General features: G+C 40.5%; 1 long non-coding RNA gene across 1 annotated transcript; it reads left to right on the top strand.

Moving 5' to 3' along the window:
- The first annotated feature begins 70,102 nt into the window (after positions 1 to 70,102).
- LOC119239801 (uncharacterized) lies at positions 70,103 to 186,162 on the top strand. The gene is made up of 4 exons (XR_005124002.1): positions 70,103 to 70,229; positions 72,373 to 72,435; positions 152,395 to 152,462; positions 185,942 to 186,162. It is a non-coding gene; the product is annotated as an uncharacterized LOC119239801 (long non-coding RNA).
- The last annotated feature ends 102,196 nt before the right edge of the window (positions 186,163 to 288,358 follow it).

Here is a 288,358-nt window from a genome sequence, read left to right as displayed (position 1 = left end):
GAATACCTGAGAGGAGCAATGAGGGACCTCATTTCTAAAGGACATCTGGCTGCCTGGGAATAATTATGAAGACAACAGTGGGTTAAACCACTTCATGCACAGCAGGGGCAATAGACTATATTTAAATATCAGGTGCACAAAAATTGTTAGGGTCTCAGAGAGCAAAATAAAGAAAAGTCTATGGGGATCTAGTTCTAAATGACTGCAGTGTTCAGTAATAAAGTGTAAATATGGAAAGAATCACACTAGAGCTGAAGGCTGGGTTTGCAAGAACTGGAAACTGTAATGGAAAATGTATGTGGGAGGCACAGAGATCATGTTGGAGTCGGGTGTTCAGAAACAGGTGCTCTCTGGCCAGGCAGAGCGACGAGGATAGTCTGCCAGGTACCTGCACCTCTAAGTAGAAAGGCAGTGAGGAAGAGATAGGACATGCCCCCCACCCAGGTGGGCTTGAAAACATTGTCCTGGCCTGACCTTTGGTGGTTCCTATTCTGCTTTTTGAAAGCCTCTGAACTTTCTCTAAGACAAATGTCATTATGCCCCCTGTGTCTAGTACACGTCTCATTCCATCAATGGTGTGTGGACAGTTTAAGTGGTTCATAAAAGAGTGAAATTTTTAGTTTGGTCCATGTTCTTAAGTCATGGTCCATACGGTGAAGCCGGATTGCACAAGAGTGCACGTACTGACTGTTGTAAGGAAAAACTCCCAAAACATCAGTGGCTTCACACAGAGTCCATAAGCTGTCATGAGCAGTTTATTTATTATGTAATATGTAGATGGGCATTTTTAGATCTTCTGTCTGCGACTGGCTCTCTGCTCCCTGGTAATACACCTTTGAAAGTGTTTGCAGCAACTTAGAATTTGATGCCCACGGCTCGTATGGTAGACAATGTTCCAGGTTAACCAAATAAATAGAAGAATGTTTTCTGTGCAAGCGCATTGGGTATAAAAGTATAGATTTTTCATTATCATTTTATAACTTGTAATGAAATAGTAGAGCCATGCAGTCATCATCAGTGCCAGCTAAAACTGCTGGGTAAATGGTTGATGGAGAAATTTATCGTGATGGGCTGATAATACCTGATACTGTTGATGGATCCCGAGAGAAATAGCACTTCATAGCTTCTGTTGTTATGCAGTGAGTGCAAACGACACAAATTGTGAGTCATTCTTGCCCCCCAAAGGACTTAAATGTGGTCAACCAGCTACATGTAAGCCCCCCGTTCAGAGGAAATTGGGGGTCAGTGAAAGAAAGTTAATGTTGTGAGCAAATTGTTTATAGATGGTATGAAATTCCAAGACCAATGGCCTGTTTTTGTCAGAACATAAATAGGAAGAAAGAGGAGAAAGGAGACTCTTGGAATATTAAAATCAACATGACGCAGATGAAGAGTGAAATGAATAAACTTGTGTTTTGTGTTTCAAGTCCAACAAGGCACATAAAAGACAGTGTTTGTTTATGGTGGAAACTTCTATAATAAAGTGTGGAAGGATGGGCCTCCCCGGTGGCGCAGCGGTTGAGCGCTGGGTTGCGAAGCTGCCCGCAGCCTCTGCAGCGCCGGTTCCATCCCCGGCTGCTCCCCGGCCACAGGAGGAGGGTCCCACATGGCGCGCAGACCTCTCCTGCCGCCCGCTGCTCCCCTCAGCAGTGTCCTTCGGTCCTTCTGCCTGCTCTGCTCCCCGCTCTGGCTCTGGTGAATTCTCTCACCCTCCCGCGCTTCTGACTGTACCCAGTGCTTGTATAAACAAACAAACAAACAAAAAAACCAAATAAATAAATAAATAAACATGCCTCTATTAAAAAAAAAAAAGTGTGGAAGGATGACTTCAAAAACAAAGCACACACTTACAATGTTATGCTGAAAGGAAAGGGAAGTTGGCAGTTACTGCAGTCCCTCAGGAGGCAAAGAAGAAGAGAGAGAGAAAAAAGAGGAGGGACGCAGGAAAGTTCAGAAGCATAAAAAGCAGGAGGATAAGGAGAGGTGGGGCAGTGGGAGATGAAATAATAGCAGCGAAAAACCCAATGTATGAGAATAAAATTCAGGATTAAATATATTTGGCTTTGACCCCTCCGGCCAGCAGGGTAATGGCGCCATTCATTCCAGGCAGAGGGATAGTGACCCAATGAAATCACTTTTAGTGACTTTTGGAGGAAAGCAGCTGGCTCTTTACTATGACTTTCCTCGCTCTTGGATTTTAGGATAAAGAAAAAAAGTTGAATCTTTTCATAAAAATGATCTTTGGTATGTTTGGAGCCATTTCGTATATTCCTCTCCAGGTTTGTGGGTGAAACCAAAACTCCAACTATCAATAGTCAAAGGACAGAATGCTCCTCTTATCTAAAATAGCTTTTTTAGAAGTCTAAGGATTGTGACATATTTATCTCGCCCCTTAAAGTGCAGTTGATCATAATCAGTCAATTTGCGGTAGATCGTCTATACCCACTCAATTTTGAAAATGTCTTTATGGTACCTGTAACCTTGGCTCATAACCCTTCAAAGGGATTGTTGAAAGTGTGGTTTGCCTGGTCCTGCCAATGGTAAAATAATTGTAGTGGGGGCAGCTTAGTAGTCTGTGATTTTTTTTCATAGAGACATTATGAGCCCATGAGGTAGAAAATACCTGTCCCACTATCATTTTTTTTTCTCACATCTAAATCCCTCGAAACTATAGTAGCCTGCCTGTGACGCCTCTCCTTTGTTTGGATATGCTCAATGACAATTGCCAGCAGCTCCATAGCTACCTTGATGGATGTTTGGGTTTGAATATTTGGCTACCTGAGGATAAATGACTCATACAGTCTATAATATACACAAGGTCTTTATGCAATCACCTAATAAGTGTATATCATTTTACCTTGTTTTAATTTTTATGGTTTTGAACTATATTTTAGGCCTAAATAATTGTTATTAATGAGACTGACATTAAATGGACAGGAATCTAGATATTTTATTATCCATCTCCCTTGTGAATCGTTTGCATATATCCAACAGGAGGTATTTGTTGGTGATAACTTTGAGTGAAGAGACAGGCTCACCAGTCTGTAGAATAGAAAACAAAGGCAGTAGGTTGATCTACTCTTCGTTTCACTAATTCTGTAGCTTCTCTGTCTCTGGTGATTGTTCTTCAACTTATTGCATCATAATAGGCTGGTGCTGGAGACTTTATAAGACTCAGCAGAAGACTGCTGTTCTCTGTTATCTCCTGATGTTGATAGCTACAGAATACAAGAATATATTTCTCCATAACATCTAATTTGAATGGATTTACTGTCTACCTGGATTGCCATGACAAAAATCATTTTTATTATATTTTGAGCTAATATTTTTCTTTGTCTTTTACAATTTTGTCTTTTTTTCCATAGCTTCCACTTCAGAGATGCCCTCTCTCCTAGAAATTAACCCTCATAGACATTAACCTACAGGTTTCCTTTCTTAATTGACAGCTCTTTCTTGTACATTGTTGACCGACTACTGGAATTTAATTCTGATTTTCTCAACTTTTCAGTTAAAAGAGATGATTTTCACAAATCTTAGTAACTTCTGACAAACACTTTGGTTTATTTTGTGCTACTGTTCTAAGCATTTTACATATACACCTTAACAAAAAGAAACCCCTATGACAGCCACCTTTGATGGCCATTTCTTCTATTTATTCAAAGTCATCATCAGTATCTAGCTCTAGGGCCTCCCTGGTGGTGCAGGGGTGAAACACAGCACTATCAGGCTATTGCCAGCCACTGCAGCACCAGTTCGACTCCCTGGCCGGCCAGGGAGCTGCCCACATGGCACAGCAGACCTCTCCTGTCTCCCCGCTGCTCCCCTCAGCAGTGGATTTCAGTAGATCCGCCTGTTCTGCTCCCCACTCTGTCTCTGGGAAATCCTCTCACCCCCTGCATCTCTGGCTTACACTCCAGTTCTTGTATGCATAAATAAAAAATATTTTTAAAAAGATTTTAAAAATATATATCTAGCTCTATAATTCCAGGCCCCAGCAGGTTTTCACTCTCCTCAACTAAAGAGAGCAGCCATTTGATTAACATTGGCTAATTAAATGTGCATGGCTAAAATTTGTTCAGGCTAAATTTTGTTTCACCTGAAGGCAGGATTATTTAAATGGCTGAGTTCAGCTCCCAGCCTTCTTAGGGGAGCTGTGGTGTCATGACATTTTGGGGGTTCCTTAAGATACAAACTCTCTGGGAATCCCAGTTAACAGCAGATAAACAAGGCCCTTGCCAGCATCCAGAGCCATGAGGTGGCTTTGTATGAGCAAGGTATAAACTGTAGTTTATTAATTCACTGAGAGGTTGATATCCAAGTGATAAATTCCTTAGATGTTATCAGAAAATTCTCTGAAAAAAACTGTATATATAGCCACACGTATCTGTGCACATGTACATACACAAAAGTGGTTGATTTAAGACACTGGACTGGAAGAAATCTTAATAAAAAGGATACACACTAAGCCATGTGACTACTCCAAAACTAAGACATCTAAGAACAAAGATGGATAAAGGAGGGAGAAGGAAAACAAAAAGAAGAAGGAAAACAAAAAGCATAGAATCAATACGTGAAAGCTTCTGATAAATCAATTTACAATTGAGATTTGCCATCTGCACTTGTTAACATGTGGTTGTTGATGAACTTGACAGAATAGTTCCAGCAGAGTACCATGAAAAAATACTCATTTTTAAATCAATGCATAACAATATGCGATATATAACATAATTGAATTGAAAAATATGAAATACATTGAGAAAAGCCAACAATTTGAGAATGCCCAATTTAAATTACTGTTTGGCCACCTGAACTGCTAAAACTTTGGTTGCACCTAGCACACAAGTAGGCGAACAGACTTAGACTAGAAAGAGAATGTATATGCTCTGCATTTTTGCCTTTAATGCAGTTTGGGAATAATGCTAGCAGCTGCAATAGGTTTCAGATCTTACTAAGAATGTATATATATTATATATATATATATATATATATATATATATATATATGCCATTTCTGGTATTTAGCTTTATCTTAGTAATCTATATCACTGTAACAGTAAAGTACTTCCTAGTAACTGCATACTTGGCAGGATCCCCTTACCTTTGTATATAAAAATCAGAAGCCAAAGGGCCAAACACCTTGATCGAATGACAATATTACAAATGCCAGTTCATATGATGCTGCTGTCGAAACTAGATTCTAGATTTTCTAATGCGTCAAAAGACCATTTGAGATGCAGAGATTTTTTTCAGGTCATCCTTGAGCTCAAAAGGTATTGTTGCACTAAGTGTGAGAATCTTGCTATTAAGTGAAAAACAAATCACCTTTAATTGATGTGTGATGATGACATCACCTTTTGCCCTGCTATTAACTTTCCTGGCAACTATTTTCACACTGTGAGGGCTGTGATAAAATAATTTTAATTTCTTTTTCATTATCAAGGAAATGCATAACAATAAATTACACTATGTATTAAGGGACTCTTTTCATTAACATCATTGAATTGTGAAGCACAAAAGATCCCTTAGAAATTTTAATTTGTATTAGCACAGGCTCTTGAAATATACTTCATAGTGCTGAGTGATATACTCTGAGTAAAACTGTACAAAGTAGTGTTTGGGATTATTGTTCATTTATTCAAGATGTTTTCATTGACATGCTTACAATATTCTGTGTTTGCAAGCATTTGCATAAATAACCATTTTAACTTTATTTTAATGATGCATAAGTACTTTACCAAGAAATTTCTGATGTAAATCTAATCTTTTTTGGTAAATTGTAAATATGTAGACATTGAGGATCTTCTACTTCTTTTGTTTTAATTGAAATAACAAAGGTTAACAACACTGCATGTGACTTAGGGGGATAGTTTGACACCTTCTAAGGTGTGTTTGACTACACCACACCCATCACCAATGCACCCCTAGTCTTTTACTGTAGACCTTTGAACCTACCACCTCCCTATTCCAGCTCCCACCTCCCACCCACTCTGGTAGCTGCAATTCTGCAGTCACATTTCTAGAGTTTGCTCTGGTTTAGAGTTGTCTGCCCCTTTGCTTTGTTTCTCTACATTCCACATTTCTCCTTCTGACTTATTTCACTTAGAATCATTCCCTCTGGTTCACTCTATTTTGTTGCAAGAGTTCTTTTTTTTTTTTTTTTAATAAAGCTAAGTAGTATAGCTAAGTAGTATTCTTTCTGGACCACATCTTCTTAATTCCCTCATCTATAATTGGTCACTTAGGTTGCTTCCATAACTTGGCTATTGTAAATACTGCATTTATGGACATAGAAGTGCATCTATGCCTTTAAATTAGTGATTTTGTAATCTTTAGGTATATACTGAGGAGTGAAATTGCTGCATCATATGGCAGATATATTTTTAATATTTTGAAGAACCTCCATATTATTTTCCTTTGGGGCTGGACCAGTCTACATTCCCACCAAGAGTATATGAGGATTCCTTTTTCTCCTCATCCTCAACACCATTTGCTATTTCTGGGTTTTTTGATATGGGTCATTCTCACTGGAAACCACTCACTGTCGTTTCAATTTGCAAGATATCCTACTTTTAACCATAATAAATTATGTTGCTATTGCTACAAATATTAGAGGTGAATAGAATAAAATTCCCACTGTTATTATTGTAGATTAGCAGTGTTAGATGGACTCAAATGTTTAGTAATAGCTATGTCCAAGTGCTGAAATGCACCTCTGAGTGTCTCGTGATGAAGTTGGATTTTAATCAATGGTATATGTACCATTCTTAATAGTACTACTTCATCTGTAATCTAGTCTGTTTGCAAAGGACCTCAGTTGTCTTGAGCTCAGTGGAAATCGGAACATTAGTGAGCAGATGTTTGTCATCAGACATCTCAGTCTAGAAATGACCAAGTTTTGAAATGACTCTTCTGTTTTTCTTTTTTATTCCATTGGTTGCTCTCCTGAAATTAAGCTAGTATAAGAAGCAGAGTGCAAGTCTCTATGTTAATTTGGCATCCAAATTTATATTTATAAAAGTCAACTGACTCTGTTGGTCCTTCTTTTACTTGTTACGTGGAATTTCTGTGGTAATTTCATTTGCAATTTATTTGCTTCTCCTCTCCTTAGAATTCTACCTAGTAAGCAATGTAATAACTATAGAAAAGGGTATAAAGTGATTTAAAATGCTGCATAATTTTCATTTAAATGATATTTCCCTTACTTTAAACTTGTCCATTTTGTGCAAGGTAGGTAGACCATAATGTACAAAAAGTGAAAGCTCTATTTTTCTAAGGACCCTATAACATGTTATAAGATAAAAGACTTACATGTAAGACATCATTTCTTAGTTTGTTTGAGCTTTTAGAACTTGCAATTTTAGAATTCATTAGCTTCAGTTCTGTAGAGTCAATGCATCTTCTCAATACTGGCTGTTTTGGACCTGTTGAGAAAAAGGTCCAATATTCAGGAATTTCTGAAGCTAGAAGAAAGGTCATATTCAGAATAAGCTACACACTCTTCCATTAAATTGGATACTCATCCTGGCCACAATATAAACAATGGATACAGAAGATGATGATGTAAATTAGGGGACGGTCACTGCTGTAATAAAGATAAATTCATGTCATCTAGAGGCAGAATCCAAAGGACTTTGTGCTTGGCAGTATCAGAGATGACTGATCAAAATTCTTGGGTCCTGTGTTAGATAATTGTATAAATGAATATAATGGAAACTTTGATGTAAAGAAAACTGGATATGGAGATACAGGTACATGTTGCAAACAGGGCATGTAAAGTAATGAACTGAATTTATAGACTTCTAAGAAACAGTGGATGGATATTTGGGTCAAAGACTGAAAGATTGTTTCAAACTTCTTTTTTTGACTCAAAAATTATTTAATGTGAGCACATTTTACATACTATAGAGTTTACACCCAGTATATCTCATGCACTTTTATTCTAAATTCCCATTCCCCCACCTCCCCAGCCCATCATAGGTTCTTAATATTCAACTGAGATAGACCTTTTACAGAGAAAATCTAATCAATATCTAATTAAGACAAAATAAAATTTTAATTTTCCCTTTTCCCATCACTGTAATGAACAAGGCTGAAAAAGTAGGTCCCTAGACAGGACTATAGAAATGACAATAATTGTATGGGATACCTGCCTGGAGTGTAACCTTCTCAAACAGAACAAGGGATGTAAGGAGATACTAGTGGCTGATTGCACATGTCAAATTCCTAACACGTGCAGCAGCCAAGAGTCCAGGAACTCACTTCTCACAGCAACCAGGTGTTGTCCAGAATATAGAGGCTCCTAGTGCCTCACTCCAGCTGGCTTGTAAGAACTTCAAGAAGATTAGGGCAAGCAAGAAAAACAGATGTAGATGGGACTTGAACTGGTGGTTTTGGGTGGGTTGTTTTCTGTAGTATGTACATGGTGGCCATATTCTCTCATTTGTAAGTACAGGAAATGCTTTCATTTGCTTCTGTCTTCTTCAATTTCTCTCATCAAAGTCTTGAACTTTTATTGTGTGGATATTTCACTTTCATGGTTAAATTTATTCCTGCTTATTTTATTGTGCTTGATGCTACTGTGAATAACAAAGTTTTTTTTTTTTTTTTCAGATTGTCTATTGTTAGTGCATAAATACAAAACTCATTGTTATGTGTTGATTAAATATCTTTTGATTTTACTGAATTCATGGATTAATTCCCAGAGTTTGTTGGTTGAGTCTTGCAGATGTTTTATATGCAAGATCATGTCATATGCAGATAACAATTTTGCTTCTTATTTCCCAGTTTTACATGCCTTTTACTCTTTGTCTTGCCTGATTGCTCTAGGTAGGAATTGGAATCTTGTGTTGAGTAAGAGTGGGGAGAATGGTCTCTTTGTCTTGCTCCTCTGAAGAAGCAATCCCTTATAAGAGCAAATGGGAAATAGATGTGTGTGTGCATGAAAGCTGGTGTGGAATGGCGCATTATAGGACTTGGAGGGAAAAGGTGTGACATCCAGAATAATGATAATTCCATATAACAGTGTATCATAAACTGTCTTTTTGACTTTTTCAGCTTATTATTTTTTATTTCCTAAAAGTTTTTTATAAATTTTATTTTTATATTCCCCATACAATTGCAACCCCTTTATTTTGACCGCAATCCCTCCCCTCCCTGCCCCCCATCCCCCATAGAGTGTCTCTGGTTCATAGTTGTTTGTTGATTTTGATTTTCACTTTCTTATAGTTATTCATTTTCCTGGTCTCTTATATAAGTTTTCTAGATTCCTGCTATGAGTGAGACCATCCGCTATTTTTCTTTTTTTTTTTTTTTGGCTTATTTCACTGAGCACGATCCCTTCCAGCGCCATCCATGTTGCTGCAAACTGCATGTGTTTATCTTTTTTGAATGCTGAGTAATATTCCATGGTATATATGTACCACATCTTCTTGATCCAGGCATCTATTTTTGGGCATTTGGGTTCTTTCCAAAGCTTAGCTATTGTAAACAGTGCTGCTATAAACATAGGGATGCAGGTGCTCTTTGGAATTGATGTTTCTGTGTCCTTTGGGTAAATACCTTATTTCCTAATAGTTTTTACTTCAACAGTATCGCCAAGACATTATGGAGTTTCTGAGCTTATAGATATGTCTCCTTCCCTCCTGCCTCCTTACATTCCTTTCTCCTACCTTTGCTCCTCATCTCTACTAGTTCAAATAACCTTTATTACGTGATTGCTCAGTGCTCAGTGCTAGAAGTGGTGAACTACTCAGCATGTGTTCCCTCAACAAGTTTATATTTTAGTGAGAGAAACAGTAAACATCAGAGAGAAAAATGATGTGAAAATCAGAATGAGGTAAGTGCTGTTTAGAAAAAACACAGAATAATTGGAACAAGGCTGAAATATCTTTTATTGTGTGCTAACAGAATGTTTCTTTAGGATTTCTGCTGAAAACTGAAGGAGGTGCCACTGTAAGTTTGAACATGACATTAGGAGGACAGTGTCATAAAAAGAAATTTGGTAGTGTAAAATTGGGCTGATGAGTGACCCTAAAAAATAAAAGTGACAACAATCTTTTGAGTCCAAAAAGAATGTAAATGAGGGCCTCCCTGGTGGCACAAGGGGTTAAAACGCAACCTATGAGGCAATCCGCAGCCACTGCACCGTAAATTCAATCCCCCAGCCGGCCAAGGAGCAACCCACAGGGTGCAGCAGACCTCTCCTGACTCACCCGCCGCTCCCCTCAGCAGGGTACTTCAGTCAGTCTGCCTGTTCTGCTCCCCACTCTGTCTTTGGTGGATCCTCTCATCCCCCGCATCTCTGGCCTGTACCCAGTTCTTGTATGCATAAATAAATAAATCTTTTTAAAAAAAAAAGAATGTAAATGATATTAGAGGAAGAAAACAAGTCCGATTATACAAGCCTTGTAAGGGGCTTGGATTTCACTCTATGATGATTTATTTAAAGATTTATTTATTTATTTATTTATACACGCACTGGGTACATTCAGAAACACGGGAGGGTGAGAGAATTCACCAGAGACAGAGCAGGGAACAGAACAGGCAGACTGACGAAATACACTGCTGAGGGGAGCAGCGGGCGGCAGGCAAGGTCTGTGTGCCATGTGGGACCCTCGCTGGTGGCCGGGGATCGAACCACCGCTGCAGAGGCTGTGAGCAACTTCGCAGCCCAGTGCTCAACTGCTGCACCAGCAGGGGAGGCCCTTCACTCTGTGTTGATAAGAGAAATACTGAAAACTCTAAGCAAGCTGTGATGTGGCACAATGTAGGGTTCGTGCTACCTATACACATATCACTTCAGATTGAGGTGTTTTTTTTTTTTAAGATTTATTTTATTTATGCATATAAGAGCTGGGGTGCAGGCCAGAGGTGTGGGGGAGGGTGAGAGGATTCACCAGAGACAGAGTGGGGAGCAGAACAGGCAGACTGACTGAAATCCACTGCTGGGGGGAGCAGCAGGGAGACAAGAGAGGGCTGCTGAGCCCTTGTTTCATAGTGCTGAGAGTCAACCCCTTGCACCACCAGACTGAGGATTTCTTATAGAAAAACATAAAGGAAAAGCCAGGGAAGGTGGGCAGCACACACAGGCAGCAGATCTTGCTTAGCTGCCTCCCAGACTAAGTGGACAGCCTGCTGTGTGCTTTTGTCTGATGGGTCAGGATGGGCTTTTTCCAGGCTTTTAAGGTGTTTCCAATTGGATACGGCACAGACTAAAGACAGAGGGATGGACAGGAGAGCATCTGGCGAGAGAAGTCATCTGCACATTTACAACAGGCACGTATGGGCGCCGTAATTAATCTGTTGCTATTTTATGGCAGAAGTGACATCTTTATTCAGGAGGAATAGGTTAATTGTAAGACAATATGGGAATAAAGGCTTTACAGTGATTACCCTTTAGGCCTTAGGTGGCAAAGTGAACCATCAATTCTAAAACACGTTTTTAATACCTCAGAATTGTATGAAACTTGTGAAATGAATTTGATGACACCTAATTGTTATAGTGAAATTAAATTTGTAAATAAGCATATGGGGATTAGTCAACTTCAGGCTGTTCGTAATTGACATGGAGGGAATATTTTTACACCCAGTTAAAAAAAGATTTAAAAGTTCACTCCTATTTTGTTCTCCAGAGAATTTATTCTCATATAACATGAGTCATTTTGCGATATTGTGAGGGCAATGTTTAAATGTGTTTGCCTACTTAACAGGTATTTGGTAAAGATGCTTTATACTTTATAATTTCCCATAGCTTATTTTTTAATAAAGTTACACAGAGCTCTGCCATGGAACTCATAGAGATTTCCTGAAGATCAGCCAACTTAATGTGAGTCTCTGTGTCCCAACGTGGCCACTTCTGTGGAGGTATCTAATTAAGGGGGTTATTAAATTGCAGGTGTTAGTATTGTCCTGCTACTAATTCAACTTTTATAGCAGCTATCAGATCATTTTATCTCTAACCGGTTGCATGTATTAATTACTGGTAAATGAAAGTTGAGTATTATTTTGTATCATTCCACCAACCAGTCTGAAAGTTAAGAACTATATTAGAGGAAATATCTTCTTCAGTAACTCTCTTTATAGCTGTGCATTTATATTTTAGACCGATATGTGTGCCCCCTAATAAGAGATGGAAATGATACTTGCATAATAGATAGTGTGACATATTATAAATTTATCCCTAAGTTTTGAATTTGGTCTTACAAGTAAAATGTGAACACATTTATTAGATAGTCTCTATTCTATTATTGAAGAATATGAAATCTATGGACAGGGAATTTATATGAGAATATACAGAGAGTATGAAAAACAAAAAAGAAGTAAGCTCATGGTACTGTACATATTTTTCTTTAAAGTTAATTCTCTAGGGCTTCCCTAGTGACCTAGGGGTTAAGTCTCACTCCTGTCACTGCCATGGCCTGAGTTCCATCTCCGGCAGGGAGCTACCCACATGGCACAGCAGACCTCTCCTGTCTCTCTGCTGCTCCCCTCCACAATGTATTTCAGTAGATCCACCTGTTCTGCTCCCCACTCTGTCCTGGTGAGTCCTCTTACCACTCTCACCCCCTGCACCTCTAGCCTACACACCAGTTCTACACAAAAATTAAAAAAAGTTAATGCTTGAAAATAAAAATGTATACTCTAATTTTAGGAATTTTAATATATAATCTGTCTTACACAAGATTATTCAAGCTCATAAATTCCCTTACAGTGTCATTTCATCTGTGTATTAATTTAAAGATATATGTTGAATATTATTCCTAGCCATTCTTAGGTTTTTAAACATATATAACAAATTATATATCTTTTGTAACATATATAACAAATTATATATCTGTTTTATTATACCTAATAATAAATTACCTATGAATCCATGCAGTGAAACAGAGAAGTCGAGGATAATTACTATGTATGTCTCTCAAAAATAAACCAGAAGTCACTATGGGTATTCCAAGGATACCTCAGTCAGGCTGATGATGCAAGAGTCATGTCTGAATTTCAGTATCTTTCCTTTTACACCCAGATAAATTTCTATGCATGCCTTGATTGCCATGTAAAATGGAGATAATTATATAATGATTATTGCATAGAATTGCTGCCAGGACTAAATAAATAACACGTGTAACAACCCTGTCATGGTCCTTAGTACATAAGCACTGCTTAACAAATCCTACTCTTGGGGCCTCCCTGGTGGCACAAGAGATGAAGTCTCAGTGCTGTGAAGCTATCGGCAGCCTCTGCAGCACCATTTATGTCCCTGGCCAGGGAGCTACCCACAGGGCGCAGCAGACCTCTCCTGACTTGCCCACTGCTCCCGTCAGCAGAGTATTGCCGTAGATCTGCCTGTTCTGCTCCCCACTCTGTCTCTGGTGAGTTCTCTCACCGCACCCCATATCTCTGGCCTGCACCCCAGCTCTTGTGTGCATAAATAAATAAATATTTAAAAACAAATCGTATTCTTTCTCCGTGACTAGTTATGAATTTCACATCTCTCCCTCCATCCTGCTCCCTCTTCCTAAGACTTTCTCTCGCTCATTCTTTTTTAAATTATGTATGTATGTATTTATTTATTCATTTAAGTTCTATTTATTTATTTATTTATTTATTTATTTATTTATTTATTTATTTATTTATACAAACACTGGGTACAGTCAGAAGCTCGAGAGCATGAGAGGATTCACCAGAGCCAGAGCAGGGAACAGAACAGGCAGAATGACTGAAGCACACTGCTGAGGGGAGCAGTGGGCGAGGCCGGAGAGGTCTGCGCGCCATGTGGGACCCTTGCCAGTGGCCGGGGATCGAACCGGTGCTGCAGAGGCTGCAGGCAGCTTCACAGACCAGGTTCAACCGCTGCGCCACCAGAGGAGGCCCTGTATTTATTTTTTCCATGAAGTACCATTTTCTTACACCCTTGTTAATATTGACAGTATGGGATTTCTACCTCACAATAGAGTATGGTGGCAACTAGGGGTGCTTTGGTGGTGGGAATGCTCTGGTGACCACAGCTTAGGGGAGAAATCTATCTCTTATACGTATGTGTACACATTCACACACACACACACACACACACACACACACACACACACACACACACGGTCCTTCATTCCCTGTCCTATCCCCACACTATCCCTCCTGCTGCTCTGTAGTTGACCTCTGCTATGAAGAGGTTTTGAGCAAAATGTCTTCTTGTAAGGCAGGTGTATTAGGCTTAGAGTTAGAATAAAAGCAGATATTTGATCACTTCCAGTAACCTTGGATGACAGAGCGATCCAGATCTGAAATATTCAAAGTAGAATGTCAAGAATCCTGTCATCTCTGCTTTTGCCCATGAGTTCCTAGAAAATTCATTGATATTTCCATTAAGCGAGTCATTGCCTGAGTCAAAGGGGCAGGGACAGTTCAGACTGGACAAGCGAGCCCCTCCTCCCACCCAGTACGACCTCCTCACTTTTCCTCTTGTTAAAGGTCTTAGCAGATGCCAATGTCAGGCAAAATATAAGATTATGATCACAGGGAAGTTTCCTTAGCATCCCCCAAAGTCCTCCTATTCTTGAAATTGCATTTATGTATAATACTCTTTTCTCATGAATTTGAAAACATAAAACTCAAATATTTTCTTCCAAATGCACTGGAATTTTTTGCAGACATCAGATGCTTACCATTTTATTTAAAATATTGTTAATAATACAATAATGAATCATGAAAAAATATGGGGAAAAGGAATGAACTAAACTGAAAATTAAGTAGGAAATGTAAGAATCAACAGCTAATGATTTTAGGACTTCAAACTGCTACTTTGAACTAGTTCTGTTAATGTTCACATGAGCATATTGGTGTATATGAATCTGTGACCTGTCAAAGGTAAAATGTGCAGGGAAATATTTCATGTTGAGTGTGAATAAAATATTTTAACATATACATCCATGATGCATAAGCCATCTGTCAAAGCTAGGGATTATATACCCTTCTCGCTCCATTTAAACAAGAAAAGTGAGAGAGATAAGTAATTAAATCCTGAATGTACTCAACTGAGAAACTATCCAGGTTAGTTTAGTTCCCACATCCTCATTTTACTTTGCAGTCTTTGTTTTTGCATTGCTCTCTGGTTAACTGAAACACATGTATTTATTCAGGTGACGACATATGCTTTATCAGCATACATGTAACTCTTCCTAATTCACCCACAGGAAAACATCTAAGTCGCTGAATTTTTCAATTCTTAGATGAAGTCTGTGAACAAGTATCCTAGGGCCTTGTAGGTTCTATGATGGTTTCCAAATACCATGCCAAGTTGCTCTACAGTTCAGTTTATGCTCTAGAAGACATCAGAGATGTGTAACTAAGATTATGTGAATAGTCACCAATAATCATGACACTTTTTTTTTTCCAGAATTTTTTTTTTTTGTGCAAGCTCGAACAGCAAGGAGGCAGGAGGCCAGGCTCAAATCTATCTCCTCCATCTGGGGTCTAAGATTGTCTTATATGGTTTCAATGGAGGGCCTCCCTGGAGGCCGGCTTATGTCTCAGGCTATCACTGCTATGGCCTGAGTCCGATCCCCAGCCAGGGAGCTACCCACATGGCGCAGCAGACCTCTCCCGTCTCCCCGCTACTCCCCTCAGCAGTGGATTTCAGTGGATCCACCTGTTCTGCTCCCTGCTCTGTCTCTGGTGAGTCATCTCACCCCCTGCACCTCTGGTCTGCACCCCAGTTCTTCTATGCAAAAATAAATTTAAAAAAATTAAGGTGGCAAAGGAGGGGGAGGAAGTAGGGATGAGGCAGGTGTCAGCTTGGCAGTGTAACTAGTCAGTCACAATAGGCCCAGAGATGGAGGGTTTCATCCATATAACCGGATCTTCCACGCCGATAGACCTGTGCTTTTGAGTGTAGGCTGGTTAGTCCTGGCCTGTGGTCTCTTGTTTCCTACTGGCTTGGAGTTCAGCTTAAGGTCATTGCTTCTGTGCATCCTCAAGTTGTGTGTCCTGCAGAGAAGAGTCAAACTTAGATGCTCCTTTGAAAAATGCTCAAAAGGTGATTAAACACATCTAGCTACTCAGCTGAATGGTGGACCAATTATCACTTCAGATGCATATTTATTTTTATTATTTGTCTAAATCATGATAGTACCACAGGTTAAATTGTATAATCCACGGGATTTGTGTCATTATTTGCAGCTAACTACAAATTCTCTTCTATTTTAAATTAGCGTTAATGAGTATTTACAGAGAGCAAAATAATTGGGCAATTAGAAAAACTGCAGTGGGGGTAGGATTATATTACACTATCAAGGTGATGACTTAAATAATAAAAGAACAGAAAATACGTCAGTTGATTTCTTATGGAGGGCAATCAATAAAATGGGATGCCGTGATTTCTAAATTATGATAATTTTTCCCAGCTGCCCAGTGTCTCAGTGCTTCTTACACTTTTGTAAGAAGGTAAAAAAGCTCTCCTTTGAAAAGAACCTGTGACTGATTTCAAATTCTGACACTAGCTTTGTAGACTTAGGCAAATCAGTATTTCCTTGTTGGTATAAAGGAAGACTCTAATGATTTTTATGCAAATAATGGTTAAAGTAATCATGTATGCAGGATACCTAGCAATGCTGGACACATACTGGACAAATATTGATTAACATAAATTCAATTAATTTGGTTTATTTACTATCAAGCCTCCTCTATAAAATAAATTCTCACTGAGGTTTTTGAAATGTTTAACAAAAATAGCAAATATTACCGATTTCATACTTCCTTTGAGAAATCTATCTTAAAAAATCTTTTCACACTTTTAGGTTGATTTAGAGTGAACTGAAGATTCTAATCAGATTTTTTATTCTTGTTGTTGAAATAGGACACTTGAACTATTAGATATAAAGCATGATGTGTTGGACTGTCTAGAACACTGCAAAGATGTAATAGAGACTGAGAGCTTCTCTCCTGCTTTCATCCATCCACAGATCAAAATTTGAATGCCTTTTCCCAAACACATCAAGATAATTTAGAGAGTGACTACAGTTATAACAGTGGCTTATTTTTCTACCATGAAAAGTATGTGGAAGAATGAAAATTGGGATATTATTTTTGGTAAGTTAGCTTTTACAAACGCAGGATGTGCTGGCTATATGAATAAAATACAAACGAGGGAATGAAGGTGGTAAAACAAAGAAACTATAGAGATGGTTGAGTATCAGAAGGCGCGGTGCATGAGCAAACAAGTGAGTCTAAGTGCAATCCCAAATATTCATCTACCTGAGCATACTTCAAAGAAGGCTGGAATAGGTGATGGGGACTAAAAGTGCATGTGGAGGCTCTCTCCCTGGCCTGATAAGCTGGAAGGAAGTTCAAAGCCCCTGCAGAGCCTAAGTCAGAACTGGCTGGCCCTGTGCTGTGAAGACCTGCAGAAAAACCCATAAATCAGGGAGAGAAAGAAACCCACCACCTCTCATCTCTGTTGCTGACCAGAAAGTAGCTGCAGAAGATGGAAACAATGATTAATCAACCAGGAGCCCCACAGCAGGATTAGGATAGAGCTTTAACTACCCTGATGCTTGGCTTCCCTCCACCTTCAGCCTCCTTCACCACCAGTTTCTGAATCAGAACAGCTAGGACGGTTTGACACTTCACACAGATGTCTGCAAACCAGAAACCCCTGTCAAAAATTAATATATTGATCACTGTGCTTTTTGACATTAAGAAAATGATGATTCCTTTTTCCTAAGGCACATGACCTTGCTCAGCTTGTGTTTGGCAGAGCCGTTCTCTACGAGTGAAAATTCTGTGCAACTGCTTCCCAGGTTCTGGCCTTCATTTGATGATCAAATAAAATTAATGCCTAATTATCACTATTGATGGGATTATTATTTCAGTCCATATAGGCAATTAAATAAATTCTAGGTACATTTTAAAGAATGCTATGTTTAAAATGTCGATATCAGTATGTAGGTGATTACCATTTCTTCTGTATTCTATTAATTTAAGAACACATATTCTAGTAAGAAAAAAATGTCCCTCACAAGTTTATTTCACTGCATATTCACTATATCACTGACTTGTTTTCACCTTTCTTTGCAGAAATGTAAGTTACTTTATCATGTGGAACTAACTATATATAAGGAAATAACTGTAATAATAGCTGGAGTCCTAGTTGACATCAGTATATAAGATAGAAATAAGCTATCATGAAGAGGGAAGCTGCCGGAAATAGCAAGGGTTAGGGAAAAAATTCACAGGTCTATAAGTTACATGATGCTTCCTGTGATCCTTGAAATGATTACTCTCACTAAAATCTAACAGAGTCTTCCTTCATCCATTCTAAAGTAGAGGATATGGTGTATTCATCATTCCTTAAAAAAATGGAAGACCTCTGTGTTGCTATTTGCCATTTGGATCTGTATCAGATATCCATTAGATTTTGTAAAGGAAACCATTAAATATGTCCTAGGGGTATAAAATATCCATGAATAGAAGAAAAATACCGGAAATAAATGCAATATTAAATATTAAATTTCCATTTTTCTGCATCTACTTTTCTGTAAATTGACCTTTAAATTAACTTTTCACATCAAGAAAAAAAAAAAATAGGGGATTTTGAGGCAGTAGAAATTCTCATGACTTCAAATATATTGATAAAGTTTGTCTATTTTTTTTTTTATTTGAGGCAGTACACACAAGCTTTAATCAAGGGATCTTTTCCAAACATTTCCCTAGTTAAACACTTAAAAGATTTGCCAAGATTCTGACCATAACAGAATGTGAAAGTAATTGGTGTAATGCTTCCAGCATGTCCCTAAAGTGTTTTTGGAATGGAATGATTAGAGCTACTTTTCAACACTGAATTGTATAAGCTTATACAAATATTTCCACAAGCTGCTCTCCTTTTATATTTTGTCAGAGTCTCGGAGTTCTTATTTACTGGCCCTGCACATTTGTAGCTTTTAATGACATCCTGATATTCCATCAGTGGTTTTTTGAGCATTAGTGGAAGTTCACATCAAGGCCTACCATTAAATCTTATGCAGGGCCTCCCCATTGGCGCAGCGGTTGAGCGCTGGGTTGCGAAGCTGCCCACAGCCTCTGCAGCGCTGGTTCGATCCCCGGCTGCTCCCCGGCCACCGGAGGAGGGTCCCACATGGCGCGCAGACCTCTCCTGCCGCCCGCTGCTCCCCTCAGCAGTGTACTTCGGTTCTGCTCCCTGCTCTGGCTCTGGTGAATCCTCTCACCCTCCCGCGCTTCTGTCTGTACCCAGTGCTTGTATAAATAAATAAATAAATCTTTAAAAAAAAATAAATAAATCTTATGCAACTAAAATACTGTGTAATTTTGCCATGCCAACACATCAGTGTACTGTAATTTAGATGGAAGTCTTCATGAGAACAGAAAGGGACAAAAATGATACAAACTGAAGGGTGGCACTCTTGGGTTTATTAATTACCTGCATCATTTTACTTTTAAAGAAGGGAATATATGTCGAGATTGTCAACACTTTACTTTTTATGGCGTCATTCAATTTCATTAACATATGTCTACATACATGCCTAGTGTGATCTAGTCAATTGAATCAAATTACAAAAATACAATGTTCATTGTGACTCAAGTGATTATTAATTACATATACAGTTTCAAAGTCATATCAGTGAATATGAACTAAATAAACTTATTGTAAAGAATATCCCTTCTATAACTAAACTTTTGTGCAAGGATATTTTTGTGATGAAAACTTTCTGTTCCTTGTTAAAAACTATCCACATAAAGGTTAGTTACTTTTCCCAATTACATAGATTTTTTTATTTAAATGAACTGTTTCAATTTAATCTTAAAATTCCATCGAATTAGAGACTTTTAAAAATACAAAATAGAATAAAATACAAATGGGAGAGAACCACCTTACTGCTTCAGACTCCTTCCAAGTATCAGAATAATTTTTCAATTTTTGTTCTCTGAAAATTTATCTTTAAATCACTAAAGGGCATCCAAACAATAATTTTGGCTATGAGCATGTCTTTTGTATTTTAGCCAATTCAAAATATAATTAAGCAAAGGGATTTTGTGTAAGAAAAAATAGTATAAAATGACATGCTGCATAAATTATATCTGTCTGTACATCGATCTGTCTGCCTCTCTGTCTATCTATGGCTCTATTTATACTAATAATTGTGTGTGTATGTGACTATATAATTTACTTAGCTCAAAAGTTCAGATGGGGCCTCCCTGGTGGTGCAAGGTGGTGCTTCACACTATGAAGCAATCCGCAGCCTCTGCAGCATGAGTCAATCCCTGGCGGGCCAGGGAGCTACCTACATGGCACAGCAGACCTCTCCTGTCTCGCCCGCTGCTCCCCTTTTCAGGGAAGCCCCTGAAAAGTCAGTCTGCCTGTTCTGTTCCCCAAATCTCTGGTGAATCCTCTCACCCCCCACATCTCTGGCCTGTACCCCAGCTGTAATGGTTTTCTTTACAAAATCTAATGGGTATCTGATAAAATTTCCAAATGACAATTAGTAACACAGAGGTCTTCCATTTTTTTAAGGAATACAGGTAATGACAAAGAACAATTATTTTTAAATAATATATTTCAAAATTTGTATAAAAGGAGATGTATTTATGAAATTAAAATAAATTTGCATAAATAAATCTTTAAAAATAGTTCAGCTGAAGATACAATCAAGACAATTTTGATTATGTAAGAAAATGAAATATACCATCTGATTTAACTATTTCTATCTCTCAACTTTTCCCAAAGTGGTTTTAGTGCCTAGGCTAATTTTATTTCTAGCCCACATATTGAAAAATCACCTAACCATCATTAGCCAAATTACATCAACATCAGTCAAATTTAGAATTTCATGTATGCTCTTGGGAAGAATTAGGTGTATGTTTTAGTTTGACTTAGAAGTTGAATGTACATAAATGTACATAAAATATTCAGTTTTTATAAAACTGTCCTTTTAATTTAACTAAAAGACATAGGCATATGTCACTGGTATAGCGTGTTAGACAGTTTGCCTAAGGAAATTTGTTTTTCATCTCAAATGGGAACAATGATTTTCTACTTCATAAATGTGAGGATAAAAATGAAATGAAGTTTAGCTATGAGCCTGGATATAATAAAAGGTAACATTAAGTTGAAAAGATATTGACTACATTCAGTTTTATGTGAACAATTCAGTTAGTTGATCCAAAAAAAAAACCTAAAGAAGAAGCAGGCGATCTAAAAAGACCATAAGTCATTAAAGAGTATTAAGATTGGACAAGGTCTTAATGTTCTCTGGTAATGTGGTGACAGCAAGCTTCTCTCTTTCTATTCTACTATTTTTATTTATTAGTTTGGCAAAATCTCACAGTGGACACAGCATTCGTGGCAGAAAGCATGTGACGGAAGGAGAGCTGTGACGCATTGTTGCTGGAAATGTATAAATCACTCTGGGGAGGAGATGCGCTTGTGTTTTGATTTTGTTTTTTGTTGTTGTTCAGAAATTTATATGGGATAACTTGCACTTAGAAAAAAACACTTCCATTTTATGAATCTTATGTACTCAAGGAAATAAGCACAAATCATTTCACACCATCATTCTTGCTTACTTTTTTCCTACCTTGGGGTAAATACAGAGAAACAAATGAGTCAAATAAGGTTCACCTGGAGTGCTCAGTTTTTGAAAAGAAACAGATTTTTACTAATCGGATGTGATCTCCAACAAATATAGTTAAGTAATGATGCTTGTGGACTCATAATCTACCACTTACATTTTTATTATTATTATTATTTATCTTGATACAGAATTCAGCTTTTGCTGGGTGCATTAAGAAAAAACGACATAAGTACTGTGATAACTAAAACATCGATAGCCATGATTATTTTCTTCAAACACATCAATTAGTTAAGTGTTTGTTACTATAGGATGCCTTTTAAAACCATTTCAAGTTCAGTTTACTCAAAATAATCTACATGAGTTTATGGACATATGCCATTAATATGTACAAGCAGGAATGTAAATATAATCATTCTCTGTGGCTCACTTGAAACACACACCACATTATTTCAGATTTAGTCATTGAGCAACTGTCAGTGCAGATAGAATTTTAAATATTAACAACCTTATTCTTTTTTACTTAATGATTGAATCTGATTCTCTTTTCTAAGTTTCTTGCCTCAAGATACACTCAGACGCATATATGGAATATAGGTCATGACATAGAACAAGTATTTTTAAACAATATATTTCAAAATTTGTATAAAAGGAGATGTATTTATGAAGTGTGTTAAAGAAGATCGATATATGTGACTTTATATCTGGACATATACACACAAATATTTATGACCTCAATATAATAGTCAAGTTTAGTTTTAATGTAGAGTTAAGACAAAATGATATATAAGAATCAAAATACCTATTTACAATAACATTGTGAAATAACATTTGTAAAATGATGTTCTATTTCAAAGATAGATATTTTAAATTTAGTTTTGGTAACATTGTCCCACAACATTATAGTATTATCAAACCTCTTCAAATAAACCATATCACACTCACCATACCCACCATCAAAATTCTAATAATGCTTACTAACATCTAAAAACCTCCTTTCTACCCATTCCTTCATCCCCTCCCTGTAATACCCACCATTTTTTGTCAGAATCTAGTGGTTGCTTTTGTTTTATTTTGTTTGGTTTTTGCTTTATTTCTTTATTTACCATACATGAGAGAAAGCATGCAGTATTTAAGCCAGTCTTCTATTTTTTGCTTGCTTAGTTCAGCACAGTCATCTCAAATTCCATCCATAGTTGAGTTGTATTCCATTGTTATTGAGAGCACATCTCTATTACTCATATACATGTAATGCATATGTAATATATATGTTATATATCATATATTGTATTACATGTAATATATGTAATATATATATATTGCATCATCCATTTTTGTACAACGTATGATTTCCCGTGAAGTTCCCATCACCCATTCATCCGTGCACCATCACCAAAGTCCTTGTGCTCTTCCCACCACTGTCCTGATCCCTCTCCCTCCTCCCTACAGAATGCCACTGGTCTATGATTGCCTGCTGATTTTGATTTTTACTTTATTATAGTTATTTTTTTCCTGATCCCTTATTTGTTTCCTCTACATTCCTTCTATAAGTGAGACTATCTGATATTTTTTTCTTTCTGGCTTATTTTGCTGAGTGTAATCCTTTCCAGCTCCATCCATGTTGCTTCCTTTTATATGACATTCTGGAAAAGATAAAAGCATAGGGACCAAAAGCTGGTTAGTGACTGCCAAGCCGGGTGTGATAAGAGAGTTCAACTCTAAAGGATCGTGAAGGAGTTTTCTAGGGTGGAAGACATGTTCTGTGTCTTGATTATGATGTTGGGTATATAGCTATAGGCCTCCGTCCAATCTCATAGACCTCACACTCGTACAGCTTACACCTCAATAGAACTTAAAAATAAAAAAAGATGGATTGATGGTAGATCACAGTACTTAAGTATTGTTATCTTGATGTCATATAATTTAATCCAAAAGAACCTGAGGAGTATATGACAAAGAAATTTGTTTGGTTGTATGCACGGTAGCTGGAGACAAATATGGGTGCAAGTTGATAAGAAGTTGACTTCACTTGTTAGTTTTGTGTCAGCTTGAGTGGACCATGGGATATCCAGATATATAATGAAATATTATTTTGGGTATATTTGGGTGAGATGAAAACTTAAATCAGTAAACCTGATTGCCTTCCATAAAGTGAATAGAACAAAGAGACCACCTGCTTCCAATTAAGAGGGGAGTCGCTAGCAGACTGCCTCTGAGCCATCTGTGTAACCAGTTGTCCTGGGTTTTTCCAGTCCAAACTTTAGAGTTCAACTTTCCAGTCATCATAATCTCCTGAACCAGCTCCTTGTAACAAATCTTTCTGTATGTGTGTGTGTGTGTATTGCTATATAGAGATGTAGATACACATATGCACACGTACATATGCACACACGCAGCCTATTGGTTTTCTTTGATGAACTCTGACTATATAGACAGATGGGCAGACACAGACAGACAGCTGGATGGTGATGACTTTGAGAGAGATGGAGACATTGATGGATGGAGATAGATTATGAGCAGATTCACATAAACTATTTCATGACATGGACCTTTGAAAAGAGGAAAAAAACATCAAATTTGAGAAGCTAACAAAGATTCCATTATAATAATGCAGTTACTTTCATAATGTGCTGAATAAATGCATCTAGCTGTACAAGTTTTGTTGAAAAAATTATATACACGCGCACACACACACACACACACACAGAGTAAAGTGGGCTAGCCGGTTAAAGAAAATGCTAACATATCATGAAGGGAAATGTTTAAAATAAATATAGGTTTACAGAAAAAGCTGTGACAAAATTGTTGCATAGTTAAGGACAAGCAAATCATTTCTTGTGTGACTTTGTGAATGTCATTCAACCTTTGTTTGCTCTGCTTCATCACCTATAAAGAGATCATCATTCCTTTGTCCAAGGAATATTGGGACAGATAGATGATTATTAATGAGTATGTAAATAACTGCAGTGTAAGCATTAATCATAATAGATTGGATTCCTATTTCATCAGAAATTTTGTAGGATTAAGAAGTGTGTGGAATAGTGATATTTAACATCCCTTCCGACATTGAAATCCCTTATTCTGAAAACAATATCTGAATATTTTGCCTAGTAAACTTGTGTAAATAAAATTTATTTGGATAAAACATAGTCTTTCTGGGAGAAAGACTCTCTCAATATATTCTTCTCTGAGGTATTATAATAGAACTTTATTCTGAATTGCGTTTTTCCTGACTTTGTGGGTTTTAAAAATATGTTGCGTGTTCAGCCAAATTTGAGCTGATTCTTTAATACCCTCATTATTATATTTCAGCAGGAATGGCCATTCATTCTTTTCCCTGTTTCCAAATATAGCACTCAGGGGTCATGCTGCAAGAAAGCAAGTTCGCGCTTGTTCCAAACACATGCATTTCAAGCGCAAATAAAACATATTGGTCAAAATAAATACTGACACTACGCATATGGCACAGTGCTCTTTTTATACCGTGGTACCACACTCTGAGCTCTGAGAAACACACTGATCTCTCCTCATTAATTTTTGCCAACCTACTGTATAAGCCCTGCACATTTTTGCTTTGCCTAGTCCTCTCTCAGCTCATTACTTTTTTCAACCGATATCTACCGAGCAAATACTACATATCACACTATCTCCTGTGTACTGTAAAAAGGTGGCAAAGCAAAGCCTGTCTCTGGAATTTTATGTATGTATAAGACAGGTAGAAAAAGTATGTTACATAGGCACACACTATGTTAATGATTAGAATTAAGGAGAAAAACAAAGCACAGAAAAAGGATGTAACATTTGGGGAGCTTGGACACTGACCTTTTATTTACATGATCTGAAAAGAGCAAACTAGGGAAAGGGATTATAATAAATTATTCTTAGTTATAAATCCAATGAAGTGTGTCAACCTCTGTACCAAAAACTATAAAATAATGATGACAGATTGAGCAAGTCAATGACCAATGATGAAACAACGATCAAAAATGAAATAAATGTATGAATATGTTGTAGTCATGGATTTCAAAGTACAGTATTGACAAAAGACAAATTCAAATTCTTCCAGATTCTTATACAGTCAATGCACTTCCAAACAAAATCCTGTTAGAACCATTTATTTTGAAATCAACAATTTATTCTAAAATCTATACAGAACACAGGAAAAGGGCTTTGTTTTATTGTACAAAGTATCAGAAAAACACAGAGACCTAAGCTTGTCAGATAAGCAGAGTCTCCAGATGGATATAGATACAAAAATATTAAATACCCGCCAGTGTCTCTAGGACAATACTGATGGGAAAATGTAGTCTGCTCTAATGCAGAAATTTTGGAGGCCTCCCTGGTGGCACAAGGGGTTAATAAGCACAGCACTGTGAAGCTATCTGAAGCCTCTGTAGCACGAGTTCAGTCTCCAGCCAGGAAGCGACACACAGGGCTCAGCAGACCTCTCCTGTCTCGCCTGCTGCTCCCCTCAGCAGTGCATTTCAGTTGATCTGCCTGTTCTGCTCCCCACTCTGTCTCTGGTGAATCTGCTCACCCCTCGCACCTCTGGCCTGCACCCCAGTTCTTGAATGCGTAAAAAAAAGAAATCTTGGATAAATAGAAGATAAGATATTACAGTGTTGCTAATGTATATTTTTAAAATATACTTATGGGTAGCAAGTAAGATTTGTGACAATACAGTTGTCTGTAAATTATATGTGTACATTTTTATATAGTTTACATTTTGAGATAAGTACTGAATTTAATTCCCCACGTGTCTTCCATTTCGCAAAAGAACAAATGTGTTGCTGGCAATCAAAAATCACTTTTTTAGTTGAAATCTTAAGATTGCCTGTCATACCTATGTTTTTATTATTAAGTAAGTTCTGTCATTGGCACAATGAAATATGAGGTTCTTGTGACTCACACACTGATAGATTTATTACATGGTAGTAGAAAGTTTAACTTGAAGACTTCAGAAAATAAATGTGTTTGCCTTAAAATTCCAAAGAATTTGAGGATCTCAACCCTTCTAAAGACTTCACATTTTTTCCATAATTTTCAACTTTGCATACAAAAACGTCATCAAAATTAATCCATATTCCAGACTCTCTTTAGGTTAAATCTAAATACTATTCCACAGTCAGTACACCTTAATTTTTCAGTGTGGTTCCTGATAATTCTCTATGTAGCATTTTAAAACAATATGTTATCTACTAACCTCAACACCTTTTGTTTAGAGTTTAATTTACAGACCCTAGAAGATGTAAATTAAATTTTGGAGCATTTGTGCCAAGAATGTCTTTAATAGATGCTGTCATTTTTTTTTTCTCTAGCGCATTTATATGCAGAGAATTCAAATAGTTTACTGAATTTTTCCTGTAAGTGCAAAAAGTAGTTTTTCGAAGTGCTTGTAATGGGTGTATGTGTTAATTTTTGCACTGTGTTATTATAATTTTAAAACAGATGACTTTAGTGATAGTTTAGCAAAAGATATTTTAATTTTTTTGTAAAGCATTGTGAACCGCAAAGGAAAAGACTATCAGGGGGGTGAACATTTAAATTGTGCGTTAACGATGACACACTCGGAGCAAAGTGTAGAGAAGAAAAATAAGTAGAATTCTAGAAGGATATTTAAAAGGACTTATCAATTAAATTTTTATAAAATTAAAAAAGCAACATCAACAACTCTAACATGTTGAACTGCTTCTCTGATTAAACATCTGAAAAAAAAAAAAGAAGTGGTTTAACATCTAGCCCATGAAGTGTGGGATGCAGTAATGGCTTGCAGCTAGACTTCCATTTCAAAAGAAATTGTCAGCAGGGAGGGAAACCGGGCAAGATAAAATAAGAAACAAAATCACCTTGACTCTTTAAGCAATACATTTTGGACATTGGGGGAAAAACACTGCATCCTTCTGTCTTTTCATGTATGAGCTTTTGTTTTTCAGAGTTACTGATTTATCTGTATTAAATTAATAAAAAATTAAATCTATTAAGATGCTTAATGATTTCCTTCATGAGTGAAGTTGCATAAGCTGTCACCTGCCCCTCATGGTCCCTAGAGTTCTTTAACTCAAATTCACACTAACAGAGGAGAATTTCCAAAATCACCTCTTTTACCAAAGTCTTCAATTTTCTTCTCTTTTGGAAATATAGTTAGTACAGACTACAGTTTATGAATTGTCATATATGTTTACGAGAAGTCACATTCTAAAAATCCTAAAAAGTATAAAAAAAGGTTTTAATTTTTAACAATGCTGGACTATAATATACTTTTAAAAAATTTGAAGGTGTTGGCTTTGAGAGTGGCAATGATGTGTGGATATATATGTACACACTAATCACATATTATATTAGTATGAATACATAATTCCATACTATGCATCAATTACATATTATGATTAACATACAAAGTATACATATTAAAAATTTCACCAATAATGCCATTAATGACTAAAGAGTGTTATAAATCAATATAATCAATACTATTACTAACATAATGGTGCGTGATTGTGTACATATATAAATTTATTAGCAGAGCAGTTTGCAGCAGTCATGCGATGAGCTTTCATCAATATGAACAATGATAACCCCTTTGATTTGTTTGGTTGAGAAATAATAATTAAAATGCAAACAATATTTTAAAATCTTTTCCCTAACTGGATCATGTAGGGAATGAAGTATCAGATAAAGGTGATTCTGAAAATAAAATACAAACAAATCAAAAAAGCATGGTTATTTAAAAGAATGCTTGACTTATTTAATATCTGCCTATGTCATCTACAGAAGAGAGTGAATGGTGCAATTCATATTTTCTTGTATCAAGCATTTATAGAATCAAAAATGCTAAACTGGTGTTGAGAAAAATACCAGTAATTGGGCAAAGTACATTCCCAAATAGGAGGTCTTCTTAACATCCCACCACATTCCTCAAACAAGCACCCTGTAGGTGTGCTGAATAAAGGAAAGGTGCAGAGGAACAGCCGAGATGTCTGGGACTTCCCAGCGGCTCTCAGGACAGGCCAGTGCAGCCTGCACACCATGGCTTGCGAGGCAGGGCCATGTCCAGTGGGGCAAACCTAAAATTACTCATCACCCCCTTGGTAGCAGCAGCCTTGAACACGGTTGTGCATACAGCAAATCATTCTTTTTCTTTGTAATTTTTAAGTTAGTACGTGGTGGGAACATGCTCAACCATGATGGTTTTTCACTTAAAAATAAGTGCTTTTTAAATCATCACCAGTGTGGAAAAAGTTCACATTATTAAAACTACATGGGAGTGATCGTGAAAGCATCAAGTAGAATAATCACTACTCACTCTGCATGGGAGATAACTCTGGCTCGTCCCTGGGGTCATCAAGGTCTATGAGTAGGCAGGAGAGTGAAAGTTATAATATAATTAATATGTATTTGAAACAATGAAAGTGACACAGAAGATTGTGGGGACCTAATGCTACAGAGACCTAGAATTAAAAACCAGTCTGCTCTCCGCAATATGCTTAATAAAAATCAAGATCCAGGACTAGACTAAACTCAGATCTACACAAATCTTAAGTACTTTCTGTCCTTCCATCACTTCTGTTTCTGAGCAAAATTCTTTTAAGATAATTTATTTTAAATATTTTTTTTGTGTGACTGGAGTTTTCTTTATAATAGTTTTGCTATATATTTATTTTATATTTTACTAGTCTGCCTCTCCACAAATCGTCACTCATAAAATTTTTAGAGGTAATACCTCTGGTTGGGACAAAAATGTGACTATAAATTGTTCAGTGAAATCTGAGTGCACTGGAAGGTATATATCCGTATACCTAACGCTATTGGAAAGTAGTATTGGGATAATAGCATTGGGGTATAGTATTTGGATATAGTATAATAGAATTGGAATGTAAAATCTTTGTTAATTGTCCTTCCCAAGTCAGACTTTCAAACACTATGGTAGGAAGACACCATGAAATTAATAAAGTGTGCTCTTACCGTGTTCCCTGCTTTCTTAGACTCTTCCTAGAGACTCTGTGACTTTAAAACGCCAGGGTATGTGTTAATCTGTGAATAGAAATCTATGGCAATTAGAAAAGGATCTATTCTAATCAAGATAGGTAGTTCCCTGAGGGCACTGCCTACTAATATGTAATTAGCTGGCTAAGATGACTAACCCGAAGCTATTGATGTAGAAGCAGGTTCACAGGAGACAGCAATAGAAATGTAATGGGTGTCAGTTGGATAAATGAGTATCTAGTGCTGGTTAACAGGCGTTAACTCAGCCATCTAGCTCATTAAAGAGGTGGGCATGATTGTGAAACTTCTCCATTATTTAAATGAGATAGACCTCCTATCCAAACTCCTTTGATGATTCACCATCCACAGCATTAAATGTCAGTTGTTTCAATAACTTACTCTATCTCGTAGTATTATGAGAATTAGATGAGATCATGTATGTAAATGTTTATCACAGTGTCTGGAAAGTACCAGGTGGTAAGTAAATGGAAGGTCTATCATTAGACGAGGCTTTCAAAAATGTGGCATATCTCTAGGAGTAGCTGTATGCTATAGTAGCAGTGTTATTAGAGAATTGGGACTCTAAGTTACATGAACTCTCAACAGTCTCTCATTGGCTTACACACAAGCACACAGGATACATGTCACTGTGTTGCAAATATGTACGCCTATTCATCCAAACCTGGCTAAATGCAAAGTCGCTGGTCTTGCCTGCACATGCATGTTATGTGCTCTGAACAGCAGGCAGGAATAGATAGCCACATCCATTTCTAACTGTAAAATATGAAAATTTATCTCTTGTGTACAAGTGATTCTTTAGAGCAAAATCAAGCACCACATGGGTGACCTGACATAAAAGCTTCAGGGCCAACCAATCCTCATATAAATATGTGCATATAAATCATGGTTCACAGGTTTTCCTTTTTTCTTTTTTTAAGATTGATTGATTGATTGATTGATTGATTGATTGATGCATACAAGAACTGGGTGCAAGCCAGAGGTGCAGGGGGTCAGAGGACTCACCAGAGACAGAGTGGGGAGCAGAACAGGCAGATCTACTGAAATCCACTGCAGAGGGAAGCAGCGGGGAGACAGGAGAGGTCTGCTGTGCAGTGTGGGTAGCTCCCTGGCCGGGGATTGAACTCAGTCCACAGTGGTGACAGTGTGATAGTGCTGTGACTCAACCCCTAGGCCACCAGGGAGGCCCACCCATAGATTTTTCTTTACTTTCATTATTTTATATATATTTTACATCACTTCTTTTTTGTACAATGTGTGCTTTCTACTCCTAGGTATAGTCCCCACAAAATTCCCACCACCAATTCACCTGGATTTTTCTTGAGTGGATGTAAAGATCTGGATGATCGGAACCAAGATGAAGGTCCAGGCATGATAGGCTGTTACCAGGGTTTGTTGAGTAATGTGGATGGGACAGTCAGAGAGAGAATACAAGCAAATAGATGCAACTTAATTTTGGCCTCTGGGATCACAGAGTGAGCACGCACAGTGTCCTCTAATTCCAAGTAGTAGGTCTCATCAGCCCCATTTTGAGATTGTTTCCACTTATCTGTGAAATATTTTACATTGACATCCTTGGCTGGAAACTGTTAAAATGTGTATTAATATAACACAAACAAAATTATATTATTGTATCAATAAGTGTACCCAAGCATTTGGAATATCTTAAAAAATAATTTGTTAACAATGTAACTAAATTTCTCATGCATATATCACTATTCCTTCCATAAAAGACACCAAAGCTAATGATAAGTTAGGAATCTTAAGCTGAAAAATAATTACTTCAGTGTATAATTTACCAATATTTTATATATTTAGTTGGAATTATTGATATATATGATATTGCATTTATGTTATTTACATTTTTAACATAAATTTTGAATTTAAATGTATTTTATGCTCCCTCCAGTGAAATGCAGATACTATTTTTCTTTTAAAAAAGAGTGGAGAGTGAAGAAACTTACAAGAATTTATTGTCCAAATATCAAAAGATATGCAGAATTTTTCGTTGGCCTTCATTGATTTATTTTTATTTGCTCCATATTCTAAACATGACTAGAATAACTATTACTAGTTAAGCAACCAGCAAAAAAATCTCCTTAGGAAAGACACTGATTAAAATGAAGCCAGAATAAAATATGTCAAGTAGTCAAATCTTTATGAACTACACTCATTATGCATCATAGTTAAGTATCTGTTCAAAGGCCTTTGGGGATTATAATCATTATAATGTTCCTTCTACTCAGGTTCTTCTGTCTACACTGTAGAAAATATTTCATTTAATATTTCATACTGAGGACAAATAAGCTTATCCATTAAAGAAGGGTTAATGTTTATGGACTAAATGCTGCCCATCTCTTCCGCTCCTTTCTGTTTCTTTAACCTGTGACGACCCATTATTCCTGGAGGTTAGAGAGCTTTCTATAAATCTGGAAACAAAAATTACATTCCCACAATAATTGCTTCAGTCTTCTAGTAAGTCCCTTTGAAGAATTCCTCTGCAGACTGCATTTTGCTTCATTTAAACATAATAGTGAATTAAATTGTTTTCATCTCAGATATTTCATTTGAAGTAGTGATACAATAATTAGGTGCTTCTTCAATTCCAGAAGACTTTCAAAAAATTCTGACTTATTTATATATTTTTTTTTAATATAAAGCTTAAGTCTCTTATTGCAACCCTTTAGGTCAGATATATTTCCAGCTGAGGCTTTGCAGATTGGGGAAATGGAATAGAGTCTATTTGATACTGCACACTGTCCCTCCTGTGAACTTGGCCAGCAGCTCCTAATTTAGCAAACTGAACTTTTCAATAACATTTATTTAGTAAGTGGCATAAAGCTAGACTACAAATAGTCTTACATCATTTCAAATTATGTTTTCTACCAAATAAATTCAGGCAACACAGATTTTGTAGCAAGAGTATTTTTGAAAGCTTTTCCACTTTTGAAGAGAAACTTTTCAGAATTGGATATTGAGGATAAGGGATTTTACAATCTGTATAAATATTTCATAGCTGGTCACAAAGTATACAACTTAGTAGATTTTTCAGTGCAAAATAACCACAAACAACAACTAATGTACCCCTCAACATTGCACCCACCAAAATCCCAATATTTTTAAAATGTGCATTGTTTGCAATATGAGGAAAATGGAAATGGATTGCCCAAAGAAAAATGTTATGTTTCTCAAGAATTGCTTTGGGCCTATTTTGTCCAGTTTTTGTTTGTTTGTTTGTTTTAACTGAGTGTGTGTATCTGTCATAAAGCAAGTGAGTTTTGTTTTGTTCTTATTTTTGTTTTGTTGGGTTTAGAGTAAAGACTATTTTTATGTTCACTGCATTATCCATCTTCCTTTTGGCCCTGGGTGGCAGGTCATGTGAATTATGAGCTTGAGTCCCGGAAAGACTATAACCTTCCCAAGCATAGCCAGTGAGTACATGGGGAGCCCGGTTGAGACATGTCATAGAGCTGAGTAAATGTCTTTTTGAGTTTTACGTTTCAGCCAAATCCTACTAAAATATGAGGTGGTAAGGTAGCATGGGTTCAAGCAAAAGATGAACAAGAGGAGGCTATAGGGTGAGGATTATTGAGTTTGAATCTAGATCTATCTTTTTGAAGATGTATGACTTTGGAGAAGTTGTTCATGCTTACCTAATCTTATTCTATTATTTTTCTTTACTCATTAAACATTTTAATCACCATTTATTTTCAAATTTCTTTTACCCACTTTTTTTACCTGTGGTTCCTTCCCTTTTAATTTTCTCATTTCTTTCAACTTGAATTTATTTCATATCAGTGGGTATCCCGATGAGTTTTGTCATTTTATTTGTGGGATCAATTTATTAGAGTTTGCTCTGTGGCGAAGAAACCAGTCCCTCCATAAATTATCACTGCAAATAAGTAGTTAAAAAAGGAAATGATAGACTGTGCATTTATTATTAAATAGTGAAATCTTTACGTGAACTTTAAATATCCTTTCAAATGGCTTTGGAATGTGTGCCAAATGAAGCCACCTCTCCTCTTGGTGATCTTCTATAAGTTGTCTTCATCCAGAGTCCCTTGGGGTTCCATTCTTTGCTGACCCTAATTTTAGGAGGGCGTACAAGGTTGTACCCACATACACAAGAAAAGCTGCAAATATGGTAAGTTTAAACTGTGGGTGGGAAGGCTTCCCAGTGGCTGGTTTGTATGCATGCTTATCCTTTTCTTATGCAATTCATTTTTAAGAGTGTGTATTTAATTTGGAATCGGTGTGGTTATTTCCGATAATACTTCCCCATACTTCTTTTAAGTAAGGCAATCATATGTCGAGAGATGAAGATTTTAGTGTACAGAAATTCTGTTTATATTTATTTGGTGGACCTTATGAGTTTTACGAGTTTCAGAGTTTCTCTCTCTCTTTCTCTCTCTCTTTCTGTCTCATCTCTGTCATGTTTTTGGATTGTTTTCTTTGCATTTCAGTTTTGACTCAGAATTTCTGTCTTGTCAAGTGATAATAAGGAATCAAAACTTAGTCCAGAAACAGACTTGGAATTCGATTGTTTTTCTTAACTCTTTACTTTGGACTGCAATTCATCTCACAAGATTTTGCATAAACAGCTTAAAGAATTGTCTGTCCTCAACTATCTCAGGGAATGATGCCAAAATTATTTCAGGTCATCCCCAAATATGTGTGTGTGTATATCTCCTATTTAAAAAGACATTCTAATCATTATGTAACCATTAAAGCCAGGAAATTAATATTGCTACAATAAAACTATTAGTTTTGCAAATTTTCCCAATGATGTCTCCATAACGAAAGTATTCAGACCTGAGTACTTTTTTTTTTTTTTTAATTTAGTTTTCAGATCCTCAGCCCTTCTTCACAATGTAATAGTCTCTCAGCTTTCCCTCTTTTATGATCCTGGCTTTTATAACGATTACAGGCCATTTGTAGAGTATCACTCCATTGGGTCTATCAAATATTTCCTCACAATTTGATAGTTTATCCATAGTTGGCAGTCATACCACAAATGATGCTGTGGGGCCTCCCCTGGTGGCGCAGGCCTTTAGCGCAGTGCTGTGAAGCTGTTCACAGCCTCTACAGTGCTGGTTCAATCCTGGCCAGCGAGGGTCCCACATGGTGTGGCAGACCTCTCCTGTCTCGCCCACTGCTCCCCTCAGCAGTGTATTCCGTCAGTCTGCCTGTTCTGCTCCCCGCTCTGTCTCTAGTAAATCCTCTTACTCTCCCACTCATCTGGCCTGTACCCCGGTTCTTGTATAAATAAATAAATATTTAAAAAAAACAACAAAAAAATGATGATCTGGTCCTCTCCTTGTCAACTGTAATTTGTCATGGAATTTGGGATGGGTTTCTTCTTATTGGTGGTATAATTTTGATGATTAAGTTTGACTTATACTTTAATATAATTCAAATTCAAAACAGATAAAGTTCTCCTGTGAGGTGTTTTACTCTTATCTAGAACAGGAAGAAATCTGCCCAGCAAATAAGATCCTCCATTTACTCAACAGACCTTATTTCTGAACCCCTCTTCCTGCTAACATTTTCATATGCTTCTGATAACCCAGGGAAAGATTTGTGAATAATCTAAACCACTTACGTTAGTATTTTTAACTTGGCATTATATAGAATTTATTTCTGCCCAATGAGAAATAAGAAGTATTCCTGAGCAGGTGTTTTGGTGAAGTTTTTGCTTTCCTGGTGAAAGAAAAGGAATGAAACGCACCAATTTTCCCTTCTCTGTCATGTTCTCCTAATTTACAGTGACTGCCTGATGAGTCAGATGCAATAGAAACTTGACCAAGAAAACCTGTCAGTTTGGTGGAACAGAGAGAGTGTGAGACTCCTCTGAAACATTAAGTCTCCATAGCTACCTGGAGCAATTCTAAATTTGTTTTTTATACAACACACTCTAAAACCATTCATAAATAATAATTGACATTTTTAAGCGAGCTAATTGAATTTTCACTACTCTTGGCACATGCTATATAATTATTATATGTTAGCTTTTTATTACTGTTATGCTGTGAGTTATCATAAACACAATAAATAGCTTAAAAGTCAAACATGGCATACAAATGTCAGAAATGAAATGAAATGCATGAGAACATAACACTTGTCCTTAAGGAACCCACAGTTCAATGAATATTGATTGGAACCTTAGCACAAATTATAAATGATGTCCTTTTCATCACCCCAGCTTCAAGTTGAGACCCTGATGCTGTGAGCAGTCCTGTCCTTGGTGCTGGAGCCTTTTCTCAGAGAACCAGGGCATTCTACTCAATTCCCCCACAGGATGAGAACCCCTTTCCTTACCTTCCATGATGTCCTGATTTTCTGTAGAGTGCAAGATTCCAATGTACAGTTCATTTATTCATTGAAAAAAATGTACATCTGAACTAAACACACTAAAGAAATATATACTGCTCCTGTCACCCCCCATTGGGGGGGCACTCCTGGTAACCTAGTCCGTCTCCGTCTCCTGAATTCAGGTCTTCTGTGTTATAATTCAGGGACTGCTGATGCTATATTATTATCACCACTAAAATTCTGCTTTTCATCCACCCCTATATTCAATCTGCCCATCCCTATCCCATTCCTCTGCTTCTCTGAAGACCACCATTTTTATTAGTAGTAATCTAAAATTTTGTTGTGGTTGTTTATCTTCCACTATCAGTGAAATCATGTGTTATTTCTCTTCCCACCAGGCATATTTGAGTTAGCATGGTTCCCTCAAAGTTCATTCATGTTGTTACAAATTGAAAGATTTCATCTTTTGTACAAGATAGCTGAGCAGCATCCCATTGAGTATACAGACCACGTCTCTATTCATCCAACTATGGCTGCTTATGTTGTTTCTATACCTTGGCTATTGTGTATAATACTGCAATGACATAGGGGTGCAAATATTTTTCTGAATTAGTGTTTTTGTGGTTTTCCAGTAAATACCCAGTAGTAGAATACCTGAATATATGGCATTTGTGTTTTTAATTTTGGGGGGCATCTCCACCCTACTTTCCATAAGGACTGTACCAAATTACATTCCCATCAAAAGTATACACAGTCCCGTTTCTCTCCACATCCTCAGCAACACTTCTCTCTTGTCTTTTTGATAATAATTATTCTGAGTGGCGGGAGATAAAATCTCACTGTGATTTTGAGTCTCACTTTCCTGATGATACGTGGCAATGAACTTGTTTGCACATGTCTCTTGATCATCTGTGTGTCTTATTCAGTAAAATGACTTTCTAAATCCTCTTCTGAAAATTAATTATATTCAGACTCATCATTTTTGGTAGGATTAAAACACATATGGTCCCAACTAAAATGTCCATTTGTCACACAAGCTTCTTTGACCATGGACTCTTGATCAACCCAGAGAATCAACTGTGCTCTGGAAATTTTCATGTAAAATCTAGAATGGACTTCATAAGCCTGAATTATTTGTTCTTGTTTAACCTTAGTATTTAGGGCTAGAACACCAACTACAAACCACTGTTTTTATCTGCACTACTTTTAGATTTGAATATTTGTACTCTTTTCGAAGTCCTCAAAAAATTGTTAATTCCCTGGTGACACAAGGGGTTAAGACACAACCTGTGAAGCTATCCGCAGCCACTGCAGCATGAGTTCAATCCCCGGCAAGGGAGCTACCCACATGGTGCAGCAGACCTCTCCTGTCTTGCCTCAGCAGTGCATTTCAGTCAATCCACCTGTTTTGTCCCCCACTCTGTTTCTGATGAATCCTCTCACTCCTGCACCTCTGGCCTGTACCCCAGTTATTGTATGCATAAATAAATAAATCTTTAAAAAATCACTAAGGTGGCTGAATTTCCTTATTACCTGGGAAACTGAGGTCCTGAATGTCAGATACCAATAGAACCATAATACCATTGCTAGCAATATTGTATGTAAGTAATAAGTATTACATTTTTCTTTATAGTTCATTGAGCTTTATGCAACTAATTCTTGCTTCTCTGAATCTTGGGCTTGCAGTTTTTCCATTTCTGAGATAAAAATCCTAAAATCCTGACCAGATCACAGTGTTTAAAAAAAAATTCTTTAAGCCGTGTCAGCTAGGTAGCTGGTACCAGGGTCTAGTCTCTGAAGTGATTTCAAAGAATCTGATGCAATTCCTTCCCCAGTGCTCTGAGACTGTGAACAGCTTCTAAACTATAAGAGGAGATATATAGGGAACAAATAGGGAAGCAGAAATCTTTGATAATAAAACTAAATTGCTGTGGTTGACTTATTTTAGTAACTAATTATGTAACAATGGAGGAGTATAAAACTCTCTTTGAATTACATGCATGGCTATTTCATCTCAGTCTGCTCCATGTTTCATCTTTTCATTGAAGTCCAGTGAAGGTGTGGAAAATATCCAGTGATCTTCCATGAAGCAAGCGATTTCTGAAGTGTTTGTATTAATAACATTTAACCTGAAACATTTCACCTAAGGAAAGCTGACTATGTCTCCTGACTTCAGAGTTCTTCCCTGCACAGCTCCTCTAACAGTGATAAAATAATTATGCCCTATATATAAAGAACAGCCTGGCATCTCTTTTTATACAATAAAAGAACACACCTTTGATTTCTAGAACACCTGAGAAATTTCAGAAGTAGTTTTTGATGCAAAGTTACTTTTTCTAAATTTCGAATTGGATATTAGTAAGACAGAATCAAGTTACGTATGAGAGGAGACTAGGAATTTGAGTGCAGGGGAAAACACTTGATTACAATCAAAGTGACGATCCATTTAGAATAAAAAGAGGAAGGCAACATCAATGGTAGAAAACAGCACTTTGATATTTGAGAAATCTTTGTTCACTTGTTTTTTTGTAAATAATTAGGAGAATATTAACATCAACCCAAGCAGAGAAAATTACTCTTCTGATGACATATAGAATCTCTGCTTCTTCTACAAAGAAGTGTTCCATAAAATATTACCATTTGCTCACTCATTAGAAGCTCAGAAACTAATGTCTTTTGAACAAAGAGAAAGTTAAGTTTTCATTTTGTAATAATGCGCTATTTGACAGAACAGTTGCCGCCTGATGCAATTTTTGTTCTTAAATTTTTCGTACATATACTCAATGAAATGAAAGATTTTACCAAAAATGTGACTCAAGTAGTAGCATCTTCACTGGCTCAGGCATTATAAAACAAAGAACAAAAATAATTTACTCTCAGTGTTCTCTAACACTTTACAGTCCCTCAAATTTTGTTATTTATTATGCTTTCAAAATCAGGAACAAAATGATACTTGATAACAAAATGACTTTTCTTAGTAATAAAAAATTACTCAATTATTTTATCTACATGATGGTCTTTTTCTGTCAATATTATACCAGTGTAGGCTCAGCCACCATATTTATTAAATTTTTAAGCAAGAAAAAACTTTATGTCAGGGATAACAAAGAGATAGTAAACGTAAAAACTGTCCCCATATACAAATATATAAGCAAAAGGGCAAAGTTCATGAAAACCCATAATCCAGATTTCTATAATTAAGCTATCTTTCATAATTGTAAGTGATAAAATAAGCATGTCTATTCATTAACATAATAGTTATATTTTTAATAAAAATAGCATATTTATGGTAATGCTTATTTACCAGTCTCTTATATTACTTAGAGATTATGTGATTGTCTAAAGATTATTTATCAATTTCCTCGACTTAATTCAAGATTCAAGTTGTCTAAAGATCATGGAAATTTTCATGTTAACTACTAACAATATGATTTTTATGCTGCTACCTACAATGCATGGAATAGTTTCTGAGCAAAAGCCTGCTCCCTGATATGTATAGAAACCAATCACTGTGGAATTTATTTTTTCAGGGAAGAAAATATTCACTTTATTGTGAGGCCAGCTAGCAAGGGAACAGGAGGCGAGGCTCAAATCCTTCTTCCCAGTATGGTGGCTAAGACTGGGTTTATGGAAATGGAGGAACGTTGGGGAAAATGCTAGAAATGTAGAGAATATAGGCTTGGCAATACCTGATTGGGTAGCTATAAATTGGTCCAGATATGGAAAGCTGTTTTTCTTTCCAAATAACCAGATTCTTGGGAGTTCTTTGATGGATCCTTGCTTGTGAATGAAGTCTGGGCAGTCACTTTTCCGTCTTCTTAGTTCTTTCCCCTGCTTGGTTGTGACTTAAGTTTGATCACTACTGTGCTTGCTCTGGTTGTGTGACTTATCCTCATTTAGCTCTGTTGTTCCTGTGAAAATTATCTGAAAAGGTATTTAAACAGCATTAGTATTTTGACTAATGGTGGATTGACCCGTGTTTCGAACTATAGATACCCTTTTGTCGAGCACAAATTTATATATTTCGTAGTTCTAAAGACAATTCAGGAGTAAAGATCATTATTTTGACCATAAAACTGGTTTAAGAAGTTTAGGAGTTTAATGTGAACTAGTCTATTATGAGTAAACAATCCTAAATATAACTGGAAAATGAAAGTCCCCTTGTGTTTTCTTATATATTGATATATCAGAGAATAAGTTCTTTAAAAAAAAAAAAAAACCTAAACCAAATATAGTAACCATCTTGATTATGTGAACTTGATTAAAAAATCCCAGCTAACAGTTTCAAAAAGAAAGATTCTTCTTTCAAGTCTAGCAAATTTAAATATTAAAAGTTTCATTTCTCCATTTTCTGTGGACTTGGGGAAAATTGAGTTTATATACCCACTGATAAATTTCCATAACCTCTAGGAATCTTTCAGTTTAAGATACACAGGAATATTTTAAGATAAATAAAGATTTAATCAATATCCCCCTTAAAATCAAGAACACTTCATGCTGAGATAAAAGATTTTTGAAATTGTAGACAAGGAGACAAATAGAAATATAAAATTCTTGGGTTGTGAGTTCTGCAATTTCAGTCCACTTGTCAAAAGTAGAAACACAAACACAAAACTCAAAGTTCAGGTATCAGGAACTAATCTCCTAATTGGGCATAAAATTTTCTTCATTGATTTCTGCTCACAGATAGGAAAGGAAACAAGACAACAAAGTAATGTCCTGTCATCTTGCTTGGCAGGGTCTAAATGACCTATAAATGATCAGAATAAAAACTTAAGTCTGAATAATGCCACCAGTAGGAAAAAAGCTTTTGGTCATCAGTGAACTAGCAGCAATAATAAAACAAAAAGTTAGAGAACTAGGAAGGAAGGTGGAAAGTAAGGTATTAGGAAAAGAAAAATTCTAATTTTCATTGAAATTACATGAGGAAAAAAAGTGTGTTTGAGTGACTGTGAGAATCTCTCCTAAGCAACAAAAATTACCTGACTCCATCAGAGAAGTCCACTATGGCAGCCAGTGGACATACAAATGCAAAATGAATGTGGCCAAAGTTTTATTAAAATTTATTAATAAGGGAACAGATAAGATGTTAAAACCACTTCAAAGTATATTTCAAAACTGAATATTCATAGATAATTTAATAAATTCATATCAAGATGTGACTGCTAGGATTATATAAATTAGGTCATCACGTCAAACAGGACAAGAGACTGTAATCTTTTGGATTATCATCTCCATTGATAGAAAATATTTGAAATTTTGATAAAATTTATAAGTAAAGTTCTGATCCTATAAAATCATAAAGAAGCTTAGCTAATGACAAATCCATCAAAGTTGCAAACACACTCCTTCATTAAAAGAACATCTGATAATCTCTTTGATTTATTGCCAGATTATTTTTTCAATCTTTTTATTAAATTATTCACTATCAATTTACCTTCCATTAACATGTGTCCAAGTGGTTTTGCCTACTATATATCTTTTGCATTCATTATATTTTTCATGTTTATTTTTAAAATGACTTTATATGTAGGTATATATATTCACAAATATATATTTTTTTCTTTGTTTTGGTCTTTTTTTTCTTTTATCTCTTAATTGCTGCTACAATATTCAGCCTAACTATGGTTTTCAAAAGATTTCATTTTAGTTTCTTATCACAGATAAAATGTAACAGCAGGGAACTAGAACATCTGATTCATAAAATACTAACTAAGAGACAAAGGGAATATTTCTTGCTCCCAGAAATGCATTGTTAACACAAGAGTTCAGGCTTGTATTTAATATATCTGAGTCTTGTTTTAATACTCTAACCACGTCTTGAATAGCTCTACTCTCTGAGTTTTTACATAGTTAATTATACAGGAGGGAAACCATAAATTTTATAAGCTATTATAATTTAAAATTTTATTCACATTGAGAACTGGGGAATAAAAAGTCACAAGGAATGTTTATAGATCAGAATTTTGTGTAATTCTATCATTTAAAATCCCATTTTTATCTATTTATGAGAATATATTTAATGTGGCCTTCTTGTATAGCATACCCAGGAAGAAATGTCCAGAGGATTATAAAAACACATCAGTCTGAGAAGGATTAAAAATAATTAGACAAAGTAAAAGTTATTGAGTGTTAAGAAGTATGGGAAAATGCCAAAATATTACTTCCTTTTGTTCTGGAAAAATCAGGAACTAAGGCAATCATGGAAATGTAAAAGTTAAAGATGCTGGTGATTAGAAATGAAGGAATCAAGGAAAATTTGTCAGTGTGTAGGAGGTGACAAGAAGAGTCCTCCTTTTTTTTTTAAGATTTATTTATTTATGCATACAAGAGCTGGGGTACAGGCAAGAGGTGTGTAGGGGCTAAGAGGATTCACCAGAGAGACTGGGGAGCAGAACAGGCAGATCCACTGAAATCCACTGCTGAGGGGAGCACAGGATGAGACAGAAGAGGTCTGCTGCGCCATGTGCATTGCTCCCTGGCCCCGGCTGGGGATCAAACTCATGCTGCAGAGGCTGCGGATTGCTCCATAGTGCAGTGCTTAACCCCTTGCTCCACCAGGGAGGCCTGAGAGTCCTCCTTTGGTCCGTGGTCCTGTTAGCAGCTCATCTTCTCGGATGGCTGAAAATGACAGCCTTGCTCCAGATAGGGCTCTCTCATCTTTATTATTTATTTTTGTCATTTTTGTCATTCTAAAATCTTTTGTTCCACATTTAGATTTGAATAACCTTTTACTTCCAGAGAAAGATTAAAAAAAAAAAAAAAAAAACCTCCTTTGAGAAGATTAGTGATTTTGTTTGATTAGCTAATTTCACTTAGTTAAGCTTTAGTGAGTGGTGTACCATTGAACTTGTTTATTATTCACCACATCGGATACCACGGATCCACCAGGCTTTATTTTGGTAACATGAACATAAACACACATGTGTATAGATAATTGTACACCTGGTGAAACCACCCAAACTATATTTTAAAATAGAATAAAGCATACTGATCAGAAATACCTTTTAATTAATAAATATACAAACCATAAATTGACAGAAAATGTGTCCACAGTGAATATTTGACAAAGGACTTGTGCACCCAAATTTTATTTTAAAAATTCATACAATTCTGCCCAAAAAAAATCCCACACATAATACATTAAAATGGGCAAAATACATGAAAAACTTCGTATAAAGGGAAATACGTATGAATGATTAATAAGTATAAAAAGTTTCTCAGTATCACGAATCATATTAGGGAAATGCAAACTAAAAAAACTTATAAGAAATTGCTATCCATGTCACACCCCAGAGTGACTAAAATAAAAGCTTGCAAACACCCAAATTTATCATGAATATGGAGAAACTGAAACTACCGTAAATGGTTGGTGCGAATGTAAAATAGTAATACCATTAGGAAGAAAATTAGGAAACTTCATCATTAAGCTATATGATTATATTTATGGATTTTTTATATGCAAAAATGAAAATAAAATTCCACAAAACTTGTATAAGAATGTTCATAGGAACTTCATTAGTGATCGTCTCAAATGAAACAATTCAACTATCTGTTCATAGTAAAATGGATAGCCAAATTGTATCATACTCATAAAATGTAATATCAGCAGCAATAAAAAGAAACTCCACTGCAGATTGATGCAGCAAAATTGATAATATGGATTATACCGAGCAAAAAAGAAGCCTATTTGCAATATGATTTTGAACTATAGGCGCATAATGAATTTGACTGGAAAGTAATAGGAGGGAGCTATTTAGATGCGGTGTTATCTTCTGTCATTGGTATTTGGTTGTCAAAACTCATCAAACTGTATGCTGATAATTTTGCATTTCCTTATGAAAAAATTAACCTCAAAACAGACGCAGTAAATAAATATTGAAATAAGATATATTAAAACATTATTTCAGTTACAGAGGTTGTATTGGTAAGCGGATGCTAATTATCCCACTCCAAAACTGGAAAATGTCCTTTCCACTACAGGTGTATTTATTTCTGTTGTTGTATCAGGGCGCCGTGATGGTAAGAACGATGAAAAGTGCTATTACAAGGAGAATACAAAGCTTCGTTGATAGACATCAGCCATCTTTTCACCCACTAGGAAAATCTGTATTATCCTATCTCTGGCTGGCTCAGATAAGAGAGTTTGCCAGATAAAAGAAAGCTACCGACATTTTTCAGATTGTATGTGGCTGGAGCAAAAAAAAAAAAAAAAAAAGAAAAAGAAATTAAAGTGATAGAAAGGCACAGCTTATGTTTCCATTAAAATTTTCTTCATTTTTAGTTCTGCAGATGTGTCTGGCAGGTGGGCACGTCCATCCATCGGCACAGTGGAAGAGTAACACTCCGGCCACGGGGGTTTCATACCACCCCTATACCCCACCTTCGACAAGAAAAAGTGAGTCTTCCGGCCCTTTTAAAGTTATTCTTTCATAAATCTTTCATCAGTAGAAGCAAACTCACTGATGACTCAGATACTGCAGGCAGCAGAAAGTCACTTTAAAGTAACCATGATGATTTTTTTACAAGAAAAACGAGATCAAACAGTGAACGGATATATATATAAATTTTCAGATAATTTAACCCAATAAGAAAGAGACATGTTTTAAACTGAAAAAAAAAATACATGTACAAAATAGAAATTTTGTTCTAAAATTAAAAACAAAATAGATTGTTGGATAGGATTAGCCAGCTGAAGACAAGGAAGAAATTATGTACATTTTCAAAAGGCTCTTAAAGGTAAATAAAAATATACAGCATAGGTAAAGCTATATATAACAGTATATGATCCAAGCGGGAACTATTCATAAGTTATTTTCAAATATTCAATAATTAAGAAATAATGAAAATTACAATCCAAAGTAAATATCCCAAAAGCCACCTTGGAGATTTTGAAGTCTTCAGACGACCCATGACGGAATCTTGAGCTCAGAGACAGCGCTGTGGTGGTGAGCAATGATCTCGCAGGTCTTTCTTCTCCAGCTACTGGTAGCTCAAAAGTCAGCAGACAGCTTGTAACCTGGGGTACAACGTGAACAAGACAAACAATCACTGCTTTTGTGTCACAGATGTTCAAGCCGCAACTCTGGACCTATTTCATTGTGACTATGGGAGTATCAAACAATCGTATGGGGAGTACAAAGTCTGTTTTCAAAAAAATTGTATTATTTCTGAGTAACCTTGGTTTACAACACTGTATAGGGCTCAGAATATGGTTCACACTCTCCAGATGTGTGTCACCACCTGCACCCGCCACCAGAGCTCCCAGAGTCCCCACCTCTGGCCACTGGCCAACTTCCGAGCCTTTCCCCCCGTCCTTGTAGCCTCAATTCTATCGTCAGATTTCTAGGTTTGTCTTGGTTTGGTGTTGCTTGTTACTTGGTTTTGTGTCTCTGGATTCCGCATGGTTGTTATCAGCTCACTTGTGTATAAAGACATAACCGAGCTCTTCGTGGTGCTCGCCATGAGTAATGGCAGCCTCTGCGGTGTCCACGCAGGCCCTGCACTCGGTGGAGCTACATAGAGGTGAGGGGAGAGGCCTGGCTTGCCACGGGGTCATTCCAATGCCTAGTCCAATCCTTTCCCCATAGGTGACTGGCTAAACACCTGCAAGAGCTGACAATGATCGTCTTCATTCTTTGTGAAGCCAGGTTAAAATAACACATGGGAATGTATCTTGAAAATAGAATACTCAATTCTCAAGGTGGGACCCAGACGCCCTCCAAAAACATAATTATAAATATAATACATTTCAGTTCTGTAGATTGAATCTACTTGCATTCCTTGTTTTGAGCTACCCTGTTAAGAGCAAACTATTTTTTCTATTTTTGCAAACTTTGTGAAGCACTTAAAAATCTCCAAGCACTTATGCTCAACTTTGAACAAAAAGTCCTCACAGAAAGCCCGTAAGGTCGAAAAAATTATCTTTATTTTGTGGCTGAGCAAACAGGGTGTGCGAGTTTCCACAACAGACAGAAAACCTACACGCAGCTGACAGAAGAGCAAGGTCTTGAGCCTGCCCAGGGCTCGCCATCCACCCTACTTTCCACAGCAGCAGAGGCGCTATCAGTGTTTGCCCGTCACATTTGAGAGAGAGCTTGAAAGCCGTTCGTATCAGCATCCTAGTGCTAATCTGTCAAAATTCGAGCTAAAACCTACCTTTATTGCTACTTACATAGTATAATTTCTCTGCGGTGCCTGTCCCTCCTTATGCATAGATATTATTTTCTCCCAGCTTTGGAAACACTTTGCAGACATTATCCAATTAAACCTCAGAAATTTCCCTATGAGGTGATACGGAGTGACTGTTAATCATTTTTCCTCCTATATTTATATCTGCTAAGAGCTACAGAGGGCTGAGCAAACGGATAGCTTATAATTAGCCTTCTTGAAGTTTCAGAGAAAAAAGCTCCTTAAACGAGGGTAGACGCCATTAAACTTGTATTATCGCAATAGAGAGGGAGAAATAGAGAGGGGAAATGACATAACAATACAAAACAGGAGTTTCAGCCCTCCCCGTGAGAGCTGGTGTGCAGAGAGAAGTTGCCTGTATCACTGCAGATGAGGAAGGAAGGCCGGTACTTTGGGCACCATATTTTCCTTTTAATTTTGACACAGGTACAGACACAAAGAGCTTAAATGCGGTGTCTTCACATGTAGTGGATTCTATAGGAACTCCCGACACTTGAAGAACTGTAAAATGATTTTCCTAATAATTTGAAAAAAGAAGATATTTTTAATATTTTACATTTCATCATTTTACATATTTTCAAACATATCAAATGACAGTAAGATCTCTATTTGGGAATATTCCCCAAACAAAATGGTTTTTTTTATATATATATATAATATATATTATATATATTTATTATAAATAATAAATTGTAAATAATAAATTTATTATAAATTTATTATAAATTAATTTATTATAAATAATAAATTATCAATAATAATTATTATAAATAATATATAATATATATATTATATATAAAATATATATAGCTTTATATATATATATATATATATATATAGCTTTATAGTTCATGGGTTTGCAAAATCCATTTGTACAATGCAGGCATTGCTCCCAGAAATCCGTGTTACACCCACCCCATTGCCGGTTCTACTGTTTTCTCTAGTCCATCTCTTTCCTCTTATCTGTTGAAGTAAAAGCTCTTCAAGGTCATTTTATGTGTTAAATGTGAAAGTATTTGTCAGTATATAAGATGTAATGATATTAACTATCTACTGTAATACTTACTTGTGAATTTACAGGGAATTATCTTGATGCAAATAAGTACGATCCAGCTCATTTGTAAGAATATTATAGTTTTCTATTTTGACAGTCTTGGGTATGTCTTAGAATGTTATTTCTGCCTCATTTAAGGTCATTTTTCTATTTCTCTTCTGATACACAAATATGAGTAGTCTATAATTATTTTCTCTAATATTAAATGTTATTTCTGCCTTCAGTCATGCCTGTCCTATCATTTCCTTGTATGTTTTCATTAAATAGCTTCTTATCACCTTGCTTGTCATAAATCCCAGCATACTCATTAAAGTAGGTGTATAGAATTGTCAGGACATTGCAAGGACAAATGAATGTTCAAATCAGACAACTGGAAAAGTTGACTTAATAAAAGTCTAAAAAATGTACGAAGATGTGGGCAGGGTGTTGTGGAGGTGGGATGTGTTTGTGATGGGAATGGCAAACTAATCCACGGATTGTATGTTATGGTGCCCAGTACCCCAGACCACAAGGCATGAGGGAGAGAGCAAGACTGAAACCTGGAGGGCACAGCTGGTGGAGAGGGCTGTGGGCTTTGGGAGCAAGATGCAGCCAAACTCTGACCAACCAGCAGGAATGGAAACAGTAGAACAAATGCCCCTTCTTCGTTCCTCCCAGCAGCTGACCCGTGATAGTTCATGGACATTGCCAGCGCCAGTCAGGCAGCAAAGAAGCTCATTTATTCATTCCATGTCATATGCTTTGGGGCCACCAAAGGGTGGGAGGGTGCAGTATGGACTCAGAGTAGCAAACAGAAAATAGATAACACAGGAGACTTTAATATCTATTTTTATGTCTTCTTCTGCTATTAGATCTGAACTATCACACATGCAATGCATCTTCTTTATAGCTTACTTTCCTCTTATTTCTCCCTTATACTTGTGGCTTCATAGCCATTTTTTTTTAAAAGGGGGTGATAACAAGGTTATAGAATGCATGAAATATTTTTAGGATGTCATGGGAATGCCAAAACATATGTGACTTGGGTAAGATTGAGAACTACCATTTACATTTACCTTGTACAAGTAAATTCAGGACCCCAAGTTGAATTTATTTTCTGCTGGTTGGGAGGATAGGCTTCCCAAGATATCCAGAATGGATCGTCCCAAGACCTGTCACTTGGACATGAGGGCTGCTTTGACCTGAGGTCAATCATGCCATTGCAGGTTGAATTTCACCACCTTGTTAGTTACTTAGAAGAATGAAAATTGGGTGGCATTACCCAGAATTAAGTTTCTCTGGTACAAAGGTTATTTCTGGTAAAAAACCCTGTATGTATGGCAGGGGAAACATCCAATTGTAGACCATCTGCTCTTCATCATGTGAGCCACCCTCTCCTTACCATGTGACCCCTGTGGTCTCCCCTTGAAGCTCCAGACCCTGTCACCATCTCTTTGTTGAGTTGACACCTCCCATTTGGCTTCATTATCTTTGGAATCCACATCTATGTAGATTTCCCCATTCTTACTTATTTAATTTTTCCCCTGCTAATCTGTCTGATGTTAATTTGACAGCTCTACCAGCCCTAGAACAACCCAGCAGGTAAAAGGAAAGTTGCTATCCTCAATGACACTTTCCAAGCTTTGAGCAATCTAGACCACAATTGACCAGACTTTGCTTCGTCACGTGGTCTTACCCACTGTCCAGTATGCCCTCCATTTTTTTTCTAGATTTTTCTTCATCCTCTAATTCTGATTTCTGTTCATTTTGCTCTGTCTCCAGATTGAGTTCCTCCAAAAATCACTGTGAAACTACCCGGCTTGGGCAGATAGTGGAAATTTCTGTTCATAATGTATAGTGTGTCCCTTATACCACTTTCATAGTTCACTTATTTATGAAGACATTATTAAACATTAACATCATTGCTAAAAAATAGAATTAGTTTCTCTTCTTTAATAAATATTCACACATGCAAATTTGTAAAATCTCTCTCTTTCATCCACAGTAGTTGTGGTGTACTTCCAATTTAATGTTATCTGAAATGACGTTTTAAATATCCGTATACCCTGTCTTTGAAACAGACATGAATGTACTTAAGAGTATCATGTGTAAAAACTATTTGTAGATGTATTATCTCTGGGAAAAAAAGATCAATATGAATAAGCTCAGTCTCATTTTCACAACAGACATTGTTAATATAAGTTTCTCACATTTACAACCACCATTCCTATCTCACACATACACAGTTTTGTAACATGTTTTGTAGAATTTTTTTAATCATAGAGAACTGTTAACAGGTGGACTGAAGTTCATCCCAGGACTCCCAAACCTGCACATCTAAAAAGTTTCTACCATCTGCCACATAAAGACAAAGCACACACTTAGTGTGAAATGATTTTAACAGAATAGTGTGCATAGAAAGAGGAGAGAATAAAGGATACAGTTCCCCAATAAAACATCCCAAGTTACCCATCCCCTCATGGGTAAATCCCCAGCCAAACAGCGTTGGCCTCAGTGCCAGGGTCATCTGAAAGTTTCCCACATGTCTAGGCACCTTCTGGTGGGACCCACAGGCAAGAGGCAGAAGGGGCCAGGCAAGTCTGAAAGGAAAGGAGCAAATATCAAGATACAAGTCAAGATAAAGGCTGCTGTTGTCTCCTCCACCCGGGCCTCCCACCCATTTGTCTTTCCAATGTCTCCATGTGTCTCTACTGCATGCATCACCTTTCATGTCCCATGAGTCCCTGGAAGCAACTCCAAAGCCAAGAAGCTGAAGGGCCCTCTTCTTGATACATCTCCTTCCCCAGCTCTCCTCACAGTCCTTTTCAGATTCTCTTCCCCGCGCACCTCCACCCTTCATTAGGTGGAGTGAGGAACACGAGGAACTTGCCCTTTTCATGGAGATTCTTCTGTTAGAGAACCCACACTTCTACTCTGAAACATAAATGTGCATAAAACATCAGCCGGGTCAAATCTTTGTGTTTGGATGCTGTACTGCACAGATGTAAAAATCTGCCTCTCAAAAATAAGACTTTTTGGCAAAGGGCTTATTTCATGGGAGGGGCTCTTGAAGGCTGGGTGGGGGTCAGGTTTTGTGAAAAACATTTACAGGAATGAAGGGCACGTCCCCCACTGTCCAGGAAGAGCTAATCTCCTAATCTCTTGTTAATATGGATGGAAGACCTTAACCTGCATACTTTTATCTATACCTTCCTCAGAAAACTCCCTCTCCCACCGCCCACTTCTTTTGTGTTAGCTGAGTTATTTAATGTGGTTCCCGAAGTCACTCAGTCATGCTGAGTATCCCCCATATACACAGGAGTTATACAAGTGATCATTAACTTCTTTTTTGGCTTTTTCTCTTACCAATCTGCCTGATGTTTGTTTGATTATTTGCTAGCCTAGAAGAATGCAAAGGGATATCAGATGATTTTCCTCTCATCCTGACAATATGATCATAAAAATGTCATTACATTTAGAGACTAAACTGACAAAAGATTTTGTAGATGCTGGTTTATAGCCAGGCCTTTCTCCATAATTCACTTATATCTTCTTCTTTTTTTTTTTTTAACTAACTGTCATTGTGCTTCCATAGGTCCCATCCAATTCCCTGATTCCTTGCAAAATCAATCTCAAGCTCCATTTTATCTTACTGCTCTGTTATTTCGAGACCTTTCATGGATAAAATAACAAATCACTACTACAAGTAATGCCTGGGATTCTGCATCTCGGTCATTTTCCGCCTGCATTCCGACTGTTGCTCCATTTCTATAACCACAAATGGCACAATTTTGCCAGGGTAATAACTGTTAACTTACTTACAGCTGAATGCACAGTCATCCCCATACAATAAACATTCTGCAGTACAATTTATGCAAATGGAACGTCTAAGAGATTACTTGATTACTTCCCCTCACATCCAATAATGTCACTCCACTTTCTCATGGTTATGTACAAATGGGCATGGCTTGCTATGTGTGTTGGTGTAGTCCTCTTTAAGAGGGTTCTTTATCTGAGATAATCCACAAACAGCTTATGCAGATATTACAGTGGTATACTCTGACTATAGAATTGCGTTTTCCTCAACATTCTTAAATTTTCCAATAACATTTTACTTGAAAGGATTTCATATCCTGTAGAGATTTTCTAAAAGTTAGGTAAAGATGAATTCATCTTGTGATGCATGTTCTCAATTATTTGATCCTATAGCTAAGTAGTATAAACAATGCCTTTGTTTTATCTGCCACAGGCTAAATGTCTCAAAGTTATCCATATAACTACCTGAGTTTTCTACTGGAATTATTCTTATAAGAAGTGAAGTAAAAGGTAAAGTAAAGACAACATGTTCTAGAGAAAAATAAATATTCAGATTTTTTTGATAGGATAGAAATTATAAAGAGAAAAACAATGATGTCAAAAACATCAAGTTAAAAATCAAAATTTTCAAAAACACTTTGTTAGGGGGAAAGAATGTCCTGAGATAATCTCATACAGGCTTTGTGGACTCCACCCCCACTCCAGACTAAAGCCATCAGGACATTGGAAAAGACAAATCCCATCACCACCAAGGGGAGGGTGGCTGGGACCTGAGGGTGGAGTTGGGCAGCCAGGTTGGATATAAAAACCAAACACGTGGGCCTTGCTCTCTCTCTGGCTCGCGATCGCTTGCCTCCTGGCTTCACCGCTCCTGGCTGGCGGCCAACTCTGAGAGCGCCATTTTGGGATTCCTGATTGGCGGATCGGGTAGGACGCATTTAAAACTTTGTCTCCCACTTTTCTCCCAGAGCTGTACATTTCCTCCTTTCCCCTTCCCTTGTCAATAAACCTTTTATTAACCTTTCACATGTGCCTGCAGTAGAGCATTGATAAGTCCTTTTAAGCGCGCGGGTGAGGACCCATAGTCAGGCACCCCGTTTTGTATCGGGGTTGCTCTACAACAACTTGATTGTGAAGTTGTGGAAGTATCAAAAATATGTTAAAAGAATCTGCAAAAATGTGCCTTTCAATAACAAGGGTTTTACTATAAAATTAAAAAAAACTTCTGCCTACCATTCATGGCTAACTTCACTCCTAGTTCATTGGTATAATTCATTTTCTATTTTATGTTTTCATTAGTTGTAAGAGGTAGATTGCTTAACAGTTCATTAGATTGCTTACCTTTCATTAGAATTGAATTTCTGTGAATTTTCAAAATTTAAATCTCTGGTAATAGCTTTGACACTACAAATTGAGGGCAAACTATCTGAAGGATTCTGATTTGAATCACTCTTTCTGAATGCTGAGTTATTACTGTGAGTTAGAAATTCTCATTTATGCCATGGGAATAATAATAGACCTGTCTTTAGATTTGTTATTAAGATTAGATGAGATAATGTACATAAATGTTTTTCTGTGTATATTTAGTGCACCTTAGCTCTGAGAAGTCAACTTCATGTGAACCTAATTTCTGTAATATTTTATCTTATACATATTCAGAAAGTTGATGAATAGAAAGCTATTTGATGATCATAGTTTTCCTTTATCCAGCATTCAATTCCTCATCATGTCTGATATGTGCTATGAATGTCATTATTTTTAAACAAATATTATATATCGCTTACATGTGTAGTGCACTATATGGACAAAATATTCCCATTGTGAAGTGGCAACTGTTTTAATAACCAACCCACAATCAGTGCGTTGATGTCTCCATAGAAAAAATGCTATTTGAGCTAATTGGTTATGGGTCATTTTAATAAGTGTAATACTTTGTCTTGACAACTTCTTTTTGGTGATATTTGTGTAATTTAACTTATCCTGAGCTGCTAATTTATTCCCCATACTTCTGTTTTAAAATGTTAATGAAAAGCAAAAAGAAAAGCAAGCTTCTCTTTTTAACATAATCAAATGAGTTCTAGAACCCCATTCCCACCACAAACTCTTTGGATACTCAGGACATATTTGATTTTTCTTCTGTGATGGTCTAGGACATAAATGAGTCAGTAGAAAAAAGAAGTATTAAGTAAACCTTAACCACCAGCTTGACCATAGACACATAGTTGGAGTTAATGCACATGTTTAATCATACACAGGAGCTACTAAAAGCTTTCAAACAGCAGAAAAGACAATAACCCCTTACCAGTTGGATGTTGTAAAACAGTGATTTATTCAGTCTTTTCACTCAGTTTCCAATATGAGTTTAAAAAATTCATAATATCCACTCAAATGCGGGTATCCAATTCACTAAATAACATGAAGAGAGCCTCCCCTGGTGGCGCAGGTGGTTGAGCGCAGTGCTGTGAAGCTGTCTGCAGCCTCTGCAGCGCCGGTTCGATCCCAGCCATCGGATGAGGGTCCCACATGGTGCAGCAGACCTCTCCTGTCTCCCTGCTGTTCCTCTCGGCAGTGTATTTCATCAGTCTACCTGTTCTGTTTCCTGCTCTGGCTCTGGTGAATTCTCTCACCCTCCTGTGAATCTGGCCTGTACCCCGGTTCTTGTATAAAGAAATAAATAAATCTTTAAAAAAAACAAGCAAACGAACAAACAAAAAACTAACTTGAAGAAAATACTCCAAGTTAGATTGAAAGAAGAAATGTACAACTACGCAATATGTAAACTGTTGTTTAGAAACAAGACTATCACACATTCCAGAACCCACAGGTCAACAGAGTTTGAAATAACCTTGCAAGTAACAAGGAACCATAAATATTTTCAAAAGTTAGAGAATGACGATAACCTAAATGTCCTCAAACATGAAACTGTGACAAAATGTGAGAATTCTGGATACATATGTGCTCATAAACCTTCCCAAAAAGAAATGCTGTCTTTTACAGTGTAAGATATGCTAAAAAGTCCATTGTGCCAATTGCCAATCTGGCAATTGGAAATATGCCTTTAAAGGGGATGGCAAACAGAATGGCCTGAAACACAGAAGGTTTAGACCAGTGCAAAACACAAATACCTAAAATTCTTAAAATAAGTTGAAATCTTCAGTTCCATCACTGTTACTAAAATATCTCATCTTGTTGCTATGTTAGAGGAAGGCAATATAAAGCAGATGTCTGCCTTCATATATAACAGATTTCATGACATGACTATGACCTATTTCCACAATCCAGATTCTAGGTACTTTGTTTTTTAAATAGAATTTTTCAAGTGTGTTTGAGTTTCTATGACATTCTTAGCCCTGTGCCAGTCCTTTAACTGTCATATGCACAAAGCAGAGACCATCCCTGTACACTAATCGAATTTACAGTTCTCTGTAGAATGGAATATTAATTTGTCAGACAAGTTTAATCCAGAACTGTACAATGGGAAGACCGTAAACCATTTCTGACTCTGCACCTTGGGCTTCTAATCTGATTATCATTTTTGTTAAGATTTCTGATCTGGCTCTGTCACTTAGATTAAGTCTCCAGCCTCAATATGTAATTTTTGTTAAATTCTTATATTCTAACTTCTCATTTCTGACCTTCATAGGTTTGATAAATCTATTTAAGATAAGATTAGCTATACGTTGTTCTTTTGATACCTAGGTGTATGGACAAAATCAAAATATATTCTGTGTAACAAAGAATGTGCTTCTTCAGAGATCTTGACATTTCAAAGAATAAATACAGAGGTAAAATGAATTGAGTGATTTATAGGATACTTGCAATTGCATTGGCTATAAGAATTAAAAAGAGTGGGCCTCCCTGGTGGTGCAGCGGGTTGAGCACAACACCGTGAAGCTGTCCACAGCCTTGCAACAAGGGTTCAATTCCTGGCCAGCCAGGGAGATTCCCACATGGCGGGGCAGACCTCTCCTATCTCACCCGCTGCTCCCCTCAGCAGTGGATTTCGGTCAGTCTGCCTGTTCTGCTCCCCACTCTGTCTCTGGTGAATCCTCGCACCCTCCTGTGCCTCTGGCCTGTACCCCAGCTCTTGTGTAAAAATAAATAAATCTTTGAAAATAAAAGAATTAAAAAGAAAGTTATGAAAAGTGTAGCAACTTTTTTTTTTAGAATAACATCCCATAAAGACATATTACCTAAGTCATATATTTTTTTTTTTACATTATAGCAGGTTTTTATGATGGAATAAAATATGAAATGAGAGGATTGATAAGTCTCTTCTGAGACCAAAGCAATCTTGAATAAACCTTTACTAAGATTTGGATCCTATTAGATAAGAACTCACCATTTGCAATCACATCAGCTAAATTATTTCTTGTCAGAAAACACTCTGTTGAAAGCTTGAAAAATTAAAGTAAAAATATTAAGTCTGTCTCATGTGCTTAGTACATTTTATTTCCTTGCTTGAAACATTCTCTCTCTGTCATTAAAATGTTGGGACAAATTCTGCAGAACAACCTTTAATACACAGCATTATATGCTTATTGTAACTTTGAAACATATTGGGATTTCAGTGGACTATGTGGTGGTTCTTTGTTCTTTTGAATCTGAGTCTTATTAAACCCTTGCAGGAAAAGGTTATGTGAGTGTTTCAGATTTGGATCAAAGTTGTAGAGGTTTGTCTATTAAACAGAGAGATAATGATGTCTGAAAAATTTAATATTAAAGATAAAAAAACAGTGTTCTAGAGAAGGAGGCAGCACCTCTCTTTTTTCTTCCTTTCACAAAAAGAAGCTATTGAACATGACTGCAATTAAATTGCATTTATAAAATATTTACGGCAATCCAAGGCAATTTCATCTTCAGGAATTTGCCATTAAGACAGGTACGGGCAAAGGAGAACTTTTTGCAGCCAAATGTGGAATATGCATTTAATACATTAAACTTCTGACTTAGATGCAGGTAATATTTTGTGTAAGTCACCCTTGCTCACATGTAAAGGATATTTAGGGAGGAACTTTCAGTATCAACTTTGTTTTTCTTTATAACTAGGGATGATTATATTAGAACAAAAAAAGAACACAACACACTTAACCATATTAAAATGAGTCAAGAATAGGGAGTAGTGTATCCTTCATGCAAACACGCTTGCAGCCATATTTCCTGAATTCTCAGAACATTATCAGGGAAATGCTATTAATCATAGCTATACATTATGTCCATTATATATAAGCTTTTATGGTTTTTCAATGAAACAGTCTCCCGTTTACACTTGCCTCTCCTTTGCATGATGCATCGGGCATTAGCATTGATTTCAATTAGTAATGTTTCAATGAAAGCAAATTTATTTGTATCTTTGCATATCTTTATCTGTGATGATAGAAAAACAGCATCCCATTATTATGATGATTATACCCTGAAATATTTATCAAAACAGCACTGTCACAATTGGAGCATAACTTTGTGCATGTGGTTCAATACTATATCATTTTCATTAAGCTCATTCTTAAAACAACTCTGACCTGTGTCAGAAACATGCCCAATAAGAAGAAAATGATCTTTGTGATATTAACTATGTGTTAATATATTTTCTCTGTATAATTCACAGACAAATTATTGCTTCTTTCTCTTATGTGTTTTTGAACTGTGACATCGGTAAGTGCAACCACAGAATGGGGACACAGTTGAAACTCAAAATTTAGTTTTATGAATAAACCAATAAGAGGCAATTTCCCTTTATTAAAAGAGCAACATAATGATAAAACAAACTGAAGTTTGAGAGAAGGAATGCATGTTGTCCGGGGGGGAAAAGAGAGATAGATACAAAGATTCACACATGTACACATGTTTGTATACATAGTTCAGAAGTTCCCAAGAAAGATGGTCTTCCAAAGGCCATCTGTGTAACTCCAAATAATGTTACAACTGGCGAGTTAAAATGAACAGACTGCAGAAGTAAATTTCCTAGTATTCAGCTCTTGCACAAAACAAAAGACATAATCATTTTAGAGAAAATGCAAGAGAAACAAGTGTTTACACACCATGTAATATCCAGATAATGTGTGGCATGCAGTGCAAAATAACAGAGTAAGCCCTTTGCTCCAAAATTATGAATTTCAGGACAACATGGGGCTTGTCCAAGGACAGGCCATTGCATAACTCCGTGGTCTCCTAACCATCAAGCCAACCCTGGTCAGAGGCTTCTCATCCCAAAGAAGACAGCCATTTAGATGAAGAATGGGCTGGGGACATTCACCCAGAGAGAGAAACATCCCAAAAAATATAGAAAGGACTGCTAATATCTATTAGAAATACAAAATTGTCTAGCCTTTCTAGTTCTTTGAATCCTGTTCTGGACAAAGACGGAAATTGGGGGGGGGGATATCACGATATAGATGAATGTGGATGTTTGCACACACACTGTTCTGGTGGAGAATTGTGGCTTAGTATTCCATGTAACATCTTTTTGTTGATGGAAGGAAAATAAATAATGCAGTTGGAGATCATGAGAGATAAGGAAGCAGCTAAATCTGCGTATACTTCTTAAATTCTATGGTAGCGACAAAGCCAGGGTGATAAGCAAGATGGGGTAGAGGCCATTACTGAGATTTGTATGTGAGCCTGCAGTGGGCAGCTCTCTGCACACCTGTGTCTACGCAGGTGTCGCTCTTCTATCTCCTTTCCCTAATAAACCTGTCCTTTCAAAATGTAAAAAATAACAGAAAAGAACTGCACCAGGAAATCAGGAAACAGTTTCTGAAAGAAACTTTTGACATACTATTTTCCACTGTCTCCCCCCGACATTATTTTTTTTTTGATTCATGACCCATAATATCAAGGCTATGTGAACATCTAAACGATATTTTCCACATTTCCCAGGAAACAAGAACGTTGCTTTTTTGTTGTTGTTGTTCATGTCGGTGTAACGACAAGTAATACAGATGCTGGCAGTGTCGGAGACTCAGGAAATATATTGTGAGTGAATGAGATTGTTGTGTGAGATGAGTGCTAATGGTCAGTACAACTTACCAGGGCAAAGAGGGAATAAATCTGTAGCTTCCCAGAACATGTGAAGGCATGGAGGTGTGAAAAGACAAAAAAGTATAGAAGAAATGTCTTCCAAACACTGACAGAGATTGTGTCAGTTGAGGGCTGTGAACCCTATTTTAAGGATGGTTTCTAGAATTCTGACTTGCAATGGAATATAAGGTTGGTTTAACATTCAGAACTCCATGTTATAGGCCATCATAACAGAATAAAGAAATTAAAGGGATCTTAATAGGCGCAGACAAAGTGTTTGGCAAAAAGTCAGCGTCCCTTCTTGTTAAAAATAAAATCAGAGCAGAGGTAAGTTTCATCATTCTGATAAAGGCCATCTGTGGAAAAAACAAAAAACAGATAACACCATGCTTATGTAAAACTAAAACTATCCAATCTTGCAAGGTTTCCTATTGCAGAATATAAGGATAATTAATTGAATTCACCTTGTGAAAATTGTCATTTCTGACTTAAATGAATCTTTCTGATAGGGAGTGATCTGTACCTTAGAAAGACAGAGAATTGATAATGTTTGTTTAATAAATAGCTGAACGAGGCAGATTTTTTCCTGAGATTGTCTTCCCGTACATCTTGTTCACACACCGTGGAAGAGCTATCCAGCTCAAAACCATTTGATGCAACCCTTATCTACCCAAAATAATCTAAAGTGTATCCAGTGAAGCAGTTTTGGTTTACTGCCACATCTTGTAGAGGATTGATTTGAAGTTAAGGAACTAATTGAGATGCAGATAAAATGCAGGAAGGGCTTGTTTTTACAAGCCTAGAGACAGAGCTTGCCAAGGTTCAGGAAACCATTATGAAAAGGTAAACAATGTAAAATCTAAAATAGCTCTATCTGGCTTAAAAGCTAGAACAGCATTGAGGCCTATGACACCTTTATCTTTTCAAGGTGAAATTACATTTAAGTTTAAAAAGTGATTTTATAAGTTGAGACAGATGTGAAAGGGATATATAAAGAGATATTCTGCATAAATACACTGATCTAATAGGTGTTCATCATCTTGCATATGAAAAACATTGTGGCAATAGGTCAAGTATTCTCTCAATTTTTCTGCTCTTAAAATGTTGTATTCTTTAGTTTTAGCTTTTACTTAAGTCAAGGAAAAATAAATTGTGTAAGTTTCGTGATGCTGAATTCCACATAAATGTCTTACAATATAGCAACAAAATCAACTTACAAAATCAACTCATGCCAGAAGAATGAAATTTATTTTCTATACAAGTCTGAGCAACTTACTTTGATTAAATGCCACCAGAAGGATATTCTTATATTTATTTTAATAAATGTTGATTTAAAATGCTGTGATATAATTCAACAAAGCAGGATGACACTTCTTCAGAGGTTATGTCACCACACCACACCCACTGCCATGTCATCCACAATCACTCCTCTGGTAGCCTCAGGCTTATAGTCAAGTTTTCAGGGTTTGGTTTTGATTCAGTTTTGTCTAACAATCGTTTCTTTTTTTATGTTCTACCTACAAAAGAAATCATTTGGTATTTGTCTTTGTCCTTCAGGCTTATTTCACTTAGCATCATCTACTCCAGTTTCATCCATGTTGTTTCAAATAGCAAGAATTCATCTTTTTTATAGCTGAGTAGTATTCCACTGTAAATTTATGCAATATCATCTTAATAGGCACTTTGGGACTCTGATGAGAATTAGGTTGTTGCCATAACTTCGCTATTGTGAATTATGCTGTAATGGACAGAGACATGCATGCCTATCTTAAAACAGTGTTTTTACAGTCTTCAGATAGATAGCTAGGGATGGAATGAGTGGACCATGTGGTAGATATGTTTAATATTTTGAGAAACAACCCTCTAACCATTTTTCATAGGGCCTGGACCAGTATACATTCCCACCAAGAGTATACTAGGGTTCTTTTCCCTCTTCTGTCTCCCCTGGGTCCCTTTTGGTGCAGTGGGTGCTGATCTTCAATGTCCAAGAGGTGCTCTGGTTTCACCCCAGGGATCAGACCCTCTGGTGCAGCTTCAATCAGGTTAACTTTCAGATTATTTTCCCAGGAGTGAAGCATGCTACCTCCTTTGTCACTATCTTGACCTGATCAGTCAGGACATTCTTGATCTGACTTAAAGGTACTAGAATTCTGATATCAGACATGCTTTATTAATGAATCAGTTACTTCCTTGGAGTAAGACCAGATGATTATTAAATTCTGTAAGATAACTCTCAATATATGTCACTAACAGTGTAATTGGTTCTAGTTTAGATTTTTCTTATTGTTTGTGTCATTTTACTTATGCAGGCTTCATTGCAAAATATACTTACCTGAATATGGCTGTGAATTCATGCTGAAATTAATTAAGTATAAAGCAGATGAAAATATTGGAGTCTCTGCTCATAAGTAAAGTGATATAATAAGATGGCAATATTTTAAAGATCATGCATAGACACTCAGCTCTTCTGCTTTCAAAATATATGATTTTAGCGATGTTATTTATTCCACCAATTTGAGTTTTATCATCTGGTTGTGATATTTGGTAATAAATTGTCTTAGTTTCGCAGGATAAAATTGATTCAGCTCTGTCATTTCTATCCCTTTAATATTTATTTTATAATTATATCAGAGAATGAGTTGTTATGATGTTGGCAAAATCATTTAAAATATTTCAACATGGACAGTGTTGATGATATGTGCTTTAGTTTAATTTAAGCTACAATCTAGAAAGAACCAGATGTATTAAGACTTTATGGTCAAGGATGATCAGCTAGTTTTAATCATAATTCCAAAGAGAGGGTTATTAGAAATACTGGTCTTTATGTCCTGCAAGTATGACTGGTGGGATCATTAATTATAGAAAGAGCCTCTGACTGCTTAAATAGGGCACTGTCTGAAAAATGTTTTGGGAAATAGGTTAAATAGTTTGAAGATATTCCCCATCCTTGTTTAAGGCAAATCATAATAATTCTTAATAGTAGTTTACCTTCTGGAATGGTGCCTGTTGTTGGATTCCTAAATTGTCCAGTGCTCAGAGGTTACCATTTCCTAAGAGTGTTCTGCCTCTAGGATTTTCTTTATCTGCTCTTACTGCACTTTCCATTTAGTGTGATTAAAATTTAGGTTACATAAAATGACAGCTGTGTGAAGCAAACCTAGGCTGTAAAGCAAACTATGTGACCATTTTGTATTTATTTCCTATTAAATGTTTGTATGAAAGAATTTGGTGGAAGATTTGCTTTCATAAGATTGTGAAAGCAAAAATATGTAGGAAACTTAACTTCCATCTCTATCTGTATCTAATTTTTATTCTTATGAAATAGACCTACCTACACCAGTTCTTGATTTGATAGTAGTTAATACAATTAATTTGGCAACATTTTTGGATTCACCAAAATATTAGATCGGCAATCTCAGTAGATGTTTTAGTTATTTTAATAGCTTCAGCATCTAGTATAGCAACAGCAGATAACAGAAACTCTGTTCATGTTTGTTTTGGATGAAATAGATTCATTATTATTTATGGAAAGATAATGAGGAGTAAGAAATTTTATCTCCTGTGAAACAAAAAATAAGCAATAATAATAAATTTATAACTATAATAACAATGCCTGATATACCACAAATTAGTCTATTGGATTTTTCCAGACATTTTGTTTTTTATTTCTCATCAACACCCCCATCCCTCACCAAATAAAATATTTGGTTGTACTGACATAAATTTGTAAGCTCATTTGCCAAGACTCAAATCGAATTGTATTTAATTCCCAAAACCATGTTCCCATCCTGTTAGAACAGAAGTCCTTAATAGTTTACCCATGTTGTTAGCCATTAAAATGCCATCTGCTATTTTACCCAATTATCTCAACTTGAGAGGGTATAACTACATTTTTTCCCTTTTTCTCGTCATTGATTTCCCTAACTATACCGTGTGAACTTACCTCTTCCTTAGTGGGTAGCCAATCTTCTGATGACATCTTGAATATAATCCATAAATTCACATCAGTTTTATCCAGTTTTAAAATCTAGACTGATACCTGAGTCTCAAAACTGTCCTCACCTCTTGTTCAAAATATCACTTTAGGGGAAAGTTATAGGCTCTTTGGCTTTGCTTCCCTCCCCTCTTGGAATGCGTTTCACTTGATTCCATCTAAAATCGCCCTTAAATACTCTGGTAGCAGTTGCTGGGATGCAGTTGACAGGAAAATAAATGGGTCTTTCTTGAAACAATTGCATTGATGTTGATTTTGTTACTTCTCTCGTCATGTTGACAAGACCATATTTGTTATTATGGAAGCAGGCAGAGTTTTATTTGAAGGGACAGTTGTGAGTCCTTTGGATGATTTTGTAGGATTTCCAGTTTACATCAAATTCTTCTAGCATTCCTTGAGCCCTGACACTGGGGTGCACATTTCTGTCATCACCTGCCCAACTGCCAGCAAGATCACTCAAAACCAAATGGAACTTTTACACAGATGACATTTTCAGATCATTCTGTGCCGTAAAAAGTCTTAGAAAATACTCTATTGTCATACTCTATTTCCATTTTTTTTCCCCTGTAGTTTGAACAAGTGTGAGATCTGTGATTATTCAAGTCAGTTTCCATGCAAAATTCCAGCAGAGAAAATATGGTGAACTCTGAATTACTGACACTGGGAATGTCTGTAAGGAGCTTTCTGGAATCTTCCCTATTTTGCTTTCACCTGAGTTAGACAGCATGGGTGGTTGGTAGAGTCAAGAACTTGTGGGCCACAAGTCAAGATTTTTTTCATACTTTTGCATGAGTAATTTTTTAGGCCATCAGTCTATGTATAATCTCCTTTGAATGAGCTTTAACTGGAGTGTGTATTACGACTATTTTTTTTTGCATTTCCTGTTACATATAATTCCTTTCCTAAAATGAGACAGGTAAAACCTTATTTTTCTTAGGTTTGCCCACAGTAGACAAATGTGAGATGAAAGAACAATCTCCTCACACATTTTCCCATATATGTGTAACAATGGTCATTTGGGAGATTATTTTTATATGCTGCAGAGGGGTGTTTAAAAAATCGTATTGATGGTATATCCATTTTAATGCATATTAAAATAAATATAACTCACTTAGAAAACGCACAATTTACATAGAATATTCAGCATAGCATAGAGTGATCCTACCTTTTAAAAAAGGTTGATTTTACTTCAATTTTTGAAAGCTATTAAGTAACATTACTAGCGATAGTAACATATAGTACAAACATTTATAAGGATGGATGGCAAGGGAATGGATGAAGGCTGATGTCCTAAAAGTCCCAAAGTAAACCAAAGCACAAGACTCAAGTATTTCGGTTAGATATAAAAACCACCTGAAGAATCACATTTTTGCTCAGACAAACCAGACCCATATTATTTACAAACTGAAGCTGTAAATGCAATGTCAGTTTTTAAAATGAGAATAGAGTGATAGTTTCTGGTAATTTGTACGATTCAATATCTTAAGATTAAATACAACCTTTCTCTTGCAAATTAATCATAGTAGTGATAGGATAAAAATGTTATTCTTATTTTGCAAAACTTTTAAATTAGAAAACTCTTAAATCTTACAATTATTACTAATAATTCAAAGTTTGGTAATATGACATCATCTTATTTTCAGAGTCCAACTTCAGTTATGAAAGCTAATTTACAGTGCTCATGGGGTATCTCTGTTATGGAAATTCTAGAAATTCAAGAAAATCTAACACAGCAAACACTTTGTTTGCTTTCAAAGATGTTTATAGCCTTTGTCGGAAAAGAGATGAGGTAAAGATTTTGTATAAAGGAAAGAAAGTTGGGGGTCTGGAGGGCTAGTTGTGGCTAAAATGAACACTTGATACATTAGCACTCTTAAATGTGTTGCCTTGGGGCCTCCCCGGTGGTGCAGTGGTTGAGCGCTGGGTTGTGAAGCTGCCTGCAGCCTCTGCAGTGCCGGTTCGATCCCCGGCCGCTGGGCGAGGATCCCACATGGCGCGCAGACCTCTCCTGCTGCACCTGCTGCTCCCCTCAGCAGTGTATTTTGGTCCTGCCTGCTCTGCTCCCCGCTCTGGCTCTGGTGAATCCTCTCACCCTCCCGCGCTTCTGACTGTACCCAGTGCTTGTATAAATAAATAAATAAAACTTAAAAAGAAAAAATGTGTTGCCTTTAGCATCCATTTCAGAGAGTAACCAATATGACAAACTCCTGTCTTATATATAGACACAAATGTGGAGAAGATAGATCACTGGCATCGCGATGATAGATGTCACAGAGGAAGGTAGCATCGGCTCTTTCAATATCAGAACCTGAAGATGGGGTACAAGATGTGGACACACCCCATGCAGATGTCCAGAAACATAATGCCCTGCTTTGAGGAAGTGGTGAGTTCTCTATGCTACATAGATTCAAATGGAAAATAGATGATCACAGACACATCCACAGAGTGGATGGCTTCTGAGGATCTCCCCATAATTTTGGTGCTATGCTCTCTCAGTTCACCAGATAAAAGAGGACTCATCTCTGGAGTCCTTGTGTGATCTGTCTCTGGGAGGTAGATTGATTGAAATATCACACTTGGATGTTGCAAAAATAGGTCCTTTTGAACATAATAGTGATATAAATATCAACCAATTCCATGTGCTAGGCAAAATTACATAGAATGAATGCAGAAGCTTATGTTGATAGGCAAGTAGACACCTAGAGCTGAAGATATATGTATATATGGGTTTACATATACATACACATATGTGTCCAGTGGGATCAAGAAGAGTGTCATATGAAGCAAAAGCTGGGGATATTTGGATACACACCAAGACTGAATATTCATGATACTTTAATCATAACTTTTGACAAATCTAAGGTGGATTCAAAAAAATTTTTGAAATTTCCATGAAGAATATAACATTGTGAGTGCAAGGCATGACAGATTTGTTAAAGGATCATAAAGAACACATATGCTAAAAGTCATTTTGTGAGCTTTTCCAACCAGAGAGAGGAAACCTTTCTGCCAAAGGCATCTGACCTCAATGAATCTGAAATGTAATTTTAAAATGAATTTTCTGCAGCTCAAAAAGAACAAGATGAATGTCAGAAAACAAACTACGTGACATGTAATGAATAAGGAATAAAGAGGCCAGATTATTCTGAAGCATTGAAATAAGAATTTTATGTGAACAACTCCCATGAGAAAGTAATGCAGATTAATACTTTGGAATGAAGAGAAGTGAATCAGGCCCTGGGTAGCCTTTTAATGGGGACCAGAGCTGAGGATAAAAACTTGTTTATAATGTAAAAATGAGCTCCCTAGTAGGCACCTGTGGATAAAATCTTATTAAAAGACAGTGTTATAAAATCATTGTTATATATCAGAAGCACAAATGGTTACATTGTGGAAACCATTGGTGGTAGCCATTTTGTGGAAGTGTGTTACAAAAATAAGAAATACGTAAAAATTAATCTCTTTAGTAAATACATTTCACAGAGTTACAGAATAAGGAGTTCAATGATTTGATTTTGTGTCTCCTCTGTTATGGGTTTGGTATACACTTTTAAATGTGTTTGGAACTCTATTTCCATATACAGAGTAGATGCTTCGTTAATATTTGTTGAAAAATAATTAAGTGAATGAATGAATGACCCATTATATTGCAGGTTTTTAAAAATATCTGATAGTGGTGGTCTGTTTTTTGACTTATATCCCTGGAAAAATCTCAAGAAGTTATTTAATGTTGTTTTTCTTTGGAATCAGTATAGTTTGAGTTAATAAATTTTACAGTATAAACTATAGCTTATTACTGCCTTTTGTACACTTAATGCACTGTAACTATACAAAGAATGATCTTTTAAATATCGATATATTTGCTGAAACATTCCAGAGTCACATATTCCTGTAATTAGTATTATCAAACACTGACTGCTAGATACCGCAGCAAAACTCTGGAGGTTATGAGAAATCAAAATAAGTTTCATCTTGTATTAGAAGAGTTTACAAAACAAGCTGAAAATGATATAAGGCAATCTATTTGAAGTCTCTTTTGTAAAAGTGCCTACCTACCTTTTTGAAAATCATTAGAGACTAAATCTGTGCTATCGTCTCCATGGACACTTGCATTGCTTTTTGCCCACCTAATCTTTCCTGATGCTTTGTTGTAACTGCTGTTCAAAACAGGTGGTCTGGATCCCTCTAGTGTTTTACTAAGTGATTTATTTACCTTTCAAGGTAGTTTCACTTTATTCTTAAAGCTACACCTTTCTTCCAAACTATCAACTCTTCACCTTCTAAAACAGAATGAGAACAAGAGGAAGGAGACATGAAACGAGAAAGCCAGCAAGAAGAGAATAGAATAAAGAAGGGGAAGCGAAGAAGTGGAGAGATACCAGTGAAAGTAGCTGGGACTTAAATCTGTCCTCATTCACGGTAACTTCTGAATGTCCCAGCTCATTCCCCTGGCTTCCTAGGTTTGTTTTCCATTGACCTCAACTTCACTTCTTCCATACACTTCTACATCCATGAACATGGTCTTACCATCACCAGAACAGAAATGTAACACGAGGGCTATCGCACTCCAGGAGAATCTTACGGCCATGGGCCCCGCGATCAGAGTCCTCTGCAAATGCTGTGCTGGAATCAGCCGATGGAAATCAGTTTAACTTGGCTTGATAGCCTTTGTTATTGCCTAACATATTGTAAAAGAGTTTTGTGTTATCTCTGGTTGTTTTTCTATTGACCATATTGTTACATATTCTCACGTGCATACAGAAGAGATTGTGTCAAGCATCTCTCCAGGAATGGCTCTGCTGTGGCACTTAATGAGTATATTCAACTCTGTTCACTGTAGTCCACCATTCCCTCAGAAAGTGACGTTTTATGATATGTACAGCCTTTGTCTTGCTTCACTGCTGCATTCCCAACACCTAAAGCAATACCATGGTAGAAATTGAATATTTCTGAATGAATGACCGAGCATTGAACATAATTGCTAACTGTCAGATTGTGGGATTAGAGCAAGAGTAGGAAAACAGGCCCATTCTAAATATGTAAATGTTATAATGAATCTAGCAAACTGTTAAATAACTAAGCTCTATTCTGCTTAAGTACATTTTTAAGAGACCTGAGAGGCGAAGGCTTATTGAGTACACAGCTACATGAGAAAAGACCACACTTCCCCACCCTCAGGCCAGGATCCTGCCCCACTACCCTCAGCAACATGGTTGTGTATTGTACCCTCCCTCCACACAGAGCCCCTCGTCCACAAATTCAGGCTCCACCAATCACCCCTGAAACATCTCTCATCGCTTTCTGGGTAACAGGTGCCTAAGTCAGGCATGTGATTTGCCCTTGTGAACTCAGACCTAGGGAGTGGTTCACAGAGGACCTGGAAGTGGTCTGGGGACATTTCTATAGGGAAAGCAGAGGTTGTGGGTTCCAGAGGCTGGTTTCATAGAGGAACTGTGGGTTTCAAGTGCACCCAGCCTTGCTTATCTTACAAGAAAGGTTTGTCACGGATAGGAGCCCTTGGAAGTTTTGTTGTTTTCCAGAATTTCCAATCTGTTCCATTTTAATGATAACACATAAAATATTGCTAGAAAAAGTAAGTTAAAAAAACACAAATCATGAGCAGAATGTTTGATGATTAGATTCCACAAGAGAAAATTCTATTTCAATGCATGCAGTCAGCACAATGGGACAGCATGTGCCTGTTGGCTGAAGTGCCCGTGCATACAGGCAGCAAAAGCAGCGAACCGCTATTCACTTGAAACACCTCGTCATCCTGCAATTATAATTAAACAGAAATTATAACTGAAATAATGATTCTCCATATTAAATGGGTACACACATTTTGAATAAACACTGTATTAAAAGTTAAAGTATTTTCCCATTAACAGTGAGCTTGCCTTGCTGATGAACTTACCTAACCTTGAAGCAATCGAGGGCATTGACATTTTCAAAATTTACATTCAATCTTGTAAGTACCCAGTTCCAACTATTGTATAAAATACACTTCATATGTACCTTTTCAATGAAAGAAATGATTCTTAGATTCATAAATGTTCTATATTTTTTCTCTTAATGCACATAGAACTTAGGTTTATTATTTCCATAAATTTAAATTCAATGTAAATAAATTCAAGTTGCTTTATCAAATTTGTAAGTTTTTCTTGTAAGCGTCCATAGGTCATCTGCTACCTTTGGTAATGCTAAAATTTATGGATCACATAATAGCAGCCTAAAGAAATTCTGGGTTTTTTGGTCTTTAGATCTTATCAATAATTAAATAAATAGACGGTATCCCTTGCTTTCACCAAATTTTTAGAATCATTAAAATTGCAAAACATAGACAAAGAAGCAAATGTGGATGCCTAGTTCATAACATTAAAACAGTAAGAACAGCCTGATTTCTTATCTTGCATAAACACAGTGAGTTCTTTTTGTAGTTCAAAATTCTCTGCATAAATTATCTCCAAAATAACCACCATCACGCTGCATGTCCCTCTACACGCGTGTATGATTAGCTTCCACATAATGAAAGAAAAATCACAATATGACAGCTTTAAATAATTCATAAGTTTTACTATGTTACTAAACACTGTTTGTTGGTTCTATTTTTGGAGGGAGGGAGAATAGCTCAGGATGGAGTTGCAAATCTTCCTCCATGAAAAAAAAGCATCATTGATTGGTAGTCAGGCAGCTGCATACTCAGTGCATTCTACAAAAAACAAAAGGAAAAAAATATTTATCAAAGAATTTTTTATACACAGTGGGTCTACAACTGATAAGTTAATTTAAAAATGTTAACTATCACCATCCTGCTGGGACCCTGCTGTAACTGACAAGAGCAGCTACTGACATATGTTCCCGCCACATCCTTTCAACAAGCGCATCCCCAGGATGTCAGGCGATGTCAAGTAGCTGTGAAAATCTTAAACACTGTGCTCAATGTTTAGATTGCTAAATTGTCAAGAAAGTTAGGGCTTTCCTAGCTTCTCAGTTTATGACTTGATTTTTATTCCCTTTTATATAATGGTATATAATTTTTCTTTTTTGTTTTAAACATTTTCACTTTTTTAAAGATTTATTTATTTATGCATACAAGAGCTGGGGTACAGGCCAGAGGTGTGTGTGGGGGGTGAGAGGATTCCCCAGAGACAGAGGGGGGAGTATTGCAGGCAGATCGACTGAAATCCACTGCTGAGGGGAGCAACAGGAGAGGTCTGCCGCGCCACGTGGGTAGCTCACTGGCCGGGGATGGCACTCAGGCTGCAGTGGTTGGTAATAGCTTCACAGTGCTGAGACTTAATCCCTTGCACCACCAGGGAGATCCTGGTACCTAATTTTACTAAAGTAAATGTCACCTATACAATTAATGTCCTTAGGTAAATGTGGACAGAGCACAGTGTTATTTAGTTCAGAATATGTGTGTGGTCAACAATGAAACTGAAAAAATGTTCCACCTTTAAGAATGTCCTAGAAGTCAGATGTGCATTATTAAGTAACAGTGAAACATCTTTTGCTAACTTCTATTTTTTTCAGTGAGTGGATGCCCCACCTGTCTGGGTGGTTTTGTATAATGAATATACAGTGTCATGGGAGACTGGCATTTGAACTTTTTGGTCAGATTTTCTCTCAACAATACCAGAAAACATTTGTGACACAGTCTCTGACTAATGTTGGCAAATTAATTATATAGACATTGATATAAATATTTAATCTCAGCAATCGTGATACTTAAAAAGCCACAAACCACTAATGTTTTAGGTGAAATATTAAACATCTTCTATTAAAAGTTTTAAAAACAGATTTATCGAGATAAAATTCACATACCGTACAATTGTATTTAGAATGTGTAGTCAAGAAGTTGTTAGTATATTCAAGGTTGTGTAGCCATAACAATGTGAGAATGTTGTTATCACCCCAAACAGAAATCCTATTTCTTGTGGTAGATTATTAATGTTCCCTCCCTACTGTGCCAAAAGTCAAAACAAATCTACTTTATGTCTTGAGATATGTGCCTATTTTGGGTTTTTATGTAAATGAAATCATAAAATAGGTGGGACATGTGACTGGCTTCTTCTCCTTTGCATTATGCTTTCAAGATTTTCCATGTTGTAGCTTGTAGTAGTTCTCATTTTTATGAAGAGACTAGAGAGTATTCTGTATTCTATTTCATTTGTTTCTGCCTTTTTTACTATTGCAGAGCTGGCATGTACTTTCATTTTCTATTCTAAATGATCCTGGTGTGAACATTTATACTTGCATAAGGCTTGTGTGGACTTCTGGCAGTATTTCTTGTAAGTATATCTCTACAAGTAAAATGCCTGGGTTCTACGTATGTTAGTTCTATGTTTCCTGTTTGAGGAAGCTTTAACCTGTTCTCTAAAATAGCTGCACTATTTTACATCCCTACCAGCAATACAGGAGTGTGTGGAAGTCCCACATTTGCACAAATAACGGTAATGCACCGTCTTTAATGGCAGCCATCCCAGTGGGCTGGGGGGGGTTCCTATGAGGACCATTTTTTCTGCATTTTTCTAATCACTAATGAGGCTGAGCATATTTTATGAGTTTGCAGGGCTCTCAGATATCTTCTTTGAAGAAATACCAATTTCTTTGCTCATTTTTTAATTGGGTTATTTGTATGCTGTTGAATTATGAGTCTTTAGATAGTATAGATACAAGTTCCTTATTATGTGTTATTTGAAAATATTTTCTTTATTTCTTTTGGTTATCTTCACTCAACATTTTTCTTTCAAACAGACATTTTAATTTTGATTAAGTCCACTTATATTTTATTTTCTTGCCATGTTCTTGGGATCTTGCTGTACATTCTATGGTCTATCCAATGCCATGTAGATTCATGCCTATGTTTTCTTTTAGAAGTTATATAATTTTTGCTCTTGCATATAGGACTGTAATCCACTTGGAGTTAGCTTTTATGAATGCTACGGGATTGGAATCCATATCACTATTTTACATGTAAATATCTGTCCAGCACTATTTACTGATAGATTATATCTCTCATTAAAGTGATTTGTCATTCTTGTTCAAAGTCAGTTAACCCTTTCTGCAGTTCAAATATGTCCTATCAAACTTCATCTATCAAATCCATGCCAGTACTACAATGTCTTAATTATAGTAGTCTTGAAATAAGTATTGAAATTGGAAAGTGTATCCTTGAAGCTTCTTTCTCCTTATGAAGACTGTTTTTGATATTTATCTTTTGTCTAAAAATATATCATTTCAAATCTTTATCCAGTAAGTCTAAGATCTGGGTGCCATCAGAATATTTTGTGTTGACTGCTATTATTCCTTTATGTGTATGTCATGCTCTCCTATTATATCTATGTGTTCTGTGAAGTGATGGATATTTTAAACAATAAGTTATTAAATAATAACTCTCATATCAGTTTTCTCCACATCCCCACTAAGGTTGTTATTTTCTTTGGATTTTAGTTGTTTTTCTTTTCACAGTCTGCTGAAGGAGCTTCCTTGAATAATTCTATAGAGTCTATATTCTCTGCAGGTCTCAATTAGTCTGAAGATCTAAGCCTAAAGATCAAAAGCTCATAAATTCTTGTCCATTGCTAAGTTATTGTGTCAAGGGGAATGTTTCTGTGTCATTTTTTTAATCATATGCTAAATGAGAAAAACACAGGATATACCAAATAATATATTGTGAGGATGAAAATTAATAACATGAGTTATATTTTACTGTTTTTGATATGTAGAGATAATTATTAAGTGTTATTTTTTCTTGTCAAGTATTATACCTTCAAAAAAGCTGCATAGCAAGTATAATGTGTGTGTTTTCCTGTGTTTGTATACATGTCTGGGTGTTATTTGGAGGACTGGAGTTTGGTGACTCATTCTTTTTTGAATTATGCAGCAACAGATTTAGGTGCCTTCTTGAAATGATTAATTACCATTTAATATTCAGTATTGAATGAAAGTTGAACATTTCTTTAACCCAACCTTATCTTCATAGAACTAAGCTGTGAAGTACTTGGAAAAGAAACATGTTAGTATTTTGAAATGTATTCTACTTTTCAACACAAAATGGAGAATCAACTTTGATTTTAACTAGAACGCTAGTAGACCATAAAAATGTAAAGTCTCAGTTCTTACTGGGAAAATAGTAGCCTTCATTCTACCTCCCATTATACTCTCACACATCAATCCACTTGGAATTTTCCAGATTGATTCTATAGAAACACAAGCTTGATCATGTCATGTACAAAAATAAAATTTAAAAAAATGTATGTATGTAGCTACTTCCCATTGTGAAGATCCACACTCGTACTATATAAAAGAAATGTTGTAGTTTAACCATATTTTTGAGATTATGTGGGTAAAAATAAATAATATAAATAATACTGATAACACTGTAGCAATAATCTGAAACATGGAAGCTGATATATTTTAACTATTTGCTAGGTACCAGTCAGCATGTGCTGTAACTGTATGACTGTGAGTTATTCTTCATGACAAGTTTGTAAGGTAAGTAATATCTATCATTGTGTCCATTTTTCAAATGAGAAAATAAGCATGAAGAAGTGAAGGTCCTAGGTCACAGAATTCAAACTCAGATTTGTCTGATGTAAAAACCCCTTTTTAAAAAAAATGCCCTATGTGATAATAATAACACCAATTTCAGTGAACAGTTGCAGTTTAGATGACCTCTTTGGATTCTCAAAACCACAGAGAAATAATATGTAACTGCAGTAAAAATGTCTTAGCGAACAAGTCCAAGGTATATAGGGAATGCTAAATAGCATGACAAAACCTGCTTTTTTAATCAATAAATGCAGAGATTATAAATTTTAAGTTAGTTATTCAATGGCTTATTAAGCCTTTTACCTCTGGTCATTATTTTTTGTTCTAAGTCCAGTCAGTGATGCGGAAAATTGATCTTTGGAAGCATAATGGGATTTATTATTTATGAGGGCAGTGAAGAGTATGGTATTGAGGCTAAGAGAAGGATAGAGACTTTGTTGTCAGAAAGGCGGCATGTCCTTGGATAAAGTACTTGATCCTTCATTCTTACCACGTAAAATGATGTAAAATGCATATGACTATATGACCTGTTTGTACTGTTGTGGGAAATTTCAGTGAGATAATATATGCTAGAATTGATCACATTTACTGCAAATGGTAAATGTCAATGGCTAAGTAAGGTAAGTTGGGTAATAATAAGGTGGTGTTATCATTTCTATAATTCCTTCAGCAGATTATGTACTGAGTGTGTCTTACCTGTTGGCCATTGTGTCAAAACTGGGAAGATACAATGAACAACTCCATTTTCCTTTGTAGGGCTTAAACTAAAAAATAAACAGAACACAGGGCCTGTCATAATGGCAGTACATTGTTGTAGGTGTTATAAATTAATGGATCAACAAGAGCTATGATAGCCTGACTATGAAATATGTAAGGATGGTTTTGAATGAAATTATGGCACTAAACATGGATTTGAGGTGCAAGGAGTTTATGATGAGAAAGGACACATTCTAAATCGGGCGATATGGATCAAAGACCTTACCTGACAGGTGCATGAACATAAGATGGCTGATGGACAAGGTATCAAAATAGGAACTAGAATCAATTTAGAAGAAAATCATAAATGTTCTTTCTTTTTTAAAGATTTATTTATTTTTGCATACAAGAACTGGGGTGCAGGCCAGAGGTGTGGGGGTGGAGGATTCCCCAGAGACAGAGTGGGGAGCAGAACAGGCAGATCTATTGAAATACACTGCGGAGGGGAGCAGCAGGGAGTCAGAAGAGGTCTGCTGCACCCTGTGGGTAGCTCCCTGGGCGGGAATCAAACTCTTGGTGCAGTGGTGATAACTTGATAGCACTGTGTCTTTAACCCCTGCACCACCAGGGCGGCCCTTAAATATTTATCTTAGGAACTTGAAGTTTAACTGTAGGCAAATGAAAGAAAAAGATGTGCAGTAAATGAACAAATATTTCACAAAGATAAATTTTGTGGAAATGTCAATAGACTAAATATAAGAGATGCTCTTGATGGGGAGAGCTACTGTGAAGTTATTTCAAGAAATAGATGATAGTATAGTACTATAGTAACAATATCTTTATAAAGAAAAGTAATAAATCTGCTAAATAATTAGAATTTGTGCTCAGCTGGAGTACATGTTGTATTGGTTGGCAGAATGACAACAATGAATATGTGGCTACCATCAGGCTTTCTTATTTGGGAAGCTAAGTGACTGATGACATCATTTAATGGCATTATAAAGGGAGTATTTATGTGCAGGCAAATAATTAAAGAGCTCATGGTGCGGTGACTTTAAGATTTGTGTGGGAATCTCACTAAAGACAATGAGCATTTGTAAATACAATAATGAAACTTAGAAATAGCTTTGGAATGAGAAATAAGTATTTGGAAGCTCTTAATATTAATGTTCTAGTTGGACTCATGGAAATGAATAATATTGTTCAGGAAGGTTACATAGGAAGATATGACACATTTGAATGTGGAAGGTATAAAAATTTGCTAATGCTTTCTTTTTTTCTTATTGGTAATATCTATTAGGCATGACTTGTGATAGAGGGTTGACCTTAGCTTATACCACTGCACTCAGCCATCCTAAAGCATAGAATTGCAGTTATCTACCTTCTCACTAATACTTTGCAAACATTTTCCCTAATATTCATGCTCTTCTTGAATATTTCTGAAGTATAATCTTTATTTATTCATTTTTGCATAGAAGGATTGAGTTGCAGGCCAGAGGTTGTGGGTGGGGCAGTGAGAGGATTCACCAGATTTTGCAGAGTGGGGAGCAGAACAGGTGGATCCACTGAAATCCACTGCTGAGGGGAGCAGCGGGGAGACAGGAGAGGTCTGCTGTGCCCTGTGGGTCAGCTCCCTGGTTGGGTATCGAACTCAGGCTGTAGAGGTGATAGCGCTGAGACTTAACCCTTGGGCCACCAGGGAGTCCCTGAAGTATAATCTCTAACAGTTTTATATTTATATGGACAGAACACTACTAATCTTGAGATTAAGCCTGTTTTCCTTTTGGAATATTAAAAATGTCTTTTGTTCTATGATAATTAAAGTACGTGTCAAATTTTGGTTTACATCAAACATCATATTTTTTGCCTCCAGCATTCTTACCTAGCAAAATTCAATTAATACCTGTCCCAGAAGTGATTGTGAAACTGTGTGTATGTATGTGTGGATTTTTTTTTTTTCTGCTTTACTTTAATGGCTTAGGAGGTACAGATGCTTAAAATGTATTCTACAAAATACTGCTCAACTGGGAAACCAGTGCTTATACTTATTGCCAGGATGCTGTATTATGACCTACTTAAAGTGCTGAACAAAGACTGTGTCAACCAATAGTTCTGTGCCTAACAAAACTGAAGTAATCCATAGGTTGAAATAGCAAATTTATCCTGAAATTCACATGGAAATATAAGGGATCTAGAATAGTCATTCAGAATAAGACAGCAACTACCCAAAATTGGATGACTCACTTTTCCTGATGTCAATATTTAAGACAAAAGTACTGTATTCAAATATATTATTGGCATTAAAATAGACAGAGAGACTGACATTGATTTATCTCAATGGAATAGCATTTACATTTTAGAAATAAATCTCTTTGTTTAAAGTCCATTGATTTTCTATAAAGATATCAAGATAAGTTAACAGGAAAAAGGATGGTCTTTTTAAAAATGGCTACTAGGTAAAAATTCTTTTCAAATGACTATATTGTGAAAATTGAAGTCAATGCCATAGTGGTAGAACATATAATGCAGGACTCTTCAGAATAGGAAAATCAGAAGACTGACAGAGAGTTTTTTTTCATGGGAAAGATAGATACCATCATAGCAACAACAAAGAAAGAAAATCTGAATGAGATATATATGAGTAGAAACTTTATATATATAAAATCCACAAACAAGTATCTATAAACTAGCTCTATACAGAGAAAGTTCTGTAAATACTCAACAAGCAAATGTTAACCAAATGAAATCTCAATGAGTATTTTTCATATTATAAACCACTTGTACTTCTGCTCAAAGAAATTATCCTGGGACTCAATTAATTCCTGATAATATTATCAGAACCACAAGGTAAAAAAATCTCTCCCTACCAAGAGTCTATGGTATAATGAAGGGGAATTATAATGAAGAGTGTTCACATCAGGTCAGAAGTACAGATCCAGAATAAATGGGGGGGTCAGTGAAAGAAATCATCAAAAATTCTGTAGGAGAGTAACCAAGTGACTGGTTACCTTACTGGGCTCCTCATGGATGCCCATAAGGGTTATTTCTGACTAAAGCAAGAACATGCTCATTGGTAACGATGTGCCAAGAATTACCTATGGAAATCCATCTTGCTTCCATGGATGCTAGGATGAATGTGACCAGCCCTTGGTTAGAAAATAAAGAGTTTATTGACTTCACTAAGAGACCCCCAGCCCTTAGATTCCCACCATTTTGCTGGATGTCTAGAGCCTGCTGGCCCTCACAGGGTCTCAAGGTGATGGCTACAGAGTGTCCTGCAGGGCCTGAGGCACAGGTCTCCAGTCTAGGGTCACTTGCTGCCTTAGTATTTAATCTCCAACCTAGAACAGTTCCTCTGCCTTTGTCTTTCATGAAGTTCACATTTTTGAATAGTATACATCTAAGATCTTTTTCCAAAAACAATAGGAGATGATTGAGTACCAGCTTCAGCAGAGATCTGTTGCATTTAAGGACAAGGTCATGGTTTTTATCCAAAAGACTCCTGGATAGACAGTTGACTCCTGGAAGGAGCCCTGTACTGTGACGTCACTCTGGAGGCACACAGCAGCCTCATCTCACTGGGTTTTGAAGGCACCATCCAGATGGGATTCTCGAGCTGGAGAAGAAAACAGCACCATGGATTTGGAGGTGATGTGGGAAGTCTCCACTATTTGAGAGGCATCTGACAAGTTAGTGTCCAGAAGAAGTGACAGCAAGGTATGCTTTTGTGACAAATTGGGTTCTTCAGCAAGAAAGAAGCTACAAATTTATAAGTTTGAGAATATATCACCTCTGAGCACCGAAAATTTCCCTCAATTAAAACCCACATAACTGGTACCTTTGGGGAAGCATTTGACTTATAATATAGACTTGGTTGATTATAAAAGGAACATTTTCAAAAAATCAAGACAAAAGTTACAAATGTGAAAGATTGTTAGTGGAAACCATGAGAGAAGACCTGATATAGAAAATCCTGAAAAACATAGTTATTGTGAGAAAGCTTTTATCAATAACCCAACATTATGTTAGAATCAATAGTAACCACTTCTCTTGTGTACGTGTGGAAAAATGTTCTACCCACACAGAAACTTCACATCTGTTGTGAGTGGAGGAGAGTCTTCTGCTGCAAGTCTGAATTTATTACCCGTCGTAAAAGTCTTCCTGGGAAGCCTGTTGATGTGGGAAAGGCTTTTCAGATAATTCAACTTTCATTAAGTATCAGACAATTCCCTTAGGATAACACCTTTGGAATAGCTTTTTTCCTTTCTTCCTTACTCTCTGTTTTCTTCCCTTTCAACTTTTGTTTTGAGGTGAAGCCATCAACCAGAAATCCAATCACACAGGAAAACAGAGGACATTCACTGCACCCTCTATGTGCAGTGAATGTGGGAAGTCATTTGGTGATGAACCGCAACGTTCATCCAAAAATACCGAAGAGAAATCCTGTCATTATAAAGAGTGTGGGAAATTCTTCAATCAGAAGTCACATCTCAGTAAACACTGAACACTAATATGGGAGAAAAACCCTGTGGATCCAATCTTTTCTAATAGACAGCTTTGTGTGAGGAAGGAGGCTTACAGGAGTGCAAACCCAGTAACTATGCAAAAACCTTGAACAATATACCTGAATTTATTGTGTAAAAAAAGGCACTCATCCTTAGTGTTAAATATTTTTCATTTAATGAATTTGAACAAAGTGTTTTTTATCATAAAGCAAGTTGTGCTCCAATTGTGTTAAAACTTTGATAAAAATATATCATAGAAAATTCTTTATAAAACTTAAATGGGGTCAACTGGACATGAAAGCTCAAAATGCATTAAATTGAATGACAATAGAATACAAAGTATATGTGAATAAATTTAGAGGGATATTATGGTACATTCCACAGTGAGCCATGTAATAAATGCTATTTGCATTTTGGAATTCTAAATCTCATTGTAACATATTGTGAATTTAAAATGCATATATCACATAGTATATAGAATGCCATTCACCAAAATTTTCCACTCTAAATATTATAATATTTTTTGGTGCCTTCACCAATATAAAATACAATATCAACAACAGTAGCAATAAAAATAATAGCTTGGCCAACTATTAAAAAACTTTAATTCATAATAAATCTAATTTTCTATCTCCTTTAGTAATAAATGTGATTGTAGGAAATGCAATTGAGCACTTTCATGAATAATAGAGCACTTTTTTATGTCTTTTGGTGAGTCAGCCAAAATGTTCATTACAATCATAGTTATTTGGAAATTTAAAGCTAAGGAATAATTAATCAACCAATACTGGGTGAGTAAAACACCATATTCCCTTACTTCTTCATTATCCCTGACCTTTGTTTCGATCTCTGTGCAATGGAAACAAACAAACAGGCAGCACCTCTCCCAGTCTACAGATTAAGGAGATACTCGATCAATACCACTGAGTCTCATCACAGTGTCTCAAACCTTCCTAACCTCCAAATTGCTGCCTTTTGTTCTCAGCATCTGGAGAGTATGACAAATCCTGTGTAGGTAGCCAGACAGAGGGCACAGAAGCCCCTCCTTTGGTGAACTCCCCCAAAAATTGGTTCATTAGTTACGTAGTCCAAATCCCCCCTCAGAATCTGGGAGCTGGACTTATTGTCCACTTTCTCCATAGGGAGTAGGGAGAGGCTGAGGTTAGAGCTCTGCGGGACCCCAAACTTCTTGGTTCTTTATAGCCCCATGGAGCTAGTCTGTGAGGGTCTCCACTGACTCTCAGAAACAGGACAGGTAGAATCCAGTGCTGCAGCAAACACTGGAGAAGTTGCAGTGTTCAGCGTGAGGGCCGTGTCTTCACTACTCTGCACGAAGCTAGATCTGGATTTTCCTGATTGTCCACACTGGCGGGTGGTAGGATTTGGGTGAGAAAGTACCTTGACTTTTCCTACTGGTTTTGATGCAGGTGATCTCACGATAGCATGGGGATGCAGTAGCCTCCCTATCGGTCTCTGGGTTTCTCCTAATGAATATTGATCTATCGTTGTCAAATTGGTGTGATCACAGGGAGAGAGGAGTCCAAGGTTTCAGCCATCTTGTAGACCTGGGTGAAATATTTAGTCTCTCAAAGCTTATTTAGCATCATGATGTGAAAAATGGCAATAGTAATAATAATAGTGATAATAATGCTTATCTCAAGAGGTTACTGTGGAGATTAAAAGAGCGTGAAGCTATTTGAGGCACTTGGTACAATGTCTGACAGACGGCAAGTGTTCAATTAATATGAAGTTTTATTACATATCAGGGCTGATGCCCCATTAGTCCTTAAACTGTTAGCCAGACCATGACATCTTCTGAGTCCTTGCTGTAGACACTCTCTTGGTGGAGAGTAGTAAGGTTTTTTTTTTTTTTTTTTTTTTAATTTCTATTTATGTTGAGTCAACCTCTCTGTATTTCCTGTGAGCATCTAAGTCTGAATGTAAGTGACCAATCTGGCGCCTGATCCACTTTGTAGTTTTTATATTAGTAAGTTCTAGTAGAAGAAATCTTTGGTTAGGGTTCCTATTGAACACTGAATGTCTGTTATGTGAGATTAAATACCTTTTCCGGGAACATAGTGTGTATGAGATCAAAGCACAATCTAACTAACACTGTGTGACTCTCCTTAGTCTGGAACAATCTAAGGAGAGGGTTAGAAATTAGCATTAACCTTAGCATAAATGACATGTTCAATACCCATAAACTGTAAGAAGCTATTGGGACAAATCACTTCTTGTGGAATCTAGAAAAATGTCCAAAATTTCTATATCAAAATATAAAACATGATTTATTTCAGTGCAAGAAATTGTTCATTGTTACTGTAAGGACAAGAATTAATTCATAGTTAATTATAAGCAGAGGCAGCAGGAAATGATCAGACATGAGACAGGGAAATAAAAAAAAAAAAAGGAAAAATAGGTTTTTTGTAACTTGTCGTCCAAAGGGTATTGAAGTCAGTACAATTAAATTCCTTTAAAATGCACTAAAAGGTACACAGCCATAATTTTACAATTATGGGCTGTTAGATGCATCAAAAATAATGAATTGTATAGAAAATGAGGAAAATAATGAAAAGAACAAGCATAACATGGTAAAATCAGTAGTTTATATTCAGATCCACTAGGGACCAAACTTAATTTCTTGTCTTATTTGACACTGATGTAAAAGTCCCTGTTGTATTGAGACATAATTATATCCCAAAGTCTATCAGAAGTCCTCAAGAATAAAAAAATAAAAATCTGGGTCTGTTCACATCATTTACTTATACCTAAATTTTAATGGCTAAAATAAAATTGCTGTTTTTGATACAATCTTTCATTTCTGTGGCAAGTAAATTGATTCAAAATTCTTTTCAATTTTAAGTTGATTATTAAATGTCCCTTTATTAAAGTAAACGTGTTACTATAAGGAGAGGTTGTGGAGGGGGGAATACAAAGAAAGATGCTTAGAATGGTTGGGGCTTTCTAGATCAACTGTGCTATTAGCCACTGCATGGTACGAAGTGCTGACTGTCGCAGGAGAATTGGTGGTTCAGATGGAGTAAGGCTGACACTGTACCTGTTTTCTTTTGTTAATAGTCTAGCACACACAAACACAAACACACACACACAACAGTGGTATACTATGAGAGGATATGCTACCACAAAATTCTACATATAAGCAAAAGAATTGGAGAAAATTAGCCTTAGGAATCTGAAAAGGCTTATATAATATTTAAAGAATAGCTTCAGGAATAAGTAGAATGTAGAGAGAGGAAATGAGTGTATTAGAGAGAAACAATAAATAGGTTATATGGGTGTGTGTGCATATATAGATATGCATGTAAATTAATATTTATATATTTGCATATATAAATATATGCAGATACATTTCATCTCTTTATCTCTTTCTCCCTCAGAGAGAGGAGAGGCAAATGAGAGAGACTGAGTGAGAGAGAGGGATGTTAAGGAATCAGCTAACATGATTCTACACTTCGGTAAGCCCAAACTCTGAGCTTGCCAACAAACTAGAGACTCACTCAAGTCCCAAGGCCACCTGCTGGCAGAATTCCCTTTTACTGGGTGGAGTGAGTCATTTTTCTCTTAAGGCCTTCAACTGATTGGGTGAATTCTGCCAAGATTATGGAGGCTAATGCACTCTACTTAAAGTTAGCTTAATTAAATGTTAATGCCATGTAAACAACAGTAACTTGTAGACAAGCGTATGACACAGTGTTTGTGTATTATAGCCTTAGCCAAGTTGACTCCTAAGATTAACTATTGTAAATGGAAATAGAAGGAGGATAGTTCTGTTGAAAAGTTGTTGCCCCCAAAAAAATAGAGATGAATATGTAGAAATTTTGTTCTGGGAAAAGGAAAAAACAAAGTGTGTTTTACTGAAATATAGCAGAAATACCGGTAATGAGATTTCTTTTAAAAATTCTTGACTCTTCCACTTGGTAGGTTATGACTTTTCCAAAAAAAGGAATACTTATAAACCTCGGCTTCCCAGTTATTTAAATCAGTATACCAATGCCTGCTTCATTAGTGTGATTTGATTTACTGCATTTTGAAGTCCAGAAAACTTCTAGCACACAGTTTTGTACAGAGTGCATGTTCAGAGCTAAGAGACAACATAGCACTGCATTGCAGTGAAAAGTTGAAGCTGTGTTACAAGACTGAAATCCAGTCCTCAATCTATCTGTTAATACCTGAGTGGCCTTGGACAAATTGCTTAACCTCCCTACACCTGTTTCCTCCTGTGAAAATGGTTAAATAAGAGCTATATAATGGTAGCTATTAGTATGGATGGGGTGGTGACATAATTTATTAGATTAATTCATAATTTTTCCATAGTAGCCACTAGTCCTTCATTTGTCTTGATGTTGAAGCTAATAGGAGGCGAGCACATGAAAAAAAGACTCCAAATCCTTTGAATTCTCATGGTGGACTCACTGAACCAAGGAAATACCAGTGGCTTATACATGTCAGGGCCTGAAACAAAAATTATCAGAAAGCATCTCCATGCAGGCCTCCACGTGGGAGGTGCCGCCCACTTCAAAGGCAAAGCTACAGTTGTGTTGGACATAAGAGATGAGAGGGGGCTAGAAGGATGTGGCTTCAACTGCACTCAGATGGGAAGAGTATTTGGGGGGTTTCAATCACTGGGGTGGTGGAATCTCAGAGATCACCATTGTTTGCAGCAAAGGAAGGATTCCTGGTGCTTTTCTTTGACAACAGCAGCAAGAGACTTTCATGTTGTCTGCTCAGATATAAAGGTAGCAGAATAAACACCCCTGATACTTTTGATAGAGGTAGTGCTGTGTGGAGTATAGAAGACCAATGTTTTACAGCAGTTCCTCTGGAAGGACTGACAGTTTTGAAGGAAATAGCAGGAACTGAGCCTTGTGAAATGTTTCTAGCTGTCATTTAAGCCTGACCTCTTCTAACCATTTCAAGGTCAGAAGTTATGTTTATAATGATGGCCAGCTGACCACACTGAATAGCAAGTTACTAGATTATCATTTGGCCTTTAAAGATAGTGTCTTTGTATCTAGTTATTTTCTCAAACTTTTATCCTTTCTCCTTGAAAAGAATGTAAAAAAAGATCTCATTATCAGGCTTTTAAATGTTCATTTTCAATAAGTACTCTATATTGCTGTGTGGATAGTGATTCATCATCGCACATTAATTAATAACTAAATGCTAATTATCTCTCATTCTCCCACTATGAAATAGGGACTATTTTAAATACTGCAGATGCAGAGATAACAGGGCAAAGAAGTGGCATCCTCTGATTTAGGCATTAGAAGATAACTTGTCAACAAGCTCATGAAAATCAGAGCTCTAAGATATACGACTCTATGCACCTTGGAATAACTTAAATTAAAAAGTGACATACCAAGTATTGGTGCTTATGTGAAGAAATCAGAACTTCATATGCTGCTGGTAGGAATGAAAAATGGTGCAGATCATTTTGGAAAAAATGATGGCAGTCCTTCAAATGATTAAACAGAAATGCCATGTGATAAGTAATTCTAGTCCTTGGTGTGCATGTGTGTATGTGTGTTTGAGTATGTGTGTGTATGGAACGAAAATATATATCCACACAGAATCTTATGCTTGAATAGTCATAGCAACATTATTCATCATAATCAAAAAGAAGAAACAACCCAAATGTCTATCAGTGAACATATTGGTAAATAAAACAAGTTTTATCTGCATAATGGAATATTATTTAGCCACGAAAAGGAACGAAGTAATAATATATGCTATGACATGTAAAGCATATTTCATTATGCTCCGTAAAATATATCAGTGACAGAACACCCCATTTTACACAATTCCAATCCTATGAATGCTCCAATCAGAAATCTATAGAGACAGAAAACAGGTAAGAGGTTGCTTAGGTCTGGGATGGGTGGGGATAGTGGAGTGTGAGCTTCAGGGCAGGTATATCCTTGAGATCATGAAAATATTCTAAAATTATTGTGATGGTTTCACACAGCTGTGAATGTACAAAAAACAATGCGTTGTACATCTTGAATGGGTCGAAGATGTATCATCTTTCAGAAAGTGTTTTTTAATTGTTTTTCCTGTTTCCTGTGAATGTAGGCAAGGATGATATGAGTTAATTTCTGTCGTCTAGTAATATACAAGGGAAGTGATGACCACAGTGATAGCAATGAAGAGAGAAAAGAAGGGATTAATTTTAGATTTATTTTAGAAAAATAGCAAAATTTTCTGAATGATTTGTAATTGACAGTGAACAAAGCAAGGTTGATTAAGGGGGACACATTCTTTTTTTGTTCAGCAACTGGATAGATGAGAGTGTGGTTTGCGGATGAGATTTTCTGGGAGTGAAAGCAGGGTTGGGTCAGATGTCCTGCATGGGGAAATTTTGATTTCTATTCATGAATAGCAAGTTAATTTCTCATTATGAATCTGAAACTCAAAATAGGAATTAAATCTGGGGAGAAAAATTCCTTGATTATACATATTAGTAATTTTTTCTACACATTTGTTGAACCAAGACAACTTGCTGGGCATTGAGAGTGATCATCAAGGAAAAGCAGAGGCAGCCTCGCCTTTCAGGGCGTTTACAGTAAAGGCCCCTTGAGCCACCTTATCAGGCCAGCATTAGTTGGATACGTGTGAATGCTTGTCTCTCCCCCTCTGTGAAGTGTCATGTAATAAAGAATTTGCTTTTTAGTGCTAAGTTGTTTAAACTGGGCGTGGTGATTTGTGTGTTTATTTGGTTGTCTGGATCTCCTTGGTTCCATGGTGGGAGCACTCAACCCAAAGGCTATATACTTACTAAAACCCCGCAATATCCTGCTACATAGAGATGGAGAATAATGCAAAAAGTGCCTAAACTATTATACACCAACAAAAATCATTTCCAAATTTCCTAAAACCTGGTTCCTGTTTAGCAAACTGGTCCGTCTGTATTCCTAGATTAACAAAACATGAGTTTGCTTTTAAATATTTCTGTAATAGAGATTAGATGTTGCATAAAAGCATTACCTTTTTATTAATTATCCACAACTGATGAGATTTCTTACCTTCATCTATCATGTGATGCCTGAAAAATATCCATTGGGGCTACAAGGTTCACAGTACAATAGATTAACTCCAGCCCAGATCTTCATGACCAAATAGCCTGAGAGCTGACGTCAGGTTTTTCCAGCGAACTCTTCTAAAATCATAGAGAACAGATTTTCCGCTCTACTTGATTATATAAATAAACGTTAGCTTCAGCATTCTGCAGACCTGCAAAGAGTGATAGTGCGTTACAGTAGGGGACAGCGAAGCAAGCCAGCACTTGATCTGTTCTCCACCCAGAGAGTTATAAATACCGCCATCACCGGGAGTACCAGTTTATGAGAAAAAATACGTTAGAATGTTTGATTCTCTAATTCCTTTTCTGCAGCTAAACACTCGGAGACAGTGTTGGCTGACTCAAGCAGGTTGCGTTCTTTAAGTGACTTTCCCGCAGTTGCTATTTCTTGCCCCTTGGCTGAGCCAGCCTTTGCCAGTGGCATAAGCACTTTGTCGCAGTCAATGAAGTTGACAAATGAAGTCCCCTTATGTAAGCAGGAGCTATTAATAAAACTGCTCTTAATGGGTGGTCTGACTGCTTGTACCACGCGAGCTCACGCACTGACATACAGGAAGAAATAAAGGGTTTATTCATCATTGTTCTTTATTGATCAGTGTGACAGTGTCACTTTGTGGACAAATCATACAGTTAAATTTTGTAGTTTATCGTCTTGGTCAAAATGTTTGCTCTCTTTCTGATATATGCAATAGATCATTTAAAAAAGTCAAGGAAATGTACTTAGCTGTGTCTCTATGAGGCAATGATGGCAGGTGATTTGTTGCCAACAATTCTTTCTTGGTTCCATTTTTTGTCAGCAGAGAAAAAGGAAATGATTTACATAGTGCGAGTAACTTGGTGATGTCATTACCAAAACTTAGGATCACTGAAATGTTAAATGTAAGAATGTGGTACATATTGTTTTATTAGGTCCTTTGACTTGTAGGTTGGCACTGAAATATAATTTTAGTGGCAATTTTTTTTCCTGATATTTCTTGTTCCTGTGCCCTGCTTAAAAAGACTCTGTTTACAAGGTCATAAAAATAACCTCTTCAAGAACATTTCTCTAACTTTCAGTTTAGTCTTAAAATGCACTGTTATAAATTGCTTTTTGACCAGAAAAGTGGCACTTTCTTTAATATCCCGTATATTTGAAATGATAATATACTCTGTAGTGGACTGGAGTGTTTCATTTGGTCATATTTTTTATTTTTTATATTTGTTATATTTTTTAGATCTTCTACTTATTTTTGTCTATTTATTCTATTAGCCACTGAGAGGTACATTATTCTCCTACTGTGATTTAAATTAATGTATTTCTCCTTTTAATTCTGTCAATTCCTCATTATGAATTTCAAAGTTATCTTCTGGATTGATTCTAAAATTGTTTAACTACGCTTCCTTTCCTGCAGTTGTGCTGTGTGGATGAAAGACTGTTTTGTCTGAGAGTTAGTTACTTATGCTCAGTCTCTTTGTTATTAACGTTTATATAATTTCTAGCATTTTAATTTCAAGTGCCATATATATATATATATATATTTAATATTTGTTTCTTAAGAAGTAAGTATATGGGGAACTTATGTTTTACTTTCTAGTCCAACTTTCTTTGTCACTTATTTGGATTGTTGTATATTCTTACTTTAACAGGGCTACTGATTTACCTGTGACTTATTCCAGTAGCTTATTATTTATTTTTTTAGTCTTTTCTTCTTTCTTGCTTTTGTCAATGAATGATTTTTATTGTTAACGTTGGACTACAGCACTGCACTCGAATCAGAGGCATAGGGTCACACCTTCTCAGATGGGTACTACCACACCACACTCACCGCCAGGGCACCCACGGTTCCCACCACAGCACGCTGAATCCCTTCCCCTCTTTGATTTTGCCTTTCCCTACCCACTCTGGTGTTTTCAATTTTACAGTGAGTTTTCTAGGATTTCTTATTTTTTTCTGACCCTTTGTTTCATTCTTCCATATTCCACATATGAACAAAACATTCCAGTCTTTGTGTTTCTCTTTCTGGCTCATCTTGCTTATCACAGCTCACTCCTTCTGGTTGCAAATGGCAAGAGTTCATTTTTAAAAATAGTTGAATAATATTCTGCTGTGCATAAATATATCACATATTCTTAACCCACTTGTCTGTGGTTGGGCACTAGTATCCTTTCCATAATTCGGCTATTGTAAATAATACTTCAATGAACATAAGAGTAGGTGCATCTCTCTGAGCTAGTCTTTCTGTTTTCTTTGGATACTTAGGAGTGGTTTGAGGGATCATATGGTACATCTATTTTACATATTTTGAGAAGCCTCCATACCACTTCCGACAGGGAATGGACCAGTCTGTATTGCTACTAACAATGCAGAAGGCTTTCCTTTTCTCCACACCCTTGCCAAAACTTGTTGCTTCTGGTCTTTTTGATGGGTCATTCATATGGGTGTAAGATGGCATCTCAACCCTGACAATAAATGATGATGAACATATTTTCATGTGCCTGTCGCCATATGTATGTATTGTCAAAGAAGTATGTATTGAGCTCTTCTGCCCGTTTTTTTAATTGTTGAGTTATATGTATTCTTTATATATCTTGATATTGGCTCCTTATCAGATACATGTTGTGCAAATATTTTCCTCATTCAGTATGGTGTCTTTTTGTTTTAATGGTAGTTCCTTTTGCTGTGCAAAAGTATGTTAGTTTGATGAGGGCTCACTGGTTTTATCCACTTTCTCTGTCTACTGGCAACAAATCCACAAAGACATCACTGAAGCTGTTCAACATCTGAAAATCAATCAACATAATCTACTACATCAACAAAATGGAAGATAAAAATCCCATGGCCATATCAGTAGATGCAAAGAGGGCATTAGACAAGATTCAACATCCATTTATGAGAAAAATCCTCAAAAAAGCAGGCTGAGAAGGAACACACCTCAACATATAAAGGTCATATATGACAAACCCACAGCTAGCATCATAGTCAGTGGTGAAAAACTGAAGCTTTCCCCCAAAGATCAGCTACTGTTTAACAGGGAATTGGAAGTCCTAGCCAAAGCAATTAAGCAAGAGAAAGATATAAAATGATTCCAAGTTGGGGAAAAAGTAATACTAACACTGTTGCAGATGGCATGATAATATACATAGAAAATCCTAAAGTCTCTGCTAAAAACAAGTCAAAACAAGAAATTTATAGTAAAGTGGAATTCTACAAAATCAACATACAAAAAAAATCTGTTGTTTTCCTATTTGCAAATAATGAACTAAAAGAGTAGAAGAAATCAAGGAAGCAATCCCATTTATATTAGCATCAAAAAGTATTATATATTGAAGAATAAACCTAACAAAGGAGGTAAATGACCTATTCAATGAAAATTGTAAGATTTGTTAAAAGCATTAGAAGACACAAACAAATTGAAAGATATCCCCTGATCATGGACTGGAAGAATTAGCATTGTTAAAATGACCATTTTACCCTAAGTAATATATAGATTAAGTGCAATCCCCATCAAAGTTTCGATGGAATTCTTCAAAGAAATAGAGCAACAATTATTGAAACATATATGGAGCCATGAATGACTCAGAATAATCAAAGTTAATCTTGACCAAAAAGAAGATGCTAATTACATTACAAAGCTGTAGTAATAAAACATTTTCTATTTTTTGTTAGTCTCTGCGCGGTTGTGTTTCGCAGATAATTTATTCTATTTGTCAAATATATTGATTTATTCTTTCTTCATATGGTCTATTTTTTAACGTGTAGGATATGTGGTGATATCAATTGTTTGTTCCTGATACTAGTAATTTGGTTTTTTCCCTTTTATACTGATCAGTCTTAATTTATTATATTTATTTTTCTCTTCAAATAATCAAATTCAAACTCATTTATTTTTATATTTTAAATTTGTTTATTTAATTGATTTGTGCTTTCATTTTTACAATATGTTATATTATTTTCTTTTCCACTTTGTTGGTATTAGCTTTATTTTCTCATGGTTATTTCTCCTGATGGTAGTAGGTATGTTTTCTCTTGTATTTAATTGTGTTTTCAATATTGCAATTTGCATAATTTCTATTGATTGCCCTCAAGCACACTATTTATTCATTCATTCATTCATTCATTCATTTATTTATTTTTTAAGATTTATTTACTTATTTATATAAGCACTGGGTACAGTCAGAAGCGCGGAGGGTGAGAGAATTCACCAGAGCCAATTATTCATTTATTTATGCTGTGTTGATTCACTTGAGGAAATTGTTAGGACCATTCCTTATCTCATTTATTGCATCATACTTTTTCATCTTTTCCACTTGATTCTTGTTGTTTCTATCTTTTATTCTAGTCCCCTATTACATCTGTGTTAATAATTTTCATTAGAGTCTCTTACACATTTATCATCATTATTTCAAATTCCTTGTCTGATAGCTTGCATATCTGTATCATATCTGAGTCTAATTTTGATAATTCCTCTCTCCATTGGTGATGCGTTTATTCTTGCCATTAAAAAATCTTGTAATATCTGTCAAAAACCAACTATCTCCTCTAGGATAGACAATAAGTTGGCCTCCAGCATATATCATTGCATCACTCACACCAAAACCCTCTTGAAATGTGATTTTGTAACTTAAATTAGATCTTACTGACCTCCAAGAGTAATTTCTAATTTATATTTATAAAAATTATTATGAAATTGGAAAAACTATAAAATATGGTTATTTTTCCAACCTTGGTGTCTTCCTCAGCAGGGTTAGGGAAGAATCCTTGAACTTGGAGTAAACCATCCTTGTAACAGATTCCAGGCATTCTATGGAATGAGTCTAAACTCAACCTTATGCTTAACCTTCCACCTCCCTCCACCCCTTCATCAGCTGGGTCTTCAGGTTGTTGAAGACCATTGTGCCCTTTGATAAAAATTTATGCATGTTGTGCAATCTTTATCTGTTTTAAACAATCAAAATTAAAGTTACCATAGCTTTTGTCACTGATATTTTTCAGTCTCTATAAGTAATCCAGATAGCCTTACCATCTCTCAAACTCATATTCCCTTATGGCTCTATATATCCACTTATCTGACTGCATTATTATCCTCTACAGAAATGCTGAAACTATGCCACTGTCTGTGGATTTCAGACAGCAGGAAATCCTCTGTCTCTGCAACCTCTTTTTCAATTTTTATGTTCTTATTCAAATGAAGACCATTCCTTTATGTTCTTACTTTTCCCTGAGGATACAGCCATTCACCATCTGTACATCCACATTGGTGTGGTAACTGCTACTGTGTTGACAATTTTTACCCCCATATTTTTTTTCCCATTTTTTTTCTTGTTGAGTTGTATATTAGTTGTTGGTAAATTTTTCAACACTGTCCTTTTTCAAATTTCCCTTTGTAAATATTTTCCCCAATGTGTGGCTTGCCATTTTATTTTCTTGACAGTGTGTTTCACATAGCAGAAGTTTTTAGTTTTAATAAAGTCTAGCTAACAATTTCTTTCTCTTGTAGATTATGCTTTGATGTTGTATGTAAGATATCATCACCAAATCCAAGGTCATTAGGTTTTCTCTTATTTATCTTCTAGGAGGCTTCTAGTTTTATATTTTTCTACTCCTTTTTTTAAGTAATTAATTTTCACTAATATTGAGTATCTCTCCCTTTTTATCTTCCTTGGCCAAATGACATCATATATGGCACCCTTCATACATATTCACAATATTTTAATTACTTTTTGCTCCAAATCTAACCTGATTTTTCTGACTCTAAAACTTATATACGGTGATGAAAATATCTCCATTAGAGTAATAAGCAGTCACACTTTAACTTATTTTTTTTAAACTTCAATTTATTTTTTTAAAAATAGAAACTATACTTGTTAATATTTTCTTTTTCATACCACCATTTATTCATTCACTCATTTATTCAATCCATCATCTATACAACAAGTACCTTGGAAACAACACTCTACTTGTAGGATTACTCATAAAATATATGCATGCTACTCAGTCATCACAGAACAGTATGTGTGAATCTTAATTAAGAATTGTATATAATGATAAAAAGTTTAGAGTAGGAAGAGTTTTGTATCAGCTGGAAAGGTGAGTGCAGATTCACAGATGTGGTTAGGTTTGAAATCAATCAGAGAAGGTTGATTAGATTTGTATAAACAGGGAGAAGAGGGACTTTGTAGGTCAGTTGATAATGCAGTAATTTCTCACTCAGCAGTGTGAATTTATTATTGTAATTAAACTTTAAAGGATGATTTATACTTATAAACTATTTTTGATGTAAAAATGTAGACTGTTATTTAACAATACTTAAGGATTTCTCACTATATAAATTCAAGGTCTCAATAAGCATCTCAATATAAATATAAAAGCTGAAACAAGCTCTTTATAAGTGAACATAATATAATGCCATGATCTGATTGCACCACAAATCCAAATCTAGTTTAATAAACAAGCCATCATTGCATCTTCTCTGATTTAAATGACTAAGGCAAGGATAGGAACGTCACCTAGCTAACAATTTCACCCACATGATCCTCCTTTCTACGGTAAAGTGTGACATACTCAACTCCATTCAAAGCCCTTGCTCTAGAGGATTATGAAGACAAATATTCTTTGCTACTTCAAACATTTACATGCAGCCACTCAGCTACTTTTGATAGCTGAGTCTTTGGTAAATTTTCTAGACTGTTAAACTTTGGTAAGTTTTCATACTACATTTTTTTGTGTGTGTGAATAGCATAATAAATTGCATTAAGGGAAAGTCAAACAATCAAAAATCAAAATAGAAATAACATAAGGTCTTCCCAGATATAAAAACACACAGAAGGAATCATCGATATTGAGGACTATTTGGGCCAGGTCAATTTTAATGTTGGCATTAATTTGATTTTGATGAACAAATGCTGACTATAGAGATTAAGTGGGAAAACTCAACCTTGCTAGCACCTATTTTAATACATCGTTCTATGTAATTCTGATATCTGACATATTGAAACACTTCATATAAAGATCTTGTCAATAAGAATTGACTTAGATATTATACCATTACTGTGAATTACTCAAATCTTAACAAATAGCATGCTTGTAGTAGTCAGTGGTCAATGTTTTAATTAAACAGGAAATGCTGGCAAATATTTATTCAAGGTAATTTATGAAAATCATATTGCTGTTAACCAATAAAAGCACTATATAAACCCTATATGGAAATTTCCATTTAATCTCAATTCTTGAAATACAAAAAAGGGTTATTCATTCCATGTCATGTATGGAAGTTATTGCTAAAACAGGTAGAAATTCTATATGGAATAAAAATTATTTCAAGGAGACCAAACTAAAAGATATGTTTTGGCAAACATACATATGTTGACATCTATCTGACATCTGCTTTATAACATACTATTAAACCACACACACACATACACATACACACACTATACATCCATTTGTAAGTATAGTAGTTTAACTATTACATAAGTTTTATCTGTTTTGAGCTATGTTGAAGAATGAAAAATATCACATATATATCAGTGAATCAAAACTTTCTAGTTTTGATGATAGAAGATAAATGGTAAAGTATATATTGTATTTTCTTAATATTTAAATTACTATGCAAGTAAGTAACTTTTAAAAACTCTGTAAAATTTTAGTGGGAAGTTAATTGTTGCATTTGAGTAACTGAGGTTTCTCTCTGTCTTAAGCTAAATAAGTCAAAAGACAACAGTAGGAAAACATATACATTCAGCTTTCTCGATTGTCTATCGGAAGAGTGATTTGGAAATCTAGGGCTGGGTCTGATGGGTTGTACTGTATTATGTCTAGGTGTTGCAGATTTATAGGTTGATTTGCAGAGAAATTGTTTATAATGATATACAATTATTTATTTTCACAAATTCTGCTAAGGAGTTGTCTACCACAGGATGTAGCAGATTTGGTGGAAAGGGCAGATTTAGGGCCAGATCCTGGCTGTGCTATGACCACTGAGGGCCTCTGGTCAGCGACTCCAATTCTCTATCATTTATAAAATGTGAAACTAAGACTTAGCTCCAATAATTGTTTTCCTGAATTAAATGAGGGAAAAATTCTAAAGGTAAGGTAATTTGTCGTACATAGGAAGGTTTGAAATTCAATTCACTCCATTTAATTGAATTTGGAGTACATTTCATTTAATTGAAAAGATTAGCCAGATAAATTGATTGTGTCCTGATATTTCTCATTAGAGTAATAAAGAAAAATGTGTTACTTTCTGTAGTCCATAGATTCAATAAGTCTACTTTTTATCATCATCTTTATCTTACAATATGCAAACATTGCTGAAGATTGAAGAATGGTTAGACCTAATATTTTGGTGTAGTAGGATTGGGTTTAATTTATCTAGACCTAGATATAAACAATAGCACAAATTTAACCTGCCTTTGAACCTTACCATATTTCAAACATGGTAACGAGCAGTAATTAGTTGCTAGAAGGAAGATTTATTACATTTGACCAACAATAAGTGGACTTTCTGAAGCCTGAACGTTTGGAAAACTCTTCCCTGAATAATTGGCAGAATATATTAAGAACAGTCAGTAAAATATTGTTGTCACAGAGTTGAGGGATGTATAATAAATGCTAGGGGATAAAATCTATCACTGATATAGAGTTTTAAACACATAGATAGATAGATAGATAGATAGATAGATAGATAGATAGATAGATAGATAGATAGAGATACACTGAGTAAATAAATGCATTTCTTCAACAAATATTCATAGTTGCCAGGAATACTATTAGAAAATGTTAACAGATGCAAGATTAACAGGACAGAAAGAACCAGATCTAAGAGCGATTCATATGTGTAATAAAAACAACACATTTTAGTCAGACAAATAATGCATCTGAATAACACACATCATTGAGATAGCCAAGTCTGTCTTTGCATTAGTCTTGGGATTTCTGTTCTATTTTATAAATTTTAACGTAAATCTCTCTATTATTGGGGAAATACCTGTTTCCTAGTAACAGGTCCATGTGTTCTGAAGTGGGATTTAGAAATTTGTAGTTTTAAGGTTTTCTTTTGGCCGATGTGAATACATATTTGAAAGTTACAACTGGTGGATTTCAAAGCATGTAGATTTCTTGTGTTGATCGTCAGTTCTTTCTAAATGTGTTGTGTCAGGTATAAAACAAAATGATAACTGCTGCTCGTAAAACCATTTGTGCTCGAAAGTGCAATAAATAAATGTTTTCTTGCTTTTCCTCCATTTCCAGTGAGATTTTTGTACTATCGTCACCATTTCTGAGCTGTATCTCATTTTTTCTTCCTTTCTAAAATATTCCATTTTTCTTTGTCCATAACCCATCAAAATGATGGAAGAAGCTACTATTTGTTTTGTGTTGACTATACTTTTGATTCTTTAATTTTCCTTTTAGATATCTAGTTTGCTTACAATAAGCTAGGATCTTATAACGGGGAAATCTGTTTTAGGAAACTTATTAATTCCCAGTGATGTGCAATTAATACTTTCTGTCTACACTGTTTGCAGCTTCATTTCTACAATATCCTACTTAGCAACTTCTATCACAGTGATACTGAACTACTTAGAATTCCTCCAATATGCGATGTTATTCTGAGCTTCAAGGTCTTTGCACATTTCGATCCCTATGGTAGCTCCTGATAAACGCTCATTCACACTTTAATACAAACTCGTAGAAAACCGGCTGAGCTTCACCCTGCAGTTTATTACATATATGTCGAGCGCCCCACCCATGACACTGTTGAAATTGTCTGCAACTCCTTGACAGAAGGGATGGATTTTTTAATCATTACTCTAGAATCTGATATATTTTCAGACATATAAAGCATATCTTGTTACATGAGAAAATGCATTAATATTTGATCATTGCTTTCATGAGTCTAAAAAGACTGCACAAAACATTTTCATTGTAAAACATGTTATCTTCAGTTTTGTAAATTGTGGGTAAAAGTTGTAAAGTTGTGTATTTTGAATAGTGAGATAAAAGCAGCAGCTGAAAGTGGGGTATGTGAGTTCCTATTACTGACCTTTCTACCATATTATAGAAACACTGATTCCTGTATGATACACACACGCACAGGAATGTATATATAGATATATATGTGTGCATGTGTGTATATATATATTTTGTGCATCTATACATATATGGAGATATATATATATATATATATATATATATATTTAGAGAGCGTGTCCCCTGAATAAAATTAAAACAAGCACTTGTTTAAAGACAAAAAAACTATTTTTTTCATAAATAGTATAATTGTACTCACTTTTCCTTTAAATAATTATTTTTTCAAGATTTATTTATTTATGCATGCAAGAACTGGGGTACAGGCCAGAGGTGCGAGGGAGTGAGAGGACTCACCAGAGACAGAGCAGGGAGCAGAACAGGTGGATCTACTGAAATCCACTGCTGAGGGGAGCAGCAGGTGAGACAGGAGAGGTCTGCTGCACCCTGTGGGTAGCTCGCTGGCCAGCCAGGGATCGAACTCATGCAGCAGAGGCTGCGGACAGCTTCACAGTGCGGTGCTTAACCCCTTGCGCCCCCAGGGAGGCCCTAAATACTTAATTATTGCCCCTCATTTCCCAGATGGAATCCTGAGACGTGGGTGTTCCACTGAGCTCTCCCCGAAGTCCCTGCTCTCATGGGATCACTGACATGGGGACGGGGGGCTCCAAAGCCATCACTGTTATTCACTGTGCCCTTCTGCCGCCTCCCTTCCCCTTCACAATATGAAATTAGAACCCAATGAAGGAGCAAGGTTGCTCCCTAAATCCAGTCAACAAGCATCTATTAATGACTTTATTCATTAAAAGCTATCAATCGACTCCACGGCTTTGTCTGAGTGTTCGACAAGGAAACCCTTGACAGCTGTTCCCTGCGGCCAAGGAAAATTCGGTCTAGAAATAGAACTTGGCAGCGTTTGACTTCTAGGAGGCTCCGGGGGCTTTTTCACAGGCAAGACTTTAACAATGTGCAGGATTTCATGACTCCTTCCAGAAATTGCTGTCATTATTATTTTGCATTTCTTTGGATTGAGAACAAAGCAGCCCATGCTGTGAAAATCACTGAAAGCTCCATCGGCAGCCTCGGGTGGGTATCTCACGGCATTCTAATCTTAGCAGCGCCCACAAACTGTGCTGACAACTGATCCCCACTTCTGCCACCAGCTCGCTGCTCCTGCCAGTCCCTCAGAAGGTCAGGATCCCAAAGAGCGGCTTTTGTGTGGAAGGAGACCTCTCGGGAGCGCTGGCTTTGGGTGACTGGCCAGCCGGTGGCAGCTTGGTGGGTGTCCCTGATGTGCTGTCAGGTGCCACAGCAGCCCTGTGCTCAGTAAACCCTCAGCTGCAGGCTCCAGGTCGGAACACGTTTCCACCACGATGCCAGGAAAAATGAACTTTTCATGCTCGACGTGATTATTTGGTGCAGCATTTTTCTCTGGACTTGCATTGAAAATTTTGACTGACGGTATAATTAGTAGAAGTGTTCAAATGTGGAAGCAGAGTGAGACCATGGCATGAATTACCTGCGTCTAGAACTAACAGATGCCTGAGGGGCCAGGGCACCCCCAAACCCCAACCTTTACCCCCATCCTCCTTCCAGTGATGCACCCGGAGTTCTCTGACCCCCACCACGGAAGGAGCCCCGACTTGTCCACCGTAAGCCTCTGTGCATTCTCCTCCGGGCCCCTGCCACGGGGCTGTTTCCACACCTGCCCGTGGGGTTCCTCGTCCGTGGAGGCGGCTTTTGGAGGATGTGCCAGGGCTGGTCTCCACTGCAGAGAGCCCCGGCGGGTTTGTTGAGTGAAACTGGGCTCCGGAGAGTCAGCAGCTCGGGGCAGTTCTCTTGATACTCATATTAAGAAGCTGACTTCAGCCTTGCTCTCCCGCAGGATGCCCACCCCTCCTGGCTCTCCTGCCTGAGGTTCTGCACCGTTTCCCTGCCGCCCATGACTCTTTTCTCCCAAAATAAGGGGGTTGCAATTGTATGGGGAATATAAAAATAAAATTTATTTAAAAAAATTAATAAACATGTTGAAAAAAAAAAAAAAAAAAAAAAAAAACTTAGACGCTCTAAATCAGCCGTTCTCAAAAGTGGCTGCAGACCGGTGGCCCCTGGGATGCCAGACGATGCCAGGCACCTCCTCTTGCCCCTCCCTCCCCAGACACCTTCATTGCTGTGGCTTGCGTTTTGGCCACAGGGATTTCTGAAGGCTCCCCAGGTGATTCTACTGCTCAGAAACATCTGAGAAATATTGTTTTAATGAAAGATACATGTAATTCTTAAATTTTTCAGTGTTTGTTCAAACATTTTGTCATCTCCAATTTTTGGTTTACATTGTTCTTTTTTTGAAAAAAAAAAAAGATTTTATTTATGCATGCAAGAACTGGGGTACAGGCCAGAGGTGTGGGGGAGGGGGATGAGAGGATTCACCAGAGACAAGAATAGAGAGCAAATCAGGCGAATCTACTGAAATCCACTGCTGGGGGAGCAGCGGGGAGACAGGAGAGGTCTGCTGCTCCATGTGGGTAGCTCCCTGGCCAGCCTGGGATCGAACTCATGCTGCTGCAGTGGCTGGGGATCGAACTTATGCTGTGTTGGCTGGCGATAGCTTGGTAGCGCTGTGTCTTTAACCCCTGTGCCACCAGGGAGGCCCCAGTTTGCATTGTGGTTATTTTTTTTAATATTTATTTTTTGTATATTCCCCATACAATTGCAACCCCCTTATTTTGACCCCAATCCCTCCTCTGCCCACCCCCAATAGTATGTCTCTGGTTTATAGTTGCTTGTTGATTTTGATTTTTACTTTGTATTGATTAGTCTTTTTCCTGGTCCCTTATTTAGGTTTTCTAGATTCCTGCTATGACTGAGACCATCCGGTATTTTTCTTTTTCTTTCTGGCTTATTTCGCTGAGCACGATCCCTTCCAGCTCCATCCATGTTGCTGCAAATGGCATGAGTTTATCTTTTTGATGGCTGAGTAATATTCCATTGTGTATATGGACCACATCTTCTTGATCCAGTCATCTATTTATTTATTCATTTATTTATTTTATATATTTACATCATTTTTCATTTTTGCACAATGTATGCATTTTCATCTTGGTTATATTCTCCGTACAATTCCCACCCCCTCTTATTTTGCATTGTTCTTAAGAATGCATTTCTCACCCTCTCTCTCATTAAATGTTGTTCTTGCCCGAAGCAGTTCAGACTAATTTTGAGCCATTCAAATATGTTTAGAGTGAATCTTTTCTGGCCTTTTGCTTCCATGAGAGTAAATTCAGCTTCTGTTTGCTCAATGATGTACCCAGAGTCTAGCAGAGTACCTGGAAGTGAGTCTCACAGAAGACTCTCAGGAAATGTGGCATGACTGACTTATTGATAGATTAATGGAATAAATGAACTAAGAAAATGATACAAGATCTCAAGTGTTTTCTTTAGAGCCTACAAGCACTTGTAGGTGAGACGTTTCTGAGGGAATTATCAGTATCCTTGTCATTAAACATGCCTGTCTAACCTAAGAGACTACCTTGTCCATGTGTTGAAAATTAATTTTGAGTGGACAGTTATATGAACATGTACTTTAAAAACTTTGATTGTTTTAAACAATAGGTTTAATTGTCTTAAATCATTGAAGTTGATCAAGTCAGACCTGCTTAGACTTTAATTTTCTGTTGTTGAATAAAAATACATTGTTAGGATATTTCTGCTTTGCTTTTTTTATTAATCTACTGACCTAGTCATTTAAAATTCCATAAATCCCATTTATGGAACATAAGTTGGGTGCCATGCACCAGGATGAGTTTTGTAAAGGTATTATTTATTTAATTGTCACAAAGAGTGATGGTAGAACAAGAAGCTAAGAGTGTGAACTTGGAATCCTGATCATTATGCTCCATTCCAAGTCCCATCTCTCAGTTAATCATGATTATAGGTAAGTTACTTAGTCAAATTCTTGTTCTCATACTATAACATTAAGATAATGACATAGCTAAGTTGTGTGTGAATTAAATGAGTTAATGCTTAAAAAGTAAATAGACAATTCCTGGTTCTGCATAAATTCTTGCTATTTTTAGGCATTAATTTAGTAGTTAACATTCAATGCTGGTTACAGGATGATGGTGGCAGACAGAAAGTAGTTATTGCTCAGATTACAGATGCTTTAAGTGGAAGAGTGTAAGTGGAAACCAGATTAGCAAACCTCAGAATCCTAAACACTACACTAGACTCTTCCAATTAGGTTTTTATGCTTCTCCATTTTCAAATAAAGAACATGAAATCTAATGGATTTTTCCATAGCAATCATCTAATACTGTCATAGGTAGAAGATACAAATGCAAAGGGAAACTGTAATGTGAAAGAGATTGGTTCTCTCACAGTAATATGTGGGAGGAAATATCAGGCAATATCTTGTAATATGCATGAGATTTTCTCAAGATGTGCTGTTTCCTTTCTCCCAAAGCCTTCCAAAATGATGGCGTGGTAGATGAGAAAGCTAAGCCTTCATGTGAATGATAAAATAAGGCTGAGCAGTCATTCTTATAAAGGCTAAAACTTACTTCCAGATTTGATATTTGTCACTGGATCTTAGCATACCCCATGGAAACATGAGACTTTTTAAAAAGATTTATTTATTTATACATACAAGAACTGGGGCACAGGCTACGGGAGTAGGGTGGTGAGAGGATTCACCAGAGACAGAGTGGGAAACAGAACGTGTGGATTGACTAAAATACACTGCTGAGGGGAGCAGTGGACCAGTCTGCTGTGCTATATGGGTCACCTCCCTGGCCAGGAATCTGCTGCAGTGGCTGCAGATTGGTTCATAGTGCTGCATTTTAATCCCTTGCACCACCAGGGAGGCCCAAAAACATGGGACTTTTTGATACATAACAATAAGGGAAGGAGAAATTCAATGTTGCATGTTTGCTGTAGTTAATGAAAGCATTTTGCATTACTTAAATAAATATTTTAAGTATAGAATTGGTGAGTAAATTGGAACAACCAAGAGTAAAAACTCAGTACACAGACTAGGCATTATGAAAATGTAGCCTTAACATACATAAAATAACAATTTCCTATAGATAAATTAATCTAAATATTGGGCTGAGATTTGGAAAGATACCCAGGTAAGACCAGGCGCGCAAGGGAGTGCGAACCTGCATCACCTTGAGAAGTTAAAAATGCCATTTTCAAAGTTGCTGACCCTGTCTGGAAGATACCATGAGTTTTTTTTCCTTTTAGCCTATCCTAAATGAACCAGCCAGTGTTTTATAAAAATTCATCTTTCTTGTTCACCTACTGCACTAAAAGTAGTTACAAACTCTATAAAAATTATATTCCTTTGACACTGGACTGTTCTTCAGGTCTGCACAATCGGCCTGCTTTTATAAAGCAATGAGGAGTGATACTCTTTGGAGAGAAATGTGGATTCACTCTGTGATTAGAACTGTCACAAAATTATAAAGTCCTGAAAACAGGTTCTTAATGGAAATCCAGACATGACTTCAACTGTAGGTCCCACGAAAATAAACAATGCCTCTGCTCTAGCTCGGAATCTACTCTGTGAACTGGAAAGTGGCAGTGTTCGCTGGGTGTGCGATCATACAAAACAGCTCAGTAAATTGTAAAGAATGTTCTGGTACCGAATCCTTGTGCAAGGGCAGCATTTATGCAGGCCTATACATATTTAAATTTGAGATTAACTTGCTGATTCTGTGCTAACATTTATAAGACAAGCTTTTCAAATACAGTTAATGTTTAATTTCCATTTCTACTATAACAGAATCAAAGCTTATTATAACTACGGTAAAGGGCATGTAACAGTACATAATCCCCTTTTAAAAATAGGTGAATCGTAACTGCTCAGATACAGAGCTTGTCTGTCTCAGCAGATCCTATAAGCAGGATTTGTCTATTGTTATGTAACATTTTGAGGCTCAGCTATAGAGTCACCGACAATTTTCAAGAAGTTTGTGGAACAAAGAGAACATGTATTCTTAGGAGAAGACCTCGCAAAACACATCAGTTCTTACCTTATCAGATCCATATAATTTGCAAACATGCTTGTTCATTTCCAAAGAATTATATAAGTGAAATAGAGAACTTTGATTTTGGTAATTACTCCAATTTACAGTGTTTCCTTATATGACAAAAAATGTACTTCAAATAAGTGGAATTCTTGGTGAGGGGTGTCTAAGTTCATAACCTACACCAACTTTTACTGAAACAATTGTCTCTTTTCTTATCAGAATTTCTCAGTTCTTTTTTTTTTTTTTAATAGAGGCATGTTTATTTATTTATTTATTTGTTTGTTTGTTTTGCTTATACAAGCACTGGGTACAGTCAGAAGCGCGGGAGGGTGAGAGAATTCACCAGAGCCAGAGCGGGGAACAGAACAGGCAGACTGACCAAGTACACTGCTGAGGGGAGCAGCGGGCGGCAGGAGAGGTCTGCGCGCCATGTGGGACCCTCCTCCGGTGGCCGGGGAGCAGCCGAGGATTGAACCGGCGCTGCAGAGGCTGCGGGCAGCTTCGCAACCCAGCGCTCAACCGCTGCACCACCGGGGAGGCCCAGAATTTCTCAGTTCTATGTGTTGTTGGTACTTTCATTGTTGGTAGACTTTATTAGGTCTCTAAGATAATGTTTAGTGCTTCATTGGCTGTTTTATTTTGGGGCATTCTGATAGATGAGTATCCACTTAGCTGTAAAATAAGATATAAATACAAGAAGTTATGAAATAATTAACAGTTATTCTCTGTATGAAAAACAAAGCTACAGGTTAACTTGGAACAACCAGTATTCGTCTGGGACCTTGAGCACTTTGGTTAATTAGAATCCCATTATGAGAAAATTTATTTTTGCCCATGTAGAGTTCACATACCTGCTACTTAAAATCATTCCTCACACAATGGAAGCATTAGCAAGGGAATCACACACAGCAGTTACCGGGAATTCGAGGAAAAGCATGTGGTAGTTGTTGCCACATTTCACCCCTGTGCCTGTTAACTTCCACTTTCACATTTTCAGGATGTGCTTCTTGGTTAATATTTCAAAAAATAGCAGATAAACCATGAAGATAACCACTTTCTCTCTCTGAGTCCTGCTTTTTGGTAATGAATCATCTTACTAGTTTGCAATGTAAGCTTCTTCCACTTTTCCCTCTGCTGGTCAAGCACAGCTTTTCAAAAATACCATGAAACTATGTTTTCTATGATTTACCTTTTCACTTGAACATATAGAATAAGTATAACTTCTTGGTACCACTTAGAAATCTATTTTATTATTTGTATACTTTATTGAATCACACACATTGAATAAGCCATCTATATGCAACCACTTTCTTAGAGAGACTTTCCCTCATATTGAAATAATTCAAACAATATCACAAATCATTCTTCTGAATGCATTGTCTTTGCAGTGATGTGTCTCTGCTTCTTCAGCTTAAATTCCTAGAAATCTACTTGTTGTGCAGAAGACATAACTTTTAATAAACTGTCAGCTTCTTCCAGAAACTATTTCAATTTATCATCTCACTACCCAAGAGAGTTTTGGGTAGTTTGACATTTTTCGACAACTCAGGATTTATCAATAACGTGGTTTGCTTATCTGAGAGATAATATTAAGTTTTACTTTAAATTCTATAATTTTATTTAATTTTTCTTATTACTAAGAATGTTGATTTTTTTTTTACATTCATTCATGTTTTTAGTGTTTTCTGTGACCATTTTATTCATACCCTTAGCCTTGACTGGATTGTTTGGTCTTCTTTTTTAATATTGTCGTACATTTTTTAAGATAAAAACTGAGTGTTATGTACAGATAATTTTCATTGACCTTTAAGTTTTTATTTCATTCGATGTTTTTGATCTTGCAAAGTTTTAATTAATGTAATCTCAATTATGTATATATACTTTTTACTCTTGAAGAAAATTTTATATATATATATATATATATATATATATAGAGAGAGAGAGAGAGAGAGAGAGAGAGAGAGACACTTCCCATGTTTCTTTACACTTATATGAGCACCTCAAATTTGATGGAATTTGGCATTCTTAGGGCTCACTGACCCCTCACTTCTCTCCCTTTTTTTGTTAGTCTTAATGATGCACATGAATAAGGGAAAATCTGACACTTATCGTGTATGGAATATAAGATATTATGTGAACAAGTAAAACAAGTCTTTTGGCATACGGAACAATCATTGATGGGGCTTTGTTGGCATGCATGTTTGCAGATTCAATCCAAAATTTGATTCAATAGTTTGGTAATTGGGTCTAGAAATCAACAATTTTAACAAGCACTCTGATCATTTCCTTTCAGGGATTCCCTTCTTTGAGAAATCTCTTACTGTTTACATGCAATTCTGACCGTTTATGAGATTTCTATTAGATCTTGTATAATGGGTGAAAAGGTGATTGTATAAAATGTATACTCCTTGTTCCAATGAAAACATGGACTCCTAGCTAGGAGCTAACACACAAGGCTATTGTGAAGCATGTACTGTGAGGTATTTTTTGTTCTATTTATGTGATAGTACACAGTACAAATGGATTCGCACCCCCTTTGACTTTCCTGAAAATAAACTAAAATTCTCCCCTTAAAAATAGAGCTCAAACATAGAAAAGCTTCCTGCTGACTGTGATTTTGTTATTCTGTTGTCTGGTGTGCTTTCTAAAACACAGATAGATATAAAAAGAGAGATTTCCTAGCAGAGTCTTTATAAGTTTTTGTTTCGAGAGTCCGCATGGGGTCATACTGGGTTTCCTTTGCTTGCCAAAGTGCTGCGGGGGTCACGGTCAGCCACACAGGGATAGCTTTAAATTATGGTGGTAATGGCCGCAAATGGATTAGGAGATACAGAAGTCACTCCAGAAGAGAGATACTAAACTATTTGGAAATAATATCATTTGATTTTAAAATCTGTTTCCATTTTATGGGTCTAGGAAGCCATAGGATAAAAAGCATGTGAAACTCCAGAAAGCTCAGTGTGGTGTGCAGTGAAGCACTTCAGGAGATGAGCAGGGCCTCCCGCATAGACTGATGGGCACTGCGGCCCAGCTTCCTGTCTCTGACCTTGTCCAGTATGAAAAATAGTAACACAAGAGAACAAATAGAGCAAATTTTGAAATATAGCTCTACTGTGGTTTTGATTTTTGTTGTCATTTTCCCATTTCTCACCCTGATCATGTCTTCCTGTTCTGAGACACCATCAGACATGCGCACACATGAAATAATGGAATCTGGTGGTTACTGACCTTATATTCCTGTTTTATTTCTCATAATGACCCTTTGAAGTCAGTTGTTTTAACCAAGGTTTGCAAATTGAGAACAGGGTTGAAGCAAATAAGCAACTAGCCTTGTGTTGTAAAGGCAGAACCACTTTTATATTAAATTTTGCCTGATTTTCAAACCCTTGATTTTTTTATGGTAACAAAGACTTATAATTGAAATAAATTGTGTAAGCTAATGTCATAGCCTCATGTTCCCACCTTTCACTTTCAAATGTTAAAATATTTGTGCACTTTATAATTTATCTAACTTTCACAAATGTACTCTTCAACATAAATTAGGCAATGCATGTTAAACATATTAACAGTTAGGATTCTTGCATCTTATATTTCAAGGTAATGAATGCCCTGACTTTTGTGGATATGATATATGCTGTTTCGTAGCTATTAATTATTTTCTAAACTAGTAAAATATACAAATTAATAGTCTATAAAAGTTATTCCTCATCCTAGACTTCTTGTCAAAACATAATATAAGGAGGAAAATCACTTCTTTTTTTATAATATACATTATTTTATTGATTAATCGTATAGAGCACATTATACATAATTAATGTCTCTGAGAGGTTATGCATTTTCATTGCTTTGTTCAGATTTTTAGATTTCTAAATAGCCCGATATTAGCCATTACATTTAAACTTCATTACATTTAAACTTCATTAACTTGTTCCGTCTGAGTAGACACCCCATCCAATGTGAGAGCTGAAGTTATCTTATATCCATGTGTATCCAGCGAGCAAAGATTTTTGTGAAGGAGAGGCTACAAGATGTAGTGTTGCACTATGCAGAAAGCAGAAGTTATAACAATAAGAATTTTCACTAATAAGGCACATTTAAATTGAAGAGAATACTAATAACAAAACGAGAAGTCAATACTAATGCTAAAGAGAAGCCAATGCTAATTCGGACATTATTTCTTAAAACCACTGGAAGCGACAAAACAAAATTGCATAAAAGCGTATGCCTCTCTGTGAAGATTTGAAGCAATGCAAGACAGTAAGAAACTAAAAAAGATGAGCCACTGATTTTTGAAATAATCACGTCACCAGCAAATTAGAAATGCACCCAAAGCCGTAGCATGAGAGAACGCACTGGAACGTAAACACCTCAGCGTGAGAGGCAGGTTGCTCTCCCGAAATCAAACTCTTAAACATACATGATGAAAAATATAAACATGTTCCAAGGAGACAAGGAAAACCGCAGAGCTTTTACTCTGGGCACAAAAGACCTTTAGATCATCAAACAATCAATCAGCCCAGACATAGCCACATACATTTTTAACGTTCAAATTAATATTTACTAGGAGACGGTGTGGCAGGCCTTCCACGGCCTCATGGGGGCCAGCAGTGGAGTTGTGGATTCATCATGAGGAGATGCCTTTGTTAACCCCCCTGCAATTTGGAATGCAGAGTTTGGGTCCTGGCACCCTCAGAAAGCTTGGGAAGGCCTTCAGCTGCATTCAGAGCTGTGGGGCCACTGCTTACCTAGCAGTTATGTTTTTCTACTAATTATATCTATTTAAGGAGTTAGAATGTGGAATTGCTATATGATATAAGATGTTTCATTTTGGAGGCCATCTAGATGTTAAAATTTAATTTTCTTTAGAGCCATATATGTGAATTACTGTCTTGGAGTTAAAAAAGAAGAAAAGCAACCATTACTTTTTGTTGTATTTTATTTTTTAAAAATTTATTTCATTGATTTAATTTGAATGGCTAGGTATGGTTAAGAGTTGATATGTTTGTGCAGATCTTATTTGTAATCTGGAGTCATATTGCTGGACTGCAATCCTGGCTTCATTTTCTTATTTGTCATGTGGTTTGATAAGATTAAACCATAGAATTAAATGACAGTGAGTGAGTGAAGACATGCATAAAAATACTTAAAATTCCTCCTCAAACAATGGAAGCATTAGATAATATTGGCTATGCATAGGAGGAAATTTTGATATAGGAGGGACAGAAAAAAAATATGTCTGTGAAAAATCAATTGAATGCGAGCTAAGAGCTAGGAACCCAAGCAGGTACAGGTTGATACTATGGTAAACAGGCTTGGCTCATTTATGTTAACAGGAAGAAGTCAGATTATGAGGAGGTATGCAGGTTGATTCTTCCTTGAGAGATTCATTTATGAGGATAAATATCTCTTGTCTTCTGTTGGGGTGTGTAGGATCTATTTCTGCCCTGGAGTGGAGTGATTTGATTTATTCAGGCCATCTTCATTTTGATGACAAAACTAGAGGAAGATATTTCTTAACTTTATGTGTTTGTATTGGCCTTATTCCAAAATATATTTTGTAGCTATTTTCTGAAAAGCTAAAACATACACCTAAAATGTCTGCTCTGAAGAAGTAAGCGTGGATTCATTTTATGACTTTGCCAACTTTCCATCTGTCTGAAATTATTTCCACATAATATAAATAAGTAGGAGCGAATAGGTAAATAATTGTGTGGACTCACACTCTCCTTTCAGTAGAAAGACTATTTTTGTTCCTTAAATCAGAGCAAATGACATTAAAACCAAGTATTTTTTCCTTAGTGATTACCTTAAAATACCCACAGAGTCACAATTAAATTGACAAAGCACTATTCACTGTGCTGTTTTAGCCACAACTATAAGGACACAATGAAATGCTGATTAAAAATGCCAGTACATTTAATCCTAACCTTCTTATTGATATATTTGTTGTTTTTCTGTTTTTTTTTTTTTTTGTTTTTTTTTTTTGTTTTGCTTCGGTAATGAAGTTACACCTGGTCTCCTTTAAATAACCTGAATCATCATTTCACTGATGCCATTATGGCCAGATAATATTTCAGATTGAGTGACCGTGTCATTAATCGACAACAAAATATGAAGGTTTTTTTTTTTTAATTTTAAAGTCCATAATTGGAGTTACTTTTATGTAACCCTTTGCATGCTGATTTACAAGGTTATTACTTTATAAACTATCTGAGTAAGTTTGTGTAAACATTGCCAGGGGAAAAAAGTCTGTTCTCTTTCCATGTGCTGCTCATAGGATTAGCACCTGATTTGAGGACAGAAATCTCCAGCATTCCACGTCATCTTCGAACTCACAGATAATCTGATGTTACAGACTTTCAGAGGAAAAATTTGAGAGTACACTGAGCCATACACTTAGGGATATATTGTTGCTTGAAAACATGTTTATTTAAAATGAAAATGTGAAGACTGAAGCAAACGATTTATACTAAGTGTTCTGTAAGCAAGGAAAAGAAATATTAAGAGATTATTTGTTAGAAATAGGAAGAAAATAAACCACCTTAGTAGATAAACAAGTATGTGAAGAGAAGCCCTGTGTCTTCAGTCTCTCACTCGGATCTTACGCATGCACCTCCTGCTGTTGTCTAGTGAAAGATTGGAGGGCTCTTCCTCAAGGTCCAGTTAGCACGTTCTGTAGACTGTGGGTGCCCCGTGGTGAAGCTACTCCATGTTGAACACGGTGTTAAAACTGCCACTCCAGGTGCAGGGTGAAGGCAGCCGTAGGCAGCAAGAAAATCAACAGGCAGGGAAGTGTTCCAATAACACTTTGTTTCCAAGGCAGACAGAAAGCCTGCTTGGCTGCTTTTGATCTACTAGAATTTCAAAATGGGTAAGTTCTTTAGAATCTTCTGGAAATTATTTGCCAGTTAGATGAAATGGAAAAATGCCAAACACGCCCAGAAGGGATCACCTGGATCACACTGCTTTTGTTAAAGCAGTTGAATTTCTATTTAACTTGAGAGTGATCATTTTCCATGAATTTCTCCCATATCTACGTATCTTTGGAGCAGAAACAAAAACTGCCCCTTTTTTCAATCTCTTCAAGAATTTTTGTGTAGCAAACACTCTTGGGAAAAGCAATAGTATCTGCCTTTGGAGTAGGGAAGGTTGGCTGACAGGTGAGGTGGGTAGACAGAGTCTCAGGAGCAAAGGATGGGCATGTTTCCCGTCCAGCATAGTGAAGACCAGGTCTCCCCCCACCCCACCCCCAGCACAGGCAGGCTTATTGACAGGCCACTCAACAAATAAGTGGGTGCTCTAAACCAAGTTTCATCTCAAATGATGCTTCCTGCTGCATCTGCAGATACCTGTCTGGGTCCAGCGGCGTCATATGCAGGACACAAAACACAAATATGCCAATGATCACGACGTGAAGAAGTTGGCTTGTAACTTTTCCAACATTCAAGAAAAGGTTAGCTGCCAAGTTTCCTTAAGCCTCAACCACTTCACAGTTCTTGACGAAATCTTTTGCCACATAAAACCCCAAGAAGAGCTAAAAAGAAAATTCTCTGAAGAGAAAATGCAAATGGCCAACAGGCATATGAAAAAATGTTCAACATCACTTGTCATCAGGGAAATGCAAATCAAAATGACCATGAGATACCATCTTACACCAGTGAGAATGGCACATATTAAAAAACTAGCAACAACAAATGTTGGCGAGGTTGTGGAGAAAAAGGAACTCTCCTGCACTGTTGGTGGGAGTGCAGACTGGTCCAACCAGTATGGAGAGCTGTGTGGAGATTTCTGGACCTACTAAACATAGAGCTTCCATAGGATCCAGCAATTCCACTCCTAGGTATTTACCCAAAGGACACAGAAACATCAATTCCAAAGAGCACCTGCACCCCTATGTTTATAGCAGCACTGTTTACAATAGCTAAGCTATGGAAACAACCCCAAATGCCCAAAAATAGATGACTGGATCAAGAAGATGTGGTACATATATACCATGGAATATTACTCAGCATTCAAAAAAGATAAACACATGCAATTTGCAGCAACATGGATGGCGCTGGAAGGGATCATGCTCAGCGAAATAAGCCAGAAAGAAAAAGAAAAATACCGGATGGTCTCCCTCATAGCAGGAATCTAGAAATCTTAAATAAGGGACCAGGAAAATGAATAACTATAAGAAAGTGAAAATCAAAATCAACAGAAACTATGAACCAGAGACACTCTATGGGGGATGGGGGGCAGGAGGGGAGGGATTGGGGTCAAAATAAGGGGGTTGTAATTGTATGGGGAATATAAAAATAAAATTAAATAAATGAATAAATAAATGTTTAATTGCATATAAAAAATAAAAATATGGATTCTTATAACCTCTATGTTGAAATATGCATTAGTGCTGAACCACTGTATATTAAAGAACTTTCTCAAAAACCAAAAAAAAAAAAAAAAAACCCAAGAAGTCACTCAATACAGTCAGTGTGTTTTTATATAATGTGAGAGTGTGCGGCGTGCTGAAGACACAGACTCCCTGTGGGCAGCAGCCTGGAAGCTGACTTCAGCCGCAGAGGCTGGTGGAAGTGGCGATGATCGTGCACCTCTTTCTCCTTCTGTCTCATCTTCATAGGAAAAGTGACACCCTTTTCACATGGAAAATACTCTTTCTTGCTAGATTTCAAATCCCCAGGAACTGCCAACTCAACTAACATAATTTAAAGACATGTTTTTTCTAGGGAGAGCCCCTCTATCTTTTGCATTTCAGGATCTTACATGCTTCTCCCAATTCTCTCTGTGGTTCTTATGAATTATTTTTACCTTCTGTATGAACGGAAATTGTCTGTTCCACGGTCTGAGTTAAAGCCTTTGCTGTTCTCTCAGCTTGCTGGTGATTATGCTCCCTCTCCTCCATGGCTGTTGAATACGGCTTCTATTTCTCCTCCAAAAAGGTTATAAATGTCTGCAATCTGGTTTGCCCTATGTGAATCACATCAAACACGCCCCTGAGAGATTGTGGTTCATCTTTTCTCACATCTGGGGGAGCAGGCCAAAGCTAAGCAGACAAATGCAACACTGAGCTCTTTGAGTGAGGGGCTGGGAAATTCTATTTGATGATTTTATATTTCCCCTGCACAGCACTAAAAGAATAACAATGCTTAGCCTTTATCTGCTTCATACGACCATTACAGTAATTCATTCTATCATCTCTGTAATGCGCTCCGAGCTCTTCAAAGACAAGTGCTGGAGGACCTTATCCCCACATTTTCACCCTGTGACTCTTCTGTGACCTTTTGCCGAAGCTGGGGTAGTTAATTATTTTTAAAAGATGTCAGAAGACAGCAGTGATACAGAGAGCATGTCACTCAACTTTTGTCTAAAGTTCAGTATGAAACAGCAGGCATTTGGCCGATATTTGGTTTTCTTCCCTGAGAGATTTCTCTCCAGTGAATACCTCAAAAGTAACTTACCTCTGTGCGCTTACCTGCAGGTCTCACCTCAGTGTGAGGGATTTATTTTTCAGTAATTTGGGATCCCGCAGAAGCAGCAACTCTCCACTTTCAGACTCTTAAATTCCATGCAGCACGTCCACGTCCACTGCGTGCCAGGCCGCGGCTTGGCAAAGCATAGCAGCTACACTAGGACTCAGCCTGAGATACAGTGTGGTGCAGATTAGTGGATTTATAAGGACACATTGTGGAGCACAGGGCAGAGTTTTGGATTCACCAAATCCACTCACACAGACTTGCAATAACCCTCATACACCCAGTACCTCTATCCTGGCATAGAGTAGTTTCTTAAAAGAAAAATATTGATAGTCTCACTTGTAGGAGGAATGTAGACGATCCAAATAAGTGATCAGGACAAAAAAAACTAATTATATTAAAGTAAAAATGAAAATCAACAGGCAACTATAAACCAGAGACATTCTGCAGGGGGCAGAGAAGGGAGTAGGATCGAAACAAGGGTGGGAAGAGCACAAGGGACCTTGGTGATAGCTCATGGGTGAATGGGTGGTGAGAATTTCACGGGGACTATAACCAAGATAAAAATGCATACATTGTATAAAAAAATGAAAAATGATGTAAAAATAAATAAATAATGTAATATAAAAAAAGAAAACTCTATGGTGTGTCAGCTGAACGGGCAAGTCGGTTCTATCCACACATGGCTGACTCCAGTAACTTGAGTTCTTTCTTTTTTGTATATTCTTTTTCTTAGGAAAGGTAATGACTGACCCCCCCGCCATGTCACCTTCGAAATGAAGAAGCAATTTTATTTTTTATTAGCCTTACTTTATTAATTTTATGCTAACAGACCATCGTCTAAGAGATAAAAACATCCTCAGCAATCTGTGATTGTTTTCCTCTCCAGCCATCCTCGACATCTGTGCTTGTAACACATCACCCCTCTGTGCCCCAATTTCATGCTTATCATGGCTCACACATTTGCAGTGGAATTGATGGGCTAATTTAATATTTTTAGCTTGGGAATAGCATTAGTTTTATGCTACCAGAGATACCATTACAATAGAAATAGCACAGTTCTTCTTCAGTTGAACTCATACATGTAGCTGGTGATGAGCTCTTGTGTAGAACAGAGCTTACATAAGACTCTACAATAAGGAGTAAAAACGCTGGAGAAATAGGAATACCATATAGCCACATTCTTGAACGGATATTGCAGTTTTCACAAATATGAGATAATAATCATGGCTCCCTTTGGTGATTTACATTTGTAAATGACACTGAAATTAATGACCATAGTTGATTGTCATGTTTTGCAAAGTTAAACATGATTAGCCATCATAGCAAACACACACATAGACACACACACACGTGCGCGTGTGCACACATACACACACACATAATACCATGCATGGACATATTCAGACTAGACGTTTTATATGCTAGTTTTATTGAACGAAAAGTTACTCACAGTTTCAAAACTTTTGTTTATATCTTCATAATATCGCTGTGCTGCTTTCCAAAGCATTGCACTATTCTACATCCCTAGCAGGGGGAGGGAGTCCACTGTCAGCATCTGATATGGTCTTTCTTCTAGTTTCAGCCGCTCTAACGTTGTGTACTTGTTAGTTTGTCTCTCCCTAGTAACACCTGCTGTTGAGTGCCAACTTCGTGTGCTTTTTTCCATCCACAGTCATAATGTCGAGGTCTGTTTGCTTAATTTTTTAGCATTTTTTTTCCTTTTGATTTTTCCTTTTTGAGAATTTCTTATACATTCTGGATAAAAGTCCTTTTGACTGTAAGATATTACAAATATTTTCTCCCTGTCTGTGATTGTCTTCTTAATCTCTTTTCAGTGCCTTTCAGAGTACAACTTTCTAATTTTAATTAATTCAATTTATAATTTGGTCTGTATGGATCATGTTTTATGATTATATCCAGAGTACCCTGGCTCTGAGATTTTTTCCATTGAGTGTGATGTTAATTACAGGTTTTTCAAAGATGCTTTTTATCATAAGTCCCTTTTATTGTTAGTGTTCTGACAGGTTTTTTTGTTTTGAGAGTTTTCGAGAGGAAAGACTATTGATATCTTTTCAAATGTCTCCTCTGGGTTACTAAGATGATCACAAGGTTTTTCTTGTTTCATTTACTAATGTCATGAATTATATTGGTTTATTTTCAAAAGCTACATCTTGCTTTTCTGGGACAAAAATAGTTATGATGCATTATCATTCTGATATAGTATTGAATCCCACCAGCTAAAATTTTGATTAGAATTTTGTTATGTACCTGCATTACACATTAATCCATGTGGTAACTGATATTTCTTCAGTAATTTTTGTATCAGGGTAGTATAATAATGGTTTATAAAATGATTCAGAAGATAGTTTCTCCTTTTGAAATGTCAAGAGTAATAATTTTTCCCATGCATGTGTGCTAGAACTTGTCACAGATAAATCTATCTGGGCCTGGAGTTTTATTTGTGGGATGGTTAATGTCAGGAACCTTGAAGGGGGGTTACATTTTTGCTAATTAGAAGCTGACAAGGCAGCCTGTGACCATTGCATGGATGTGAGAGAAAGACACAAGGATGCATGACAGAAAAGCAAACATTTAAAATGAGTGCCTGTGATGTACTAAGTTATTTGAGTAATGAAAAACAGTCACTTTTTTGCTTAGTTTTTGGCTTAACTTTTCAGAATATGTTTTTCTACCACCATAAAAAAATTGAAAAATTTAGATGTAGTTTTGTCATGCATTTTCATTCAACTAATAAGAAGTTTGATTGTACTAGAGATTGAGTGTTTTCACTAGGAATTTTGATAATGTAATAGAGTCAAAATTGGATGCAAAAGAGGCCTTTATTTAAATTTTGACAGAGAAGTAAAAGAAGGTATGACGAAAGAAATGGACTGAGGGCCAGTAGGTTCTGGGAATGATGGTGTAGCTATCCATGTGACTTTCTGCTTTCAAAAATTACTTCTAAGAAAAAAACAAGGAAATACAAATCTAAACCACAATGAGATATAACATCACACCTGTGAGTGTGACCTATGTCAAAAAGACTAGGAACAGCAAGTCTTGACAAGGGTGTAGAAAACAAGAGCCCTTATATGTTGTTGGTGGGTGTGCAATCTGGTGAGCTCATTTCCCAGTCTATATTATAAATGCTTAAATTTATTCCTATTTGTAGAATTCAAAAGGAAAAAAAAAAAAAGACTAGAGATAACTTCAGAACACACCTGGCTATAAAAATGCAATTTAAAAAATCCTACTGGTAATACATCATTTTAACAACACTGGAATATAAAAATATGAAATAGAAGAAGTTCTTTTGGATAGAACTAGAGTTAATAAAAACATGAATTACATAAGGAGATGTTTAAGAGTTCATAAAAGAACATAAAACATTTGAATTTACTTCAAACCATAAACTGAAAATATTTGTAATATAGTATAATATTAATGTATCTGGATCTATAAAATATTGATAAGTAAATTTTAGACCCCATGGGAAAAATGCTTTCTCCAGAGACATACTGGTGGATTTTAGTAAGATTCTGAAATAATGTAGTTCAAGTTCACTTAAGTTATAATGGTCAAAAATGAACAAGCAATATTCTGTAAAAGAAATATTTGTGTCAAACTCTGTAGAATTATGTAAGAGTAAAGCTCCTATGAAAATGAGGAACTACTGCTTAATAAGGTTATGTAAGGTTATGCTCAAATTGCTGGTCAATGTCACAAATTATGAGAAAATAATAATGTATAAATATTTGATGAGAAAAGTAAAAATCACTTGGAGAATATCATAATTCAATAGCAAAACACAAAGCAATTGATTAAAATAATGAAAAGCTAGTGAAAAAATAAGGAATATTATAAATGAACAGATTAACATCAGTAGAACAATACAAACTGCTTAAAATGTGGTAAAAGAAATACTGCACAAGCTGAATCCACTTTATTGAAAAAAGAATCTGAATGCAATAAAAATAAAAGTTTTATACAATGAAAGGAATCACTACATAAACAAAAAAGCAACCTGCTAAATGGGAAAAGATATTTGCAATTTATACATCTGACAAGGGCTTGATCCATAATATGTAAAGGGCTCATAAAACTCAATAACAACAACATCACAATCAAAAAATGAGCAGAAGATTTGAGTAACCACCTCTCCAAAGAAGACATACAAGTGGCCAACAGGCACATGAAAAAATATTCAACTTGACTTAGTATTAGGGAAATGCAAATCTAAACTATAATGAGACAGAACTTCAAGACCATGAGTATGACCTGTGTCAAAAAGACTAGAAACAACAAGGGTTGGCAAAAGTGTGGAGAAGAAGAAACCTTGTACACTGTTGGTGGGTATGCAATCTGGCACAGCTTCAAAGGAGAACAGTGTGGAGTGTCCTTAAAAAACTAAACAATATGACATTCATTTTTTAATGAATAACTAATTTGTGCAACAACTATAAAGTTTATTAGTTTTGCCTCTGCAATACTTTAAGACCAATAAGTCAGTGAGTGCTATAGTTAAACACAAGTAGTGACTAAATATTAAATGCTGCTATAGTTAAATTTCAAACAAAAATATTTTATTGGAATTTTGTTGATGATGTGAATATTGTATTGATAAACACATATATACACACATATAGATGTATCTCAACATGGAGAGTTGTAAATAGAGAATAAATTGTGTAAATAGAGACAGTAGTCAAATGTTGGCATGAAGATAATACTGTTGCATCTGAAAATTGCACATTTCTTATCTTCATTATTTTAAATAATGAAGTCTATTAAGGCTAAAATTTACTCATTATCTGTGATAAAATACCATTATTTGCTAAGAATAATTAGAATTTATACTACTAAGTCAAAACTTACTTTTAAATAAGCCATAAAGAAATAGGTACTGTATCATTTCATATTGGAAGTCTATCTGCTCTCTTACGTATCTTGAAGACTTGATTGCTTTCTTCATAAGCTGCTTTAGTCTATGTGTTGCCATATAAAAACCATACAAATTTTTCTTTCATAGAAGATAACTTTAGAATCTTAATAATGTACTTATAGTAGATTGACACATCTGGCATTTACACTAAAATAGTCTTAAAATAATTTCCGGGTGGGTATAAAATTGATCGACAAAATCAAAAGTTTGAGGTTTCTCCTCCATGACGGAGTCACCAGGTGAACAGTGAGGTGATCACCTTCACTTGTTTGTCCAGAGATGACAATAGTCACCCATAGGGCCCTGCTAGGACAAGGCTTCTTAAGAAACCTTTAAACTTCATTTTTGCTTCTCATTCAACCCCAAGTGACAGATGCGGTGAATAGGCAAGAGCCAGAAAAGAAGTCACATGTAATGCGACCCTTTGCTAAATGACTTATGTTTATTCTCTCCACTCTATACTGACATATCTAACGACTTGCATCTATATGCGGTGAATGAGACAGGAAGGGAAACAAACATAAAAGTGTTGTAGAATCCAGCCATACTTCGAGGGAGATTTATTATCTGCATTTAATAGATGGCACAAGACGAAGCATTGAAAAGCATATGTAATTTATCTAAAAACTTTTCACTAAGAGATAATAAAAGATAAAAAACAACCAGTGGATAATTTTAATTTCCATTAAACCATATAAATCTTAGAATATACAATTTTTTAAATTAATTTTGGTGGAACATTAAAGAGTGATCATTCCCCCCAAAAAAATGATGGCTGCAAAGGGAAGTGAATGTTTAACTTTATTATAAGAAAAAATGAAAAATTACTCAATTATTTTCCACACACTGAGTTGTTATCCTAAAATATTATTTAAAAATATTGATTTATAATAATGATTGCCAGTCAGTCAATTATGAGGAAAGATGCCCCAAACTCATTTTGAAACTACATTCGTTTATTTTCTAAAGCTGCATAATGTTACTACAGATTTAAAATCAGAAAAGGGAACTTTATTCTAAGGAAAATATAAACAAGCAACAGACATAACTGGGTTAGGCTGATAGTGTGTAATTGATTAAAAGCAACCATAGATTAAATAGTGATTGGTTTGCACTTGCACTTGGATTTCCATCAGGATCATGGCAGTTGCTCAGCACGGCTGTCCCAGTTAAGCATCCCCGATACCGGGGTGACATCAGCATAGGGGTCAGTCCCGATATCACTGGGCTGCTGGTGGGACAAAGCTGAACCAAAATCCCATGATTTGACCCTCCTGAACCCTAGTGTAACGAGCATCTTCAGGAAATAGTGTGATTTCAGAGCCAGTAAATATTTGTAATATCTGATACAGCAGATTTTCCCTCCTTAAATACACAGTTTATTTCAAGCTATTTCTGTAGCTACAGCAAGCTAAACAGGGGGTGCATCCACACCACTGCCTCCCGCGTGGTCTCAAATCAGAAGTGGGCAAAGCATAACTCAACATTTTTCATCTTTTTTTTTCCCTGTAACTCTACTGGAAATAAATCTGTTAAAAATAAAAAGTATTTCTACTTTTTGTTAAATGTTAAATAAACTGCACAGTAATATGCAGAGATTATATTTTTTGACAAAGCTTGTTACATGCCTTTGTGACTAGCTTCAAAGATCGTGGCATAGAAAACCGGCCTTTTAATTCCCCCTAGTCCCATTACAGTCCCTGCTGCATCTAAGTGTCATCGTTAACCTTACTTCCAATGCCATAAATTGATTTTCTTGTTGTTAAACTTTGAAACAAATGAACTCATACTGCATACAATCTTTTATGCCTGATTTTTTCCTCTTATTATTTGGGAGGGTCTCACAAGTTGTTCTATGTAGTTATGTAGTTCTATAAAGTTTGTTTATTTTCATCTCCTCGATGTATGGGTATGGCATAATTTATTTATTTACACTAGTGTAACTGGATATTTTGTTCCGTTTTTGTCTATTGTAAGTCATGCTTCAGGGAACACGTCTTTTAGACAACATACATATTTCAGTTCCATACATACTGGTAGTTAAATTGATGATTCATCTTTAATTTATGTTTTCCATCTTAGTAAATGCTAGAAAATACTTTCCAAAGTTAGTGTTTTAATTTATACTCCTACAGCTAGTGTATGAGGATTTCATTTATGTCACAGCCTTGTCAACATTTGGTATGGTCTAGCCTTTTCCATTTTAGCTAGACCGTGGCTGTGTGGGTTAACTCTTTGCAACTTCAGTATACTTTTCCCTGAGAACTAATGCAGCTAATAAAATTAGGAAAGTTAAGGGCCTTTATGATTGGCTTCCATTTAGGTTTTTAGATAGTCTATTTTTTATATATACAAGATTCGTTTTCCTTTTTAAAATCAGATTATCTGCTATTTAATCTATTAATTTGTAGGTTTTTTTTTTTTTTTTCGATATTCTACTTATGGGGTATAGTGGAGGGTAGATGATCAGTCAAACATCCATCAGGGAAATAGAGAAACACAAGTAGATTATCACCTATCTATCTATCTTTCTATCTGTTTGTGTATCTGTCTTTGTGTGTCTTAAGACTAGTACATTTTTGTGTCCGATTAAAGAAAATGATCTTGCTGTGTTGAATTCATAAATATATGTTCCCATTTTCTTTGAACAGTTTTATTCTTTCAGTCGTTCGAGATTTGATTTAAAATCCACCTGGAATTGACTTGGGGGAATGTGAATAGGTAGCAATTAATATTTTTCCCTATGTAGCCATGCAATTGAACAAGCAACATTTATGAAAAACATCAGAGCAGAAATACCTTTTCATAAATGAGACGACTACATTTGAATAGGTAAGAGGAGTGAGCACGTAACTGGTGACAGCAGCAGTGATAGCCAAGTCTAAATAGAAGGGCAACAAAGAAACCAATCTTTAAAGGCAATAGAGAGGTTCCTAATTAAAGTCTTCTAAAGGGAAATATTCTGATATTCTGGTTAGGGAGGTGAATGCTCTCTGGAAAGAAAGGAGGTGTTGGCCGTAGCCCTGGGAAATCTGACAATTCTGATTCTGGCCCAAAAGGCTGAATTCAGGTTTCGCCCACAAAGGGCTGTCTTTAAGCATAGGGAACCTGGCTGGGCTGTTGAAAAATGCAAAGTGCTGAGCAGAAGCTCTGGAGATGTGGAGAGTGAAGGGCTGAAGAGAGCAGATGAAAACTACAGATGCCAAACACGTGTCCTGGTGGCACTGGGAGTCAGGGTCTCAGAAGGAGGACTGAGAAACAGTCCATTTTGAACGTTTCTCGGGCGGAGAGGAAGAGACGGTTCAGAAACGATGAGGGTGGCCTTCAGCAGGGACGTGTGGGTGTCTGCGCTCTAGAGGGAGCCAAGCCAGAGGAGACAGAGACTTGAAAAAATTGGACTCTTGCCTCAATGTCATATTAGTCCATGATGACATTAGGGCTGTTGCTCCTGCCCTATGACCTGGAAGAATAAAGAACTAATGCTTCTGGGAAAAGAAACTATTAATGTGGAGTTTTAATATTTTTTGCTTGCAGTGTCTGGTGTTTAAACGGAAATGTTCAGGCCTTCCTAGAGACAGGGACATATGGAAAGAGGAAAAAGAAAAGCCCAAGAAGAGACCAGTTACCAAAATTTGGAGTTAACAGACAGAACTTTACATAATAGGATTAATATATGTAAATATTTAGGATAAAAATAAATGGATATTTTAGAACCTTAAAGATAACTGAAATTAAAAACTCAACAATGGATGTTAATAGAGTAGCTATAAAAATGTATTTATGGCCTGGGATATGGGTCAATAAAAATATCTAAATGCTTCACAGACCAAAAGGATATAAATAATTGAAAAAGAGTGTTTTAGCATGTTTAAAATTAGAATCATCGGGGGAGGGGATGAATCACACATGGTTTGGAAGAGATAATAGCCACAAACTTCAAACGAGAAAAACAAACGCAAACTCTGAGAGTCAATGAGCTCTGAGAATTGAAGCAGGTACATGTAAGTAAATGCAAATAAAACTATTTTAGGTACATTCTAACACCTGTTCACGCAAAGACAAAGATGCTATTTTAAAGCAGAAAGAGAAAATAAAGATAATCGTGTTGACAACATTCTGAACAGATTCAGCAGGATCCAGCAGGTCGCCTTTGAAAAGTGCATTATATCTGCATGGCATTTCTCTTTACTGGCATATTCAGAACTTCATCTAACATATATCTATTTGTAAAAAAAAAAAAAAAAAAAACTGTGATGACTTCTATAAAATTCATAATTTTAAGTAAAGCAGTCTATATTTAATTTGTTTTATTTTCCCAGCCCAATCAGTAATTACCTGTAGGAGTTTTTTGATCTGGAGTGTTAGGATAAACATGTTTTACTTTTTCTCTTATTGCTTCTCCTTTTGTTTCCTTTTCTGTCTTTTCTTTCCTTTAATCTTTTGATATTGGTAATAATGACTTCCCTTATGTCCTTCAAGAAGGAAAAGGAAGCAGTCAAGTAATACATAGGACGGTTAAGGCTATAGCGACGTTCAGTAGAAACCGACAGTGAAGGTGATCATTTAGGTAAAAAGGATGTTGATTAGAAACTCACATTCCAGTTTCTCAAATAGGTGTGTAAAATACAGGGATGTATTCATTCCAACCACTACTTACAAGTCATTTTTTTTATATGACAGATACTGTTCTGATTGATGTTATATATTTTGCTGTTCATTTATTTTTTTATTAAATATAAGGTATACGATGTTGTGAATACTCTTAACTAGTGGTTAAGAGTATAGCAATTGATAAAATATAAGGCAAAGAAAATTGGATAAATTGCCATATTTACACAAGCTGAGTGTAGAAATATGTGGAAAAAGCATAAGCCCAGAATTTTTTTTAAAAAATCGAGACAGGATTTGTTTTGAAGAGTAAGATACCCAGTGCTGTTGTAAATAAATACATATTTTTCAAGTAATATTGGTTCATAACATTCTGTAATTCTCTGATGTTCAGCATTATAATTTGCCATCGATGGATGGATGGATAGATAGTAGATAGTAGATAGATAGCCAGATAGATCAATAGATATTAGATAGATAGATAGATAGATAGATAGATAGATAGATAGATAGATAGATAGCAGATATATGGATTACATTATGATTGGCACCAGGCATCTACTGTCCATTCTCTGCAGCTGACCTCATATTCATCCTCTTCCTGTTTTCTTTCTGGCAGCCCCCCTTTTGTTCTTACAGTCTGATTTTGTATTGCTTTGGTTTGTTTCATTTGTTTATCTTCCACATATGAGTGAAGATATATGTTATCTGCCTTTCTCCATCTGCCTCACCTTATTTGTCTTCTCTCCATCTGATTCATCTTTAGCATAATATGCTCAGTATCATCCGCGCTGCTACAAATGGAAGGATTTCATCTTTTTTGTAACAAATAGCCACTCGTTGTGAGATAGACCACATGTCCATATCCAATCATCCATTGACTGGCATTAGGTTGTGTCCAAATCTTGGCTATTGTAAATAAATGCCTCATAACTATTTCTTAGAAACCATTTATTAGAAACTGCATAACTATTTATTGGAAAAAGACAAAAGCACACCACAGTATTTGCTCATTCCTGTGAGAATGATCATTATTGGAAAGCAGCAGCTTTGGTATTTGGTGAGGGTGAAGCAAAAATTGGAACCTCTTACTTTTTTGATTGAAAAGTCAGTTTGATCCAGTCCCTATGGGAACAACATGGAGGGCCCTCCAGAAATTAAGAAGGGAAAAACCATGTGATCCAGCTGTTCCACTTCTGGGTATTTGTCCAAAGAATAAGAAAATGCTGGTTTGAAGATATATGTGCACCCCTCAGTAAATGTATTTTTGAAGCATATTATCTGTACCATGTTTTACAAAGCTAAATAATATCATAAACATATAATGACAAGTCAGTCCATTTTCTAACCCCACCTTTTACTAATTACCAGTCCCAAGAAAGCCCCTTTTTCTTTTTTTTTTCCCTAATGTTGAAATCAGATGCACATTAATGCCTTCACTTTTCATAGCAAACATGATGTATTTATTTGCTCTCTCCATAGATAACACTTTTTTTTATCACCACTGTAATTTTCCAACATATCCAAGTCATTCAAAAATTCATTTATTGTTCTCCTTAAATACATTCATACAGACTGATTACAGTGAATGATATGCAGTGACTTTTCTGGAAATAATGAACAAAAATCAAAATAAAATAGATTAGCCTCAAAGACATAGAAGAACCCCAGTAACCAGTCCAGCTACAGCATCTTACATGACTACATGGATGTTTTCTTTTAGAAACAAAGTGCAGGAAACTGTGTTTATATAGGATAAAATGAATTATTTATACCTTCACATTTCCTTTTATTCCAGGCTTATAAGAATTCTATTCACACATACACAATACATACCATAGACACACATACACACTCACACATAGTGAGAGTTCTCAAATAACTTTTTAAAAGTCGAGAGACTACTAAAAATAGTAGAATGAATACCAAATAATAGCTGAACAAATAAGTATTCCAGCTAAACTTTCACACTTATTTCATCTGCCTTGTGCTATAAGAAGTTTGCATGATGCTTTACTTCATCTCTATAGTTTGAGCTATTTTGGTACAGTAATGCTGCCTTCACCATTGTCCCTACCAGGATGCCTGGAATAACTGCATTACCTAAAGCAGATTCTCAGTAAATATTTATTGAAAGTGGCATACATATTTTTTTTATTTTCCAAGCATTTTCCAAATCTGAAATTTAATGTATTCAGTTTCTCTAAACATAAATAGTTTTGCAATCATCTTTCCATAAGAAATGTCCAAACATTAGCACCATTCTCAACAGTTACAATTTTATTATTGTCACTCAAAAAATGCAAGGCTCTGGTGTGAAAAGGCTAAATAGTTCTTTAAATAGCCCAAGTCCATTCACGGCAAATTTATACTTTGTATGCATAGGAATTAGGAGCTCCCTGAGTAAAATCTTTGAATTTTTAGAAGCCGCTATAGATATGAATTTCCGTTCTGGAGAAGCTCGGTTTATATCCACCATTAACAGAAAACCAGGATATCTAAATCTTTGCATAGTTATGACTGAAAGGGAATTGCTTTCCAGACATTTTGCTGCAATTCAGTAGCTCCCAAAAGATTCCAGTGCCCAGCAGGAAATGATGGCCTTCAGAATTATAACACCCTCCGAATGACTGCAACAAGAGTTCTAAAGGGTTTTTCTCACTGTGTTACTATGCACTGTGTCTCATTAGGCTACCTACGGCGCGGTAGTTACAGAGAGACTTGACAGATCCGAAATGTCAGTACAATCACTTTTACCAAGTGCTGTCGCCCATGCTTAGTCTGCTTTTAGTTTTGAGGAAGGAAATGTAGAAAGGCCATTAAAGGTCTTTCTTAATGGGAACAAGCAATTTGGACTCAGCTCTAAAATAAGGACTTTTGTTAAACTCCCTGAGCATCTTGACAGAAATTCACCCCATGAACGCTGTGTTTATTATGATAAAGGTCACCCTATCTCCTCGCGCCCACCTGCTTGATAATACAGATGACATGGACCTGTTTATCTAGCTTTTTCTTTGTATAATAGATGTGTATATAAAAACATGAGTGTAGGGATAGGCTTCCGGTAACTCGCATTTTTATAATTTGTTTAATCTCTTGTATAATTGACTGGGATTTGAAGAGCCCCAAAATCAGCACCCGTGCCTTTCTCTTGAGTGGAAAATGAATGAAAAGAGAAACAGGTGTATTAGGTACATGGAATCCAGAATACTCGTGTTGAAAAATAGACTATGTGTGCAGACCTCAGCATCCTAACAGCCAGCCCTGGCATCACATGACCTATTGGACTCTGTGCCTGAATACCAGGCAAAGAGCAGAACGTAGGCAACTTGTGAGAAAGCAGTTCACACCAGGAGACACTTATGGGCTTCGGGATGCTCACCCACTGTCCAAACTGATTGTTGCCCTTGAAGAGAGAAGACAGGACTGGAGACAGACGAGGGCTGCTGTTGGTGGAGAAGTCCCTCTCCTTTTTTAAGAACAAACTCATCAAGAATAGGGACAACGTGGCCCAATCATCCCCTGCACACCCAACTCAAGCTCATATTCTCTTTAGAATTTGAAAAGACTGACACATCGCAACTGTCTCTCAAGTATATTTGCTTAAGATAAAACAGATATACTGTGCTTCTGCCCCAGACACTGAGCAGAGCAGGAGCAGTGGTTACTGTAGGGGCACAGCACCTGCTGCTGTGAAGGGCAGAACTGAAGGGCAGCCAGGCACAGACAGGTTAGGTAGCTGGTGCAACACAACACAGTAGTAGCCAAGGCTGGTTCAAACCCTGAATGTGGACCTCAGCAACCTTGCTCTTAGCCGCTGTGCTTTCTCTCTCTCTGTTGTTGACTGCAGTCATTCACTGTAATGAAATCTCACACGAAGATGGTATCTGTGGTATCTGTTTACATGGAATTATCTTGGAGATCTGCCCTCTCTCCACTGGAAAATTTCTAATGAACGGTGTGGTTATGGCATAATATCAATTTAGATTATTAAGAGTAGACGTAGGGGAGTATTCGGTTTCAAAGTAGAAGGCATAAAAGCATAAAATAGAAAGTCACACTCCGCTAATGAATCTGGATGGATATCTCATATTAATATGTATAGTGATGATGCACTTTTGCCTTTCTTTACATATTAGCTCCAAAGCTTTGTTAGTTTCCAGATGTCTGTCTTTTTTTTTTTTTTTTTTTTTTGCATCTTGCAAAATCTCTACATGCAGTTACAAAAGAATACTGTGCACTCACTAATCTTCCTCAGTGAATCACATGTGAATTAGCTCCAGCATCCTCTGTGGGGGAGTCAATTCAGCTCCCTTTTCATCTGAGTGCTTTCTCTGTGATCACTCTAGCCCTCCCCTCTCCGTACATCTAGCAAAGCAGTTACTCCCCTATGTAGTCGCTGATAGCTGTCCTTGAGAACAGGGTCTTGCTTCTGTGGCAAAACATAACTACTTAGAGAATGATGGAGGAGAATGAGCTACAGCTGCCTGATAAAACTCGCCTGATCATGCACTTACTGAACGCTGAGTGGACTGTGTGCACCATCTACCTCCTTTCGACACCACCACTAATCATGTGACATCACTAACATGTTGCACAGGGTAAAAACAGGAACTCTGAGATGCACCATAGCGTGGCCAGGCTCAGACAGTGAGCCAGTGGCGGAGCTGTGATGCAGACCCAGTTCCATCCCCTGTGATGCAGACCCAGCTCCATCCCCTGTGATGCAGACCCAGCTCCATCCCCTGTGATGCAGACCCAGCTCCATCCCCTGTGATGCAGACCCAGCTCCAGCCACCAGGACACTTTGGAGAGGCTCTGCAGGGAGTTCTTTTCTCCACCTGCCCTTTATACAGCCCTCATGGCTTGAGCATTAGCTTCCTCTGTGTTCTCTTGGCTTCATTATCATTTCAAGGTTAATTCAGTTAGAAGTGAACAATTAGTATATCCTCTGCTCTCTTTTTCCTTGATTAGTCATCATCCAACAGAGCAGACACAGTTCAAAGGGAAATTATTACATTTTTTTAGTGAAGCATCCTCATAATGATCCTTTCATTCCAGAAAAGGTGGAAAATAAGCAAATTCTTCATGCACAGCAGGATCCCCCAGTGACCTCTTCCAGTGGCTTTTATCTGATGAAATCCTGGTATTTCAACTTGCATGGCTCAGAGATATAACCCTAAAATATATCACCTGTCCAGAAACCTGCAGCTTTCTTTCAGACTTTCTTTTAGATCATCCCACAGGCGCTAGCCTACCAGTCATGTTTGAGGTTCACGCTTTTATTCCACGCGCTTCGGGAAGGAAAGATTCACCCACTAAATTGTAGATGGGGCTAAGGGACAGCCTTTGTGATTTCTTTTGACATGTTTCAGTGTAGTGGAAGGAAAGCAGCCTCAGAGAGAGCTCTCACCCACTGTGCCATGCTGAGGGACCAGACCCTGTGAAAATGCTTACCCCTTAGCTGTTTTTCTTTAGCCCACACTTCCTAAAAAGAATTCCCTGCTTTTTCTCTCTCCTTCTGAAGAAAACACTGTGCAGAGCAGAAACATCATTTGAGGGCTCTCCATACCATTTTATTTTTATGTTCCGTTAAATATCGTGAAAAGCATCAAAATGCCATCTTTGAAAGACAAAATAAGCTGCAGGCAGGAGTTCTGCTGGAGTGCTTTCTTAGCTTCCCTGTATTTGCAGCTGTTCTTAGCTGGAATGGAGTCCTTTGGTCTAAGAATTTATAACTTTCCAAATAATCTAATTCTACATGTTGAATTACAAATACATTTTTCTTTGAGAATAAAAGTCGAGTCGTCCAAAGGACGCAGACCCAACTGTGCTACTTCTTTCATTCTCCGTGGAAATTTCCATTTTTGTACTGGAATAACCACAATGTCCGGTTCTGCTTTACTGATAGTTTGTTGAATAGTCTTCCTATGATGATTACTGGAGTATTTCAGTTTTTTTTTTTTCCACTCTTCAAGAATGTTTTAGACAACTGCTAAGATGTTCTTCAGTCATTTCATTGTTTTTCAATACAATATTTCTGTTTTTATCTGCTTTAGAAATGGATACATTTTGACATATCTTTATGATACATTCTCATTTATAAGTAGTTTGATAATCAAATATTAGAATTGTTTTTCCTTTTTGATCTTTGCATTTGACATATGCATATGACAATATCACTAATATTATTTATTTAATTAATCCCATCTCTGGATAAATATTTAGCATATTTGAGGTACCTTAACTGATCTGATATTTATTTAAATTATCACATTTAATAATAATCCAAAATGATTCAAAGTTGAACATCTCTTGTCAATGACCATAGAAATTATTTTTAAAAAATAACAATGTCTTTGGAGTCAGATTCTGAATTCAAACAAGGAAAAGCTATAACTGGTGGATAATGCCAAAGCTAGGAGGATACAGATTTGATCCCAGATCCATAACCAATCAGCGCATGATCCTGAATGAAAACTGTACCCTCAGGTCCTTTACTGTCAGTGGAGATAAAAGAACATAATTTTCAAAGTATGAATTAAAAATGATAATATGTGTCCTTTTCACAAAATGCCTCAATCAAGTGAGACTCAGTCTGGTCACCTCCCATAAACAAACTAGACTTCAAGAAATTCAGGAATCTGAATGTGCAAAATCATTTGTTAATTAACAAGTCCAGGTCTCAAGTGAAAGACATTTTCTCCTGGGCTGATATTCCCACCAAAATGTCTCCTAAAAGCTATTTGTAAATGAACAAAACTTTGAAATGCATACATACATCTAGACAGCTAGATATTCATTTCCTCTTCCTTCTCTATACAGTTTCTTCCTCTGTCTGTCCTTTTTCCTCCCTTCCTCCCTACTTCCTTCTTCCATCTATCAATTTATTATTATTTTCCTTGAACCCACAACAGCATTTCACACCCACTACTAATCGGTCTTTTCCCTCCTCTGAGGAATACACAGACCAGTAAGATAGAGACTCTTCTCAAAGTGCTCCGCCTACTGGCAGCAGTGATGGGTGAGGTTGGGGCATAGTGGAGAAAGGAGGCTCTTATTGCGGATGCCTTTCACGGTACCTTGATTTTACATATTTTATGTATTTTTCTGATTTAATATATCCAAGGACATTTCATGTTTTACATATTAGGAAGTAGAAGGTAATATAGTTAAATAAGTTTGCTGTGGTCCCTCAGTAGGAGGGGGGGCAAAGCTAAGAGGTAAAAACAAGTCCAGGGCCTCCCTGGTGGCACGAGGGGTTAAGATGCAACACTATGAAGTTATCCACAGCCACTGCAGCACCAGTTCGATCCCCAGCCACGGAGATGCCCATGTGGCACAGCAGACCTCTCCTGTCTTGCCCGCTTTCACCTCAGCAGTGGATTTCAGTGGATCCACCTGTTCTGTTCCTCACTCTGTCTCTGGTGAGTCCTCTCACCTTCCACACCTCTGGCCTATACCCCAGTTCTTGTGTGCATAAATAAATAAATCTTTAAAAAAAAAAACAAGTCCAGCCTGTTCCAAAACACACTGTTCAAGTCTATTCAATGCTTAAATGTCACTCATTACTTATCTCTTAAGGACCTCAAATTCCACAATAAAATCAGAGCCCACAGAATGTGCTTTCTTGGATATCATGATGCTGTTTGTTTTTAAACACCTAATTCTATACATTATATACATATATAAAAATAATTAGTTAATTCTATGTGGCTTATGTTATATATTTAGGTATTCTCACATCTATAATATTTCAATTCATAAAGTCATGAAACATTCCCCTTTTACTTCTGCTTGGGAGCTTGATAGTCTCAAACATCTTGTATTTTGCCCTCATGCTAGACTTGTTATCATGGATGTTTGATACCTTTCGATATAGTACATTAAACGCCTTTAGAAATTGCAATAGGCGGCTACCACTGTTTGAGAAAACAAAGTGTTCAGAGGCAGGTTGATTTCATTTCTGTTAGAAGACAATTTATGCTAAAAAATCTGCCACTTAATCTGACTATTTTAGATACTTGGTTTAGCCAATGTGCCGCTTAGTCAAAGAAGCAGGAAGAGGGTAGTGATGGGTGGTGCCAGTGGCTAGAACAGGGGCCTTTTATAGGTGGCCATGGTTAATTTCACTTAATCAGAAACATGACATCCTTCAGCAATATCCCATAGAAGAAGTCCTTGAAATAGTGTTGAGATAGTTTCTATATGAAGAATTATTTCAGGTGTATTTAGCATTAGACATAAAATGGAAAGTTAAAAAAAAAGAAAATTGAAGACATTGAAAAGAACTGAAATTTATTCCCTTAATTTTTTCTAAACGTTATTAACATTGAGAGAATATTATATCTGAGTAACAGAATTGGGAGAAAAATATTAGTGATAGGCATAAGAGGAAAACATTACACAATTGCATTGAAGAAAGTGAAATTTTTATCTCCCTGTGGACATGTTCAGTGATAGAATTATTCTAGATCCTAAAAAACATTTTTTAAATAGTTATTGAACCAATATTTATTCATAAATATAGCTTGGGTCCTCACTGTAATTGCTATCAACTTTTATTTTTTTTATTTTTTATATAAATATATTTAATATATTGCATTGCATTACATTATATCACTTGAATCTCCAACTTTCAATGTGTGCCTTTCTTCTCTTGATTATTTAGTGTGGGGTTTCTGTAATAAAACATATTGAAGAAGTAAATGATTTGGCTAACTTTTTAGAAGAATAGATAGTATTTCACTATAAGAAAGTGAAAATCAAAATCAACAAAAACTATGAACCAGAGACACTTTTTGGGGGTGGAGGGGCGGGAGGGGAGGGATTGGGGTCAGAATGGGGGATTGCAAATGTATGAGGAATATAAAAATAAAATTTATTAATTAAAAATAAATAAATAAATAAATAAAATCTGAAACAGATAAAAACAAAAAAAAAGAAGTTAGGATGAAAAATAAATTTTTTTCTAGGAAGAACAACTGTTACAGTGATGAGGTAGAAGATTTGATTGAGAAAAGATTAAGGCAAAGTGAAAGTTGTTTGCCAGTGAAGGATAGCCACGCTGGGAAGTGACTGACAAGCAGGAGGCTGGGGTGGTACAGGAAAGGGGAAAATGAGCTGGAAAATGATGAGATTAATGAGAATCACTTTTTCAGAAATGTAAATACCAAGAATTCTTGCTAAAGATGACCTTTATTATAGTTCATGGTTTCATGAATGTGGTCTTAAAATCTGATGGCTATCAACTTTTAAAAGGAAGGATTAATATAAACAAGAATATAAAGCTGCCTCTACTGTATTCAAGAAACAAATAAAACTAAGCTTAAACAAAATGAGCCCATCAGAACAAGAGAAACTACTGGAGATAACTGTTTCCAAAGTAAGCAGTGGAAGGAAGAAAAGCCAATTGGATCTCACATCAGTGCTCAAGAGGGAGCAGGCAGAAGCCAATATGTGGGGGGGGGCAGCTTCTTAGGTGCTGTGCAAAAATGATCAGGGGTTAGTGGAGAGCCAGGCTGAGTTCCATAACAAATACCCAGCAATGTCCCAATTACAGTAAATGATGCTAGGAAAACTCATTTGAAAATATCAGGAACCTGACAAGCTTGTAATCATGAGTGCTCAAAACAAGAAAACACCAGACACTGAAATGCAGGGTGGAAGAGAGCCGGTGAGAATGTTGAGGACACCTCCCATCAAGTAGTTTAGGAGGTTGCTAGTCTCGTGATCCAGGAGATTCTCTTTCTGTTTAGTACTGAAGTACCTGTGGGCCCAAAGTAGAGTTACAACCTCCACCCCCACCCCAACACCCTCATCCCTCTATTGGAGCGAAACAACCCTAACGTTTAGTTAGGCAGAGCTCTGATTCTAAGACCCACCAGTTGTTACAGGGACTGAGCATGGTGCAAGGATTCACAGCATCATGGCCATCGAAGTCTTTGTGTTGACACAGGGGCAGAAGAGAAGTTTCTAGAACCAAGCCATGACCACTTCAGGTATAGGCTCCTTTGAGTAGTATGCCTTGCACTTTCCAACTTATCTCTACTTTTTGGCCCTATTGAAGTGCAGCTCATATAGGAGAGCACAGCGCAGCAGTCTCTGTCTCTCTGAGCTTCTCCCTGAAATACACAGGCACATCCACACACATCCACACAATTTTGTATGAGCATTCCCCTCTCAAGAATAAATTTGTTGCCCTCAAAATGGATATTTATTGGAAGAGTAAGTCTTGGTATACCTGAAAACTCATTTTGAGGGTTTAGAATAAAAGGATCAGGACTTTTTTATTATTCAGAGCCTTGCATTACTTAAACTTGACTAATAGCTGAATGATTTGGAAAAAAACATAAAGTCTTTCCAATAGTTGTGAAAATGTCTATCTCTAGCAGAAGACCTTAACGTCCTTAGATTGGAAGCAATCTTTTTCATCCTCTTTCATACTCTTAGCATTTATAATAGCTTAGACTCTCAATAAAAGTCGATTGGATTAAATGGAATTTGCTGCCAGTCATCCCCTTAAATATCATTTACTGTACACCCACAGGATACTTAGCCTTCCAGTAGAAGCTCATCTTGTTTAAATCCTTTTCACCACATAAACACATTTCATAGAAAGTGCTGATGATGTGACTTCTATTGAGAAATAAATGCTTTATCACAGAGTCCTCACTGAATGCACGACTTTATAAAGATGTCTGTAAAACCTGCAAAATCAATCAATAGTTGTTTTTTTTTATTGTTCAGCACATGGAAAAAGTTAAACAGATCATAAAAATCATTGAGTTTTTCTAACCTGTCACATTTTAAAATGAAGCTAAGTGTTCAGTAATTAATAAGGTATATCACTCGCATGGCAGAGTTTTTAAAATTAAGACAATAGGAACAGAAGTTAATGGGGAGGGTTTAAAAACATGATTCATGAGAAAATAAAACATGGACCAATAAAACACCACACAGCTGCTCTGAGATGATGCCTCACTGCCTTTCATCCTGTGTTTGTCTTTACTAGCATATGTAAGTGGGGTTTGATATCAATCACAATACAAATAATTCCAAAGGACGATTGTCAGGTACTATCCAGTCTTCAAATACCTGATGTCCCAACTCAGTTTTCTTGGGTACAAGATCATATATGCTATTAAATTGCTATTGATTTATTTATTTTGAAAGGACAATGTCCAAGTGAGATTATGGGTTGGGTCAACTTCTTCATGTCACTTGTCTTTAATAAAAAACACAATCGACATAAATATTTTGTTAATGGGTAATTTTGTTTTGTTAATAAATAAATTACACTTTCATTTGTTTTAATTAATGTAATGTAGGACTCTAAAAGTGTTCATAAGATCATAGAGACTTGAAAGTCTTTATATGAAAAGTATACTGAAAATACAAAAATATGTTTTAGCCACAGGTGACTTATTTTTTCTATTTGACTTCTAATTTAATGCATGAATATATGTTGTGGTTGCCATTACCGTCCCTTGAAATGTATCAAAAAATATGCAAATGACAACATTTTATGAGGAAATATTCTAGTAAAATAACAATAACTAGTCACAAAAATTCCTTGAAATAGAATGATCAATTTATCTTTGCACTGTAACTGCGTAACGTTGAATTAAGATGAAATATCTCTAAGAAAACATAAAAGCTGACATAACCTATGTAAAGCAAAAATATTAGAAGTATACTTACATATTGCCGAATATATTTATGTATTTATGTAGAATAATAAATAGTAAATTGTGTTTGATTTATAGAAATTAATCCTATTTATTATCTATCAATACCTATCTGCTTACTTGCCTACCTACCGAACAACCTATCAGTATGTATCTATCCTACCTCTTTCTCTATCTTTACTCTGTCTCTGAGCAAGAGAGTAGAGCAAGAGCAAGTGCGAGGGGACGCAGGGATGGTGGTCACCTTCAGGGAGATAAAAGATTATGTATACTCATGGAAGGTATAAAATGGCTCTTTGTGCATTCACTTTTTAAAGCTGAATAATCGGTACAGGGTGCTTGTGTTCTTTATTCTTCATTTTATATATCTACGGTATTTCCTAATAATTGTAATAAAACACAAATGCAACATTTTGTGAGCTCTGTTGTTCTAATTTTCCAAAAAGCCTTACTTGTATATACCAGATTCCAAATATAATACATAATTTTCCAAGCTACTTAACATTTTTGTGTATACAAGGAACATTCAAACTATGTACCTTATCCACAAATTTATTGATGTGATTAAAAGGAAAAATGATAAACAACATTTTCATATTCACAAAAAAGAGACTTACCCACATGCCACAACAGATTTCCTTGCATTATATATGAAATGATTTCTTGCGCATTGGGTTGAAGGAGTTATTATTTTACGAGCCAGAACTAGAGTTTCCTTTCAGAAGGATTTACATTTAATTAAGAAGAAATACCTTCATGTGCTGCTTTCATTGAGGGAGACAAAGTGTAAAAAATATATGATGAGGTGAGTGGAGATGAGAGCAAATAAAAATGATGAAGAGAGAGAAGAGGAAGGACAGCAGTGGTGGAGAGAGGGAGAACGGTGCAGAGAAAATTCTTGATAAGGCAGGAAAAGCAGTGAGAAGGGGGGAGATGGAGACAAGCGAAGACAGGGAGGTGAACCGGGAGCAGGGCAGAGACCCACCCCAAGCGGAGGAAGAGGGCCCGGTTGCAGGAGATGATGAAGCCCTTTTACGGAGTAAACATTCAACTCCAGTTATTTGCATTGCTTAGACCTTCCCCGGATAGGTAAGTAATGTTTAATAATCCTTTGAAGTCTTTACTCATGAATGATGAGAAAAATAATTAGAATATACATAAAGAGAAGTGCGGCCTGCCCTGTATTTACTCTTTTGCTGATACCTGTGCAGAAAACTCAGCATCGTCTGAGTGGTGGCTTTGATCTCATGAGACAGTGTTAGGGGCTAAGGATGTCCTGAGCAAACTCCATGCAGGCTTCGTGGACGCCACCCCGTTCCATCAAGACACTGGGAACTACAAATCCCAGCATCCCCAAAGGGAAGTTGCGAGGACCTAAGGGCGCAGTTAAGCAGCCATTTTCTCTGTTTGTGAATAAAACCAGTCATGTTAGTGGGATCGGGCATGCTTGGCTCGTGCTCTCGGCCAGGCAGGTTTGGTCCCGGCAGGTCATTTGGGATTCCAGGTCAGGGGAACCGGTAGGACTCATTTAAGACTTTATCTCCCTCTTTTCTCCCTGAGTTATACATTTCCTCATTCCCCTTCCCTTGCAAATAAACCTTTTGTAACCTTTTGTGTGTGCCTGCAGTGTGAGTCCCTTTTAAGCACATGGGTGAAGACCCACCATCATGCAACCTGTTTTAGAGCGGGGTTGCCCTGTAATAGCAGAGCCAGTGATGGGGGGATTACTTGGTAATGGACACATGGGCTCACATGCACACACATGCTTCTTCTAAATACATGAGAAAAAAATTTTTGACTCACTTAGATTAGAGAAATGAGATTATATTTGTGTATGAGAACTGAAACAGAACATTGCTTGTTTTATTTTTATTTCTTTTTTTTCTGTAAAAAACTTCACTGATTTGAAACATGTATGTTTTCATACAAACCTCTATTGCATGGATTCCTTCAGAGAATGTGTACCAAGTTACTATACCAAGGTGTTCAACAAATCCCTAGCTGTTCATTGTCTGTAATATGCAGGAATTTCCTTCAATATCGTAACTTTGGAAGTCTCCATTAAGTAGAGTTTTCATAAAACAACTTTTTTTTTTTTGTCAGGTTTGCATTTAATCTGTAGATTGGTTTAGGTAATATGGACATTTCAACAATATTAATTCTTTAATCCATGTGCCTAAATTTTTTCCATTTATTTGTGTCTTCTTTTTTTTTTTTTATCTTTTTGGTATATAGATCTTCTACCTCCTTGGTTAAATTTATTACTAGATATTTTATTCCTTTTTTTATTTCTCAATAATAGATATTCTTTTTTTGTTTTTGTTTTTTAATTTTGTATTTTTTACATCATTTTAAGTTTAAATTTCTCCATTTCCACAGAGAAGCCTTTACATCACTCAGCAGTGGACTCTGGTGTCTCAAAGATCTTAGGTCAGACCATACATGTTTGTTTTTTTTAATTATATTTTTTAGAGTGAGCATTTTCTTTAATTTTAAAATCTACTCACATATATTGACCTCCCAATAATTCTTTTCCCCCAGTTTTGTGAGTTACATTTGACATGTAACATTGAATTAGCATAAGGTGCACAGCATAAGACTTTACTCTATGTGTGTATTACACGTGATCACCATGATTAGTTCCCACATCCATTACCGCACACAGTCACAATTTCTTTTTGTGAAAATAACTTTTAAGATCTGCTATTTCTTAATGACTTTTAAGATCTGCCTGTAACTGCTGTTACAGGCAACACTATATAAGTATTTCTTTTTCTCTACATCTTCTGCAACACTTACTGTTTCTTATTTTTGAGGTAATAGCCATTCTTGCTGGTGTGAAGTGATATTTCCCTGCTGCTTTGATTTGCATTTCTCCAACAATAAGAGATGATGAACATCTTTTTTAAAAAAACAAGAACTGGGGTGCAGGCCAGAGGTATGGGGCATGAGAGGACTCACCAGAGACAGAATGGGGAACAGAACAGGTGGATTCACTGAAATACACTGCTGAGGGGAGCAGCAGATGAGACAGGAGAGGTCTGCTGTGCTGTGTGGGTCAGCTCCCTGGCCAGCCAGGGGTTGGATTCATGCTGCAGTGGCTGACGACAGCTTGATAGAGCTGTCTTTAACCCCTGTGCCACCAAGGAGGCCCCTATGATGAAGAACATCTTTTCATGGGCACTTGGCACTCTCTATGACCTTAGGGAACTGTCTATTCTGACCCTCTGCTCATTTTTAATCCCAATTTTTTATTAGCATTGTTGAGTTGTATGTGCTTGGTACATATTTCTGATATTAATTCCATCAATACCCATACACACAATGTTAATGTTAGTATCAGAAACCAGTACCTGCAAATAATAACTCCCATTAATAGAATGTTGTTTTGTCCAGATGCAAGTTTCTTTTACTGAACAGAAACTTCTTAGTCTCATGTATTTTCCTATATCTTGAAAAATTGTAGCTTACTCCAGAGAAAAGTAGATCTCTCTCTCTCTCTCTCTCTCAAATAAAATATAATTACCAACATTAAGAGGGCAGTGGCTTGAGTTAGAAATCTCTTTCCTTTTTAAAGTGATCAAAATCAACCCGTATTGAGCAAAACTTCATGTAGAGCACCTGGATCATTTATAATTTGATAGTGATATCCCAAATGCCTCATTTGGTGCCATGTGACCTAGTAATAAAAAATGAAAATGTCCATGGCATATAACACAAGCCAATTTGCCAAGAAACTAATGACTCTAGTCTGCTTGAATTCTCAACATTATGATCATGCCTTCCTTTTCTCAAAATAAATGGTTTGAACTTTAAGTTCCTTAATAATTTCAAGAAACACAAATTTAGAACACCGTTATTACTAGCTTGTATTCTGCATTCTTCCTCTTCATCCATTTATCTCCCAGTGTCTTCCCATAATATTAATGTAGTATATTTCTTTTTTTTTTTTTTTTAAAGATTTATTTATTTATTTATACAAGCACTGGGTACAGTCAGAAGCGCGGGAGGGTGAGAGAATTCACCAGAGCCAGAGTGGGGAGCAGAGCAGGCAGAAGGACCGAAGGACACTGCTGAGGGGAGCAGCGGGCGGCAGGAGAGGTCTGCGCGCCATGTGGGACCCTCCTCCGGTGGCCGGGGAGCAGCCGGGGATCGAACCGGCGCTGCAGAGGCTGCGGGCAGCTTCGCATCCCAGCGCTCAACCGCTGCGCCACCGGGGAGGCCCAATGTAGTATATTTCTAATGGAAAGCAATATGGAAAAATAAGGAATTACTCTTAAAAAGAATATATACACACATTAACATTGTGTGTTTGGATATTGATGGAAGTGAAAAAGATACAAATAAATGGAAGACAGGCTGTGCTCATGGATTGGAAAAATTAATATTGTTAAAATAGCCATGCTTCTTAAAGTAACTGACAGATTTGGTTGAATTTCTATCAAAATTCCAATGACATTTTTCACAGAAATAGAAAAAAAAAAATTCTAAAGTTCGTGCAGTGCCACAAAACACCCTGAATGACTAAAACATTCTTTAGAAAGAAGCACAAAGCTGGAGGCAATACATTCCCTGATTTCTAGCAAACTGTAGTAATCAAAACAGAATGATACTGACAAACAAAATAAACAAGAAGCCAGACACAGGTCAATGGAACAAAATAGAGTCCCAGCAGGCAAAGGGGATCCCACTCAGGAGAGCTGTGGCTGAACAGACGCAGGTACTAGTAGTGAAAGCAGGAGCTGTACATGGGTGGGTCTCATTGCCACCAGGAATGACAGTCGTCGACATAAATACTTTCAAGGTGGTGAGTTGGAGTGACCTACTGGTAAGCTGGACACGTGGCAGGGAATCTGAAACCAGGCAGATGCTGTGTGGTACCAGTCTGTTCTAGCTCAGGGAATGCCATCAACCATCCTTGGACGCTTGGAAGAGAAAGACATGGGGCTTAAATGAATTATGAGAAAGCGTTTAGAATACCAGTCTTCAAGTTAGGGGGGCTGGCACACCTTCGGAGTCTAGGGTTGGAAATGTTAAAATAGGAGCCTTGTATCATGGCCAGGAAAGGCGAGGACAGGAGAGAGAGAGACAGTGTTTCATAATCTCTTGCAAGAACAGTTATCTCAGCTTTGCACACCACTTACTTTCAAAGAAAAGCTTCAGTGGAGGGAATGTTTCCAATTTAACTTACTGAAAAATCGCCTATCGCTCTAACTCTACTGTAAACTCAGGGAGAATACTGTGTCTTTTGTTCTTATTACTTCTATCCCGTAGACAGAGCTCTTCACTTCCAGTGGTCACAAGCAAAGTTTGTGGCTAGAATTGTTTGTTCAAATAACTAAGCTGAGATTAAACATTAAACTAAAGAATATGGAATAAATTGTCTTTATTTAGGATTATTTTTTGTAGGGGCAGGAATGGACCACTGAGCAGGTTATCTAATCCAGCAGATGGGGTAAAGGAGGAATCAGAGTCCTTAGTGGCTTTTTGCAGGTCTTTTTATTGGGATTTACCCAGTACCCGGCTGGCAGGCCCCCCAGCCCCCAGAAAGTCTTCACTCTATCTGGGCTCTCCGGCCTTCTCTCAGCTTCTGCTTCTCTCTCGGCTTCTCTTTCCACTTCTGCTGCTGCTGCTGGCGTTCCCGTGACGCCGCCCTTAAAAGCCCAGCCTCAGCCCAGGTGAATCCCATCTACCTCTGCCCACACCCTGCTCCAGGTGCCGCCATCAGGCATGCGTTCAGGACCGCAAGGATCCATCCTCTATCCTGATGGCGGGAGGGCAGAAAAGCCTGACATTTTCTTTACCCTACATTTTTGAAGCAGTAAGTCTCTTTATTAAAAATATTTTTGAATCTGAAAGTATTTTAAATGTAAATGGTTGACTATGTTATGATTTTGATAGCTTATTAAACATTTATATATTTAGATTTTATTTGTTAAAAAGATGTGTTAATTCACTTAAAAGAACAATATGAAAACTATCGCATGTTAACGTAAATAACATTTTTTTCTTGACTTGCTGAGCAACTTGAATATAGAAACCCCCTAGCTGTTTATAAGCAGCAAGTGATTTGGAGGTTCAGATTTTATTTATTAACTTAGAATCAATATTCGCTTCATGCTGAAGTGAGGTTTGGAAATGTTCTTTTCTCTCCCCCATCCTCACACTACACCCTCCTTAGCCTCTGGTCATCTTTTGGGTATGTAGCTAAGCTATAGCTAGTTATATAAAGAAATAGGGGAAATAAATAAAAACTGTAAGATCTGATCAGCTAGTTTTAATCTACTTTACTTTAAATGATTTAAATACAACATTAATTTTCTATCAATATAGCAATGGTCAAGCATGATTTACCCAAATAAAAGCAAATACAGAAAATCAATAAGGTGGTCTTTCAGGTGGCTGTGCTCACGGTGGAGGGCAATTAGGTTGCATTTAAGGAGTTGGCTTATTCGCTAACAAATGGGCTGTTAGTGATCCAGGCACTGAGCAAAGTACTTAAAGATGTGTAAGATCAGGCGCAACCCTCACCATTCTCAATTTAAGTGAAAGATTATATGGTTTATTTTGTCCCATTAATATTAAGATCCCAAAGTAGAATGGGGGCAGGGTTATGTCTGTGTACAGGTATATAAATATTTCAGTAAGATCGCTTTTTGATAGCCCATGTCGTCTAAAGAATATAATGATTTTTTTCTAATATCCTTAAAAGCAGGAGGCAATATGATTCACAGGTATTTTGAAGAGGCCTCTTAAATCATGAGGAAAATCATCATCATATATTTTGGGAAACCTGTATTTGACATTGATTTCATGTATACAAGGACTAGAGTTCAATCTACAAACCTCGTATCATCTTCTGAAGAGACTTTAAGTGCTAATTTAAGTGCACCCTATATGTTCACAATATCACACGTGGTGCTTTAATAGGCACTTTCTTCTGCAAGGATTATTTTTTCTACCCGATGCTGTTCAGAGTTTGGGAGGGCAAGGTGCTGGGGAGTGTGACTCAAGCTGGCATGCTGACTGAATGAGAGCAATTAGTGGTTAGTCATGCTTTTGACAAAACTAGAACTGTCAATGCCCCATTTGGGAGCAGGAGGCATAGTATTTGTCCTGGGTAAATAATCCATTGTTTCATTAAGCTTAACACACACACACAAATACACACCCCCCAGAACACTGATCAACAAATATTGCCCTTTCAAAACTTGCCATGTGTAGGGTAAAGAAAATATTAGGCTTTTCTGCCCTTCCGCCATCAGGATAGATGATGGATCCTTGTCCTGAATGCATGCCTGATGGTGGGCACCTGGAATAAGGTGTGGGCATAGGTAGATGGGATTCAGCTGAGCTAAGACTGTGCTTTTAAGGGCGGCGTCACGGGGGGATGCCAGCAGCACCAGCACCAGCAGCAGCACCAGCAGCAGCCGCAGCCTCAGCCGAAGCCGAGAAGCAGCAGAACGAACGCTAGAGAGCCCAGATAGAGTGAGGACTTGCTGGGGGCTGGGAGGCCTGCCAGCCTCCCAGCCCCCAGCCAGCACCCCTGCCTGCCATATGCCTGGTGAACCCCAAATAAAAAACCTGCAAAACTACTGAGGACTCTGACTCCTCCTTTACCCGGTCTGCATGGGATCAGAAAACCTGCACTGTATCCAGTCCTGCCCTTTACACCATGGAAAGTGAGGATTGAGAAACAAAGAAAATTGGTCTTCATAGAAAACGAAACATATTTTTTCTTCACTGCTAGGGGTGAGGAACAAAGCAAGGTGCAATGTCACATTCGATGTAATTAATGGAGAGTTTTTTAAAAAATTCTTGAAACCGACCTATTAAACATACATTTATGTCAAACATGGTCCTGGATGTAACGTGTAGTAGAGACCCCCAAATGCAAGTCTCTTTCCTCATGCTACTTGCATTCTTAAGAAAGAAAGGCAGCTATAAAACAAATCAAAAATTATCCTCCATCTGTGCAAAATTTGAGTGATTCTTGTGTTCCAAAATCAAATAGTAACGTTTTATTTTATTATTTTTTTTAAATTTTTTTTTTTAAGATTTATTTATTTATTTATGCAAGCACTGGGTACAGTCAGAAGCACGGGAGGGTGAGAGAATTCACCAGAGCCAGAGCGGGGAGCAGAGCAGGCAGAAGGACCGAAGGACACTGCTGAGGGGAGCAGCGGGCGGCAGGAGAGGTCTGCACGCCATGTGGGACCCTCCTCCGGTGGCCAGGGAGTAGCTGGGGATCGAACCGGCACCACAGAGGCTGCGGGCAGCTTCGCAACCCAGCGCTCAACCGCTGCGCCCCCAGGGAGGCCTCAAATAGTAACTTTTTAGATTCTAACTATACCTTAAAATTCTTCATCATTACTAAATCGAAGCTATGATGAGATGCTTGTAATTAATTCAGCCGCCAAATTTTGTCCAAGTGCTGTCAGTACAGGACCCAGGGCTGTTATCCATTGTGATGGTTTCATTGACATGAGGAGACTCTGCTGCTTTGCTTGGTGACATCATTGTCAATGTTAAATAGTTTGTTTTTATATTTCACATGAAGTTTCAGTGAAATCTCATACTTTATTTTCTGTCATTTCTAAAAGGGCTAAAAAGTCTTGTTCTTCCTTTTCACGAAAGTGCAGTCAAATAAATAGCAATTAGCCTGCACTGTGATTGACAAGGCAAGATAAGCAATAGTCCATTTCTGACTTCTAAAAGGGATGTGAGTTTTACAACAATGTTTATGAAAAATTCAAGCCTTTCATTATTGTATTTCTCCTGTAGCCTTGAAAATTCGACATCTCCAACTGACCAGGCAAATGGTCATTTGGAATTTGTATTTTAAAGAATTGGAGATGGAGTTAAGATTTAAGCATGAAAGAGTCGAGCAGGGCCTAAAAAGTCTTGTTCTAGGAAACACAAATGACACCAACAAAGATAGCATTGTGTGAAGACGAAACAGTTAGATGCGCACCTCAGATGTGAGCAAGACCTATGATTTAATGTCTGATTGTATAAACAGGAATGACAATTAGGGTTAAAACTTACTGAAGAAGGGCCTCCCCTGGTGGCACAGGCGGTTGAGTGCTGCACTGTGAAGCTGTCCACAGTCTCTACAGCTCCCTTTCGATCCCATCTGGCCGGCGAGGGGCCCACATGGCGCAGCAGACCTCTCCTGTCTCGCCCGCTGCTCCCCTCAGCAGTGGAGTTCAGTCAGTCTGCCTGTTCTGCTCCCCACTCTGTCTCTGGTGAATCCTCTCACCCTCCCACACATCTGGCCTGTGCCCCGGTTCTTTTATAAATAAATAAATAAATAAATCTTAAAAAAAAAAAAACTTACTGAAGAGGGCAGGATCTGCAGAAGATCCAGAAATGTCCCAGCTCTGACAGTACAGTGCCCCCGCGGGTGGTCATGCCCAGAACACCACAGCGATCTGCTACTCTGGGAGACTATTTTTTGATGACTGTCTAAAAGTTTTCTAAAGTGCGGCAAGGGTTGGCAGCATTGATAGACCAGTTGAGATCTCCCTACAGAATGTCTGCACCATGGCACGCATTTTTCTAGGTGAGAGCGGCTTAGTAGGACTCTGAATTCCCCACGCAGGTGGGTGACAAGGGTGACGCCGGCTGTTCGCTGGGAGAACACCTGTCACACCGCAACGGTGAGAAATAAGAGGGTGTCTTGCATTTTAGATTTTGTGGATGAAGTGAATTCTAGTCAAGAATCGGCATGCTGCTTGGCAGCCCGTCCCTTCTCATAATGAACCAAATTGGGTCTGGAGGGCCCCACGGCCAGTCAGGTGTCCTACAAGAAAAACTGCAGGCTTGAGACCGGGTGATCATGTCAGAGAGCAGCAGACGATAAGCCCCTCCCCGTGGATTTAATAAAACCTTTACAAGGTATCCCTGGCAGCCTTTGTTGTATTTAGTTTTGAAGCCTTTCTTCGTTGTATTTTTACTCGAAGAGGAAGGAAGGGCGGCTGAAGGAAGACCCTGCAGCCGTCCGCAGGCCTGGATGGAAAGCAGGAGCTGACTGGCAGCTGTGGTGAGCACCCGTGGCTTGGGGCCAGGCTCACCCCACGATGGTTTCTAATACAGTAGGGGTGGTGGGTTCTCGTGCCAGGCGCCTTCTGTGCAGCGACAGCTTTTCCTTTGCATGATCTGCCCGTGCCCAGGCAGCCACGTGTCTCGGGGCCAGGCTGTCTCTGGAAGGGCCGATGGGATTTCAGAATCCGCCTTCTCTCACTGAGCTTGTTTTTGTTTGGTTTGGTTTGGAATTTGAGCTTTTCCCTTAACTTTACTGAGTCTCCCAGCTACATAGCAATGGAAGAAAATGATGCTGCTGTTTCAGGGCGGCAGTGAGGACTAAATTAGGCAGCACTTGTGAAGCACTTGTACCGTGCAGGACCAATCACCTCTGTTATGGCGGAGGAAACACAAATCTAGACAGTTTAAAGAACACTGCAGATCACATAACTGAGAAGTTTCAAAATCGGAATTTGTCTTCTCAAAAGTGCGGGCTCCTGACCCAACGCTGGTTTCTCTAAGGCTCCAGCCATTCGCGCAGCACAGCAGGATGCGCTGGGGCCTCGCAGCAACAGCATCAGCTCACCTGGCAGTAAAAGGGAGAGACTAAGAAACACTGGGATGACATTTGGGGACCGTGGTGGGAATGCATCCTGGGGCCACCGTGGGGGTCAGCTGGGCGAGGGGGTTGGGTGTGCCCAGGGAGAGCCGGGGAGCAGACGCCACTCAGGCAGGCTCCGGAGAGCCCGGGGGTGTGGAGTCCAGTGTCTCACCTGGCTGCTGCCGGCTCCTGTGTCTGCGCTGCTTCCGAGAGGCGGCCTCCCCCAGCCAGGCCCTCATGTACACTTGCCTCGCGAGGGTCACTCGATGTCTTCATGGAAAAGTGTTTTCTGATTATCTGGTAACTTGCAGTCACTCCATGTCCACTGCCCCCACCTCGCCATCACACAGGATCCGCCCAGTATCAGCGCAGGTAACACGATGTCCCGGTGCTCCGTGGTGCTAGGGTGCAGCTTCTTATTTATTCTGCCATTTCCAGGAATCAGAATCAGGAACCCCTTTCAATTTGTCCACTTCAGCTTTTGTTTTTATAATCTGCCTGGAGTAATTTTGCTCCATCTTCATAAGGGAAAAAGAGACCCATAGCTCTGAACTCACTGTGGAACAACATGCTCTACCCTAGGCGGCTCTCACCAGCTGTGCACACACACACACACACACACGCACGCACACACAGTAAATCACAGAAGTGTTATGCTATGATTCTGGGGCGAACTTCAGTGATTTGAAACGAGGGTGATAACCTATATCAAGTCAATCAAGAGCGACTGTGTTGGCTTTCTTGATCTGATGTTTATTTTCTACCTTTTCTGTCACAAATCTCTCCATGCAGATTCCTCTTTTTTAATTAAGTGCTTTAAAGGGTTCCTGAAAATATGTGTGGAAAATGAATAATATGCAGAGGTCACCCAGTGAGAAATTGAAAAATATTGCTCTCCAACCTAGACTTTGACACTTTGCCCAGTAGTTGTAAACTAAAGCACCTTCTTCACCAGCCAAGTTGCTGACTTTTGGGAAATCAGGAATGTAACAGAGATGGATATTGCGTTCAATGCAGTATCTTGGCACATTTGAAGTCCCCAATAAATATGTAAATAGCTCTCTTTCAATTAGAAAACTCTGAAGATGATTCTGAGATAATGTCCCACGACTTCCGCTGCCCTCCCGTCCTGCTCTGGGGACCCCCGATCGGACCGGCTGGCTTGAGGACTAGCTGTGATCTCCAGATGCCCAAGCACAGGTGCGGGGCCTCTGTGTGCACACAGGACACACGAGAATGACCATTTGAACGGATTTAAAATTGCTTTCAGTTCAAAAATATTAAATTTACTTCCTAGTCTAATTTAAAACCTCCGAAGACACACAAATTCACCAATACCTATTATCTCTCCACTTAGAGGCATTTATAGGCCAACACCATTAAAGTTTTGATTCTTTTTGCAGTTCCACCTCATTATTCTTTATAATACCATTGATTGCCCTTGTAAAACAAACATCCTCTAAACAGATGCTTCAAGAAACAGGCCTTTGTGGGAGACTCCGAGCCCAGGGCTGAAGAGGCATGGAGACGCGTTATTTTGCAGCTACCAGCGTGTGGGTCCCGGCAACACTGTTTCTTAAAACATTAACGCCTTGTATTAACCTTTGTATTATTTTTCTCAAAATGATTATTTCCTAAAATGATTGTTTTCAAAAGAGTTAACCACATGAAAAATAAGGAATGAGAAAAGAGGAGGCAGGCCCAGGATTCCAAAATCTATTCTGGGTAACTGGCCAGGGCAGTGTTCGCCGACAACCATTGTGAGTCACTCCTAAATTAGGGTTATTTTTGAAAAACCTACAACCCCCACACCCCAAAAAATACCCAGAACTGATCATATAGAATATGCTTCCATCCCTCTGCATTGACTTGAGACTTTTACAAAGCACCTGCCAGGGTGGCAGGTTTGAATAATACATAACTCAGCTCCAGTGAGAGGAGTCAAGTTGCCCCACGGGGCTCACGGTGGGGGGTGGCCTGATGTGGGGGGTCACACGGTGTGACCCCGTGGGTGGGGAGCAGTGGGTCAGCACAGAGACCAGGTTCCACATTGCAGAGAACTTAGATTTGACTGAAGCTTATCTGGTGTCAGGAGCAATTCACATGACAAGCAGGAGGCTGTTTTCGCTCTGCTGAGAGACTTGATGCCAAATCTAACCTTCACGTACTTCAGATGGTGCTGTCAAAAATGCCCTTCCCAACAAAAAACTATGAGCCAGAGACACTCTATGGGGGGTGAGGGGCGGGGAGGGGCGGGATTGGGGTCAAAATAAGGGGGTTGCAATTGTATGGGGAATATAAAAATAAAATCTATTTAAAAAAAATACTGTACTGCTAAAAAAAAGTTTTGAAACAATATATATATAAAATATACATATATTTATTAAATTATTTTTATGCAACACTAAAAAAAAAAAAATGCCCTTCCCTATAGGAGAAGGGCATGCATTATGGTAAAGACTCTACATATGGCCTTTTTGTCTTCACCACAACACTCAGTATTAGGTGTGCTGTTAACCCCCTTCTAGGTGAAGGAGCTGAGGGACTGACAAGTTCAATACCATAGTGAATTTCAGTTTGGTAACCAGGACAGCTAGGACCTGGCTCTCCTCAGAGTCGCTGGCCTTCTACTACGGAAGAGCATGTCCCTGCCCGCGCCGGAGACCATTTCTCCTCATACTCACATGATTCTGGACAGCTTTCACCCTTTGTTCTGCAGATGCACTCGGCATGGAGTAATAGATTATAAAAGATTAACACTGTCCATTTTAATTTTTTATCCTGGCTTAATGAGGTTTAAAAGACAAAGTACCTAGTAAGCCTTCACCAGTAGAGAAATCAATAGACGTAGTTACAATATTCACAATAATGGAAGACCACAGCCACCTTTTTTCATTTGAGTCGGGTATTTGTCTCACTAATGAGTCCAAAGCATTGTTTATTGTATTACTTAGAAAAATATGAAATGATCACCCTTACACAGTAATGTAATACTATCCACCCAAAATATTGTCTGGTTTAAGTGTATCTATTCAGCTTGAGAAAGACCATTTGCTTTATGAACTTTGACAGGTGTAAAGCTGGCTATGACAATCTTAACCATGAATTATTTTGTGAATGAAAGTTATCTAACTGACCAATGGCTGGCATGCAATCAGCCGTCGCTGCTGTGATCCCAAGTGGGGCTAGGCTGTTTGGAATCATTTCCCCTCAGCAGAGATGCATGTCTGATGCCTGTGACCAAAGTGTGGGTCTCCTGCTCTCCTGGGGAGACAGGGAGCCCCTCAGGGGTTGGGGCAGCTGAAACCTAAGGGGTAGACTAGTAGGGAGGAGAAAAATACAGAGATAAAAATATCCAGAAATCTGAAAAGCCCTTTGGCCTGTTGGTGAATACAAGGCACACGTGTTTAGTCTCAAACTCCTCAGGCTGCCAGAGAGATGCGGAGGCCGCGGTGGCACCATGTCCTCTCGGGACACAGAGGCACTCGGGTTCCGACCAGCAGGGTGGAACACCTTGGTGGAAAACCCTTACAGGTACTGCCGGGGCGTGCCTTAGGAATATGACTAAACTGGTCACGACAGAAACATTATTCTGCTTCTCACAAGTCAGAAGAGGTTCAAAGAGATCTGTGAATAAATTTACTTCTGGCCAGAAAATACCCCGATGTTCATTAAAACCTGTCCTCCTGAGCCCCCGCCCGCCTAATCCTGATGCAGAACAGAGCTGTAGGGTCTCTCAATGTGGAGGTATTTTCTTATGTAGAAGCTGATTATTGGGACAGTAAATTCCACTCATATTTTTTAAAGAAAAAACAAACACTTCCAGAAATCGGAATAAAAACATTACTTTGTGTTATGACATCTTATCAGCCTTGCTTTATTGTAAAAAGCTGATAGAATATGGCAAATTTAAAATAAATTGGGGATAATTTCCTTCTTTTTAAGATTGATTGATTGATTAATTGATTTATACAAGCACTGGGTACAGTCAGAGGCGCGGGAGGGTGAGAGAATTCGCCAGAGCCAGAGGGGGGAGCAGAGCAGGCAGAAGGACCGAAGGACACTGCTGGGGGGAGCAGCGGGCGGCAGGAGAGGTCTGCGCGCCATGTGGGACCCTCCTCCGGTGGCCGGGGATCAGCCGGGGATCGAACCGGCGCTGCAGAGGCCGCGGGCAGCTTTGCAGCCCAGCGCTCAACTGCTGCGCCACCGGGGAGGCCCTAATTTCCTTTTGATCACGGTTGACCTTGTCAGCTTTGCAGGCTTGCCCCATGACCTTGAACTTCTCCTCCTGGTGTTGACTCAATGCACATGCACAAAAGCAATACAATGCTTGTATAATCTTTTCCCAACTAGTACCATTTGACAGAATCTCAAGTTGGAAGCAGTTCAAGTACCCATCAAAGCGTGAATGAATGAATTGGGTTTTATTCATATAATGAAATATGACATCATGATAAATATAAACATACCAGTAAAAACTTGGATTAATATCACATGCAAAATGTTGAATGAGTAACAGCCAGACACAAAAGAATACACGCCATATGGAACCATTTTTTGAAGTCCCCAAAGTGACAAACTAATCTATAATTAAAAAATGTAAGGTAGTGTTTACATTGAGAAGCAGGAGGTGCAAATGATGTGGAGGAGGCAGCAGGGTGCCTTGGGTGTGCTGCTAATGAGCTGTTCTCTCTCCGTGCTTATGACTCCTCAGGGGTATCAGCGTGGTGATGCTGGGGACTGGCAAAATCCAGCCCCCTTCACACCCACGTAGGTGTCCAAATCCTGGACTCCTGTGACCATATTCCCTACATGGCAAAGGGAAATTATACTTAACAGATGAAGTAGCGTTACTGGTCCCCTGACCTGAGGTGGAAACATCAGCAGGCGTGCATGGGCGGGCTGCGCGGGGAGATGGAATCACACAGCAGGAGAGGCAGGCAGAAAGGCGGGGAAGAGACGCAGAACCTGAGGCCTCGGCCCCACGCTGCTGGCTCTGAGCATGGAGCAGGGGGACAAAAACAAGGGATGGGTCCAGTTCCTCAGAACAGGGAGTCCAGGAGGAACAGATCCCTGCTGGCACCGATGTTAGCACAGTGAGGTCCAAATTCTGACCTCTGACCTCCAGAATTGTGGGGTCCTGAGGGTGTGTTGTTTTAAAACTCCAAGTCAGTCATTTGCCGCAGCAGCAGCTGGGGACAGGCGCTGTCCAGCTGGGGACATGCCCTGTCCCGCTGCGTGTTGTTCGGGTCCCTGTTCTGGGTGCACAGGAAGGTGTCATGTGGCTCCATATGTGTCCACAAGTGTGTGCTTAGCATGATCTGGATCATCTGAGCAGGCTCAATTTCAAATAGCACTGGAGTTCCTAGAGATCAGTCCTGCAAAGTGAAAGGGAACGAGTGTTATTCAAATACCCCCAAAGGGAGAGCGTGAGTGTCCGCGAGCAGACGGCTTGCTGGTGAACGTCTGTGCATCGTGTGCGCAGTGGGCCTAGCAGAGGCCCCCGCAAGGTGCCCGACTCTCGGTGCTCGGAACCTGTGTCTGTTTAACCTCAGGCGGGAAAAGCGACTTGGCAGATGTGTTTGTTGAAGGATCGTGAGACACGGAGTCCCCTGCGTCATGTGGGCGGGCTCTGTGTCATCGCAAGACCTTTACTGAGGCTGTCAGGAGAGGCAGAGCGGCTGGGGCACGGGGCACACGGGCACATGATGCCAGGAGCGCAGAGTCTCTGTGCTGGAAAAGGCAGCAGCTCTCCCAGGCCCAGTAGAAGGAAGAGAGCGGACACCTCACCCACACCACTCCAGAACTGCCAGGGGATACATTCGTGTGGTTTGAAGGGGCTAAATGTCTAGTATTTTGTTATAATAACGCTGAGAAGCAAATGCACCCACCTCTAGAATTAGGAGACATGAATTGCTTTCTTGAAAGAGTCTATCAAGTCACCTAGTCCAGCCAGTTGGCGTCTCATAACTACTTGCTTGGCAGTTGGGGGACACTATTTCACCCACCTGCCCTGCTGACTTCTGGCACTATCAAGTTTGTGCCGGCATCTATGGATAATCCAAGCGCAGGACCTTTAAAATCATAAACGTTGCTTGGCGCGACCACGCTGTGGGCTGTTTAGAAAATCGGTAGGTAGAAAGGCACTTCCTTTAAATGCTTTAAAACTCTTTGCAGCCTCTTTAGAGAAATTTATCTATGAGTGTCTTGACTGGTGGGGTCAAGCTAAAGTAGCCCAGGACTGTGGGTGACGTGTTTTCAGTGGGCAGTAACTCGCGAAACGACTCTTGCCTCTTGCCCGATCTGAGCCGTGGGAGGAATTTCTCATTGAAACAGAGAAGCATAAATTTGGGGGAAGTTTTTTAATTTAATGTAAGAATATTAAGTCAAGATTTCATTTAAATAAAGACTTTAAACTCAAGAATAAAATGGTACTTTTGTGTCTTTAATTTTGCGGGTGGATGTGCTTGAGTCTGCTTGGACGTCTGTTTCTCAGAGAGCTAAGATTTCAGTCTTGCTTTTCTGAGAATTTAATAATGCAAAGGAGTCTATATTCAAATTTTGACATTTATGTGAATTTTTGGTGTTAAGCTCTCAGCGTTTGTATGTCTTTATCATTAGAGCCGTTTATTTAACTACATACTGGTGTATTGTGCTGTATAAATGGCAGTGAAAGTATGAAGTGAAAAAAGAATAAAGGTTAATACAAGAACCTTGGACTTTATTCAAGTAACGTATTGATTTAACCCAAAAGAAGTTTTGTGTGTGTGTAAAATCCATTGTACTTCTCTGTCGTCCCAAAGGATACTGGATGCACATGGAACACCGCTGAGGGAAGACGCATCTATGGATCACAACTGCCCACATAAACTCTTTACCTTTTTCTTTTTTTTTAAGATTTATTTATTTATTTATACAAGAACTGGGGTACAGGCCAGAGATGTGGGGGTGAGAGGATTCACCAGAGACAGAGTGGGGAGCAGAACAGGCGGATGCACTGAAATCCACTGCTGAGGGGAGCAGCGGGCGAGACAGGAGAGGTCTGCTGTGCCATGTGGGTTGCTCCGTGGCAGGCCGGGGATCGAATTCATGCTGCAGAGGCTGCTGATAGCTTCATAGTGCAGTGCTTAACCTCTTGTGCCACCAGGGAGGCCCACTTTACCTTTTCAAAGGGGCCATTACTCCTGGATGGACAATGGGCTGTGTGGTCAAACCCTAAGTAATGACAGGACATGCACACACGTGTAGTAACATAAAACATTTCTTCCCTGTTGATTTGTCTGCAGATGGAATCCCATTCAATGTGCTGTGACTTCTCTCTAGTCCCTTTCTTAGTCCTCTGATGAAGGGGTTTGTTGATGCATCAGGCACAAGTGCTCAGCACAGGCAAAACCGGCCTTCTTCCTCTCAGAAGTGGGCTTCCTCAGAGACCAGGTACGCAGCTCTGCTCCTTCAAGGAGGCAGCCTCTTAGCAGCTCTGCCTGGTGGGTATGAGCCAGAGCTTCTGACTCAGGGAAACCCATGGCCTCTATTGTGACAGAAGGAGAACTCTGACTTTCTAGCCCTCACTCAGAAATCAGGCAGGGAAAGAGGACCCCACCCCCCAGATCCCTGCACCTCGGATTGGCGGACCGCTAAGGTGAAGGAGCCTACGGTGGATCCAGGAGCTCGTGTGATCGGCTCATCCAGCGCAAGTGCCTACGGCTGTCCCGGAGAACAATCTGAGAGCACTCTGGACACTTATAATTAATGACCTAGGAGCTGAAATAATGAGAGTAGTCTAGAGAAACTTTCAAAAGTCCATAAAAGGACACACACTTCAAGATATTTATCACAACGTCGTTTGTATTTGCGAGTTGCTGGGTGTGATTTAGTATCTACTTCCAGTGAAATGTGCTGACATCCACTGGTGCAAAGGCTTTTAAGAAGCCAGAAGAAATGGAGTAGGGATTACACAGCAAAAGCAGGATGAGCGCTCAGAAAACAGGCTTGAATGAAAATGATAAGAAATACAACATTTGCTCTATGACCTCATTTATTTAAATTAGATTGTAATATCAAAACATATATGTTTTAAGGATCTAGCCACAGTGAGATGTATTTTAAACGCATGAGCATGTCCAGATGGAGAGGAGGCATCTAAAGATGGGACCTGGAAGTGTCCGTCTGCAGTGCTGATCCCTGAGCCTCACTAGAGACGCGCATTCAGACACATGAAGGCTGCATCGAGGAATGCACAGTTTAATCAAGCACATTCAATAGTTTCATGAACTCTGAGACTTGGAATCATGGATAAGTAGATGGCCCAATTAGGAAGCTGTTTTTTCAAATTATTCAAGGTTTTCAAGCTGTAGCCTGAGAATGCGATCTTTTTCATATGCTATTCACCCTTCAAACATCTCTCCTTTCAAGTGAGATTTTATCCATTCCTCACAAGAAAGCTCCCACCTTTCAACTCTAGCCTCAATTTTAGAAAATCCTCACTTTAAATGAATTTCATTTGACTCTATGCTTTATCATCTTCTTGCTAGAAAGCTTATTAAAAGAAGAGAAGGCACCTCCAATATTCACCTTCCACAGCTCCTCATGCATTTCAGCTGCCCAATAAAACTTGAACAGATTATTAAATCAGTAAATTCACTAATACCTATAGGTGTGACAATACATTGCTTTAGTATTTTAATCTTCTGTAGACAACTCAGAGTGGTTAGGAAGTAATTTTGTTTTTATGTGTTTTTCTTGCTATTAAGCTTGTTACGGTGAAAATTCTCATTTAGAAGATGCATATTTTAAAATAAAATAACTTGTTTTCAGCTATGTATTAATGTGAATAACTTTTTACTTGGATGTTATTTCTTAAAAGCAGGCTGTCATACACTCGAGTTTTTTCATTTCAAGAATACAATTATTCATACAAGCAGTCCTCAAGGTGCTAAGATATGAAGATAGAGAAATAATGGGTTTTGCTTCAAAATAGAAAGAGCAACACACAATTAAGAATAGTCAGGGGCAAATGATATTTAGAAAGTCTAGCTTGGGTTGGTTGCAATCAGAAGTCATTTTCAACTTATTTAACACCTGGAAAGACATCGCTACATATCAATCAGAACGAAGTCATTTTGTGGCACTGAACTGAGATCTTCCAGGCTCTTATTATTCTAGATATTATGGGTTTAATCTATAGAATTTCAAGAATCCACATTTGACCTAAGAAAGAGAGTGGAGATTGGACCTATGGCTACTTACCATGTAGTGTAAATAATGTTCTTTTTTTGTTTTATTTTTAAAGATTTATTTATTTATGCATACAAGAACTGGGGTATAGTCCAGAGTGGCGGGAGTAGGGAGTGGTGAGAGGACTCACCAGAGACAGAGTGGGGAGCAGAACAGGTGGATCTACTGAAATCCACTGCTGAGGGGAGCAGCTGGGAGACAGGAGAGGTCTGCTGTGCCATGTGGGTAGCTCCCTGGCTGGGGATTAAACTCAGGCCTTAGAGGTGATAGTGCTGAGACTTAACCCCTAAGCCACCAGGGAGGCCCTATGAGGAATGTTTATTCCTGCTTCTCTTGTTTGCTTAGGATGAGATCCATGTTCCTTTTCTCATGATTGCTGGCTTTAGAATTAAATCTGGTCACATTTGAGTGCTCTTCTTTTTGATTTTTTTATCCACAACTTCTCAGAATGTCTACTTCTGCAATAAGTCAGTCTAGCAAGGGTCTCTGATGCAGAAAGGGCATGGTAGCTAGCATGGCCTGTGACGCTGTGGGTGATTTTATCTGATTTAGGAGCAAAATGCCAGTACGCCCTCTTGTCCACAGACATACATCACCTTCTCCAGCTGTCTTTTATCAGATACAATATTAACATTCTTCTCTATCTCCTGCAATAATGGCTCAAGTGATTCTGTACCAGGGAGGAGAACTTACTAAATTATTTGAATGCTCTAAGCACACAACTTCTGTCGGGTCAATGATGAACACTAAATGATATTTAAAAGTAGAACTTGTGGAAGAAGAAACAGAAAGGCCAGTCTGAGTACCACTAGCCTCTTGATTTTCAAAGCAGGTAAACCCTGTGGCCTTCATAACAGGGCCTGCATAGCACTTGATAAGAAGCCAACTCCAGATTGTGACAGGGAATGATAACTCTGTAATGAAGTCTCCCCGGAACCAAGCAGAAATTCAGTAACAATATATTTTTTTTTCATTTACTCTGTTTTCCAGTCAATACTGCAAACCAGGCAAGGACTTTCGAAGGCAGCTGTCTTCTCCCTGTGTGATCCAGAGCTCTCGTAAGTACCTAGTTTTAAGAGGTGAAAGCTGATTATGTAGGGTGCAGAGCAACAGAAGTGTCTTCAATCCTATTTTCCTTTCGAATGCTTGGCACGGCAATCCCTACTCTACCTGTCCAGCACCAATGATTTTGTTTTCAAATTGACAATAAGACTCACAAAGCACAATGAGATTCACTATTGTCAAGTTCACTTACCATCATATGAGAAATAGGACAGCAGCATATGGCGTGATGAGAGCAGAGACAGTCCTGGGGAACCCCAAGTCCTCCGCAGGTGCCGGTGACCTCACTAGACCTGCATCAGTTCTGGGGTCTCTTTGGCTTTGCCCTTTGCTGGTCATGTAGCTGCATCAAGAGTGTCCTCAGCCTCCTGTGCAGCTGCTCTCCCCAGTTCCATGTCATTCATCAGAAACTGGTCATCAGTGAGCACTCATGACAAGTATCCACCCTTGTCTTTGAACACAGTGTATTTTGGATACAACATATTTCTAGAAATGCCCCGAATTCGTGTTACAAGGAGGAGATGAAGTAGAATTTATTCATACGTGATCTTTGAACATGACCTAAGATTTCAGTTTAAAACTGCGATACATTGTCCAGTGAGCTGTAGAAAATTATTAGCAATCAAATGACAAAGTTTGGACTTGAGTGACAAAAGTATGTCCTTAGAGAGAAACAAAAACCAAGAAGAAATAAATTCAATGAATTACCTTAAGTCCAAAGGAGGGGCACGGGGTCTAATAAAATGCTCGTGGATTGGGTCATCAAGTGTGTGGAAACTGAGGGTAATTTTTCCAGGGATACAAGAACTGGAGTGATTTGAAACATAATCAGTTTACTATTAGATGAGAGGCTTTGGTGAATGAAACAAAATAAAGGAAGACAATCTCGTTAAGTTGGATAAAGAATGTGACTTTCCCAGGGAAAGGTAGAGCTCTTAAAAGAGAGAGTAAATATATATGTATGAAAGTGACATGTTCTTAAAATTCAGAATAAAGTAGGTGTAAAAGTAAAAAGAAATCTGCCAAGTCCGATTGTCCTTAGAGTCGGGCTTAGGAGTTGGAACACTTTCGTTATAGCAGGTCAAAGTGAGGACTAATAGAAATCTGAGGCAGCAGCCAAAAGCCACAGACAGAAAACTGGAAGGACACTCCGAGGAAGTCAGTGTTCTGGAAACTTTTTAAATGTGACCTTTTAGAATTGTGGACAGCGTCCATTCTGAGTGCAACAGAGGTGACAGTCTGTAAAGATAAAAACATCTTTTTGAAGAAGTTAATGATCCCTTAGGGTTTGAGACTCCAGTACTTGGAAACGCAGTATGAAATACTGCAGAAAGTTTCTGGGTGAGTTAGAAGGTGGCCGAGTTATTATAGACAAGTGTCTGGCATGGGGGGGACGGGGAATTTCCCCCATACCCAGGTTCTTTGGAGGTTCGACGATGGAAGAAATTACCATCAGAAAGAGCAACAGGAGAAACAGTCTAAAGTTAACAGTGTATGTCTGGGGAATTTACTGGACCTTAGATTATAAAGTAAATGGGGTGAACCAGGGTCTTATGTCCTGTGCTCAGGCACCCGCGGTGTCACAGACAGAGGAGGGTGTGTCAACATGATGCAGAAGGGATGACTTCATGGGACAAAACCGTGTTTCTGGATGTCTGCCCTGCCTTAAGATAGATTTTTCTGATAAAATGGTTGCCTCTGATATCCCTAAATGGAGGAAATCTGCATTCCTAGGTGATGTTCTGATTGGCATGATTTGACGTGCCAAGGTCACTGGAAAGGACATGCAGGCATTCTGGGGCCAGCCTATCTGGCTGTTCTGGGGAGACCAGGCCCACCTGGCAGACTGTGTTTACGAAATGATGTATCTCAAAGTCAATAGAATTGAGACTCTAAAAAAATCCGAAAACAAGAGGTCAATTAAAGGAAATTAAATTAGATGCACATTTAATGGAAAACTATTGTTCAGATGAGATTATCCAACCCAGAGTGGAGAGGGTGATTGCTATTTTTTATAAGACTTTGGTGATGTGGGGGAGAGAAAAGCTTTTCTCCACCTTCTAAGTGCTTCATGGAAATCGTGCTCTAAGTAGAACGCGGAGGAACAGCTAATGAAGAAACAACTCAATTCCATAAATTTTATGAATATTGAACCAAGCATGTGACCAAAACAGACAGTTTATATAGTCTTTAGGCACAGAAGCAGTGATTCTGTGAAGGACAGACAGAACAAACACATTTTTGAAAGTTTCCATTTGGGCGAGTAATTAAGTGAGCCGGGCACGGCTTGTTTACACAACTCCCGTCTCTGTTTCGGATGATACTGGTGTCTCTCCGTCTCTGCAAGGGGAGGGTATCCTGCACGTAGAGGTTTATTTCCTGCTCACATGGAGAGCAGAGACAAGGAGCATTAGAGACACCCCTGCTTTTAGGAGTCCCATCAGTTTCTTCAATACAAAACAATTGCTCAGGCCTGTTGACACTTCCTGGGGGTTGCTTCATCTGGGGCCCAACAGAGAAATGCAGAATCTATTCATTTGATGCTTCTCATTATGAGAAAAACAAGAGAAAGTCAAGAGATTATGTTCAAAAGGTAAATGCTTGGGTTAGAAAGCGAATGAAATTTAAGAGGATAGCAGAGGATGCTCGCAAACACTACCTGACATGCTACAGATGAACGTTAGTTTAGCTGGCTGAGCAGACTTCACAGAGCCCCTCTTTAAAAAGAAAAAATAATCTCAGTAAGTTAACGCTCCAGTCAAATCTTATTTACTACCTGTGTAAAAGGATGACAGATAGAAATTTTCCTCAAGACCTAGAAGTTAAAACCCTCAGAAAAGATGATGTCTTCAGTCAGGATGATTTGATAAGACAATCGATCTTAAATAGAATTGCAGATGGATTGGCTTCAGGGACAGTCACTGTAGCTTCAGTCTCCTTGGAACAATGGGATATCGGGGACAGGGGAGTTTAACTGAGGCAGGTATTTGTGACTTAAGCAATTCCATAGCAGAAAATCCCAAAGTGGCGCAGAATTTTAGAATGTTTTAATCACAAAAGACATCAGATAAGAGTCCATACTCAAAATACCACCTGTGTTCCCAAACTGTAGGGTTGAAAGGGAAGTGAAAATAGGAGATTTTGCATATGATGCTTGCAAAAGACGGGCAATTCAAGCACACTCTGATGATCTCACCACCGTTTTTTGTTAGGTACAAAACCTCTGTTTCAGTGGCAGTCACGATCTGAGAGCAAAACAAGACGTCTAGCTCTCCCCTCTCCCCGTTGGGAAAACCATGACAATATTAACATCTTTCAAAGTCAATTTTATTTACGTTTAAAGATTATAAAAATTGTCCAATAGCTTAACCTAACAGGTGAGAGTAAATCAGAATGATTTTTTCATCCCTACGCCTTTGCTTCGTTCCTGTTATGTTCTTTGTCGACATTAAGTGTTGACTTCTGGTAACTGTAATTATGCTTAGGGGACAATTTTAGGGGTTGGGGATTGATTTTTACTAGTCTGTTAAATATCAGCATAGGGTCTGGGCATCCTGTAGGTCACAGGCTATGCTGAACCTGGGAGGCCACCAGGCCTTGTACACAGACTCTCTGCCCCAGCGGAAGACAGCACCGCTGTCGACCTCCTCTGACTCTTCCGAAACATGGAGATGCACTGTGGCGTGTATGAGCAGCAAGAAATTGGGAAGGGCATGAAAGGCTTTTATTTAATGCAAGCAGGGTAATTCTATTTGGAATTTTAGCTTATTTGGAATCTCTTTGAATGTCGATGGCTCCCCAGGAAATTAATAATGGGTAAAATTTACACTCACTTCGGAAGTATCTCTATATTAACCGTATTGGAATATTGTAATGTCGCTATTTAATCTCATCACAAAACCTCTACTAAGTTATTTTGTACAATGTAGCCAAATATAATTTGGATTGGAATGTAGAATAAGAAATGGATTTTCGAGCTAGGTACACAGTGGCAATGGAGCTGACTTAATTAATGTTTAATGTTCTGATCATTTCAGAGTCTCTAATTATGGTAGCATGGGAGGATCTAGGAGAGGTATTTGGGAGAGAAAATCACCAAAACTTGGAGTTGCATTGAGTGTGGGCCATGAAAATAGGCACTATCAGGGATGCCTTCTAGCAGAAGTGGGTGGATGTGAATGTTCTGAAAGGAATGAGGTTTTGGACAAAGTCTTCATCTGGGCTCTGTTTGTGTAGTCGAACTGACACAGTAGGTTAAAGCATTCAGTGGAAAGTTGGCCATGGTGTGGGTTCTCACGCATGAGCCCTGGGATGGAAATCTTCAGCTAATGTTATGGTTAGGTAAACAGGGGAGCAGACCCCATAAAGGACTCTGTTTAAAAGTAAAGGGAGGGCCTCCCCTGGTGGCGCAGCAGTTGAGCGCTGAGCTGCAAAGCTGCCCGCAGCCTCTGCAGCGCCGGTTCGATCCCCGGCCCTTGGCAAGGGGCCACATGGCACGCAGCCCTCTCCTGCCGCCCGCTGCTCCCCTCAGCAGTGTATTTCGTCAGTCTGCCTGTTCTGCTCCCCGCTCTGGCTCTGGTGAATTCTCTCACCCTCCCACGCTTCTGACTGTACCCAGTGCTTGTATAAATAAATAAATAAATCTTTAAAAAATAACAATAATAAAAATAAAGTGATCTCAGGACCACAAGATAAACACATAAAACTGAGAAGAGTTAGCAAAACTTCTAGGGATGTAAGAAAAAGAAACAGAGAAATCAGTGGAAGGCGGATCTGACAAGAGAGACTGGGTCAGCACCTAACTGCAGAGGCTGCTGATCTGAATCCTGATGTAGGTGCTCGTAGCAAGAGACGGTCACATGTACTGATGACAAATTTAGGCGGAATTAATGATTTTGAGGAAGTTGAGGTAATCAAGACTGATGATTTCTTTTGTTTTTGTTTTTTTTCTCTTACATGTTAAAAGGACAGGTTTGTTAGGAAAAGGATGAAAAAAGAGAGAGAGAGATGCACCTGCATGGTCACTGGCGGGCGGGAGAGCTGCCAGCGCTGACGGTTATTTACTTCTTTGATTTAAGTGTGGCTCTTAAGGAGAGTGAGGATTTAGAAGATCCTTTCACTTTGTTTTTAACTGTTTAAATATAAATCTGTGAAGTAAAAAAAAAAAAAAAGAGAAAAGCCAGGTGAGTGGAGGCCTCTTAACCCTCTAAGTAGTTGGAAAACATTCACTTGCAGGCAACGACGGGAAGGCGGCGTGGAGGTGCAGGGGAGCAGGCGCCACCTGTCTGGGTTCTTCTTGGGCCGATCCAGTCGTCCAAACAGTGCCAGACGGGGCAGCAAAGGGAAAATCCACTTACTAACACTTATGTGGGGAGCTCCAGTGGTCTGCATGTCCAGCCATCTTGGGGAAGGGGGGGGGATTTTTATCCTGAGCTAAAGAATGGGGTCAAGGGTCTGGGTGCAGGGAAGGGAAGGGAACCCACATTCAAGTAAAGGCTTGGGGGGCGCAGTCCTGCTGGGTTGGGGAAGGTCAAGTCTCGGGGAGTGGTTTTCTCGTCTTTCCTGGGCCGGGGAAGGGCACAAGGATTAAGAAAGGGCAGGGCTTCCTCCTGAACCTTCCCAGGCTGCTGCCCTCAGCTCAGAATAATCCGCATCGCAGAGCCAGACACCTCGAGGACACCAGTTTGAGGATGCTGGGCTGGTGTGAGCTCCATCAGCTGGAAAAGCAAAAATGTTCACAATACAAGAGAGAGAAGGGAAAAGGGATGCTGTAAAGTAATTAAATAAATTAATTTTAGCATGGCTTCATGGATGACTTATTGATTTTTAATAGCATTCCCATTTTAATTGCAATTTTTTAAAAAAGAAAAAAATATGAAATTAATGGTTCTACTGGTTATTTTATGTTTTATTTTATTTTTAAAAGATTTATTTATTCATGCATACAGGGGTACAGGCCAGATGTGCGGGAGGGTGAGAGGATTCACCAGAGACAGAGCGGGGGACAGAACAGGAAGATGGATGGAAATACACTGCTAAGGGGAGCAGAGGGAGACAGGAGAGGTCTGCGGCGCCATGTGGGTTTCTCCCTGGCCGGCCAGGTTCAAACCCACACTGCAGAGGCTGCAGACAGCTCCACAGCGCTGTGCTCAACCGCCTGTGCCACCAGGGGAGGCCCTATTTTAGGTTTTAGTTGAGAACTAGTGAGAGAAGTTTTGGACCCATTCACATCACATTCTAGCAGATGCCTTGCCCGCCGGCAAACTCCTCCCGTCCTAGATGGCTTTTATTATCCTGCCATTTTCCTCTCCAGCAGCTCTGCTTCCTATTCCCCGTCACTGAGTCATGCTGTACTGTAACTGGGAACCAAAATGAAACTAGGCAAATGCATTTTGTCTGTTCTAAGAGCGAGGCCATCTGCATGCACAGGGACCAGAAAGCAGACTCAGCATGCTCAAATATCTTTAGTTGGTGATACTTCAAAGGAGAGAGAGAGAGAGAGAGAGAGAACTTCAGATTTCAAATAACAGACTCCTGGATCCAACTCTAGAAATCACCCATCCCCTCATGGGCAAATGCCCAGCCAGCAGCTTGGGCACAGAGTGGGGTGGCTGAGACTCGAAAGCTTGCCGGGAGCCCAGGGCATCTCCTGGCAGGAAACCACAGGAAATGGGGAAGGCATTTCACAATGGACCATGGAATCCAACAAGAGGTCAAGGCAATGCGTCATCATCCTACCCACCTGTCAGAGCACTGAAGTCCCAGGAGTAGCCTCCCCACTCCCTCTTCCCTAGTTCTTACTCAGGGAGTCTGGTTCATGGCATGCTAGGGGTTGTGGTCCAAGGTCTGTGAGGTTGACAGCATTGGGGTGGGGTGGGGGATAGGACACTTGCTCCCAAGGCCATGGTGAAGCTCCCTCCCTGTTATATCCTATAACAGTGTCTACAAGACAGACCCTGTTCCAGCAGAAAGCACACGTGTGAAGTGGATTGACTTCCAATGTAATCATATTTGAAATATGTTCAGGAAGGCGAGGCACACCTCAAAACAGTTGGCGTTGGTGACTCAGACCATTTTATTTACTTTTATTATATTCAAAGAGTAAAATTCATCGAGACAATATGCTGGTAACATAGTAAGTCTTGATGGTTCTGCCTAGTAATCATTATTAAATTTTGTGGCAGTTACCAAAAACCTTGTAATTTGTTAAACTGGTAGGACATTTAATTTATTCAATTTCTGACTTATATGTTCACATTAACTGTTCACCATAAATTCTGAATTCACTCATTTTCAGAGCAGACCATTTGAAAGGACAAAATTTAAAGGATGATATTTAATCTGTTTTCTAGCCACACTTCCATTTCAAGTAGGTCATTTTGTATCGAGCCTTGTGTTATGGAGCGCATCTTCAAGCAGAGTCATTAATGTCATAATACCCTTGCTCAGTGATTGGATATTTTTACCTTTCTTAAAAAGATGTGCACATTGCGAACCAGGAAATGTAAAGAACTAGCCAAGTCCTTCTTAGTAATGAATAGTGACACCAATATTGGACAGGCCTGTGAAACCACAGAGGCAATTTCTGGTTAGCTAAAAGTGTGAATATAGTGTCTTTCTTTGCACTTTTAGAATTATTGATAATGGATCATGTAGCCCTGCTGACTTTCAAAAAATGATAATCAAAAATCACTAATGGTATCTTTGGGGGAAGATTTGGAATATAAATTTGAACATTTCACCATGTTGTAATTCTATATTTATTCACACTCGGGGGACTCTGGCTAGTGTCATGCTGATCTTTCAAAAATGTGAAAGGTGTTTAAGATAAACACCCACTTTAAAATTCTTCAGTAATAATCCACTTTACCTATACTAAAATCCAACCTCCTTAATATGGCCTGCCAAACTATTCCAAACCTCTGCCTACTATATTAATTATGATTAGCATTGGCACTTAAAACAGAAAATCCCAAAGTAACAGTGACTTTTATAAATGAGAAATTATTTGTCTCTAATTTAATAATCTGAAGGTAGGTGGCTTAGGGCTGACAAGACAAATGTGTGATTTATTAACAATGCCCACTCCTTACAGCAACCCCCCCACCTGCTCTTTGTGGCTATTATTCTAAAGGTACAAGGTAGCCACTAAAGATTCTTATTTTTAAGACAGCAGATTGGAGTGATGTGCCAACAACAATCATGGAATTCCCATTAGAGAAGAAAGAGAGGATATTTGAGGGTAACTAGCAGTCTGTGTCCCCACCTCCATGACCACCCATTCCCCCTCTTCATCACTGTTTTCCATCCATCTGTGCTACTTTCAGCCCTTGAATACACGTGGTCATTATTGACCCTGGTTCTTTCAGTATCGCCTGAAAACACACCCACAGTCATGCACTTGACTTGTCTAAATGTGTCTTTTTACTATCAGTAGAAGTGTCATTTGGTATTCTTGATATAATTTTTATGATATTTTATATTAGTTTTGACATTTTTTATCAATTAATGTATTATATCATGTCCCATCACCCAATCATCCAATTTTAGTGTATCCTACCTTTATTTTTATAGTATATATCAAGCTTTAATGATACAGTCAATCAATCAGTAAATGAAATCATAAATAAAAGCATAGATATAGATGCATTTCCCTGTAGATGTAGACAGAAATAGATTTGGGTATAGGTATGTTCATGTACATGGACTATTAGATTTAAGGTAGATTTTGAAGATGTTCTGACCCATTATTCTCTGTGTGTCCATATGTCTCTTTCTTTTGTTAAGAATATGAATAAATAGAGACAACATCCAACTGTGCTTATAAATACACACAAATACACATACACACACACACACACAATTGCTTAGCCATAGTCAGAGGTCATTAGCATTTTCCACCAGTCACCCAAATCCTACCTCACTTCATTCAAGGTAAAGAAAACAAGATAATTCTCACACATGCACTGAATTTTATAACAAAAAGGAATCCTGAATCTAGGGAAACACACACACACACATCTTTGATAATGGACAGTAAAAACACCTACCCTTTACTTGGGAGGGAGACATTTTGTGCTATTCTGTGGAGATATCACACCTTCCCTTTGTTCCAGAGGAAGACGTGATCTTTCTTCCCAAGTTCTTTGTCATATTCATTATAGGGCCACATCAGGGGGAAATAGAAGTGACCCAGATTGTGAACGCTCACCTGCACACTTAGGAACTTAGGACAAGACCTGAAGGCAGACTCACAGGGAGAAATAAGAAAGGTTAAGTTACTTCTCACTGCTGGGCTGCTGGCGATTGTTGGAAACATAGAATCTAAGCAGAGTCAGAGCATCTTTCCTTCCAAACATCCTCTCCTTTGGCTGCAACAGACTAAGCAATAACAGAAAACTAGTCCTCTGTTCGTGTGCTGTGTCCTGAAGGAATAATGAGGACTGACTGAGCATTGGAAATGTTTCATTTCCACAGAGAACACTGTCTCGGTAGATAATGTGTATCTGACATTGTGTTTGATGATTGAGCACTGATGGCTTCGAGGCCTTGCTCCTTCCCTCTTCTCCACCAGCCCTGCATCTGGACAATCCTGTAGGGCCACCCCATGGCTCTTGGTCTTGATGCCATGGAGGAATTCAGACCCCACAAATTCTACCCCACAGGGGAGCCCTAATTCCAACAACCACTATATTCCAGCCACAGTGAAAACCAAAGCTACTGGCTCCCCTCTTGTTCAAGTCAAAGGAGTCTGAGCTCCCCAGAATGTCTGCAAAGTCATTCCAAACTCCCTTGGTATGTGATGTCATAGTCTGAACTCTCTTGGTATGTGATGTCACAGTCTGGACTCTCTTGATATGCGAGGTCATAGTCTGGACCCTCTTGGTATGTGATGTCATAGTCTGGACTCTCTTGGCATATGATGCCATAGTCTGGACTCTCTTGGTATGTGATGCCATAGTCTGGACTCTCCTGGCCTGTGAGGTCATAGTCTGGACCCTCTTGGTATGTGATGTCATAGTCTGGACTCTCTTGGCATATGATGCCATAGTCTGAACTCTCCTGGTATGTGATGTCATAGTCTGGACTCTCCTGGTATGTGAGGTCATAGTCTGGACCCTCTTGGTATGCGATGTCATAGTCTGGACTCTCCTGGTATGTGATGTCATAGTCTGGACATCTGACTCAGTTTTGGGTGGGAAGCTGATCCCATCCTCCTTGCAGCTGCAAGACATAGCAAGTCTGATTTCTGGAACTAAATCTTGAGGTGAAGAATAGCAGAAGTGGTATAACATCTGTTGAAGGAGTAGCTGGGTTACAGAGATACCTCAGACAAGGGAAATCATAAAGAGAAACCTTATAAAAGTTATTTCTGATGTATGACACGAGATAGATAATGTTTCTACCTAAAAGCCTATGCAAAATATACAAAAAAGTTATCTGTGAAAAGATGTTGCTTTTTTAATTCCAATTGAAGTGACAGAGGTAGGACTTACCTTACTGTATCAAAAATAATCACTAACCGAAGGGCTTTGTATGCTCGAGCCTTGCGGGGAGCTCTCTTTTGTTCTTGTTGGGTTTTAACTTTATTTGGTTGCTTGCTTGCTTTTGTTTTATTTTTTGACTTTTAGGAAATGTTCAAAAATGCTACATTTCTATGGTTCCCTACATATCTTTTTCTAACATTTGCTTTCTTAAATTGACCATTTCATAGGCATTTTGCTCTCATTCCCCCTCTGCATGCCTGCAGAGCATTTCCATAAACTGACCTCTTTCTGAAATCAGTGGGAATTAAGCATGTATAGTGCAGCTGCAGGAGTGGGAAAATGTATAAAGTTTGGTGATCATAGACTTCATAATCCTCCTCTTGCACCCATATTTCCCGTCGGGCAAATTTTTTTAAAAAAAATTGACATTATCTGTAAAATTGCCATTTGAATTGACACCCGGATAAAGGACTATATTAAAACAAAATGATGAATGGTCTCATTTCTGATTGCTGGTAACGAAATCTTGTAGGTGGTTTTATTTGAAATAGGACCTACACACTATGCTGGAGAGAAAGGAAAATGAAATCTTTGATTTATTATTTTGAAATGATGATAGTGGCATCACCTTCTGGACTTTTCAGATTAAAGAAAAATTCAAAAGGATTTTGGCTGAGCATTCCTAAAACATTCAGTAAGAAATGTATTCATGAACCCTGTAATTTCATAGCAATAGAATAACGAAAAATCACGAGTGCTGTATTTTGCTATGATCAGGTCAGCTTCAGATTGCATTTCTGTCCATCCTAGTCCATTTGAATAGAATGTCAGAAAACTGAAAAAGAGCAACTGATGAAATGTCATGAGTTTGTACAAATCTAACAAACCAAGGACAGAAAATTAGGATTTTGTTAAGCAATATTTTAAATCTGATGGGTGCATTTATTTTCCAGAAACCACTAAGTTGTCTGTAGGATATAAGATTTTTAAATTAATTTTATGGTAAAAAACCACAAAAGACATTTAATCAGTGTGACAGTGACAACATGCCAATGTTGGTTGTTAATCACTTTTATCTAGTGGATGTGGGTCTTAGGAATAACAAATGCAAATTAAGTGTTAAAAAAGAACACATCTGGAATGAAAAATATTACAAACATGTTTAAGGTGAGAGCGATGAGTTTCTGAAAATTTGTTATGAATTATGTTTTAAATGACCTTCATGCATGTTGAGATTTGGAGATGGCTTTTCTTGTCCCTTCAACTCATAAGTTACATGACCGGGTAATGTGGGTATGCTGAATGTATCCCTTTGTGAAGGGGGAGAGAGAGGAGATTAAGACCTGAGAGATGGGCATAGACAGAAAGACCTGGATATTAATAATTTTATGTAGAAAACATGAGATATTTTAGAAATATGAATAATAAAAGAAATGTTATATATATATTATCTTAGAATACTTTTCATAGAATATACACACACACACACATTTGCTAAGGAATAAAACAACAGAACCTAGGAATTTTATTGCCATTTGATTGTACTTGTTACCTTCCTGTACCAATTCAGTCATTTCTGACAGTGGGTGGGGTAGCCGTCATCCTTTCTCCAGAGCCCAAAGGTTGTGTGTGAGGGTTCCAGGGTCTCAAGCATTCCTTGTCCCTGTTAGTAATGCTACCTTTACATCTTGTTAGTATCCAGCTAATAAAATTTAATTAAATATGTCAAGTTTCTGAACTCAAGAAATGTACTTTGTTGTTTGTAGATAAGTTAAAATAAATGTTGGCTTATTTGGCTTTTGCAAATTAGATGATGATTCTTACAATAGCAGATTCCACAAATGAGCCCCTTCAAGGATGGGGCAAAGGAATCAGAATTTTAATAATCCTCTGAGTAATTCTGACATAGGTTGTCCTCAGACAACATTTAAAAGAAATAATGCCTTATAGGCTTAAAATTTTCAGATAAAATTTTTACTTTCTTTGCAATATTTCCCAGTAAACACTCATCACAAAATAATCATTATTTTGCTTTAGATTTATTATACATTTCCAATTTATTCATTCAGTAATTATATAGTGAGAATCTACTATATTCCAGGAATAAGGATAGGCACTGAGAACTTTGTGGTTAACAAGAAAAGCGTACTTTTTTTTTTCATTTGCTAAGGGTAAAATATAATTGAAAAGTAGTGAAATAGGGCCTCCCCGGTGGCGCAGCTGTTGAGCGCTTGTTGCGAAGCTGCCCGCAGCCTCTGTAGCGCCGGTTCGATCCCCGGCCACCGGTGAGGGTCCCACACGGCGCGCAGACCTCTCCTGCCGCCTGCTGCTCCCCTCAGCAGTGTACTTCGGTCCTTCTGCCTGCTCTGCTCCCCGCTCTGGCTCTGGTGAATTCTCTCACCCTCCTGTGCTTCTCACTGTACCCAGTGCTTGTATAAATAGATAAATAAATCTTAAAAAAAAGAAAAGTAGTGAAATAATAAAGAATAAAATATAATAAAATACCATCCCTCCAGATTTCTATTAGTAATCATAGTATTTGTTTTCAACAGTAAGAATTAGAAAATAAAACAAATTTAGCATCAGCATGCCCTGTGTTTCTAAGTCTATCTAAGAAAATATATACAAGGCATCAATGGATTAAACTATCAAACTCAATTGAAAGTTATTCCCCAAAACAACTCAAGTAACTGTAGCTATACCATGTTCATGAATAGTAAAACTCAAGATGTCAATTTACACTAAATGGACATAGAAATACATTACGAATGCTTGTGAAAATCTCCACAAGGTTTTCAGAGAGTTGATGAAGGTACTTGACTGGCAATTTTAAAGTGAGATACAAAGGTTTGAAGAATACCAAAATGATAAGAATAGTAATGCTTTACCAAATGGTAAGATTTATTATGCAGCTGTAGTTATTACACAGGATTTTACTACATTAAGGCTAGACTGAGAGTAGGCAAGATTTGGCTAACACACCAGCCACCACTCTCTCATGTCACAAACACACATATACACCACACACACACACAATTTTTGTGTGTGGCTCTTATAAGTAATGTTAAAGAGAAAATATGTCTTTACTAGATAATGTAAAAGATTGTCTTTATCATATCTGGGTGGAGATAAATCTCTTAAATGGTACAATGACAAAGCTATATATAAATGAAAAGGCATATAAACTTTATTAAATAAGGACTATATTAGAACTTCAATAAAATCATTATAAAGTAACAAGCAAATTATGTAGTAGGAGAAGACGTTTGCCATACATAGAAGCGAAAAAAGATTTTAGTCATAATATTTTCAGAGTTTAAATCTGTTAGTAAAGGAAGTCAGATAACACAATAGAAAATGTTTTAGGGTTGGGAAGGAGAGAGACAGACAGACAGACAGAGACAAAGAGAGAGATAGGGAGGACGGAAGGAGGAAAAGAAAGAGAGGAGAGGAATGAAAAAACTCTTAAGTAAATTTGAGAGATGGCAAATCTAATTAGTAATTAATAAAATGCAAACCAAAACCACAATTTCATAGGCACTGTAACTGCAAAACTGAAATAAAAATAAAAACAAAGTCAAACAACACCAAGTTGGGAAGAATTTAGTACTATGAGCACATATAGGCCAGAATCTTTACTTTGATTTTCAACACCAAAACAACTGCCACATTAAACACACCTGTCAGGTCTGCAAGATTTATCCTGGTAATTTACTTCTTTGACCAGGATTGACTATAACATGCAGACAGTAGAATTCATCTGCATTGCTATTGAGAGTATAAACTGATAAAGCTATTTTTTTAATGAAAGCATCTTTTTTTTTAAGGGTTATTTTCTCTATTCTCATTAGTTTGATTTAGTTGAGCTTTGCTTTGCCAGATTATTTTCTTTGAGTATTTATGTGTCACCTCAAGATCCATCACTATAGCCAGCTATTTGACTATTTCATGAAAATGTTGAGAACCTGTGTTTTTTTGGTATTCAGTAATTCCTTTTCTAGGAAGACACACTGAGAAAATTTTCCTCAATTGAACAAGGAGTTAATTTCATGAATGCTCATGACAGCACTCTTAACAATAGCAGAAAAAGGGCCTCCCTGGTGGCACAGGTGGTTGAGCGCCACACTGTGAAGCTGTCCTCAGCCTCTGCAACGCTAGTTCAATCCCCGCTGGCCTTGGAGCAACTCACGTGGTAAGCAGACCTCTCCTGTCTCCCCGCTGCTCCCCTCAGCAGTGTATTTTGTCAGTCCACCTGTTCTGTTCCCTGCTCTGTCTCTGGTTAATTCTCTCACCCTCCCACACATCTGACCTGTACCCCAGCTGTTGTATAAATAAAATAAATATTTAAAAAAAAAAAGAGCAGAAAAAGTACAAATAATACAAGCATCTTCCAACAGGAGTATAGAAAAGTAAATATTTATTCTGCAGAAAAGTGTACTTAGCTAAAATCAATAAGCCAACCTTATGATGTCAATATCAATGCATTTCAAAACAGAATGTGGAATAAAAATAACTTGTAAGATATGTACATTCTAACAGGCAAACTAATCCCTTCTCACAGTGGGGGAGAATACTAACAGAATAGTGACAAAAAGTAGGTTTTTTATTTTCTCAGTGATAGAAGAGGAGAAATGGATTCATCTACTCAAAATGAGGGTGGGACATGGGAGCAAGGAACAATGGTAGGGGGAATATCTCAATGATAGTAGGAAAAAAGAGAAAGCTATTACTAGAAGCTTTATATGAGTAGATATGAACTAGCCCTCTGGGAACACGGAAGAGAGAATTTCTCAGGAAATTAGCATTTTATCCAAATAGAACTGAGTTCATCCTTGAGGTTGAAATGGACCCCAGTCAGCAGGAATCTGTGGTTTTTACCAGCCATGATCATCTGCAGCCATGAGGATGCACATGAGGTAAAATGTGTGCTTAATTGGCGTTTGAAAATTTCTGGGCAAGGTGATGGTAGAGGGACTGAAGTGCAAAAGAATCCAGAGTGTACGGACTAAGTGGCTAGTGCAGAGACATGAAATCGAAGCTAAAAAGAAGGAAAGTGAAGCATGTGATGTTAACAAAGGAAACAACTACAGTCGTTGATGAAGCAGGGAAAAAAATGTGTGCAGGAGATGTGGGGAGTCAAGGAGCAGAAATCATAGATTTGATGAGAGTTGAATGTAATAAGTTGGCATTTGAGAGTTGATACAGTAATTGACAATGAAAATGTCCAGGGTATGAGCAATACCTGAAGTGGAATTAAGAAACAGATTGCTGGAAGCACAGATGCCACAGACATAAGAAGACGGCCATTGAATCGATCACCAACGTAAATTTAGACCATGCCGAAAATAAGGACAAAAACAGTCCTTGATGTCAGTCAAGATAGTGAACTGGGTGAACTACTTGAACAAATGAGAGGAAATGAAAAATGAAGACAAGTGAGAAATGTTGGTAGATTTAGCTTCTTGTGGAGCTCGGGGATAGGAAAGTCTAATGGTGTTGACTTGAAGGCATCTTTGGTTTTGAAGTAATAACTCATGGTCTGGAGACTAAAACCTGATGCAAGGACACACAACATCTTCTCGCCTTGTGATATGTAGTGTGTTGGCAGGAAAACAAGGACAGCAGATTGGCCTATGGTGAGGACTGTGGGGCCTCACCTTGGGTGAGTGTGATGTGTTGACATATATCTGTAGGGACCAATCCTGTACCTGGGAATCATATACAGAGTTGTCAACCAATGCTACTGCCATATTTTTTGTTTTCTTAAGAAAGTGAGATTGGCTCTCAGATTGTCAGCAAAATATGGTGCTGAGAGGACAGTTTGGGGGGTTATAATGCAGATGGGGATAAGGGATGTGACAAAGGGAAAGTGGAAATGTTTGGGGTGGCAGGGGTGATCCATGATGGGATTTCCTTGAAGTCTCCATAGGAAAGATGAATCCTCAGCCCAAAGCAGAACCTCCTCCTGTGTGCCTTTTGATCAAGTTACTGTTTTAATCAAGCTTGAGATATGAAAACATTTGTATCTTTACCCCCCAAAAGTTGGTGAAATTGGAATTCTTTTTAGTGTGCTTCAGAATGATTTAATATGTATGAGCAAATAGAACCAAATTATTAAATGCCTGTCTCTAGTCTTCTCTGTGCTGTGTTGAAAGACTTGAATTTATCGATGTGAACTGTATTGCTTCATTTACTCTCATTTTTGTTGTAAAAATTTCAAGTTTTAAAACTGACAGTTATTAATTTATTTTTTGTTGTGGTAAGAAAACTTACCATGAAATCCTCTTCGCAACTTTTAAGTGTGCCATAAGTATTGCTAGCTATGGATATAACGTTGTATAGCAGATTTCCAAAACTTAGTCATCTTGCAAAACAGAAACTTCAGACTCTTTGGAAAAATGCCCGAATCTCTTTCCTCAAACCCAGGGCATCCGCCATTTTACTCTCAGCTTTTTGCTTGATTATTTGAGATTCCTCATACAAATAGAAGCCTGTAGTGTTTGTCTTCTGTGACTGGCTTATTTCACTTAGCATAATGTCTTTCAGGTTCATCCCAATGGTTGTGCAGAGAAGGATTTCCTTCTGAAAATGCAAAGTGGAGGATTATTTGCTAATGTCTTAAGAGATTTTCAGTTCCCCCAAGGCGGTGTGATGATTTGCAAAGGACATTTATCTTAAAGTCAGATGGATTCCACTTGTATGGGAGGTTCTTCCAGTTAATAATGGTATGATCTTTTCAAAATTACCATTTCTAGTTGTTCATGAATAAAATGAAAACAAAGTAATTGTCAGGATTGAACGAGTCGTGTAGAATCCCCAGTCCTACTTGGGGTACAGAGTGTTAGCCCCTCTGGATGTCCAGAAGTTAAACTAGTGCAATCAAATGAGAGCAGCCATCAGGGAGCATGGGGTGGAGTGGAAGGAGAGGGTCCCCAAAGGGCTATGGTGCAGGTCGCCACACACACCACCCAGGCACCCAGTCCCCACCATGGCCCACTGGTCCCCGCTCTGTTTCCTCTGCTCACTGTCTTGCGGTCTTAATTCCACCGTCAGACTTCTAGAGTGTATTATTGGTTGGGTTTTGTCTGACCCTTTGTATTATTTCACTGTATTTTATTTCACACAGAAGCACAACAGTCCTGTGTTGTCTTTTTCCTTCTGACTCATCTCACTCAGCATCATGCATCCCTCCAGTTCCATCCACGTTGTCACAAATGGCAAGAGTTCATCTTTATTTTTAACATCTGAGTATATTCCAGTGTGTGTGTAGACCAGCCACATCTTCCTAATCCACTCATCTGTCCGTGGGCATTTGGATTGGGCCCTTAAATGCTTGAGGAGAATTGCCAACTTATAAAAATGTTGGTGTACAAAATCATTTTGTGAGTGAAAATGGGGAAAGGTGAATGTGAGTGTGTGGCAAATACAAATAATCTATAAGACACCTGTTTTTCTGGAGTCCAGGGTCTGTGAAGAGGGAAGTTGATGAGGGTCAGAACTAGGAGGCCGGTTCCAAACTCAAATCATTTTACCTCAACCTGAAGACCCAAGACTCTGTCGGACCCTGGATGGCAGGAGCACACGAAGGCCTCCCTCCTGTCTTCAAGCAGAGGGTCCTTTGACAAATTGCACTATGCATTGTCTACTCAACTGCTTTTTGGAGAAAAACCTTTATAGCGGTTAGTCTAATTCTGTTTGTAATTGCTGACACCAAATTTCCTCCAGGCCTCTTCTTACCATGATATCAGGAACTGACCCGGGCAGCTGGCCTCCAAGGACTCGTTGAGGCTTATAATTCCTGTAAATGTGTTTCTTGTAGCAAGACAATATCTGAAAGTCCCTCCTAATTCTCTTGTGCAGATCACTTGCCTCTGGAAATAGCTATTTTTTCAATACACTTTTTTAAATTTACAAAAGTTTTTATAAGTTTTTCCTAAAGCACATGAAGGAGTTGAATTAAAGCTGTGTCAGGGATGCCTTCCTTGGTCGGTCAGGCGCCCACGGGAAGTCACCCCCACTTTATCACCACGAAATCTGTTCAGATGGTTAATCTTTCACTCTTGCAACGATCCTGTCCATTGGACCTATATTTTTATCCTCACTTTACCAGTGAGAGGACAAAGGTTCAAAATGTAAATGGCCTGCCCTGGCCACAGAATCACCACAGGCTGAGAAGAAACTCAGCCCCGAGTGGGCCGCATCCAGGGCCAGGGCTCAGCCTCCCGCCCAGGAGCTCTGACCCTGGATGTGCAGGTGCCAGAAGAGGATGTGCAGGATGGAGAGCGATTGTCTCTCAACTGCCAGCTGTGTTAATCTATCTACTGCTTGGCTTTTTTTTTTTTTTTTTGAGAAATGATGAAGTTGAGAAATAATGCTAGTGCGGCATGACGCTTATTTTTTCTTGATTCTGGGTCCTATCAATGTCTTTTTTAAAAGTAATTTCAGATTCAAAAATGTTTCATCGTCTAGTGTGGCCTCAAGGGCAGACTTCCCTGCCCAGCTCGGTCCTCTCTGCCTCCTGTCCGCAACCAGGCTCTGACTTCTCATCTCGCCTTCCGGGATGTTTAAGAACACGAAAGTAGTTACTCCAGTGATCTAGCTACCCTCGGGGAATGGAATGTTAGTCTGAGCTTGCCTGCTCAGCCGTAGTCAGAAGAAGAAGACCCGTGAGTGTAAAAAAATAATAATAATCCCTGAAGGTTTCTGGCTGTTTGGTATAAATATCCACCCAATGTTTAGTTGGTGGAATCATTTTAAGCAGAGAGCAGGTATGTTATTAAAACGATTGATAGTGGTTATTAGTACCAGTTTTATTGATAGAAATATACCAATGAAAATTTAGTATAGAGAGTGCAGTCGCAAAATTATTGTTACCTGAAAAGCTGTCTGAATAGCTGACCTTTCCACAAGAGAAATAACTTTCTTAATATCATATGCACAATTAATTGTACTAAAGAACAGATATTTGTATCACTAAAAGGCAGCTCTTAGGCAATTGCCCTTTGTATACCTCAGTCATAGGCAGAAATTTCCTTGTGATGCAGCAGGAAATATGAGCAGAGTGTAGAGATTCATCATGGTAGAAGGTTCTTTTTTTCCCCTAACTGAACATTGAGGAATCATTTATCTTAATAAATAGAAAAATTGATGATGCTTTTTATATTATAATCTCCACGTAAGAAGACCGATGTTTAACTGATCACATGGGCAGAGCCAAATTTTCTTCTAGAGGAAAACATACTCCCTAGATTAAAAAGTATTTTCCAGTTTAATTTCATAATAATTTTTCTAGAGATTGAGACAAAGAAAATGTAGATTATTCATTCAAACAAAAGCACTTAAAATCCTGACAAAAATTCTGACAAATAAAACCGTTCTGTAGAGAATCATGTTTTCAGCATAGAATTCTGCAAGAAATAAATCACAAGTTTAGAAATTAATTTTAAACTTTTAAACCGTAAATGTGTGTGGTGCCACCCCCACCCCTTGCATCTCAGATACTGATATAGATCATGGAAATAGTCTTCATGCATCATCAGCTTGGGGACTGCCAAAGGCAGTGTCAATTTATTGATCATAGAAAAATCCAATAATTCAGTCTTTTCTATAAATCTTAAAAAAATACAAATTGTGTACAAATAATCTGTTTGAACTGAACAGTCCGATATATATTGTATTTAGCTATTTTATAGTATGCCTTAACTACATTACCCTTACGAATGTTCTTTTACCTTCATTCAGTAACTACATCAATGATGCAACTTTAGAAAATTTCCCAGTTTTAAATCACTTTTCCATTGCAGTGCTTTACATGTAGGAAGGATCGTTATGTAATATTTTATATATTCTTTGGCGTAAGACTCTGTATTGGGGTCTGTGAAGGGACCAGAGAGGTAAAGCAAGAGCTGCTGTAATAGGTTTTCACAGAGTTGACTAAAATGGGGGAATTTAAAAGCAACTAATAAGGAATTCTCCCTGATGTGATATAAATGGCATAATTTATTAGTCGACTTCTTTCTTTCTTCATTTACTATTCTGACAGAATGCCAACTAATAAAGCTTTTGGCCATATAGTTGTCTCTTCTCCAGAAACTAAATGCTGAATCAGAAAATTACAGAGTTAATCATATGTCACTGTTACATATGTTTCATTTCTAAAATTGACATGTGAATACCTTAATAATTAATGAACCCTTAATTAACAATAATTTTATTGCGTTCTTGTAATTCAGAAGGCCATTTGCAGAATTTATGGAGTTAGAGCTCTTTTCATAAAATTGGCCATGCCCCTTTCTCTAGAACCTACCAGGAGTGGAGTTCCAAGAAAAATAAGTCGTGTCAGTGGGGACGGATGGCTGATGTCCTGTCTTTGGCTGCACATGATGTACAGGAGGGGGAACAGATGCACCCCCTTTATTGGCTTGACACAGATGCCTGGTTTCTTCTCCGTTAACTCAGTATCCCCAAATATTTTGGGTTTGAGCCACCTGAGAAGTGTGACCTTGCCTCAGAGATCCAGCAGCAAAGATGATGGGTGTGGTCCTAGGAGGCTTGTTGAAAGTAGTTAGAGGAGCGAGAAAGCCAGGTGGCCCAGTGAGGAAGCTGTGCGGTGCTGAGGCCCCACAAGGTCCTTCTGTGGGATGCCATGTTCCTGTCACATGTCCTTCGATTTCTGCGCCCTCCTTTCATTCATGACACAAGATGTTTCCAGCTCACCTTGGCAGTTCTCCTGCACCTGTCTTGAAATTACTTTTTTTTTTCCCCAAAACATCCCAGCTGTTTTCATCTGAAAGGTGTTTAGAAGCCAAAATCAGGGTGCAAGGATTCCAGATGTGTTAGTCCCTGGGGAGGACTGTTGTAACAAAAACAACAAAAGCAGACTCATTTAAAAGCAACGTATCTTGGGCCTCCCCAGTGACGCAGGTTGAGCACAGCTCTGTGAAGCTGTCCGCAGCCTCTGCAGCAGGGGTTTGATTCCCGGCCTCCCAGGGAGATTTCCACATGGCGCAGCAGACCTCTCCTGTCTCGCCCACTGCTCCCCTCAGCAGTGGATTTCAGTCGATCTGCCTGTTCTGTTCCCCACTCTGTCTCTGGTGAATCCTCTCACACTCCAGTACCCCAGCTATTGTATAAATAAAAAATAAATTTTAAAAAAAAAAGTATCTTGCAGCTCTGGAGGCTGTGAGTTCCAAGAGCAAAGTCCTGTGTCTGGGGAGGGTCTCTCCAGGGATCAGAGATGGCTATCTTCTCGCTCTGACCTTACATGGAGCAAAGGGCATTAAGCCCCTTGAAAAGGCTTCATCTTCCTGACCAACCAGTGGTTGAACATTGATGTTTCCGTGGCTGCTTGTGTTCCCGTGTTTGCATCCTTATCTTTCCTTCCTGTTGGTCGTGGTGACTTTGACCTTCAAATTGACCCACAGTGCTTACGACGGCAAGTCTGCTGAGAACCAGACTTGCACACACTGCTGGGTGGGCCTGGGGTAGGGGGTTTCTCTGCCTTTTAATTTTCTCTGCTCTCCTCTTTGTCCTAAAAAACTGGAAGAGCACCCATAATTGTATATGTGTGTTTGCTTGTTTTTGATTGCAGTAACCCTACATTAGAGCATTCTGTAAGATGGGCTGTTCAGTGCTGACGAGCATCGTCTCCTTCAGGTTCTCCACTCTCTCTCCGCCACTCTACTTGTCTGAAATTTTTTTAATTGTATCTGTAGCTTCCTGTTACCTTATGAGTGTATGTATCCTCATTAACTGTAGAAGGTGAATGGGCAGGTAACTTAAATAATCATATTCTTTTCCTAAATAAGGTTTAGTTTATTTGGTTTTGTGCTGCTCTTTGTTTGGGAGCTGGGCTAGGGGAACCTATGTGCGTAATGAACACTGCTTTAAAGGTAAGCAATTTGGAGAGCAATAAGCAAAGTCATTTGTGTTTATGGTATCGTGAGCAGATGCTTGATGCCAAAATATACGAGTCTGCTGGCCCCCTTCTCTCCCTCCCTCGCTCCCTTTCTTTCTGCAGCCTTTTCACAGGGATTCTTCATTTGTCTAACACAGACTATTTACAAGTCACCTTGCTGCATGTCTCACGTAGGTTACATTTACAAAAATTGAGATTTCTTAATTTTTACATGTATTTTTAAAGGCCATGGGAGAGCCTACGCTCAACACCAAAAGAAAGTTTCATACAGTGTTCTGTACCTCAGATGGGTTTGAATCGAGGATGTAGTAAATTATATTTTAATATCTATCTCAATGAATTTGCAGATTTTAAAAGTGTAATAGAATTTTTATTTGACATTACAATGTAGAAGGGTACATGAATTATTAGCCTAAATATACATATTTCACACAAAATACAGAAATCTTACTTCAGAGGAATTCACTACATGATGAAAATGCATTGCCTCAAATCAAGCTTAGTGGGTCAGGCCCAGGCTGCTCACTTCAGTTTGCATTTATTTTCCCTCTGTCACCATCTTAGCAGGACAAACCCCAAATTAAATTTTAAAAATCCTCTGCTTAAACATTGTTACCTGATCTACCGTTTGGGATTCTGCACGTCATTAGATGCCTAAGCTACAAGTCTCTGTAAATGAAGATGAGAGGTTGTGACATTTTTCTTGACTCAGTCCTGGCTACACTGGGGTCACGTGTCCGCAGCTGCCGGCACTGCCCGGGAACCTCGCTCTTCTGTCTTCACGGAGACGCCAGCCCTGCCCCACTCCTGTTCAGCTCCTGCTGTTTTCAGGACTTGATTTTAAGCTCCTTTCCATATGGGCTTTAAACATCTCAGTTTCTACATATACTTTTCATTCTTACATAATTGCTTCCACAACCTGTCTTCATATATATATATATAAATATATAGATATATATAGAGAGAGATATTAATATGATATGTATTATTTCATAAATAGTTGTCACTGCTGCCACACTGCATTATAACATTATGTAAGTTTCAGGTATGCTTGATTGCGAATCAACAGATTCACAGACTCCATTAAATTGACCCAGTGGTCAAGTTCTAACCTTCACTGCTGCCTTTTTCCTGAGTTATCCACCCTTTTCCTGCTTCCCTGCTGGTAATCGCTCCTTGGTCTTATAGTCAAAAAGTTTATATTTGTTTCCCTTAGTGCATCTGTCTGTTGGGTTTGTCTGTGTACCACACTTGAGTGGAACCATATGGTGACTGTCATCCTCCGTCTGGCTCGTTTCACTACTTATCACCCCTCTAGGTCCATCCATGCTGTTGTCAATGGCAGGATTTCATCTTTTTTTATGGCCAAGTAGCATTCCATTGTGAATACACCACATCTTCTGTAGCCATTTGGGCTGTTATAAATAGGACGGCGCTGAGCATGAGGGTGCATGTAGCTCTTTGAATGAGTGTATAAACATAATTTCATCTAAGATTTCACACAATCAAATAGTCATGGAGCAATAAAATTAGATCACAACTAATGACGCTTGCATAACTAGTTATCCAGCAGAGAACTTCAGGAAGATTATTTAATCTTCGAAATAATTCCTAATAGCACCATCCATCACCCTATGACTCATGGACAAAAGAAGACCCGTCTGAAACTCTAATTCTAGTTGTTTTTCTTTTTGCATCATAGTCTTAATTTTGAGTTCCCTTTTATTTAGGATGTTCTTTGCCAGTCAGTCAATTTCTGAGTATCCCCATGTGATTTTAATCTGTGGGTAGTCCACGGTGGAGGTGTAGCTGACAATGTTTCTTGCTCACCTTCACTGTGCGATGTGTGATGCTGGTTAGAGCCACTTCCTGATGTGGTTGAAGAACATAGGCTACTAAAGAGGGACAAAAGGCAGAGGACATAGAAACATAAGGTCCAAAAATGAAAGTAGGCAAAGGAATGCTTTAGATCATGACACAGCAGGATCGAAGGAGCAACAGCTGAAGACTATGTGAAATCCTAGATGAAGACAGGTAAAATCAGATGCGAAAAATACAATTTTATTTGTCTGAATCTACATTTGATCGTGAAGATCCATTCTATGCATGATTGAAAATACAATCTTGATTTTTAGTGAACAAAAGAAATTTAGAATTTTTTTCTCAGTCGCTTGAAACGTTATTACCATTCCTGCTTTCTGTCTGGTCTTGGCAGGTGAGTCTTTGAAATGATCACGCTCAGGAGCTCGGTAGCCCTGGAAGCCTCCACCCCACACTTAATTAAGTGCAGAAAGGTGGCTACTGACCCAGACCGCCTGCTGCGCCGATCTGCCTGAAACTGCACATAGGACTTAGAAGCCCCTTTCACGGGTGCTGAGATGAGGTGGGGACACAGGTAGATTATTCCTAATTATCAGTTCCCCACTTGCTCTGTACACTATACACAGAGTCTGCCTGATCTCAGATTCCAGGAGCAACCTGTGCTAATAATTCCTCCACGTCTCTCATTGAGAGACAGTTATTTTCCTAAGAAGAGGAAGAAAAGGGAATTAAGATAGATCCTTGAGTTAGTGTGCAATTGCCTAATGTAGGTTTTAGATTAGAAGCTGACATTAAACTGATTTAGTTTCAATTCTCTACCTCTCTTCTTTGAGACAACAAGATGAAGATTAATCTAAGTAGAAGAGGCTGAAGTGCAAAATAAATTATATATTTACATAATATATGCAATTACATATTTATATTTTGGAATTATAAATTACAATTATATTACATATTTACAAATGAATGTATTATACATTTACATATATAATTTATAGCATTATATATAATTAAGCAAAGAAAATGATAATGCTTGTTATCATTATTCAACCCTTGTTATACTTAATAAGTTAACATGATAATTTGCATAAGGCTAACATACATGTTTTTGTAGATTAGTTTTTTAAATGTCCAAAATAACCCTATGAGGTATGTTCAGTTATTATACTTATTTTATAGGTGATGAAAATAGGCAGAAAATTAAATCCCCTTTCCAGATCAAAGCTCTCATGACTATCCAAAGATTTAGATTATTTGCTTGCAGCAGTCCACTCTGTTGACTCAGTACAATAATATTGGTAATACACAAAAATATATCATTAGATACCAAGAGTTTTACAGTTTATTAATAATTTCCCAGTTGTCTTCATACATGCATTTCTCACTGGAATAATGAAAGTAAAGTCTATTGACATAGTCATGTTGACATTTCGATCTGCACAAATACCTCTGTGGACAGCCTGTGCCTTCACTAGCATCTGTTGTGTTAACAAATACCACCCATCTCGCCACGGAACTAAGTTAAGACTACAGGAAACGTCTATCATATGAGTTGTGGAGACCATCTAAAGCCAACACTATGCAATTTTTATTTTGAACACTCAACTTTTGTCCTAGGGGTTGAGTGTCCTAGGGGTTGAGTCTGAGCACTATCATTGCTATGACCTGAGTTCGATCTCCAGCCAGGGGCTGAACCACAGGGCACAGCAGACCCCTCCTGTCTCCCTGCTGCTCCCCTCAGCAGTGGATTTCAGTAGATCCACCTGTTCTGCTCCCCACTCTGTCTCAGGTGAATCTTCTCACCCCCTGCACCTCTGTTTTACACCCCAGATCTTCTCAGCAACAAAAAAAATAAAGAAAGAAAAAAAGAAATTCAGACATCTTTCTTCTGAAAATCCACACATGGTAATTATTACTAAACTCATGTTACAATTGAAGAAATGAACTGAGAGAGCAGTTTGCCAAGGGTTAGGGTGGGAAAAACCAGCCTGCCAAGCTACACTAAGCTAAGTGAAAAGTCTTTGTTTAAAACCAGTGTGTTTTATTTACTCTGCTTATGTGTGTATGTATTACAAAATCCTTTTGCATAAATGATAACCCCTTAATAATTTATTTTATACTATTATGATGCCATGGTTATCTTGACAAATATTGTGCTGTATACCTTATATTTGTTTTAAATGAAATAGCAGATGTAGGAGAGAAAATGCCTTTTAGATTAGCGATTAAGTGTAAATTTCAAATAAAGGCAGGTTAGAGCATTTTTAGCTTGATAAAACTCTTATAATGTGGTACAATTAACATAGTTTATTATGGTTTAACATCAATGTTTTCATGACATGAAAATCATTTAGGAATCACGCTATACAGATGTTCATGAATTATTGATCTTATCTCTGTTTAACCAAAATCACTTTTCTCCACTCTTCAATAGCATATATTATGGAAAAATACAAAGACCTTGATTATTCATGAACCTAGATTGATACTCTCAAAATACACCAAACATTCCTTAAAATAATCTTGAGCAATGTTCAGTGGCATAAGCATTATTTAGCCTCAAAAACTAGGCATGATCGTCATTTATTAGACATTTTGTGGCCTAAAAACAACATAATAAATACAGAACAAAATAAGATTGGATTGCTGGATTAAATAAATTATCCCCAGTTTATCAGGTATGAATTTCTCAGGCTTCTTCCCCATCAATATATGTATAAACATCCCAGGTAGGACACAAAGAATTAGTATTTTGAAGACTACCATTCTTTAAAATATGCATCTTCTAAAACTGGACTTCTATAAAATGGTAAGTTGGAGGCTATTCAATAAATCTATTTTGGGAGGCCAAAATTGGTTTTCTTGTACACTTTTGTTCCATTGAAGTCCTCAAGATTATTCAAGGGCAAAATATGTCTCTTTAAATGAAAAGGGGATCTATTTTTATATGTGAAATGTTTCATGCAGCTTTTCGATCTAATTCAGGCTCTCAATATGCTGCAAAGTTCATTTTAAATTTTTTCCTCCTATCTCACTGAAGGTTGTTTTCAAACAAATGTCCTGAAAGAAAATTTAAGTATCCAGGAGAAGAGAAAAGCACTGATACATTGATTATATGAAATAAATGTGACACACGGGTCTATCTTTTTATTTAGATGGAAAAGGATGAATATGTAGTGTTTCTTTTCCATTCAAAGAAATGCCTTGGAACATCCACAAATACTTACCAGCAGGTACATTACTGCTTAAAAGCAGGGATCAGAAGTTGCCTATTGTTCATTACGCTGCTAAAAATAGCTTCTAAATAATAGCTCAGAAAGGATTAGGGTTGAGTCTTTGATTTCAAAATCATAAAATGACAAAAGCAGAAGACAGAGCAGAGAAAGAGGGGGTGAGGAAGGACGTAAGACAGGTGATCCATACACCTGGTGACCTTCTCTCCTTTCAAGGAGGAAGACTTACCGCCCTTAAACGCACAGTCTTGGGGAAACTATCTCCTATAAAACATGGATTTTCCACCAGCGGTTTTATGTAATCATCATCTTTAATCTTCTTAACAATGTGGTTTTTCATATAGAGGAATTCATCATCGAAAATTAAGTCATTTGGGGCCTCCCTGGTGGTGCAGGGGTTAAAGACAGCATTGTCAAGCTATCACCAGCCTCTGCAGCACGAGCTCCATCCCAGCCAGGGAGCTACCCACAGGGCGCAGCAGACCTCTCCTGTCTCTGCTGCTCCCCTCAGCAGTGGATTTCAGTCAGTCTGTCTGTTCTGCTCCCCACTCTGTCTATGGTGAGTCCTCTCACCCCCCATACCTCTGGCCTGTACCCCAGCTCTTGTATGCATAAATAAATAAATCTTTAAAAAAAAAAAAGAGAATTAAGTCATTGGCTCCAGATTATAGATGTCGGATGCAACATGCTTCCTAAACTCATTTCCCCCTAGTCTGTCAATTCCTTTAGTTTTAGGGTCCTGTTGCTTTAGTCCTAAGTTGCATTCTCTTGTTTTTCAGGATTGTGCTTGCATAGTCTTATTTTTGGCTCCATCCATCCCTCCCAGGCTCCGGCTGACTTGCTGGCGCCCCACCCCCACACCCAGAAACACGCCCTGATCTTTCCCCATGGGGAAATTCTTTTGCTTGAGAACCCAGGACCCAGTGAAGGTCTTTATTGCCCTGCACCTGGCGCCACAGCTAACTTTGCAGATAGCTCTTCTAATTCGTGACTTATTCTGTCTTCGTTGTCCCAAGTAGCCCTGCGGTAATTGAGGCAAAAGGGGTTACTCAACAACAGATGAGCAGGTGTATTGTTCTCAGAAACTGAAACTCAAAGGACACTTGGGAGGAGAGACAAGGGGAGCGAAACCGAGGGCCCAGGCTTGTCTTTGGGTTCTGAATTCCCTGTGTCTCTGCAAATGTTGGAGACTCTGTAATCACGAGGAAATGACTCCCTGAATAAAAGGACTTAAGAGCCGATAACAGGATGAACAAACCAGCCAATTGTCCCTCAAAAATATGCTCTAGCCAGACATTATTTAATTTTAAAAATCAAATTAGAATCCCTTTTTGTGTGGAATTCCAGATTTTTAAGATATATGAATAGTTTTAATACTAGCATAAAATGTGCTTATTTGAATCAAATACATTTTCTTAGTATTATCAAATATCATTCTCTGTAATTCCCAAAGAAATTCTTAGTATATTTGTTAATCTTAAATAAGAATTGTCATCTCAACAGAAAACCAGTGAATCAAGAAAACAAGTGACAATTTGCCTTTAGGTTGTAATTTTCATTGTTTATTTGGACTAAGCTGTTATAAACATGGCAATAATAAAAAAATGATAATAATAAAATAAAAATCTCTGGAGTTGTCAAGTGGGATTTACACAACAGTTGTAAATGTTTTGAGTCAATTTAATGTAAGCGCTCTGATCCATCTTATTAGGAACGTGGAAATAGATTCTGCCTCCATTCAACAGATCTTAGGTGCCAGTGTATACAACGTATATGGAATGGTGTATAAGAGAAACTGTTAATATTGTTGTTAATATATTTTCAGTTTATAAGAAAATATTTCACTATATGAAAACAAGAGGAAAATTACTTATGAAACAACCTTTTTTCCTTCTGTGCCACAGAATATAACAGTCACTCAGACTAAAGAGGAGAGGTACCTGTTGCGGAAGGAACGTCTTTGAACTAAAGGCAGCTATTCTGCATGAAGTAAGGAAGGAAGAGATAAACTATAATAACAATAATGATAAAAAAAATTTACACCCTCTTCTTCATCCCCTGCTCTCTAGGCACTGTTGTAGCTACTAGAAAAAGAAAATTCTATATAACTCTATCAACTTGAGGGGAAATACCAAATGTAAGACCAAGATCTGAAGAATAACTATGATCTCATATAACATAAAGGTATGAATAAGGGGATCTAGCATAAGGAGGGATGATTAACACTCTCTGTGGGTGCCTTGAGAAAAACTCAGCTAAATGTCATGGATGTAAGTGGCCTATCTGTTAAGTATCACTATCAAGTATCATCTTGAAGAATTGGTAAAAATTTTAGAAATTGTGCAAACATGGTCAGGAATTCCTAATTCAGAAGGAAACAAGAGGGATATCAAGAAGGCATGGATGCATATTTAATGTTGGAAATGACACTAACTCTTCTATTTTTGTAAACCAGTTTTTTAAAGATTTGTTTATTTATTTACAGGTAGAAGAACTGGGATATAGGCCATAGGTGCAAGGAGTAAGAGGATTTACCAGAGACAGAGTGGGGAGCAGAACAGTCGGATCCACTGAAATCCACTGCTGAGGGGAGCAGCGGGGGAGAGGAGAGGTCTGCTGCGCCATGTGGGTAGCTCCCTGGCTGGGGCTGGAACTCAGGCCATAGCAGTGATAGCTCAGGCTTAACCCTTAGGCCACCAGGGAGGCCCCAACACCAACTCTTTTCAACCCAACAGATGTTCTTCTGAAAGCCCTTTTACTCTGGCTTCACAAATACTAATTCATCAACGAGGAAAGTCTGAGGTCTCACACAGGCAAAATTGCAAGTGATCTCTCATTCTGAGAATGTTCCAAATGTTTTAAGGAGAGAATTCCTGTAATGTTTTGTGATTGAGGAAATATGATTGAATGAATTGAAGTAAAATAAGCAAAATGACATTGTTATGTTCATCCCAATTGAGTTCTCAAGTGATTCATATTAATGAAAATTCTAGGGAAAATGAAGACTGTCTTTCTCAGTAGATGCTAAATTAGATAGTGCATTGCCGCAAACTTATTTTGCATGATTCCTTTCAGGCAAGAAATCCCTAAATCACGCATATTAGAAGTAGTTTAGTAATAAACAACTGAAACCAGAGTATCCTGAGAATAAGTAAGTGTACATACAATAAAGCAAGGTTTGCTCTCTCAACGCGGGCAGGTTCAAGTGCTACTGTATAAAAGTCTGGTTGCACATACAACTCTCTGACAACCCTTTGTAGACCCAGATTTCTTGTGTCTTTTTGATATGTTACTTTAAAGTTTTACTTCTCCCCACACTAAGCTTCTGCACTTAAAAAGAAAAAATAAAATAAAAGGACTTTGGTAGGTTTTCAACTAGCATTAGAAACAATGCACCTTAAAATACTTCCAACATGCTCACCAAGGCATGATAAATGCACAAAGAATTAACCACTCACCTTACTTTCTAGTCATTACCTTAATGGTTTGTGGATAAGAAAAGATTCAAGCTCATGAATTCTGTGCCTAATGTTTAGACAATTTGTACTTGCCAAAGCTGACATCAGTGTAGATAAATACTGTTTTTTTTTTGACAGATTTGGATTTGCTTCAGAAATTATCTGTCAGGAGGTTGGAATGGGTCAGGTTAAAGAAATATTTATTCTTAAAACAACCACCCATACCAAAATTAGACTCCATCATTTTCAATTTTAGTGTCTGAAAAAAATGAACCTATGAGACCTTTTCTATATTTGCAAGTAATAACCGCACAATTTAATCTCCCTTAAGTAGCCTGGTGCTTATTTTTTCGTAGGCACAGAATGTGTCTGCTTAGAAATTGCAATCTTAGGCCTCACAAAAACAGTATTTCATGCTGTGAGGTCTCTTATTTTATGTGACTGCCTTTGACATGTTCCCTAAAATTCAAATGGAGGAAAATAGTTTCAGAACAAATAGTTCATTTGGAAAACAGCTTCCCTCTTCCAGAATATCTTCAAGATCATTATCTCTAGCTTTCAGTCTCTCAGTGTTAATAATCAATTATTGTCTCTAGGCTGTGCTGTGTCTATTGTTAATCTCTATCACCACACAGAGCTGTAGATATGTAATTTTTATGGTTTGTCTCTGTAATTTATAGGAAACCTGTCATAAATATCTTCTGATGCAAGCTGAGGATTATAATAGCGGGGGGCAGACCCCCACCATTTCCTTGGAATCCCTGCCTGGTCTAGTATTCTCCCCCAGTACTTCACTGTTGCTTCTGAGTTTTCCTGCTGCTTTTCTAAAACCGCCACTTTGTGGTGAAGGGATGTGGTGATTGTGGGGGAGAGCTCCAGGCTTCCTGCTCAGCCTCTTCCCTTCATGTCACACTACATGTCACTAGCCTGGCGATGACTGACTTAGGCAGTGTGGACACACAGCCGGTATTTCCATTGATTCTCATTGGGGAAATTTTTACTATATCTGACCCATTTTGTATCCTCTAGAAAGAGTTCCTGTTGGACAAATCCAACTAGCGAGTTGTTAATTTTAATGGAAAGCAGCCATAATCCCTGATTCACGTATAGTCAGTTCTCTAATCTCACTCTACCATGACACAGGCAGGACAGTCCATAGTACAGAAGAAGATATTCATGATCTGGCCTTTTACAGAAAAAAAAAAAAATTGACAATCCCTGGGCAGAGAGTGAATGTGAAATTGACTTGAATAAAACCATCAGTATTTATTGAAACTTTATTTCAAACTAGACTATGGATATGCTGTTTTCAATATGGGAGGACATTTCAATTGTCTATAACTATAAAATGTGTTTTCTTTGGAATCCCTACCTGGCCTAGTTTAATAATACTCTGACAAAGTTGAATATGTTCCTTGAATTGGATGCTACATATTTTGTAAATGTTTTCCATTGGGCTTATTTTGCATTTTGCAAGATTATATAATTATATAAGAGGTTGGCGATCTAAGATGAAATATTATTACTGACTGACTATCGCATGAGGAATGCATGGTGCATGGCTCTCTCACGGTGATTTGGATCAAAAATGGTGAATGTGATTTATTTTGTAACTAAAATGCCAACATAAATTAATGTTTACTTCATTCATGAGCAATCAAGATACTCCATAGTGGGGGATACATAAATCAAAATCATTTCATCTTTCTAAATTATATTGCAGCTGATTAGGTGATTTTTTTTCAATCCAAGAATGTCAAAAAAATTTAAAGAGAAATAGCCCATGTCCCTAAGAAAGTTTTAAAGTTGGTTAGTAGACTTAGAAAAATGACCTGCCAAAATCCCGATAACTACTTCATATAGATTATAATTCAACCACTATTTCTCACTCTAAGGAAAACACCCATTAAATTTTGAGTGGATTTTTTCCAAAAAAAAATTATTTTGGAATTTTCTTTCTTACGCCTATTACCATGAACACTTACTTCTTCTCAGTAAAGACATCTGCAGTTTATAGACTAGAGAATACAGACAATTTTTAGAATACTCTTCAATTCCAAAAATATTTAGGCAAACTTTCTATGTATTCTGGAATGTTCCATCAGCTTCTGTGAAGAATCTATGATGCACAAAATATTTAGAAGCCCTCTTAGGTGGTCGGCAGTATGTTGAAAGTTCTCTAGTCAATCATTAGCCTAAGTGATTCTTTTGAGCTTCAGACTCATGTGCATGCCATGGCCAGGCAGTTCTCCGCCGGGTGGACACACTCAGTAATGGACCTGAACTTCCTCAACTCCTTCTTGCTCCCGTATCTTAGCTCCAGGTTTGATGTGAGGCTCCAAACAGTTGTTCACGCCTGAAACCTGGTATCTGCCTGAACTGAAGAGACTCACGCGCTCCCCAAATCAGGTGACAGGCAGTGCCCTCAGTTCCACCTTGCAAGTAGGTCTCAGGCTTCATTTCAGATTTCCTCGTGGGCCCCTGTGCTCGGCAGATGCCGTCCCTGTTCAGCATCCCAGCCTCAGCTGCTGGGTCTGGCCCTCTCCTTTTATCTTTCAGGTCATCCATGTAACATGTGAGTCCCCGAAACACATTCATGATCCTTCGTGCCGTGGCTGTTTTCTCCTGCACACTGTGGACGGAAAGAATCACCGCTGTGAAGAGAACTCGATGTTCAGTGAAAGAAAAAGCATGAAAAAGGTTATTCAAAGCTAAACGGAGACCGTGGCCCAGGGAGCCAACATGTGTTTGCTCTGAGCGGCTGATCCCGGCCTTGCAGCCTCCGTTTCTGCAGGTGAGTTACATGAGCACCTGTTTCTTCTTAACAAAGGAAAGAAGACATCACCTTAACTTTTAACGTTTCCAGTGACATGAAGGAGGTTGGTTTCTAACCAACTTAGATACTCAGAAATGAGAGACTCTGTTCCTAACTTCAGAGAACGCGCTGGAGCTTCCAGAGCTGACGTAGCCGGAGCTGCCTGTGTCGGGGAAGATGTGTGGACCAAAGGGTATTTGAATCCCTCATCTTAAAAGTGCCTGTTTGGCCGGGGGGCACGGGCAGGCAGCCCTCTTGCACCTCACAAACGTGGTGGGGGCTCCTCTGTGAACTTCTCTGAAGTCCCTGTTTCCCCCCCGGGTCTTCACAGAGATCAAGAATCACTGTTGCCTCGACCCCAAGCCCTGGAGGCAGCCCTGGCTGTGCAGAGAACATTCCTCAACGGAGCAAAACCGTGGTCCACGGGGTTCCTTGAAAACTGTATTTTTGCTTCCGTGACACCCACCCTCTGTTTAGCCATCACCTGTGGGCGGTGTGCAGGGCTAGTGTAAGGACCACGCATCTGGAGAGTAAGACTTAGAAATGGAATATTTTGCAGAATTCCTTGCTGGGGCTGAGTCCAGGATGCTGGTCTGACATTAACTGACGTAAGGAATTCTTCGAAGTTTAGCAATCGCATCTGTAAGAGGCACCTTGGGCCAACACTGCGTCTACAGCAACTCCCGGACGCGGCACACGGTGAAGAATCGTTCCATGGGTGTGGACCGTTGAGGAGAAAACGCGCTGACAAGGAGAAAAGACACCAAATAAAAGAGTGCCAGGAAGGAAAGGCGTGAGTGTGAAGAGAGGGACGTAGGAAGGCAGGACGGGAGAGAAAGGAGGTGAAGCGAATCATAAGGTCGAGCCTACATCTCTGCTGCTTTTCATTATTTGAAATTAACTTTTTTGATCTTTTCCTGCCTTTATAAAACTTAGTGTTTCTTTTTTAATTGTTGGTTCCCCATTTTAAGTCACTATTGACATATTCCCTGTGCCTCTTGCTTTGCTGTGGGGAATGATCTCAAGGATTTACACAGACAGGTTTCCAGAATACAGTTTGCTTTGAAATACGCCATGCCCACGCGTCGAAGACAATATGCTTGCATTTCTGCCTACATATATTATAATATTATATACTATATTAATTATATTATATTATATATTATATTATATTATAGTAATTATATTTCTGCCTACATATACTTCTTACTTCTGCATATATTATAAGCCAAATTATCTTTTTGATTTTTGCTTTAGTAAATGGCATTGCTGCAGACTCCCTGAAGTGTGTGGATCCAGAGAGACTCCAGGAGAAAGAATTCTCCAGAGGTTTTCAGGTGAACCAGGCCAGGCTTTATGGGAGGCTGGTACACAAGGCATTCGGGGCTGGGGAGGGGAGTTTAGCTTAACTCCTGCAGGGGTGGGGAGGAGATGTCTGAAGGGGAGGCGCACCAGGCAGGGCGAGGGCGTCGTCTGTGATCTGGGTTGGGCCGCACCTGGGCAGGGTAGACCCCGTCCACCCCACCTGGGCTCTCAGGCTCCCCCGCCAGGAAAGTGCAAGACATTCATGAGCCAGGGATCCGCTGGCACGGGGTGCTTTGGGTCAGTCTGGTGAAAGAAAATGGTTGAACAAGAAGGAAGACAGAACTGCTCCTCCAGCTCCCCCCGTTTAAACAGGACCTGAGCCACTTTGCATCTTAGCAGCTCAGTTGTCCCTGGACAGTCTCAATTTCCCTAGACTGCCTCAAATGATCTTTTAAATTTATTGAGAAAAGGAACTGAACCGGCGTTTATGTCTGTCCGCTTATTTACTTATGGAAAGGATTTTTAAAACAAATGATTTTACCTCTTTATGTTAAAGACTTTTGACAGGTGCACAGTTTGCCTCTGTGGAGCACAGACATACGGATTTTATTTTATTTTTTTTAAGATTTATTTATTTACGCATACAAGAACTGGGGTATAGGTCAGAGGTGCAGGGGTGAGGGGATTCACCAGAGACAGAGTGGGGAGCAGAGCAGGTGGATCCACTGAAATCCACTGCTAAGGGGAGCAGCGGGGAGACTGGAGAGGTCTGCTCGCCATGTGGGTCAGCTCCCTGGCTGGGGATCGAACTTGTGGTGCAGTGGCTGGCCACAGCTTCATAGCACTGTCTTTAACCCCTGCACCACCAGGGAAGCCCCAACATGGATTTTACATGTACATCACTAGAGTGAATCCATAGACACATGTGCAGAAGCCCCAGGTGTCAGGTTTTATCTTATAAATACAATCAGATAAAGTAACTTCTGACCAGATACTAACAGACATTTGGACCTGATGATCTCCCGCATGGTTCGTGTTAGCTGTATATTCTTTTATTAAATGAATGAAACAGTCCCAAGTGTAAAACAATAAAATTCAAATCCACAATGTTAATATTTTCACAATGTTGCTTCACTAAAAGCACATTATTAGTATCCTATATTAGAAAGAGGAATTGCCCTGTTTTTAGGCCTTTCTTATTCTTTCCCTTATTTTTATTTTGGCATCTTGGATCATAATTGATGCAGTGTTACTTGAACACAAATTCTTTTGAATTTGACTCGCCTGTGCTACGGGGTTCCATGTTATTATGGTGAAATTCTATGTATTTTTTGTATTAAAATTATTTTGAATCCTCTACTGATGCATTTTGCCAGACATAATTTGGTTTAATTTTGTGATGGTATAATTATAAGCACAAAGGCACAGGCTGGCACTGACACTGGCAGCTGTATTTTGTTGGAGCATGTGTCCTAAAGAAAGAACACACTCACCAACCAATAGTTTTTAAATTTTCATTTGAAAAATAATTCAGAATTTTACACATACATAAATACCCACTAACAATTCACTACACCTGAGGAATTTTATTTGCCGATTGCACTCTGAGATTCAAGAACAAATATCGCAAACCAATCTTATGCAAACTAGTCTGTGTAAACTGAAGACTCAACTAGGCAAAATATTAATTGAAGTAACATGAGGTCATGAGTGTCAGTGCCAAAATATGAGGGACAAGTTTATAACGTGAAGAACAGATATGAAAACAGAAAATACTACTTGAAGTGACCCAACTTAGCTCTCGAAGATCGTGAGAATATGGCTTTAGCTATTTTTTAATAAAGGCAAACATGTCATTCTCACTGGTTAGTGTCTTAGTGTGATTGATAGAAGAGCCACAAAGCTTTGTATTCATTTCACCCCCAAAGGAAACGAGGATGAATATTTTGGATAATTAAATAGTAAAGGTTAATAAATTTTAGTGATACTACTGTCAAAAATTAGAAATATTAAGCATAAATTAATCCTTTCTTTCTGGAAGATGAATGGACATTGTGTTGGGCTCGGGAGGATAGCTCCTGCCCATCTCACGCTCTCATTTCATTTCAGACACGAGCTGCAGGTGGTACGGTGGCTAAGCCATTTGTGCTAGAAGGACCCTTTATCATTTTATCTTTGCTGCACTGTGATCATGTATAAGGTAATTTTAATAAACACTGGAAAGCATTTTCATAAATCATACCCAGGATCAATTCATAAAAGATAGAGTTGGCTCAGCCTGCCTGGTGGCAGTGTAGGGGTTAAGTCTCAGTGCTATTAAGCTATTGCCAGCCACCGTTGCCTGAGTTCGACCCCCGGCCAGGGAGTGACCCCCATGGCGCAGCAGACCTCTCCTGTCTCCCGCTGCTCCCCTCAGCAGTGGATTTCAGTAAGTCCACCTGTTCTGCTCCCCACTTTGTCTCTGGTGAGTCTTCTTACCCCCTAAACCTCTGACCTATACACCAGTTCTTGTATGCGTAAATATATAAAAATATCTCTTAAAAAAAATAAAGTTGGCTACAGGAATTACCAATTGTTCTTTACCATGACTCCCATTATCAACTGATGAACAAATGTTGTCTATAAAGAATTTATTGAAAGATATCTAATTCTGAATAATCTTCACTGTAAGCTGTTGTTTGATGCAATATCAGGGAATTATTAATATTTCAGAAAAGGGAGTAAAAGGCAGTTTTCTGGTATCACTAAGGGAAAATTATTATGAATATTAAATATATAACATCTGGTTGTTTCTATACTGAAATGTTCTACTTCATTGCAACTCAAGTATTTATTCAAAGAAAGTCTGTAATATACATTCTTCTTGTCAATGAACCAATAACCATTTAACCAAATGATAACTTTTGTGCCCCAAAATTCCACATGGAGTTCCTGGTGCATAAAAGTACAGGTATACCTCACTCTATTGCTCTCCTACTTCATGTCGCCAGTTGAATTAGCCTCTCACAAAAGTGACCCTGTTCTTTGAAGCCGGGGATTGAACTCTTTTTTCTAGCTTTGAAAGATCAAGATAGAATCTTCTTCCTACAGAAGGCTGCTTTGTCTGCATTGAAAAGCTATTGCTTTCCATAGTCACCTTCCTCAGTGATCTTAGCTAGATCATCTGGATAACTTGCTGCTTCATTTTGCACTTTTAAGTTATGGAGACAGCTTCTTGAACTCCAGGAGCCCATTTCTACCAGCTTCAGACTTTTCTTCTGCAGCCTCCTCTCCTCTGTGAGCCTTCAAAGAATTGAAGTGAAGGCTTTGCTCTGGATTATTCTGCTTTGCCTTCGTGGTCTATCCAGACCAATCATGTTTGGCTAATCACCTTCTTATCATTCATGTGCCCCCTGGGGTGGCATTGTAGAGAACTGTGTCTTTGCATTCTCAAGTTGGCTCATTCTTTGGTGCCAGATACTTGCCTTTCAACATGGCTTCCTCACTAAACTCAAGCAATTCTAGCTTTTGCTTTCCAGTGAGAGTCACTCTCCCTGTCTCTTGAACACTTAGAGGCTATTGTAGGGTTGTCTGTTGGTCTGATTGCAATATGGTTGCATCTCAGGGAGTAGGAAGACTCAGAGGAGAGGAAGAGGTGGGGGAAACACTTGGTGACCTTTTACCAATTATGTTCACCATCTTGTTGCAGAAATAAATTCTAGCCTTTTACCCAGGCAGGGGAAGAACAAGCGGTACTTCAGGAGTGGTGAGGTCAGGAGAAGCTTTGTTACTCATGCATGAGGCCCCAGACCTGGGTAGTCCCATAAAGTCTGAGCACCAGTCTAGGGACAAAGGGTTGCTTTAATACATAACCATCTTACATTGATAACATGGGTCAGTAAGCACAAAAGTTTGTGACAAGAGACAGGTATTCAAGGATGCCCTGGGAGATCAATCAGCCTGGCGGCTGGCTGGCCTTGTTAAAATGTAAAAAGGCCTTAGGTAATCTCATTAGAAGGCTTGGAGAAGCAAAACTTGTTGTTTGCATTTATTGTGCATTATTTACTGCACCAGACCTATGACTCTTTTAGCAGGAAACAGGAAAAGATTTCTTTCACTTAGTGGTGGTTCCCTTTCAATCTCACATGGGTACAGTTTGTAGCACAGCAAAACAATTAATAGTAACATCAGAGATCACCAGGTACAGATGCCCTCAACTGATACGATGATGAACAGGTTGGAAACACTACAAGAATCATCAAGACGTAACACAGAGACACGAAGTGAGTATACACTGCCTGGGAAATGGTGCTGATAGACTTGCTCCATGCAGGGGGTCACTTGAATTTATAAACAGTGCAATATCTATAAAGCGCAATGAACCCAAAGTTGGAAGAAGATGCCATCAAGGGCTTTCTTATCCAGAGAGGACAAGCCAGTGCCTCACGTCAAAGCTTCAGAGGACAGGTTGGCTCTCTTGTTAGGGGCTAATCAGCTGGTGACTTTAAGTTGAAGTCAGTGCTCATTTACCATTCTAGAGACCCTGGGACCCTTAGGGATGATGCTTAATCTGCTCTTCCTGTGCTCCATGAGTGGAACAACAAAGTGTGAATGACAGCACAACAGTTCACAACACAATTTACTAAATATTTTAAGCCCAGTGTTGAGACTTACTGCTCAGAACTGTTCCTCCTCAAATTGTATTTATCCTGCTCCATTACGGAGATGTGTAAGGTGAGTGTTGTTTTCATGCCTGCTAACACGGTATCATTTTGTAGTTCTTGGATCAAGGAGGAATTTTTAGTTGCAGTCTTACTGTTTAAGAAATACATTTCCTAAGGCTACTGCAGCCATAGATAACAATTCCTCTGATGGATCTTGGCAGCTGAAAAACCCCTGGAAGGGGTTCTTCATTCTAGGGGTCATTAGAACATTCATGATTCATGGGGGGTCAAATGTCAGCATTAACATGAGTCTGGAAGAAGTTGATTCCAAGCCTCCTGGATGACTTTGAGGGGTTCAGGACTGAGAATAGGTAGGGGCTGCAGAAGTGGTGCAAATAGCAAGAGAACAAGCATTAGCAATGGAGCCTGATGTGTGTGTCTGAATTGCTAAATGAAACTTTATCTTATGGGTGAGCAAAAAATGCAGCTTATTGAGTTCTAATCTATTCCTGGTGAAGATGCCATGGACACTGTTGAAATGGCAATCAAGGGTTTAGAATGTGACGTGAACTTGGCTGATAAAACTGTGGCAGGTTTTGGGAGTGATTTTGACTCCAATTTTGAAAGCAGTGCTACTGTAGGTCAAATGTGGTCAAAGAGCAGCAGCAGTGCATGCTACAGAAAATCTTTCCTGAAAGGAAACGTCATCAATATGCAAATTTCCTATTGTCTTAAGACATTGCCAGTCAGCCCAGCCTTCAGCAGCCCCCACCCCGATGGTCAGCCACCATCGACATGGGCAGCACCGGCAAGACCATTATCTGCTAAAAGCTCAGGTGATGGTCATCGTATTTAGCATAAAGTATTTTTACATTAAGGTTTGTACATTGTTCTTTTAGCTGTAATGCTATTGCACGCTAAATTGCTGTTGCACACTAAATTGCTATTGCACACTAAATTGACCAGAGTTTAGTGTGCATATAACTTTTATATATACTGGTAAACAAACAAACAAAAAAAGTGTGCTTTGCTTTATTGCCATATTTGCTTTATTTCAGAATTGAATCAGAAATGTCTCCGGTGTGCCTTTGTGCACAAAGGAGCAGTTGATGTCCTCTTAGGGTAAGGTGGAGGCAGAAGATGCGAACATTCACATATCACTGAAAAGCAAAATATTAGAAGGAGATCAACTTTAAAGACTGTGGACAAATGTTTATTTTTTTTTTTTACTTTATAATAAATTTTATTTTTATATTCCCCATACAATTGCAACCCCCCCATTCTGACCCCAATCCCCAATCCCTCCCCTCCTGTGGACAAATGTTGAAGCTGTTGTCCCCACTCATTTACTCCACATCCAACGGGCCACGTGCCCAGCACCTTGACGGGTAAGTCATCCTAGCAGCTGTTCGATGTACATGTCCTGGCAGTCGGTAAGGCTCGGAAAGGCAGATACAACCTAACAGTATGTCTGGTTGTCGCTTATACATGGAGCCAACACCGCCCTTTACACTCGAGCCTTTTATGAAAGATTCCACGGAACGCTTTCCGCTGTTGCATAGCTGGCTCAATACCAACGATTAGGGAATAAGCAGATAAAAGTCGATGTTGTCTTCAAGTAATCATTTTTTCTGAGGTTGATTCCCTGTGTTGCTCCATTTTTATTGTGTTTGGGCATTGAGGGTAGAAATAATTAAAAGGATTTTTATTTTCTGTGCTCACTGTGTCTAGAAAGCATCAAATTAATGTCTTTTATAAAAGAATGTTTTCCATACTTGATGCTTGTAGACAAAGCAGGGGAGGGAGGCTTTTGTAGGAAGGTCCATTGTATCTGTTATCAGAATAAATAATGGCAAAGGCCCCTTTGTTCCGCGCTTTTGTTACTCACACTTAAGTCAGCACATATGCAAGGGCGTGCAAACTTGTGGGAAGACGCTTTATTTGGGATCTCCTTAGAAGAGCATGGAAAGCTGGGCTGCATTCATTACCGTGCAACATTTTCATGCAGATGAGGCCAGGAAAACTAGGCTGCTTCAGCAGGGGAGCTTCTCTGCCTGCAGTCCCCCGTGCACCTCCAGGTTCTCAGGAGACTTTGGGAAATAGGTGTGCTTGCCATCTCGGGACCCTCAGAGCAGAACAAGTGTGCTGGGCCGTCGCACAGATGTCCTTTGTGCACGAGACAACGCCTGTCGCTCGCAGCGTGGCGGTCGTAGTCGCGGTGACAGCTCACCTATGCACAAAGCCAGTGCCAACCACTGTGCTCCATGTTTCACTGCAGCGCTTCCTTTTATTCTTGTTGCATGAAAGTTAATACTTTGCTTTACCAATGAAGGAAGTGAGGAACGAACATGTTAACACTGGCCCCGATAGGCAACTAATACCAGGCAGGACACTAATTTAGCACTAATTTCACCTCCACCTTGAGCCTGAGTTCTCACCTCTGTTGTTCACTTCTCTGGTGGATGTGGCATAAAACACAGGCTGCCTGACCTTGTGAGATGCCCCACCCCAGTGGAAATGCACAGCGGTCCTCGCCTGCACGGGCCAGGAGGCCTCAGCTCGGGGGGTCTATACAAGCGAGCATGTAGTTGTGTAGACCTGCGTAAGTGCGTGTGCATGCGTGTGCATAGACCAAGCAGAAGCAGCTCTTCCTCCTGTTGTCGTTTTTGGAGTCTGTGGGTTTGGAGTGCAGGGTCCCTGGGTTCCCCCTGGGAAAGGCGTCCCCAGAGCTCCCCTTTCAGCGACACACGGCGGTTTCCCAGGCGAGTTTCTCCACGAGACAGAGACGGTTGTTATATGTAAAGGGCAGGTGTATTAGGGACAGGGACAGAAGAGTAAAGGACACCTGCATGGACCCCAGCGGGCAGGAATTGCGGCCCGAGAGGGACAGGTTTGCTGAGAGAGGCCTGTGTGGTTGCAGGTTGGCGGCCTTGAGGAGAGCAGCCTCCACTGAGGGAGGTCAGTGAGGAGAACCGTGGCAGGGACAGGTCACGGGCAGGCAGGAGCTGCTGCCTGGCGGAGGAGAGAGGTGGTGAAAAGAGGCACCTGCACAGGTAGGCAGTGGGAGAGCTGCCCAGGGCAGTGCAGGGCTGACCTGATACAGTCTTCTGTTTGGGAGGGGCCGCACCTTGGGAGCCTTCCGGTTAGTTGCTGATTTGGGATAACTCTGTGGAATCTGAAAAGGACCAGAAATCCCACAATGGGGTCCATCTCCATATCTCTGCCTTTGGATGGGGCTCTGATACTCGCCTGCATGTTATGCTCTGTAACCCAGGCCTTGTGGCCTCAGGACCTTAGTTTCCACAACGGTGCGGATGGTGATGCTAATCTCTTCTACCCCCACCTCCTGGTGTGAGCCAGGTCTCTGGTCTGCAGGATCTTCCTTTGTCAATTTGTTTTATTCCCATCCTCCATTGCTCCGCAGTTATTACAGACAGACAGGTCTGTCTGAGGCGGCCAGTCCAGGAGAGACCTCCCCGGCTGCCAGAGACCCGCTGCGCCAAGGCTGTCCCGTCCCGCCTAGGTGTGCGCGGCCGAACTCCTGACAGGTGCTCTAGGATGCGTCCCAGGCCCCACGGTGGACGAGCAGGGCTCTCCGGCTGGAGGGAAAATAAGACTTTTGGTCCCCAGATGAATGAGTGCAGCATAAGTGCTGGCGTGGAGACCGTTGCCCTGAGAACGTGCCCCGTAGCACGAAGATGCTGGTCAAGCCCGGGGCCGGCACAGAGGGTGAGTTTGGAGCTGTCCTGGTGAGGTGGACCCGTCCTTGATGGGTTGTCCGCAGAGTCCAGCTTCCCAGCTACCGGCCCACATGTCATCAGAAACAAAACCAAACCCAGGTGAGGAACGGAGACACTCCAGGTGGCGCCAAGCGAAGCTGCCTCGGAGGCCATTTTGCTCTGCCGCCTGCCGCCCTGCTGTGCCTGACGGCTGTGCCATTCCTCTGGGCTGAGAAAGAACATCTTGTGTTCAGTCTGTGCTTATTCCCATCCCCTTGATCTCGTCGTGGAAGGGGGTGGACTAATTATACTTAAATTTCCTCTTGTGTCGCTCTGGTAGAAAAACTGCAAGAAAATAAATTATCAGATGATAAAACTAATGCTTTTATCTGACTCCTCGCAAGCAAAGACGCAGGTGAACGTGGCTTACTTGGACGATGAAGAAACACTCTGATCAGGGAGTGGACAAGGAGGCAGGGGAGGGGGGAAGCCCTGAAAGGCGGCCGGCCCCCCGGAGGGTGCCGGCCCCGGCGCTGACACTGCTGGGAATGTCCCGGGATGGAACAGACACAGCCGAGACCACTCACACCTGGCCCGTGGGGGCCTGAGCATTTCTCACTCACGTCTAACAGTCATTGGCCGGACGGGGTTCAGGATGGGGATGTTCCTCAGTGGGGCCGGTGCTTTTTTTGGAGGGTTATTTGTTCTGCAGAAGGCAGCAGCCTTCATAGGTAATTGCTTTTATGGGCTTTGTTTGCAGAAACTTAATGCCCTTGGGGAGATGATGACCAGTGTCCTGGTGGCCAAGCAGGTCTGGCATCAGAAAAAGTCTTAAGACAAAGAAGCTCACGCCCAGTGACAAGTGGGGCTGTCCTGGAGAGGTGGGGCCGTGGGGGACAGGCTACATTTCCATTTGCGAACTTCTGATTCATCCTTTTATAAATCAGAAGGTGTCATGCTGTTACCGGGCAGCCCCGATATTGAGCGGGTTCCTGGCTGTGGGTCCTCACCCGCGCGCTTACAAGGGACTTATGAACACTCCACTGCAGGACACACAGAAGGTTCATAAAAGGTTTATTTACAAGGGAAAAGGAAATAGGAAATGGACAACTCAGGGAGAAAATAGGGAAATAAAGTCTTGAATGCGTCCTGCCCAATCCGCCGACCCGGAAACCCAAAGGCGCTCTCCGAGCTGGCCGGACGCTGCGAGCCGGTGGAGAGTCAAAATGGGGGACCCCTTCCAAAGCCCACGTGTCTGGCTTTATACCCACCTGGCTGCTGAACCCCACCCTCAGGCCCCAGCCCCCTTCCCTTGGGTGGGGATGGGATGTGGAGTTCCCAGTGTCTTTGGCTTTGGCCTGGGGGGGGTGGAGCCCACAGAGCCTGTATGGGATTAGCTTTAGGACAGCCTGTTCCCCTAACAATATCTGTTAAGAATGTGGACTTCAGAGGGTGAGTGAATTCATTTTCTCCATCACTCTTCCTTTTGCCTTTCTAACTCGACCTTTATGAAAATGCATGGAATTAAGAGAGTTGCTGGTTGGCCTGGGATTCCTCAGGGGGTTGGATTCCTCTTCGTTCTGAACGCCCGTGACGGCAATTCTGGGAGGCTGGAGAGCAGATAAACCGAAGGGCCCTTAGTACGTAGAGAGCGCTGTCTTTTTGGGACGCTCCATACTCTTGTGTTTCTGCTTCGGATTACAACAGTGAGCCATGAAGTCGCTGAGCGATGTTTTGACCTTAAGTGCTAGGTGCTGAATGCAAGAAGTTGGCGGGAAAGAAAGGTTTGCAGGTGACTTGAGATGTTACCCTGCTAGGGACTCTCCCTAGTATTCGGTATTGTGTGAAATTATGCAGGCAAAACGGAAATCCAGAACTTTTTATTTTGGGGGAAAAGTGAAGGTCTGGCATGGAAGGCAGACACTGTTTTATACGCCAGCCGAACGGTGGCATGGAGTCCAAAGCCAAAGGTCAATGTTTTGTTTATTTGACTTAGATATTGGTCATTTTTGTACTTAGAAAAATTTCCACTTTTTAATAATAGCAGCTCAGCGTGCAAGCATGAATTAATGACATTTAATTAAATGTTTTATTTCAACTTAATTAAATGACCCATGTTTAATTAAGTCAACGTTACATGTCTGAGAGTAAGTCAGCAGATCAGAGCTCCACATACTGGACCCCAAAACTCTGCATCCTCCTGGCACTGGGTGCAAAGTGGGCTTTGGGGTGTCAGGGCTTTCATGACCACATGGACATGTCCAGCAGATCCCCGCCCTGGCCAGAGCAGGTCCTTAAAGAACAAAGCAATGAGTGACGGGATATTTTGGCTTTGTTTTTAATTTGCAAAATATGCTTTTTTGTTGTTTATCTCATTTGTTGGAAGACAGTATTAAATTTTCCTAACGATTTCACGTTACACAACTCAATAACAATCCCCGTTTGAGCCGTTCCGAGTGTGCTTTTCCTGCTTCTGGGTTTTCCTCGCGTGCTAACAAAGCGCTCTTGGGCCAACAATTTTGGAGCCTTAGAGAATCCTTGGGAAGGAAAAGGGCGAAAAGTGATGAGAGGCGGAGCTTCAGGGCCGACTTAGAAGCGGACCTGGCTGGGGCCCTGGAGGCAACTCGATCCTTTCCTGACAATGACAAAGTATGACTATTACATGTAATTACTTATAATAAAGGATATGATTTAATACAAAACTCCATACAGGATATGGATGATAACACACACGTATAATTCTAAATGCCATGTGAAGTCTACATGCCCCTGCACCTGCGTCAGTGTGGTGATCGGAACAGTGACTGCTGTGTTGCTTTGCTTCGAGCGCTTCCTGCCCGTCCCGCCCCCAGGCAGTGGGTCCCGTGTGCTCTCTGAAGCTCTGACTGCCCTGGGGACGACGGCTGCCTTGCACGATTACTGTAGGCTCTTCGCTTTCTGACTTTCCTTTCTCAAGGTTTAAAGCCCCTGAATAGATTGTGATTTACGTGCAGAAACCTAGGAAGTGAAATGTTGAGCAGGAGAATGAAATGACTGCAAAGGGATCCTAAAGAAAATATAATTCAAATCAGATGAAAAGTACTCCCTGCAGTGAAAAGGCTATTACAGGAGTGAGAGGTTGGGGGGTGGGGGGCGGGGGTTGGACTGGAACTCACATCCCTGAGTCAGGCCTCGGGAAGCAGAGCTGGTGGGCGATGCACCCTGGGGGACGGACGGGGCTCAGATGACCAGGGAGGCCTGGGAGCCTGCAGGAGAGGGTCGCAGAGTCCACACAGGCAGGAAGTGGTTTCTGCGTCCTCCAGGCCATGTCTGTCCTCCCCCTACTGTGTCTTAATCTGCCGCACACATTTATGTTTGGAAATTCCTTGCTTCCCCGAGCTCTCAGCTGCTCCCCGAACCCCGTCGACAGTGTCCCCTCCTTTCTCCAAGGATCACCACGTGCCCTCTGCACCCGTCTCCTTGCTCTCCGCCTGCTGGGCCTGACTCCTGTTCACACCCGCTCACCCGTCTCCGTGTGTCAAAAGCTCTGGTAACTTTTGTTGGCAAAGGCCATCTGGAGTCTTTCTTTGCACGGGAACAGATGTCTGAGCACCCTCCGCCACTGGACTCCGGTTGCTTCTCAAAATACATTTTCCTGTTGGCTCTGTTTACGTCACTTTGCAATCCACTGTGTATCACCCAGAGCATTTATACATATTCTGAATTGTACTCGATTAACATTTAATATTTCCAGGCTACAATTCGATTCCACTCCACTCTCCCCCTCTTGTGCCAGTGAGCTCGTACATTCAGTCATTACAGCGTCGTATTATACTTGAAGGTCGGATGCAGTTAGATCCCCATTTTAAGCTTATTTTTCAAAATTTTATTGGCTATTTCTACTCATTTCTCTACATGAGGCTGTTGAAGAGGCGACTTTTAATAGGCTTTATAGGAACATGATATAAAGGTTTGAAAACAAAAAGAATATTCAGAGAATAGTAATTTTTTCTCTCATTATTGTCTCCTAGCACCAGCTCTGCTTTTCAGAAGTAATGGTTACTTTTTATTATTCGTAAATATTCTGTCTTTAAACTAGCATAACCGTTGATAGGCCTGTCTGCCCCCAAACACGAGGTTTTGGTGTTTTTACATACTACCCCCTACTTATTTCTGTCTTTAGATTGTGTTTTATTTCATTGATTTAACTAGTCCATGTAAAAATTGACACGGTATTGTGTTATTTTGTGAAATGCAAAACCTTCGACAGAATTTCCATTATTGTGTTGTTGAGCACTTCTTTCCAAGATTAAGGTATATCTTTTTTTTCACTGAAATAACATTGGTCAGCATCATTGTGTTTTTTTTATTTTTTTTTTAATATTTTATTTTATTTTTTTTCTTTTTAAGATTTATTTACATATTCATACAAGAACTGGGGCACAGGCCAGAGGCGTGGGAGGATGAGAGAATTCACCAGAGACAGAGCGGGGCACAGAACAGGCAGACTGACGAAGTACACTGCTGAGGGGAGCAGTGGGCGGCAGGAGAGGTCTGTCATGCCATGTGGGACCCTCGCTGGTGGCTGGGGATCGAACAGGCGCTGCAGAGGCTGTGGGCAGCTTCACAGCCCAGCGCTCAACTGCCTGCGCCACCAGGGGAGGCCCCGTTGTGGGTGTTTTAAAGTATAGGATCCCCCTTCAGTTGTCGTAATGACTCCTTTTTGGCTTTCATGATTTCCATTATTCCATGCCACATCCTTCGGACATTTTTCCTTTCTGCTCCAGGCCTTCTCCAATTCCTTACTTACCACTTGCTTTTTTGAGCAAAGCTTTGAATTCTTTTACTTATTCCTGTGCTTTCTTCCCATTTATGTTTGTAGCCCGACTGCCAGGACTGCGTAGATGTCTGGAGAGCAAGTGGTGGGTAGCAGAGGAACTGGACCGCCGGCTGAAGCTGCCCCCTGACCTGGGTTTGTCTTCCCTCTCACCAATGAAATGTTAGACTTAGGTTAAACTTCTAAAAAAAAACCTGTCAATCATTTCTCCAAAATGATTGTGTCATGTAATATCCCCACCAACATTGTAGAGTGTCCCACTTGCTCCAGCCTCACCGACACCTGGTATAATCAGGATTTTTCTTTCTTTTTCTTTTTTTTTAATTTTTACGTATTTTCTTTTTTAAAAAAAAATTAATGTATATGAAGTCATTTCTCATGCTTTCACAACTTTAATTTGTATTCTTCTAATAACTGAAAATGTTAGTTTTTCATGTTATTTTCGGTCATTGCTATCTTCCTGCCTCATTTCATATCTTTTGTAAGTATTTGAATACTACACCCATTTTGGTATTCAGGTGTTTTGTGCTTATTATTGAATCATTAATGCTCTTTATATATTTAAGATACTAGTTCTTTTTCAACATAAATGTTGAGAATATTTTCTCTTTCTATGGCTTGAATGTTTGTTTTCTTAATGGTGTCTTTAACCAACAAAGTCTTTTCACTTTTATGAAATCTAATTTATCAAGCATATTCTTTTAAGCTTAGTGCTTTTTGTGTCCAAGGAATACAAAATATTTGCCTTTTCCAAGATTGATGAGACACTTTCCCTGTTCTCTTTTAGCACTGAAATAGTTTTACCTTTTTTCTTTAGGTACCGGATCCAGCTTCTATCATATTTGCTGCGGTGTGAGGTATTGTTGGAACTTCACGTGCATTCCCAAACCTATATCTAGTTTTTCTAGAAATATTTGTAGAAAAGTGTTTCCTATCTGCATTGAATTGCTTTGAAACTGTTGTTAAAACAATTTGCTTATTCCTGGGTTCTCTGTTGTGTTCCTTGATGTATACGCCAGTTTTTTGCCATTACCACAGTCTCTTGATAGTTGCAACTTTAAAATAATCATTCAGATCAGATCATTTAAGTCCTCCAAGTAGAGTTTTCCATTTTAGAATCACTTTGGCTATTTGTGGTCCTCTACATACCCATTTACATTTTAGAGTCAACTTATCAGATTCCACTTAAGGAAACAGGGACACTCTAATTTGGGTGGAGATTGCACTGAACCTCTACATCAATTGGAAAGCAAGTGATATTTTCCTAATTTTGAGTTCTTGTAGTCCGTAAACATAATATACATCTCCAATGCCAAGTTCTGACATTTGCTTGGTTAATTTCTAAATATGTATGTTGTTTTTCAATTGTTATTTTTGAATCACATTATTTGTTATATATACATATATGTGTTATATATATTTATATATATATATATATATATATATATAGAGAGAGAGAGAGAGAGACAGAGAGAATTTTAATTGTCACCCACCAGGGTATGAGAAATAATTAATATTTTTATTAACATGTATACTATGACCTTGCTATATTTATTCACTGAAGCGATAAATGCATCATGAGATGCACCATGCCATCTGTAGAAACAGTTAATTTTCTCCTTTGTTTTCTACATACCCTTTTTTTTTTTTTTTTTGTGGGACCCTCGCCGGCGGCCGGGGATTGGTGCTGCAGAGGCTGCCAGCAGCCTCGCAAACCAGCGCTCAACCACTGCGCCCCCAGGGGAGGCCCTACATACCCTTTATTTTTTTCTTGTCTTATTGAAAAAGAAACAACCCCAGCACTACAATGGAATACTGGTGGGTACAACCATGTAGAATAATAAGGTAGAAGCTGGTATTCTCACATGCTTGTCTTTACTGGTCTATTTTTGGATGTTTTTATTGGAATCAAACACATGGATTTGAAGTGGCCCCAAACAGTGGACTTTATCAAGTAGCATTAGATGAAACTCAAGACCATCCCAGATTTTCTCCATATCTCAAGAATAGGAGGAATACAATTACCTTATCAGTGGGATATTGGTTAGATTTCACTGGTGAATGATGCTCACGTAAGAGTAAATAGGCAGTGTTATGGACCAGATGTTTGAATCCCCCTAAAATTCCTCTGTTGAAGCCCTAGCCCCAACTGTGATGCTACGTGGACATAAGGAGTTTTGGAGGTGGGCAGGGTTAGACGAGGTCATGAGGATGGGGTCCTCCTATGGAATTAGTGGCCTTAGAAGAAGAGGAAGCGCCGTGTGAGCTCACAGAGAGAAGACAGCCAGAAGAGGACTCTCGCCAGGAACCGGACCAGCCAGCACCTACATCTGGAATTTCTAGTCTACAAGGCTGAGAAGTAAATGTCTACTGTTTAAGCCACCCAAGCAGTGGCTTGTCCTGAGCAGGCTAAGACAGGCAGAATTGGAGAAAATATTGCTCACTGACACAGGATGGGCGAATACCTGCAGTCACCGTTGACTCAGCAGATCCAAGACAACCTGAAAACCATCCCTGTGCTCCAAGCCTGTGGGGTCACCCTGGAACTCTCTGCTCTAGACTTTTCCAGGAAACTGCTTTCCTTCCTTGGTTCCCGTTGATCATTTAAGTTTCTTTCTCCCCATAGTAAGTGTCTTCTTGTTCAAAACATCTGTAGGGTTTAAATTTCCCTGACTCACGGATACACTTCCACACATGACAGGCCCCTGGAAGTTGGTTCTTCTGCATCAAGATGTGTGATGTCCTCTGTGCTGTACATGGTGCAAAGAGGATGCCTGACTCGCTTCACGGACTCACACTGGAAGTCAGTGGCATGACATGTTTTGCAGCTTACTTGTGCCTTGTTCTGTAGACTATTAGGGGAGCAGGTAGGAGCTGGTGAGGCAGGAAGGAAGAGGCATTTCTGGACTTAGTCATGAATGCACTGTTCGAATATAACAAAGCTAATTTACAAATAACTAACTTACGAATTGCTTTTCTAGAATGTGTTCTTTGGGTAAAATTGAAATAGTCTTTTTAATTACTCTATAACCCTTTTCAGTAGACTAAGTAATGTATTTGTTATGGACAGTTGAATGAGCACTAATCCAACTCAGTCTTTCAGGCACGCAATTCTACATTTTCTGTCAGATTATTCTCCTTAAATTAGTTCTAATTATGTTAATGTTCAGCCGTCCAGACCTTAATTGGATTTCCATCCTAGACACACACACATGGACACACACACACACCCCACTACATATTATGTACAAATTCTGTACCCTCATTAGAAAGTGCTATTCCATGATAACTGGCACAACTAGGTTTTTCCAATTTTGAAATATTTTGCATCTCTTTCCATGTCCTTCCAGGTGAAAAAAATAAGGTAATTTTCCCAACACCCTTTATCCATCTCTAGCTTTGGGCTCTTCCTCATGCTATCCCTTATCATGAAATAATTATGCCCAATTATGCATGTGAAAATTACACCTATTTTTGTTCTAGCTTAAAAGCCATCACATTTCTTCTAAGATGTAAGTTTCCTTCCTCTCCTCTAAATTCTAGCAGTCATTTATCTCAGCCTCAGAGGACAATTACTGGTCTATGGATTTCATTTCATTTCCTAACAGAAAGGGGCGTTACATTTGACAGCTCTCATGGTTTCCAAGCTCAGATGACTTGGTCAGCTCTACACAGCTTTCCACAATGTGACCCCAGGGCTTACCTAGTCCCTTTTCACCCATCACTAATCTCAAGACAACAGATAGAGAGGTTGGACGTGTGCGGTTACCTGGAGAACTGTTGAGGCTCTGTTCACAATCTGTCCCCTGCCTGTGGGGGTGACAAGTGTGAAGTGTGAGGAGGCCCTTGTTAGATTTCACTCCTGGTTTCTCAACTGCAGAATTCTGCTGCCCTGGTTCTGACAGGGCACTAGGATGGCCCGTAGAAAGCTCTTGAAAGAACTTGACAAATGTACCCTGTATTTTTTAGCCCTTGAATACTTGAATGCTAGCTCCAGACTCAAGAAACTTTGGTCTGAGGTGAAGAGAAAGGAAGACAGCAGTGGAGAGGAGCTGTTTCCCGTGGGGCAGGCAAAGACGAAATCTTTCTCATGAATCAAGTGGGACTTCTAAAGATAGTGCAGTTGCGTGGTCTTCAGAAGGCCCTCACTTCCCCTGGGGAGTGAAGTATCCCCTATGCATCCCCGACGTCAGTACATTAGTCAGGTCTCTCCAGAGCAATGGGACCCATGGCAGATGTCCACGAAGAGACGGGACCTCAGGAACTGGCTCACATGAGGACAGGGGATGCCAAGTTCCACTTCCTGAAGGGGAGGTGCACCAGCCAGCTAGAGACCCGGACGGCAAAGCTATGGTTCCGGTCCAAAGGCCATCAGCTTTGAGGCCCCGGCTGAGACATGGTTTCAGTTCCAATAGAAGGCAGAGAAAAGTCAAAGATTCCTTTTCTCCTTTAAAAAACTGTTAAGCAGGGGACCTCCCTGGTGGTGCAGCGGGTTAAGCACAGTGCTGTGAAGCTGTCCGCAGCCTCTGCTGCACGGGTGCAATTCCTGGCTGGCCAGGGAGAAACCCACATCGCGCGGCAGACCTCTCCTGCCGCCCGCTGCTCCCCTCAGCAGTGTACTTCGGTCAATCTGCCTGTTCTGTTCCCCGCTCTGTCTGGTGAAACCCGTCACCCCCCCGTGCCTTGCTACCAATGTGACATGTGAAAGCCTCCCATGCTCCGAGAGGTTGGCCAGCTGTAAAAAGACAAACACAAAACAACCCAAGGTTCTGGTCTAATCCTCTGATCCTCTGTGCGCGCTGCTGATCTCAGTATTGTTAATTACAGTCACCCTGCAAGGCTGTGTCAGTGATTCTGTGACTCAGAGCCTGCGGGTTCTGGTAACTCATTGGACCTGACAGGCTGGTGATTGGGCCAAGGCAAGTTTAAGCATTATCAGGTCCCTTTAAAACAAAGAGCGAAATAGCCCCTTTCGCCTTGAACAATATGATCCGCAGTCCATTCTTTGAAGCAAACTTAACCTGACACTTTGCTCAAAATAAAAGCCATTGGCCCAATGTTTTTCACAGAATGCTAACATTTCACATACATTGTATTTATCCTCATTTTCACACGAGAAAGACAACATTGTTCATGCAACCTATAATTAACGGAAGTGGAGTCACCTAAATTAGACAGCGCGCTCCTATTTGGAGTTGAAAAGGCAGCAGGGGGAGGCTTGAGTGCTTTCTGCGACATAATTTTACTTTCTCTTTGCTGGTCCATGGAATCAGAGCCACACCTCTCTCATCTTATTTTCGACTTATGATTTCCTTTCACATTTTCTAGATGAGAGATGGAACTTGGCAGACAAGATGAAAAGGAGCAATTAAGATTCTGTTTATTTCGTGAGTTGTAATTCACAGTTCTTGCTGATTAGCAATGAGCAATATCTGAAAGGTTGACTGTGGCTTTGATGTTGTTTGCTACACTTAGGATAAGAATAACCCCCTCCTCCTGGTGCTCCCCGGGGAATGCAAAGTACCCATTTTTGCAGAGGGAGGGAAGGTGCAAGAGAGACGGGTGGAGAATTGGAGCGTGTAGGGACAGGAAGGACACGGAGCAGGGTTCCTGATCCAGCAGACCGGGTAAAGGAGGAGGCAGAGTCCTCAGTGGGTTTTGCAGGTTTTTATTGGGATTACCAGGTACAGGGCAGGCAGGGGTGCTGGGGGGCTGGCAGGCCTCCCAGACCCCAGCAAGCCTTCACTCTATCTGGGCTCTCCGGCCTTCTCTGCTGCTCTGTTTCTCTTCTGCTGCTGCTGGCGTCCCCGTGACGCCGCCCTTAAAAGCACAGTCTCAGCCCAGGTGAATCCCATCTACCTCTGCCCACACCCTGCTCCAGGTGCCGCCATCAGGCATGCGTTCAGGACAAGGATCCATCATCTATCCTGATGGCAGGAGGGCAGAAAAGCCTGACACTTTTCCTTACCCTACAGGGAGGGCGAGAAGGCGCCACACATGCAGAAAGGAGCGGGCATGTCCCCGCCAGGGCCTTCCACGCAGCCGTGCCCGCGGAGGGCAGTGGACACACCTGTGCGTGCACCTGTGCGTGCACCTGTGCGGCAGGAGCGCATGCGTTTGAGCCCGGGGTGTGCAGCCGGTCGCCCCAGCGCTGGGGATGGGGCTGGATCTCGGCTTCCCGCGCCAGCCGGCCTGAAGGAAAGGCCTAGAAAAAGCCGCACGCTCTCCCAGGTAGGTGACCTGGCGGCCCGCGGCGTCCTGCATGAAGCAGCCGGGTCGCCTCTGAGACCCCTCAGGCGCCGGGATTGTGGAGCCCCGCGTGGCACGGCCAGGGGTCTGTCTGCGGAGATGTGGGGGAGGCTGCACCCCGAAATCAGGGCTGGGTCTGGAGACGCGGTGGGAAGGCCGAGCAGCGGGTCCCGCTCCCAGGCCCGGCTCCCCGGTCCCCAGCCGGAGGCGCCTGGAGAACTTGGCGAGCTGCTTCCAGCCCGTGGGCCCCCCGCTTCCCCCACCTCCTGGCTCCCCACCCCGTCCGCACCCGGCCCAGCACCGGCCCAGCACCGGCCTTCGTGGGGAACAGCAGCAACGTGCGCTCGGGTCACGCGCGAGCCACGCTCAGAGGGTTGGTGAAGGTGGGTCCGTGAAGACTCATGGTGTTATAGGGCAGCCCCGATATTGAACGCGCTCCTGGCTGTGGGTCCTCACCCGCGCGCTCACAAGGGACTTATGAATACTCCACTGCAGGCTCACACGAAAGGTTCATAAAAGGTTTATTTGCAAGGGAAAAGGAAATAGGAAATGTACAACTCAGGGAGAAAATAGGGAAATAAAGGCTTCAATGCGTCCTACCCGATCCGCCGACCTGGAAACCCAAAGGCACTCTCAGAGCTGGCCGGACGCTGCGAGCTGGCGGGGAGCCAAAATGGGGAACCCCCCAAAGCCCACGTGTCTGGCTTTATACCCACCTGGCTGCTGAACCCCACCCTCAGGTCCCAGCCACCTTCCCTTGGTGGGATGGGATGTGGAGTTCCCAGTGTCTTTGGCTTTGGCCTGGGGTGGGGGTGGAGTCCACGAAGCCTGTATGGGATCAGCTTTAGGACAGCCTTTCCCCCCTAACAATGGCAGCTGCATGAAAGGCATGAGTCAGAAGGCCGTGCTGTGCAGACACGATGAGGTAAGGAAACTAAGCTGTCTTTTAAAATCTTAGTTTAATTACTCATAGAGAAACAAAGAATCTTAAAGAATAATGGAACAGGGCCGGAGACCAGCTTTCGGCAAAATGTCGGGTCAGGTGTCCTTAGAAGGATGAGCCGGCCTAGGCAGGACTTTAAGGGCTGAAGGGAACAGGCGTGAGGCAGATACAGACACTCTTGTTTTGGTGCCAGCATCTCCTGCTGAGGGTCTCAGCACGTCTTTATTTATACATTAGGGCAAGTGGTGGGATGACGTCATCGTACGCATAGAAGCAAAACATAAAAACAGTTAATACATTCCTTTCCCATAGACGTGTTGGCCCCTACGTGTTTTTGAGAAAAGAAACGACCTTAAAAGTTAAGAGATAATTAAAATTTAGACTCATTATTTCAGCCTAAACAACTACCTAGGGCAGCTCACAGTCCTTGGTCCAGTCTAGTTTAATTACTCACTAGAGAAACAAAGACTCTTAAAGAATAATGGAATGGGGCCTCCCTGGTGGCGCCAGGGTTAAGCACAGCACTATGAAGCTGTCCGCAGCCTCCGCAGCACAAGTTTGATCCCCGGCCAGCAGGGAGCTACCCACATGGCGCAGCAGACCTCTCCTGTCTCCCCGCTGCTCCCCTCAGCAGTGGATTTCATCAGTCTGCCTGTTCTGCTCCCCACTCTGTCTCTGGTGAGTCCTCTCACCACCCCTTGCATCTCTGGCCTGTACCCCAGCTCATATATGCATAAATAAATCTAAAAAAAAAAAAAAAGAAAAGAAAAGTAGCTATGTTTTGAGGGGTCCTGATCAGATATCTGGAAGACCCTCCAGGCCCTCCAGGCCTCAGCAATCAGCCTCCTTTGTCCCTTGCGCTTCCTGTGCCTCAGGCGGATGCTACCTCCCACCCTGCCCCTCAGGGCCTCCCTGCACTGGCCTCGCTGTCTGTAAACAGCAGCATCAGGCATCATTTTCTTTGTCTTTTGCTCCCCACCGCAGCCCGCAGCACGCAGGGAGCTTTGCCTCTCCTAGCTGGCGCTGGTGCTAAGTAACACTTGAGCTTTCTGTTCTAACCAAGCGTGAAAACAAATCTGCAGGCAGACTTCAGACTTCGGCAGGCTGAGTAATTCGTTAAAAAAAAACAACCAACCCACCAAGCTGCGTGTAGCTGTTCTGTCCACATGCGGGTACATGTATGTGCAGAGGCAGTGCCATGTGTGTCTCCTGCTTCCTGAAAGACACTTTTCACAGCACGCCAACTTTCACTTGATTATTATGATTTTCAGCTTTTTAAAGCTCCAATGAGAAATCTGTTCCTTAGCACAGCTGCTCCACCAGCAAGAGAATAAACCAGAGGTGGATTTAACATATGCTAATCGACGTGGTGCTGGTTCAATTTGGGCTACAAAATAGGCAATATTACAATTCTTCACTGCTCTACTGAGTAGTAATTACTGCACACTTTAAGGTCATCTCAAAACTGTCCTTCCTGGTGGACTGTCAATACAGAGTCCCATCTGTGTCCATCAGAAATGTGTGATTTATGCTATTTTAATTAGTTTATAAATAATTCATAAAAGAATATGCCTGCTTGCCAAGACCTGAAAGCTGAATTCCTGCAGCTTCAGATTTTCCATTTGCCTTTTCCCTCATCGTTTTTTCTATCCCTTTAAGGAATGGCGAGAGTCTAGAGTGTATGCTTGGTGATGATGAGGCAGAGTAATTAATAAACTCGTATTTTCTGAATTGTCTATAGGAAAAAATGAAGTTTATCAGAGAATTATCAAAAAGGCCGCATCAAGTTTTCTGGGCATAGACCCGTATTCCAATGTCTCCAACCCCAAAGAGGCCAATATGTGCCAATAGGTGGTATTTGTGTTTACTTTGCTCTTAAAAATACACATCTCCAGGTAGAAAGTGCTGCAGGAGTTTATATTTAACATGTGACGCTCGAGAGCCATCTGTGCTCGCACAGACATTCTCGTCTGTGGTAAAATGCCCCCTCCCCAGACGGTGGTCACCTGCGCAATTTCTGCTTGATCCTTAAACTTGTGTCATGAGTTGTCCAAAAATCGGGAGTTGATGGCCTTCACAGAGTGATCCAGAAACACGGCTGCTCTTGGAAAGCCGAAATATACATAAATTGAAATACCCAGACACAGGTTTGATGAAAGTTCCTTCTTCCTCAAATATTCATGATGTTCTGCTCCTACCTCTGAGCGTCATCACCTTCACCTGGACAGCGAGTGCAGGTTGATGAATTGCAGTGTCTCAGCTTGGCTTCTCATGCTTTGCACCCCAGAATTCTGCCCCCCACGTTATCCAGGCAGGTTGGCCGCAGCAGATCTTGCAGGGCAGCGCAGAGCGGGGGTTCAGCCGTCTTGCATCTCCCCCTGGCCTCGCTCACTGTGAGCCAGCAGCTGGCAGCCTGGCCCTGCCTCCCTTTGGGGGGCCCCATGGTTCCTCCAACTCTGTGGCCGGAGGAGTGATTAGCTCAGTGACCAAGGGCCCAGCTTGTGCAGGGTCCTGGCCCCCTGAGCCCAGAGGCAGCGAGCCCTGGGGTGGATTTCACTCTATCTCGGTGAGCTGCAGCTGGTGCTTAGCCCCCCCGCCCCCCCCACCCCCCCCCCCTGCTCCCGCCATGGGCTTTCATTGTCTTTCGGCACTTGTGTCTTACACATGCATCAGGGAGCAGTAGAGGGAGAAACTGTTTCTCCACGCCAGCACTGATGGAAGTGACCAGGGCCGGCCCTTGTAGGCAGGGGGTGGAGGGGCCTGGTCACTGCCGGCCTGAGAGGCCGTGCTGGTGGGAGGCGGCGTGTAAGAGGGGCCGCCTGGAGGGAGGAGGCTGGTCTTGGGGTGGTGACAGAATGCTCTGCAGGGGCCACGCAGCGAGGGGATATGCAGAGGCAGCTATGACAGCCAGGGGCCCTCTCAGCATTTAATTTCCACTCTATCTACATAGATGTGAAGGTACGTGTGCTTATGCACATGTGTGTACATCAGTGTATCTCCATTCGGGTGGTCATCTCTGCATTTGTTCATTTCCGTTTCCCTTGAGTGCTTGAGCTCTTTAGGGAAGTGACGGAGTGCCGTTCAGCTGTGAGATGGGGTGCCCCCCACCCCCCGTAAGTGCATGCGACTGCGTGATCAGGCTGGCTCACCGCGTCCGCTGAATTCCCGCCCGGCCATAAGCCGAGTGGCGATGCCTTTCCACATCTGCCTCCAGCTCCGGCCCGCGGGAGTGCCTGTGTGAGTGCATCCTTGGGACGCTGTCTCCAGGGCCAAGGGGACAGCTGCGTGGCTCTGGGGGGTGGTGATGTGGGTGCTCAGGGTCCATCTCTGACATCTGGGGTGCGTGGTGTCGTGGAGAGGTCCCTGGCAGCTCTCCTTGTGTGCCCACTCACCATCCCTGCCAGAATTCTAGACAGGCCTTTTCTAGTCTCCTGTTCTCAGTGTCCACGTCCGGCCAAAGCTGGGCAATTTAGGAAAAACAGGCACCGTGGCCTACGGTCATCGCATCATTTGCAGAGCAAACGCCCTGTTCATCCAGAGGGTCTTGAACTGGTTTGTGTCTGTCAGATGTGGCCGATTTTTCTGAAGCACGTACGGTTGGTCGAAAACCAGGTACTACGGAGAGATTCTATTCCCGAGATCACAGACGACGCGAGGCTAGCATGTGCCCTTACAGCCTATTGAAATACAGTCAAAAAATGCTTAGATGCTACTGAGCCAAATATTTGCTTAAAATGTAGAGACACTCGGATCCTCTCTGACTCTGAAGGGAGCCCGCCGCTTGGCGAAGGGGGGTGTGGGTGTGCGTGCTCCGTGTGCGTGCGTCCGTGCCCCCAGCAGTGCCTCACCCAGTGCCACAGCCTCTCTCTCCCTCCACCTCCCTCCTCCGATGCGGACACGGCCAGTCACAGCCCCGGCTCCCCTTCCTGGGAGGCCCTGGGGCCGGAGCTGGGCCAGTCCCGTCCTCCGGGGACTGTGCTGGAGTGATCAGAACAAAAGGAAAATGAAAGCTTCCCTGTCTGTGCGCTTGCTGGCGCGGGACGAGTGTGGCTTCGCGTTCACAGAGGAACAATGTGCTTCAGGATGGAGGCGAGAGGAGAAACCAAAGCCAAGTAAAGGAGAAAGACAGTGTTTTTTTAAACCTGTGGATTTCGTTGAGGTCTTGGACTGTTAAGCCGGCGCGTTTCCTATTTATTCAAATAGGCGATGGCTTTCCTCCTTGACTCATTTATTCCTGTTCTTTCAATCAAAATGTGTTCACGTGAAGCTATCCCAAACCATGATTTTCTATTCGGAAGATCTGAAATAGCAGTTCATATTTAATGTATAATGCCTTATATTTTATATGAAATGTATCTTAATAATCCTGGAAACACTTGGAATTTCATGAAATCCAGCACCCTAGGGAGAAAGCACTAATTTTAAGTAACATGAGAGAACAATTTAGACCAGAGAAATTCCGGTGGGAGAAGAAAATAACCAAGATGGAAGAAGGGAGACCACGACTCTGGTTATATAAACCGGTAGGTGATTTTGGGGACCGCATCCTCAAAAGTCTCAGCACGGTCCTGTGGGAATCAGACCCTCAGTGATGATGTTGACCCTAAGAGTGAAAAGCAGGGTGCGGGGATGGACTGGGGGTGCCTTCGTGCAGGCGTGGAGGGGCAGCATTTGAAGGGTTTGTATCTGTACCCCTAAAACTTGCAATGTTGTCAACCAGCGTTACAGCAATAAAAAGCAACGCCATTCAACGTGTTCATTAAACGACAGTGTAGACTGCTCAGTAGTGTACACAGCTTGGTCGGTCTGGACTCCCAGGAGCGTGCAGCGCCTCCCAGAGCTCCAGCTGCCTGGCATCCAGGCACCAGCCGTGCGGTGGCAGTGCCTTCTGCTGCGGTGGGTGTGGTGGGGCTGGGGCGTCCCTGGAATGGAGGGGAGCTGAGCTTGAGGACAGCGTTTCCCTACTGCTGGGAGCAGAGTCTCCTGCAATTTCTGCAGTGTGCTTGGGCAACTCAGAGAGAAGGTCCGAGACGCTTTCTCAGACCGTGCTACGATGCACTGAGCCCAGCATATTATTATTTAATATGATGATGATGATGCCGATGCTGATGGCGACCCGCGCTGTATGGACGGAGCCCGTGGGAGTGGCCTCTCCCATAACCCTGAGCTCTGGGTGCGGGTCACTCATTACTGGGACGCCTTTGATTGTGCGGTGCACACCGTCAGTGGAGTCCAGGCTAAAGGAACATGAAATTGACGCCTTGTTCCAAATGTCCATTACAGAGAGAGGACCCGGGACGCAACTTGCAATTCATCTTGCACTTATAGCCAGGTTGAGAATCCCTCCCTTTACTCTGCACTTTCTAGCCAGGGCGCAGGTCTCACAGGCCAGCTTGCTTTATATCTATCTATATCTATATATTTAAATATTTATATATGTAGCTTGATTTATTTACTGTGGCCTCACTGGACATCGCAGAGATGTCCCTCACGTGGCAACTGGGCGTGGGGCTGGAGAATACCCAAGTCCCACCGTCGGAATCCTCAGCCGTCTGCATCCCGCAACACGCACATCTGTGCTCTTGTGTTGGCCTTGAAGCAGATTATTCACATTTTGTAGATCAGTCACAAAACTGCACTTACATTTTGCTTTTATGCAAGTGACTTTTTTTTAAAGTTAACTTTCAAGCTGAATGTAAATCAAAGCAATGTTACGGACTAGTATTTCTGTGATTCTGGATTTTACCCAAAGCAGGCATTTTTCAGTTTAATAAATGTTTGATGAATTTTATTGAAGTTTTGTTTAAAAGGCCACCTATGAATTTTTATTGTAATACCTGTGTCTATGCAAATATAAAGCACTGCCAATTTTCAAACGTTCGACGAGGGGATTAACAGATATAAAATAATAAATTTCGAACAAAACATTTCATATAAAAATCTAGACACATAAAAATCTATGAATAAAACATCAAATAAAATGCAACTCTTGATTGACAGGCATGGAATTTTTATCCATCTACTGTGAATGAAACTTTTATGATGACATCAGAATATCTTTTTATGTTTCATCCTTAAATACACTAAGAAATTAAAACTTGACCTGCAAGCTGTGCATAATGACTGCATTTTTCAGCATTGGGGTGACACTATTTTGTGCTGGGAAAGTCACCCCAGAGTCACAGGGGGCTGGTTTATAGAGGTGAGGAGCGGAAGGCATGACATTGGTCCAAACACCCTTTTCCTCTGACAGCACTCATTTGCTGTGATGTCTTTTGTTGGTATTCCCCACTGAGCATACACAGTGTGTTAGAGATTAATCCGGACATTGGGATAGTGGTTTCCCCAGGTAGTGGCGCTGGTGGCCTCTGTCCCAACTATTTAAATACTTCATGATAGAATAAAAGTGATCCTGGATAATATGCAAATGAGTGGTATAGGTGTTTTAATGATTTACCTGAAGATGTATTTCTAAGAACCATGGTGTGTCAGTCCTGGTAACAGCAATTACCTTGGGTCAGAAACTTCTAGGTGACCCCTGGGCACAGAGGCCCAGCTAGTCTAGGGCACTTGTGGTGTTCAGGATATAAACACACCTTATATCGTGAGGTGTCAACTCTTTGGCTTCTGTCATACTGTCACCAGACAAGGGAAGGTCCCCAGGTCCCTCAGTCTGATCTCACCACCCAGCAACACAGGGGGAGAAGCTGAGGGTGAACCGGCCACTGTCCACTGCTCCACCTCCGGGTGGTCTGGGGTGAGTGTGGGGTCTTTCTCCCAAACCAGGAAAGTGCTCTTGAGAGCCTCTGGTCAAGGTTAAAAAGAAGACTCCACAGCCCTGGTGAGTCAGAACGTACCGCTTAGCAGATGAGAAGAAAAGAGAGCTCCAGGGAGAGCTGTTCGGGCAGCAGAGACTCCCTGGGATGCCAGGCCTGGGGTCTGTGTAGGTTTCATGGTTGCGGTTTGAGAACAAAGGACTTGAACTCTGTTGGCTGAGAAAGCAGAAGAGTGGGCCTGGCTAGAGGCCACTGTCAGTCCCATGATGGTAGTTGTTGATGCTGTGCCCACCAGCTGCAGCCCAGTGGGTGTGCGGGGCTGGGGGCCGCTGGTCGGAGCAGCCCACGGAGGCCGGGTACCCACAGCTCCGGTCTGAGCCGGTCTGTCTCAAGGTCTGTCGCTTCTTCTTCAATAGGCTGAATTTAGAAGCTAGGGAGAGAGAGCTCAGGAATGTACAGGCTGGGCAAACATTAGTAAAATATATATATATATATATATATATATATATATATATATAGGCCAAGGAAATGTATGGCGGTGGGTGCTGGGTCTAGAGGCAGATTTATTTAAGGTTTTGTCTCCCAGCCCTTAAAAGCAGTGGAGAGAGCAACGTTCTGTGATACTTTAGCATTTAATTTTTCAGTTGATATTTCTAAATGGAGGACTTGGACTAGCTAGAAATAGTCTGGTGTATCAGCAAGATAAAATATTATTCGGCCAGTAAGTATTTAATCACAATATGAGGTTCATTTTTTCTTAATATTTGAAATGTAAAATCAATGACCAAGAATTAAACGCAAACCTGTTTTGAGCACACGGGTTGCATCTGTGTGAATCAAGTCCCCTGGACGGGCAGGTGAAGACTGTCCTGGGGTCATAAAACCGTTCAGAGGTGCTTACTTTTCCTTAAAAATCTCGAATATGACTACATTGATTACACTTTTCTGGAACTATTCCTACCTTGACTCGTGCAACATTATTTTGGGGGGTGCAGTGAATGAGAAATAGAAATCATCACAAAGCTTGTCAGTATTGCAAGAGAATGACATGGCTTATTGGTACTGAGCCTTGGTATGGACAATGACAATAATCGGTACCGATAACGCAGTTACTTTCTATATATACAGGATGTAGAATTTCTGCCTCTGACGCTCCCTGCTGCGAATCTATCTTCTCTCACAGACCGGATGGAGAGACTCACCTGCTCTGTGTTTAGGCCTCACACTAAGTCTATTTGTTTCTAACAGTTGGTTGCCTCAGAGTTTATTGTGATCCCTAAATAACGGCAGTCGATGCTGGGACAGCGCCGGGTGCTGGGCTTCCCGGAGGATCGGAGCTCACAGGGCAGGGATGGGATGTGTCTGCTCTGGGCTCCGCTTCGGCCTCACCATTTCTTCTCCAGGGCTAGCTCCGTCCCCAGAAGGTGCTTCTCAGGGCTGTGGCTGAGGCCTTCAGAAAATGAACGCGAGGTTTCTGGGACAGGCGGTTTGGTGCAGGTTCTCCCTCAGGGGGAGGAAGTGCTGATTCTGTTTGAAGAGCGGAGACATGAGCACAGGCCGAGGAGTCAGCAGAAACGGGGAGCCGTGTGTGCTGGGCTCTTCCCCAGCAAAGGCAGAGAGAGGCAGTGGGTTCGGAGGACGACCCGCTCTCTCTTGCCAAGTTTAAAGCTATTTTAAGATCAGATCCACACAAGTGTAATAGAAGACAGCTACAAAGATAACGAAAATAAGGTCAACTGTGGCTTTTTCAGAAGTTGAACTGTGGGTGTCTGTCCGTTACTTTTTTCTCATTTCACTAGTGAAATTTAAAGTGTATATTTAAATGTTTAAATATTAAATATTTTATATGTAAGCATTTTAAATATTTCCATCTGCCCCTTGATCTGTCCCGTTTGTCTCCTGAAACGAGGACACCTGCCTGTTTTTCTTCTGCAGAGACGGATTGTGATTTCTAAAACTCCAAAGATATTTTATGTGGAGCAAAAATACATTGGCCCTTATGCAACCACCCTTTACTTTGCTCTGTAGGCCCTTCCAGGGGGGCAGGACACTGGTGGTTCGGTCGGGGCTCGAAGGGGCGCGCGGCCAGCTTCCGGCCAGCCTCCCGCGCCCGCCTTTCTCTCCCATCGCTGTGGCCTCCCCTGGACACTCTGAGTTCGGCGTCTGTCCTGCTCGCTCAGCTGAAACACCCCCACTTACTTTTTTTTGAACTCACTCCCAAGGTCAAATCTCCATTCTCCTTTCATCCGTCTCGCCTCACTGTTGTCACCAGCACGTGAGTCTCTCCTTCAAACTCAAAAAAAAAAAAAACCAAAAAAAAAATGTGTAAAGAAAATGACAGCACGAATTAGCTGAAAGACCCTCGCCTACGTCATGGGGCGCAGCACTGGAGACTCAGTGGCCACTGCAGAAGCGTTTAGAGAAGTTGGAAGAAAGGCTGAGGCCTTTAAAAGGATTTTAAAGCAAGATTACTGAGACTGGTAACAATATTTGTTTGAAAAATCTATTAATTTATGTGGCTAATCTTGTTTTTTAATGAAGGTAACACGATATGTGGTTCAGAGGAACAGGATCCCCCCGTTCAGATGCAGGGTGCCATACCCCCCACCATCAAGACCCCCACGATCCTCCACCACAGTCCATTTGGAGCCCCCCTTTGCTCTCCATTCTTCAGCTTCCTCCTCCGGTAGCCCCAATTCCACAATCGACTTCCAGTGTTTGTAATCACTTTGGTTCTGTCTGACCCTTTGATTTGATTCCCTGTATCCTACATGTAAGTGAAACCATCTAGTATTTGTCTTTCTCCTTCTGACTTACTTCACTTAGCATTATGCCCCCTCCAGTTCCATCCTTGCTGTGGCAAGTGGCAAGAGTTCATCTTTTTTTGTAGCTGAGTAGTATTCCATTTTGTATAGATTCCCATTTTCCTAATCCAGTTCCACATCTTGGCTACTGTGTTGATACACAGTGCTGCAGTTAACATGGGAGTGTCTGTATCCCTTCAAATTAGTGAGCTTGCATCCCTTGGGTAGATACCTAGGAGTGGAATTGCTGGTTCGTAAGACAGATCTATTTTTAATATTTTGAGAAGCCTCCATGTTGTGTCTGTCTAGTCTTTGGCATGTTGCATGATCACTCCCTGTAATATATTAAAAACACACCCAATTTTTGTCTCACATTGTTCCTTTAAAATATATTTAGTTTCAGGCCTCCCTGGTGGTGCAAGGGGTTAAGTACCGCACCATGAAGCTGCCCACAGCCTCTGCAGCAGCACAAGTTCAATCCCCAGCCAGCCAGGGAGCTACCCACATGGTGCAGCAGACCCCTCCTGTCTCGCCTGCTGCTCCCCTCACCAGTGTTTTCAGTCAGTCTGCCTGTTCTGCTCCCCACTCTGTCTCTGGTGAATCCTCTCACCCCCCACACCACATCTCTGGCCTGTACCCCAGCTCTTGTGTGCATAAATAAATAAATCTTTAAAAATAAAATAAGATTCAGTTTGCTCTGTAGGCTGGCTTTGTACTTATCAAGCACAGGGACCCTTGGAACTGACTTTTTTTTTCTTGGAGTGTTTACAGGTTCCTCAGCTGTTTCCATAGCTGGAGTGTTTCTCGTGAACTCCCTTGACAGGATATCGGGCGTCGTATCTGAACAGTCAGTGCTGCTCTTTCGGTGTTTCTTTCCCTGCTTGCCACCAGTCTCCCGCTGTTGCCTCTGCTGCCCCCCGGTCCCCTTGCTCAGGGCAACAATGTCCCGGTCTGGCCCTATCACTTTCATATTCTCAGAATATGCTCACGAGTCCTTTGACTTGACACGCTTGAGAAAAGGAACTTCTGCTACCGAAAGCTGCAGCAAAATGTGACACAGCACGCGCCTGACCCCGCCAGCAAGCCAGCGAGAGAGCCCATTGCTCTCTTGCAGGACTTCACAGTTAACAGCAGGTCTACAGTCTGGGGAGCCACTGTCCCTGGGGATCCCCAGATCAGGCTTGTGTGGGAGCGCAGCCCGTGCTCGCTAACGTCAGGTTCCCGGGGAAGGCGACCGTGCGGGAAACACCGGATAACGGAAGCAGGTCCTCGATAGTCTTTGTTCACCAGGATTTTTGCTTTTCTCAACAACATTCTAGTGCCTTTGAACGGAGTGACTTTTTGGAGGGTTGCTTTCCTGCTGATGCTTCCTTTCTCTAGAACTAAGGTGAAGGCGTTATCTCTGCAGATTCCCAAAGGAGGGAGCCTTGGCTCTCAGCATTAGCTCGTTCCGCAGAACTATCTTTACACTTTTCTTCATCACCTTTATCTGCCTGAAGTGCTGAGGAAGACAAGATTCATGAAACAGATTCTGCAGAATTTCTTTAGGGAAAAAAGTCATACAGGGAATCTCGTTCTTAACCTGAATTATCGTGCCTGACGTCTGTTATGTTGATACCATGGTGGAAATAAGCCAGAGATGTTTCCATTTTCTTACACATGTCAACAAATCTGTGAAAGGATTTCATCCGATTAAAAGATCTTCAATATTGGAAAATCATACAAAAAAGCTCTGACTAGAAATCCTTTAAGTCATTGGTCGTGGTCTGGTCAAGTCAACGTAGTGGACGTATATGAAGACAAGGGGACATTGCGTGTCTCAGTTCTGCGGAGCGAGCTCTGTTTTATAGGACATTTTCCAGGGGTGTAACGTGAGGGGACTGGTCCCGCTTTACTGAGCAGGTATGTCAGGAGGAGTTGCCAGGCAGAGGTCAGGAAGTCTCATCTATGGACAGAATTACACCTAACACTGACCTACATGGAAGGAGACATGTTTTATGAAAAAAAAAAAAAAACATTTCTTTCTCTGAAGTCCTTTTATTCTGATGAAGAATGTCATGTTCTCTTCACTCAGTTTCCCCCAATGGCTGTTATGCAGTATGGACGCCAGGGACACTGGGCGATGCAGTGTGGTCCTGTGGCTGTACCTCTTGCCGGTCTGTATAACTCTCCCAGGATGAAGACAGGACTCTCCCACCACCTCACCACCTGCTGTGCAGCTGCTTTGTGGGCACACCCACCCCAGATACACAGCCCCCCATCACCCATCAGCTGTCCACCCCAGCCTCGTCGCTGTGAGAATGACACATTACTGGGCTCATGCAGTATTGGGAATTGACTTTTCCATTCAGCGTAAAGCCTTTTGTGTAGTGGGCTCATATTTGTAAATCACTTTTACCAATGTCTTATTTATTTAAAGATTTATTTATTTATGCATACAAGAGCTGAGGTACAGGCGAGAGGTCGGGGGCTGGGGTGAGAGGAACCACCAGAGACAGAGCGGGGAACAGAACAGACAGATCTACTGAAATCCACTGCTGAGGGGAGCAGCAGGGAGCCAGGAGAGGTCTGCTGCGCCATGTGGGTAGCTCCCTGGCCAGGGATCGAACTCGTGCTGCAGTGGCTGCCAGTGGCTTCATAGTGCTGAGACTTAACCCCTTGTGCCACCAGGGAGGCCCAACATCTGTCTTTTACTTGGTGTAGTTAGTGTATTTACATCCAGTGTAATTACTGAGTTGTCAAGGCATAAGCCCGGCATTTTATACATTTTCCTTTTATTTTCCCCTCATTCCTCTGTGTTAACTTGAATAATTTTTAGAAAACTATCTTGATTTATGTATATCATTTTTAATATATCTTTTGTGTAATATTTTGGCTGCTTCTCTTGCTATTACATTACACATCCATAATTTATTAGTTTACTGGAGTCAACATTTTAATAGTGTGAGTTTAGTATAGACACCTCGCGTGCCTCTAAGGTGCTTACTCCACACCACTGCGTCCCATATCAGCGTCATTTTCCCGGCATAGATGTAGAGCGATGTCAGAAAATGCTTATTTAATTTCCATCAACACAGTTCAGAAAATTCCAAAGGAGAAAGAAAACCTCCGACCTTGACATTGTCCTTCTACCCCCTCCCTACCCCCTGCGGTACCGCAGAATATAATCAAATCACAGTGAGGTCATTTGGATGCCGATGGGCGTCCTTGTGCAAAGGGGATATTTGGGGGCAGCCATGCAGTGTGACTTGAGGGTGGCGTCTGCAAAAGCCCAGGAGAGAGACCTAGAGGAGATCCCCCCGATCGTCCTGGGAAGTCACCTGCCCTTGATGTTAGGCTTCTGGCCTCCAGGCTGTTGGTGAAACCCCTCTTGCTTTACGAGTTTTGTCACAGCCGCTCTGCCAAGCTAGTTCATGTACTGGGCCAATTAATGTCCGCAGTGACTGGGGGAGGGAATTCGGCCTTCTGGTCACCTCCCTCAGCCCTCGGGTCTCCCAGTCTGCTCTGGGTGTGTCCAAGCTCTTTGATCCCCTCAACCTTGACACTGTCCATTCAGTCTCACCTCTCAGGGAGAGCTGATCACCGTGCCATGTAAGTCCTGTTGCATGTGGGGGCGGTGCGGGTGTGAGCAGGGATGGGGCCAGTGGCCGGTGTGTGCCCAGGCTGTGCCGCTGTGCCGTGTGTGCGCTTGGACAAGTCACTTCATTCTCGCTGTATCGGTTCCACATTTTCTATCCAGGAGGTGACGGCTGACTCATCACAGTCCAGGGAGAAGCAGAGGAGAGCCTCTGAGTGACATGCTCTGCCATGGTCTCCTATTCTGCTCCGCTGGAAAAGACTGAAATCCACTTCTGCAGTTTGGCACCAGTGGGTGCTGGGAGTGATGATGGAGCGAGGACCCTGGGCACGAGCAGCCCGGGCTACCCAGGCTCAGCGCCTTGCCTGGTTTCTGTGATCGAGGGGCAGTTAGTGACCCCGGAGTCCTGACAGTCAGGCACGAGCAGTGACGATGGACTCCTGGGGATGGAGCTTGGTGCCAGCCCTTATTCGGGATTCCTGAGTAAATCCCGTGGACACAGCCCGCATGGGGCTCCAGAGTCACAGGGTCATGTCGAGAGCTGCGGGGGGTCTTTGCTCTGAGTTTATTCTCTGGCGTCAGCCCTCCTATCCCGGCTCATTCAACTTGGCTTTGCAGAATCCCACAATGAACAGGCCTTCCTCTTCAGCGCGTCTGCCTCGATTCATCGTTGACTTACGCAAGGGCTGATGCTCTAGGCTCTTGCACCTGCCCCAGCTCAGCCCTGCCTCTGCCTCCTGAACCCACAATTTCCTGAACCCCCAATTTTTTCTCCTGTCACAAGGGAGTGTATTTTCTTACAGATTAGTTTCTCTTGATTTTCTTCTCTCGTGTCTTTCCCCTACATTAATTTTCACACTCTTATTTTTGAAGACTCTCCAGTTTATCTGTCACTGGTCAATCATCTGCTCCTGTTCCAACAGCAGTTTGACTAGATGTTTTTCCAGAAACACCTCCTTAGGCGTCTGCATAGATGGATTCAAAACTATCATTTCCCGAGACGACGTGTTTCTGTCCATTATTAATATTTACATGTCCAATATTTAGATTTCCAACTATATTTCTATTTATCTACATTTTGCTTTTAGATCTTTTGTGCCTCCCCCCAAATCACATAATGAAGTTTTAACACTTGGACCTTAAAATATCTGGAAATAAGACCTTTCAGGAGGTAATTGTGGCAAAACTACCTCAGCAGGTGGGCGATGGGCCAGTAGAGCTGGCGTCCCTAGGAGAGCAGGAAATCAGAGCACACAGACATGGGAGCGTGAAACTTGTGAGGTCGAGGGAGAAGGTGTCGTCTGCAAGCTAAGGAGAGAGGGTGCAGAAGAAACCAGATCTCAGACCTTTATTTTGGGCTTCAGCCCTCCAGAATTGTGAGGAAATAAATCTCTGCTGTTGAAGTCACGCCAGCTGTGATGTATGTTATGGCATCCCTAGACAACTATAATAATTATTTATGAGTTTCCACAAAATAGTTTTTTTTTTATTATTATTCTGGGGAAAACTTGGACTTTGTAGAATGATGGTAAATCACTCTTCCCCCGTCGGTGGGCAGTGCAGTGAGTTCCATTAAAAAGCAAATTCATGGGCCTCCCTGGTGGCGCAGGGGTTAAAGACAGAGCTATCAACCTATTGCCAGCAGCTGCAGCACGAGTTCAATCCTCAGGCCAGCGAGGGACAAACCACATGGCGCAGCAGACCTCTCCTGTCTCCCTGCTGCTCCCCTCAGCAGTGGATTTCAGTGGATGTGCCTGTTCTGCTCCCCACTCTGTCTCTGGTGAGTCCTCTCACCCCCTCACGTCTGGCTTACCTAAGTTCTTGGATGCATAAATCAGTAAATCTTAAAAAAAAAAAAGGAAACTCATAATGCAAAGACTAATATTAATTGTTGATACCTCGTGATACTGCGCCAAAAGGCTCTCTGCCCAGCACACCTGAGAGGCAAAACCGCCAGTCCGGCATCTCAAGAGAAGGAGTTCGTTTATCTGCACAGGTAGCACCCGTATTTGATTGCGTCTGTCTCTGCTGCATGGTGTGACACCTTCTTGCAGGAAGCACGCAACTTGTTTGTGGAAACAAGCAGTTGTTTTGGTTTGTTAAGTTCCATAGGCCACAATCTAGAGGCTTGCTACCACATTGCTTGACAATCTCTTTATCCGATATGTACAATTGTATCACTCTATAATAATAAAACTCTCTTAATTCATGTCAGATTATCAATGGTCCTGTAAGAAAAGATGTTATGTTTCCAGATCTGCACTCAGTGAACCTGAAGGCCCATGCGGAATGAAAACCGGTAGCAGTTAAATAGAAAAGAGCCAAAACTTCGCAGCAGTGGCTTAAAGGTTAAGAAGAAACTATTTCTCTTGTCTGTACATAGAGAATTTGGGCCTCTAGACTAGCGTGGCTCAGGCTGGCGTTGGGCCAGGGTACGCAGGCTAACCATCCCTGTCTCTGGCAAAATGTGTCCTGGGAAGCTTCATGACCACAAATGGCCAGAGCTTCAGCTTTATGTCTCATCCAATAAGGTCTCCTGTCTCTCAAGACACGCAAACGAAGAGTGAGTCATCAGGAAATCAATAGTCTCAGAGTCAAACAAGGCTATTTAGAACAAAACACATTCCATTTTCTCATTAACCGTGGAGCCAGGGCAGAGAGATGAGAAGTTGAGCTCTTTGGAAATTGCTTCTGATGGAGCCTCTGCTTCCCACTGTCTGTTCGGGCTCTAAAGTGCACACAATTAAATGTACTTTATTAAAATTATCTTTAAAAATGCATGTATTTTCCTCCCATTTATTCAATAATTGATTCTCCGCGGCCTGCTTTACTCCTCCCAGTGACGTTCTCCTGTTTCGTTTGTCCTGCCCGTGCTGGAAATTCAGTTGGCTTCGGGAATGTTGGAAAGATTTGAAGAAGTTGAGTTTCCTTTGAAACGATAGGACACGGATTTTCTAAGTTCCTTTGATGGGATCTGCAGCTATGGTGCTTCTTGTTTTTTTTTTTTTTTTTTTAAAGATTTATTTATTTATACAAGCACTGGGTACAGTCAGAAGTGCAGGAGGGTGAGAGAATTCACCAGAGCCAGAGCAGGTTGCAGAACAGGCAGACTGACGAAGTACACTGCTGAGGGGAGCAGCGGGCGCGGCAGGAGAGGTCTGCGCGCCATGTGGGACCTTTGCCGGCGGCCGGGGATGGAACTGGCACTGCAGAGGCTGCGGGCAGCTTCACAGCCCAGCACTCAACCGCTGCACCACCAGGGGAGGCCCAGTGCTTCTTGTTTTTCATGTTCTCCAACACTAGGCAGAGGTCCTGCGACTGGAGGGGGTGGTCAGCTGTTCTGTTCTCCTGGGGCCTCCAGTGCCGTGCCACAGCCATCAGACATGAGTCCAAATCAAAATTTTAAATGTCACATGAAACAGGTTACATCAACTTTGGTGCCATATTGTATTTAATCCAGTATATCCAAATTATTCTTAGCTTGCGACTAATGTAAATACTTTCAGTGGGATATTTTGCCTCCATTTCTTCATACTCACTGGAGTCTAGTGCACAGGGCACACCCGAGCTTACTGGGGCCTCGTTTGCATGTTCAAGCTGCTCTCCTTGGCCTACCTGGAGCACCATGATAATACCTAATCCTTCTGGAAGGAGCCTCCTTGCATTTCCCCTGGTTCCCATTTTAAAATTTCTTGAAACTTCCTCTCTCCCACAATCACTATCACTTCCAAAACAAACAGACAGAAAGGTGTCATTTATTTTACTTCAGAATGTCTGCAGATTGTACAGGAAGCTGTAGGTTTACAATCAGTGATCAGAGAGCAATTAGCATTTGAATTAAGCCACATGAAGATAACAACAGGCGATTACCCATTTTAACAGCTGCTAAGTGGTGTTAATTGCTGGCTGTAGACCACAGGCTGAGCGATTTTCTGTGTATTACACAAACAGAACAAAACAGAATAGAAGTTAAAAGAAAAAGTAGTATCCTCATTATAATAAACTATGCACACCCTTACAGCCTTTGGCATTTATGAATTGACCAAAAACAAGTCATATTTATGAGAAAATATAGGTATAGGATTGCTCATTTTTATTTTCAAATAAAAATGTTTAAAACATTTATACATGACTAGAAATGTTTTAAATATTTCATAAGTTTATAAAACTGTCAATGGACAGAGTTCTTTTTTTTTTTTGCATAGAAGAGCTGGGGTATAGGCTAGAGCTTCAGGGTGTGAGAGGATTTGCCAGAGACAGTGGGGAGCAGAACAGGGAGATCCACTGAAATCCACTGCTGAGGGTGTTGTAGAGCAACCCCGATACAAAATGGGGTGCCTGACTGTGGGTCCTCACCCGCGCACTTAAAAGGACTTATCAATGCTCTACTGCAGGCACACGCGAAAGGTTAATAAAAGGTTTATTGACAAGGGAAGGGGAAATGAGGAAATGTACAGCTCTGGGAGAAAAGTGGGAGACAAAGTTTTAAATGAGTCCTACCCGATCCGCCAATCAGGAATCCCAAAATGGCGCTCTCAGAGTTGGCCGCCAGCCAGGAGCGGTGAAGCCAGGAGGCGAGCGATCGCGAGCCAGAGAGAGAGCAAGGCCCACGTGTTTGGTTTTTATATCCAACCTGGCTGCCCAACTCCACCCTCAGGTCCCAGCCACCCTCCCCTTGGTGGTGATGGGATTTGTCTTTCCCAATGTCCTGATGCCTTTAGTCTGGAGTGGGGGTGGAGTCCACAAAGCCTGTATGAGATTATCTCAGGACATCCTTTCCCCCTAACAAGGGGAGCAGCAGGGAGACAGGAGAGGTCTGCTGTGCCCCTTGTGGGTCAGCTCCCTGGTGGGGGATGCATCTCAGGCCATCAGGGTGATAGCCCTGAGACTTAACCCCTAGGCCATGGGGGAGGCCTAGAGTTCTTAATGCTTAAATTAATTTAAAGGCAAAGATGTGATAAAAGGTTGCAGGAATCTGGAAAATACAAAGCATGGTTAGACTCTTAACTGCTAAAAACTGTTAAAAAAAAGTGCAATTTATTAGATCATTTGATTATGCTGACTGAGCTAAGTTCTATCAATATTCATTGACATTTCAACTTGGAGTTTTAGTTTTTGAAAAGACAGCTAGAAAAAAGTAACCAATATTTGTTTCCAATCAACGATCACATGGCGATATTAGAAGTGCCCAGTTATTACTTAAAATGGTATATGTGATCATAATTTATTCTTGTTACTGTGTATTGCCACAGTGGAGAGAACGGATTTGATGCACAGTATTCATGGCCTAGTTTAGGAAATAAAATATTTGAGAGAAAATGATAGAAAATAATTGCTATTTTTAGCAAAAGCTACTTATAGGCAGAGCCCTCTTGAGTCCTGACTTTGGACAACCATCTGCTGATCTGTTCTGCATTAGGCCTTGAGCCTCAGAGGCCTGTAATACATTGGAACTAAGTGAGGAGCTATTTTTGCTACCTGATCCCTGTTGGGACTCTGTTTTTCTATGAGAACGTTTATCAACTCCAGCCAGGTTTTTAACTATTGATCTAGAGGCTCTCGGTATTCCCCTCAGCTTGAGTCCATTTCAGATAGGTTTCTTCCCTGTAATAATGCCCACTCACAACTTAGAGCATTTACTATGGAAAATGTATAATTATAAAATTTTCTGTGCCACTTTTAGACATAAATCCTCTCCAGAGTTCCTGCCAGTTTTACAATCCAAAAAAAATATGTCATTTTCAAGGACACAGAACCCATTTTTGGAATATAACCATCACACAAAGGATTCTTTTCTACCGAACTTTGATAAGCGTCAATTATCAAGAGGATGGCCAACCTCACCCCGAAAGTCCTCCGATCGTTGCCCACCAACTCGTCCCAGAGCTTCAAAACTCTTCTACCTTTTGTTTAAACACCGCTGGATCTGAGTTCCGTCTCTCTCCAGGGCATTCGTCTTAACTCCGAATGCGGGAGGCTTGAATCAAATCTTGCTTAACTCTGGTGCAACTTTTCTTTGACACTGTCAAAAACTCTGCATCTGGTGATGGAAATGGAGAGTCCTGGAAATTCCTCTTGTCTAAGTATTACACTCATGTCACTCTAAAATTGCCTCTAATTTATGTAGTACTCGACTGCTAGTCAGGACGATCGTGTTGGGAATTCCATGAACATGGAGAAAAGTATGGAAAGAACTGTCACCTGGCTGTCTTGGTTTCATCACAGAGATGAAGAGGTTGAGTGTGAAGGGGGAGATGTAAAGCTTGACTCCTTTCACGCCCTTCTTTGTATCGCTTGACATCTGAGGGTTTGTGTATGTTATTCTTGTAATTAGAGATATACATGTTAGAGTAAAGACAAAACTTCTTAATATAAGACAAAATAACTATTGGCAAACAAGTATCTCTGTGGCTGGCGATTTCTTAGAGGAAATAATGGGTATTTATGAATTAAAGTTTTCAAGTTCTATTTTGAAAATCATTTGGAAAGTATGTATTTTTGGGGTTGCATAATGAAAAATAAAATTTCCTTCCAACTTGGACATTGTTACAAAGATAGAAGATCGATTTACCAAATACACATGAATGTGATGTACTTAATATGCAATCTACTAAATGATTGCAAAGATCCTTAACTTTTTTGTGACCAAGCAGACACAATTCATGACCAACACACTCCCAAGATGAGCTACAACTCGCCCCAGGTAAACAGCCTTGACATCACTGTCTCTTATGTAGTTTATTCTGCATTAACTTGGTAATTGAGTTGACCATGTGTGCTAGTCAATAGGTTTGATCCGCGGGTAACACACACCTCTAACATCTTCATGACAGGAGGCACTTTTGCAATTGGTTGCTGAAGACTGTAGAACTCTATTCTATTGCAGAGTTTGGACAATAGGATGGCTACTGTCCTTGACATTTACCTTCTAGACAGAAAGTTCCTGGTCCTTAAGGAAGACAGCCTTGGTTGTCAAGTTGGCAAAAGAATTTAGATTTAGGAGGATTTATACACATTTTAAAGTGATTGAGAAAGAATTTTCAATTATATGAAAAATAAGAAAAGAAAGGCAAGAAAATTTGTTGTTTCCAACAAATAGAATTCTTATTTTTAATTTATATCTGCTGTCTTGTAGCATCTCAGACACGTAAGGATACAACAAGGCTTCCTTTTGTGAAGCAGGAAGAGGGTCCTGAGCAGACACTGGCACATTGCCGTCAGGCTTCTCAGTGTTCAAAATGGTGAGTAACACATTTTAATTGTTTAATCACTGAGTCTATGGTAGTTTTGATATAGTGACCCAAACTGCCTCTGGCAATCAAGTTGGAGAGCTCCAGTTTCCTAGAACACACTCCTAATATTTGCATTTTTGATTTAAGTAGTATAATTTTCTGGTTTTCCTACTTACTGTATAGTAATTTTTTTTTATTAAGGGATGAAATAATAATCACTTACAAGCAAATACGGACATTTTTGGTATCTCACCCAGTGGTATTTTGTATTTACATGCTTACCTATGCTTGACACCATAATGCAAACTTTCTGTTAGACTTTTAACTGCAGTGCTATTTGTGTTTTAATGTGTGCAAGTGACTTTGAAATTCCTGAGCGCAGAGTGTGTGCAGTATTGTCTAGGCTAGGCACCAGGGACTGTTGGCTCCTCGGGCAGTAATTCACACCCCAGGAGCAGTCACCTAGATGTGTCAGAAACGCCACACTTCCAAGGCTGCCAGAGTGAGTAATCTGGCTATCTTTGTGTCCATCTGCACCAGTTGCTTGAGATAATGCATGCCGGGACTAGGTTTCTCATGATGAAATTAATTAGCAAAGTGAATGTTGGAAATGGTATTGACAATGAATGGATTGTCTAGACCCTCAAGGAATCATGTCTCCATCTTTGCACAAGCCTGGTGTGAAAGTTTAGGAAGCATGTTACCTTGACTTGCTGGGAATGCTGCTTAGGCTTCCTGGGGGTCATCACTGTGATCCTTTTTGAGGAGTCCCTGGTTTCGCAAGCCGGAAAGAGGCTCGGAGCCTCCAGGGGACCTCAGCAGAGGATGTGCTGGGAACTGTCAAAAAGATAAAGCGCTTTTGGAGCATTTTGTGTTTTTCTTTTCACTAATTGTTTGCTGAAAAGGGAGGCGAGTGTGTCTCAGGAGGAGTCAGGCTGGCTTTCATTTCAATTTTTTGGTGAAATAATTCAGAAGGAGCTGGTGCCCTACTCCAGGGCTGCAAGGGGCCACTGAAACTCCCAGAAAATCGATAGTTGTTTCAGATTCAACTGGTTTAGGCCAGTTGGATACAAATATGTCCCATTGCATGTGTTTATAAACAATACTTTATAGACTGAATCTACTACGAAGATATTCCATGATTTAGCTCATCGGGATAATTGATAGACATATGGATGGGAGACAGTGTAGCAAAGGACAACCTTGTTCTTGAGTATTTGAATTTCGAATCGTATAAGGAATTAGATGTGATTATATAGTACAATTACACGGCATATAATGATGTATTACCTAACGTCAGGAGAGACACTACTTCTTCAGAACGTATGAGTGAAGCCTTTCACAAAGTGGTGAATTATTTTCCAGGAAATATATGCTACTTGTAATCCCCCTATTTCTCGGAAAGCTACCTCAGTTTTCTCCAAATATTCCTTTATTTTGAATGTAATGGGAAAGCGAAAAAAGTCAAACCCCCTGACATTTCAGAACAAAATATCTTTACGAAAATCTTTCCTCTCTGTTTCTTTTCTTCATGTCTGCTTGTGGGCACATGGAGAAGCCATATCCCATGGGGATGACGGGGTTGGGGGGGCGTCATTTTTATCACTAGTGTGATCAGGGAGTAAATTTCTCAGTTTTTCCTAAAGAAAACCCAAACAAGCATCTAGAATGCTTTAGCTGTCTGTAAAGGGCAATCGCTAAAAGGAAATATCAAGCTATTAAATGTATAGAAGCCACGTCATCAGTTATCCCTGAGGAAGTGATGAATGAAAACACTAAGGGGGCAGGCTTGGCCAAAAACTGGTGCTTAGTCCCAATTGGGTCGTGTGGAAACGTTATCCATGAATGATGTTGAAAATTACTCTAGGAAAATGGAAGATATTATAGCTAATGTGATAATGAGACATGCACTTGTGATCAGGGCTGATGGGGTTAGAGGCAAAATATGAGGGGACTTTCCAGAGAAGCTTGCTTCTGTGTGTGCCTGTGTGTGTGTGTGTGTGTGTGTGTGGTTATTGGTATTGATTGATTTCAAGTTGGACTCTATAATGAGGAAAATGTAACCCTCTGTGAAATATAGCAGCATCTGATGCTGTCTCTAGCATGAATATTTTTAGTCTACATCTATATCTGTATTTCTCTCTCTCTCTCAAAATATACATATATATATATATATATATATATAAATTGTAAAGAGAGAATTGGGAATGAGTACTGAGTATAAAGGGTAGACTTTAACTCTGTGTCCTCTGTATTATTTTATACCTTTTAATATATTTATTAACTTGTAATTGAATGTATATAACCAGAAAATCTCAAACCAGAAGATGCATAGTAAGTTGAAACAATAAAAATATTCATAAAATGCAAATATAGTAAATATTTTACTACAAAAATGCAATAAAAATGAATGAACAGAACTTTTTAATTCTTTTTGCTGAGTTTATAATTTTTGTGATGACTATGTAGTGTAGGTTATTTACATCACTCTGGTGGTGAATGTACAGTCACATCATAAATATCCAAAAAATATAGTTGGCAACATCTGTTGAGTTGTAGTTATTCAGTTTTTACAAGAGAGTAAGTATCTCTTAAAAAAGGTAAAGTTTCAACCAGTTCAGAAAGGTAAAGGATGAACTTTTAGCCACTGATTTGATTAAACAGTAAGGAAGCTGGGTCAAGCTGAATTTTTCAAATTTCCAGCACATGAATTAATAACCAACACATAGAAACCGATCTCTGTGACATGAGTTCTTGAGACTCTTCTTATTCTTAGGTGCCAAATCAATTTAATTCCTTTAATTCTTTGTCCTTAGCAGCTATAGTCTCTGTGAAGAAATTCTTGGGGCTGGAGTAACTAAATAATCACATTCCATCACCATTCCTGTGCCACCTTGCTGGTTCTTTTTATTCTTGAACTTAATATATGGTCTGGAAGACCTGCTCAACTATGCAAATGTTTGCAGAATGAAGACAATAGACAGGGCTAAGAGGAGGAGCTCATTTATATGTAAATGACTTTGTAGAGAAGTAATAGAGCATGCATTTCTCCTTGTTATGAAAAATTCCAATACCCTGAAAAATAGTCTTGTTATAAGAAATTAAGTTAAAGAAGGGAAAACACAGTAGCTTAATGGATGAAGCAATTGCTTGCCCATCTGATGTGCATGAAAATTTTTCTGAGAATCAAATGTAACCACTCAGGCTAACAAGAAGAAATCTGATCAAAATCTTATCATCCATAGATTCTGAACCATCATTTTTCCTTCCAGCAACATTCAAAGTCACGCCACTGTATGCATTTGCAAAGGCAGACCTACAAACCATGGCATATGCATCATTAGAAAAATACATCTCCAACATTGGAACACTCTTCTGCATTGAAACAGAGTGAGCATAATTAAATATATTTTTTTAAAAATCATTTTTATACGTGCTAAGTAGTTTAGTTATAAGACTAGATTAGTTGTAAACTTAAAAATTAAGAGGTTTTCACCTAATGTTAGAATGGATGCTATAGCCTAGATCTCGACATTGATAGCCATATTCAAATCTCTATAAATAATGTTGTATCTGGGGCCTTCCCGGTGGCGCAGCAGTTGAGCGCTGGGTTGCGAAGCTGCCCGCGGCCTCTGCAGCGCCGGTTCAATCCCCGGCCGCTGGGCGAGGGTCCCACATGGCACACGGACCTCTCCTGCCGCCCGCTGCTCCCCTCAGCAGTGTATTTCGTCAGTCTGCCTGTTCTGTTCCCTGCTCTGGCTCTGGTGAATCCTCTCACCCTCCTGCGCTTCTGACTGTACCCGTGCATGTATAAACAAAACAAACAAACAAACAAATAAATCATAAATAAATAAAAATACATGCCTCTTTAAAAAAAAATGATGTATCTGAAAAATCTGTAGCACTTTGAATCTTTAATGTGTTACAAAGATACAAAGGTAAAGAACCTAGATCTGTGACATCTTAAGAGCCAGAATCAGAATTCAGATTTTTTAAAGCCTAATATATTTTGAATAATATTGATAAAACATGAAAGTTCCACATGTCAGGTGCTAAAGGCTAATGACAAGATACATGACATTCTAACTCGTTTCAAACTGGTGGCCCAGCCTGCTCCTTCGCTGTCCTTGCGAATCTGTGATTTCATAGGGAGTGATTCTCCTGGACAACCTGCCCCTCCCCTTGAGGATTTTGCATTTCGAGTCCTTTTCTTCTACCATTATCTCTTGTCCTCCAAGTGCTTTCAAGGTAATTTAGGTTTAAGAAAGAAAAATAAGTGCTCAGGGTGAACTTTTGAGTGGCTAGGAGGGGAAGAGCGGCGCAAACTTATTACGGTCAAGAGTTTTAGCAGAGAAGAAATTTGGAGCGTTTTGACAGGACTGTTATCTACCTGCGTCAGCTTTTTAAAAAATCCATTTAGAGACTTTCAATTTAAGTGTCAGATAAGTTTACAGTTGCCTTTGTCCTTCTGAATGTCCCATTTAAATAGGTAAATATTTTTTAAAAAGTGAAAGAGTATTGGAAAGTATTCATCAGGGCACCAAAACATTTGAGCATCTCAAAGAAATCAGAAGGCAAATGGGAATGACTCAAGAAACTTCTGAAATATGTGGGAAATTGGATAAGTGAAATCAACAGGAAAGTCTTTGCTGCTGTAGGAGACAGGGTCCTTCATTCATAAAATGGTGCGAAATGATCATACTTAGCCCACCTTGTTTTCGAGACTGCAGGTAGCAAATTGGCCTCAACAATTGCTGAAACGGTAGAAAGGCATTGCTCCTCTCTTCTGGAGGGTGACCTTCCAAGGGAAGCTGCCAGGGCTGAGAAGGAAGGACCCCTTCCGGCTCTCCTCTGGGCTGGTCGGTGGCTGCCTTCTGCGCCTTTCAGTCTTCCCTGGAGTCACATCTGTCTGTGCCCAAGTGTTCTTGAGATAACAGGGCTGTGCTAATGACCTCAGGTCACTTCAGTATCTCTGTGAAGAACCTTCCTCCAGACACGTTACTATTCTGCGGTGTTTGGGGTGAGGACTATCATCTTCCTTTTGGTGAGGCCGAGAGACATTTCAGCTTCATACAATATCTGTGTAAGGTTTTGGACCTCCAGGAGATAAACACCCTGGGCTTCTCCCCAGCGCTCTCCGGAGCTGCACATCATGCTGGAGGCTGAGTCGTCACATCGGTCCCAGATTTCTGCTGCTCAGTTTAGAATAGACCTTAACCCTGCTGATCTATAGTCTGAACAAAGCTACATGGCAAGTGCAAATGTTTCGCCCACACTCTTATTTTTCACACGCAGAGTCCCGGGGTGCATAGTCTCACACACATAAAACAAGCAAGGACAGAAAACAAAAACGTTCCTGTAAGCAAACCCAAAAAAGGTGAAACACTGGAGGGGAAATCCCACTTTGCAACGGGGATTACTTTGGGAGGTCGGAAGGATGTCCAGAAACTTGTGACCAAGGTAGGGATAAAAATTGAGCATGGAGTAGGGATTTCATTTTGCTCTAGCGGTTTCTCTGCTTTGTCTCCGTTTTGTCCTCGCAAAGATGTTTAGGCGAAATTTCTGTTGGTCTTACTTGTGAGAACAATGAATTCTAAGATTTGAAAAAGAATTCCACGGAATCTGTAAAATATGTAACTGACCTTGGCCTTCAGCGGCTTCTACCAGGTCTGCTTTGATGTGCAGCCACATGTTTGAGAAGATGCATTTCTGGGGTGTACAATTGAGGTTCACTTGTGGCTTCATCTCCTATCTGTGCCTTTTCTTTTTTTTTAAGATTTATTTACTTATGCGTGCAAGAACTGGGGTGCAGGCCAGAAGTGCAGGGGGTGAGAGGGTTCACCAGAAACAGAGTGGGGAGCAGAACAGGTGGATCCACTGAAATCTACTGCTGAGGGGAGCAGCGGGGAGACATGAGAGGTCTGCTGCGCCATGTGGGTCAGCTCCCTGGCCTGGGGATCGAACTCATGCTGCAGTGGCTGCTGATCGCTTCTCAGTGATGTGCTTAACCCCTTGCGCCACGAGGGAGGCGCCTCATATCTGTGCCTTTTCTCCCTACACTTGCTCCCACTATTCAATTGTTCTTTAGTGTTGAGAGGAAACACTAGGTGCTTACTCTGGCATGAGATCTTTCTGAGCAAACATAGGCTCTGCCCCTTCCAAGCTGTAGGCCCTGTAGACAACAGAGCCCAAGTAAACACTGGTCTCTTCATTTGGGCAGAAGAGTTATTATTTGTGTCTAGTTCATGAGGCTCGTGAAGGGACCAAATGAAATCATGGGGTGAGAGCAGAGAGCACGGGGCATGGCGCCTACCATCTGCCCTCAGTGCTGATGTGAACTGCCTTCACCTTTCTCTAGGTAAGTCTTCTGTCTGCTCACTTGTATGTGTGTGTATTCATATACATAATATCTGCATTTCGCATTGCCATGGGTGTACCTATGCATGTATTATTTGAACCATCGGCATTTTGACCACTGCATATAAATAGTCTCTTTACATTTTTATTTTCTATTTTCTTCCAATAAATCCAACATAGCCAGTTTTAAGAGAACCTGATAGGCTGGCATCCAGCAGGGGCATACATCCAGGATAATGCTCACAGCGTGCTGTAAATGCATGTCTATGAACACAACCTGATGCAAGCATAAAAGTGTGTTTTGCAGAGAAAGAGAGGAAATGGAAAGAAAAATGGAAAATATAAGTATATTCTAATCGGTTTCTAGGAAGAAGAAAATGTGGGCATGAAATACTCTGAAAGTGAAGGCTGACACATCAGGTGTCAAAGCGCATTCCATGTTCTCGTCGGAGGTCCAAATGGCTTTCTATTCTTAGCGGTCCCTTTTATTCGCAGTGTCTCCTCTTGCCGTGCAGTTCGGTGAGGTCACTTTCCTTTTGTGAAAATAAAAGATACTGCCTGGGAAGCCACCTGCAGACCATGCTTTGTTTTAACTAGTCAGCTCTAGTCAATGAGATGAAAGTCTGCACCTCGATTATGTTCCTCCGCCTCGCCTCCACTTCATACACTTTGTTGGGTAGTGGAATATGTGTGTTCACAGCTGTATTTTTCCAGCTATTCCCTCTTTTTGCTCCCTAGTTTTCCCTTGGAGAAGAAGGTAAATAGGGAAAACAAGGGAGGGATCTTGATTTCCAGTGTTGTTTCCAATCCTGGAAATTTTCCTGTTTATCTTCTGGAGTTTCTTCTGGCTAAAATTTCCAGTTTACCCTCTGGCCAAGGCCTACGTACTGCCCTTCTCAGGGGGAGAAAGGAAATAGCAAAGTACTTCCCTCTGCACAAACACTGTCAGCCGTCGAGGTATCAAGTAAACAGGGAGCTTTGGGTTTCACGCTCCTCCATCTAACATACCTCAGAGCAGTCATTTCTCTCCGCATGATGGAGAGAATCCATTACCCAGCAAGAAGGCAGGCTAATTACAAAGCATCAACTCAATTGTGTCTACGATGGATCTCTAATTTCTGCAGTCTCCTTCCTCATGCCATCAAGCAAATGGCAGGATTCCTGGACGCTCATTTATATTGTCTAGGCCTGAAATTTTTGAGAGAAGTCTGGCACCAGCGCACCGGCTCGCAGACACAGCCGAGGGATCAAATGTGTTGACGACTTAAAGAAAAAAAGAAAAGAAAAGAAAAACCTTCGTAACTCTGGTTGGGAGCACTAAGGAAGACGTCGGAAAGGCGCCTTTCTGAGCATTGCTGTTGAAGGCACATTCCTCCTGAGGAGTTAGAAGAATGAGTTCTTTTAAATTAAGAAAGAGGAACAATTATGAACACTGTCAGCAGAGAAAGCATTGAAATCTCTGTATATTTGGGATTTTGAGAGCACATTCCAGATAGAGAACTGCACTATGAATGAGACTGTGCATTAATGTTTAATGATTTGTTTCATCGTCAATGAAAAGATAATTTCCATAACAACTGGAGAAAATGATATCCAAACAAGACATTTATTTGGTTTCTTTTTCATTTGAATTTATTTTCATTTAGCGTTTACTCTACAGCTACCGGTGTGGAATACTTAAACACCTTCTTCAAATAAAGGACCTAATTCAATTTCAATTTTAATATTTAGTCTCTAATTCACACCTCACCGAGGTCCCAGAATAAAGCCCACGTTAACACTGTTCTCTGGATGATTGTGGAGGAGAAGGTTGCTTGTAATAATGAAAATATCTCACCTGTCCCAAAGTGTCTCTCGGGGATCAGCCCTCCTTTTGGAACTAGATTGTCGTGGATGCCAAAAGATCATCTAAACAGCGGGACAGCTTATGTTCGAGCTTACTATTCAAAAATGGCATCAACACTTCCCCCTGCCTTACTGTTTTGTAGCTTATTCTTGATATTGAGTGTCTGAAGTCCGACGTGTAAATCTGCTCATTATTTGTGAGGAAGCTCGCTCTGACTTCGCTTCTTTGTGGATTGGGAACTTCTATTGTAAATACTTCCTACTTGGACATTCTCTACAGTCTCCTGGGTCTGTAATAAGGCAGCTTTCCTCCTGAATAAAAGAATTGTCTTTCCTTGCCCCGGAGTGCACGGAGTGGTACTCATCAGGGAATACTGTCACCTCCAGCGAACAGGTCCTGACCTCCATGTGAGAATTTCTGGGTCAAGATCCCATATTCAAATTTTTAACCAGGGCAATGCTGACTTCTGGGTTTTCAATACTGCTTGTATTGCCTCGTCAGTTTTTAATTACCTATTAATTATTTTTCTTTTAAAGTAGTCCAGCAATTGCGTTGTTGATTATAGGCAGAAGCTTTAGAAGCACTGAGAAGCATTGTGGTCCCTGGATATCATAGGTAGGAAACATCTCCTCTTGTGAAATAGTCAAGGAAATGAGGGATCACACTAATAAGTGTATTTATTGAGATAAAGGTTAGTTAAAACTGGAGGCAACTATCACTGCATTATCCTGCATAACTTTGAATCAGAAATTTCACAGGTGTATGGCTAAAAATCCCCTATACACACTCTCTTCCCCAACATCCTCATTAATGTTTTTTTAACCAGAAAATGATTTCCCCTTTCAATTTTTTAACATATAGGTTATAAAACAGTCAAATCCCTTAACAGTATTTATCATTTTAGGCATTTTTAAGAGCACAGAACTTCATTATCTTACAAATCGGAGCCTCTCCCCCATGAAACAACTTGCCTTCCCCTCCTGACAAAGTCAAGTGTAGAAGGCAATACTGTGTTTAGCAATTACAGAATCAACACTTGAGCAAAGAACTCCCATAAGTAAAATTTTTGCCATTTTTGGAGTAGGAATTTGTCTTTTGGTCTCTTTTCTAACTGTAAATTTTGGAAATTCTAATGCTTATACCAATTTACAGGCAACGGATCAGGTGATACTTATTAATTTTCTTTTCTTTTTAATCCATGAGTGATAATCTGTTTTTAGTTGGGTTAATAATTCAGTGGCTATTTGCCAAAGCAAGAAGATGGAAATATTTCCCTTAGAAAGGTATAGATATAAAACAGTCAAGATATTTCTGAATTCCTGCTATGAGTGAGACCATCTGGTATTTTTCTTTTTCTTTCTGGCTTATTTCGCTGAGCAGGATCCCTTCCAGCGCCATCCATGTTGCTGCAAATGGCATGAGTTTATCTTTTTTGAATGCTGAGTAATATTCCATGGTGTCTATGGACCACATCTTCCTGATCCAGTCATCTATTTTTGGGCATTTGGGTTGTTTCCAAAGCTTAGCTATTGTAAACAGTGCTGCTCTAAACATAGGGGCGCAGGCGCCCTTTGGAATTAATGTAAATAAGGGACCAGGAAAAAGACTAATTATAATAAAGTAAAAATCAAAATCAACAAGCAACTATAAACCAGAGACACATACGGAGGGGAGGGGGGAGTAGGATCAAAACAAGGGGGGTGGGAATTGTACGGGACTATAACCAAGATGAAAATGCATACATTGTGCAAAAATGAAAAATAATATAAAAGATATATAAAATGAAATAAAATAAAACAATCAAGACTTATCTCCTTCCCATTTTGACTTTTCCTAGAGAAAACCGGATTATCTTCTGGACACTCTGAGGAAAAGTACAGGCTTTTTTTGAAAATAAGAATAAGCTTATCTTCCTAAAATGCGTCCATAGCCTAGATATGTCATAGTTTTATATAAATCAGGCTGTTTTTGAGACCTCCAGATGTCAGTATTTGTAAATCACCGCCGCAAGCGTTTGGAGGGTTGCGGTCTTGAGGACGATTAATAGAGCAAGGCTGGATGTCTGAGGGGACGTAAATTCTCTCTGTCCTAACACATTCGCGACAGGGGAATTGTTTCCCTGCTTCCTTTTCTGTGTTTCCTTCCTTCCTTCCTTCTCTTCATTCCAGTATTTTTTTTTTCCTTTTCATCTTCATGTTTTTCTGAATTGCTTAAGGGAAAATATAAACAAATCACAGCAAAATCAACCCCGTGAACACTGAAGGCACATTCGCCTGCTTAGTGGCCAAGGTTTGTCTTTCTTTTCGATTCATTCTGAATTTCGAAATGTTCCTTTACTGCTCCAAAGTCTTCCAGGAACATGGAATCCTACGAGAGGGAAAACCATGATGGGCTCAACTGTCATTATCCCTTGTGGTCGCTCGCCGGCCCCCGCCCAGCCCCGGATCATCAGGGCTGCCCACCATCCCACTGGGGGAGTGAGGAAAACTCCGAGTCTTCTTGGAGACTCTCCATGCCCGTAGGGAGAGGTGAGGGCACGAAGCCCCTGAAGCGGAGAAGACATTCAGTGGGTGATGCAGCGAGGAGAGAGGCCAGCAAGAGCAGGTGCCGGCCGGAGCGAATAGGCCCAGCCAGCGAGAAAGTGAAAGGCTGTGGAGTTGAGGCCAGACGAGGGCAGCAGAATTAATACTCAGCTGGGGAGACGCGATGCAGTGTTTATAGGTGAACACTAAGGGAAAGAAGCTTCTAGGAGGAGCAGCCTGGGGGAGAGTCTTAGAGGAAATGCAGGCCTCGTGAAAGCAGGGTTATTTAAGCAATATTGCGCGTCTGTAGTCAAGTAATTCGCTTATCTCCTCTCTCTTCACTGTGGACTAAATTTTAATAGCATCCACCCCACAGGATTTTGTGAGGATTAGGTAAGATAATGAGGGGACGGGGCTTAGAAAAGGCATGGAACTTAGTGAACGATAAAAAAAAAAGAGTAACTTTAAAAAAAAATAGGAAACTGGATAAATGTAAAGTCTGCATTATCGTTCATGCTGGTTGGCGCGGGGTCGGGGGAGAATTATGAGACAAAGTATTTAATAGGTTGAGATAAGAATCTTATTTGAGTGTTTCTGGGAAAAGAAAATTAAGTCTGTGTGTATTTGATTAGGATTTCTATTTCTTGTCTCACTTCCAGTTATGTGATTTTCTTCGTGTAGTGTTCTACAAAACATCCTATTTGTTCTGGTAATCCTTCTTGGAAAAATAAGTCAGTCCTTCCTGTGGTAAAATCACGGGCATTATTAAATGCTACCGTGACCATAAAAACAGAACTAATTGTTTCATGATCACCAGGCAAACCCTGGTCATTACTGAGTGTGCAGCAATCTTTACTGTTTGGAAGAATAAAGCTCAACACTGCGTCGAAAACACAACTCAGGGAGCGCGGCAGGAATACTGTTCATAGCTTCATTTGGTCTCCACAGAACTTTCAGAACGCAGCGCTGGCTCCAAAGCAAGGGTTCTTTAGTTTTGTTTTTATGGTTGTCACTTCCATTTTTTTGGAATTATTTTTTCAATGGAAGTCATGCAGCGCCGCATCGCGTGTCACGCGTCCATCATTAAAAAAATCAATAGCTGCATCGACTTCATTGAGTCACAGCTAAACCCCAGCTCTGCTCGTCACCGTCTAGTCAACATGCATTGTGCTCGAAGTCACCATCCGTCTTTCCCTGCGGCCCTGCGTCCGCTCGCGTGAGCTCAGACCCGCGCCCACACCCAGGCCCTGCAGTTCCCAGCACCCTGCGGCAAATCCTGCCCTTCTCGTCCCCTCAGTGAGGTGCATGGAAATGCCAATCAAGGTGTCATCACTTTCGGGAACAGTCTGAGTCCTGTGCAGATACTTCACATGTTGAATCCGTTGCTATTTTAAATAACACTAAAAATGACCTGTTACTTAGGTGACAATGGCCATTAGTGTTCGTTTGCGGGGAGGTGGTGGTTTCTGATGATTTCCCTAAGGAATTGGGTTCAGAGAAGTAGTGTGGGAGCATTTTGAGAAAATTAAAATCTCCCGGAGATCATTTTGCTGTTGACAGAAGCTGTTCTTCTGGCCAGCAATGAATGCGTCTGTTACTCCGATTGCCCTGACGAGGCAGAGCTCGTGATGGGGGCAGCCGGCTGGGAGTTGGTGGCTATTTAGAATCTGTGCCCTAAGTCAGATGCTTAGAGGACTGATCCCAAAGCAATCCGGGGAAAGAGACGGTTGATCAGAAAACCCACTGTCGAGGCTTTGTCCTGCACGCTGCAGACAGGGGGCCCAGTGGGAGGAAGCAAGTCCAAGACAGGACTCGTCCCGCTGAGTGAGCACCATTCAACCTGAAATCTCTCCTCCAGGCTGTGCGTCCTCACGCCGGCTCTTAGAAACAGCTTTTAAAATAAATATTCATTATCTCCACATCTCCCTTTGCCTCAGTGAAGCAACACCCTTTCCCAGATGAAGTGACCAGGGCGGCAGACCAGCTGCCCCCCCTGAAGTCTGATGGTTGTGTGGTGGAGCGCGGCCCCCTCGCTGGTGTGATGTCCCATGCCCGGCCCGCGGCCCCCGCCACAGAGGACGGTTCTCGCGCTAAAGGAATTTGCACGGGGCTGCGGGAGCCCTTCCTTTCTGCTGTGCATGGAACTGGGCTCTTGGTTGTGTGAAAGCCAGTCCTGCGCTCCTGCTCCAACCTTGGTGGCTTCAGCCTCTCGTTCCGTGTTTGTGCAAAGAGTGTCGTGGCGCCTGCGGGCGCCCTCGGGGCTGCGCTCCTGGCCCAGCACGAGGCACCTCCCGTGCGGTCACCCTCCTGAGCCTCTCCCCACCTGCTGGTGCATCCCCACGTGCCAGACGAAGCCGGTCCTGCCTCCCAGTGCAGCAGCCCCCAACCCTTGCTTTTTCATCCCAGCACAGGCAGCTCAACACGCACTTGCAAGTATTTGATCCCTTGCTTGTTTGCCTGGTAGACTCTGGGCTCTCCTGCAAGAACAGAAAGCAAATAGCTTCTAATCCAGCGTTCAATAAAACGTGATGAATAAGAGGTGATGAAGTGGAAGATAAATGGAAATAGAAATGGACAGCAGGAGTGACGGCAGTGACCCCGTGTGCAGGTGAGCGTGCATTTAATTAGACACTTAGGAAGGACGGTCTAAGCCCGACTATACGTCAACAGCAACCAGGCGGACTTACTAGAAAATAAAATGCAGCTCCATTGGACGAGTGAGCAAATGTATGAAAGAGGAGGATTCAGAGAAAAATAGAGCTTCATTAGCAGCGATCACGATCGTCAAAGGGACCAGCCACCGTCCAGCCCCCAGGAGAGCACTGTACTCTCTGCTAGGGGATGGGAAGAAATTATGAAGTATTATCATATTGTAATGTCTTGCCAATTTTATTTTTTTTGCCTTCTTTGCTTTTCAAGTGCGATGATTTTTCATTATACTTTCATCACCCCATTAGGGGTGGGTGGATCTCTCTCTCTCTCTATATATATATATATATTTTTTTTTTAAATTGTCTGTTTTCTTACATCACCGTTCATTCTTGCAGGATATTGTATTTCTCCGCTCTGGTGTCACCCCCATTCATCTCCCACCCCCACATCACCCGCACACCTTTGCTCCCCTGTGCTGACCCGCCCTGCCCCCGCTGCATGTCTCAGATCTATGGCTTGACGGCAAGTTTTGTCTTTTCCCTATATCCCTCCTATAATTAAGACCGTGCGGTATGTTTCTTTTACCTCCTAATTTACTTTGCTTGCATAAGCCCGTCCCGTTCCATCCGCGCTGCCATTGCAGAACTCCAGGCGATGAGAGCGTGACTTCTGCGCTGGCACCTGCTGGCGGGTGAGACCGTCTGGCCGCCTGTGCGCTCGCTTGTTGGCTGACTTTCCACATGCTTGGGCTCCCGTCAGGGAAAGGGAGCTCTCTGCAATTCCCCGCAGATTATTTTATATCTTCCCGGAGGCTTTCTCACTGGACATGGGGCCGCTACTTCCTCGGGTTCTTAGTTTAATGCTGTGATTGTCACTTTCCAGGAACACACCGAGGCCTCCTTGGCAAGGAGGGAAAGGCCTGCAGGTCAGAAAACCTGGTGGGGGTCCGGGGGGGCCATGTGGCTCCTGGGAGCTGCAGGGTGCGCGGTCCAGGATGCTGAGGATCCTGGGTTTTAGGGTCATTGCCCCATAATAATGAGAACAAAGCAGAAGTGACATGTATCCCACCCAGTGACGTGTCTTTAATCTGTACACTAGCGTGTGCGTGTGCGCCTCTGTGTGTGTGATGATATATATGTGTCCAAAGAGAGTAGCGACCATGAAATATTAGATGCCGTGTGCACACGCGGGGGTCACCAGCACCTAGAAGCTAGAGCAGCAGTGCAGTGTGAGATCCAAGTGCAGAAATAGTGTCACCACCCTCCCACCGCCCCCGATCTAGTTCTACTCAAAATACACTGGCGCAAAAATCACTCTGCATGTCTGTTTGTTTCTGGCCTGAATGTCCAGCTCTGCTGCTGTCTCTGCAGTGACTTAGAGATGATGACACTGAGGAGGCCCTGAGGAAGGGGTCTCTTGGGAACGTGGCTTTTCCTAGTGTCCTGTGTCTGCATCACAGAGTGAAAACCCGCCTCTGAATCTTCCCGTGCCCTCCCCGTGGTTGCTGAGCGGAGCGGGAGCACCGCGCTGCTTCCTCCACCCTTCCTGGGCAGCCTCTCCGCTCAGCAGGAGCCCACGTGCCATCGGATGATGCAGAGACTTAATTTTCCAACTCTGGGCTCTGTGGCAGCCCCCATGGGCAGTGCAGTTCACCTCACGGCCCACACTTAGGGCAATTAATTTTTTAAATACACTGTCTTTATTCCATCCCCATGCCCTGCTGGTGGGCGGCTGCGAGCTGGAGGCTCCCTCTGGCCTGCACCTTGGTGTTGACCAACTGTGGCGTCGATCTAAAGGGAGAGGCAGCTCGTGAAAGGTGATGAGCACAGGCTGGACGGCTGCTCCTCAGGGGTCCTCTCCGCAATGGGCACAGAAGTGATACGACCTGTGTTCTAGGAATGTCGTCCAGCAGCTGCCAGGACCCTGGCATGGGCCTGCGGCGCCGTCTGCGTTCAAGTCCCGCTGATGTCACAAATCACCAGACTCTTCCAGGCTCTGAGAACAGCCTGTCCTTGTCCACTTGTGGCGGTGGATGCCCTGGTGTGACAGGACTGCGCCCACCCCCAACCTCTGGGAAGGACGCGCGTCCTTGCCTGTTCAGCAGCCAGCGGCTGGGGAGCCTCTCCCCCTGTGACGTCTCATCCCCCCACACCCCGGGACGCCCGCAGTGGCTCAGGATCCACCTGAGAACCTGCTATTGCGTCCGCACAGGCCCTGCAGGTCAGGCGGCACAGCCCAGGTCTCAGGGGTCAGGATGGAGGTTTCCGGGGGGCTGTTACTCTGCTCACCAGCCCGCTGCCCAGTAGGGGGTGGAGCCTGTAAGGACCATTCCTTATGGTCCTCACGGTTTAAGGGAAAATTGAAATATATGAAAGAAACAAATGACCAAACATTCCCATTTATTTACACATTTTCACTTTTTATTTTTTTTAAAGATTTATATTTGTGCAAGAAATGGGGTACAGCCTAGAGGTGCAGGAGGGTGAGAGGATGCACCAGAGACAGAGTGGGAAACAGAGCAGGCAGACTGATGAAATCCACTGCTGAGGGGAGCAGCAAGGAGACAGGAGAGGTCTGCTGCGCCATGTGGGTTGCTTCCCTGGCCGGCTGGGAATCGAACCTGCGCTGCAGAGGCTGCGGACAGCTTCACAGTGCAGCACTCAACCTGCTGCGCCACCAGGAAGGCCCCCACTTTTTATTTTAAAATGATTTCACTTGTATGGGGTCTCCCTGGTCGTGCAAGGGGTTGAGTCTCAGCACTGTGAAGCTGTCACCAGCCACTGCAGCACCAGTTTGATCCCTGGCCAGGGAGCTGACCCACACGGCACAGCAGACCTCTCCTGTCTTCCCGCTGCTCCCCTCAGCAGTGCATTTCAGTAGATCCACCTGTTCTGTTCCCCACTCTGTCTCTGGTGAGTCCTCTCACCCCCCGCACCCCTGGCCTATCCCCAGTTCTTGTATGCATAAATACATAAATCTTAAAAAAATAAAACTAAAATGTTTTCACTTGTTTAAAAATTTTGCAACCATAAATCAAAAATTCATGGCCTGTGTATCTTCCACAAGGCTTCCCTAAAGGATTATACTTTACATAAACATGCTTAAATGATCAAAACCAGAAAGTTGACATTGCTACACTGGTGTTAATGGACCCATAAGGGTTCCCGACCACTGTTTGTCTCGTCAGTGTCCTTTCCCTAGTCGAGGATCACACCGTGTCTCCCGTGCTGCGTTAGTGTTCTCATCCCAGGGGCCTCTTCTGAGATGCTGTGGGCAGAATATTGTAGCTTATTAGAATGAGTAAGAGTTCTTCCATATGTTGAAAGGACAATTCTTAGAAAAAAATTCTAAGAAAGCATAAGCAAAGTAAAATTGTTATCAAGGAGATAGAGAGGAAATGTGCAATTTGGCCAGAGTAGGTCAAACAGTTCAGTGAAATCACCACAGTGAATACAATCCTCATAAGATCTCTGTTTGGAAAGGAAATCTGGATATTCTGAGAATGTAGCAACCCTGGTCACGTGTGCTAAGCAGGACACACGCTCTGGACTAGCAAGTGGAGGTTGTTTCTGGCAACCACTAAATAAGCAATGGAGAAACCTCCGTAAAGGGGGGTCTGCTGGGAAGCTGGACGGAGCGCACTGCACCGGCCCTCCCTGCTCCGTGCCGGGCTGCTTTATTATTGTCTTTTCACCCATATCTGCGTCGTAGCCCAGAGACATCTCCCCTCTGTCTGCCAGGCAGTATGGCAGCCCCTACAACTGAGCCTCGTCTGTTCTCCCCAAAAGTATCTAACCGAGGCCACGAAACGCATCTTGGACTCTTCAAAGTAAAACAGAACATTTTGCAATTGTTTGTCTCCATGCATCTGACTTTTCACAAAACAGTAACCTTATATTTAGTTCATTGCTACTCTTAAAAAAAATCATTGAGGTGATGTTGGTTTACAACACTGTATATGAATTAGGGGTACAGGATCACACCCTTCAGGTGTTGTTACCACACCACACCCAACACCTGAACCCCAATAAACTTCCAACTCAGTCCTCTGTGCCCCACCCTCCGTTCCTCTCCCCCTGTGGTGGCCTCTCTTTACCATCAGATTTCTCTTCCTCTTTACCTGTGATGATTCTCCCTTAACATGTGGCACAGGAAAATTGTCAGTTGCAGAACAGAGAGTTAAACAGGCAACTTTAGTACAGAGAAAAGGATTTCAAACAGAAGTGAAATGTTATTTCAATATTTGAAGCAAAGATGAGAGAAGACTCTTCACTTTCCTAGCTCCATAAATCAATGTTTTTCCAATCAGCGTAAATTGCAAGGATAATCATTTCTTTTATGCTAAGTTTAATAACACACGGCGTCAAGAATGGTGAGATCAGTTTAGAAGCTGAAGGATATGAGTCGCCATCATTTTCTTCCTCCATTTCTTAGTCTCAGAAAATGCTGCTCTTCTTCCAGTGAGAAGCAGTTGCTACACTCTAACCAGCTGGACCTGGGAGGCAGCCCAGAACACCGCGCTCTGCCCTGGCATCCTAGCGCGTGGACTCAGGCCATCCCCCAGAACAGCCACATAATAGGCCATCGGACAAGCCTCAAATGAATTTTAAAAGGATTGCAATAATGCAAAGTATGTTCTCTGACCATAATGGAATGTAAGTAGAAATCAATATCAGAAAGATATTTGCAAAAGTCTAAAATAGGTGGAAATTAACCGGTAGGGCTGAGGAGAAGCCAGAGGAGACCTGCATGGACAGTGAGAGAAAAGGAAACGCAGGCACGGAGTGTCAATGCAGCTGGAGCTGAGGCACTGCTCGGGGAAGAATTTATATCTGGAAATATCTGCATTAAGAAAAACTCAGATCAGCAAAATTGCCTTCCAAGGCCCGGGAAAAAGAACAGCAAACTAAACCTAAGAAAGCAGGGAAAAGTGATTTAAAAAACCCCTTTCCACACAAAAAGTGCCTGTATATAAATATCTTCCCTCGTGAATTCTATCAAACACCAAACAAAAAGACTAATACAAATTCTTCCCCAAAAATAGAAGAAGAGGAAACACTTCTGAGCCAATTCTCTAAGAACAGTTTTCTCCTGACCAAATAAGAAGACAAAAATATCCCAAGAAAAGCAAATTAGAGGCCAATGACTTTTCTGAAGATAGCCTTGAAAATCCAAAACAAAAGCCAGGCAAACCGCATCGAACAACTTATAAGAAAAAGATGTGCTTCTTGGCCAAGTAGCATTTGTCTACATCAGTTGGATCAATGACCGAACAGTCACTTGACTAGATACAGACAAAGCATAAAACAAAATTCAGCACCATTTTTTGATTGAGGAAACACACCCCACAAACATGACCTAGAAGGAAACTTCCTCATCTAACAATGGGGGTGCACAAACCCCAGAGCTGACGTTACTCTTCCTCTGTGAAAATTTGATAATTTTCTAGTAAGATCAGGAGGCAGAGGAGGTTATCTATTCTCACCACGTGTCTACAACACAGTCCTGGAAGATCTACCCACGTAGAGGACACGAAAGCATGAAAAAATTAACACACATCACAATGGAAGAATTAAATCTGTCTTGTTGCACATGAAATAACTTTGCATGTTCATCATCCTAAGGAACCCACTAAAGAGTATGAAAATAATAAATGAATTCATGTGGCAGAATCCAAGATCAATATTTGGTATGCTCTGAAAAGTACAACATTGTTGAGATTAACAAGACCTTCCATAATGGAAAGACAGGACCTCCCCAGGTGGCGCAGGAGGTTGAGCGCTGGGCTGTGAAGCTGCCTGCAGCCTCTGGAGCACCGACGGTGAGGGTCCCACATGGTGCACAGACCTCTCCTGCCGCACCCGCTGCTCCCCTCAGCAATGTATTTCATCAGTCTGCCTGTTCTGTTCCCCGCTCTGGCTCTGGTGAATCCTCTCACCCTCCCGTGCATCTGGCCTGTACCCCGGTTCTTGTATAAATAAATAAATAAATCTTAAAAAAAATAGAAAGACAGCTCATATTCTCAGGTTGGAAAACACAATTGTTAAGGTGGAACAATGCACTCTCAATGCTTCTACAGATTCAAGACCGTCCTCTCAAAACGGAGCTAGCTTCTTGGGAAGAATTTCTACCTCCTGCTAAAATGAATACGGACACTCGAGGACATTAGGATGGCCGAAGTAACCTTTAAGAAGAGAAAACTAGTGGGAATCACTTCCCAATTTAAGAACTTCTTATAAATATACAGTGATCCAGACAGAGTGATTGGAGCAATGATGGGAATGTAGCCAGTGAAATAATGCGGAGGGTCCAGACATAAGTCTTCACATTAACAGTGACTCGATTTCTGACCTTTCATCAAGACAAATGGGTGAGTGGAAGGAAGGGGGAGAAGGGTCTTTTAAAGAAATGATTCTAGGGGCCTCCTCGGTGGCGCAGCGGTTGAGCGCTGGGTTGTGAAGCTGCCCGCAGCCTCTGCGGCACCGGTTCGATCCCCGGCTGCTCCCCGGCCACCAGAGGAGGGTCCCGCATGGCGCACAGACCTCTCCTGCCGCCCGCTGCTCCCCTCAGCAGTGTCCTTCGGTCCTTCTGCCTGCTCTGCTCCCCGCTCTGGCTCTGGTGAATTCTCTCACCCTCCCGCGCTTCTGACTGTACCCAGTGCTTGTATAAACAAATAAATAAATCTTTAAAAAAAAAAAAAAGAAATCTTTAAAAAAAAAAAAAGAAATGTTTCTAGGACAAGAAGGTCTCTTGCACAAAAATGAAGTAGGAACTTTACCTCCCACTAAATTGGTAATATTATGAAAGAGGAATGAACACAATTTAATGGGCAGATTACATGTGGAGGGGGTTGTGAGAGAAAGAATCATAAAATGCCAATTTTGGTCTTGAGTCTCAATTCCTGAAGGAATGGAGTTGTCATTTCTGACACGGGGAAGATTATAGTAGAGTCCTGGGTGTGTAGAGTATCTTGAGCCCAGCTTTGTGCTTCTTCAGATGCCTTAGATCTGGGCACAGAGTTGCTTCTGTAATTGATAGAGGCAGTTTATAGAGGTGACAGCTGGTCTGGAGACATACGTTTTGGAAATATCACAGCGATGCTATTTAAAATGAACTAGAATGAGAGCATATTGCTTCTCACTTTCTCTATCCTCCATAATGTTAGGTGCCTTCCCCCTTGCCAACACTTGTGTGGTGACCAGCACAGTGCATCGTGCATTTCACTGTCAGCGCTTTTCTAGATGTTAAATCTTGTATGTGGTGGAAAATCCTACCACATTTTAATACTTCAGGCTGACTTTCATTTCTGTATTGCTTTTCACTGGATAATGTGTGTGTGTGTGTGTGTGTGTGTGTGTGTATATGGGTGGATGATGGATGCACAAACAGATGGACAGGTGGGTGGACTGATGGATGGACAGAAAGGTCAATGAATGGATGGATGGGTGCATGTGGGTGCATGGGTGGATGGGTGGGCAGATGAGTACATGAGAGAAAATATTGTGAAGCAGTTTCCAAGATCTAAGATGAAAGGGTGACTCTAAGAAATAAGTTTATAATTAGTATACTAGTTTTTCTTACAAGATTATGAACATTTGATTATTGAACTTATTCAAATAAATAAGACATTTCATTTCCAGCACAGGTCTTGAGAGCTCAGTTCTATGGCTGATGATCAGAACTTCTGCAAAGTCTATCAGCTTTAACATTAACTTTTATGCATCAAACAAATGTATTAACAAGGAAAGGAAGCAAATGAAAATACAAATGCGGGAAGACCAGGAAGCAACGGGTGAAGATGTGAGGGTGTCATCTATCTGTCCAGATGCCTTTCTATGGAAATGCATCAATAAATGTTAATGCCATGGCAATTATATCAAATTATAGCTTCTGGGGCCTCCCTGGTGGCGTAGGCGGTTGAGCGCAGTGCTGTGAAGCTGTCTGCAGCTTCTGCAGTGCCGGTTCGATCCCCGCCAGCCAGGGAGCTACCCACATGGTGCAGCAGACCTCTCCTGTCTCCCCACTGCTGTCCTCAGCAGTGGATTTCAGTCAGTCTGCCTGTTCTGCTCCCCACTCTGTCTCTGGTGAATCCTCTCATCCCTCTACACCTCTGGCCTGTACCCCAGTTCTTGTATGCATGAATAAATAAATCTTTTTTAAAAAGTTAAAAATATTATAGCTTATATTTCTCAGCCAAATCTTTCAGGATTTAACGATGCTTATTTATGCACAGAGAGTTCACAAAAGACTTGATATTGTATTAATTTACAGTGAGAACTAGAACTGTCAAGGGTACAAGATATTCAAATAAGTCTGAACAGTTTTCCCTGTTGGCAGTCCTCCTGGAGAACGAATTTAGCAAAGTGATATGTTGTAGAGCAGCAACAAGAAGTCATCTCAAGAGTAGCTACAGGTTTATCATTTGAATATTTCCATCCGCGTTCGGGCTTATGAGTGCTAATGGCCAGTCTGCTCAGTGGGGTGCACTTCTCTAGAGCTGTGATGCAATTTGCCTCTGTGGCATTTCTTATTAATGCTACTCTGGTCAACTTGTTTTTATCAGGTCTATAAGAACTTCCTTTTCATCTTGCCCTTCTTATAACACATTCTTTTCGCAACCCCTTGTCTCTTCATAAATTGTGAGCTGGCTCTGTGGTTTCACATTCAGGAAGGAAGCAGAAAGTCTGTGTCCATATTTTCCTTAACAAGTAGCTACTCCTGGAGGCAGGCAGACAAGACAACGCCAGGTCCTGTCTCCTTTTCCCCTGGAGCCTGTGTCAGGAGGGAGACTCTACCTCTCAAATGTCCCCAGCAGCTGTCCTAAAGCCGCTGAGGCGTGGCTGCTGGAGGATGTCACCAAAGGTATCCCGCTCTCTTGGGAAAAAGATGAAGACATTGTATAAGTTAAAGGCCCCACATTATGTGAGCGCCCTGTAAACCATGCTGCGGCCCTCATCCTTCCGGAGCGAGGTCCTTCTCAAACTCACGGAGAGCCGTCCTCAGTGTCACCCAACGGCTTGCGTTCCTGAAGCCTCGACATTACTCGGCAAAGCCGGTTACTGGGTAAACTCTGATTAGTGTGCAACTAATTTATGATCCAATCCTTTGAGTTAGATGAAATGCTAGAAGAGTCATCTTATCCCCTTATTATTTATAAGATCTGGGGGAGAGGAAAGGACCACTTCATTATCACCTCCGTGTGACAACTCCAAGAGTTGTGTCTGTGCAGAAACTTTAGCCCTCGGATCTGCAATTCAAATCCTGGAATTGGACCAAACTCCATTGCTGGCACCGTGAAAGTCAAGTAAGTCTAAACAATCCCAATCGGGCATGTGATATAGTGTCGAAAGCATTTTTAAATCAAAATATTCTTGTTTTGATATTCATTTACATAACTATAATTTGGGGAGTATAATTTTATAGCTCAACGTATGCTTCACTAACCCCCACCCTCAGGCACGTCCCCACTGTATTTTTCACAGAGTGTAAGCATTGCTCTTGTGGTGTTTTTTCAGTTTGTTTTCTTTGGCTACTTATGTTCTGCACATGAGTGAGCCCATCAGGTCACTGTCTTTCATTTTCTGACTCATTTTCTTTTGCATCATCACCTGTAGAGTCATCCGTGTTGTCCCAAAAGGCACCATTTCATCATTTTTAGTAGCTGAGTAGTAGTCCATCGAGTGCATATATCACACTTTCTTTCTTCAGTTGTCTGTCTGTGGGTATCTAGGATGATTCCATGCCACGGCTATTGTGAATACTGCAGTCACCGTGGGGTTGCATCAGTCAGTTTGTGTTAGTGTTTTCATATTCTTCAGACCAATACCTAGCGGGGATATTGCTGGATCTTATGTCATTTTCAGTTTTAGATCTGTAAGGATCTAAACCTTAAACAAACCAACATTTGTTGTTTCCTGTTTTGTTTTTTAATATACAGAGACAGGTCATTCTAACGGGTGTAAGGTGAGATCTCATAGTTTCTATTGGCATTTCTCTTATAATAAGTGATGTTCCATTAGACAATATCTTAAATTTGGTCAAGAAAGTTTCCTGTCTCTTCCCCTATGTCCTTTGGGTCATCTGTATGTGTTCTTTGGCGAAGAGTCCATTTAGCATTTTGATGTCTATAGGATTAACCACTGTTTGCAGAAATATCCATTGTAATTCTATGTGTACTTTGAGGGCCAGTTCAAAAATATTCCTAATAATATTATCGTACTTACCTATAAGGCAATGAACTACAAAACCATGTAGTTTTTAAATTTTAGTACAGAAGACAAGACCCTACATTTTCTGTACATTGTTCACTATCACACAGCTGTGAGCACCAAGGTCAGAACTATATCCCAAATTAAAAATAACAAACACAGAGCTATTATCTCCACTATATCAAATGAAGCATTAAATTCATATTTTAAAATCTTATGCCTGGGCCTTCTCTGGTGGCGCAGCGGTTGGGTGCTGGCTTGCGAAGCTGCCCGCAGCCTCTGCAGCGCCGGTTCGATCCCCGGCTGCCGGACGAGGATCCCACATGGCGCGCAGACCTCTCCTGCCGCCAGCTGCTCCCCTCAGCAGTGTCCTTCGGTCCTTGTGCCTGCTCTGCTCCCCGCTCTGGCTCTGGTGGATTCTCTCACCCTCCCGCGCTTCTGACTGTACCCAGTGCTTGTATAAATAAATAAATCTTTAATATATATATATATATAAATTAAAAAATAAAATCTCATGCCTGTGACGGGAAGGTCTGTACAGGAAATTGCCAATATGTGAAAGGTGTATCTCAGTCAGTTTTGCCTTCACTTTCTTTCTCTTCTTTTCCTTTGAGAAACAGTTTTTGTTGACTTTCTTACCTCTCTAAATATGTTATTGTGTGATTTGTATCTAGAAACAATAATAAATTTTGTCGTTTTCTAGGGCTAAGCAATTTCCTTGAACAGTGTAATTAATTTGTAAGAAGACATCAGTCAACTGTAAAGTTCACAATTTGAAATTGCAATCCAGAAACTTGTTAAAATACAAGACTGCCATAAAAGTAAAAATGATAACAATAGCAACAAAAGTAATTGAAATCTAACATATAAATAAATTATAGCTATGTTATTGGGAAAATTATAATTAATGTTATGACAAGAACTTTCAACATAAGGTCCATTTTTCAGGATATTCGTAAATTAAACATAAAATGAGTAATTCTGACATGTATACTTGTTTATAATGAGAAAACAGACATTTTTATGCATGTACAAAGTTGAAATTGTCACCAAAAATAGTTTATTTTGCCATTAGCAACAAAATTGTTTCTTGAAGTATAATATTATATATTTAGGGAACATATACTTAAAATTCTAGATATATTGGTGAATTGAATTTATTCTAATTTTATTTTTGTTTTTCTCAGGTTGTTTCTAGATTTAATTTAAATTTAAGGTTATATAAGGTTGTATTTGAATAAAACTCTATAGTATAGGCTTATTATTTATATATGAAGCCTACCTCATTTTAAAATGTTCAGAAATCTTTGGGGTAAAAAGTATTTCCCTCCAAAAATGTATCATGTATTTGTTTTATTATTGAGAATATAACTTATATCCAGAAAACATCCTAAGATCCAAAATGAGAACACAAACCCCCCAGAATGTGCAAAAGACTTAAAAATGGCCTTGGAAAGTGTGTGTACCCATCAATTATACACGGTGAACCATTACTTTAATTTAAAAAAAAGCACAATCAACAACAACAAAAATTAGTGTGATTAACATTTGAGTTTACCATTTTTGTTGCTTTTTTTTTTAAGATAATGATCCTAGGTTGGGTAGTGATATTGACATCTTTAATAAGCTGCCTCAGAAATAAAAAGATCTCACCATTTGCACCTATGCAGTGAAGGTTGTAGTTATTTAGAATTGAGCCCTATATTTATAATGAAATAAAAGGTTAAGAAAGAATGTTATCAGTTTAGTTTAATTGATGCAAAAAACAGATTACCCAGATAATAATCTGGAATATAAGGACTCTTAAGGAATCTTAAGGTGGGAAAAAGTTATCATAAGTGGTTTCATTTGTTTAGGAATAATGGCATTGGCTTGAGACCATATTGATTCAGTTGTGTTTTGTTTTTTAGATTTTGAAAATCCTGATATAATCATTTAAAGTATTTTTACAGGAAAGTTACTTCTGTATGCTCAAATATAGCCTATTACCACCAATACTTTTTCTGTCTTATGAAGTTATGTCCAGGTTGCTTTTGTAAATAGCTTCTTAGAAAAACTTTGTCATACCTATCATTTGCTATTTGAACTATTTTGCCTTTGTGGGCAATTTTTTTGTTTGGGTAACATCAACTATTACACCTCATTCTTGAAAGAAACAAAAAGTCACCTCTGAAAAGAGGATTTAGTCTAGAATAATAAAAAGGTGATCAATGACATTGGTAATCAGGAAAATAAACACTGAAGCCACAATTGGATACCGTTTTGGTCCATTTATAATGTTTAAAGTGAGAAAAGCTGACAGTCTCAGTTAACAGTGAGCAGTTAACAATACACAGCTCCCTTTCCTCACGGGACTGTAAGTAGAATATCTATGTTATAGAAACATAGTATAATACCTGCGTTCTATGCTTTAGAACTGCTTTGCAGATTTCAATAATTCTAGAGCTATTTAGCCAAGAGAAATGAATATAAATATGTCCAGAGAAGACGACCTGATATTCATGATAGAAAACTGTCCAAATATCCATCAGCAGGACAACAAATACTCATTAATTCACATATTGTGCTCTTCAGCTACAAGAAATGTTTTATAAATACTAAAACATGAGTGTAAAAGGTGGGGTTCTATGAGGAGCTGTTTCATTACAATAAATGAAATAAGTAAAAATTACATCTGATATATCCTAGTACTTTTGTAGCTTTTTATATTGCACTCAAAAATCCCAAATTTTACCACTCAAACTACAGGAAAATCATAAAATGTAGTATTATGATTTCCATTACAAATATATTCGTATTTGTTCTAAAGTAGTTTTGAGGAGATCAAGTCACTGACCCAAAGGACTGGGTCAAACAAGTAGCAAAAGTGCCAGACTTGAAATTATGTTTTCTATTCATTCTCTCACAATGCACAACTTTCACGAGAGAGAGAGGGAGATTTCTGTAACTCGGGTGCCATTGAGTGATTCGCCTTTGGACAAGCAGAGAGATGTGCGCCTTATGCAGAGGGCGTAGCAGAGTATAAACAAAGACATCAGCGAAACCAAATGTCAAATGTGGTTGAAAGTGAGGAAATTCGCCAAGACACAGCACAGAACGTTCAGACTCCAAGGAAGATGAGCTGAATAGACCAGGAGGAGCGATATTAAAAGGTACCTAAAGTTTTGCTAAAATCATTGCTTAAATAAGTACAAGAGGAGTAGGGAGGATAGTGTCCTTTTAACATAAATATTGACTAAAAGATTAAATATAACAGCTTTCAAATAAATAATATAATAGTTAGACCAGAGATGATATTGCAGATTTAATTCCTTGGCAATACTCCAGAAATCACATCCTCACCACCCCTGGGGGTCAAGTCTGTGCTCACAGCCCCTCGTTCCTCAGTCACTTGCGTGGGATCCATTCCCATCATTTTAAGTAATAAGAATGCGAACAGGGATCATTTTTTCCATTTGGGGGATGAGGCTTCAACTCTACTTTCTTCGGCGTATTTTGAAAAGCAACTGACATTACATAGCCCCAACGTTGACAGGATGGCAGTTTTTATCGAGGAGGAATTTCTGCCATTTTTGAAGAAATTTGGTGAACTTTTTCTGAAATGTGGGAGGTGTTAATTATGCATTAGAACATGTGTAGGGCGTGCTGGGCCCTGGTGTTCAAGGCTGGCCCAGCTAGAACGAGGGAGGTGAGAAGGCTTCCATTCAGACTGCTTTGGTTGAGATAGTTTTACTGGAACGTGTCCAGGTCTTGGATGCTAAGCACAGACGCGTTCTGTATGTGCAAATTTGCAACATCAAAGGGAACAATTATCAGCTGAATGAACAAGAGATCTCCTTCCTTTTCTTCTTTATAAATTACCCATGAAATAGAACTCACATAGACTAACAGAGATTCTTTCCACCACAAAACTCTGAGTGTCTTCAACTTCACTGAGATGATGTTTCTGTCGTGCTGCTGTTTGCGGCTTGGGCTTGTGGGTGCGTAAATGGAGGTCGGTTGTAATTTTTATGTGGTGTCAGAATTATCCATACCAAGCATTTCCTTCAGGCATTTCTGTATAATTTACTCTTCAGAAAAGGGATTCAAAAGTGTCCTACCCAGTCCCCCTCCAAGCTTGGCTGTGCTCCTGTTTACTTGGCACCTCGGAGCCCATCACTGAGGTTACGAGCCCAAGGCTCATTCTGGAGCAGCGATTCGGTCGAGGTGATGAAGCTGGGATGGGACAAAGCAAAATGGATCCTGAAGTCCAGCTGATCTCATGGCCACACCACATAATGTGCTTCTTTAGTGAACATTATAATTGTATTTGTTTGTACTATTGTTTTTTACACCAAATTTTATTGATTTACATTCATTAACAAATCCAACTGACACGGCACAACTAGAAGGCACAGAATTCAGCAAGCAGGGTGCCTGGTTGTGAGCTGGTGACCGCAGGCTGGCAGGGCTGACTGGTCATCAAAATGGACACGTGAAGGCTTTAATACTTTGTGGCTTCAGAGCAGTAAGAGCCCCAGAGTTGGCTCAGGTCTGAGCAGGTGGAAGGGAACCTTCCCCTACTTCCTCGCATAAATGCTATTAACCAAAGTCTCTACAGACCTACATGTGCCGTCCATCTTTCAATAGAATATTATGAAATATATGAAAAGGCAAGGATAAGACACTCCCAAGAGACAGGGCTATCATCAGAATGAAATCAACAGACGACACAGATGTTGGGATCTGCACACCGGTGCGCAGTGTAGGGAACCGCGATTAATACGTTGAAGCTCTTCCTGGAAAAGAGGGCGGCTTGCAAGGCCCGATGAGAAGCTCAGCAAAGACGGAGCCCAATGAGAAGGAGTCAAATTGGAGAGTTAGAATTTTTTTTTCAAAAAATTAAAAAAGAGAAAAAAAGGTTGTCAGTGGTTTCATCGACCAGCCATGGAACATAATCGCAAAATAACAATCAGACAACATGACATCTAGAGTAAATGGTAAAAGAGTGCATCTCACAGCCGTGGGTCAGTGGTAAATGGTTGAAATGTGTCTAATGAGAATTGCAGAAGGCTAAGAAAGACGAAATAGGCAGGGAGTGAAGATGTAATTCTGAGAATTTCCCAAAATAAATGGCTGGCAGCAAACCCGCGACCAACGCCTGTGCGGGCACCGAGAGTGAGTAGCCAGAATATGCACATGAACGGTCAAGCTGCAGGAAAGCAAACATAAGTGAAAGTTGGGAAGACAAATTGGGGGGAAAGACCCTCACGTCACAGGATAAAGACTCTCATCGCACACCCGTCCGTGACCTGGAAGTGATGTCTTCTGAGTGCTGGAGACACTGCGGTGGCCACTCTCTGCCTAGGAGTCTCTCTTCAGCTGGATGCTTTTTCCTAAGTGAGGGGCGAAGTAAAACCTCTCCTGACCCAGAGTTCAGCAGTGACGTCGCTCCCGTCAGGGCTGGCGAGGACAGACGAGCTGCCAGCAGGAGCTCGGGCCCCCGACAGGAGGTGGGCCCCACAGCATCTGGAATCTCAGAGAAGCCGCTGCCGCAGAGAGATGCTTGCTGAAGTACCCCCCTCTCACTCGCCAAATCTCGCTGGGCCGGCGTCGGCTTGGCAAGATGAGGGTCCATCAGCCTCAGAAACATGGACTGCAGGGTCCAGTCTCCCGAGCCACAGAGTCAAGGGTGAGAAATGGACCCGGGACAAAAGAGACGATGGCCTGTGCAGTTCGCATTTATAATTCTTTCCCGCCTCTGGGTCACTGTTTACCTTTGTCCACCCCCAAGGAAGCATCACGTGTCCCCCTAGTGCGACCATCTGTACTTCTTAAAATGCAGCGCCCCCCTTTGCCCCCGAAGTCTCGCCAGTCATCATCCCCATCCAGGGAGTGATTTAAGTTCATGGCCCAGCGTCCCCAGTAATATCAAAGCTTCCCCGTCAAGTCCACAGGTGATCCCTGGTGGTTTTATGCCGCGAGGACTCAAGCGTGAAGGTGGCCGTCACTCATACGCCACACAGCACAGCTGGACAGAGGGAGGGATCACACTGGCCCCCTGTGTGATCACCATCTTTGCTAGACTCATGAAAATTGAATTCGTTCTTTTTTTTTTTTAAGGTTTATTTATTTATACAAGACCTGGGGTACAGACCAGAGGTGCGGGAGGGTGAGAGGATTCACCAGAGATAAAGCGGGGAGCAGAACAGGCAGACTGACAAAATACACTGCTGAGGGGAGCAGCAGGCGAGACTGAGAGGTCTGCTCACCATGTGGGTTTCTCCCTGGCTGGCCAGGGATGGAACTCATGCTGCAGAGGCTGCGGACAGCTTCACAGCGCTGTGCTCAACCCACTGCACACCAGGGAGGCTCTGAATTCGTTCTTGAGAAGTCTTTGTATTTTGTGGTCTGGACTGGACTGAGCTGATGTCCTGTCCACTCAGCACTTGCTCTTGGACCTGACGGTACTCGATGCTCAGGCCATCCTCTGGGCACCATCGACCCCTGTGGCATTGTAGTGACAGCAAACCAGTGTGTCCCTGATGACAGGGATTCCTCGTGCCAGCCAGAGCAGACCTCGTTTTCCTCCTGTTGAACGCCAAGGAAGGAGCTGGGTATGTGAGGAATATAAGCTGCTGGTAAGAAATCATGGCCTCATTCATACCATAAATGACTCCATCCGTGTGGGTGGTGAGCATTGCTGACAAAACGTGGAGTGACTCTTTGAAACACTAACCTTGCTGTTTCCTAACTTTGAATTTCTTGTTATTAAATCTTTTCTGTTGGTCCAGTACAATCTTTATTTTGAGGTCAGTTAAAGCAGACCAAGATCTGTAAACTGATATCTTCAAAAATTTGATGGCAATTTAGAGAGATTTTGAACAGTTGGCTGAGAAAACTTGGCTTGTGGGAACCTTAATTGGCCCCCCTTCTGACAGCCCCCCTAACCGGGGTCGCTTTCCCTGGTGGCTCCAGCGGCAGAGCTCTCGTTAGGTGTACTTAACAGGCACAGCGAGGAATGTGCTGGACTCCAGCAGAAACCAGACACCGCAGTAATGACCAGACAAATGTCTTGGCCAAACAGAGCTACTGAATTACCAAAATTGTCATGGTATGATGATTTGTATCCCAAAAATGTTAGAAGTTGGTTTACAGAGAATTAAATTCAATGTGATATTTAGTGACATCTAAACACGACTAATTTTCTGGTGAAACAAAACAGAATTCAAGGGAACAAGTATATTTAGATTGGTGTGCTTCTCATAATTTTTGAGGAAAATACAATTTTGGTGAGTAGATTTTATTTTATTTTTTTAAAGATTTATTTATGCATACAAGAGCCGGGGTACAGGCCAGAGGTATAGGGGGTGAGAGGACTCACCAGACACAGAGTGGGGAGTAGAACAGGTGGATCCACTGAAATCCACTGCTGAGGGGAGCAGCAGGTAGACAGGAGAGGTCTGCTGCACCATGTGGGTATCCCCCTGCCCGGGGATCGAACTTGCGCTGCAGTGGCAGTGGACAACTTCATAGTACAGTGTCTAAAACCCTTGCGCCACTAGGGAGGCCCCTGGGCCAGTAGTTTTTAAATGCCTTGGAATGAGAGAATTATGAAATACTAACTCAAAAAGAATCAGATAAAAATATTAATTTCCAAATTTATTTGTAAGCCTTTTTAACATCATGTTTTGAACAGGGATATACAAGTTACACACACACATACACAGACACACGCGCTAAGTGATAGAGGATGTAGTTACTGCCTATCAACTTTAAAGTTTCCTTTCTGTCTTCCTGCATGCATGGTAAGCCGAGAATGACAGGGTTGCCTTAATGAAGAGATGAAAGCATACATTTCCTAAAACAAAAGTGTGTGGCAGGATTATTGACCAGCTGATGGTATTGATTGCTGAAATACTGGGAAATAATGAGGCCATAAAATAATTCAATTTTCTATTGCTGTGATATCAGTATCAAGAGATACTAAAAGCAGTCCAGTTGCCTTCAGGTCATTTGAAAATTAAAACAATCAAATATATTCCGGCAATGATTGACAGGACAGCTGGACTTTGTTTCTATAGGGCTTTTCTTAACTTTGTTCTTCAATTTAAAAATGTATTTCATATTAGCATGGTCACAGTATGTGGGAAACATAAGGTTTCAAGTGCCAACTGCTTAGAATCTTGCTGCTCCCAGGAAGAATAAAATTATTAATTTGAAATTTCACTGCTTGATTTCTTAATGATCTATTGTTCTCTGCTGCTAATTATAGATTGAAGTAGGGGAAAAGCTATAAAATGCAGACCTCTCCTCCCTGCTCGCACGTGCTCAGAAGTTGCATTTTATAAAGTAGAAGAAAATGCTGTCATAAAAACGGACAGATTATAAAAACATTATACTGAGATGCAAAAATAACCACATTTGGGGCTGATTATATAGAGGAATGAGACCCATTTCTATACCTGGAATGGCTCATTTTCTCGTTGTGAAATGAAAGGTGTGGCTTGAAGACTTCCAAGGAGATGACACGTTCTAGTCACAGGTGGAAAGAAAATGACTTTTGCAGGTCGGTAAATTTAGTTGCGATTCCTCATCTGTCACTGGCCGCGTGATTTACTTCTGCGTAACCTTGGCAAAGTTGCACTTTCTAAGTCTCAGTTTACTGTATCTTTAGTAAAAAATGCTAATTAATTGCTTTATTCATAAAAATGATGTGTACATCTCGGCTCAGTGAATGTTTTCTTTGCACGATCCCTCTTCCCCTGTAAAGTTTCTCCTATATCATCCTATGATTCTACTATGCAAAGCATTTTAAATAAATCTAGTATTACTTGATCACTTACTTCAGCAGTATCTGCATGGGTATAATCATCCTATTTGCTTATTTGAGATTCCAGACAAATAATTTGCAAATTATACCATAAAAATAACCTTCACATTAGAAAATTCAGTGATTGAGGGTTTCTAAAATAAGCTAGTTGGGAAAACAAAGTACATTGCAAGTAGTATAATTTTCTCTAACAAAAAAAAAATTTCTTTATTCAACAAAAACTCAGACCCTGCTGTAGTCCTTCAGGGGATTGCAAGGAATTCTTTATTCTCAGGCCTTTAAGGTTATCAATGACATCTGCATGTTGACTCTCTACTAAAAAGTTTAATGAAAAGTTTAGTTGTCATTTGCTCCCAAACACATTAAAAAACAAATGAGAGCTTAGAACTTACTGAATTTGTCCCTTCTGACAGTAAAAATCCATCCCCATCCTTGTGAGCCTCCATGTGGTGTGATCAGTAGGAATTGTGGTTTGAAGCATTGAGGGTGCAGGTCAGCTGCAGGGTGGGTGAGGAGACCCTGATCTTCGTTTACTTTCTTCAGCATAGGTGGTGTTTTCCCAATAAACGTTCAGAGACTTAATCTATCATGTCCTGAATACAGTATTTCTTACAAAACTCTTTTACTTGTTCAACGTGAATGAATGTTTATTAGATGCCCATAAACTAGCCAACACTTCACCTGCTGTGTGTTTATGACCCCGCACCTAATTACTACCATTAATTTAATTTTTCAACAGTATGGATGCATCATGGAACTTGTTTGGGCAGGTGTAGGTGGGTTTGTGGGGAAGTGAGACACTAGATATCATCTGTGTATCTGCGGGGAGAAAGGAACAAATACTGTTTGCCAAGAAAACTTACCAAATACGTTTCACAGACTGATTGACTGGGTCTCCAGTGTTTTTCTTCCAGTGTAGATTTTGTTATCTTCCCTCAATAATTGTGACTCACTTACTCCCAACAATGGCAAAAGAATGTCGATCTCAGTTCTTAGGGTCCAGTGAGATCAAGGAGAAAGTCAGCATTTCTCAGGCTCCTGCAATTCTGCATGAACTGCAGAGTTTGGACCAAAAAAAGTAGAGAAGCAGCGCCAGGGAGAGAGTTCTATTTCCAGGGTCCAAGTTCAAAATGTAGCCGTGCCGCACCCTAGTTGCCTTAGGTGATTGTTTTAAATCTAGTTTCAAAGATGCTAAAATTGGGATAATAGTACATTCATATTAGACTAACTTGAAAAATTAAATGAGTTGATATATGGAAAATGGCTATTGACAAATTTGCCACAGTTGTTCATTAGCTAGAATAAGAATTTTGTTTTTGATTTATTTATTTATGCATACAAGAGCTGGGGTGCAGGCCAGAGGTGCGGGGGTGAGAGGACTCACCAGAGACAGAGTGGGGAGCAGAACAGGTGGATCCACTGAAATCCACTGCTGAGGGGAGCAGAGGGGAGACAGGAGAGGTCTGCGCGCCATGTGGGTAGCTCCCTGGTCGGGGATCCAACTCGTGCTGCAGTGGCTGGTGACAGCTTCACGGTGCTGATGCTTAACCCCTGTGCCCCCAGGAAGGCCCCTGGAATAAAATTTTAATACAAATGGAGAAAGCCAGCTGTGCTGTCCCATGACTATTCCCCTGATATTCTCACATATTAATGAAAATATCCATAAATCTCTGCCAGGCTCACCCTCTCCTCCCTCCCGCTTGCCCTGCTTCCCCTGCTCCTGCCTTATTCACAGGTGTTGGAGGAGACCAGCCAGGTGAGGTGACCTGCAGGTGGGAGCCCGGGCATCCGGAGGTGCAGGGCAAAGCCTGCAGCGGGCAGACGCCTCCTCCTACATTCACCCAAGGCTGGCCTCACAGTCAAGTCCTTTGTGCACTAAAACTCCCACCAGACTGGACTGTGCCCCCCTCACTGGTCTCCACTTGCCATCCTTGTGGGGGGCAGTGTCAGCTTTCACCCAGGAAGCCCCCTTGCTTGTGAAGCAGGACTCATCCGAGTCTAATAACAGGAGTTCATCGTGTTTGTTTAAAGGTGAACAAACAGGGCGTCGCCATTCATCTTAGCAGAGTTTTCCCTGTTCCTATTTTGCTGTCCCGTGGACAGAGCCCTATAATCGAGCTCTGTGACCGGCCCCTGTGGGATGGAAGCCCTCAGGGGTTCCTGTGCTTGCGGCCATCCCCGGGATTCCATGTGTCTTGAGTCCTCTTCCTGCAGACTCGGAGGTTGGGATGGAGTTGGCTGGAGAGCAGAGCGGGCGTGTGATCAAGGCATTTAAAAATACACCAGCGCACGCAGAAGGGGTCATGCAAAGAACACGTCAGGATTTGAAACATTTTAAAGCTACCCAAAAACAGCTGAAACATCTGTCCTCATCTTTTATGTACATAAAAAGGTGAAGTTTCCAAAGGCAGAATCTGATCTAATTTTATAACAAAGAAGGGAAAAAAAAAAAAAAAACACTTGGGAAGCAACTTTGCTGTTTTCGATCTGTTTTACAGTTAAACTCATTTATAGGCAGAAAACATTTTTCAGTTGCAAATGTTCAAACTTAATGAGGAAACACTTCTCCCCAGCACATGCAAGCTAAATATCAATTGTTAATAAAGAGTGAAGTCAGAACTTTCCATCTTATGAATAAATGAATAGATGGAATTGTCCTGATCTAAGGAGATCGATCACAAGCAGTTGGGATCAATAAATAAATAAGGTGGAAATGCCAAAGGAAAATGGCCAGGTATTGACACAGAGCAGACCCGAATCTTCTGACTCTGTGCAAAATAGCTGTGTTCTGAGCACAGTGTGATTTTACACCAACATTGGAGTGATACAAATATTTGAGAGAGAAAGGAAGCAATAGTTTTGTTCAGCTGATAATTTATATTTCAGCTTTCAAAAAATTGCTGCTTTTTGAAGCAGCAGGTATTTTAGTCCAAAATTTTATTTTTAAGGGAAAATCAAGCATGTTGTAAACAGTTTTTTTTTTTAATTTTATTTATTTTTGCTGGGGTATAGGCTAAAGTAATGGGGGTGAGAGGATTCACCAGAGACAGAGCAGGGAGCAGAACAGGTGGATCCACTGAAATCCACTGCTGAGGGGAGCAGCGGGGAGACAGGGGTGGGTCTGCTGTGCCATGTGGGTAGCTCCCTGGCCGGGGATCGAACTCAGGCCTTCACGGTGATAGCGCTGAGACTTAACCCCTAGGCCACAAAGGAGTCCCCATAAACAGTTTCTTTATTATTCACTGCTTGAGATCGCTAAGTGATGACAGTACATTAAGAAAATGCCCTAATTTCTTAAAAAAAAAAAAAAACAAGCAATATAAAATATTGGATTAGTTGAATTATGTTAAATTCTCGGATAAGGATCCAGCCAATATCTACCTTAAATCTCTCTGATTTCCTCCACTCTTTTGTGTCACCCCTGTAAACTCTTCAAGGAGTTGGTTCTCTGATCTCTGCTAGAAAGTCAGTGCCTGGCATAGCTGCTATAGGGAGATTTATTGTATAGATAATTCTTGCTTTCTCCCACTATGCTTCTGAGCTGACTCTGTGCCATTTTTTTTTTTTTTGACTTCAGGGGAACAGGATTTTCTATGGGTTTACATTTTAAAATGCCAAGGAAGCAATAAACAAAGCCCCCTTATTTTTAACCTTTTTGTTATCTTTCTCCTTCCTTATGCAGATCTGTAATGAAAACCTCAGATTCAGGCCCGTGTCCTCTGTGGTAACACTCACTGCAAACATCATTACGGATGTGAGGTCTCTCCCTTAATTAAGAACTAAAAGGCTTCATTTCCTAAAACAAAAGCATGTGGCAGGTTTTATTGATCTGATCTGTGTCGCCAGCTGAACACATTAGCAGAGGTTATTGATTACCCTGGCGGTATTGAGCTTGGGTTCCCTGTCAGGTGAAGTCCGACTCTGTGGGGCGCTGTCTAGAAACAGGCTGATAGGGAAGTGCACGTTCACGATGATCTATGATTTAGTAGACTTTGAAAGCTTTATTGCCGATGAATCATTCTTTAAAAATATAACAGCAGTCATTAAAAAGGTTATTTTCTAGTCATTATCTTTGGATAATTTCTTCTGAATGCTAATGATGCACTTATGAATAGACGCTAAGCCAAAACTAGCATAGCATTAAAGAGATGTGATCACATATGGCTCATCCTGCTTTTAATAAGTTCTTAAGTGACCATCATCATTAACTTCTGATGACCAAGCGGGGAAACTGACCTAGTGCAGCTTCACCATGGTCCAGGGTTATGGTTTCTGTCCAGCACATGGAGAGGCGTTGATGGGAACAGCCCTGTGTGTTGGGGGCCAGTGAGAAGTGGAAATCTACATAGTAAATACGTGACATTGCTGCAGAGCAGAGGGAATCACTTCTTCATCGGGGGATTGTTTCAGTTGCATAGTGTTCAAATACATCTCACCCTAATATTTCTATGTGTTTGACTAAAACAAAACACAGTTCATGCATTTAGGTGGAGCATGGCCAGATGGAATGGCGGACAGCAACGAGGGGCCTTACAGTCTCGTGAAGGTGATATCCTGACTTCTGGGATTATGGTAGATGCCTGTGTTCAGCCAAAAGAATCTGAATAATTTAGACATTTTTCTAAATTATTAGAATCATTAGAAATAATTAAAATATTTGAGTCATCAATATGCTGTTCCCATTATAGATGAATTAAGATGACTTGAGGAGAGAAATTCTGCCCTGTTATAGGAAAATCTCATGAAAATGATGGGCAGCGGGCCACCAAAGATGTGCAGCAAGTGGGAGATGTTATGCGCATGTTGAATTTGAGTAAAATCTGAGAAGTTTCTGTGCAGTCATCAAATATGTTATAAGGATCTCGATTGACAAAGAAAACTTTCCCCTTTTCCTTCCAACTGTTCTGCAATAGCTGATGAAAGCAGAAGTAACATCTTTCCCAGCCTTTGACTCAATGGTCTCCCAAACCATCACCCAAGGAGAATGTTACCCACGGTGTGTTGATGACACCTGTGGTTCCCAAAGGTGCTCTGCATGCTTGCAGAGCAGTACCTGTTCCTTTCATAGTATGAGATACAAACTTCCTGGAAATGCAAACACAATGGACTAAGCAATATTCCATTTGTAACTCAGAGTCAAATGCAGTCTCGGAGATGAGAAGATGTTTAGTGATAAGGAATCAGCTGTAGATTTCTAAAGCAAAAATCACCGTAATAGTCACAGAGTCTCAGGATCATATTCTTACCCGGATAAAAAGGCAGGTCATGTGAAACTTTGCTTGCTGTATTTATTTACATAGCATTTTATATTGTTTTATATTGATTAGTTCTTGTCAGTTGACATAGATTCACATAGCATATTTTCCCCTGTCACGCAGCATCCGTCCAAAGAGCAAGTCAAAGGCAGCCTGCCCTCCAGCACTGCCCAGCGTGCAGATGCTTGGATACATCAGTTTTTATTTTCCAGTGGCATGATTGTTAGTGGAGTTGGTACAATACTTGTCTATAAAAATCTGGAACCTTGATACTGAGTCAGCGAATGTTGACGCTTCTCTACAAGCATGGCTTACCTCTGGGAGGGAACCCACCACGGTGGGAAGTCTGGCTCTGCTTTCATGACATACATGGTCCAATGAGGACCAAGAAACACCTGCTGTAGTCCACATCACCCTCCCTCCTCTGTTATGGACAGGACTGAGATGCCACAGTAAGTTCACACCCCAATGGGCTAAGAATAACTGACTTAGGTACAATTAAGTGATCGTAAAATAGGCATAAAGGAAAATGTGGATGAATTGCTGATATTAAGTTCAGAAAGGGAGCCAGAGAGACTTAATAAATGCGTTGTAGTGTCTGGAAGAAATCATGCAGGTGCAGAATAAGGGACGTGTGTCCATCAGTAGAGATAAACAATGAGCCAGTTGTTTGCTCCGCCGTAACATACAGGTGACGTGTAAATTCCTCATCACCAGCAATCCGGGACCTCGCCCTCCTGGCCTCCCCCTCGGTGCATCCACAGGCAGACACACACCTGGGAGAGAAACACGTTTTCCTCCCCAAATCTCTCCCTTCCCAGCGCTGCTGTCCTGTCCTCTCCTGCAGTATCTTCTCTCTCTGCTTGTCGGAGTCACCCCCGCGGGGAAGTGGCCCAAATCCAAGACGACGCCCCCAGACGGAGAATAATAAGACTTTTGTGTTCTGTGATCCTCACCTTATCACATTAGATCTCACGTTATAATTTATACAGAGCATCTGCCGCTTTCTCGGGCTTGAATATTCTACCAGCTCAAGATCTGAAATAAACCCCTCAGTCTTGCTGTCGGTATCTGGAACAGTTCCTCGCATGTGGAATATATTTGGTTTGAATAAAGTTGAGATGCTGCTTTAGAAGCTTCTGTCTCTCCGTCTTGGCTGCCTCATAGCCACTCCAAGAGGCTTTGCTCCCTGAGTTTGCAAAGGGTTGGGTGGGAGAGGATGTCTCCCCTGCCCCTGCCCCGGGTGTGCCACGATGTCCCATGCACCCTGGGGAGCCGCAATGCGGGTGCTCTTGTCCCCATTCAGGTTCCAGCTTTATTTCCCTTTGTTGTCAGACCCTGTGCTGCTCCTTCCAAATGAAACATCGCGTTCCCTCTGACTGTGGCTTTTCAGTAAAGGCTGAGGGAGGTATGGGTACAAATGTTGCTTTTAATTGTGAACATTCGGTAGGACTTTGTGAGCTGTCTGTCAAGTTTCATTCTCCTTCCCTGTCTCTGTGAGAAAACCTCCGTCTTTCTGGGCATTAAAAGGCCGGTGCATGCAGAGTCTAGCCGGGTGCCGAGTCCCTGGTAAGAATTTAGTAACTGGAATTTTTATTTCATTAGTAATCATTGCCATGACGTTCTTTGAAATGTCCTTTAAATCAGTATTTGGAAATGAATTTAGATATAACAAGACATTTTTAAGGTATGTTAACCCCGCTTGAGTAATATAACTTAAATTCAGTTGTCATGAAAAATAATACTCATTTCTATCAAGGAAACAAATAAAATGAGATATCGGGCAAAGTATTTTCAAAATTCAACAGAATAGTACGCTCATTTGTTCCAGAAGAATTAGCTGGCCACTCATTCTAGCCATAAAGGTCCATAGGATCATGGCAGTTTGGATCCTACAAATTTTATTTTAAATGGGATAAACTAATAGCAGAGGTGATATTCAGAATGGTACAGCTTTTAAAAATATGATTCACCTGAATTTACATTTTTGTTTTAGCATTTACCGATCCATAGGCATCAACTTCTCTAGGCCTCCCTCCCTTATCATTAAATGATTATCATGGAATATGCCCTCCAATAGAAATGCTGCTAGAATAATAGGACTGTAGCGAAAGTCTGTTTCTGAACATTAATAGACAACAAATAGACAACATTAATAGACGACGTGGACAACAAATGTCTCTGTCCTCGACGCCTGTCCTCTGTGCACGCACAACCTCACTAACACTCTTCTCTGTCCTCCAGATCCAGTCCCTTTAACGCCACACAAGCGAGGTGCTCAATAGGGTCTCGTGCCATGTGGGTTTTTCAACTTGTGTTTCCTTTTTTGAAACCACATGCTAAGTTTTTGAGGGTAGTTTCTACTAGTTTAATACTATGGAAAACGTAAGCCTTGGCATCATGTCACAAAACCCCCCTCCTTGTCAGCGTGCAGAACAGCGTGTCACCTGGGGATGTACTGCTGAGTTTCTGCTCTCGACTGACCTGCCCTTCCTTTTCCTTTTCATCACCCATTGGCACCTCCTTCGCCCACATATTTCCCTTCCCGTTTGATGCTATGCGAATGCGTCAAAGCAATGAATTTTTGACGTTGTGATGTAGCTGACCTTGACGGCTGGCGCGCTGCCGCGAGTCTGTGCTGTCGTGATGGCCTTGCTCTTTAGTCAGTTCCCGTAGTGCCATTGTGACAAGGGTGCCGACTGCCTCGTACCAGACGGCAGCACACAGCACAGCCGGGAGGTGACGCACTCCTGTTGATCCTCGTGGAGAACACCCCCAGGTCACGGGGTGAGGGCTGTGCGCCCACTTACAAAACCCTCTGATAGACCCGCTGTGCGAAGGAAGCAGAGCGGGGCACCATGTCTGTGTGGTTGGTCCCCCGGGGAAGAGAAGATACTGGCCTCTGCTTCTGCAGCGTGGACCCTCTGTCCTGGCCCACCTTGTGGTGAAAGCGTCAACTCTGTCACCGGGGTCCTTCAGCCCAGGCTCTTGAGGCCACTTGCAGACAACTCTCGTATTCTGATTGGGAAAATAAATAGGAATGCAGGTTACAGACACCTGCTGTAGAAGGGAATTTGAAGTCATCGATTCTGTTCAGAGACACCATCGCACAGATGCACCAAAACAAATGTTTGCTTTGAATTTTAAGGTGAAGTGATAACTGTTATTACTTTTGGGGGAATAATGGAGTTACTACTCAAAGGGCTTTTAGTATAAAATCATGTATTGATTTATCGCACATGAACTTTAGCGAGAATTCCCCTTGGGTGTTTTTGCACTTGTTAGTCTTGTGTATTGACGTGCTCTTTTGAATCCAATGACTCAGCAAAATATAATTTGATTCTCAATATGTTACCACTAACTCACATATTGTTAAACTCACTGAAAATATTAGTTAATATTCAAAGTTCACGAACTGTGGTCACAGGCAACAGTGTGACTTGGCCTAGTAATATGTGAACAACAGGAAATTGCTGCTAAGTAGTTGCATATATTGTTGCAGGTTTCACACAAAGAAGCAGGCATCATCTTTTAACAACAAACAAAATAAAATATTGCCCACCAGGGAAGCTAGGTGGTCTTTGACACCGAGGATTGTTCTTGGAGGTGGGTCACGTGGCACAGAGCACTGCTTGACTGAATGACACCCCAGCAGTGACACTGCGTGACCCGAACACTCCACCCGGTGTGTATCCCACGCCGCCAGAGCCACCCAGATGCCGGCCAGGCCCGTCCTGCAGGTGCAGGGGTGCGGTATACTCCCAGTGACAGTGATGGGTCCCTCGTGTGCACTTGCTGCTCTGGGAACAGAATGCAAAGTGCCTGTGCAGGTTCGGTGCCCGGGCCATATGCTCAGCCCCTGGGAGGGTAAAAGCGCGGTGAGGTCTGTCCTCGGCTGCACGTGTGGGCGTGTGGCACCTCCAGTGTGGACTTGCACTGGGAGCTGGTGGCCGAGCAGAGTGGGTTTCTTCAAGAGCTGGTGCCACAGGTGTCTCATCACCAGACCGAGGGTCCCCCCGACAGTGCTGGGGGCCGCCACGCTCACATTCTACAGTTCACGCCCGTGGGTGTGCTGAGTTCCGCCCACCGCGAGGGCCACCAGCTCACTCGCTGCCAGTGAACCTCCCCCAGTTCTAGCTCTTCTCAGCCTGCGTGTGGTTTGCCCCAGGTGGGAGGCGCTGAGCACCGAGTTATGTTCACCAAGAAGAAACGGGCAATTCAGTCTCCTCTCGGGAGGCGCCAGTGGGTGTGTGGCTTCCACAAACAGCCAGATCCGCTTGTTTGTCAAAATATTCATAGTTTCAGCAAAAGTTCTTATCTGTGACAGGTTAATGGTTGCCAATTAGGTATCCATTATGGTGAGAACTCTAGGTTTACTTACTCGGCAATTTAACCATCAATCAGGTGCATGTTCTGTGTGCCTGAAAGTCGCGCCCTGAGTTGCTTTTATTTTGCAAGTGTGTAAGCCAGTAATTCGGGATGAAAAGAAAAAGAATCCTACTTTGTGGAGTTGGAAACCTAAAACCCCAGCGCTAAGTTAATCATGTAAATTGCCACTTGAAAAAAGTGTAGTTTCTAAAAAGAGGGAAGATACCGTTTTAAGAAAGGATCCATCTTGCAGAAATGGCAGGGATTTTCTTTGTGGGAATATGTATTTCCTTTCCACGGACGTCTTTCTTACAGTCCTAGAAGGATAAACAAGGTCAGGGATAGAACGAGGTTAATTTTAGGAAATTTCAGGAGGATCAATTTGTTGATTAGGCGACTGAGTAAAAATTCAGCACAGGCCAGGTATACAAATTAGGAATTTATGAAAATTTAATCAAAGATATCTGTGTATGAAATACTAGTTAATAGAATCCATAGTTGCGGAGAAAGGACCTCTCCAACTATGTTAAAACTTCCTATATGTCTATGCTGTATGTTTCCAGGGTGTGTGTGTATGTGTGCATGTGTGTATGTGTGTGTGTGTAATTTGTTACAACAAGACTGTTCGGTCCTGTATTATATATATTCCTATATATAAAACTATATGACCTTTATACCATTCAATGTGCCCAGTTTAAACTTTCACCATCAGCGTTATGATAGTTATCACATGTTTAAATGTCATCATTTTTATTTCATACATAATGTATAGATGAGGGAAAAAATGGTTTTATGTTACCACGATCATAAAAGCACAAATAGCTTCTCAAAACAGCTGCCACCCAGGCCCTTCCCTATACCTGCATCGTTCATGTGAAGTTGTTCCCATTCCTCGAGCAAGCTCCCTGCCCGTCTCCTACGTGACTTTGAAGTGAAAGAGTAAAATCAACTTGGACTGCATGAGGATATTTTTATGCACGCGACGCTATTTTGCTGTCTCCGTGTCCGCATGTCACATCTGAGTCCTGTAGACAAAAGAACAGCGACCAGCAATTGAGACATTTGGAATGTTTTCGTGCAGTCACCTTTTAAACAAAACCTATTAGCATTCTGTGACGCCCTGCAGCGCTGTGTGTTCACAACAGAAGACAGGCGAAGGGACCGGATCCTCGGCGGAGGAGGTTATCTGCACACACATTCATCATCAGGAGAGCCGCTCACAGGAGCCGGTGCTGCCAGCTCCGCGTGCAAGCCGGACAGCTGGAACCCCAAGTGGGGCCCGGGAGGACAGGCCCCACACCGCCATCTGTTCCCGGACGCTCCTGACATCCTGCAGGCCGCTCGCCACCACTACAAGTCAATTAGGGACACTCGTTTGAAACAGGGCAGACAAAAATAGGAGGCAAAATAACATTGAACTGCCAACTTTTTGCTGTGATGGCTCAGCCTGGGAATAGGAATGAATGAAAAGAGAGAACTGTGAATATGTCCTTTTGGGGGTGCACTTGGGCGCGTGCACCTCACAAGAGAGTCCTCTCTCCAAGCAATAGAACAGGGTGGGCCCTGGCGAAAGGGAGGTTCCAGGTTCCTCCGCAGCAAGGGAGGGTGGAGCTGAGCAGGGGGAGGCTGGAGAGGAGCCTGGGGAAGGGAGGAAGCAGGACGGGCCCGCAGGAGCCTGGAGGAGGCGCGCGGGGCAGAGACACTGAAGAGGCTGCGCTGGCTTCTCAGCCTGGACAGGCGCCAGGGACCTGGGCACGGGGCGGAGACGCCTGGACAGACGGGGGCGAGAGACGTGGGGAGGCTGACCGTGGCAGCCTCGACCTTCATCTTGATTTTGCTCTTTTCCTTCCAGACTGTCTGGCCCCTCCTGCCCCTGTCCTGTGGGTCCCCACCAGGAGGGGCCTTAGACGTGTGGCAAGATTTCGGGCCTACATGGCCCTGATTTTTTTTTGGTAAGATTTATTTATTTCTGCACACAAGAGCTGGGCTGTAAGCCAGAGGTGGGGGGTGAGAGGACTCGCCAGAGAGAGTGGGGAGCAGAACAGGCGGATCCACTGAAATCCACTGCTGAGACAGGAGAGGCTGCTGCACCCTGTGGGTCTCCTCCCTGGCCAGGGCTGGAACTCGTGCTGCAGTGGCTGTGGACAGCTTGATAGTGCTGAGGCTTTAACCCCTGCACCACCAGGGAGGCCCAAGAGGTCAGAATTTTCTCATCAAGTGAAACATATTCTTTGTGAAGAAAAGAATTAACACCCCCCCACTGTATGCAATGTGATCGTCACGTCAGAAGTGTACAGGAACTGTCTTTGTAACCTGGTCATGCTGTGAGAATAAGAAGCCATTTTCATCGAAGTCAGCATAGGAAAAAATAGAAAATACTGGAAATGATTTAGTGTAATGTTATTAATAATAAAAATTGAGCATTGCTCTGTTTTACTGATACCAGTACATGATATTTTTCTACTTGTCATAAAATTAATAGCTGTCATTTAAAAATAGCATGTTGAACATTTTGTTGTGAAATTTGATCTAGAACACAGAGTTCACAAATATTTTCTCAATTTTTAAATTTAAAATACTATTTATTTTGAAATTATATCTTCATGTTGGGTTTTTTCCCTGAAACTGTTTTTTGAAATTTTTTCTAAATATACTTCAAACAAATCACCCATTTGCAAAACAGTGACAATCTGGTACATCGTTAATGAAGAACTTAGTATTTCATTTTCATATTCAGCTAGATGAGTCATTTAGGACTTACTGACTGCATTTTAGTAGAAGCATTCATTCCTGAAAGACCCTAAAAATAAAACCAGACTTTGGGGTGTTTTTTTTTCTTTTTGGCAAGGTCCTTAGCACCTTTGGAAGGTGGAAAATATTTAAGTTACCTTGTTCTTTTGTAACTATTCCTGACTGTCATGTGAGGTCCTTAATGGCAATGCTTGTGCTTTTCCCAGATGCTTTTTTGCCCACAGATTGCTTAGGTGTGCAAGCTACAGACTCAGAGACTTTGCTTAAAAAATGAGTTTCATAGGAGAAGTGCACGTTCAAGTGTTAATAAGGATGCCAGCTAAAAGGCAGGCTGGTCAGATAGGCTAGTCAGTTAGGCTGGGATTTTATAAACAGAATAATTTGTGCTAGGCTGTGATGTTATCATTCTTTTTTTAAATTATTTTATATAATTCTTCACATCATTTTTTATTTTTGCACAATGTATGCATTTTATTTTGGTTATATTATGCTTTGAAATAGTTACAGAATAATAGCAGGCACAAGCTTATCACTTGCAATCTCCGGGACACCCTTATGCTTAAAATCGTTCTGTGGGTGGGTAACTTTGGGTACTTGCGTTAGGAACTATTCTTTCCATGCTCCTGTGCTTATCGCCCACTAATTGTACTAACATTCCTTTCTATTAAAGGTCTTACAAGCTGGAAAACAAACCCCAAAAAAGGTCTGTTTGTCAGCATTCAAGTTTAACTTAGTGCCTGAGTTTATAATGATCAAATCGGGCAAATTTAGTTTGTAAGACCGACTTTCTTCATAAGGGAGAACCCATCACAAGGAATTAAAGTGAAACATAAAAATGTGAAATTTGAACATGTCTTCTCCCTTTAATATTTAGAACCCAATAGAATACTCTGTGAAATATCTTGAATTTTGTGGCCTGAGGTTCAAACCCAGCTGCCTTTATCTCATGGCGATGTCCAGTGACCCCAGGGGAGCTGGTGGTTTTCTTCTCTCTTTTCTTAATCATCACTCACTTCATGTTTCCCTCCTGAACAAACTATAAAAGCCTGATATGTTACAGACACGCTCGCAGGAACTGGTCGTGTGACAGCAAGGTCAACACATTTCAAGTTTTCCAGAGACAAATATGCTAGTGTCGAAAGAAAATAAAATCTATAATAATGAGAGCTGTGGACGCCCTGAGGAAGAGAGGTGTTGGGTGGGTGGAGGCTTTGAGGAGGCGGCCACGGTTGAGCAGAAGCTTGCAGGTCAGAGAGCACCGTCCACGTCCATGAGAGCATGAGGCGGTGGCAGCCCAGGCAGGGGGAGCGGACACCAAGGCCTCCTGACGGAAGCAGCTGGGCCTGCCGTGGCAGCCAGGGGGACGCTGTGAGGGGCCAGGTGACCAGGGACAGGCGGTGCTCACTGCCGAGGGCAGAGGTGGGCCCTGGGTGGGTGTGCAGGGTCTTCGCCATGTTCAAGACGCCGGGTTCAACGTGAACTACTCAAAGGAGCTCTTTGAAACTTGCTCTGCACGCCATGTGGAAATGGCTGGCTGGGCTGGGGAACTTGAGCAGAACTAGGGACCTGGACAGGCGGCTCCCGGGGACACAGAGGAGACAGGGCACTGTCTGCAGAGGCACGAGAAGGCGAATCAGGCTGAATCCAGGACTCCTTGAGGTCAGCGCTAAGGACGCGCAAATGGTCACTGCAGCACGGGCAGGAGGGGACTCCAGGGTCATTTCTGGGCTCTGGACTCAGCATCTGGCGGAGCCGGGCCGAAGCGCATCAGATGTGAGCTCGGGGTGGAGTGCCTAGTTTTCGTTTGGTCTAGACGTCTAGGTGGGAGTCCATTGCTCTCAGGCAAGGACCAAAAGCCCTTCCCCGTGGTTAGCAGCCTGTCCGGTCTGTCTCCAGGAGCGCCCACGGGCCGACAGCCCCGCCCAGACACGGCCGCGTGTGCGTTGTCGGGGGGCACATCTTATAAACATAAACATAAATTGAATATACGTGCCAGTCTTGAAATGTCTGCAAGTCAGAGGCCGGCCTTATTCCTCCTCGTCAGCTTGAGTGCCTAACGCCCCGGCCACAAGTGCTACTGGATGCTCGTGGATAACATGCCGCGCCGTGCCCGGCTCCTCCTGGACCACATCACGCCACGACATGTCACCTGAGGCCAGTGGGGGGGGGGGTGGATCCACTGAAATCCACTGCTGAGGGGAGCAGCGGGGAGATGGGGGAGGGGTCTGCTGCGCCGTGTGGGTCGCTCCCTGGCCGGGGACCACACTCAGGTCATCGAGGTGACGGCCTGAGACTCAACCCCTGGGCCGCCAGGGAGGCGCACCCACCCGTTTCTCCAGTGCACACGTCTACGCTCTTCCCCCTCAGCAGTGGACGGGCGTGGTGGTCAGAAAACTAGTTAGAATATTTTTATATTGAAAATATTTCCCAGGACACGACTGAGGAGATGAAACCCGCTGATAGACACGTGTCAAACGAGAGTGTTTCTTACCTTCATTCATGGAGAAAGACACCGAAGCTGAAGGTAACTGTCAAGCCATCTCTCTTAATTTGGGGCGGGATGTGCCATGACGCGGCGTCTGCTGTGGGGGCCGCGGGGTCGCCGGGGGACCCGCAGAGGCATGAGGTGCGCCCCAGGCGGGCTCTGCAGAGCGAGCTCCCTGCTGTCAAGCCCACGCGCCCTCCTGGCTGCCGTGGCTCTGTAAGCCCCGGAGGGCAGGCGAGGGTCCTGCGCTGCCTGATGAGGAGAGGAAGGGACTCCTGTCCGCTAAGCCAGTGTCTTCCCGGTGGGAAAAATAAAAAATTGTACTAACAGCAGCAGTTTGGGTAGATGGGAGCAAGGGCGTGGGAAGGAAGCGTGATTCTCCCCAGGGCTGGGGATTCAGGGCTCACCCCAGAAAGCCCATGCTGATGGCTGCAGGGCCTTTGAGGGCGGGGGAAGCGCCCGTGTGTGGTGTGTCTCTGTCGGGGCAGGGTCTGTCACTAAAACCACCCGCAGCAATGACCCGCGCTTGACATTTCACCTGCACCGCCAGCTTCACAGGCTCTCGGGGGCTGATGTGTGGGGCACTTAGGACCATGCACGGGTGTGCTAAGAATCATATTCTGGTTTTCCGTGGACACACGCACGTGCACACACACGCACGTGCAGACCTGCCTGCGCTAGGTGACAGGCAGGGCCTCATTTCTGGGGTGCGTCCTTAGCTCCGACCAGGTCAGGGAGCCCCAAACCCGTGTGCTGCGAATACTCCACCGCCCGCTCTCCCAGGCCACGGGCACCATGAGGGCAGGCGCTCTGGGGCGGGCACCCCAGGGACCGGGCTGCAGGCTGGCGAGTCCCCTTGCGTCCTGTCGTGGGCAGGAGACCTGCGCGTCCTGCTGTGGCCAGCACAAGCTGCGCTGCTCGTCTGAGCTGCACCCTTGGGCCTCTGCTGCCATCATGAGCCCCAAGTCTTTCCAGTTAACATCCGGGGAGTTCTTTGTCATCATGGACCTCCTCAGCTTTTGTGCAAATTGTCTTCCTTCTACACCGGCTCAATCTGCTCACTCATCTTATTCCAGGCTTTTTTTTTAAGGTTTATTTTTATTTATTTAGGCAAACAAGAACTGGGATATAGGCCAGAGGACAGAGTCGGGGTGAGAGGACTCATCAGAGACAGAGTGGGGAGCAGGACAGGTGGATCTACTGAAACCCACTGAGGGGAGCTGAGGGGAGACAGGAGAGGTCTGCTGCGCCCTGTGGGTTGCTCCCTGGCCAGGGATTGAACTCGTGCTGCAGTGACTGAGTATGGCTTCATAGGTTGCGTCTTAACCCCTTGCGCCACCAGGGAGGCCCCTATTTTAGGCTTTCACCAGTGTGGGTTTAGTTTCTGTAGTTTGTCCCAGAGTGAACAGAAGGCCGTGCAACTCTGTTGAGTCTTTATTTCTCTGTATTGGGTTTAAATCGCCTCTACTTCTCTGTTTTCGACTTCATCACGCTTCTGCTGTGTCAGTCTGATTCTTTAATTTCTAGCAGTGATTTTTAAAATTGCAGATTTTTTTTAAAGATTTATTTATTTTATACAAGAGCTGGGGTACAGGCCAGATTCACGGGAGGGTGAGAGGATTCACCAGAGACAGAGCGGGGAACAGAACAGGCAGACTGAGGAAGTACACTGCTGAGGGGAGCAGCGGGCGAGACAGGAGAGGTCGCCCGCGCCGTGTGTGACCCTTGCCGGTGGCTGGGAATCGAACCCGCGCTGCAGAGGCTGTGGACAGCTTCACAGTGCTGTGCTCAACCCGCTGCGCCACTGGGGAGGCCCAGATTTTTTTTTTTTTAATCTGTAAAATTCTGAATTGAGCTTTTGAGAAATACCTTTCCTGTCTCCACTTCGCATGCACTAGTTCACTTGTATCTTGAATATCTGGAACACAAATGTAATATTTACTGCATTATTAGCTGAATTGTTTCGGGACAGTTACAACTGAATTTAATTAACAAGTTTTATTTACCTGCTTATTTGCAGGAATGAGTTTTTTTTTTTTTCTTTAAATTTCATACTAACCACTGTAAGTTTTATTTTTCTGGATGCTGGATGTGCTTTTATAATTTTAAATATTCTTGGATTTTTATGCTGTAGAGTAGCTATGAGTTTAAGAGAACAGAGCAGGTTTAGCTAATAGGCTACCATCCTGTCTCCCGTAGACACAGGGGAGATTTCCCTTGGGCTAGCAATACAGACATTGGTGAAAGGACACTTATAAAAATCCAAGAATCCTAGTTTTTTTTTTCTCTTGGATGCAGTTATTTGAGAAAAAATTATTTAGGGTTTTCCCACCAGGGCCAGAGCAACATTTAATCTCGGGTGAGTTTGTATCTATGAGCGAGGCAGTAACCTCCAGTGTACTCTGATGCTCTGCGTCCTGTCAGGGGCTGGAAACAATTCTTTCTGGCTGTATTTGAGCCTCCAGGACTATCTTATCCACTTTTTTTGGATGGTCTCAATCCAGTTCTGGACAGTTTCTTATGGGAACTTCTCACCCCTCCGCTGAGGACTTGAGGTTGTTTTCTGGCATCCCTGGATCTCAGCTCTGTTTCCCCCAGTGAGAGGATCAGGCTCTGCCTGATGATTTACTCCCTGCCCTGCAGCCTGGACATTCTCCACACGCACCGAATTAGGGCAACCACAGCACCTGCTGCTTCCTCTCTTGGATAGTCCTGTGCTGCTGAGCCTGTTGCCCCCACTCTGAAAGCAGTTCTAGATTTCTCTCTCTCCCTGTAGGTTGTGTTTGTGCGTGTGCGTGTGCGTGTGTGTGTGTGTGTGTAAAAACAGAAGGGAGATAGACACAGAGCGATGTGGAGAGAGAAAGTAACACAGAGAGAAGCTGTTCTGTTTGAGCTAAAGCACTGCTCTCCAATTGTTTGCATCTACAAGCAGTGGAGAAACGCAGTAAAGGATCCATCACAAGCACCACAGACTAATAGGAGCCACGCAGGGGACCGGCGTCCCTTGGGTCAGGATAACATTGCTGGCAGCTTAATCAACAACAGAAGTCAGTGTCCTCCCCTGCTGTAAGTGTGTGTCGTTCTGGCCCAGGAATCTCATGGATGTTTCTTCCTGACTGTGTGACTGGAGGTGTCTGAGGCCTCCGTCCCCGCACAGCACCATGTCAGCTGCCTGGGTGGGAGAAACAATTCACCAAAGACCTACTAAGACATAACCCAGGCCAGACCTCCAGTTAGACTGGATCAGATTTAATTGCCACGGAGAACGCACTTCTTCCGCATGACCTGGGTCTGACTACAAAGTCGCTTGGGAATAACGTAATGAGGAGTATGCAGGAAAGAGAAACCGGAGCAGGCGTGTGAAGCGCCTCCTGCCAGGGGACCCCATGGCTGACTGAAGAGCTTCGCCTTATTAGGACGGATTGAGGGGATGTAGTGCAGGAGGGAAAAGGCAATTTGGAAATGAAATGATTCAAGGCTTTGAAATCCACACAGGAGCCTTTGGGACTTAATAGAATAAGCAAGATGGAACTATTCAAGTTTCTTGAAAAGCCAGTGGTTGTGAAAGGTGATTTTGGAAATATTCATGGTGCAGAAACCAGTCAGGTAGCTAAAGAGGACAGATGAAGAAGAGAGGCGACTTTTGGAAGTTTTGCGTCACGTGGCGGTGCAGTGATCAGGTTCCTCACCAGATGATCAAGGAAGGAAGCCATGGAAGGTGAGAATCAAGTGACATTTCAAAGGGAAGAGACATAAAACTTGGTGATAAATCAGAAACACGGAGTAAGTATAAGTGGGGGCTGATTACAAAATAACCCCACAATCAACTTGATCAAAATCCTCCTGCAAAATAGGAACTGGATACATAGGACTCACTGGAAAAACTTTAAAAAATTAGAAGGTAAAACCAAATTTTCTTGGTGGTGAAAGTAACAATGTCTTTCAAGCTGCCTCCAAGGCACATGAGTAGAAGAACTGGGAGGAAAAGGAGGAAGAGTTTGGGGTGAAATGAGTTTACTCTGAATGTCGAAGGAGATCGTGTTAGTAGTTTGCATTCTCTTTCGGGTGTGCTGTTGCCGTGTGTCTAAAATTGCCAAGCTATAAAATCATTAAATTGCACAAAATCAGCCGCTAACATCCTGTAGGTGTCTAACTGGTCACAGGAGTATTTAAAAAGAAGTGGAAATGTCAAGACCATGAATAAGATTTTATGTCAGGGAAGTCCTGGCAAATGCAGGCACGTAGTGATGGGCACAGAGGGAGACATTCCTGTCACTCCTGGCCACTGCTCACCCGTGTCCTGTCTTAAGCCCACGTGGGGCCCCTCTCAGTGCAAAGTCTAGCTGTCCCGGTGTTAACTCCCCGGTCTCCATGGTGCAGTCCTACAGTGGCAATCGGGCACCCCGCGTGCAAGCATGAACTTGCATGTGTAGTTAATCATGTGAGGTCACGCTTGAAAATGTTTTTTTTATTTGATGATCAGTGCCTCTAATCCACTTATAAATAATGGCTGCCCTTTTATTGAACATGAGACCAAGCCCCCCGCTGGTTCATTCTGGAATGGGAATTAGAGCAGCTTTGCCAAGCTAGATGAGACTTCTAGAGAAAGGGGAAGGCTGAAATGTCTGTTATTTCCAAACAAGACAGTTTCTCTGATAAAAAGAACTTAACAGAATATGTTCTTTCCCCTGAAAAACAGTATATCTTGCCTGTAGTTGAGGGGTAGCAAATGGTAGCACTTCCGTAAGAAGAGCTCTACAGGCATTAATCAATCTGGATCTAAATATCTGAATTTCTGAAGAAATTCCTGTATAACTTACTTTATTAAAGCACATAAATTGAAACTTTAAAAAGTCTTTCTATCTGAATGTAAATCTATTGCTTAAGTTATTTTTCTTTGCTTAGAAATTTATAAAGACTGACGCACAAAAAAACCACTCTATCTCCAGCCAATACAATGTCTACTTATATAGCACATGTATTTTGAAAGACTATGAAGAATATGAGCATTATCCCAAGTATCATAAAACATTAAAACGTCAAAAAATCCTTTCAAACATCAGGTCTTGTTATTACAGTAAAATTATAGGATATGCTGGCGATAACGCTATGTATAAAAATAAACTTGTCTGAATTTCATCAAAGCTGTAGACCACCTATGGCTAAGAATTATACCACTAACTATTTCTTAATAGGTTACCATATTTAACTTATGTGAAAGTAGTAATTTTCAGCTCTTAAGTAAACATTGCCCACCGGGAATTTAAGACATGATAACAAAAGTGTGAATGTTTGAAATAAAAAGAAGATACCTACCGGGAAACACGTATATGCAAACTTCATTCCAAGAAGGAAATATCTTCCTCTTAAGCAGAAAAAAATACAGGATAATCTTTTTTTTTTTAAAGATTTATTTATTTATACAAGCACTGGGTATAGTCAGAAGCGCGGGAGGATGAGAGAATTCACCAGAGCCAGAGCGGGGAGCAGAACAGTCAGACTGACGAAGTACACTGCTGAGGGGAGCAGCAGGCTCAGCAGGAGAGGTCTGCGCGCCATGTGGGACCCTCGCCCAGTGGCCGGGGATCGAACCGGCGCTGCAGAGGCTGCGGGCAGCTTTGCAGCCCAGCGCTCAACCACTGCGCCACCAGGGGAGGCCCCACACAGGATAATCTTAAAGCAGAAAAAGACATTGTTTTAAACAATTCTGAGCTCACTGGTGTTCTTTTCCCTCTGCATGAAAGCATAATACTGTGTGGCTCTTGCCAAGACAGAAGGAGACACAAAATACCGGGGAAACCAAAAATTTCACTGTAGTCCTTTTGTCTCATCTAATAGTTTTAGAAACAATTGAGCTAAAAATGAATTTCAGTCATTTGAGCTAATTTTGGTTAGATCTGATCTGATTACTGATGAGAGGGGAAAATAATTACCCCGGTTCCAGACAGTGGGATGTTCTCGGATACAATGGCTAACAAGAGTGATCCATTAGTTTTGGTTTATGCCCAAGTGATTTCTGCTTAACCCTTAGAGTGAAAGTTACTCAGCCTAATTTATACAGTTTTATTAGGTTTTTACTGGAGTCACATCACATTATAATATTAGACGACTTTCAGGCCTTGTTGTAGAGTACCAACGTGTATATAGGCTACATTCTCTTCACCAGTTAAAGTCAGTTTCTCCCCTTTCCTTTGCTTTATTTAATTTTGTCCTCTCATACGACATGCCTTTTTGGAGATACTACACAGCAGTTTTCTACCTTACTTTTGCTTTTCTAATAAACTTTGTAAAATCTTTGCCAGATCTAAACTCACGATAGAAATATTATAAGTGGCGGCTGGTTTAAAATGGAGAAATATGTCAAGTGAGCTTTCTATCAGAAACTGTTCCATGAGATTCCCTAACCTGTTCAGAAGTGAAAGTGAAAAACAGGAGATGTGCACATCCTGCCCTTTTCAAGCAGTAGTAGGTGTTCCTGTAAGGGGGTACCAGTGGGATCCTCCCGTGAGCGGTACAGCCAGAAAGTGGGCTGACGGCCAAACTCCCTGGTGTTCAGGGGGATGACTCCATTGGGGTGTGAGGGCAGAGTTGGGAAAAACACAAAATGGGTAGATCAGGCTCATGAAACATGAAATGCGTCCGTCCGTCTTGTCCAAATACCCACCGAGGAAAGAGGGCGTGTTAGCTCACTGAGGGGCCAAGAAGGCTTTTGTTTTGTTTTCCAGAAGATGGAATGATGGATGCTTATAAAAGTAGGTGGTTGGCTTAGAAAAGATTGATTTTACATCTTTGTTGGTGTGTAATTATGCACGATATGTTGGCATTGATTGAATTGTTAAACCTCCTAGATGAGATAAGGGTTGAGTGGCACTCAGGAGGAAACTGATTGGTGGCCTGGAATCCTTTCTTCCACCCGGTCCATTGATTCTTCTATCCATAATGACAGGAAGCGTCGCCTGGTCAGTGAAAGCTACTAGATGACCAGGCCCCCGTACATTGACCTAAGGGCACTGACTTGTTTTGGGCAAATGAATTTTCTCAGAAATGTGAAACACCAGCTTTTGGGATATTTATCCGAGGCATTTGCTGCATGCTTCTTGATCACTTGTTAATCCTATTTCTTATATCTTGATATTTGGACCAGGGATGTGATGGGTGGCAAGGTCAGGAGGAAATTATTCCTAAGCAGCAGCATGAAGTCTGGATTCTTGAGGACTCCATAAATTCCAGCCTCTGTCCTTACCTCTATAATCTGTTTAGGAGAGGGAGAATCATGGTTGTTTCAAATGTTTTTTTCTCTCTCGCTCTGAATCCAATACTGTTCTAGCTGAAGCAGAATTGAGCACAGTGATGTATGCTGCTCAGCACTCAGCCAATGTCCACACACAGAGAATCCCACCTAGCGCCAGCTCATCTGCAGTCAGTGCTAGAGGGAGTTGGTTTGCTGAGACTCTGCCTGCCACCCCGAATCTCAGAACACCTGATTAGGGATTTGGGGAGACTGGAACAGTCCAGGAACGCACATCCCAAAATGAAGCACACATCACAGCATGAACGTGTGAAGCCGAGTCCTTGCCAGGGGATGGACTATAGCCCAGAAACTCTTATTTTTCCCCAAGAAATATTCATGACTGTCTCTGTAGTGGGGAGATAAGTGAGGAGATAATTTCACTGTAGCAAGTGCAGGGGTGGAGGCCCGTGCAGGAGATTCTGATGTAGGGGTGACGGTCGAACCTGGGATGAGAAATGTGGGTATCAAAGGCCGTCACCCTCAAAGGAAGGGAACTGGCTCCCAGTGTGTCCCGCACAGAGATCCTGAGGCCACGGTGGCCATCGAGGAGGGTTATGCTGTGTGTTGTCTGGTCGCCTTATTCACAAAGACCGACACTGTCCTGATCAGTGAAAATAGCAGGTCATCAACAATAGATATGGAATACATATTAGCAAGACTGTTTTTGTAAGGCATGTGACTATGTGCATATAGAGGCTTAACGTGAATAAGACGTACTTGGAACTAACTCAACAGATATTGAATCGGGGCTTCATAAGCTTCTCATTCATTGTGGCGTGATGCCATCACGCGGGGGAGACAGCTGCAGTGCATGAAGGTGAGGTCCTGATCACGAGATGCCAGGGTGGCCCGGGTGGTGGGCCCAGTGGGGTATCCGTGTCTTTGACTTCATGCACATGCGCACTATGAGGACAGACCATAGAAGTCACCCTCGGGGAATAGGCAGCAAGAGCTTTATTTGGGGAGTGATTTTCCCCTTCAAATGACCCACATAAATCAGTGCAACATCCAGAATTACAAATGCAATTTACCTAATCCCACGCCCACTTCAACCTGGTCACCCCAGATAGCTAACAGGGCAAGAAAGCCAGACACAGGCAGAAAACTAAGGGGGGGAGAGGGGGAGCTGGACGGCTGTGAATGCGGGTTGTGTCTGATAAACTGGACTTAGCCTGCTGCACGCAAATACGTCTATAATCTTGCTTGGGATCCGTGTAAAGAAAAAAATATTCAAAAGAAAGTGGCTCTAGCTGAGAGCCCCAACATTTGATTTGGTTTAAACGGGTTTAAACCTGTAAATCTGGCTCCTCAGGTGTTCCTGTTTATTTTTTCCTGCTGGCAAACACCTCCCGCCTCACTGCCGTTAGAGGGAGCGAGGGCAAGACCAAGACGGAGAGACAGAGACACTGAAATGCACCCGGTGTCTCCAGGTGCTGGCGTGTCCCTGGCTCAGTTCCCTGCGATTTCCCAGCAATGAAAGTGCAGCCGGCCCAGCCCTCTTTGCAGAAATTTAACAGGAAGGGCTGACTCCAATGGCTTTGCGAGTCGGCGGTTCCTGAACGCTGGGCGTGGACAGGTTGGACGTCTACAGGCAAGCAGGTGACCATCAGAGCTCCATCTCCAGCTCACTGTCCCTGGAACTCTGCATTCAGCGGGCGCCCTCTGCTCTGTGGACGTGCACAGACACCCCAGCCCCTCGGTCTCTCTGAGCTCTGGGCAACCAGGGCCAGCCTCTTCCGACAGGATAGAAATGGCAGGAAAACATCACTAAACCCGTTTCTCCCACCACGGTGAGCTTGTCCATGCAGAAGGCTGGCCGGTCACTTTGACCTCTGTTGGGTCCCAGGAGAGCATGAGGGCGCTACTCTCACTCGTCGTCTGCATCGTGTCTCCCCAAGGAAGGGCCTCATCTGCGAGAGAGATCTGACGCAGGGAAGCGTTGGGGTACTCTCAGGACGGCGGACATGGCGGCCAAGGCAGCTGGGGGTGTGGGTGTGATGGGGATGCATCTGAGAGTGCAGGCCGGCTGGTTTGCGGGTGGATGGGGCCAGGGAGCTGGGGAGAAGCGGCTGAGGTCAGAACAAACCCCCGACACTGACCCCCCAAACTCCCCTCTCAGGAGCCGCAGCTGACTGTGTTAGTTCGCAGGGGAATTCACGTCCCAGCGCTTCGTGGAAAACAGCAGAGGTGTCTGCAGGTGATGAGTGAGTTGAGCAGCTAGGGGTGACCACAGAAGAGTGGAGCAGACCCCACTAGTCTCTCAGTCTTCCCAGGGGACCTGGGGACCTCAAGATGACTCCTCCCAGAGCAGGAGAGACTTCAGAGTCGTGGCCGGACAGAGAGCTCACGGGTGCTGTCCAGTCACGCACAAGACACAAGACATGACAGAAGCCAGCGGCAGGGAGAGAGGTAGACCTAGGGCTGCTGTGATTTATTTTCTGAAATCTCAAGCTTCTGAAATAATGGAATATGCGGAAAAGCAGGAGAGTGTGACTCAAACACCAGGGAAGGGGCACTAGAAACTGCCTTTGAGAGAGACCAGGTACCAGGCTTTTGAGAAAAAGATTTCAAAGTACAATGGCACATATGTTTATAAAATAAAGAGAAGCATAGTTTTTTTAAAAAAGATTTATTTATTTTTATACAAGAACCGGGGTATAGGCCAGATGCATGGGGGGGTGAGAGGACTCACCAGAGACAGAGCGGGGAGCAGAGCAGGCAGACTGATGAAATCCACTGCTGAGGGGAGCAGCGGGCACAGCAGGAGAGGTCTGCTGCGCCATGTGGGATTCTCGCCAGCCGGCGGGGATCGAACCCATGCTGCAGAGGCTGCGGACAGCTCCATAGCGTGGCGCTCAACCACCTGCGCCACCAGGGGAGGCCCAAGAAAGCATAATTTTAAAAATAGAAGAAGGTATGAGATAATGGTATATCCTATAGAAAATATCAATTAAAGATGGAAATGATAAAAAAATCAAATGAAACTTGTGACTTGAATGTATATGAAATAAAAATTCCCATGAGGAACTCCACAGATTTGAAGTAGCAGAACAATTAGCAAACTTGAAGACACAATGACAGAGACTGTGCGAATCAGAGAACAAAGGGCTATTTAAAAAAGAAGAAAAATGAATGGAGATTAGAATGGTGAGAGATTCTACTACAAGCACCCATGTGCACAGTAGGGGAGTAGGAGAAATAAGAGAAAGAAGAAGAGGAAATATTCAAATAAATAATGGCTAAAAATTAATGTATTGAAATGTACTTAGTGCAATGATTTCGTGCTTCCCAGGGAGTTCAGCAAACCCCAAGGAGGATGAATTCAGACTCCCGGACAACACGTCAATAAAACTGCTGAAAGTTTAAAAGACAAGGAAAACAATCTTTAAAGCAGCAAGAGAAAACAAACAAGCAAAGCATCGCTTACAAGGAAATCCCAGTAAGATGAACAGCTGACTTCTCAACACAAAGTTTTTACAAATGAATGCCAGGAGGCAGTGGAGCATCATCATATCCAAAGGGCTGGGAGGGGGGACTTATGCCAGCCAGGATTTCTGCATCCAGCAAAGCTATCTGTCAAAAATGAAAGGGAAGTAAAGATTTTTCTTGATGTATAAACTCTCCGAGAAATTCTTGGTCACAGACTGTCACAGAAGACATCCTAGAAGAATTTCTAATACTGCTCCAGGTTAGAATGTTTTCTCCCAAACTATTCGAGTTCTCTTTCCACTCAACCAGAGCTTCTGTCTCGGTGACTTTGGGTCAACAGCTGGGGTCTCTGAGCCTTGGCTCACGGGTGTTACTCTTCAGCGCGTTTTGTTGCTGTGTATTCAGTATAGATAGGCCCGCAGCGCTCTTTTGTTTTTAAAAATGTTTCATTTTAAAACAGAATGTGTTAATGATTTTTTATGTTAAACATGCTGTCTGAATTAGCTGAATTTTATGGTGATGCCACCCACTTAACCTTTGCTCATATATATATATATATATATATATATATATATAAAAGAATATATATACACACATATATATATAAAAGACCATGGCTAAGAACCTAGGTGCAGACATCACCCTAGATGGACCGCCCCAAAGTCCCCACTTTGCTGACTCCTGTGGCAAGAGACTAGTTTGCTTTCAAATTTTGTATAAATGGAATCCTAGAGAATACTGTTTAGTTCTAAGATCTACTTCCCTCCACACGTACCTACATAAATGAGCACGTCTCTGTCATCCTCAAATTCCTCATGCCAGAGACGTCTGCTGGGCACGTGAGATTTGTGAAGACCTCGTGTGTTGCAGGGATGTTGCTCCGAAGCGGCTGTCCGAGGACTTGTTCCCAATTCCCTTTTCTTCCCACGCAGAAGTGGTGGGTGAATGACAGTGCCACATGTTTGGCTGAGGTGGCTGAAACACCTGCGCGCTTTCTTCGCTTCTCTTCTGCCTGGGCACGGACGCCTGAGGCCACTATAAGAGCCACAAGGCCTGTAGTGAGTGGGAAGCAGCTGGGCCCACAAGCTGCCTCTTAGAAAAGAGCTGCCTTCTGCACAGACAACTTTTGGACTTTACAGAGTGAAGAACCCACACCTGTATGTTTTAACCATCCCCTGTGGGCGGCGTTGTTCGGTGGAGCATCTGGTGTTACCTAGCGGAGGCACACCTATCTCCCGCCAGTCAAAAATTTATTTTAATTGTTCTTTCAGCCACAAAAAAAGGGAAAATAAGATGCCCCTATATATTGGCAAATGTAAATGTTGCGTGGAGTTCTCTAAGGAGAGCTGTTACTTAAAATCCATTGTTAGATGGCTCCTCGCGTCTGTTCAGCCCAAGACAGCAGAGTTAGATGGTAGCAATTAATTTCCCAAGGCCTTTTGGCTCCTAAAAGTGAAAAGTAAGGGTTCACCCAGCTCAAAGGCGCATGTTCAGACCACCAGGAGGTCCAGCCTCATCCAGACCCTTTCTGCGCTCACCCCCCGGGGAAGACCCTCTTCCTAAAGAGACAGGCAGACATGAAAGAACTCTATAGATTTAAATTAAGCAACTTAGAGGATGGCACTTCATTTCACTTTGAATTTAACCACGGACCTAAGAGGCCTGGGTTATCTTTATTAGCATCCCTTATTAGCATCTGCTTCCAGAGGAAGGCTTTGTTTCATCATTTGAAAGATGTTTTGGGGAATGGATGGGGAGCCATGTATAATTTATGTCGAATCTTTATGACGGTTGTGCCAGCTGGCGGGGCAGGATAAGAGTACTCTCCTGTCTCCTGTGGGGTCCTTCCGCTCAGAAAGCTTGGCCCCCGCTCGCATCTAGGGCGGAAGATGCCATGCGGTGTCCTGGCTGGGAAATCAGTTAGTCGGGGCGATGGAATGGGATGTTTCAGGTTCATACACAAGATGTAGCAGGAGGAAGTAGAGGAGTTAGGGCATGGAGCAGTCAATAGGGTCAGGACATGTGTGTTGAATACCCTTAGGTTCTTGAAATATCAATGTTATTCCCAAACTGCAAGTGTGGACCGAGAAGGATAAGATAGTACAAACCCACAAGGCCACG

This window comes from Talpa occidentalis, unplaced genomic scaffold (genome assembly GCF_014898055.3).
Source record: "Talpa occidentalis isolate TD23 unplaced genomic scaffold, MPIMG_talOcc4v2.1 talOcc4.12, whole genome shotgun sequence".
In the NCBI taxonomy this organism is placed as follows: domain Eukaryota; kingdom Metazoa; phylum Chordata; class Mammalia; order Eulipotyphla; family Talpidae; genus Talpa; species Talpa occidentalis.
This window is presented reverse-complemented; position numbering and strand designations above follow the sequence as displayed.